Raw genomic sequence first — 227,174 nt, 5'->3', positions numbered from 1 at the left:
AGTAAGTTCTGTAGGGACAGGAATTTCCCAGAATTGTACAGGCATGGTTGAAGTTCCCATGCAGGTCCATGTTCATATGCAGGTCACAGACAATGAGACATAGGTCAGCTTAAACTTTGGATGGTTTTGTATGAAAGGAAAGAAATAGTTGGCCCATTTGATGGCGTGCTGAGTAATGAAGACCTCCTCAAAGGGGGGGGGGTACAATTTTGCGTGGTGTGGAAAAAGTGGAGTGTGAGACGTTCTTCTCCCTGTCTCAGTAACGAGAACCCGGCCCATTCCAATGAAGCCGGATGTTTCAAAATTTAGAGAAGACCCAAGGAAGGACACAGTTGTGTTCAGCTAGGGCTGGCCACCAACTTGCATGGCTTTAAAGGGAGATGAGGCAGCTACTTGCCATGATGGGAGGTACCTACCTCCACTGTTGGAGGCACTATCCCAGAAACCAGTAGTCAGAGGCAATCACAAGTGGGAAGAGCTCTGCTACACTTAACCTCATTGCAGGCTTCCCACAGGCATCTGAGAGAACTGACTGCTGGACTAGATGGCAAGGCTTTTCTTTCGTTCTCATGTGTTGAATATTTCTAGGCTCACTTTTGCGTGCTTCAGGGTAGCATTACATTCTGTCAAATGTTAGAATCAGGGGATGCAATTAAGACAATGTGCATTAACCTAACTGCCTTCTGTTTGGCAAGAGCCCATTGGATTTTCCAACCCAATTCTGTGGAATGCCTCTTTCTGGACCAGCTGTTGTCAGCAAACAAAACTAAAGGTTAAAAAGAAAGTTTCCACAAAATTATAGGGCTAGAAAGATTAGTGAAATCCCAATTTGGCGCTGTTGATCCTTTTGCACACATTTAACGATCAGGAATAGGGAGGGCAGTGAAGAGATGGAAAGGCAGCTGCTATAGCAGTTTCTACTCTCCTGGGTGCTTCCTCTTCGAGAGGTGTGAAATCAGTTTCAAATCCTGGACACTTCCCAGTAAGAAGTTCCCTTGCAGAAGCCTGATGGGAATGAATGGAAGCTGCTCTCCTGCAGAGCTTGTGGCCTCTGTCACCACCTTCTGGTTTGACATCTCCTGACCCCCATGAGCCAATTAGTCACCCTGTAGGCATTATTAGACCAGCAATACTTATTGTTGGTACTGTATTGAGAAATTACTGCAGGCTTTATTGCTTTAAAAAAAGAAGTTAACTTTCCATAGTTCACATATGAAGAATTGGTGCCAATCCCTTGAATTAGTCCATTTGTTCATTGCCCACTGCTTAAGATGTTCATAGATTCTCTCTCTACTTTGTATTTCTGTTTGTATCATCATATTTATTTGTAGTGAGCAAAAATGGGGGAGGGAACAGCAGACTTTCACATATCTTGTCTTGATTCCTTGAAATAGATGAGATGGAAATGAAGGAGTACCCAAATTGTGTTCAGGGTGTGAGGACCAGTTCTCATGGGAAGCCAGCTGCCAAATTTAAGCCCTTTCATATTCCACTGCATCATAGTTTAAGGCCCACTGATTATTTCAAATGGGGAGAGCCCAACATGAAACGATAGAATGGAAAGTGCCTAAACTGAGCAGGATCACAGATGGGTCCCTTTTTACCTTCTGAGGGGATTGTACCCCCCCCCCTTTTTTCCTTCCATCTGCTGAAAAGGTAACATGAGAACCAGGGCTAAGTGTTTCGTTCCCCTTGTCTTGAAACCTCTTCAGCTACTACTTATGAGTTCTGATATATATATGTATTGGTTTTAATCTTGAGGTTCTGTTTCATGTTTAGCTTAGCTGCGGTATGCGATTAAAGAAAAGGGCCTTTTAATTTGCTGAAGATATGGAAACCAGCTGTCAATATTTGTTCAGCTGTAAGTTACTTGTTGCTGCCTCTCTGTTTTTTTAATGGTCAATGTTCCTCCTTTCCATGAAAGGAAAACTTTTGTATTGGGGGGCGGGGGGACTTGCACACAGACGGATCCATCTAACTCCCACTCCTACATATACACACATGTAATAAAAGCTTGCTAGAAAGGCAGCCTTGAGCGTGTGCTACTTGAGTGTGGAAGAGAAATGTGAAAATGGTCACCTCAGAGAGATGAAGTTCAGAGAGAGGGAAATAAAGTATTTGCCAACTGTATTCTTCCTCATAGCTTTTATGTCACTACTCCTATTGCCAAGATAAGCCACTCTTGACAGGCCCAAAGGCACAGTGTGAATCCGTAAAACCAGTAAACAGCTTTGTAAGTTTTGGGCAGCAATGAGACTTTGCGTTTGAAGACTAAGTATTTCTGAGGTGTTTTGGAGACTGCAAATTATTCTAGTTAGGGAAATGCTTTTCAATAGCCAGTGAATGTGTGCTTGCTTCACCAGGGCTGGTGGCACATTGGATGTAGATTTGGGTAACGTGCCCTCTGATGCCACCTCATTCCTAATTGTTGAGGCCTTATTTCCTTAATATTCTTAGAGCACTTCCAAGTGGCCATAATTTGAAGGATCAGGTATAGTGTATGAAGTGCTTCCACTCTTAAAATCAAAACTAAGGAGTTTCTAACTCTGCCTATCAACAATCACCATCTCCTTTTCCAATATAACCCTTCCCCCAGAATGCTGTTGGCTCTCACATTAGTCCATTAACTGCTAACTGTATCTCCTCTTAAACAGAAAAGGCTTGTGTAGGGAGCAGCGGGTTGCACTTGTGAACTGGGATAGCATCATGGCAAAGAGACTTGAGTTATGAATCTGGAAGCCTCGAGTTCAAATGTTGACTCTGTCATGCACTCCCTAGGTGACCTTAAGCAAGTTATTATTTATCAGTCCCTGTGATAGGGAAGATTTTTATACTGCCTTCCCTTACCAGGTTGTTGTAAGAAGTACAACTAGAACATGCATGTGAAATGCTTTGAGCCCTTGGAAGCACTGTGCTGGGGTGGGGAACCTGTGGTCCTCCAGATATTGTTGGACTATGACTCCCATCATCCCTGAACATCTGGAGGGCCACAAGACCCCGGCCTCTATAAAAAAGATCAGTATTATTATTACATTGTCACGTGTGACTAATGCATGTGACAGCTAGGATTTCACTATAGTTTCCTGGAACATATGCAAGTTGCATAGTTAATTTATTCAGTGCATCATTTGTCTTCCAAAATATAATTTTCATAACAATTTTGTGGGTTTGGTGTCTGAGTGGCAGTTATTTGCCCAAGGCCGGCAGTGCACTGTAGGGGTTTGAACTGAACCTGCTTTCCATTTGCAAGTCCAATAAATTATTACAGTGGTCACCAGCCTTTTAAGGTCTAGGGGTACATTTGAAAAGCACTTTACCATCTTTGCTATTCTTTGGCACATCCATTTCCTGCTAGCCTTTGAGCACCTGAGAGGTTAATGAGCCGTTGCACAATTTATTGAAGTTTTTGGCTTCCAACTTTTAACTGGAGACGGTGGGGATTGAATCAGGGGACCTTCTACATGCAAGGCATGTGTTCAACCATCACCCAGAATCCATGAGCAATTTCAGAGCCATTATCACAACTTAAAACCAGTGAGCCACAGCAGCTGGACAGTGTTTGGCTGATCCCCCCCCCCCCCCGTCTTTAGACCTTTAATAGGATTAATAGCTGTAACATGGTTTCATTTATTTAATGTGTATTGAATGTACATGCTGTACATTTGAAGCATATGGCTTCCTCCAAAGAATGATGGGAGACGTAGTTTACCTCCCGCAGAACTACAATTCCCAGCATTATCTGCAGGAATTCCCACAATCCTGACAGTACACATGGGCACTGCCATGGCCACAGAAGGGACTTCAAGTTGTATCTGAGCGCAACACATTTATACATTAATAGGAATTGTTTCCAAAGCGAGTTGCATTGCCTGGTCTAAATTTGCCAATCAAAAACTTCACTCTTGTGGTTTACCCCCACAACAGCTACTCGCTGTGGGTTATAGTAAAGCAAACAGTTTAATTTGAGCGTCAGAACAACCTGGCCTCAATAAGGAAATTTTGCCCGTAGTATGACCATTTTCCAACTTCCCACTTTGATTCTCTGGCACCCTACCTGTACAACCTAGCAATTCCAAAATATAGACGTACTTTTACCCTCGCAAGGCTGAATGTATTGCCCTTGGCTGTACTTGAGGGATGATTCCAAAAGATTCCACACGAAAAACGCTTATGTCCCTGCGGAGATGGAAGCGACGGATCAGTGGCGCACACCCTTCTGGCGTGCACTCTTTATAAAGACCTGAGGAATGAGATTTTCGCTCCTCTTTTATTGTCCATTCCGGGTCACCCACTGCTACAGTGCCTTTTCTCCTGGCAGATCAAGAGGAGCAGATGACAGCAAAGGTTGCAAGGTTCTTAGATGGGGCAATCAGAATAAGGTTCACTATTTGACTGCTGATTCAGGACCCTAAACTGTGTTTTATATACTCAACTCTTTATTTGGTTCTCTGAGTCCAACACATTAATAGGAATTGTTTCCAAAGCGAGTTGCATTGCAAGGGGTGGTATGCATGGCCCTTTCTTGACAGTAGAGGGCACTGGAGGAGTTATGTAGCACATCCTGTCAGCCAAAAGAATGTGGGATCTGTTCATTAGTCAGTTCTGAGCATCAGCATGACAACAAGTTGTCCAATATTGTTTTTCCAAGGTTATTTGTTTGGGGGCTTATTCCTTTATTTCTTATTAGCCATTTCAGATAGACTAGCAGATGGAATTAAACTTTGGAATTGGGCATAGTTAGAATGTAAGCATGGAAAGTGGTGTAGAACTGTGCAGTTCTGTTCAAGAATCACACACAAAGAGTGATCTGCCATTATAATGTATCCTTCCTAACTGCCACAATGACCTTTTGGTTGCAGCATCAAGAATACAATCTCTTTTTCTGGCTGGGCTGCAGCTGCACAAGGCAACAAAACAGGAATTGTCTAGATTCCACTATGGGCCTCTCCTTGACCCAAAAATTCCTTGGGGCACAGCATACCCCTCAGCACACATGCACAGAAGTATTTCCCATTGTGCCACACCTGTGCTCCTTACCAATGTGGCATGATAGCACTGGTACAGGGATTCGCTGAACATACGTAGCAAAGTGAGAGGCAGGTGAGACACACCGGAGGGTGTTGAGGAGTCTCACCCTCATGCTTTGCATCTCAAATCGGGCTAGCACATGTTTTAGAGGTGTCTGCTAGAACAAATTAGATTTGTGAAAGACAAAAGGGAGCATTTCTTGACAACCAGGTATATTTGGTTTATGACACTTCCTGCCATAAGTTGCAGTGATTGTTTCTACAGCTCTGATGGTTTTTAAATGGGACAAGACAAATTCATGAAGCGTGAGGCTATCAACAGCTACTAGTTATGATGGCTTGCATACAGGGGTGCTAACCTGAATAAATTATTGGGGGCCCCAGATAAGCTCTGTCCTACATTATCAGTCGTATAATGCGGTGCAACGGCCTCGGTCCAGTATACCTGAAGGAGCGTCTCCACCTCCATCGTTCTGCCCGGACACTGAGGCCTTCTGGCGGTTCCCTCGCTGCGAGAAGCCAAGTTACAGGGAACCAGGCAGAGGGCCTTCTCAGTAGTGGCGCCCGCCCTGTGGAATGCCCTCCCACCAGATGTTAAAGAGAAAAACAACTACCAAACTTTTAGAAGACATCTAAAGGCAGCCCTGTTTAGGGAAGCTTTTAATGTTTAATAGGTTATTGTATTTTAGTGTTTTGTTGGAAGCTGCCCAGAGTGGCTGGGGGGACCCAGCCAGATGGGCGGGGTATAAATAATAATAATAATAATTTATTATTATTATTTGAATGGCAATGACCATCAACTTGGGGGGGTGGCCTCCTCAAATATATTATTGGGGGGCTGAAGCCACCTCAGCCCCTGGGAGTTGGCTCCTATGCTTGCATACCCTCCAACATTCCTGAGATGAAAGTTGAGTGGCGTGTCTCTTGGTGTCGTGCCGTGGCACGAGTCAGTTGGCCACCTCACTTGCCACAGCCCCTACCTGGCAGCTGCTTGCTCCCTTCCCTCCTTACTCACTTTTTCCTCTCATTCTGCACCTCAGGCCGCCATGACAGTGGTGGCAGCAGCAGAGAGGGGCCAGCAAGAGCGTCAGTTGCCTCTGCTCCAGCAGCAAACTGCCTCCCCCCCCCCAGGGTTCTGCTTCAAGTGGGGATGGGCCCAAGAAGGTGGTGAGAAGAGGCCCATGCTTGCCTTGCCACCACGACACACCTTGGCCTGCTTCCAATAGCAACAACAACTTATTATTTATACCCTGCCCATCTGTCTGGGTTTCCCCAGCCACTCTGGGTGGCTCCCAATAAGACATTAAAAACACAATAAAAGATCAAACATTAAAAACTTCCCTAAACAGGGCTGCCTTCAGCTGTCTTCTAAAAGTCCAATAGTTGTTTATTTCCTTGACATCTGATGGGAGGGCGTTCCACAGGGCGGGCGCCACCACCGAGAAGGCCCTCTGCCTGGTTCCCTGCAACCTCACCTCTCGCAGGGAGGGAACCACCAGAAGGCCCCCAGAGCCTACTATAACATACCCTTGGGGCAACCCTGCAAACACAAGTGTTGGCAAGAGCGCTGGCTCACCCTCCTCCCCAAGTTTGACAGTGATGGCTCTGGAGGGGAAAATGAGACATTCTGGGATCAAATCAGAAGCCGGGATGGCTTCTGTAATTCCAGTAATGTTCCAGGAAAATCAGGACATTTGAAGGGTCTGGGCTTGTACACAACCTCCAGCATCACTGGAGATTATCGCTGGAGATTCAAAACAGGAGACAGCTGCTGCCTTCAAGCCCTGCATGTGGCCTTCCCCACAGAGGCATTCGGTTGGCCAGTGTGGAAAACAGGATGCTGGATGAGATGGGCCTTTGGTCTGATCCAGCAGGGCCCTTCATAGGCTCTTATGAAGCTCTGTACCCTCAGCAGATGAATAGCAGCCGGAAATATAAACACAGATCCTTTCTCAATATGGAGAAGCAGTAACAGGGGCAGGGGAGTACATCATCAGCTGATTTTTGTCTGCTTTTTTTCCATAATAAAAAGGCACAGAAATTCTGTTCATTAAAAAAAAAAAAGCTGAAAACCTAGTCTGAAACATGGTACCATAAGCAGCTCATAGGGTCAAACCCTTACTCTTCCCTGTAACATTTCTCCCGAAAAATCAGACTGTGTTGCAGGTTTCAGCTAATTTACTTTAAATAAAGAAAGGTAACATGTCAGCTCTGTTAACACCTAAACCAACTTGAAGTGCATGATCTACCTTGAATCCTTCTCTCTCTCTCTCTCTCTCTCTCTCTCTCTCTCTCTCTCTCTCTCTCTCTCTTTCTCTTTCTCGCTCTTTTTTTGGGGAATCTATGTCAGTGCACAGTTACTCCTGTGAAAATTGCAGCAACATAACATCAGAATCATTCTGTTGCACCAGCCCCAAGCTCTATAACGCTGTTAAAACACACAGGAACACACGGAGTTAAAAAAATGTTTCCAGTAGGAGACTTCAGGAGGTTTCAAACTAAGTTCATCTGAAGACAGAAAATGCAAAGAACAAGCAGGAGGCAAGACAAATAATAATAATACTATATTTCTTATACCCTGCCCATCTGACTGGGGTGCCCTAGCCACTATGGGCAGCTTCCAACAATAGCAAAATAAATAAAAATAAAAATCAAACATTGAAAACCCACAGCTCTCCACTATGTGCAGCTCAGTTTACAGAATGACAATGCACAGCCTAAAAGGAGTCATTTAAAGATGCAGCTCCTCTCTTATTATGACAAAATTGCTACTGTTGACATCCCAACAGTTCAACAGTCCCGACTGAAGCAGTGAGGAGAACCAAATTCATGCAGCCCACACTGCACAACAGCCCACATCTCCACCTCCATCAGCCTTGTATGTTTGCACAGAAATGGGACATTGTTGCACATATAGTTCCACAAGCGTAGGAAGAAAAATATCATTACAATGAGGTAGTGCATCAAAGCCCACAATTTCCACCTTTGTGAGCTGAACTGTACACGTGTACATTTTGATGTTTTGTCCCATTTGGGGGATGGCAGAGGCTCATGCACCAGTCAGGCTGAGATAGGTTGTGCACGCTGACTCCCAAGAGGCATTAGGCCAGATCGAGAAAGACATCTCTGTTGATCCAGGGCTGTGGATTTCATGACCGAAATGAAATTTGAACCAGAGATTTTCTGGTTCGCAGATCAGTCTCTTGGGCACAAGCCTGTTGCAAGGATAAGAACTGCTGTTTACGAGCCACCCCATTTAGCTGGGCAAGTGGCACGCCAAGAACAGCAATGCATCCTGGGACATCCTCGTCATCTCCCCAGACAACAGGGATGAATTAGTGCCCGTTGCACAGAGACGCACGCACACACTCCAGCAAACCACAGTGCCTGGCAAGGCCCCCAAAGCCTAACTAAACAACCAAATAGCATTCTGGGCTGTAGTGAAAACTCTCGAGTGCTGTTTGGCAACTTACTTAGGACTCGTCTGCCTTGCTGCTCAAAACCTCACTAATGTTGGTATGGCATTCGGGTGCCTTTTGTTTCCCAACAGACACATTTTTGGGTGCTGCCAAATACAAAGCAAGCTCCATTTTCACGCAGCAGCAGTTCAACCCCTGCCCAAACACTTGCGCCCACAGTGATACATGGGATTTCATCCCACATCATTAATGTGGGTATTTGCTCATCCACTATTTCCCCTCTCCTTACATCAGGGGTCAGCAAACTTTTTCAGCAGGGGGCCGGTCCACTATCCCTCAGACCTTGTGGGGGGCTGGGCTATATTTTGAAAAGAAAGAAAAAAAGAACGAATTCCTATGCCCCACAAATAACCCAGAGATGCATTTTAAATAAAAGGAAACATTCTACTCATGTAAAAACACGCTGATTCCCAGACCATCTGCTGGCCGGATTTAGAAGGCGATTGGGCCTTAGTTTGCCTACTCATGCCTTACATTGCTCCATGCCATGGTAAATTGCACAGCTGTATAAAAGTAACAGGGACAATTCACTTGGGAGAGACACAAATTGTATTTGATAAGTGCTGAAAGATAATGAAGACCGCACCTGTCTGAAGTATATTGGGGAGGATTTCTAAAGGGTAGGTGCCATCACACGAAAAACCAGATTCTGACATCATAGGGAACAAATGTCCTGATGAGCTGGAATCTGCTGAGCTCACAGTGTAGCTATTGGGTATGTAAGTGATCGGCTAGAGATCTATAGTTGGTGTCCTGAACCCCTGGCTTACCTGGCAGCAAGTCAGTATGTCAAGCCCAAAGTTCAAAGTCTGAGGTCAGGAAACACAGTGCCGGGTCAATCCAAGTTGACCAAGTCTGAAGCGCGGCAGTCAGGATACAGTCCAAAGCACAGACCCATAGAGGTCCAGGAGCATCCAAGCCAAGGTCCACCAACATGGGGTGTTGAGCAGACCCAGCACCTCAGCTCTGCTTCCCTTTTGTATTTTGCATGCTGATTGCAACACCTGGGCTTGATTAGGCATGTGACCCTCACCTGGCCTGAGCCTACTCCAGCTGAGGAATCACAACTTCCTCCCACAGCCCTACCTGGCCAGCTAGGAGTCTGGGCTGTGTGCCCTTGCTTGCCTCAGCCTCCTGGAGCACCCTGCCTACTGCTTCCTATGCCTCAGAGCCTGCCGTGTTTGTGGAGACAGGGGCCCCTCTGACTCTGATTGTGGGTCCTGCTACTCTGGTTCCTGTGCCCTCCATCACCCTGTGAGTACTTCCTTTTCCTGCTTCTCCCCATGTGTCCCAGTCCCAGCTACACCCCTCAATGGAATTCTCCTCCTCCTCCCTGTCTTCCTGCTAGTTCATGACAGTGGGCCATCCCCTGCTCTCACGCCCCATTGAAGCTGCTTACCATTATGTTCTGTGTGGAACAAGATTACCAGAAGCTGTAGGAGGTGGGAAAAAAGCAGGGAGTGAGTGAAGCAGATGCTCGTTTCAACTCAGCTAACACACTTCAATAAGCCAAATACAGTGGTGCCTCGCAAGACGAAATTAATCCGTTCCGTGAGGCTCTTCGTATAGTGGTTTTTTCGTCTTGCAAAGCAAGCCCATTGACAGCTTAGTGGACTAGCGCTATTAGCGGTCTAGCGGCTTTTAGCGGATCAGCTGTTAAGCGGCTTATCAGCGGATCAGCTGATAAGCGGCTTAGCGGCTTAGGAAAAGGGGGGGAGGGGGAAAAACACGCAGGAACATTTCTTCTTGCGAAGCAAGCCCATAGGGAAATTCATTTTGCGAAGTGCCTCCAAAACGGAAAACCCTTTCGTCCAGCAGGTTTTCCGTCTTGCGAGGCGTTCGTCTTGCGGGGCACCACTGTATTCAGAATATTCAAATTCAGAATATCTGTCTCAACAGGCAGTTGCTTTCGCACTGCAAATTTCAACAGGGACTTAGACCTTTGCTTTTGCAGTCACCAGAATTTTAAATATACAGGAGCAGCAGATCATTTGTTGATGAACTGTGCAACCAGTCCTAAGCATGTTTATTCAGAAGTAAGCCCCATTTAGTACTACAAGGTTTGCTCCTAAGCTTGGAAGAAAACGGAATGGTTCCAAAGTGGGAGAAAACTAAAGTGGAATGGTTAGGCTAGACTGGTCCACCTGTAAAGAATTGGGATGGGATCCCACCCCATCCCTCTCTACTATCAGCACTGCTCCCTTGTAAGTATCAGCTACAACTCATCAGCGATCCCCCTCACAATTTGGGCAAAACTGCTGAGCTTCTGTAGCTCCTCTACTTATTAAGCTACATTCCCAGAATGTGTTTGGGTGTAATATTAAACTACAGTTTAGGGTTACCTGCACAAGGCTGCTCCTTCCCCCTGTCTTCATGTCTGGCATGGCTCTGAGGGGGTGACAGGAAACATCCTATTGTTTTTTTCAGCTAACCAAAGTTTGCCTTTCTGCCCAATCTCGGAAATGCCGATAGTTTCAACTTGGGTTTATCCAGTCAAATCAGCATAGGTTCAAAAATAACAGTCAGGACAAACAATATATAAAACAAACCACAATGTGTCCCTGCTTGGACAGAATAGCAAACCAAAGTCCATTGTAAACAGAAGCAATTGCTTCCAACCTCAAGGCTGCCCCAGAGGAGAAGAGAGGAAGGGAGAATGTGTAAGAGGCTTGCTCTTATAGCACTAAGATCAGGGTAGCAAAAGTGTTGCAACCCCCATCATCCTTGACCAGGCATCCCCAAACTTGGCCCTCCAGCTGTTTTGGGACTACAATTCCCATCATCTCTGACCACTGGTCCTGTTAGCTAGGGATGATGGGAGTTGTAGTCCCAAAACAGCTGGAGGGCCAAGTTTGGGGGTGCCTGTCCTTGACCATTGACCATGTTGGCAGGGGCTGGTGATGGAAGTTTTGGAGTCCAACAGCAACTCGGAGGCTTCACATTGGCTGCTCTTGCCTTAAATTTGGTGTTGCTTCGAAATGTAGCTTGACTCAACCTAATGGCCCTTCTGCCATCTTTGGGTGATGGTAGTTGGGCTCCATTCTTGTGATGTTGCTCATCATTCTTGTGGGGCAGGCTGCCATTTGGGTGAGACAAGGGAGCCTGCTATAGATTAGTTCATGGGTAGGCAAACTAAGGCCCGGGGGCTGGATCCGGCCCAATCACCTTCTAAATCCAGCCAGCAGACAGTCTGGGCGGGAATCAGCGTCTTTTTACACGAGTAGAATGTGTCCTTTTATTTAAAATGCTTCTCTGGGTTATTTGTGGGGCATAGGAATTTGTTCATTTTTTTCTTTCCAAAGCATAGTCTGCCCCCCCCCCCCACAAGGTCTGAGGGACAGTGGACCAGCCCCCTTCTGAAAAAGTTTGCTGATCCCTGGTTGCTTGCATTATGGTATTGTCTGTTTATCACTGAGCATAATCAGGCGTAGCTCTCGCTTGAAAGGGCAATTGCTTTTGCTTAGAACAGCTCCCAAAGTGTGTGCCTTTAATCTTTAAAATCCTCTTCAGCCTCTCTACAAACGCAACCTTGCCAGGAGCAGTAAGGTTCTCAGATGACATTAGGGGCGTTTGAGGAATTCAATCTGCGTGAATTCTGATACAAACAGATCCCGATGCACACTTCCCAAACTAATGTGCGGATTGGAAAATGATTTTCCTTAGGATATTTGCACTTCTCCTAATTCTGTGGTGCTACTCATGCCTCAAAAAATAAAAAATACATTTTAAAGGCATATTTTTAGAAAAAATACATCATTCAGCAAGGTGTATTGTTATAGAAAATATGCTCACTAATATCTATTTGAATAGCATTTAAATGTGGTTTTTCATGAGGATTTGTTGTTGTTTTAAATAGCAAATAATCCTAAAACGGACTTTTGAATGAGTGAAAGTGACATTTCATTTCTTTGAGATTCCTATATCCTGACCTTTCTCCAGTCTGAATAGCAGCTCAAAGATGAACATTCACACAGTTATACAAAATAACGCATGGACTGCAAATAGACTGATCTGTCTACCCGTAGCTGAAATATGCTAAGTTACATCCAAAGCTTTGTGTTACGCAATTAGGCTGTCTGAAAAGTAATCGAAGACAGCCTTACGAGAGAGAGAAAAGCATTGTTATAAAAACCATGTGCTGTACAGAATATTTGAATTACATAACAGCTGTCTAGACCATTCTCCCCATCTTATCTTAAATATATTCTCTACTAGCGATCCTGACGGCTAAGCTATAGTTTAATTAGCTTTCATCAAGGCCATTTAAAATCACCTTCATTCAAGTCAGTGACTGAAAACAGCATTCCAGTGTGTACCGTAGTTATTTTCTAAAGGAAGAGGCTCCCTATTTTTCTTGCTGAGCTCTTTGCAGCTCTGATTTTATCCTTGGCTTGTGGGCAGGGGCAGGGGCAGGGGCAATGAGGGCTGCATTGACAGCTGCCACTCTGAGGGCCACATGCTGGCAGTAGGCGTGGCCAATGTCCACCCACCACACATAAATTCAGGCAAGCAGCGGCTTCCCACTCCCCAAATTCAGATGCTGGTGGTTTTTGCACATCCTCACTCACACATACAAATATAAAGGAAGACTATGAAGGATAAGGCTTCCTCTGTGCATGCAGAACAGGAACAGAAGGGCTGACCATATCAGAAGTGCAACAACAAGGGCTGGCACAGCCATTAGACAAAGTGAAGCACCTACCTCTGGCAACCCCTGCAGTGAGGGGCATGGAGTGGCACTGAGTTGTTTGCCATTTAGTGTGTGCTTAGTAAAGGTAAATGGACCTCTGACCATTAGGTCCAGTCATGACCAACTCTGGGGTTGCGGTGCTCATCTCGCTTTATTGGCCGAGGGACCCAGCGTACAGCTTAGCATGACTAAGCCGCTTCTGGCTAACCAGAGCAGCACACGGAAACGCCATTTACCTTCCCGCCGGAGCAGTACCTATTTATATACTTGCACTTTGACATGCTTTCGAACTGCTAGGTTGGCAGGAGCAGGGACTGAGCAACAGGAGCTTACCCCATCGCGAGGATTTGAACCGCCAACCTTCTGATTGCCAAGTCCTAGGCTCTGTGGTTTAACCCACAGCGCCACCCGCGTCCCTAGTCTGTGCTTAGCCTAATAATAATAATATCCCATTTCTTAGATCACGTGGACTGTGGGCTAAATATGTCTCCATTTGGAGACTGTAAAGCCCTAAGACTATCATGACACTTTCGCGCCCAGCCACCTGTCCTTAGTTGTTCTCACCAGCAGAGCTGAGTAGGAATATGGTCCTTGTAGGCATTTAGTCTGTGCCAGTATCTGAGGTAGGCTAGATCAATTTTGGCTCTTATTGAGGGGAGACCCAATTCATCTCTGAGGTGGACTGCCGGTGTCCCCGGTGGAATATTTGCCAGTATTTGCCACATGAATTTGTTTCGTTGGACTTCTAGTTCAGATTTGATACCACTTCCCCAAATCTCAGCTCCGCAAAGCATTTGTGCAATGATCTTTTGACACATATATCTTGATGGCTGGATTGATTAACTTCAAATCGAAGAACCTGAATAGCTGTCCAGTAGAGCAGGCAGATAATAACTTGATTGCATCCAGGTGGGGTTTCCATGAAAGCTTTTCATCCGTAAGTAACCCTAGGTATTTAAATCTATGTACTTGTTTGAGGGTGTTGTAAATAAAAATATGCCCTTTTCCCTTATGGGGTATCCAAGAGCCCATATAGAGTCCTTACATAGGTTCCCTATTGGTAGGAGAAAATAACAGAGGCCAACCAGAGAATATTGAGAAGCAAAGCAGCTAGTAAGCTTGATCTTTATTGATCTGTTGCAACAGGGTACTCCCCTCACACGCAGGAGAGGAAGAGGACCCCCAAAATTGCTGTGCAAGGGCTTATAAAGACTTTTGAAATTCCCATCTTGTAGATCAAGACCACCCCCAGAAACATTATGCATACATCACAGAAGGGGTGTAACCTAAGACCACCCCTCAGATACATCCCACCTACATCACAGAAATTTAAATGTTGTTTTTCTCTTGTCCTTGTTTATCTCCTGTCTGGCAGGTTACTTGATTGGATTGCCTGGGGAGCCTGGCCATTCTTTTGTAGTGGTAAAATACTTATTTCCTGGGCCAGGTCACAGGCTCACACCTTTATTCAAACACAGATTAAGACAGGATTCGTGAAGGAAGAGACAATGGGGAGGCTTTTCCATTTTGACCATGCAGAGAAACATTTGCTCAGTTTAGGAATCAAAATGGTTCCAGGTTGGCTTTCCTGTGCTGATCTATGTACGTGTGGTTATGAACGTTGCCATATATCTAAGACCATAAAATTCCTATCACAAGGGTATGACCATCTAATGTCCACATGGAAACCCTCTTACCAAATACGGCAACCTTCGTTTTGGCATGCACCATTTTGTCCTTTGTCCCAGGCAGCTGGCTCTGGCAAAGGCAGATTTTGTATAGCCTATTCTGTGCCCAAGCTATTCGCCTGTGGTGGCAGCTGCATAGCTGCTAGTGCTGAAATAAGATTAAATTGCCAGTCTGGCTAGTTTCTGTACATGGAGGGGGGGGCAGCATTTCATCCTTCACTTTAGGCAGCAAAATATCTTTGAGCTGACCCTATTAATAACATTGTCTGACCTTTTTAAAGGAAAAGAGTTCACATTTTTTAAAAGCAAATAAATAATGGTAATTTTAGATGATTTAATATACTTTTTAAAGGCTATCCCTTTAAAAAAAAGTACCCTGTACCCTAGAAATATATTGTATTCCACATCAAAAGTTTCCCAGTGGAAAGACTGTTCTCTCCTTTCATCTCTGAGATGTTCTGGAAGGCAATGCCAGACTCCCGCGATCCTGACAGTTTCTCAGTTGTGATTTGGGCTGACTTCAGTATTTGTCCTCCCTTCACGCAGACAGACGGCTCTCTTTCTGGCATCCGTTATCAATCCTCATTAGAGAACACAGAGGCACAAGAATGCCTTTAAATTGTTTAATGCCGTCTGCTTCCTGTGCCAATAACTTTCTCTTGTAACTTCTTAGAGTCTAGCACCCCAGTGCTGACCTCTGAAAGTCCCTTAGAAAAATGGCGTCTTTTATTGGTAGCCGTGGTGATGTAACCCTTTCACTGCCGGCACTCGGGTGCAATTCAAATGATACGCCATTAGCTTCTATCTCATCATGGTAGGGAAGGCTGTCTTTCTTCATGAGCTTTCCTGGTTACACAAGCAGCACATGAACAGTCATAAAAGTTTAGAAAACATTCTGGGATTCAGAAAAGGCAGTACACATTTATTTATTTCTATTAAGCATTTTTAAGACTACCTTTGTGGACAAAGTCCTTTCAAGACATCACACAACAATATAACCTATAAAACAGAAATAGTGATAGACTTTGAGCTGGAAGCTTGGTAATAACAACATTGTTATGTGCCAAACAATGGTCTGATCAGCACAAGGCTAGTTATGACTAAAACCCACTGAAAAATCAATGGAAATTAATTGTGTTGTGGTGCAAGTATTCTTTTTTTAAAAAAAACTTTATTTACAGTTTGATCGATGCAATAAAAAACACAATATTCTTAATACAAAAGAAGAAGAAGAAGAAACAAATAAATAATAATAAAACTAAATGAAAAAGAGAAAATAGAAACAAAAAAAACTCACGAAAAACCTTGTACAGTACATATAACTATTTAAGGAATACAAACCATCATCGATAATATTATAAACACTTATTTCCAGTAAGAACTCACTTTGTCTTTTCCTTGTTTTTTTCTCTTTTCTCTCTCTTGCATTTCTCACTTTCTTCTCTGTACCTGATTTCTAGTTTGATACCCTGATTAATTTGATGACTTCTTTCTAACCCTATGCGGTTCCTAATCTCTATATCTTAATTTATCATTTTTAAATCTGTGGAGAACCATCCTATAATCTCTGTGGAATTACTCAGAAGTAAGTCTCACTAAGTTGAGTGGGATTCTCATCCAAGTCGGCCTCTGCACATGAACTCTGTATCTGTAGACAGGAGGCAGAGGTGCACCTGCAAGCCCCAGCTTTCCACAAGCTGCAGGTTTGTCTCTGTGTTCATTTGAACACATGCAGAGCCTCCTTATTAGCATCCCCAGTCACAAACAGAAGTCTATTCACTTCCAAGCAAATATGATCACACACCCCTCCCAGTTCAAACCTACCATGAGCACACAGTGAAGGTTGGGGACTGAACATGTGGGGCAATGCAGATGGGAGAGCTGGGAGATGGGGCTTGCATGTCAAACTCCTGCCTCCCATCCAGGGATACATCATTCACATATTCAGACGCATGCCTGAACATGCTTCCTCCTTCTCCCCAAACTGCAGTTTCTTCCATGGAAGTTAAGATACATCCCTATCTGCAGTAAGATCCTCTACCACAAATGTGGAAATTTGTTATTAAATTTGTTATTAAACTTTCTTATGTGGTGGCTTTGTTTCATTCTGACTGAGTGGCCAAAAAGGAGAGGCATGACTAGTTGTGTTGGCAGGCTGCAGAAACTTTCATCTTTACTTATGGTCATACTTACTTCTCTATTAGCTAAAATTTGTGACTAGCTATGACAATCAATTAATGGTCCTGCTGGGAGCAGGGTTTTTTGGCCAGTGTGGGTACCAAGCCCTATTTTCCAATCCTAGATAGTCAGGGAAATAAATTCATTCACTGGCATTCGAACATTAAAATTGCAATCCTAACCATACTTATAGGGATGCGGGTGGCGCTGTGGGTTAAACCACAGAGCCTAGGGCTTGTCGATCAGAAGGTTGGCGGTTCGAATCCCTGTGACGGGGTGAGCTCCCGTTGCTCGGTCCCAGCTCCTGCCAACCTAGCAGTTCAAAAGCACATCAAAGTGCAAGTAGATAAATAGGTACCGCTCCGGTGGGAAGGTAAACGGCGTTTCCGTGAGCTGCTCTGGTTTGCCAGAAGTGACTTAGTCATGCTGGCCACATGACCAGCTGTACGCCGGCTCCCTCAGCCAATAAAGCGAGATGAGTGCCGCAACCCCAGAGTTGGTTACGACTGGACCTAATGGTCAGGGGTCCCTTTACCTTTAACCATACTTATCTGAGAGTTAACCCCACTGAATTCAATAGGACTTATTTCTAAATAGACATGGCTAGTTAAGTTCATAGCTAGTAAGTTCATCAAGGCTATTTTTGTTTTCATTGGATATTGTGACTCCAGAAATACAGCTTATTTCATGCTAACTGCAATTTTTTTAATTGCCCCAATCTTGTGCCTTTAACAAAAGCTTGGGGGGAAAGCAGGCAATGCTTTTCCTAGCATCACTTGCAGCAGAGCCAGTAAGAAAAGGGGGAGTGACAACTCTATCCATTTCTGATGCCAGTCTTGCCTATATTTTGCTTGAATATATCCTTTGAGGGTTTGGGAATCACTTTCTGTTTATGTTGATGCTTCTCAATGCGCTTGGCTTTCGTTGAGGCAGCTTCGCTCTGTCCTCTGATTAACAGCAGAATGCACTGTGGCTTCAGCAGCTGGATCCAATCTTGCTTAAACATTTGCACTACAAATAATCCCCAGTACATAAAACAGCTCTTTCTAATTTACTTCAAAGCAACCCACTTCCACAGCTCAAGCTAAATTAGTGCTGAAAAATAAAGTATTGTTACTGGCCCATGAAGAGAGGGCTCTGCATTCATTAAGCACCAACCGGTCGGCTTCCTTGGTCTTGATCTTGACTGAACACCTAGAAGTGCTTATGCAATCCCCTCAACAAGGGTGGTCACAAGCCGGCTAGATAAGCTTCTGTTGGAAGGATCAGACGTGCAGCTTATGCTTCCAAAGACTCTAGCCCTCATGAAAGTAGAGAAAAGCTAAACGAAATGTTTATGGTTGATTTGAAAGGCTCGTATAAAATACACAAAAAGAATCCTCAATGTTTCAAAATCTAGAATTTGTAAATACATCAGTGGGATTTTATTCCAACACTTATTATGTTGATGGAAGACAAATGCAAGTTTAATATACTTCTCTTGAACACAAAGCACTTCTTAAAGCTAGATCACTCCAAAGTCCATTAGCAAAGTATTCTGTTTCTAGCTTTTCCTTTTATTATTTTAGAGAGTGGCAGAGAGCCCCTCTGCTACATACATTCACGTACATTAACCATCCCCCAAAGAGGACTTACTTTTCATGTAGGGTTTCCCCTCCCCCAGAGAATCTTCTCGAGGGCAACCGGCCTTCTGCTCAACATAATGCTTGGAGCGTTGTCAGACAATTGGATTGCAGGCAAAGATGAAAGCCACTAGAGCAGTTTGGTGCACATCCAAAGCAGATTGTGTAGACCAGCTTACTGCATCCAGAAGGGTCATAATGAAGGCCTGGGACATAATTAATATATAATGGTAGGGTGGACTGGAGGGCAACTGTCAACATCACAATTGCAAACACTTATACTCTGGGATCAGGCCACTGTGTTGCGTAGTGAAGAAATCCACCAGAAAGACCTATGATCGTTTAAAAAATATTCTCTGAAAAGGAAACTTCCTTTTAACTACTTGTTCCATTCCATCTTCAAAGCATCTGGCACAAGTTCCAATGTCTCAGGGCTTTTTCTTTTTCTTAGTGCTAGTAACTCTGAACAAAGAGTCAGAATGGGAGGATGGAAAGAGGAGCAACAGAAAACAGGCAAGAGGTGTAAAGCTCTTCAAATCATGAGCCGTTTAGCAGTAGCTGACAAGTAATAATAGGACAGTAAATTCAGAGCTGGGATATTGGAAGGAGATGCTGCCTGAAGGACAGAGGCAGTAAAATAGTGTACAAAACCTGCTACAGCTGCAGTAGTTTCCTGAACACCAAAACTTGTAAGGACCAAGAGACTATTTAATCCAAAAAGGCAACAGTAGGTTCCAAATAGACCCATGGAATCAGACCACTGCTCCATCAAACCTGATGCGATCTATTCTGAGTGACAGCAACTCTTCAAATTTTTGTTGTTGTACAGTGCTCTAGTGATACCTTGGTATGAATGAATGTAGGATTAGAACCCCCTTCCCGTAGAAGACAGATGGACAACACATGTGCACAGAGTTGATAGAAGCACATCCATGTGAATTAATGGTTTGGAGCAGCATCGACAAGCACCTTAAAACTCCAGCCCATTTCGGGTATTGATAAAACCTTTTTCCTTATCAGAATTCCAGGGTGCTATTGGATAAATAGTGAGCCATGGTACCCTTTCCACATATAGCATATGCCAGCATCATTTAGACTCAGACTACACTCCAACACAACCAGAAAATTCTGCCCTGACATTTTTCTTTGACTTTATGCATATGTCCAACATTCAGTCACATCTATGCTAGTTGAGTTCCACCTCATTTTGCTAAAGATTCAGCCATCCGTCCACACTGGGATCTTTTATGGACTTAAGACACTAGTGTAGGCGATTCTGCTCAAGTGTGTACCCCATTTTCAACAGGAGTCTGTGGAAAATAGGGAATCCTATATGTCTGCTTTGCTCCTGCCCAGTCAAAACTGGCCCGCTAGTTAAGTCATGATGTATTAATTGCATCTATAGTCCTCCTTTCCTCCAAGGAGCTCAAGGTGGCATATATAGTTATTGTCTTCCCTATTTTGTCCTCACACCAACCCTGTGAGGTAAATTCAACTGAAAGTGTCATCCTGTGAGCTTCACAGCTGAGTGGAGAGTTGGACACTGGCCTTTCAGGTCCTAGTCCAACACTCTGACCAGGACACCACACTGGCTCCAGAAATCGCTGGAGACATCCCATCACTTCTGGGTCCCCCATGCAACCTTGGCTCAGCAAGCCTAAAATACACTGATCTTTGTACGCTACAATTTAAGTAGAAACTGCCACTTGGTGAAATACTATGTTACTGCCCTTCTGTTTCTGGAGTTCTGCCTTCAGGTCAGTTTATAACCTACACATAAACACACTGCACAATCTATGCCCATGAAATTTATGTTCTATGTGTAATAGTAATAATAATAATAATAATAATAATTATTATTTATTATTTATACCCCACCCATCTGGCTGAGTTTCCCCAGCCACTCTGGGTGGCTCCCAATCGAGTGTTAAAAACAATAAGGCATTAAATATTAAAAACTTCCCTAAACAACTATAGTATGCAAATCTAAAACATCTGCATATTATGGGGTGCATAGTACTAACCATCAGAAGGCTGATCGCCAAAGAATTGATGCTTTTGAATTATGGTGCTGGAGGAGACTCTTGAGAGTCCCATGGACTGCAAGAAGATCAAACGTATCCATTCTTAAGGAAATCAGCCCTGAGTGCTCACTGGAAGGACAGATCCTGAAGCTGAGGCTCCAATACTTTGGCCAGCTCATGAGAAGAGAAGGCTCCCTGGAAAAGACCCTGATGTTGGGAAAGATGGAGGGCACAAGGAGAAGGGGACGACAGAGGACGAGATGGTTGGAGAGAGTTCTCGAAGCTACCAGCATAAGTCTGACCAAACTGTGGGAGGCAGTGGAAGACAGGAATGCCTGGCGTGCTCTGGTCCATGGGGTCACGAAGAGAAGGACACGACTAAATGACTAAACAACAAGTACCAACCAACCCTGGAGTCCTGTCACTTCTGACATTCCATCAGGCACTGCCTGCATCATTTCATTCAGAAGAGCTATTAATAGAGGCTCAAACTTCTCAAGATGCTACATTTCCCCCCAATATCACATTTTGGCCTTTTGCATTCCTTTGCAAATGGCTGAATCAGTGATGGGAAGAGGCAGAAATGGCAGCTTGCATTGTCGCTCTGAAGAAATCTTGCACACAGCAGAGTGCTAGCAGACGGTTGTAGCTATCCCAGTCCCATTGTAAGAAGAAGCAAGTGAAGCAGAACAGATGCTGGAGGTGATAATCTAGTGGAAGAAAGATTAAGCCTTTCATCCCAGGATAAAAATAGGTACACCATCAGCAGGGCTAAAGGAGGAGAGAAAAAACACTCACTCACGCCTAGCTGGGCCATTCACACCAAGACATCAAAGCCACACAAAGACTGCCTGAGACAGCCACGTGGTCTAGAGAGTTGTTGCATCTCTTGGAGCAACCACAAGCAAAGTGGGCATTTCAGCAGCCCAGAGTGTGAATGAGAGTTATAACGCTCCTGAGATTTAAGCAGGCAATGCCCATATTTTGAAACTTTTCTCTTGAAATATCTTACTGGCTAGAAATAGACTGAGGGGAGGAGGAATGCTTTCAACCCAGGGCATAACAAAGAAGTCAAATGGATAAATCCATTTATCACCATTAGACAAAATTAAAAACTCTTAAGTAGTGAAATGTGCTCGTTTGTGATCCAGAGAATCTGCCAAAATGTTGTCTATTCCTCTTCAGTGCTATGTATGCTACGTTCATTGGAATTATGGGGAAATGGCAAGCTTTGCACACTTTCTTGAGACTACAGGTATGCTTACATGTACACTTGTATTTGAGGTAAAGGCAAATGTAGGCAGCCATTCCTTACATTGCGGTGTACATTCATGTCACCACAATTCAAACTCTCCAAAAGGTCAGAGACCATACCACATACAGCTCCCTGCATAATGCAGCAGCTGGTACATGTTGAAGGGTGAAATTCCAATTGGAGCATGCTATAAAATTTCTGGGTAAATATTTATGCTCAAGAAGGTTAAGAGACTTGGAGTGCTATAAGCTCCAGCCTTCTGGGTCGGCAAACTGCAATTTAAGTCTCCTTGCAGCGACCTGCCAATGACCTCTATCCCAAGTCTGGAGGCAGTTGTGATCACTTGAGGCGTTTTTTAAATATTTTTTTAAAAGAATGAATCATGGGCCTCTATAGAGCATTAAAACAGAACATAAAACAAATGAGATGTTATTAAAGTCCCACCACATACCACCAAATCTCTTGATCTTTAAAGTTGCTTAGTACTGTTTCCCTGCCGTCATATTGTCCACATACCTTAAATCACCATGTGCAGAAAAGATGGCAGCAGAAAGTACATAGGCAGGGAGAGCTTATTGCCTGTTTCTGCCAATTCTCCCCTTGCCACAAATGCGCAACCCAACATACAGAAGGATTTGGTGGTTCCCTTGCTGAAAGTTGCTACAGAAATGTTAAAATGGTATTAGGTGATGTTCAAATGTTCTGCTTTGAGCACCGTGTGAACTGAATGGCAGATTTGGATCAAGGAGAATGAAATCACATATAGCTGTGAAACTTGCCTTAGGCCAATCCTCACCCTTCATCTAACCAACCTCATGGAGTTGTCATGACAATTCTGATTATGGAAAGATTAATTTCATACATTCTGGTTACTGATACAGTCTTTGGTTCATCGGCTGTCATGTCACCAAATGCAACCTGTGAATCGGATGGTCATATATGGCCAACATCATTTATTTTTGTCCATGTGACTCCATATGGAGAGAAATGGCATGTGATATGGACTAATCCAGGGGTAGGGAACCACATAACAGCGGTGGGAAGAGCCAGATGCAAAAGTGGACATAACAATGGATGTGACTCTTACCTTTGCACAGTAGGTTACATTACAGCTACACAAAAGCAGCCAGAGGTTTCCATGCAGACTCCCATCTATCTTACAGAAAAGCAAGAGTTCAAGGACATGTTACAGCCAGGCAAACACACACACACACACAAAAAAAAGGTGGTGTGGTTGTTATTGTTTTTGCTGACTACTATGTTATGTATTTTTGTGTTTTTATATTGTAAACTACCCTGTGATTCTTGGAAGAAGAGCACGATAGAAATTTAAGCAAGCAAACAAACAAAAAACATGACCTAGGAAACCTCCCAGAGGTTTGGAGGGGCCTGAGTGTCCTCATCCCTGGACTAGCCCCTTGTGGCAACTCAGAAACAATGTCCTTATTATCCAAGATGTCATAGTATCCTTAAATCAGATTAAGGAAATTAGACATGAGGAAATTACAGCCAATTTATTTTGTGACCAAAATATTTTAAAAAATCACTTGAGACCCTGATATGTTGTAAAGCTCTGAGCAGGAATATTCTCTCGTCTGAAGCTGAATTTCAATTAAGTGTTTTCTCCTTAATAAAAATATCCAAGCAAATGTTTACTCCCCTGTGCTCACTGCCAAGGGAAATTACACAACAGATTTCCTTACTTGCGTTGGCAGTGAGCAGTGAAGTAGCCAAGTTTGCTGATAATATCAAACTGTTTGGGGTGGTTAAAACAAAAAGAGATTGTGAGGAGCTCCAAAAGGATATCTCCAACCTGGGTGAATTGTAATTAGAATGGCAGGTGTGATTCAGCATAAGCAATTGTCAAGTCTTGTACACAGGGACAAAAAAATCCTAACTTCACATATATACATTTGGGGTCCAAACGGGAAGTGACTGACCAGGAAAGAGATCTGGGAGTTGTAGCAGCTAGCCTGATTAAATTCTTTATGGTAGATGCCACCCACTGTGTCTGGCATTCTCCTGTCGCTCTGCTTTGTTAGCTAGCAGCACTAAGTAACAGAGATTTCAGCCGTGGGGGGTTCTGCCCTTGTTTTGCTATTCCAAAATGATTTGCCTTGTAAAACATTCTCATCCCACTGCTCTCCCAAAAAAGGAATGATAGACATGCTCATCTACCCTTAGTGGTAGCTGTTTGTTAACTCATGCAATTATTCTTGGAACAAAGACACACTGCCAAGCAATTTTAGGGCTTGCCAATATGGAGTGCTTATTTTAACTGGCAGTTTTCAGCTTTATGACAACAAGATACATTTCAGTCTGAGGAACTCATTAATAATGCTTCAATCCACAGGAGTTGTGTTTCTTATTTGGACTTGCTCAGCGCTGGTTGGTTTCTTTTCTTTGCGTGCCCTCTCTGAACTTGCCGTGCGCGAGATCCAAACCCCAGGGTTTGCAGTGACTCTGTGATATACTTTTGGCTGGGGGAGACACACAGCACCACCAGCAACTTCGCATCGCCCCCTAAGAAGAACAAACAAGACATACATGTTCACAGATTCCCCCCCCCAATAAATTGCAAAATGCTAACCAGAGTGGATCTTGCCCATTTCACAAAGGCAAAGCATTTATTTAAGATAGGGTTAGAAGGGCTAAATAAACACTATTTTTAAGTAAGCTGCTGTGCAAGGCCATAATCTAACTCTGGCATGATTATCTATATGAATCCCAATGTAAGAAGTGCACCCACCCTTTTCTTTTTACATGGAGGCTCATTTGATAAAATTTGAAGGAGTGCAGGTTTCCCCAAAGACAGACAGCAGAGCCATGTTTCTAGCTGGAAGATGACTGAAATGGCTAGCAGACCAGCCACAATGGCATGCACAGAAAATGACTGCACTCGAGGAAGAAGATTTCAGGGGCAGAACAATATTGGCATATGTAGAAACAAACGCGGTTCTTTCATATTTATATGACTGTATTTGTAGGTGTCTGCATCTGCAGGGGAGTGTTGGCAGAAGAGATAGTAAGGTTTGTGAGAAAATTGTACACCTCCGAATCAGAGTGCAAAGATTAAATTACAGGGGCCTCGTAATGGAAGCCTAGTGGAAATTGCTGGGTTGTGTCTTTTAATAAGGCTGGTCTCACAAATGGTGTGGGGAGGAGAAATAGCAGCTTAAGTATAAAGTTAAATAAAAAACTTTGCTGGATTTAAGAAGCATGCCAAAGGCGACACTCTTTCAAAAGTTTGAGTGAACCCAGGTTTCTCGATAATCACATTTTAAATTTGAGAGGATGCTTTTCATTGTGTTCTCACCTCATGAAATTATAAATTTATTCATAATTTCACATTTTCCGGAAAACATGTATGCCTAATAATGAAAGGTGGTTACAAATGCACATCTCAGTTCACACAAGTACTGTTTTGGGCTTGTTTCAACCTGAGTATAGTTACTTCAGCCCTTTTCTCAGTTTATACTATATAGTTTAATGTTTCTGAATGCCAAAATCAAGTTCTTTGGCCTAATTAAGGGCTTGTGCACAAGATAAAGAAACAGCCAAATAGATAAAATATGCATATGCTAATTTTTGGCATTTATGGAAAGGCTTCCATGTCTTTAGTAGCTACCAAACAGGTAAACCTTCAACAGGGGCAGCTTTTCTCCTCATTGCAATGCAATGGTGGAGAAATCTTTGCCTGGTGAATGCATGCTTTCTGCATAGCTGCCAAAGTCTGAAAAGCCGTGTTTGAGCAGGGGGGGGGGGGAGCTCACCCCAAAGCCAGAAGACTTCTGACTCAGCATCCTGTTTTATCACCATCTGGGTTTCTTGAATTTAAGATCAAGGTGATAAATATCTCACACAGATGAATTTCAAACTGAATGGAAGAAAGGCTGAACGCAGGAGTTATTAAAGCCAGCTCTCCTCACCTATGGAATCCTGAAGTAAATGGGTAAGTTTGCTGTTTCGATATGGCACATGGGAGCGCTGTTCTGATATGGCTCCAAGCACATCGGCCAAAGCAGACAAGCTGCGGTTAATGAAGGATGTCTCTCTCAGGACTGACCCGGTCACACCAGACATGCCTAGTGCACAGGAAAAGAAAACAGAGCAGTGAGAACAAGCACAACTCCATGCTTCCAGACACCTGGATATACAGTACACTTCTCACACAGAGGTTCTCATTACTTTTTGAAGTGATTCTACCAGGTCAACTTCATTTTATTTTAATGCATTCACAAGGGGTGAAAGTTGGCACTGAGGATATGGGACAAACCCACTTAAAATAAAACAAAACCTGTTTCAGCTGAATTGACCTCTCCCTCCCATAACCTACAGGGATACCTGAGGACCATTTTTCCTGAGGGGAGGAATTACAGATATGGAAAGAAAAGACAGACAAGCTTAGAGAGCCACTCACCATCTAGCTCAGACTTCCTCAAACTTAGCCCTCCAGATGTTTTGAGACTACAATTCCCATCATCCCTGACCACTGGTCCTGCTAACTAGGGATCATGGGAATTGTGGGCCAAAAACATCTGGAGGGACGAGTTTGAGGAAGCCTGATTTAGCTTATAGTGTTTCTGCCGAGGTCTTTCCCTCCACCACTGAAGGAGGAGATCTAGCTTTCAAAAAATACACTACAAATTAATAAACTTTCCCTTTTTTTAAAAAAAAGCTTTTGTAGTCATTGCATTTTTTTTGCTGTTTTATTATGAAGTTTTAATTAATATTTTTAAACGCTTTTTTATAAGTCGCCTTGTGACGTTCACCTGAAAAGCATCATGTATACATCTTAAATAAATAATAAACCAATGTTGACTCTGATAAGACATATATACCAGTCTCACAAGTTGACGATGATGACGGGTTAACCTCCAAGTACTATAAGACTTTGAAAGACTATTTAATCCAACCACTAAAGGAGGTGTGCAACAAGATTATGGAGGGGAAGAAGGCACCGGAGTCGTGGAAAGAAGCTTTCATCACACTCATACCAAAATCCGAAGCTGAAAAGACACAACTTAAAAACTACCGTCCCATATCCCTGTTAAATGTGGATTACAAAATTTTTGCAGATATCTTAGCTAACAGACTGAAAAGAGTGTTAAATGAAGTAATACACAAAGATCAGGCAGGCTTTCTTCCAGGTAGACATTTGTCTGATAACACAAGGAACATTATTGATATATTGGAGTTATTGCAGACGAACACAAATACAAAAGCAGTGTTAATCTTTATTGATGCGGAGAAGGCCTTTGACAATATTTCTTGGAACTTTATGAAAAAAAATCTTAAGGGAATGGGTGTGGGACGAGGGTTTGAAAATGGTATAGAACAAAAAGCAAAATTGATAGTAAATAATGTGGTATCAGAAGAGATTAAAATTGAAAAAGGAACACGACAGGGATGCCCTATCTCTCCATTATTATTTATTTTGGTCCTGGAGGTGCTCTTGAATATGATTAGGAGGGATCAGTTGGTTAAAGGTGTACAGGTCGGAGCCAAACAATATAAACTTAAAGCCTTTGCAGATGACCTGGTTTTGACGCTGCAGGAGCCAGAATCTAGTACGAAAAGAGTTATAGAATTAATTCAGGAGTTTGGTCAGGTGGCAGGATTTAAATTAAATAAGCAGAAAACTAAAGTATTGGAGAAAAATATGACTGTAATGGAAATAGAAAAGCTTCAGAAAGAGACAGATTGAAATGTGGTGAAGAAAGTGAAATACCTAGGGATAAATATGACAGCTAAAAACCTGAATTTATTTAAAGATAATTATGAAAAATGTTGGTCAGAAGTAAAAAAAAGATCTAGAAATATGGTCAAATTTGAAGCTCTCCTTGTTGGGCCGAATTGCGGCTATAAAGATGAATGTATTGCCAAAAATGTTGTTTTTGTTTCAGACCTTGCAGATTGTGGACAGAGTGGATTGTTTCAAGAGGTAGCAGAGAGATATTTCTAAATTTGTCTGGCAGGGCAAAAAGCCCAGAATAAAATTTAAAATACTGACTGATGCTAAAGAAAGAGGGGGGTTTGCCCTGCTGGACATGAAGTTATATTATGAATCAACAGCTTTCTGCTGGATAAAGGACTGGCTACTTCTTGAGAACACTGACATTCTGGATTTGGAAGGGTTCAACAATGCGTTTGGGTGGTATGCATATTTATGGTATGACAAGGTTAGGGCTCATAAAGCATTTAAGAACCATATTGTCAGGAAAACAGTTTTTAATGTCTGGATAAGATATAAAGATTACGGCAGCAAGGATACTCATCGCTAAAAATTGGAAGACTCAAGAACTACCCACACTGGAAGAGTGGCAGATGCAACTGATGGACTATATGGAACTAGCCGAGATGACTGGCAGAATCCGAGACCTGGGAGAGGAGAGAGTCGAAGAAGACTGGAAGAAATTCAAGATTTACTTAAAAAAATACTGTAATTTGGTTGAATGCTAAGAAAGGATGCTAGATCATAAATAATTGTGCACCACTAAATTAGTGAGAATTAAGATGATAAGTAAATTTGAGGAAAAATTATAAACCTTTTGGAGAATTTATAGATTATATTTAAATGAATTTGACATAAGAGTGTAAACAAGATGATAAATTGCTGGCAAGAATTGGCAATGATGCAAATGGGAGCGGGAGGCGCGAGGAAGTCCAAAGATGTTATGAAAAGATGTTATGATATATGTTATACTGTTTTTTATTTTTGCATTTAAGTTTGAAAAATCCAAATAAAATATTAAAAAAAAAAAGATATAAAGATTTACTAGAAAACAAGACCACAAGGTGGTTGTCACCTATGGAAGCTAAGGCTTTGAAAAGACTTAATATGGAGGCCAAATGGCCTAAATATTGGGAGATATTAGAATATGATGGAGATACATGGAGATTGCAGAGTTTTGAGAAACTAAAAGATAAAGTGCGAGATTATCATCAAATTAGAGAGGTTTTTAATATGGACAAGAAAACAGGTTTCCAGGTGGAAAAATCGAAATTGGAAACGGAATTGTTAGAACCTAAGACTAAGGTACTGTCAAGAATGTATAACTTGCTGTTAAAATGGAATACTCAGGATGAAACGGTCAAATCAGCTATGATTAAGTGGGCACAAGATATTGGTTATAACATTATGTTTGCTGACTGGGAACGGTTATGGACCACTGGTATGAAATTTACGGCATGTAATGCCTTGAAAGAAAACATTATGAAAATGATTTACAGGTGGTACATGACCCCAGTCAAGCTTGCAAAGATATATCATCTGCCTGACAATAAGTGTTGGAAATGTAAGGAAACCGAGGGAACATTCTTTCACCTCTGGTGGACGTGCCCAAAGGTAAAGGCTTTCTGGGAAACGATATATAATGAACTGAAAAAGGTATTTAAGTATACCTTCCCTAAGAAACCAGAGGCCTTCCTCTTGGGCATTGTTGGCCAGAAGGTGTTAAAGAAGGATAGAACTTTTTTTATGTATGCAACAACAGCAGCAAGAATACTTATCGCAAAGTATTGGAAGACACAAGATTTACCCACCCTGGAAGAATGGCAGATGCAATTGATAGACTATATGGAATTGGCAGAGATGCCTGGCAGAATCCGAGACACGGGAGAAGAACAAACGGAAGAGGAGTGGAAGGAATTTAAAGTTTATCTGCAAAAACATTGTAAATTATTTGAATGTTAAAGTGATGCAGGATATTGAGACAATGTGGTATTAGTGACAAAGCTGAGAGGAATGTGTAAAGATGTTTTCATGTAACAAGTAAAGAAACAAAGTTAAATTAACCAAAGTGATGGGGGATCAGAAGATAAGTGGATAGCAGTGGGAGTGGTTAATTTAAAAGAATTAAAAAATGTTAAAATTAGTTAAAATACAAGAAGAATTTGCTGAAACTAAATTGGAAATTTGAATACAGAAAAGGGAGATGTGAGGAAGTCAGGAAAGTAAGTTATATGAAAGTAAGAGTTGAACATATATATTATTTTGTTTGGTTGTGTGTTTTTTATGGCTTATTGTTTTTTGTTATGCTGTTTTGTTTTGTTTGTTACTATAAATCTGTTGAAACTTTAATAAAAATCTATTAAAAAAAAATTAAATACAGCGGTACCTCGGGTTACAGACGCTTCAGGTTACAGACTCCACTAACCCTGAAATAGTACCTCGGGTTAAGAACTTTGCTTCAGGATGAGAACAGAAATCGTGCTCTGGCTGCGCGGGAGCAGCAGGAGGCCCCATTAGTTAAAGTGGTGCTTCAGGTTAAGAACAGTTTCAGGTTAAGAATGGACCTCCAGAGGTACTTAACCTGAGGTACCACTGTAGTCTAAATGGAAAAGCTGATGTGATTTTATCCAAGCAAAAAAATGTCTTCCAGAAATTGAGCAGAGTTTAGGCTACAATTCTAAACCCATTTATTTGGGACTGAGTCCCACTTAACACAGATGGATTTAATTTTGAATAAACATGCTTAGGATTGCGGTGTTAACCTATTTATTATGTAAAATATTAGCGGGGACAAATTGGCGATAATCACTGCAGTTCATTAATGATGCCGAGTGGTGCCACCTGGAGACCTGGTCTTTCAAAAGAACAGACCAGCAAATGGTTGCCCTCAAGAAGCAGTGGAAACATCACAGGATTGCTCAACTGTATATTGGCTAAAAGGGGGGGGGGAGAGCGAGAAGAAGAAAGCTTTAACACCCACAACAAATAATATGTGTATCTTTTAATAGTTTTTTTTTTAAAATGTGACCAGTGAAAAGAACTCTTGGCAGCAACGTAAAGACCTCTTTCATAACAGAGGTTCAGTTTTCAAAACATTATTTCTGGAATGTTGCATTTGACTGAGAGGCTTTTCTTGGTAAGGAAGCTTGTCCTTTAGGAAATAAATAATCAGGTTTCTGAAAGGACTGCGTTTGAAGAGGAAGAAAGCATGGGGGGAGGGAGGAGGGAGCCAAAGAAAACAGGAAATTGCTTACAGGATGCATCAACATCCCTCCTGGTATTGTTTTTCATAAGGAGGCTGAAGAAGCCACACTGAATTATGTTGATCTGGACAAATATTTGATGTATTTAAATCATTTGTGAGCTTTAAATTGCAGGCATTCCTAGGTGGTTTAGCACCAGAAAGGTAATACCTATTAAGCAGCAGCCTGAACAAACTTTGTGCTGAACTGTGACTGTGCATCAAGGTAGGAAAGGAACTGGGGAATTCAGGCCCCTCTTAACAGCTATGTCACCGAGTGCCCCCTTTGCTTATGCTCTAAGATCAGTGACTGTCAGGAGCTGGGCCTTAAATTTATGCAAAACAACAGTTCGATGCAATACTGTTCAAAAATTAAAATTAATGGCTACTCTTTTTTAAACAACAACAACTGCTAAGGCCTCTTGGCACTAGAAAGTTTTTGAAAGATGCCTGAAAGTCAAAAGTAAGGATGCCTGAATAATCTCTATTCAAAGAGTATATGGCATGCATTGCGAATGGACAAAGTAAATGCCACTTTGCTCCAAAACTACCTAAGAAAGCTCATTGTATTGCAGGGGTTGGGAACTGAATCTGACTGTGGGCCAGATACTTAGCTGCCCCGTGGATCAAATTTGACAGGTGTGTGGTTGCACCCATCACCTGATGCCATAATGATATCAGGTGACTAACACCTGTCAGTTGAACAATGCTAAGGGCAACTTCTCCTGAATATGTGATTTCACTGCCAATTAGCTTATTGGTGTTGGGGGCAAAGCTTCAAAGATGCCTTGAAGTCCATGGAGAGGGGAGAATCCATCTTAAAAATGGATTATTTCCTCCTCCATTGTTTGAATACAAAACACTTCCTCTAGAGACGGAAACTGCTACAAATTTTCATGCAACATGTCACTGGTATTTGGTAAATTACTAACTAAATACTCAATTTAGGAGGGGTGGGGAGCACTCGAGGAATATTTGGTACTGGGGCCTCTACCTAGACCAGCTTTTGAAGATCAGGAAAGAGGGCATCAGTGGATTCTAAGAAAAATGGAAGAGGGGGAGTTAAAAGGCAAATGGATGACTCTGGTGTGATATGGAATACATCAAAACACAACGGTAATTTAGCAAAAGATCAGAAAGATTGTAACTAAATAAAACCTTGAAGGTATGTTAATAAAGTTTAGGAGCCCCACTTGGGAACTCTGTAGCTGTTCTTTGCAGGCTAAGCACTTTATGGATCTCAAGTAACCAGTCCACACTCAACAGGCACACGGACCTGACAGTAACAGTTTAACCAGATCCATTTCAGATGTGGTCCTTGGAGCGGAATATGTTGTCCGCAGCTTCTACATGCACTAGCTAAATTTACTCAATGCAAACTGATCCCAAGGTAGGTTTCCACCTTCACAAGCATGAATATGTTTTGTCCCAAAGGTTACTTTACCAGCACATTCGCTGCCAGCCAAATCCACCAGCTGCAGTTTCGTTCTCATTCGCTTAAGTTTTTCTGTAGATTCATTGAAAAACAGCGTCGGAGAAGAAGCTCTAGAAGGCAAGGAGGGCTTGTCATCTTTCACTGAGCAAGGAGAAGTGAGGAAATGTTTTCTACCCATCTTTGGACTCGAACGGTCACCTGCCCAGGGAGTTGCTTGGTGAAGGAAAGAAAAATAATGAGAAAAGTTTATTTCTGACCCTGCAGAAGCAAAGTAAGACATGCAGGAGGGGTGGGTAACCTGTTTAGTTCAGTTTCTGGGTTAAGACTAAGGGTGGATCCAGTAATTTTCAAGTGGTTATTATACAGTTGCTGGGCTCTGATTATACACTGTTCTGCTAGCATTGAGATGTATCAAAGATGTGTAGGGAATTGCATCCACTACTCACAAAACCAGATGCAATTGCTCATTCTTATGACCTTCTCTAGATAATGGCAATCCCACAACATTGAAAGACTCATAACCAGCATCAGCAGTATTAGCCTTGCTTACAATTCACTTACTGTAGGATATAGCATAGATGGAGAAGAATGCATCAAAGCCTTCTCCATTGTGAACTACTGCAGGAGTCTCAGGTGAGCCCATCTTTACAGGTTATGAGAACTTAAAAAACTTTTTAGTCTTTATGTACTTTGTCTTAGTAACTTGGATAGTTTTGCCAGCTTTCGCTCAGTGTCAGGATCCGGAGTTAGGAGTAGGTCAGCAATAAAAAAACACCAGTGTCAGTGAAGTTAACTCTTTATTCAAAGAAACCAAAACTGTGAAGTCCTAGTGATCACAGCAACTTTTCCCAGCAGGTCTTGCCCCAATGAGACAGGTGCTAGGACTGGAGGTCTCCATCTTCCCACTGCTCCCCAAGACTCCTCCTTTCCTGGGTACTTCCCAAGCAATTTCAGGATCCTTTGTCTAGTCTCTTGTTGTTCATTCCTCTATATGTTCTGGGGGATCAGGGAGGAGAGGAACTAGTTGCAGCAGGAGGGGGAGATTCCTTGCCTTCAGCAGCCTGCCTCCTCTCTATTTTCTGTCCCCCTCTCCTTTTTCCTGCCTCTGATTCTGGACGGCTCTCTACCCCAGCCTCTTCCTGCTCACTAAACCCTGTTACCTCTTCAGCTTCCAACACCTTTTCCTCCCTGTCTTCCCCCTTGTCTCCCTCTGACTACTCATCATAATCACATCACCAATCCCCTGAATCTGAACTTTACCCCCCTGGGGGTTCCCCAGCTGATACCTCCCACCACTCTTCTGCCTCTAGCTAGTCCATGACACTCAGGTATTTGGGGGGGGGAGATCGCATTTTATTATAACAGTTTATAATATTATTTTATTATAGTTCCATTTTTGTGATGGAATTCTATAGAAATGAGCTGTCTAGACCTTTGACTAGAAGAGGAGGGGTATAAATTTAATAAACCTAGCTCAAAACTGGAAAAGCAGGAGTCAGGAGATGTACACTAGACCATGTAGTGTATAGCTAGGAAGGAGCACCCACATGTTAGTCCCAGAATTTCTCCTAGCCCGTGGCTCTCAGGTTTTTCTCCAGCTTGAATTTAAACAATAGGAAATGGTTGCAGTGAGTTTCAGCTTGGAATTCATTGTCAGCATTAAAGCAGACTAGCCAATTACATTTCTGATCTGGTTTAAAGGCTAGATATGAAGGAAAAGCAAAGCAAATACTTTGTATGGGTAGTGGCTACCATGACAATCCTAGAGGTATTCTAGAAACAGGCAACTTACCCAAGTTATCCTCTGAGTCAGCCTTTGTGGTTACTGTCAAGGTTATCACAAGATGAGAACGAGAGGAATGAGCGTGGACAAGTGTCGGGTGTTTGACTCTCAGTTGTAAGCCCTTATTAACTAGTTCCAAAAACTCCACAGCATCTTCAACAGGCCTTACAAAACAAAACATTTTTGCAGGATTTTTAAAAATGCTGCAATTTAAGCATGAGTACAGATCTGCTCACTTCCCCAGGGGTCTCATATTGTCCTAAATATTGTTTCCATTTCCCCACCACCACCGAAAGCATCTGTACTAAAACTGCATGTTTTATATGGTGCATTTGTAAAACAACTAAGTTATTAAGACACAAGGGGTCAATTTTATACCTTGATGCTTTGATTTAAATTGTAACAATCATGGTCAATGAAAAACAACATCTGGGTAACTATGAATAACATTTTGACAGTTTTAGGTGTCAATCTTGAATACTTTCATTGTCCATCAAGACACTATAGTTTTGTACAACTGTGATTTAGATTAATAACAGTGGAACCATCTTTTGCAACACAAATTCTGAGGACATTCCTGCAACAGTATTCATTTAATTTAACCAAGAACAGGATGAGGAAATCCAGATCTGAGAAGCTCAAAAGGAAGCACATGCCACACAAAAAAACCATTTCTGCATCTAAGATGAATGAATGTATGTATTCAAAAGAAATCTCAGGATTTTTGTTCGTCCTGGGAACCTGGCACAGAGAGAGATTAAAGGTGAAACAGACGTCGCTAAACATGCAAAAACAATTGCAGTGTGTGGTTCATGTTGTTTCCTCCCTGCTTTGAATTATGCACAGCACCTCCAACTGAAATGCAGGGTTTAACAGGAATCGTGAAACAACCTAATTATATGGAGACTGTCGGCTGTAAAAAAAAAAGATAATATTGTATGATGTGTTGCCAGCTACAAACTAGCATCTCAGTCTGGAGAGAGCATCACTCTTCTGTCATGGATGCCAACCCAAATAAAACTGGTCAGATTTTTCTCATCACTTTTTCTGACTTTGCCCTAGTTAGATTTGTTTTCTAAACTAATTTTTCCTAAGAACTAGTTACAGGTAGGTAGTCGTGTTGGTCTGCCATAGTCAAAACAAAATAAAAGAATTCCTTCTGGTAGCACCTTAGAGACCAACTAAGTTTGTTATTGGTATGAGCTTTCATGTGCATGGTATCTGAAGAAGTGTACATGCACATGAAAGCTTATACGAATAACAAACTTGGTTGGTCTCTAAGGTGCTACTGGAAGGAATTCTTTTATTTTTTTTCCCTCTATGTGGTGAGACTTAGCTATTCATATGTCCCAAATAACATCTGAATACCTAATAATACCCAAGAAGGAAGAAATGTCATTGAGAAACCGACAGCACACCAACATTTAGAAAGAGAAATTCTATGTTTTTAACAGAATTTCAATTTTTCTAAAGGGAAGGAAGATGGGAGGAAGACCCTCCCTCTGAGGAAGTCAGTGTCCTATTTTCATTTCTGGAGGAGGAGGTACCTCTCCCCTCAACTCTCAGACACTTCAGTTTAAGGGTGCTGTATACAGTTGCCTGCATGCAAAATCAGCAGCTTGAAGACAGCATGAAAAGCATCTGCCACATGGGGTGGGAGACGGCTGCAAGTTTAGTTTCTGAGGAGTTACATTCTGGCTTCACATGAGAGTCAAATGGGACTCAATACCCCTTGACCGGTATTACAGATTGCTCAATCTATAAAAGAAAGAACTGGCTCTTATTTCAAAGGCAGCTCCCTTTCACCATGGTGGCAAATGTTCACTCAGAGGGAACGTACTCAAAGGCTAAACGCAAAGAAAAGAACCCACCTGCTTTGCATAGCCAAAAAAACCAAAGAGCACCTTTGGTTCCCACTGGATATCAACATGCTATTTCTATAATCAGGTTAGGAGAATGTAACCAATACGGTAGCCTATGTGCCAGAAGGTTTCAAGAACAAACTCCCAGCGTGCAATGTCTCCAAAGGAAAAGAACAACCATTCTTCCTTGGCTATAGATGAAACACTACTCAAAACCCCCATAACTTACTTTCGACTCTTTAGAATAAGGGTGGCCAATCACCATGGTTCCCTTATTTTGTTTTGATTTGTCTTTCATTTTCTAGCTTTTTTGTATAAATACTTAATATTATGTGTTTATTAATGTTTTCCCTAAATGCATTGAATTTAAGACACATTTTTTATACATCTAGCAGGATGGTGTATATATATATAGAGTGTGTGTGTGTGTGTGTGTGTGTGTGTGTGTCTTAGACACATAAACGTTTCTATAAAAGGAGCTTTTTCTTCCCTGAAATTTCTAAAAACTGCATAATAAAAAAACTGCAATAAAAGCAAAGCCTCCCAAACAATGGAAAGAAAAAGGGGATCTTATGCTTGCCAGTTTTCTACCACATGACACATATTCCAGCTTGCAGCAGATTTCTCCCTCACTAAATCGCAGGACAAGGATGACTCAAGAGTGATACTACAGGCCTCAAGATTTCAAATACAAGGCATAAATTTATTGGACAGAAAGCACGGGCAATGAATTGCAGGAGGATCTCAGAAGTTGAATACTTTAGTTAATTGACCTATGGCTGTGTGGAACTGGGGTAGGTCAATTTGGTGAGAAAGATGATAAATAAGACTTTGGGAATCTATTACTTTGGTAAATTAGTTTTATCAAATGGCAACTGCCATCTTTCCTCATAATACACAAAATAAAGGCTACAGTCACTGTATAGATTCTTTTAGTGAATTCTGTAGTCAGTGCTTAGCCACTGACCATGTTTGGATGACCATATCTTAGCTTATTTAGCTGAGATATGCAAGAGGAGCTTTTGAACAATTCCCTTTGCCAGGAACCAGATTAGATCAGAAAGCCTCTAATTAACCAGTTTCTTGTTTTATCTTAATTAGGAAATGATGGTTCCCAGCTTCAGAACAAACTAAAATATTAAGCCACAGCTTGAAGTTGGTATAATAGCCTGCCTTTTTCCAAAGTAGGTAGCCATGCTTTGGTTGATTAGAGGGTTCTTGGTTTAAACATGGCTTGAGTGAAGGGGCTCCATGCATAACCAAAGGGTTGAGCAGATCTCAGTTTAATAAGCCAAAATATGATCATTCAAACCAAGTCAGACCCTTTCAGCCAATAAGAAATAAATGTAAGAGTTATCTCTTGGCCGAGCAAACCAAGAAGGAAAAATGTAACATGTGACCAGGCACTAGAAATTATGGTATTAGTTGATGACAACAGCTATGCTTTCTCAATATTGTGATAACTTGGTCTGCTCAGCTGTTACCTTGGGGTCCCTTCCAAATCTACAAAGTCTGATTTCCTCTTTCTCCTTCCAAATAAATCATGAATTTATTGTTTTAAAATTGGTTTTTATTACACTGAATCCTAAACTTTTTGTCCTTAGGTATAAACATTATGAAGAAAATCCACTGAACCAGAATATTAGACTTCAGAAACGTTCAGATCCCTGATTGCAGAAAGAGCCATTAAAAAAAATTCTCAGTGGTCCCCAATTTTCTGTGGGGTGATCAATTTATGCAGAATACAAAACCAAACGGAGGGAATTATGTCTGCTCAACCCTCCAGCACATTTGGTGTATTTTTAATCAAGGATTTTTGGCAATAATACAGAACCACATAAACAAAGCTTGAGTGGTTTGCTTATGTTAGTGAAACCCACAGACAAAAATACTGTCTTAAATTATCTCTTTTGTGGGTGTAGTATATTATAGTTTATGAAGGAAATAAAAGGTCTGTTGTGTCTGCCTTCTAGGCCTCCCCCCCCCAAAAAAAGCATAAGAAATGCTTATGTTGTGTATTGTGACTACAGGAGTTTAAGAAGAGAGGGGGGAAATCACATTTCCACTGGGAATAAAAACAGTTATGGTTTTCTGTGGAATTTTACCATCTGAAACTGTTTTCAAAGCAAAAAAACAAAGCAAAACCCTGAAAGGCTTTCCTGCTTTCAACTATAATGAATTTCCAAGTATAGGCAAAGTTACAATATGTCCCCCTCCCCTCCCCGCCTAGAGAGCAAATAAGATTGAGACACTCCAAATCCTGAAAAACATTAGCTGGCAAGAGATCCCCAGGTGGGGGAACATTCGGAAAATATGTCTCAACACACACACACACACACAAATAAAAAGGGGGTGGGCAGAAAAAGTCATATTGCAGTGATGCTAACGAGTAACAAATGAGTATGAAAAGCAAGTTGATCTTAACAATGTTATACAGATTAGCATTTTTTGTCACCGACACAGGCTGCATGACTTCTTGGTCACAGATGCACAAGAGTACTCACTCATGGGTAAGAAGTGGGATATCGCTTTTTCCTTCCTTATTTGTGATTATGTCCCTTTTGACACCACTCATTCTTCCATAGCTGTCTTTGGCCAGAAGATCAAAAACTTCATTATTATATACTTCCACGACAGAAACCTCAACCCAATGGCTTCCTAGTGGCTTTTCTGAAAGGAGTCTGAAAAAGGAGTGGGGAGAGCTTTAGCGACTGAAACAAAACCCTGAATAAACTAGGCTTGTGATCTAGGGGACTATTAAAAGCCTGACTTAAGCGCTTATCTAAATACCCCAAACTTCCTAACCATGAGCATGCATGAGAAACCCAGCCCATTATGCTGCGGCTGTGATATACTGGGACAACTCTGTTGACAATACGCTTCAGTTGCACAGGCTCCACAGTTGCAATATCTGTGCAAAAAGTACAGCTTGAAAAGGAAAAGAGATTTGTTGATGAAATTAGCAATGCCAACGACGACTGCAAGATCTTTAATGTTTACATTCCCAGCCAGCGGTGGAAGAAGTTGTTTGGGTGCCAGGGGCGGGGCAAGCTGCCCATAGGGCCTCCGGAGTCTGCCTGCCTCCTTCCACTCAGCCACCCTATAGCTGGGGGGGAGGCAGCGGGCAGACCGTTTGGGCAGCGCAGAGCCTGCGTGCACCCAAGCCACCACGTCTCTCTTAGAAGAGACGTGTAGCTCGGGCACACTGCAGGCCCCACGGTGAGTGCCAGCCGGCTTTCTGTCACCCCTCTCAGTGGTGACACCCAGGGCAGACCACACCCACCACACCCCTTTCCTCCGCCCCTGTTCTCAGCCATTTCCAAATGGCATTGGTGGGTCATCAGGCTACTGCAGGCAGTGAAGCAACAGATGACAAGCAAAGTTGCACTGTCCTGTGTATGAGAAATCCATCCTAGGTGCACATGGATGTAAAAGAGGCAGGCCTTACTGCACATGTGCAAGGGATTGAAAACATAGCATATTATGGGCTGTATTACATGTTAGTCATACTCAGAGTAGATCCACTTAATGGACATGGCTCACTTAGGTCCATTAATTTCAAAGAGTCTACTCCAGTTCGAACTTATTTGGATACAGCCCCGTGTCTCTAAACACCATTTAAAAATTCAAACAACCCCTAGATATGTAATGAAACCTTTCTGTGCCACAGACTTTACTTGTTTGCCCATACAACAGACTGCATGGTGGCTTAGAGTTCTTTCAATTCCTGCCCCCTCCCCATTTCACATATGGGACAACCAGAAGGGAATATTCATGATGAACTTATTACCAAGAATAAACCATTCTTAGGGACCCTCTGAGGATAAACGAGGTTATATTTACACTAACCAATTTTTTGCATGGTATTTTATAGTACCAATAGCCCATGTAATTTGCTGTAATCTGTCCAGTTAATCTGATTTTTGATACCAGTTACCTTCACTTTGATCAGAACATATTGGGTTAGATCCAAACATGCCCCTTTGTAAGTGAAATAGAAGAGGAGTTTGGATTTGATATCCCACTTTATCACTACCCAAAGGAGTCTCAAAGCGGCTAACATTCTCCTTTCCCTTCCTCCCCCACAACAAACACTCTGTGAGGTGAGTGAGACTGAGAGACTTCAAAGAAGTGTGACTGGCCCAAGGTCACCCAGCAGCTGCATGTGGAAGAGCGGGGAAGCGAACCCGGTTCCCCAGATTATGAGACTACCGCTCTTAACCACTACACCACACTGGCTCGAGCAGAAGGGGTTTTCTCAAGGTGTATACTAGTGTAAAGTTTTATACGGGGTCTGTTAGCAACCAGGTATTGTGCAATCTCTTGCACAAGAACTGAAGTTGTATGCTTGAGCTAAGTCTGTGTTGTGCAAAATCTTCTACTAGCTCTTGTGCAATAGTTTACAGCACAGCACAACTACCAAAATTTATTCTGTTGGTGGATCTCTGGATGCAACTCATTATCTTTTCAACATACATTTCAGCCTATTTATGCACAAATGCCGTGATTCACCAGGCCTCAGTGACATAAACCCATTTCCATTTTAACTGCCAGTAATCCTGCATGCTCCTGGCTATATCTGAAAGGGCACGCGGCTTCCTGTGTGCACATCTGGCTTTTTTATTTTTTAAATAAGCCTGCCCCCAAAATTCAAAGAACAGCCTCATAATTGTAAGAGAAGGAAGAACATATGTACAGTAAATGCACAAAGCCCTGACTGAGAACCACAAAGAACAATGAGGAAGGAGGGGAAATATCAGACATTGCAACAGAGATGGGCTTGTGCAGAAATACTCTGAAATAAGAATTGTAATTAATTTTGTATACTGAAAATAGAAAGAATTTGCCATCAACTGATTTATCTGTGCATATTGATGATTGGCTTAAATGTCTACTCTGGCATTTTCTAAATGGGCTTTCATAATTATTTAAAATTAAAAGCTACAGGAAATGAAGTCCCACCCTTTTTGTCTTTCCATTCCATGGATTACTCAGAGTACTGAGATCCACCAGTCATTGGGTTGGTGACACAGGAGAGCAGGAATCCTCCATAATGGTCCTGAAGTTGTGGAACACTCTGTGTGAGAGATGAACCTATTAAGACTGCATTTAGCTTTTTTCTGCTTCTCGTCTGCCCGGCTGCAACTGCTGTACTGCACATTGAGAAACTCTGAATTGAGAGGAAGATACTAAATGGACTAAACAGATGAAATAAATAAATATAACACTGTCATCTGCTGTCATCCATACCTGAATACTTCTTCACTAGCTCTAGGAATAATTCCTAAGTCTTGCTCGTCTTCCATGGAGAAAGTGAAATTACTCTCAGACTGTGGACCCAACATGGTGTGCGTTTTCCCGCTTCCAGTCTGTCCGTAAGCCATAATGCACACATTGTACCTGCAAAGAAGAAAAGCAAGATTGTCAAAGCCAACAGCTACTATTGATCGAAGCTGGAAACTGTTGAGAAGAAAATTCATTTTCCGGCTTTCTAATAACTTCACACAAAAGTTCACAGAACTTGCTAATTCCAAAACACTGCAATATACGCTCTCTCTCTCTCCCTCCACCCCTCCTGGAAATTCCACAGTGGGGAGAAGAAATCCACTTGGAATGGATGGGCAAGATCCATTTTTTCCTTCCCTTCTATGGAGAAAACAGGAAAATGGGAGCGGGGTGGGGGAAGCAAGGGAGGACAGAAGCGAGGACAGACAAATGCTCCAGAACAGGGCTGTTTCCTTTTGTAACAAGAGTCCTTGGTTTACTTTTGATGGAGGCAAGTTGTGGAATACAATTTAGCAGCCACAGAACTCTGCAGGATCATCTGGAAGGACGCTTTCAGCTCGTGATATAGGCCAGTTTAAGGTGATCAGTTTTGCTGGGAAGGGATACTTTTCAAGAGCTCTCTGCAATCTCAGGAGCATTCTCTGCTCTTTAAATGGAAGCCTAGTAGCAGTACATTTGAAGTTAGATATGCCTTGCAGCCAGGATTTTCACATAGCTAGAATGTGTGTGTGTGTGTGTGAGAGAGAGAGAGGGGGGGGGGAGAAGAGAGGGAGAGAGAGAGAGAGGCATAACATTACATTGCTCAATCCCTCATAAACTTTTGAAACCAGTTTTTTACCATTTCAAATGAAACGAGCAAAACATTTATGGCACAGCTAGAACTGTATTGTACAGCTCACAAGATTTAACAGGCCATCCCTGCCCCAATATAAGATTCCACCTTTTCCCATTGTTTTGACCCAGACTGCAAAACTCAGCTGAACATTTAATTTAGATAGTTTTGCCTTTTTACTATATCTCCTGGCGGTGTTCCAGATAGCCCCTTAAAATGAGAGATGAGGAGGATGCTTGTATATCGTACAGAGGAAAGAAAATGTGTGGATCTGGTCCTGGGAAAGGGATAAGAATCTACAAGGTATTGCAGATCCAGCATTGTGAACTCAGGAAGCAGAAACCACATATTCAAGCTCTTTTCTGAAAGTAAGGCTAGGCACTCCTTGAAGAAGAAAAATATAGTAAGCTCCTTTTATGTGCCGTTGTTTATTTGGACCAGTTTGTGAATCCTGACTGCCTATTGAGAGAGAGGGATCCAGAATTTAATCTAAGATGTCTACATCTTACACATTACTACATCTACATCCAATTCCACTATACTTCAAACAGGTTAGTTCCAGGTGACTGTCAAAATTTAAAACATCCAGCATCAACCACACAATTCCCCCCACCCCCGCTTACACCTTTAGTGCAGAAATGTTCACCAGCTTTCTCAAAAAGTGATGTTACAGATCACTCATGGCTCATACCACAAACGGTCAGAAGAGGCAGCAAGCTCAAAGTCAAAACACTGCGCCTGTTCCACATTTTACAGATGGGAGATTGATCAAAAACATGGCTGGTAGAGGGACCTCATCTTTTCCAGACAAACAATCTGCTTTTGTTTAAATGGTGTGTCCTGAAAAGGCATGAAGTACTTTTGTTTCCAATAACAGAACATTTCCTGAATGGCTGAGGGGGGGAGAAGCAAAGAAAAAAAGCCATGTTTCAGGGAACCTATTTTAAACAGAAACTGGCTTCGGGCGGAAGATGCTTCCCTAATCTGCATGCATAACTGAACTGGAGTTAGCAGAAAACTTGGTAGTAGGAATTTTGGAAAGAACATTTAACACCTCCTCCCCTCCCTTCTAGGACACGTGCTGTTGTTTTCTAAATGGATCCCTATAGCAAGACACCAGATTTGCTGTTTCTTCTGATGGTCTTAATTCATCATAGTTTTAATGTACCATATCAAAGTCTAGGAGAAAAGGACTCCCTACTTTTGTGGCAGGTGCATTAACTCCTTGGTAGGGTTTACGCCTTTGTGTTCTCTCTCTCTCTCTATAAGAAACAGACTATCTTTGAGACTGTTGCTACCCTGTTAGAAGCACTTCCCTTCCCTTTTCAACTCACCCATCCAACAGAGATGTTAACAAAGGGGCTACATCTGCAAACACCGTCACTTGAGAATCAGAATCACTGTAAACTCTGTAGATGTAAAATACAAATCAGTCATTGTGGCAAAATGGTCTGGGAATGTTTGCAGTGAAGAAAGAAGAACAAAGAACAGAGCAGCATTATTCACTGAAATCTCCAATATTGTGAAACAATTTCTTCAGAAGCACTAAGATCTATGGAAGGGAATTACTCACGCCTACTCTTAAGCTGGTTTAGACATCAGGAAATTAAACAGAGTTGAGCCACAATTCTATTCCAGTAGCCAGATGCAAGGAATCTAAAGTGTTCTGGACATTGCCAAGGAGGACCTTGTCCAATCCTAGCTATTTCTAGAGACACAGACTAGGCTGTGATATGTTTTCATTCAGTCCCCCGCCCCCATTGTTTTTATTTTAATGTCTGCACACAGAAGCATGTTACTTGGATTCTAGCTTCATTTTTAACATCTGTGCTGTGGTGGCTTTGCTGAGATTTTGGAAGGAATTCTGTGGCTGGGGGCGGGGAGGCCTACAGTTAGGTACCATAGTTATGACCAAGTTGGTACTTTTGCAAGAATCTAGATGATGTATATGGATCAGTCAGTATTCATCAACACCCGGCTTGCCTTCCATGGTAGGGAAATAAGCGGAATATCATAAGGCTGCTTCATATCATATGGCTGCCACACCACACTAGAAATAGACCGATGTGGATTCAGATTATGGGCCAACACAATGTCAGAGGCTTGCTGCAGAGCTCATGATGAGGTGGGACAAATAGGAATGGGGGAGAAATTTAATTCAGTTTCCATTTCAATGTGAACCTATTTAATGCCACAGTTTCCCAAACAATAAGCAAACCGAAACACAGCCAACTTTAGAAATTGGCACTCCTCTGAATTTTGCAATGGACTTTTGCTGCCAAGAAATGTGTACAAAGGGTAAAGTGTACATGGAATGCATTTACTAACGAAGCTAAAACCAAAAATGCATTTTATTAGGGAAAACTGCTTGGCAAAAATGCATATATCAGGGAAAAGTGCTTACAAAAATGTGCATATTAGGAGAAATGTGTACTAAAATGCTGATGAAAATTCATGAGGATTAAAAAAAACACAACCCTTACAAACAGATGTGGAGAACTGAACTTAATACTGCAAAAATGAGAAACTTGAGAGAAACCTAAACTGTCAGCCACCCATCCCTAAAGACAAAATGGTAATTTAACACCATGCCATTATTAAGTAGCAGCCCAAGGTAATAAGACAACATAGTCTTCAAGAGCTGATCTCTGCTAGGAATGCCATGGGTTCAAATGAGTGATTGCCACTTAAAACTGTCAGTAATAGGACACAGCAGCGGTATGTGTTTTAGGGCTGGTGCAATATTTAATGGGGGCAAGTTTTCCCACAAAACTATTGAGAGTAGTCACAGGATAAAACTTTACTTTCTTAAATACCAGTACATTTTCTAAGGGGTTATGCTTGCATGGTGATATGGAACTTGCTTCATTAAGGTTCTGTCTGATGGGTGTTTAAATGGGATGTAATTAGGCACACTAGCTTCATTTTGTGTCAATGAACAATTCAGATCTGCTTTCCTGCTCCAATTAATGAACGCAAAGCAATCTCAAGTGACTTGTTCGTGCAAAATGACATTGGTCTACCTTCCTCTTCCAGCCACATGCTCTTTAATGTTAATTTGATCCTGAACACTGAAAGCCGTTTTTAGTTTGTTTCATTATTGTTTTATTTACTATAAGCTAATAAAAGTATCTGGAAAAAAACATAAAATACTGAAAAGCTGTATCTTTTTTCCCTGCTGAAATAGAACCAAGCATTTCGACATTTATTAGTTCCACTAAAAAGCTGCTAAAAAAATAGACATTTGAAGTTCATAAGAACCATATGCTCTTCTGCTTGTAAGAATAAGCTGCATGGGGACACTGAAAAACACACTTTCAAGAGCTACATTCTTTGAAAGGATTTACTATTCTAACCTTCATCTTTTTTGGCGGGTGGTGGGGAAGGAACTAAACACACACTGCTGCACATATGGCATGTTCTGTAAAGGTAAAGGACTCCTGGATGGTTTAGTCCAGTCAAAGGCGACTATGGGGTTGCGGTGCTCATCTCACTTTCAGGCCGAGGGAGCCAGTGTTTGTCCACAGACAGCTTTCCAGGCCATGTGGCCAGCATGACTAAACCATTTCTGGAGCAATGAGACATGATGACGAGTGCCAGAGCACACAGAAACGTCAGTGGTACCTCGGGTTAAGTACTTAATTCATTCCAGAGGTCCGTTCTTAACCTGAAACTGTTCTTAACCTGAAGCACCACTTTAGCTAATGGGGCCTCCTGCTGCCGCCGCACCACCGGAGCCCAATTTCTGTTCTTATCCTGAAGCAAAGTTCTTAACCTGAAGCACTATTTCTGGGTTAGCGGAGTGTGTAACCCGAAGCGTATGTAACCCGAGGTACCACTGTATTTTGAACTGGTAACACAGCCTCCTGTATTAAAATATAAAGAACTGGGTCCTTCATCCATATGAACTGATTAGGGAGGCACTGCCCATGACAGGAATATAAGGCAGCTGGATCTTCGCATAGTAATATTTTTCAGTTATTATCAGAAAATGAGATACTTAGAATGTGTGAACTTAGAATTTATTTACTGGTAAAAAGCACTAAGAAAGCTGAATAGAAGGACAACTATTTCTAACCCATTAACTGCGGGCAGATAGCAAAATATGTGTGCCTTTGGTTGTTATCCCCATGCATCAATCTACAGTGGTACCTCAGGTTACATACGCTTCAGGTTACATACGCTTCAGTTTACAAACTCCACTAACCCAGAAATAGTACCTCAGGTTAAGAACTTTGCTTCAGGATGAGAACAGAAATTGTGCTCCGGCGGCACGGCGGCAGCAGGAGGCCCCATTAGCTAAAGTGGTGCTTCAGGTTAAGAACAGTTTCAGGTTAAGAACGGACCTCCGGAACGAATTAAGTACTTAACCCAAGGTACCACTGTATTGGTATTTTAAGCCACACTGTTCCCTAAATCCACTTAGATTATCACTGTCCCCTATGTGACTGCAATAGTAATAGCTCCATGGGGAAACATCATGGAGAAACAGCATGTATGTGAAGGGAAACTTCATCTGAGCACCAGATTAACCCTAGTGGCATCAATCTACTTTTCGAATATAGAAGAATAAAACATTTCTTCCTTCAGAGAGAATTCAGAATTTCATTTTGTTTCTTGGTTGTAAGTCTTGAAGATTCATGAGGAAGTAGCAAATGCAAGATGTCTTCAGAACAGTAAGAGTCCCATTATCAACTTGTATTAAAAATCATATATATTTTAGTCAAAGCCACAATGGTTCTCAAGACCACCCACCTTTCATACTGGAACGTCTTGTTTATCAAAGCATGACCGGGACGGTTGCATTTTACAAAGACGGTTTCCTAACAGAAAACAAGGGTGGTAACAATTAAAACATATACATCATACAAGTCTAAACGAAAAGAAAATGTATGCTTAAAGGTTCACCACAAAGTGGGATGTTTAGACCTTCCAAACTGCAAAAACCACATAGCCATATCCTGCCTTTAATATATGGTTCCTCAATGGCACAGTCTGGAGGGGTGGGAGTGCAGTGAACTGAGCACTTGGGTTGCCACACACACAGCTGTATGCAGTTGGTCCATCTAGCAGACATCTAGATAGCGACAAGAGAGATGAATAGATAGCCCAATATCTATACCCATATCCAAAGAATTTGACTCAGGAGGGGGAAGAGGAAGTAACACAAGGCCCTGTATTCTGCTCTTCTTAGTATGCTCTCTCAGCACTCAGAAAGGACAGGGGGTTTCATCCAAACTTTTGGATTTGTGTTGTGGAATCTATCAGTTTAATCCAAAATAATTTTTTTGAAAGCCAATTATAGAGGAAAGCCTGAAAATACATTTCTACTTGTTGTGGGGATGACGACAACAAGAAACAAGATACAGCAGTCCTTGTTTTAACAGAGATGTGACCAGTCCAACTACATTTTTGAATTGTGCAGTGTAAGTTTGACTCTAGATTATTATGCAATGGGTTAGCTGGCTGGCATGTTGAACAAGGTAATCACAGTTGAGTCATCCTGCTGCCACTTAGGCATCGTATTCTTAGAACTTCCATTGAGTCACATTCACACCATACCAGTTAAAGTGCTGAGTTATGTCTCAGTTATGTCTGAGTAAAGATGCATGAGATTGCACTGTAAATACCACATGAAAACACACACACGTTTCTGTGACCTCCAGTTTACTATCAGTATGAAACCAGCTCTTTTCCATCCTGATGCTCTCTCATATGGAATGGGCTGGATCAGTAGACTTCAATCTGCATGACCCACCTTTTACCCAAACAGTAAATCAGTAGTGGATCAGCAGTGTGTCCTGACCCACCAGTAGAAGACTCTTCATCTACACATCTCCCGACCTATTCTGCATATGCCGAGTCAACTTGGTAGACTGCCAACAGCCTCTTCCATCCCAAGCTTGATTGACACGATACATTTTGGTTACAGAAAATAATGAGTGCGGTCACACCATCTGCTTCAAGGCTCAGGTAGGTGGCAATATTAACTACATATGTTGGCTGTTACTAGCAAACCAAGAAGTAGAACTGCAAAGTAAATGTTATGAACTAGAAAAAGTGGAAAGGAAAGCCAAACATCTGCTCTTTTAAACTGATAAAACCAATTTCACATTTCAAACCAATTAGTAAAGCAAGCAGTTGCCATGACAATAACCACGCTCTCATACCTCCAATGCCAGTAGCCAAAATCATCCATATGAAAAAGATTCCAAGGCTTTATAAGGACGAAGGAACTCAAAACGGTGAAATGAAATACTGTGCTTTACTTGCAATAAAAACCTAAAACCTTTTTTAGGCCTTGGAACTGAAGTGTTAGTTGTCAAGCCAAGATTTACAAGACTCAAAGGGGGCGAAAAAAGAGATCCCTTGTCCCTCTAGCAAATTTCAAGGCAAGAATCTCTAAACAAACAGACTTTTTATTTACCACAGTCTTTCGACAGCTTTCAAGCCTCCCCAAATCTGAAGTAATTTTGGTCCAGTGCTGTTGTTTTCAAATTACATTCCATTTGAAATCATGCAGCAATTGCAGTTCTACAAATGCTTGACAAATCCCACTGGAATATACCCAGTCTGATTTCTGCAATAAATCAATTGCCATTACAATGGCAGTTCGCTAATGCCAGAAAGAGAGAAGATAGAACTGGAAACAAACTGGAAACAATGGGTTCATAATGCTTTTCTAGTAGCATGGAGAACACAGCAGCGAGCTTTGTTGGAGGGTCACATTAAGGGAGAGGAGTGGGTGGGCAAGCCAAGCCAAAGGGTCAGCTTGCCATGTCCCATTGCTATAGCTGCTATGCATCTGTCATCTGTTTATTACATTTATATCACACCTTCCCCCCACCCATGGAGCTCAGGATGGTGTATATAGTTTCTCCTCTATTTTATCTTCTCAACAATCTGGGAGGGAGGTTGGGCTGAAAGGGTGACTTGCCGAAAGTCACTCAATGAGTGTCATGGCTAAGTGAGGATGTGAACTTAGGTCCAAAATACTAACCACTACACCAAACCAGCCCTCATCTACATTCTACTGATTCAGACGCAAATGCCATTAGGAGTCCAAATGGTAAGTAACAAAGTGCTGGACGTGTCCCGGTGATGCTAGTTTCTGACTCTAACTGAAGACTCTCCTTCCTTAGTCAAGGATTTGCTAGGTATGTATTTGGTGGAAGCTATTAGGGCTGGGAGATGTATCAATACATCACCCAAAATCGGTCCACGTTGCGGTAACGGTTTCACAATACTTGACATGGTGGTATATCGCGAATCACAGTGTGTGTGTGTGCTACGTAAAAAAAAATGCAATACAGTGGTACCTCCGGTTATTAACTTAATTTGTTCCAGAGGTCCATTCTTAAGCTGTAACATGAGGCGCGTTTTCGCTAATGGCGCCTCCCGCTGCTGCCACATGCGACTTCTGCTCATATCACAGAGCAAAGTTCGCAAAAAGGAGCATCTACTTCCGGGTTAGCGGAGCTCGTAACCCACACCGTTCACAAGGAGGACGGTACGTAACACGAGGTTCTACTGTATGGGAAAACCGTGAAGCCCGTCATCGCTTCTCTCATGATTTTTGCCATCCCTGTTGCACTCTACTATAAAATAACAGTTGTAACAATATGTTAAAGGTAAGTAAAAATGTAGCTTTAGAACCTAAAGTAGTAGAAGTTGCCAGGACATTACCCTGCTCCCCTCTACATAGTTCCATCCATATTAAAGACATTGTGATATATCAGTATATTGTGATGTTTAGTTAGTGATATATCACCATGTTGAAAACCAGACATCGCTCAGCCCTAGAGGATATCATGTTTTATTTCAGCAGTTGGTCTAGAATCTAGACTCTAGATGAATTGAACTCTGTGAATCAAAACCCAGAACCTTCCGTTTGGTCAGTGTCAAAAGCACATATTCTAAAATGCAATCTTCAAAATCAAGCATTTGCACGGATGATTTCCATACGATAAATAGCAAATTCAGGTGATGATAACAGGGGTGGGTGGAGTCAAAATGAGAGACAAGCATGAAGTATCAACATGCTTTGGGAAAGCCTTAGGTCTGCAGAAGTATGCAAAGTATTATTATTTTTAAAAGAGTAGTATTATTGTTTTTACACCCTCCTCCAAAACAGCCCATTAAGCCTGTGTTTGAATGGATCTAAGTACATGCCTAGATTGTATAGGGGACAGAGTAAATCAAATGCATGGAAGCACCATAACTCAGTGGTGGATAAGGTGCTTTGCCTGCAGATGACCCCAAGATCAATCCCCAGCATCATCACTTACACAAAAGGAAAAATAAATGATGGGAAAGATTGCATTCTGAAATCCTGTAACAGATGTTGCCAAGCCAGGCAGACAGCACTGGGCTAGGTGGACAGAAGGCCTGAGCAAATATAACACAGCTACATATGTTCATGTGCTCTTTTGCTGCATTTTATATGCTACCATAAAAGGAAAATTGGCTGAATAGTCAAGAAAATTACCGCCAAACCTGAATTTAAAACTCCATCTTAGCTCCATGCCTTTCCAATGTTATTTCTTGGTAATGGGTTTAATTAATACTGGAATGCCATCTGGATTTGCAGCTCAGCTCTCAAGCCCCCCTGCTTTGGTGGATTTAAGCCAGGTCCCTTTAATGCACTTGAAAGCAAGGCTTGGTAGGCAGCAACACTTTAGACACTGTATTTCTAGCCTCTGGCAAGGCATCAGTGAAGCAACTACAAGTAGTTTAAGGCGGGAAATAACTTTTATTATTGGAGCTGAAGTGCCACTGACAGAACTCAGGCATGTGATCTGGTGGGCCAAGCGCTGGATTCGAATGCTGGGAATGCTCACATATTACTGTGTCATCACAAGTAACCCTCTCAGCCTTGCTCTAGCTGAAAAACTGGAATAAGAATACAGCCGTACCTTGGTTTTCGAACAGCTTAGTTCTCAAAGGTTTTGGCTCCCGAACGCCACAAACCCAGAAGTGACTGTTCCGGTTTGCAAACTATTTTTGGAAGCCAAATGTCTGACGGGGCTTCTGATTGGCTGCAGGAGCTTCCTGCAGCCAATCAGAAACCACACTTTGGTTTCTGAACGTTTTGGAAGTCGAACAGACTTCCAGAACAGATTCCCTTCGACTTCCAAGGTATGACTGTAACCCCTTACACATACACAGATGCACACGCAGAGTTACAGTGAGGGCAAACAAAGCCTTTTGCACATTGATATGCTAGAAGAAAATGATTAACAAGGGACAGCCAGAACTCACTTCACAATGCCAGAAATAACTTCCTAGCCACAGTCACTAAGGAGGCTGTACAGTGTGATGGAGAAATGGGGAGGGTAACATCAATAGTCCAAGCCTTCAGGATATCAGAGGGGGGTGGGGAGTCAGTCATAAAGCGAATGCTGCATGTGAGAATGCAAAGCTCTTGGAAAGTGAAGATATCACGGTCCACTCATTCTTATCCAACAAGGGATAAGCATTTTACAGCAATAAAAACAGAAAACACAAGCATTAAAAGCCATAGAAACTTAAATATACTCACATCATCAGCTTCACACACCACATTTTCTGGGATGTTTCTCTGCCTTTTTGACAACAAAATGTATTAACTTACAAAACATTCAAGAACACAAGCAGCAATTTGCATAAAATTTAACAAAACAGCCAATTGCACAAATGCCCAAGAAACCTAGGGGCCTAAGGCGCAATGATATGCCACAGGTTAATGGCAAAATGTGTGCCCCTTGCTTCTTCCTGTAGAACCTATGCTGGCCTTCTGGCTAGATGGGAAAGAGTTTTCTGATTATTCTCCTAGGCTCACATTGACTGCTACTCACCCTTGGAGTGAACCTGACAACCAGGAGGCAGAGACACAGTCAGGGCTAGAATAACCACAAAGATAAGCAAGCTGCAGGAATGGTCTTGAGCTCAGACTGTGACCCCAGGTGTGGAAATTGCCAAATAGTTGCGATACCATGTGCAAACACCACCTTTTCCCTTTCCTTACATAATAAAATTCCCTAGAGCTCTGAATACTGTGACTGCCTCGCCAGAACAGAGGAAAGCAGAGGCCATATTCCTGGTAATAAAATACGCAGATGGTATCCAAACAAGAACAGCCACCTTCATTCGCTGCTGCTTCCCCTAGAGACTATCAGGTTCAGCTGTCCTCTGAGGAGAAAGAGAGGACCATCTCCTCTGAGAATGGTGGCATCAGCTGGGCCAGTATGAGTCTCCCTGTCATGATGCGACTTACAAGAAGCAATTCCAGCTAGGCCAAGTGAAGACCCACCCTATAAGGTCAACAACTTCCAGCATTATAGTCACTTCCAGGAAGAGTATTTCTCAGGGCTCACCAAGGTCTGCTTTTGTACTGTAAGCAGTCTCTTCCCATCCAAGCTAGTCATTATAAGAACCTTGCAACATTAAGAATTTGGTTGTGGAGTATGCATGTTTTCCTCTTCCTTCCTTTTTAGACAGAGGGCAGGGCAGTGTTGTTTTTATTGATATGCAAGCCACCCTGAGAGCTTTTCAGGCTGAAGCGTGGGGTATAGATGCTTTTCTCCTGCCACCATCATGTGAAGAGAGATGTTACCCAACCCATTTGGGTCATCAGCAACCGTCTCAGAATTTGCTCACGAAACTCCTCTACTGTTGGGAGCAGTTACTGGAAAGAAACAAACAGCAAGTGGGGAGGATCTTTGTCAGGACCATGGTTTGTGGGTTAAAATGGCTTTAAAAACCTTCTATCCCCTCTATGATCTGAATTCTGATCAATGCCCACCCCCAGCTGCTATTTCCAAATGAAAAATAATAAACATGCAAGCTCAAACTATGGGCAGGAGTCAACTAATTGTTGCATATGGAAAACAAGGTCCGCTCTCCCCCATCCTTCCCCACTAAATCTGCTCCTGAAGATGTGAGGGAATGCCCAGGACAAGTTTAGGTGGCAGAGGGAGAAGAGAGGGGACAATCCTGTGGTGCCAAGGGACCTCGTTCCTCACATGCATACACCTTAGCGCTACACTGAATTCCACCCTCAGCTCATAACACAGTGTGAGCTCTAGCAACTTGGACAACATGAAGAACAGAGCACTACGTTAAAGGAAATGGAAGTGTGAGTTTGCAGCTGTAGCTGTGTGGACCTACCTGTGTAAGTGCTGGGAGAAAAGAAAGTTTTGCTGAGAAATGTATGGGGAGAGCGGAGAAACACAGGATGCTTAGACCTGTTCTGGAGCACTGACCACTCTGCTTTGTGCTGCAGTTTTGCAGATAAACGTACCACTATTTGGAGAGCCTCAGAAAAACAATCGTGTTCCTTGGAGCCATAAAAATCCTAGATTACACAGCTCTCCTCTTAGTTGTAATTGCTTTTCAAATCACAGCAGTATTTTATTCCTCCCCCCCCCCCTTCCCAAACCTTAGCAAACAGAAATAAATACAACCTTCTTAAACCCATATACAAGCAAACATAAAGAGACACTTCTTGTGGCTTTCTGGGATTGATTTCCCTACATCAGGGTTGATTACAAAGCAACAGATTATAAAGTGGCAGTATAGGCTTGCTACATCAGCCTATCCCTTCTGTTCTTTCAGCCTTCGAGAGGGATGTGACATGGGAAAACGGTGTCTGAGTTAATGGAACCTGAACAGCAAGACAGGTTGGTGAGCAACGTAAGAAAAACATAAACACTCAATATAGTCATTCTGGGTGCCTCCAGACTGTCAATGTTTTGCAGAAGGGATTCAAGTTTGCACAATTAAAGTATATTAAAGTGCTCTGTCACCCAAGAGATCCACTTTCGAAAAGAATGGGACTTCTTGCAGTTTGCAAAGTGACAAGGATGTGCATTAAAGTGTGTGAAAGGAAGACATGATTAATGGGAAGATGTATAAGCACCCTGTAAGGAAATCAGGATGAATGCGGGATGATTGATCACTGTCATCTAACCAGACGATAAACAAATCAGAACAAAAGACCAGTTATGATGTAGCTTTCATGAACATCAGGATACATGCTCAACAAGCAGGTCACCTGGAAGAGCCAATAAGGAAGGGGAATTGCTTACTTTCAATATCACTTTTGTGGCTCCATCTTTCATTGTCTGTATTGATAGTGTACTCACAGATTCATTGGGGAGAAAAGTCCCATTACTTTCTTTAAAGGAAAAAAGATAGCTAGCAGTCTGGAAAGGGCTTTGTTCAGCCCCCCAAATAGTTTCCTGGGGCCCCACCAAGCCTGGAGTACGGGGAGGATTATGCGAGGAAGCCAGGCAGAAAGCATCTCAGCTTTCTTTTCTGCCCTCACAGCATCTTCCATACTGAGTTATGCACAAGATCTGCCAAGCTCAGAGGATACAAAAGGATGTTTCAGAGGCGCTTCCACCTTCGTGAAAGCTAATTAGAAGATAAAGACAAAACGTTGAATCAATGAATGGAGACAGGGGCATGAAACAGGGTCCCCAGTCATGCAAGACATTCCAAGGAAAGGCAAATAAAAGCCCTCTTGCAGCTCTTCCTTGTTCAGCCTGAGGAAGGTTGGGGGTGGAGTGGGGAGGGCCACATGTATGGGGATGCTGGGGGCAGGGCTTGCGTGTCAGAGCCCAAACACGTTGTTACCTCCTGTAATCTGAACCCGACAATGGTGATGTCAGAATCCTTCAGATCTAAGAAGCTGGAAGGCTATAAAAGGAGACATGAGTAAAAATCACCCTAATTTCCTCTAACAGAGAATTCAGATGGTTGAGTGCCTACAGAATTGGAGAAGCAAGAGGGAACTATTAACATGCCTGGATGAGCCCATGAGCACAGAAAAATACAAAACATTTTTAAAAACCAAAAGGGACATGACAACCTCCCCCTCCACCCCCCCAAAAACCTCCTCAGCCAAAAGAGGGTTCATCGTGCTCAATGGCTTGCAAGAGCTAAAAAATGTTTAATGTTGGTTGAGGAAAAATGGACAACAGGGAGACAGAGGAGTAAACTGGCTTGCTTGATCCCACTACTGCCTTGGAGGAGAACACATCTGACTGGCTGGAATTCTTAACAGGAACATTCCTGTTAGGGTGTGAGGATAAAATGCAAGTTTGTTGCAGATTCTACTTGTAAAGTGGAAATGTCTTCCAAAGTATGTAAAAATGCAGAATCTAACCAACATTTTCAAATAGAAGAACAATTAGACTGTTTATGATTCAGATTTGTACCCAAGCTTTCAAACACATTATCTGCGTGGCTTACAATAAATATCTAACACCCATAAATTCAGCCAAAAACAGCAACTCTATAAAAGCAACACCCAAATAAAACAGACCAACAAAAGTTTAAAAGCCTAGGAAAATAAAAAGGTCTTTTCCTGGCGCCGGAAAGACATCCGAGTGTCAGTTAACATAACTATATTCATGAAATAAATTACCTGTCTTTTAAGTCTGACTCTCCAGGAGGTGTATCAAATGGTAACAGTGGGCGGATCCTGCAATGGACTCTGATATTTCCCCTTAGTTCCTGAGGATGCAACGCAGAAACATAGTCAGCAGTTTTAAAAACTCGTGAACGAAATGGTGTGACTCAGATGCGGTAAGAAAATACAGAAAGTTGTGGTGTTGCTATCCTGCCTCATGACTATTGAAGCTCTGCCTCATTAAATTACCACAGAGAGTGAAAAAGTGTCCAAGTTGGTTTTACCCCAGACCAGGATTTTGATGAAAGATGATGGTCTTAATCTCCTTAATCTGCCATTCTTTCCCCATTTTTTTTTAGCCACTGTAATCTGACTGATGCACTAAGGAAAGTAAATGTTCTTACACAGCACATAAAGTCAATAAATATTTTAAAAGGTTGCAATTCAGACAACCCAACCGTTTCCTTAAACAGCCCCACAGTTTGAAGAGGCAGCTGGCAATAAAGGGAAGGCAACAGGCCTTGGAAAGAGCAGGCAAGAGAAGCCATGAGCACAGCCTCCTATGCAGATACAGGAACTGATAAAAAGGAACTGGAAAGTCATCTCAAGTTGCACACTGGCAACTCTCATATTTATGCAGATCTTTTAAAAGACATTGCAGACTCAGTTACCAGGACACTTACAATTAAACTGTTATGAAGTACTTTTCTCCTTTGTTTTTCTTTCTGGTATCGCTCATTTACTTCATGCAAGGACTGCTCAAGTTCAAAGGCTCTGGTCTGAAAGGCTGAAAAGACATTTTCACAAATGTTCACAGAACTGTTAGGCTATTTCCCCCTCAGGCATGGGCCTGAGAGCATCCGAAGTACCTGGGCAATGCTTATATTAAAGGTAAGGCAGCTGTGGTCCTTCACATGTCGCTGGACTACAACTCCCATCATCCCAGACTTTTGACAATTCTGATTGGTGCAATTAGGAATTTGAGTCTAATGGAAGGCCATAAAAAGAGCCCTGCTCAGTCCGGCAAAAGGCCCATATAGCTAGCATTCTGTTCTCACAGCAGCTGACATGAATACAACAGTGCTCTCCTCACTTGTGACAACTTGTGCAACTGGTTTTCAGAGGCCTACTGCCTCTGACAGTGAAGGAAGACCATTGGCATTGTGGCTGGCAGCCATAGACAGCATTCTCCAGCATCATTTAAAAAAACACAGGATGCCCAGACCTGGCCCATTGTCCAGTTTCCATAGAAACATGCTCCACCTCATCACTACTTTCATTTTAAAAAATAAATTAATTTTTTAATTTATACTTTTCAAGTTTATACATTTCATTAATTTTACACATTTCACTAATTTTACAATCATTTTGGCATTTCAAAACCTGACTTCCTTCCCCCTTTCTGCGGTTCCTTAAATTTGTTTTTAATATCTTCTACATATCCAAATTAACTTACCGTATTTTTCGTCCCATAGGACGCTCCGTCCCATAGGACGCGCCTAGTTTTTTTGGGGGGAAATAAAGGAAAATAATTTTTCCTTTATTTCCCCCCCAAAAGCAGGTCGGGGAAACTGAACCAGGTCGAGGAATGATGCTGCGCCTCCCTGCTGTCCCCCAAGCTTGTGGGGCTGGCCGATGTCTGCCTCAGGCGGCAGGCTGCTATCCGCAGTGTGGGGAACCCTGCGGGGAACTCCTGCAGGGCTCCCCACGCTGCGGATGTCTGTCTGGCGCGCGGGGCGGCAGGCTGCTATCCGCAGCGTGGGGAGCCCTGCGGGGAACTCCTGCAGGGCTCCCCACGCTGCGGATGTCTGCCCGGCGCACGGGGCGCTCTGCTTCAGGGCGCCCCTCCCGCCCGCCGGGCGGCAGGCTGCTATCCGCAGTGTGGGGAACCCTGCGGGGAACTCCTGCAGGGCTCCCCACGCTGCGGATGTCTGTCTGGCGCGCGGGGCGGCAGGCTGCTATCCGCAGCATGGGGAGCCCTGCGGAGAACTCCCACAGGGCTGCCCAGGCTGCGGATGCGCTCCCTAAGCGCCGGGTGCTCTGCTTTCAGGGCGCCCGACGCTCCAGGGAAGCAGGCTGCTATCCGCAGCCTAGACAGCCCTGCCGGACCTCCTGCAAGGCCGCCCAGGCTGCGGATGTGCTCCCGAAGCGCCGGGCGCTCTGCTTTCAGGGCGCCCGACGCTCCGGGAAGCAGGCTGCTATCCGCAGCCTAGACAGCCCTGCCGGACCTCCTGCAGGGCTGCCCAGGCTGTGGATGTGCTCCCGAAGTGCCGGGCGCTCTGCTTTCAGGGCTGCCTAGGCTATGGATGTCTTCCTGATGCCTGGAGAGCGAGAGGGGTCGGTGCACACCGACCCCTCTCGCTCTCCAAGCTTCAGCGAAAGCCTGCATTCGCCCCATAGGACGCACCCAGATTTCCCCTTCATTTTTGGAGGGGAAAAAGTGCGTCCTATGGGGCGAAAAATACGGTAATTTGCTCATTTATTCATCTTCTTTAAATATATACTCTTATGAAACTGCAGGTTATTATAATAATCCTGCCTATGTTTTTATCTGTTTATAATTTATCTGTAAATATTCAACAAACCATTTCTTCCGCTGAGATTTGCCATTTCTGCATATTCCGTAAGTTTTTGTATCCATTCTTCCTTTGCTGGGACTTCTGCCTCTTTCCATTTTGGGGCAAGTAACATTCTTGCCGCTGTAGTAGCATACATTAATAAGTTTCTATATATTTTAGGAAGTTCTTTCCCTATAATTCCCAAAAGAAAAGTTTCTGGGTTTTTTACAAAGGTTATTTTAAACATCCTTTTCATTTCATTATATATCATTTTCCAGTAAGCTTTAACCTTATCACTACCTTCAGTTATGGCTAGGTGCTTTTGCCTGACCCCTGTAACTCTTATTCTAAGGGGACAGGAAGACAACCCATCCACTCTTGAGTGGACCAGAGATGCAGTATGCTCTTGGTGCAGTACACCTGCTTCGTGTAAAGTCCTGGCAGCGGTAAAAAGTTGCCCCTCAACCCAAAGCCAGAACCTTCACTGCAAATTCTGTGAGCTGATACCAACGGTGGCACTGCTCATATGGTTCAAGCGCCTTAGATGCCAGCCTGATAAGCTTTCACTGGTGCTCATCTCTTACTTTGCATAGCCTCATTATGCATCTGAAGCCTTTGGACAGCAGCCAAAATCTGACCAAGGTAGGTTTTGCCGTGATGCTGGACATCTCTGGAGAATGTGAGGGCAGACAAACGGAGATTCTTCACTTCTTGCTTTAGTTTCTATTTAAGAAACAGAAAGAACAATATTTAAGATAAAGGTAAGGTAAAGGATCCCTGGATGAAAACAAAATAAAAAAAATCCTTCCAGTAGCACCTTAAAGACCAACTGAGTTAGTTCTAGGTATGAGCTTTCGTGTGCATGCACACTTCTTCAGATACACGTGTATCTGAAGAAGTGTGCATGCACACGAAAGCTCATACCTAGAACTAACTCAGTTGGTCTTTAAGGTGCTACTGGAAGGATTTTTTTTATTTTGTTTTGACCATGGCAGACCAACACGGCTACCTATCTGTAACTGGATCCCTGGATGGTTAAGTCCAGTCAAAGGCGACTATGGAGTTGTGGTGCTCATCTCGCTTTCAGGCCGAGGGAGCTGGCATTTGTCCACAGATAGCTTTCCAGGTCTTGTGACCAGCATGACTAAACCGCTTCTGGCACAACGAAACACCATGATGGAAGCCAGAGCACACATAAACGCGGTTTACCTTCCCGTTGCTGTGGTACCTATTTATCTACTTGCACTGGTGTGCTTTCGAACTGCTAGGTTGGCAGGAGCTGGGACAGAGCAACAGGAGCTCACTCCATTGTGGGGATTCAAACCGCCAACTTTCTGATCAGCAAGCCCAAGAGGCTCAGTGGTTTAGACCACAGCACCATCAACCTCCCTATGAACACTCTTTAGGATATTGGGGGAGAAAAAGCAAAGGAGCAGCTTCATCTATCTATCTATCTATCTATCTATCTATCTATCTATCTATCTATCCCCTTATTGCAGGGATTGGGAACTGGATCTGGCCAGGAGGTTCAGACAGGAATGGGGTGGGAGAGCCCCCAGAACAGCACATGGAGAGGAGAGAGGAGATCATTCTGTCTGGCAAGCTGAAATTCCTGCACTGACAGAACACTTACCTTGGTGCAACTTTTAATTCCTCCCTATGGCTGCAGTTCTACACTAATTTAATTTCTACTAACTCAGACAGGATTTATACGACCTTTCACAAAATATCACTGCACTAGGATTCCCAGTGTGAGTATATATTGGAACTGCATGCCAACTATTCCCAAGGTAAGCTGTGGGGGCATGTATTATTTATTATAACTGTAACGCATCCTCCGTCCAGGTGTTTCACAAGCAATATGATTTCCCACTGGGGACTATTTATACTGGGCTTCTTTCAGCAGAATTATCTGGACCCATTTTAGTCAACGTTCAAATTAAATAATAATTTACTGATGTTTCATGTAAACTGCTTTGTGGTATGAAACTGTCTAATCAATCAATTAAATCACCTGCGCCCAAACCCAAGACCTTTAGAAAAGAAGAAAAACAACAAAATAATAAGAGGCTCCTAAAGGTCAAGTTACATTTTAAAAATTCTCTGCGTACAGTCTTTCAAATTCTGATGGTGGAGCATTTGTATGTGTACTCAGAAGGTAAGTTCTATTGAATTCCATGGGGCTTACTCCCAGGTGGAATAGAATTGTTGAGTTGGAAGAGACACTGGGGGTCATCTAGCTCAACCCCCTTGCAATGTAGGAACCTCAACTAAAGCATCCATGACAGATGGCCATCCAAATTCTGCTTAAAAACCTCCAAGGAAGGAGAGTCCATCACCTCCGGAGGAAGTCCATTCCACTGTTGAACAGTTCCTACTGCCAGAAAGTTCTTCCTGATGTTTAGTCAGAACCTCCTTTCTTGTAATTTGAATGCATTGGTTTGGGTCCTACCCTCTGGAGCAGCAGAAAACAAGCTTGCTTGTAAGTAGGGCTAGGGCTAGTGCTTTTACCTGTACGGCTTCATGCAGCTGGATTATAACGGATCTGACACTTCCATGACACTTCTGCTGCTTGTAATAAGCAAAGCTATTATTTGCTTCTTCACCTGAGATTTTCCCAATAATTCCTTGATTCTGTTTAAAAATAAAAATAAAAAACCCAGATAGTTCTAAAAGACAAATAGACTGGCAATTGGATATTTCTACAAAGCCCAACAACATAAAATGTAAACATTCAGAAAGTCAAGTGTTATAACCCACAAAAGCAAAGGCTGGATGTGAGGAATTGAAATTTTTCACATGAAACAATGGTTTTCTATCACCCCTAGTTTTTCTATTTTCCTTTATGCATGAAATGTTAGATCACCTTCAGCTTCTAACTAGGTTCTCACAAAAGGTTGTCTATTTGAATGAATGACAGTCTTCCACTTAAGTCAGCAGTGGGAGATTATAGCTGTAGACACAATGAATTGATTAACATTTGACTTATTATATTAAAAAGTTCTGAAATCCCATTTCTATTCATAAGAGAGGGGAAATGAAAATCAATTTTGAGAGCAGATGAGTTCATTTAACCCTAACATTCTTGCCACTTTCCAAGTGCCTGTTGTCATTTAATCTTTTACTCCACAATATCATGGACAATGAAGGTTGGTATATTTTCCAATATGTAGAAACTCTCATGCTCAATACATACATTATTTTTTTCTGGTAGATTTCCATCAAGACATATGCAGCTGTGCACAAAATTGTTTCTATTGCATAGCTCCCGTGCCAAGTGTGAGGTGCTTCTGTGTCAATCCCCTGACAATTTCTTTTTTAAGTTTCATGTAACAAATCTGATGAGATGCAGGCATTTATGGCAGCTGTAAGCCATAGTAAGCCTCTGCTACCCCCTGCATGCCCTACTGCTGAAAAGGCCAACGGATCTGATATTGTTCTTTTTCTGAAGTGGTCTGTGGATTACAGCTGAAGATCAAATAAAAGGTTCTGGTGTGTGGTTGTTTTTTCAGTAAGGTGACTGGCTATGATCAAAAGCAGAGTAAATGCTGTAGGCCAGTAGTTCACAATTAGCTAAGTATTGCGAACCTCCTGTTTTTAAAAAACTAAGCCCCCTACTTTTGAAAACTGATACCTCTATGGTAGTTTTTGCTTTGTGAATGGTGTCACAGACCCCCTGGGGTCTGTGGACCACCAGTTGGGAACCACTGATGTAGGCAATTGGGTGAAAATGATTGACAGCAGGTTCAAAAGGGACAGAAAGGAAGTATTATGTTACACAACATATGCATTAAAACAAGAGGTTGTAATGAGAGAAGGCAGCGGTGGAAAAATTATGGTTTAAATCACCCCCCCCCCCCCAATAAACTAGATCTATTGCCATTACAGCTAAATGCAACCTCTTAGTATCCAGATACAAGCACAAGTCATTTCTTCAGCTGCTCACCATCCCTTTCTGGCTAGGCCAGTCAGTGTCTTTTTGGTGTGCGCCAGAGCTGCTACCTGCCTTTGATGGTTGTTTCTTGCAAGCTAAGTGTCAAGATGCAAGCAGTCTATGTCACAAATGGTTTCATCTGAGATAAAATTGTAAGCTCCTGAATAGATCCATGTGAAGACTTTGAAGCACTGCAGTCATCATATTTCTCCAGCATGTTATTCTGGTAAGTACTCACAGGGAAGCTGAGCTCAAAAGGCAACATCTGGTTTTCAGTCAAGTTCTATTTTGTTTCAGTTGATCCCCGTTTTTATCCTTAAAGAGTTAACCAAGCCTCCACAAGGGCAAGAGACTTTCATGAGGTCACCCAGCAATTTACAGTCTCACATTAGATTAGAACCTCTTGGCTGACAGTTGCTATTACCACTAATCCCTGCAGTCTGCCCTAATGCGGGCCCAGCCTCCAACTGTTCCAAGTTTTCTATATCTCTAGCAGTGTTGCAGTACAAGATGCAAAATCCCTCAGCAAGGATAAGTGTCGACTATGCTCAACTATGGCTTGAAAATTAAATTAAGGCAGCTATAAAGAAGAAGCAACATATTGTCATCTTTTAAAGGTTTCTCAGACACTGGTGGTTTCCACTAGACCTGTTCTTCCTCTTCCACTTAACAATAACAAACATACTATGTTGAATGAGACAATTAAGATTACTACTTCAGATCAGTGGACCACTGCATAAGTTACCATTATAATAGTTAGGCAATCTGAATCTGGTAACCTAGGAAGCTGGTATTTATTACATCATGTGAACATAGAGAAACTTTACTGCAGGGACCCATGCTTAGCACCAGCATGCTACGATGTGTTTTCATAGCCGAATTGTTTTTCCATAGTGAAATAAACATGTATAATCTGCCTCATGTATTTTCCGGTAGAAGAGGGTACATAAATCTGTAACATGTGGCCCATCATTTATTCATTCTTGCAAGCAATCACTTGAAACACAGCTGCAAAGAGGCTACGCCACATGGCAAAATTTTTGCATTAATAGTGTCTCCCCATGTAGCTCCGCTGATTTTCATTTGCACCAGCATAGCAGAAAATGTTGCAATGTTGCACTTCCTAAAAACGACAGTATTAATTAAAGGGGAGGATCAAATATTAAATAATTTCCTGCAGCCTTGAATTCTCTCTAATAGAATGAAAGGTAAAATGTGTTCCACAGGTAAGAAAACATACAAATGAATTCAAGAGGATGCCAATATGGTTAATGAGAAGGCTCAAGGAAGCTAGCTATAAAAGGCAGGAGCACTTCCTGTAAAAAGTAGGTGTCTTACAATTATGAGGATAAAAAGGAGCATTATGTTAAAAATAAGGTGGTTGATTTGGATTAGATTGCCAAAACACTTAACAAGCATTTATTTAAATTACAACTCACAGAACTGGCAGTGGAAAAAAATGCCTATTCTACGCTGGAGATAATAAGGACTGAAAACGAAACAGCCAGTATTATAATGTTCGTAGATAAATCCAAAGACTTGTGAATTAGGCCCTTGTCTATTCTAGGTAGCAGCAACTGTTCAGGAAGAGCTGTGTCAGGTGATAATTACAGTAATTAATGTTTTAGTTGTGCCTGTAGGTTGACAGATGGCTTTTACTCTGCTTATACTGAAAGGTGTAGTAATACACACAAATATGCATAGCAACCCAGGGGAACGCTGCAAGATGGATAAGAAGATACATCTCCATCCAAGTTGTTTTATGCTGATCTACACCAGTCAGATCACCTGTTGTAGCATATTCAGTCCCCATCGGCTGGATACCTGATCTAATATCAGGAACCAGATGCAGGATACACATTTTTCAGAAACCTGGGAACATCAGAAGGTGCTTTATGCTGAATCAAACCACTCATTCATCTAGCCCAGGATTGTCTCCACTAACTGGCAGCAGCTTTCCACAATTTCAGACTGGGGTCTCTCCCAGCCCTACCTGGAGACATGGCCATTCCCCAGCAACCTGTCAGTAACTCTCTTTTGGCAAGCACATCTTCCTGGTCAATGGATATTAGATGGAAGTCATTTGTAAAGTGAACTCAGATTGTGGAACTATGCTTCCTGGATCAGTGTGTTTATTTACATAGGTTTGACCCATTAATAAGTTGAAATTGAAAGCTTGGGGGAGATGTGTATACTACAGTGGGATGGGGAAATGGAGCACATTATACTGTACTTACTTTTGCAAGCTTGAGATGCAGAAGGGCATTTTCTGTTTCTAGCACTATGATCCGTTCTTGCTTTGTCTGGGAAAACATGATAAGCCTGAACTTAAATGGATAAAGTAAGTTATACAAGAAGCCAATTTAATTTACAGCAAGCAACTCCTCCGATCCCAAACTGTATCTGTTTCTCACTCTAAGAGCCAAGCCACACATTACAATACACCAAACTCTCTGGTCATCCTTGCCTCAGGGACAATTTGTATGAGGAACCCTTTGGTAATCACTACAAATCAGCTATTTGATATATAGTTTAAAGCTTAGCTCTTATCACACAATTTGGGAAGGGAGTATTTGGGGGGGGGGTTAACTGACACCTGTAACATGGAAACAATTTAAGACAGGGGCCAAGTATTATTCTGCATTGATTTAAGTCACTACTTTCGCAGAACATTTTAATAAGAAAAATCACAACAGCTCTAAATCATTATTAAAAATCTTTCCCTATAAAAATGTGTGTGCCATCATTGCATCCACCTTTGTGCTTGCCCCCTTTTCAGTAATATTATTTCTGAACTGCCACTGGCAACTGTACAACATATTGGAGAAGGAAGTATGGAAAATAGCCTCAATGGGCCCCATTGCATTGCCCTTTAGGATTCTAGAATGGTAGCCCCAGAAAATATGAAGGGATTACAAAAGGGAATAGATTAGATTGCCAGCAGATTTGTTCAGTTCTACTCCAAAGAGGAAATATCCATTCATTTGTGTATTTAAAATGTAACAACTTCAAAAGCATACATGAATGGGGTAGGGAAAAGTGTGCTCATCCTCATTGTCTCTGTCCAAAAGATGTCAGAATCGCATTGAAATGTGCACGTCCTTGTTCCAAAAGTGTTTGGCATGATACTGGGGTCTTGTTGCGAAGACTTTCCACGAGTCCTTTCTGCACAGAAATACCACATCCCCTTAACATATGGAAGAGGAATGCACCTGCTGCCCAGCTTCCTGACCTGCAGATACTGAATATCTTCATCAAGCAGGGTGCAGATCACACAAGGAGAGTCTATGCACACAGCTTGTATGAACATAAACTTTGCGCAGATCAGTGTGAAGAGGGCACTACCAACAAGTGCAAACTCACTCTCCACTCAATATGTTATATGAAACAGTTGTGTGAGCAGCACACTAACTACAGCTAGAGGAACCGTGAATCCCTTCAAAGCGTTACCTCTTCCAATCATGAACAAAGCCACTGACTGGATAGCGTGGTGCTGTCAATGCTAAGGTTGCAAGTGTGATGAGCTGCATGTTTCTGCATTGCAGGGGGTTGGACTAGATGATCCTCAGGGTACCTCCCAACACTATGATTCTATGAGTCCGCCAGCAACAGTGTAGTCCAGAGAGGGTCATTTGAAAGCAAGAAGGAAGTATCAAAATGCCCAGGGGGGACCCAAAGAGACAGGTACAAAAAAATATTTTTTTGGGGGGGACCTTTAAGGAGGCACCCCACAGTATTAACCCAATAAGGACTGAGCCTGTTCAGTGGCCACAAAATGTGTCTGCGTTGGCAGACACTGAAGCTACTGAAGGTAACGGGGCCCTTTATATGTCCAGGTGTCCTTTGTCAACAACAAATTGTTGCTGTTTTTTGTGTTGAATAATATGCTATATGGTAATTTATGGACCTAATAGATATCTAAAGCCATTTGCATATAAAAAATATGTATTTCATCAAAGTAATTGTTGAACTGAAATACAATTAAGAAGAAGTATATTAATAGTGAAAGTATTATTAATCTTTAACTGAAAATGATTTTTTATTCATAACAAACTTAATAATGCAAACACATTGGCGTTTGGCAATAACAAAAGTTTGTTTTTATATTTTGGAAACGTACATGCAGTTGTTTTTCCCTTTAAATTTTTGGGGGGCCCCCAAGAGAGTGGGGCCCTAAACTATAGCTTGTTTAGCTTATAAGTAAATCCGGCATTATGCAGGCAGGAGTTCTTGCCCTCTCTCAACTCACTGCGATATTTATTATGTAAAAGAAGGGAGGGAGGGAAGGAAAGAAGAAAGGAAGGAAGGGATGATGGAGCTAAACCCAGGGTGTATTACCCACAAGGACAAGTTGGTCACCCCCCCCCCTCTAAGCCGGAGCAGTTTCGCCCTTGCCAAGCACCCCTTTCCCAGACACTCACGCGCAGCTTCTGCTCCAGCTGCCGGATCCGCTGCTGCGACGCAAAGCTCAGGCTTATCCCATCCCCGGGCCGCATCCTGCAAGTTTGCTGGTCCAGGAGGGGTGGGGTGGAAGCCTCTTCTCCCTGCCGCACTCTTTCTGGCAGGCCCGTTTGAATCGACCAATTGCAGCCAAGGACATAGCTTCGCCGCGGTTGCCACGGTTACTCGTCTCCGCTTCCGGGAAGGGAGTGCGTCGCGATTGGCCGGGCTTGGAAAGGGGAGGGACTCAGCCGAGTGGGGATTAAAGAAGCTGCTTGTGAGTTCTCTGCTGGTGATTCCAGCGGAGACCCTTTGCCTAGTAGGCAGAGAGAGGGGTATCGGCCGCGCCGGAGCAGTGTTTGCATTTCAAGGATATTGTCAATACTTGTGTTTAAAATATAATGAGGAGGGTGGTGCCTGCAAAGCGAGAGGAAGCAGCTGCCTCCTGCATTTTTCCTCTCTTTATTTCAACTAGGCAAAATAGGCTCGCAATCCTTTAACCCAGGCATAGGCAAACTCGGCCCGCCAGATGTTTTGGGACTACAACTCCCATCATCCCTAGCTAACAGGACCAGGGGTCAGGGATGATGGGAATTGTAGTCCCAAAACACCTGGAGGTGTTTGCCTGTGCCTGCTTCAACCCCTCCCCTTGAGCAATAGCTGGCAGTGGGCAGGTAGCAGGACAATGAGAAGAGGATTCTTCTCCGCGCTTGTTCAGTTCGGATTTCCCCTCGTTCTAGCAAAAGCTTAAGCCCAGCCAGGAAGTTGATAAAGGAATGAGTAGAATGTGAGGCAGAGGGGGCTAGTTTCACACCTCCCGTTCCTAAAGCCTAGATCAGGAACCTTGGGTAGGCATGAGAGTGTAGCACTGAGTTCTGCATAAAACAAGATCGTAATTAGGCAAGCACTAATCTGTATCACAGAACTAACTAGGAATGAAACAGCCTGTCAGAGATTACACATTTTAGATTGCCAGAGGCTTCTTTCTTATGCCTGCTGGGTTATTTAAATGTGCATAAAAATGACTTTAAGTTTATGTGGATCTTGGAGCTTGTTTCTACCTTAAGATCCTCCAGCACTTTGAGATCTCCCAGATTCTATCTTTTATTGAGACTAGATAACTACGAGTAGAAATTTCTTGGTAACTCCCAATGCTTGATAATAACTGCCCTGAAGCCCCTATAGCTTCTCCCATACTTTCTGTCCAAAGATGTGCACACACTTATTATCTGAAATGAAAATTTTCAGTGGTGGACTTAACTTGGACAGGTGGATGCGAACAAGTCACCTGTCAGTCACACGAGATGTGGGTTGCCCCGCTCACCTGCCGAAATCCCTCCTGCTTTCAAAGCCTGTCCCATGCCGATTCTTAGAACCTCCAGTTCAGAGCTATCTTTATCTACCGTATGTGTGGGTAGAGATTGCCTCAAACACTGTTAGCTTCAAGTCATTCCCCACTCTTCCATCTGAGCATGGACCTCCTTAAAACACTTCTTTGAACCAGGCATTGGATGGGGGGAAAGAAAGAGACTGAGGCATATTGTACTGGCTCCTTTAATATTCTCTCCACTTGCTTGTCCCTTGCTTGCTTGAAGGACAAAGTACCTCAGCTGATATCACCAGGAAAAATGGCCTTGAAGGCCAAATTTGGTCTGCGAGTAGGAGGCTCCCTAGTCTCCACCCCTGGTTTACAGCCAAACTGCAATTAAATATGCTGTATATAAGAATTTCCCACCTCTGAATTCAGAGGTGGGAAACCTTTAGCCCATGAGCCTTATTAGGTCCAGCAGAATTTGGTCTGTGAGGCCAGTTTCTTCAACTGTGGCCACCTACACAACACCTGATGTCATTATATGATGTCAGGTGATGGGACAGGTGGAGATGTGGCCGCCAATGCACATCAGAAGCCTTAAAGTGCCCTCTTCATTATGCATTGGCAAGCCTCCCTTGTCAATTAGCTGACTGGCACTGTGAGCCCGCTAGCTGAGATTGGCTGCACTATAGAGTTCACCATGAGAAACTCTGCAGTTGAGCTAATCCCAGTAGAAAGTAGAGCTTGAAGTCTGCACCTATCAGTGGTAACTTTAAGCCCACTTTGCTGGGCCTGGACTTTCTTTTGTGGTGCAGCTTGTCATGCTACAAATGGGGAAAAAATGACAGTGACACCAGGGGATTGACAGGTGGGCAGAACTCACTCATCCAATATAGCTCGCAGACAGTTAAGGAACCCAGGACCTGGCCACTTGCTTTACCCTGTTCCCCACCCCTGCTCTAATATGTAAACCAATAATTTGGTATTTTACAAGTTCTTAAGTGGAAAAAAGGGTGGTGCTGTGGGTTAAACCACAGAGCCTAGGATTTGCCGATCAGAAGGTCGGCGGTTTGAATCCCTGCGATAGGGTGAGCTCCCGTTGCTCGGTCCCTGCTCCTGCCAACCTAGCAGTTCGAAAGCACATCCAAGTGCAAGTAGATAAATAGGTACGGCTCCGGCGGGAAGGTAAATGGCGTTTCCGTGTGCTGCTCTGGTTCGCCAGAAGCGGCTTAGTCATGCTGGCCACGTGATCTGGAAACTGTACACTGGCTCCCTCGGCCAATAAAGCGAGATGAGCGCCGCAACCCCAGAGTCGGTCACGATGGACCTAATGGTCAGGGGTCCCTTCACCTTTACCTTTAAGTGGCAAAACCAGCTCACTTCCAATCTAGTTTACTGAACAGATATTCATCTATACTATGCTATAGATTCTATAGCATTATCTAAAGCTAAAATTCAATTACGCACTTTGTGTCTTTGATTATATTTTAGGTAAATGTGTAACAAAATAATTAGATATTGACATTTGTGGTTTGAACAAATACTCTTGATACAGACATTATGCAGTGCAAAGTTAAATACAATACAAAGTTTATTAAAAATAGGTTGCAAGTGAAATACAGTAGAAATGGGAAACTACAGCAGTTTTGATGTTTCTTTTTTTTCATAATAATGCACAGACAGTTATGAAAAGCACTTTTACTCATATTCACATGTGGCCTGAATGCCCAGTAGCAGTCAAATCCACTCCACGGTAAGTGATATTTCCTTGCTTAGGTTCTAGCAGCAACAGTATTCCAGCCACAGATTATCTAGTGTTCTCAAGATAAATTGGGGGAGGCTTGCTTTTCCTGATTAACAGATATAGCAAGCATGCAAATCCTTCATTAACACTTTCAACCAATTTCATCTCCTACTTCATATTTAACAGGTGAACGGTAAAAGCACACTTTCAAATAAGAAACCTGAAATATGTAAAAAAAAATATTTACACTCGAATTTTAATATCATTAACTTGCATTTATTTATCATACAACTCTTATTAAAAGTGATTTCTAAGGCAGTGAAAGTCTACCCTCTGCATTTGGAAGTGTGCATAATTCCCTAAATATATATTTATAAGATAACATATTATACAGAAAAATCATCTAAAACCCAATTAAGGGCTTTATCAAATAGAAAATTTGCTTAGAATCACAATATAATATATTGTTTTAAACATCACACAATGAGAAACAAACTCTAATGAGGTCCTTATTCTCAACATCAGCCATACAGGAACAGTGGGAGAAAAAAAGATTTCAACTGCTTAAAAATTAAATAATGCTGCAATAGTGTGAAAGATAGCTTGAACTGCCAATATTTTCTACAATATATAGAAAGAGGATGCTAGTAAACCAAAGGCTGCTTGACTAGCACTTCTCAACATGAAAGACCAAGTGATGTGCTGCCAGGCCACTGCAGTAAAACTATTTTTGGCAGACAATACTTTCATGTTTCTCATCACAGTAATAGTAACCATGTCCCTCTGCAAGTAGTACTTAATATGCTATCTATTAGTACTGGAAATCTTCTAGTCCTTTTAACATCTAACTTTGGTTTTGTCTCAGCTACAACGGGAGCTACCAGAAGAAACTTATTCCCTATTGCTTAAGTCTGGAATTTCTACATAGTTTTAAAACACTGTATTCTCAATCTACACGTACACACACACACACACACACACACACACACACACACACACCATTCCTATGCGTCCATCTATATTTTACCAATCTCTTCCTTCAGCTCTTACCAAGGATTTCACAACTCAAGTTTTAAAAGTGGTTTACAGCTCAAGTGTAGTGATGAAGGAAGAAGAGCTGGAAAATCCAGGGTGCAGGTTTTATCACATCACTGGACTGCCACCAATATAAATCAAGTCAAGTATTTCATGTCCCCGTAACTGTATGAATATAGAGATATCACTCTGTGTCTAATGATTAAATGTGCTAACACAGCCCTTTTAGTTTCAGAGTATTCAATTCTGTTTTTACTGCAAGAGAATATCCAAGGAAACCCAGACTCGAACCACAAGTTTTCAGTGATATGCTAGTAAACTGTTTACCACCTCATACTTTGAATCAAACAATCTAGAGTGCAAGAAGCCAGTGCAGAGTTTAGTTTAGGCAGTTCAAGCTATAGCCACTTTTTCTGTTTAGCAGCTAACAAAGTATTTTTTGTAAGACAAGGAAGCAACAATTCTTCAGTAAGTGTGACCCAGGACCTTTGCAGAAGTAGTTAAACCCTCAAAGAAAGGAAAGGGTGTGGAGAAAGGACATAATGACACTTGATTCATATAATTAAAATACATTTTACAGTGCTTTCATTGTATAAACACAAGCTCTTGGGGAAAAAATGTTTTTCTTGCTATTGCAACATATCTAAATCTCAACCATCCAGATGTTGAGATTCCATCTCAATTGTCAGAGGACACTTCTTCCTTCTTGAACAGCCCCTTCCCTAGTCCCACAGATATTCTTCGGATTATGTTTCATAAGGTGCCTTTAATCCTATTTTGTGTTTAATTCATTTTCCAATTCCATTAATTTCCTAGATGCCTTAACTTTGTTGGACACATCCTGACCCTGGGAAAAGAGTCTCTGACGTTCCCGAAAAGTCAAGTTTTCTGGTGCACCAGGTAAATCTGCATCTTGACTGCAAAGAAAAAAAATCTCAATGTTACAGAAGTATTACATTGCCAGAAATCTAGATGCTTTGCATATTTTTTAGCTGGGGTCTGCAATCACTTGCATATGTATTTGTAAATCCCATAGAAATAAAAGAAGCCTATTTCCAAGTAAACCAGATTAGGATTGGGTTGTTAGTCTTTACTTTTGCACGGACAATTTTGTCCACGTTGTATCAGATTATGTACAAATGTCAGTGCTGTTGTAAAGACTGCTACAATGTTTTATACAAAATTAGTTCATACTTTAGATTATTGTTATTATTGTTGTTGTTATTATTGTTATTAAAAATTCTATACTTCATCCAAAGATCACAGGGTGGCTTATAATATAAAAACACAATAATACATAGTATAGCGACAAAAACAAACAAACCAATGACCCTCTCCAGAGTTTAAAAGTCCATAGATATCCCTGTTCAGATAGGGACAGAGTTGGGCCACCAGCTGAAGCTGGTGAAAGGAACTCAGCACCACTGAGGCCACCGGAGCCTCAAGTGGAAGCAATGGAACAGGAGGAACTCCCAAGCTATGAAACTCGCTACTTCAAAGGGAGTATAACCCCTTTAAGAGCAGGCAATCTCCCATCCATCTGGCCAAGGAACAGTGCCTCAGTATTATGCGGACTGAGCTTCAGTTTGTTGGCTCTCATCCAGTCCATTACCAAGGCAAGACAACGGTCCAACACATCCACTGCCACATCTGCAGATGTAGTAAAGTAGGGCTGTGTTTCATCAGCATATTCCTGACAATGTACCGTACTCCAAAGCTCCAGATGTCCCCAGTCAGTTGCTTCATATAGATGTTAAACAGCATGAGGGTTAAAATGGAACCCTGAGAAACCCCCACATTGAAGGCTCCACAGGACTGAAGCACACTACGCAAGTATTGCTCTCTGGAAGAGACCATCTAAGTAGGACCAGAACCACAAAGCGGTGCCACCCACCCCTAACTGGGATAGCTGCTGCAGAAAGATAACATGATCAATGGTATCAAAAGCTGCTGAAAGGTCACTCTCCCAACCGATATCATCATACAGGGCAAAAAAACAGGGCCTAAAACCCAAATGAAATGGATCTAGAAAATAAGTTTCCTCCAAAAGTGCCTGGATCTGGTCTGTGACTATCCCACTCAAGAACCTTGGCCCAAGAAGGTGAGACTGGCCACTGGCTTGTAATTACTTAAGATTTTCTGAATTCAGGGAAGGTTTCTTGAGGAATGATTTTACCACGGTCTCCTTTTTCCTTTTGTAGTGAGGCTGTGGACACAGGCCGTCTTATCTTTTGACAAATGTATGGTTGTTTACACCTGCCTGTCTTGAGAGACAATGGAGTGCGCCCCTGGGGGTGAAGTCAAACCACTACATTAGCAGCACTCAAATTACCTCTTTGGGGGAGCAAACCTGGGCAGTGTGTGTGGAGTTCCTGGCCTGCCCAGATGACAAGAACCCCCCTTTCAGCCTCACTGATTTGGTCCAAAGGAAAGCAGAGCAATACCAGCTTAGCTGCAGGGGTTGCTATGTTTTATGGCAATGCAACTTTATATTTAGTTCTTACACATAAATGTATAGCATTTAGAAAATGTCAGGCATTCTCTAAGTTTCAAATAATAATTTCCTTTAACAGGAGGGACTACAAAGTTTATGTTCAAACGCTTTTGAGACTTCAACTATCTAATATTCAAACCAAGATTACATAAACTGCTTACATACATTCACCATTATTATTTAAGGCATTTTTCATTTCACCTTTTTGCTTTTTTCTCTCTCAGGTCCCGGAAGGGTTCATGTGGGCCTGCAATTGCTCCAGTAGATCCAGTGTAGTTTGAGCCTTATGCAAGAAAAAGTACAAGGCCAAATGAAATATCTGTTCAGTGCCACAAGGCAATATTACTCCCCACCACCACAAACACACACAAAGCTGCAGTGCTTTTTCGATAGAGTAAGATGGCTCAATCTGTGCTTTCTATCCTTTAAGATGATTCAAAGCATACACTTCTCTCTTGATTACTAAAATGAAAGACATATCCTACTAAAACAAATAATTGTCAAATGCTTTTGCCTTAAGACTTTACTTTTTAAATAAGATTGTGATAAAATCAAATCAAATGCACATTTGAATGATCATCACAAAGCAACAAAATCAACTAAGAATTCCAGATTGAAATGTGGAAATTCAGTATGCAGTTAGACTGCTTAAACCCCAATTAAGCTTACGAATTTAAGCATCCTGTGGTGCAAGATTATTATCTCTCCAGTTTCAAGGGAGGGCAAAGAACTAGAATTATTGCTTTTTTGTGCTTAAATATTACCCACTGACCAGCTTTATGACATATAAGAATATATTCTTTTCTGGTATTCTAAGGCTGCAAAATTATTTAGTAATTTTATAGAATATATTCAGAGATGGGGAATTTGTCCTATCTTTCTCTAAGTTTCTATATGTTTTACAGCACTGCACCTTTATATTTAGTTCTCACACATAAAATTCCCACAAAGTAGACTGATGTTCTCCAAAGGCCACAAGACAAAACACATAATTTATATGTGAAATATCAACACCATGCCCACATTTTAAGGTCTCCCTCACTTTTGCTTTTTGTTCTGTTAAGAAAAACACTAGAGTCGCCACAAATCCTTGTCCGTTTTCCACTGATATTTTTTTAAGTCTCTTGATAATCTGTGTTGTGTCTTGTGAGCCTTAATCTACACAAAAACAAATGCATGCTCCTTCCAATAGTATTTTTAATTCAACTCTATAGATTCTCCAATAAACTAAGAATGCAGTCTGAATAAAAATTCAGAGAATCCACCATGCATGTTAACTAAATATTTATAACAAACAATTATTCTGTCCTCTGCCAAATTTTAAAGCCAAAAAACTTTTTTTTTTCAATGTTGAAAGATCTGCACAGCAGAAAAATGCACCTAACCTACATTTGTATATTTAGTCAAGGCTGATCAAGCTTTATTCCCAAATTTGTGACCACCAATGTTTGAAGTGATTCCAAATGATCCAGTGGAAGGAGCTTAAGAACTGGAGTTTTGCAGAAGCACAATTTGCCATATGTTAGTAGTGTTCATTAAAGGACAGAAATGTGTTAGTGAGATGGTGAGATGACAAGCTGTATAGTGAATTCTTCATTTGTGCAAAGAGCTTTGTATTTTATGCAGGCAGTATTGACTAAACATTTAAGAGAAATGTGTGACCTGTTTTATAGGCTTTTAAAAATGTGCTGAAATGAAGGTGAAGAATATTACATAGCATTCCTCAGTATTACCAAAATGTACCCACATTTATTTGTATCTTAAAATGTGATGCTAGTAGTTTATTGGAAGATGTAGCTGCCTCTCACAAATATGAAAAGGGTTGGGTAAGGATTAAGATTAGCAGTATTTTTTGGAACAACTATGTTGTGCTACACTGACTCCCTGTCAACCATTAGAAAAAGATGGCCACCAACTGACCACTTTCAGGCTGAAATTAAGTATTTATATGTACACTATAATATTGAAACAAATTTTATTCTGGAACTTGGCAACTGATCATTTGCATGAATTAAATTACTCAAGCAGATGTGTTCAGTTTTTGTTAAATTAGTACCAGTAGAGGAAGTACAAAAAAGTACTTTAATAATTCATTTTTATTAAATGGCATCAGGGCTGGAATACTGTATCCCTCATTTTGGCAAATATTATATCTACCTATTTGTTAATTAAGTTTGCACTCAACTCTTACAGTGTATGTGGTAGGTGAGCGCTGTGTAACATAAATAGAGACAGGTGTGGTGGCTACATAGCAATATAGTAACCAGTTCACATAAATTGGAGGTTCAAAAATAGGTTTCCTATTGGTACTCAAAGAAGTACATAACATCAGTGAGTGTGTTTCTATTTTGGGTTACTGCTATTATAACATTAAAAGCAATTGAAGAAGCCTTGCTGGCCTCCTGCGTCTCACTACGCATGGTGGTTTAAAGGGCAAAACATTCAGAGAGCCCCGCTTACCAAAATTAAATTGGGAGAATACCTAGAAAAGTAAGAGTTTTAATAAATTGGTTTTCCTCTTCCTAATTATCAAAAGCTAAACCAACCACACCCTTCTGTCAGTGTGGCACCCCAATTCTTTTACACTAGAATTGTCGTGCTCTGCAGATAATGGAACTATTTTCTGCCAAGGTTATTAGGTTTATTCATTTATGCTAATGAGAATAAAGTCAGGAAAAGTAACTTATGGGAGAAAGTTAGGGAGGAAGCACTAGAAATGGAAAAATAGGCTTCTGCTTCAACTCTAGGCAACCAGTGCTAGAAGCATCAATATATGCTTATTGATATTGCTTGTAAGTTAATTTACCTCTCCCCCCCTGAATTTTCAAATATACACCTAACATTTCAAATACTGTTGTTGGGTAGTATACTCTTAAAGCCATTTGCACATGAGATACATGCCAAATAAGCAGAAGGAAAACATCTTCCCATTATTAACAAACCAGACACACATGTCCTATTATCATGAGAAACATGTGGCTCAGAAATGTGAAAGCACCATGGACCCAGTGAAAATCAGAAACAGTAGCTGAAAAGAGATACAGAACAAAAGCCAAAACCAACAGTACTTTTAGCTGGTTGGATAGGGATTTTTTTCAATAAAAAAAATCACTTTGCTTTCATTATATGAAAGTAGGAATTACAGAGAGTTTGGTAAGAAAACGGAAAGACCACACACATTTAAAAATAGGATTTACAGTAGCACATCAGCACTGAAGTCGGACCACCATGCTTAGGACAGTGATCAAGTGAGATATAATCATGAAGTGATTTTGTTCAGAACACCATAGCGGGAAATGTGGAGAGAGTTTCATACAGAAAAGATTCTTAATTAAAATTTTGCGTCTACCTTTTGAGCTGCTGGGATTGATGAAACTCGGTTTGTTTGGTAGGGGAGGGGGCTGGCTCGTTTTGAAAGCAGTACTGTTGGCATTGACTGAGGATGGCTGGAATGAGTTGGAAAGAAATATGCCATCTGAGGCTGGGCGTGGCTGGCGTGAGGGCTGCTTTGGCTTAAGGCTGGCAGGAGGAAGGTCACCATAAGACTTTCTTGTACTGGAGTACTTATCCTGACCTGCTGCTAGACAGGAGTCCTCCTCCTCCTCATCATTGTATGAAACAAACTTGGCAGTATAAAGCGTATCTGGGGAGAGGACCTGTGTTTTGAGGTAAGAGGTGTTTCGCTGAGGTGGGGGAGGAGGAGCATTAGATGAAGGGGGCAAGGGTGGGAATTCATATTCCCGTGGAAGCGGAGGTCTGTACAGACCAGGCTCATCGGGCTCCAGCAATCTCCGATCTGCCTCATCATGCTGACGGCGCCTTTCAGCTTCCAAGCGATTGTAATATTCTTCTTCTTGTCGCCTCTGTGGGCCCAAAGGAAACAAATGGTCAAACAAACGTTGGAGAAGGCCATTTTTATACCAACAAAATAAAACTCAGTTACAATTTCGTCTCTTATACCCAGTAAATTTGCAATGCTTACTATTATACATTATTTACAAGCTTCTTCAAATGTCGAGTAATCTTTGCACTTAAGACATGGTATATATTTTCACAGAGAAAATTAAACTTAAACATTACCAAACATTGCATAGAGTTTAAAGGAACGGTGCACACATAAGGCTAAATACAACTGATGTAGAATTCTACCTTGCTTTTAATGAGAAGAAAACCAATAGCTCACAAATGTTTACCCATCCTTTTCAAGTTAGCACTTTAAAATTGTATTGACACTCATTGTTTTGACAGTATACTGCTCTAGAAATTAGGTATTGCTCTACCCTGTCAATTCTATAGAGCTTCTTGCACTGTATTTTAAGGTGTGTGAAGCACTGTATATACAGTACAACTTCTTTGAATTTAAATGATTGAACAGATATTACTCTCTTATTCAAGCTGATACTGAAGGAAAGTAGTATTTCCTGTCTCTAATGACAAATAACAAACTGAACATATATTCAAGATAGAGTGAAAGTTAATGCCAAACTTTAACTTGCACATACGTACCAGACCAATGAAAACAAACATTATGATTCAGTTTACCATTCAACTGATAGTGAGAAGTTTTATACTTAATGAGCTTTGTTACCTGCATCCTCTTAAGAGACAATCCACACAATGGACTGAGGACCTGGCAAGAGCCCATACCCCTTTATTCCTTTCTAATTAAAAAATCCCCTATCTCCCTCAATTATTCTTTGGAACAGTAAAGGGAGCCATTGAAGAAGTGCTATTCAACCATGGTTCAATTTTACATCTGTCCATTGCTAACCATAGTTAACTACAAGGCCGGTTCAGTGAACGTTTTTTGAGATGGGAAAGAGTTGTTCATATAGAAGAAGAAGAAGAAGAAGAAGAAGAAGAAGAAGAAGAAGAAGAAGAGTAGTAGTTTGGATTTGATATCCCGCCTTTCACTCCCTTTAAGGAGTCTTAAAGCGGCTAACATTCTCCTTTCCCTTCCTCCCCCACAACAAACACTCTGTGAGGTGAGTGGGGCTGAGAGACTTCAGAGAAGTGTGACTGGCCCAAGGTCACCCAGCAGCTGCATGTGGAGGAGTGGAGACGCGAACCCGGTTCCCCAGATTACGAGACTACCGCTCTTAACCACTACACCACACTGGCTCTCATAAGTAGGGATTCAGCCTACTTCCTAAATCATGGTTGTTACATCTGCACTGCTCCTTATGAGATTGTTGCTAACAGCTCAAAATTTTTAATCAGTGAAACTACACGGTTAAGGATCCTGCGAGCTATGGTGAGAATGGCCCAACAAGATTCTGAATCATATTGGCAGTGGGTGGTTATGGAGAACTTGCACACAAGAGGGAGGTGAAAGGTGAAGAAAAGAGCACCTATGTGCCTTTCGCATGGAATTCTACAACTTCATACCTTGCCTGATGGCTCTTCCCTCCTTTGAAAAGCTTTAAAATATTTTTTATCTTAATTTTTAAATCATTTTAAACCTTTTTGCCACTTTCATTCTTTTGTCCTAACCACCTGGACTGAATTTCATCTTGAATCTCTCTCATTGTACTAAATATTCAACAACCTTGTACACTGGTACCTCTGGATGCGAACAGGATCCGTTCCAGAGCCCCGTTTGCATCCTGAGTAGAACGCAACCCGCGTCTGCTGCGATTCGCCGCTTCTGCGCATGACGTCATTTTCAGCATCTGCGCATGCGCAAGTGGCAAAACCCGGAAGTAACGCGTTCCGTTACTTCCAGGTTATGCTCCGCGGCGACCCAGAAGCAATGGAACGTGTCACTTCCAGGTCGCCGCGGAGTGTAACCTGAAAACGCTCAACCTGAAGCATATTTAACTTGAGATATGACTGTAATATATTTATTTCTGCACTTGTCCTATATATCTTGCCATTTATTAAGCCTGCCAATGGGGGTCTGCTTACTGGTTTTAGCTAGCATATAGCATCCAATACTTGTTAAGCACTATAAAAGTAGCAAGCAATGCAGTAACTCTCAAGGTTTATGCGCATAGAGCCAACCTGTTCTACAGTAGCATAAAATAGGGTGTCCATCCACCATTCACTAAAAATTGAATTCTTAGCAGTCAAGCATACAAAGATTTTTTGCTCCACTCAAGGGGGTCATAACCTTTTGTTCAGCCTCTCGCTTTGTCCGCTCCTCCTCTTGGCGCCGGCGCTCTTCTTCTTGCCTAGCCCTGTCTTCTGCTTCCCTTTTACGCATTTCTTCCAACTGCTGCTGCCGTCTACGCTCTTCATCCTGTAGCTAACAAAGATCTGTCTTCAATTTATTTTCCCAAATAAGGGCAAATGAATCCTCGGGACAGAAATTCTGACGAGAAAATCTTGGTTTGTTCATTTTTTAAAAACCCATAGTCCAACACAGGTGTTATTTTGTCACTGCTAAAGCAGAAAATTTTGGTCATGGGATGAGGATCAGTATTTCATCTTAAAACTCTGGAAAATTACTACTGTTTTTTACTGAGAGAAAAGAAATGTGCAGAGGAATTTCTTTTCTTCCCCCTGTCCCTAGAGAACATGCATGTTTCTTCTCCACAGTTTAACTTCAGTCATTTGTGAAGGTTGTTAATGTGATGCCCTTCAGGTGTCATTATACTACAACTGCCATCAACCCCAGGCAGCATGGCCACAATTAGGCATGATGGGAGTTGAAGTCCAACAGCATCTGGAGAGCAACACTTTGGCTACATCTGTGGGAAGGGAATGCAAGCAACTTACACCTATACCATTACATTGCTGTGATGGCTGGATGTTTGCAGCATCTCCCCACACAAACAAACATCTAATGTGGGGCAAGTTTCTGCTCCCCACTAAAGAAGATACCAAAGGTCCATGCTGGAGAGCACAATGATACAAACACAAGAAGAACCTGGCACTTGCTGGTTTTTACTCGTTTGCAATGGTGAAATTCTTAGAGCTAATCTCAGTTCGAAATCAACATCTCTTTATGAAATTGCTGGTCCACTTGAAAGCAGAACATAAGGACAGGGGAAAATTAGGACTTTTAAATCAATGTGAATTTGGAAGGTTCAAAAGGCACACAAATGCTGTAGTGATCATCATCGTAATGTCAATATCTATACCACCCTTCATCAAAAGATCTCAGGGCAGTGTACAGTATTAGAAACACATTACAAAACACCAATGGTTAAAACATAATAAAACATAGTAAAAAGCATACTGACAGGCACCTAATAGTAAAATAAACATAATACTAATAGTCCTCTCCCCCACACTTTTACAGGCCACAGATTATTTAATAGCCATAGGCCTGGGTAAAGAGGAATTTGCCTGGTGTCTAAAGACATGTAATGATGGCACTAGAAGAGCCTCTCTGGAGAGAGCATTCCACAACTGAGGAGCCACCACAGAAAAGGCCCATTCTCTCTATATATTTATTATATATAATAATTCAAAAAATTCCCTCTCAACTTTTTCATCCCCTAATTTCACCTCAATTTAAACCAGGGATTGCTACACTATGGTCTACCAGATGTTGCTGGATTACACCTCCATCAGCCTCGGCCAGTGTGGCTAATGGGTACAAGTGATGGGAGCTGCAATTCAACAACATCTGGAGCACAGAAGATTAGCAACCCCTTTCCTGAAGTGCTGATGAGCTAACTGAATGAGCAGTGAAATACATTTATAGTGTAAATGTAGATGTGTACAATATTTTGGTAAATCTATCTCTTTCCTCTCACTTGCCTGCCCCCTCTCCAACTGGTCTGTGGGTCAGCAGGCATAGAGTGTTGGAGGGAAGGTTTGCTTCTAGCTCTACTCAGCTTTTGAAAATGACACTAATCCTACTAAAAAACCCAGCTATGTACTTTACAGTGTAAATTAGGAAAAAAAACTTGTTAAAAAAACAAGAATTACATGTGTTTGTCCACCAGGTATGCAAGTCAAAAGGCAAAGATCCCTTTGCCCATTTAGTTTTTAAAAATGGCACTAGAATCGATCTGGCCTTGACAGCCTGCCCAAGTGAATAGCTATTTAGAGTAATATATTTGGTTCTTCTTGACATTGCATAAGGATTTCCATACTGAAGGAACCATTTGCAGTCATTTAACATGGAAAAAATCATGTGAATAAAGTGCATGGTAAGTGCAAAAGTATTCACTCATGTTCAAGGAGGGCCTATTTCTGTACAACAGATCATCTTACATTACTGGGAAGATTTTACAGAAGTAAAATGATTTCAGAAAGTGTCCTTGAAGAGATATGTGGATATTATCTAGTTAAGAACCTGTCAGAAAATTTCATGAAAGAATAAAGGAGAACTACTGGACTATGTCCCACACTGCTGAAGAGACTCAAATTGTGAATGTCAAAATGTCAAAGTGGTGTTACTCTAAAGAGAAGCTTCAAGAGAAATTAAATGGGATAGGGAGACAAAAGTTTTTAACTATAATTCTATTTTATATCCTTCATCTCTTCCCTTTAAATATGTGGAGTGACATAGGTTAGATTGTGTTCAAAAATCCAGAAACAGAAAATTTTCTATAGCTTGAGAGTTATTTTAACATCTATACACTGGTTTTGTTTGAGGAAAAATAAAAATAAAAAATGCAGGTGAAAGGAAACTACAATGTGCCAACCAGATCACAAGCTGTATCACAGGGCAAAGAGAAGTAAGAAATGATCAGGTGATCAGGGTACAGAGAACCTCATTTCTGCCTCATAAAACAGCTATATATCATGGGAAGCCTGCTGAGATGCATAGTTCTGTCTATATTATAATACTGTTAGCTTCTGACACAATATTGCTACTTACTAGCAGCATATCCCTTACTGATCAACTAAGGGGTTATTTTTATATAGATATTTAGAATAATTATAAATGAGTTCCAAACTTTTTACTTCAAGGTAGCATTCCAAAAAGCAAAGCGCTAAAGCAAATAGTTTCTAGGAAATTAATGTGAATGCCAAACTATCCATTATGGGAGTAAGAAACAATAAATGGTTTAGAAGTTGAATATTGAAATGGTTAGAATAAATTTAATTAAATCTATGGTTTGCGGGACATGGGAGTAACAACAATAAAAAAGAAGGGAGCCATTCAGTCCCAGCTACATATAATGTTTATCAAAGCTAAGGGTTATTTTTGGAAAATGTTAGATATATTATTCCTATAAATGGTCGGACACAGCTGCAAACAATTCAAAGATGCAAACAGAACACAACTTTTAAAGAATAAAGGCAGGAGTGGGGAAAAGCTAGGAACATACCTCAAGCAACGGCTGTGTGCTTGCTTAAAGCCCTTTAACACATTACACCCTGCCATAAAGCACTTAGAAAGCAATATCCAATGCATATTGGATCATTATTAATTAAAAAGAAGAAAAGGATAAAAAGCAGTAAGAAAAAGGCATTGAAGAGAAAGAAATAAGAACATACCAAATCTAGAACAGAGATTGCTGGCATAGCAGTCTGCTGCAGGTAGTAAGAGAAGGAAAAAGAAAGATGCTCAGTGAAAATAAGGATAAATTTAGATTTGCACTATGCCAAAAGCACTTTGATTTGTTACTACAGCTGTATAAAAGGAAAAATGAAAAGCACTGTTTGATAAGCTAATGTGGAAATGGTGAACATGTCTAAATAAATCAGTAAAAAATAGTTTTAAAAAGCAAGTTATTTCTGTAAACTGTGTCCTTTAAGATAGAACACACAGTCCATCTGTAAGTGGATAAAGAGCTATACAATTTTTATTGCAAAAACCACAGCCAATTAGTTACCTCATTTTAAAAATATTTGGTTATTAGAGATGGGGGATAATATTTCTAAAACGTACAAAATGTAAATTTATCAGTCCTAGTGGAAAGGAATGATTTAGATGTTATGCAACAGAGATGACCACCTAACAAAGAATTATAATGCAGGTTTTAAAAGAACAAGATTAATGTGTTAGATAACCCAAAATAAATAATTTTGTTTTTAAATGATATATTACTGTAGTTAATAAAGCTGTGTGACAAAACAAGAGGCAGCAACCACAAGATACCATATAATGAATCTGTTGCGGACACACTTAGCTTTAAGAAACTGATTTAAGTTGCAGTGAGCCACAACAGAAAAATAAAAATAAAGCAATGCTTTCATTGAGAAAATGCATAAAATGGTTGCCCTGGAAAGCAAATGCTTTTCACTGTGGCAAAAGTAGCATAAGTTATAGACCAATTATTTACAAATCTTTAAATAAAGAATTGCACCACTTTTAACTTTCATCACTGTCAAGTATACGATCATTGAGTTAGTTTATATGCTGCTGCATGAAAAAAGTTTCTGTACATTTTTAATCAGTTTCTGTAGTTTTGTGTTTTCACCAATAAAAGAACCACATCATCACTCTTGTGGAATTAAAAATCCAAATCATGCTATGCATTTTGACAGATGAAACATGAACATAAAATATGTTGTGGCATTGGCTTCATGAATGTATAAAAATCAAGCAGAATTAAAACTAGGCTTACTTAAAAAAAATACAGGTGACAGTCCTTCACTTTTTGCCCTTATGGACAACTATATATGTATGCAATCATATACTAGACTTAAACAAAGCAGGGATCAACATCTATTTATTAGAAAGGATGTCTAATTTTCCTGTCATTCCCTTGCTATTTGGGGGGCTGGGGGTAGGGAGGGAACTGGAAATAGAGCTATCTTCAGCTCAAGCTTTCCAGTTAGTAGCTTATAATACACCACTTACTTGGACAAAGTCAAAACAGATTAGACCAAACTTCATTATATACAATGAAAGACAGGGACAATAAGAGAGTCCAGTCCTCCTTTATCCTGTGGTGATATCTAAGGTGGGGTTTTTTTTTTAGGCTAACAGACATTTTAGAATACAAACAGCTTATTAAAAGGATTCTCTCATTTTACCCTTGCTCTTCTCTCAGCTTCCAGTCGCTGCATAATCAGCATAGTATCAATATCATCATCTTCTTCATCATCCTCATCATCATCTTTTTGCTTTGACTCTTGGAGTCGTTTCTGGAACTGCCACTCCAGCATGAGCTTGCGCAGGCGGTCATTCTCTTCAGCTGTTCTATCTGGCTTATTCTGAAGATCCTGAATCTCTTTGCTCAGCATGTCTGCAATGTGCATCTGCTGCTGCTTCTCCAGCTTCTCCTTCGCATCTCGTTTCCAAGGGTCAGGAGATAAACTATCAGTAGAGGACAACTCTTCTTTGCTGATGGTGATGTACTGCAGATCTCTTCGCTCAATGGTTCGGGGTTGCTGCTGGGGCTGTAATTCTCTAATGACGGTTTCCTGGGGTCTCTGCAATGTTGAAGGCTTTTCTGGTTTCACCTGCTGAACTGAAACTGGAGGAAGTAGGGACTGCGCAGGAATTAGTGGCTGAGAACGCATTTGCCCCAGTTTTCTTTCCTGCTCCCGACGCTTCCTGTCTCGCTCTTCCTCTAAACGGGCTTTCTCTTTTTCATACCACCTTTGATGTTCTTCTCTCTTTTTGCGTTCTGCAGCAGCAACCTGAGATGATGACTGTGGCCCCAACTGGCTTGGAGGTGGCGGCGGGGGCGGAAGAGGCAAATCCATTTGCAGCCCATCAAAGTCAGTTGCATAGTGCACTGGTGGAGGAGGGGGAGGGGGAGGGAGGTCTGTTCTGGTGGACTGGGAAGTCACTAGTGATACTGGTTGAGAAACAATAGGAGTTTTCCAGCGACCAGGTCCAGTTTTGGTTAAAGAAGAACCAGGGGGAATAGATTTAGAGGAATGGTTTAGATGCTCTTGGCTTGATGTGCTAGAATCCACAGAAGAATTCATCCATGGATCACTGTCTGATTTGCGATCAATATATTCCACATCTTTTCGTATGGCAACTTCTAGTCGACTCCTTTCTGGCTGATAAACTTTATCATCTCGTAGTTCCTCCTGAGAACGTGTTACACGCTTGAAGAAGGAAAAAAAGTTTTCACATGTTAGAATTCATATACAGAAAAAAAATTACTAAATGACAGTTTATAGCATTCTAGAGTGATGATGAAATGCTTACTCACTTTCCTGTAAAATCAACACTTTCATAAACAGCATGTTGCAACAGTTCCAAGTACTGCATACAGGCTTTCATTCCAAACAAGTTATGCAAGCTCTAGAGGTCTGTGAGCTTTGATACACGATTACGAAATTACTTTGGGAGGAGAAAGAACAGCAACCTCATTTAGGCTGTATACCCATTCTCACACAGAACTCACAACAATGCCAAACTGAAACTACTTCCAGCTCTGAAACGTATTCCCATAGAAGATGTCGGGCTAGCAGCTTACAAGAAGAACTGAAGCACAGTAACTTATCTAGTCCTGCCTCCAACTGCTGTGACAAGCTTTTATTATAATCACAATTAACCCTAAGAGCAGCACAGGAAGTGGAACCATCTGTTCACTTTACTGTATTTCCCCACTCCTTCTCATAGTTATATAGGGTAGGAAAACATCTGATCATTAAATTCCTGGTAAAATATTCCATCTTCACAGATATGCTGCATTTTGATTAGATCACTGTGAAGTTCTCCAGCATTAAGTGAAAAACACAACCATTGCACAGCATGTAATACCATTTGATAATAAGGCACCACATACCTTAGAAGCTCCAATGAAACCATCTATAAATTTTAATTTTAATTCAAAATTCCTTAAGTGTTCCTTCCAAGATTTATTTTAGGCACAAAGTTGACCAGATGCAAAAGAATCGTAGTTAGAAACTATGAACAAAGGCAACTTATTTGGTGCTTCTCTATCAATGACCTTAACCATGACCTAGAAAGAATGCATTGTTTGGAATGAAAGCATTTCTTATGCTCTATTAGTCCAGAAGCACTGAACACAAAGCAACTTGTGTAAGATGCACTGTGAAAACGCTACTAGCAGATTGCTAATGACTTGGGTATTTAAAAGCGAACACAACTTAAACAAGCATTTTATGGTTTGACAATAGTTAATGCAGTCTTTGAATACTAAACTGCATTTACAGTCACTCTTAAGACACAAACCTTTGGCAAAAGTAATGTTCCCAATATTATTTACTATTGCTATGTTTCAAACATCAGCTCTAAATATATATTGTCAAGTTTTCATACAAGATGCCAGTATGTATGGACCTTTTCTTAGAAATTTAGATATATTGCGAACCTTTAATTTCCAATTTTAAAGCTAACCAAATAACAAATAGCAGCTGTAACAAACCAGAGATATTTTTACAAGTACTAAATATTAGGGGACCAATAATCTTATTATTCTATACCACAACACCAAAACCATTCAGTTAACTTAGTTGATAAAAGCAAATTTCTAACCTGCATTGCCACACTGATATAATGATTACTTTCAGGTGGAATTTGGGGTTTCTCTTCATAACTCGACCACTGATTCTGAGCAGGACCCATTCGATCCTGGGATTTGGAGGCTGGGAATGTGAAATATTCTCTGGTGTAAGTTTGTGTTGGGATAGGATATGCTTCAGGTCTGGATGGTAGTATCTGTTCCTGTATAAATATAGAAAGATCATTTACACTTTTGTACCTATTAAAACACACTACACTGTTATATATGGTAAATGTTTTTTTGCTTGCTACTTCTAACCTCTGTGCAAAGATTTCCCGTAGACACTGATGTTATCTTGTTAGTGGTTCCAGCTGCATATGCATTCTTGGTCCCAGGACTTGGAGGCTGGTCTGTTGAGGGGGGAAAAAATTTAAACCATCTTTGTTAGCCTACACAAGAGAACTAATTCAAACTAAGAGAAATAACAAGGCTGATAAACTTGTTTGCTCCTCTTAAATAATGTAAGAAGAATAGTATACATAATTTGTTTCACAGCTAGCTATTCAGGGGTGGAATAACTAGCCTACTGTACATATTTATGACTACTGTATTTTTGTTATATTATGCATATTTCTTCATATTGTAAGCTGCCTTGAGCATAGTTTTAACTATGGAAAAGCAACATACAAATCAAATGATGTATGCATGTACTTAGGGGTCTCAGTACAGTGGTACCTCGGGTTAAGAACTTAATTCGTTCAGGAGGTCTGTTCTTAATCTGAAACTGTTCTTAACCTGAGGTACCACTTTAGCTAATGCAGCCTCCCGCTGCTGCCGTGCTGCTGCTGCCCGATTTCTGTTCTCATCCTGAAGTAAAGTTCTTAATCCGAGGTACTATTTCTGGGTTAGCGGAGTCTGTAACCTGAAGCATTTGTAACCCAAAGCGTTTGTAACCTGAGATACCACTGTACATAATTTTACATAAACATATACCCACTACAGCAGGTTCCTGAAAGCCTCTGATTTCTTCTTTGGCTCACCTCTTGTCCCAGGCACTTACAAGCTGAATGATGGCCTGTGAGGTCTCACAATCTGATGTAATGTGTTGGGTGTTTCATAACATCTGTGGAGGCCTACACAGGCCTATATTCTTTAGAATTTAGCCCCTGTAGCTAACTATCAAATTTTTATTCCATTCATTTTCAGAGCATTTCAGTCCTCTACAGAAACATGGTCCATATAAACATTTTTAAACCATTTCCTGCTTACTTGCTACATTGGGACTAGATCGGTGATCAGCTCGGTTTTTCATCAGTCTGTCATCCCCTGGCAATTTCTTTGGTTCATTATATTCTGTCCAAGGCAACTGGGGGCTCTCAGGGGATCCATTCTGAGCGGAGTTGTTATATAGCTCAAATCCTTCACTCTTTGGTCGGGGTTTACCTGAGCCACGGCGGTCTGAAACTCCAGAAAGAGAGAGAAGTTGTATGAGAACAATCAGTGCTTAACTTCTCATATGCTTACTGCATGGATTCAAAGCTGCCGGAATATGATCTCGAAGTCATGCCCCTAATCCCAGATGGATGAAATTGGGTGAAGGGAAGTGAATTGAGAATTTGGACTTAACTGTGAATTTGCCTGCTGTGTGCTGGTCAAATGGGGCTTTAGTCACTGGACACTCTCCTTTCTTATTTACTAGGAGGAAGGTTCTTTGAAGACAAGCTCAGACAGAGGCTAAACTATGAAGCACCTCCTGCTTCCTTCTTAAGGTGAATTAATACTGAGGTGGTAGTATCTCTGTGAAATGAAAGTGGCTTGCCCGGGGCCTCTGAATGAGAGATGAATTAGGAATCACTTGAATTACAGCTCCTTCCAAGCCAGTGAAATTAACAAATGAACAGAGTTGCCACACAATCTGTATTTACTGGGCCAAAAGAAATGAAATGCAGTATTCTCACTCCTATCCAGGTTGGGGAAGTACATAGTCATGGCAAAAGCACAGGTGTTGTATGCATTGTGTTCTATGTTCAACCCCAGCATCTCCAGCTAAAAGGATATTATGCAGCGGGTATCTGCAGAGCTGCTGCCAGTCAGAGCAGGCAGTACTAGGCCAGATGGATCAGAGGTCAGACTCAATATACGTTTGCCAAACAGTACCAACCCATAGAAAATGTTTTAATCTAATCTTCAAAACGCCTGACAATCTTGACTGTTTTGTCCTTTCAACAGGTTACTGTCATTCCTCAAATTTAACACAGAAGGAAACAGATTAAGAAATAGTCTGTGCTCTCATTACTTCTGGGGAACAACCTTCCACACACTTAACACTGCAGTCCAATGCAAATTTGTCCAACAGTAAGCCCCATTAGTGAGACTTTCTGAGTAGACATCCACAGGACTGCATTGTACTAGACTTTAAGGATTTTATAAGCCTCTCCTTCAGAGAAAGAATAATGAGTGAATTAGGCTGTACTATGTTTATTCCAACACAATTTCTAGAAAGCATGGAGATTTAAGATTGGTTTTCACCCAAAAATGTATGCGGACAAAAATATTTCAAGTTGTTTACCTCTTTGCATCATTGGAGACGGCTGGTTAAGCAAAGTTGCTAAACCATGATAAATTGCTCCTTGTTTTGCTACTTCTAGCGTCACTACTGATCCTGTTCTTGTCATCAGCTCTGCTGCCCTGAGGTGAGAGTTAAATAAAACTAATTTAAAAATACTATAATTGACAATAGCAAGATAGTACTAAAGATCAAAGAGAAAGTACACAGTTTTCCAGATAAAAGATAAAACTAATTTGTTTAAAATAGTAATATTTGGAAAAAGGGCCTCTTTATGAACCATGAGTAGAATTAAATTTCATTTAATGTCTTGCACGCTAAACAACTCATCCAAACTTTCTCTAAGTAAAAAAAAACCCCACACACCACACAAAAAATTGCCAGTTTATTTTCTAAAGTAGAAATGGCACAAATGACTGTCTTTAAAACTGCAAGGACTGCAAGCTTTAAATCGAATACAGGATTTAATCACAGACTTTGGGAATCAGAATTTTCTTTGATGAGGCACTCTGAGCTACTATCAGTGGTACTGCAGCAGAAAAGGGTACACCAGTGTTGTTGTTGTTTATACCCCACCATCTGGCTGGGTTGCCAATCTGTGCAATCCCACTTCTGCAACTGCGGCAAAAGGGCTCAATTTTTCCCATATGGCTCTAATAGAAGTGCTACAAGTCTGTGAAACAGTCTGGCAGACCAGATAGCATAAAGATGAAAAGCGCAGTCACTTTTCTCAGGAAACACCAAATGCCTCCAATTCAAAAGATCCAGAGCCATTGCAAGTCACAGCACTACACTACACAAGTTTGGGTGAGCAAATGTGTCTCAACATCTATGGCATGACCAGTGATTAAAGACAGAGGAGGTTGAGAATGGAATATATGTCAATCAAATCAAGGGGTGTAAAAGATGAGAGGAAAAGTCCTATGTGATTTATAACCACACCACTCTTCTACAAACACATAAAAGCATGACATACCTCTCTTGGGATAGTCCAACCAAACTGCGTCCATCCACACTAAGTAACTGATCCCCTGCAGCCAGTCGGCCATCCTGGTTAAATGTTTCATAAGACAAAGGTACATTAATACAGTAGGAGATTAGCCAAACTAAGCTATGTAGTTGATAACTATTCAAAATTAATCACTGAAATTTTAGTAATTTAATAATTAAAGGTACTACTAACCACATCTGCAGCACCACCTTTGACCACAGACTTGACATAGATTCCAAGTTTATCTTGACCAGCGCCCTAGAAAGAGATAAAACAATTCTTATTCCAAATGCACAATAAAGGTTGCTTTTTCTGACAAGTTGCAAATCCTGCAATTCTCCCCACATTAATCCCTTCCCACCCCATGCAACTACTAAGCTTGCTTTTCACCTTCCCAACCACACTTATGAAGCCACTCTCTTCTGTTCTGCAGTTCTGCTTTGCAACCATTTTCATCTTCACTCCCAGATCCATGCATCCTCCTCTTCCCCCTCCATTAGTGCAACATATCCTGCTAACCTGCATCTTCCTCTTCCCCCACATTGCAACTACTAAGCACCCTTTTCGCTTCCCACCCCATTATGAAGCCATCATCCCCTCCTATTCCACAGACCTTTCGTGCAAATGCTTTCACCTGCATTCCCACACCTCTTATTCCCCTTTTCGCAGCTCTCTGCATTCCCATTTTCACCTTCATCTTCTTTTTCCTATCTCCCTCTTCCTCCTTTTCTCAACTCTCCTTTGCACATAGATCACCCCATTTCCATGCATTCTCCTAGTTAACAGCCCCCTTTGCGTTTCCCCCTCCTCCATGATGATGTATGTTACTGTACCTTTAAGATGAACAGAATCTTAAGCCTGTCAGATGGAGAATGTTAAGTTCAGTTGATTGATATTGCACACATATGAGTGTTTGCTTGATTAAATACCCCATTTTCCTGTCATCTCCCTCCTACCTTGCTTTACTCAAACTTCTGTTGCTTTAAACCATCACTTCATATTTGCTCCCCTATCCCATCCCGAATTAATGCACATTCAGGATTGGGACGCAAAACTACAAATCCTCCAACAGGGGCTGTGTGATGTCATTCTTTACATTTTGTTTTATTATACAAATAGAAATATAGGAGTGTGATGATATTGCAGTTTCGCTTAACAATTTACCCACTGATAACTAAAATATAAAACTATTTGATATAAGCATCTCACTGACCTCTATGACCATCTCTGTAAGGGCAGCCAGTATCACAATACTTATATTACTGATTGGCTGGTGGGCAGAGGAACTGAGGGGAAGATATTAGGTGGTCCAGGGCAAGACAATGCAAGTTCATAGTTGAACTGTGAGGTGAACAAGGACTGACAACTCTTAATTCAGACTCTTCAACAGCTACATCACACTATATCCCTGGTTATTTTGTTAGCTTGCAATTTCTTAAACAGAAGCCCTGCTGAATTTATGTGCGTTGCATAGCATGTGTATTGTTCAATGGCTATTCTAAAGCTGAAATGCAAGAATATACTTCTGTGAATGGTATGTGCTAACATTTGCAACCAGTATTAATGCCAACTTTCCACAGCTTCTTCCTTTTGCTTCAAATTCCTTAAAAGAGCCTTTGATTTCGTAAACCGCAACAAGTGTGGCAGAAGCAAAGGCTTTGTTAAGAAACGTGAAGCAGAAGGAAGAAGTTGCGGAAGGTGAGGTAAAAAGTGCCTTGATTTGAACTAGTTGCATCTTGCATAGCATTCTTGGTGAAACCTAATTCTTTGAAGTTGTAAAATCATGACAGGACACCAATGCTGCCCTTCTTCCAGAAGACACAATGTGAGTTGATGATAGGGCAGCCAAGCTTTAGCCACATCAGGTGATTTGAATAAAATATATGTTATGAAGGTTACCTCACTGCGAAAAGTGAAGTTACAGGGAACCAGGCAGAGGGCCTTCTCAGTAGTGGCACCTACCCTGTGGTACGCCCTCCCATCAGATGTCAAGGAAATAAGCAACTATCTTACTTTTAAAAGACATCTGAAGGCAGCCCTGTTTAGGGAAGTTTTTAATGTTTAATGCTGTATTGTGTTTTTAACATTCGGTTGGGAGCCACCCAGAGTGGAAGGGTATAAATAATAAATTTATTATTATTATTATTAGTGCTAACCCTCAATATACCAATCTTATCTTTAATATCTATACAGCACTTAGAACACTTTTTACACTTTGTAAGTATTAAAATAGATTCTAAAGCAAGAGAACTCATCTGTAACAAATTTACTTCCATACATACATGTATACATGTGGTATAAGTATAGGCATACATATACATATAGTTCCATATGTACTATATGTATGTCAGACCACTGGTCTCTTTAGCCCAATGCTGTAGACACCCAACTGTCAGCGGAACTTCAGGCAGACTCCACCACAGCCCTACCTGGAAATGCTGGGGATTGAATGTGGGATTATTTGCATGCAAAGCATGTGCACAACCACTGGACTATTGACTTTCCCTAGCTAGGAACCTTCCCCTGCTATATATGCATGCTCACTTTGCTGCATAACTTTTGTCTACATAGAAGGTAGAAAGGGACTGTGCATCTAACTGTCAGAGGGGCACTTGTAAGTTTTGTCCATTTTTTAAATCTCCATGTGGAAAACAGAACTCTGAGTGATCTCTTAAGTGTCAGAGAAGAGTAGCCTGATGTCCTGTAAATGTTACAAATCCTTCCATTCATGAAAATGAGTTGCAATTCAGTGGAGGCTCCCACTCATGGAAGTGGTTTGTGATTTTTTGCAAATTCCCTGTCTCACTGTGATCCTCCAGAACAAATGTTCACAGTCCGTGAGGGAAAGGGCAACCGGGGAAAACCACTTCTCTTCTATACTCCTTATTCAAGTGGGAGTGTTCTGTGAGTGTAACGCTGCTCATAGATCTCTGGATCAAAGGCACTCAATTCACACTGTAATCAGGCCAATTACTTTCCCCATTTGGGCTATAGTGGCTCTCATAAAAGCTTGTTTCTGAGACATAGCAGAACAGAACGTGAGAATGATATAAAGCTTTTCCCATTCATTCTATACATTTTTCTTCAAGAAACTGCTAAACAGTATGATGCGACAATATCAGCCACTAATCTTATTTGAAAATTTGAATAGTGGAAGCTGAAGTTGGTGAGAGCATGGTGCTGATAACACCAAGGTTGCAGGTTCGATCCCCATATGGGACAGCTGCATATTCCTGCAGGGGGTTGGACTAAATGATCCTCAGGGTCCCTTCCAACTCAAGCTTCGTTCTTTTTTTATCCCATCTTAACATAAGCTTCGGAATCCAGAATAACGGTAGCTATATTAGTTACAATTCATAAAAGAATTAGGTGCTTGAGGCTGCAATCCAAAATGCAGCTATCATTACTTTACTTTACTATCATTACTTCAACATATTACTTTTAAGTAAACATACATAGGATTGCTTGTAAGTATGCAGAACTGTTGGACTGTGAACATCAACAATACATTAAAGGTTAGATGAAAACTGTTTGTTGAAAAATCCATTTTTACATAAATCAGTGGTTTAATACTGTATTGCACTTTCCTAGTGCAATGATTTTCTTTCTACTATTGTCATTGATAATAGATATTTTCTCCATCATTACTTGAAAGAGTTATTGAGTTTTCCTTTCCAATATCAAAGTACAGGCATAAAAACCAAACACTGCTTAATAGCAAATGTTTTGACTTTTCCTTGTGAAGAGTGGGGACTGGCACTGAGAGAAAAATGTCTGTTTCAACCATGATTGTGTTTAGGTCAATTATGCCATCAAGTAGTTCAATATCAATACTTAGAGCAATTGAAATGACATGTAAATTAGCTAAAGGAACCTCTACAGAAATATATTGAAGTCAGTTAATTTTATTCTTATTTAGTATTTAGAATGCCAATTTTAATATGTTTTAACATTCTTCACACAGAAAAATCACAAGATTTATAAAGATATTTCTGGATTATAGATAGAAGGAAAAGCGCACATCTTACATTATTCATAATCTTTCAATAGTAAATGAGGCAATTGTTCACTTGACAGACTACAGTAGATTAAAACCTCTCACTATGTTTGTCATTAAAAAGCACAGAAAAGGAACTGGCTTAAGGTAAAAAAAAAAATGTGCTAACTTTTAAAAAGAACATCACTTAGCTGCATGCAACAACAAGTAGTGCCAAATGAAGTAGTCACTGACAACTTTAAACGTTTATAGAAAAGCACTTTTTGAACAGACTTACCGAGGATTCTGTTCTTCCAACGACAGAAAACCACATTTTAACTCCAGAAATACAACTCTTCAATCCTTTCTCAGCCTTCTACTACAGCCCAAACATCAGTCTGCCAGATTTTCCAAAACACCCAGCAAGACAGCTCCGAACTGGACACTGATATAGCATAGCATTTATCAACACTAGTTACAACCAATACAATATTCCAACTCTTTGCACAATCAGTTATGCTACTCTGCCTTTAGTTTATCATTAAGAGCTTTATTAAACTATAGGCACTGCCTAGAAAAATCAAGGCGGCCTTTTCAGTAAGATACAGAAAATCCAAATTAAACAGGAAGTAAGTGCTGGCCCACAGATGGGAAGAAGTCGTATGCTAACCCCTCCCCTCACTCCCCATCCCACCCCGTGATATATTTTTAAAGTAAACTGCATGCACACACTGCTTCCAAATCATCTGGATTTCATGAAATGTAACCACAGTGTGGTTGGAAGTCAGGCAGCATTTAACATCGAAACATCTTTCAGGCTTAGAGCACTAAATTCTGCCCTTAGTCTCTTAGTATTACTGCCCCCCTGACCCCCTGAGCAATCCAGCCACTACCACCAAAAAAGTACTCCTGCTATAGAAAAGTCTTGCAACAGAAATGAAGCATCAGCAAGACCACTACTGGAAACCATTACATCAATGGTAGGTAATTTATTCTGTTCCTAATGCGGTACTGGAAACGTGGCTATTGCCTTTTCAAGCCAGTGTGGCTATGCTCACTACTACTATCACAGAGAACAGCTCATGTTCCTAACTACATGCTAACAGCTAGAAGGATTATTACTACATCTCCTGGAAAACACAGACAAGATTTGAACTGGAAGTCCCAATCTCTTGGCAATAGGTGAATGGTTTCTGTTTGCCCTCTGGAACCATGCCTATCAGATAATTTGAAGTTCCTAGGGAATCACTAAATTCCTCTAGAAACTAATTTATACTGATTTACCTCGGGCTGTTCCTAGAACTAATTCTGGGTCATGGCTCCAGGGATCTGTCAAGCCAGCACTCTAGTCAAGAGGCCAGACTACCACTGATAAGACAACTGGCTATTTCACAACACCATAAGATGTTAACAGCAACAATATAAGATTTTATCACCTCAAAAAAATGAAAATCAGTAATAATGTGAAGCTGAAACTCATACAAGTTTAAAAGTCTATATTTGGGGCTTTTGCTTTCTCCATTGCAGATGAGATGACCAGAACTTGCCTGGATCCAGAGAATGCAACCTTTATGTGGAAGCAGGCTTAAGAACGCATCCCTATTGCGGATAATTTGTGAATGTAATTTGGACATGCATAGGAATTCAGGACCATCCCTAGCAAATTGCTCTGGAACTCAATCCTTTGGGAGGCCACACACATGACCAACACAGTCCCTTTCCTGGACCACCTTACCCTGATTACTTAGCTTCTGAGAAAGCAACCCTTTCTTCAGATAAAGGGGAGGAAAGTGCACCAGCACTGATGCTGTGTTAAAATGGCAAAACAATTTGGGAGCTGAGGTGAGGAAGAGGCATGGGAGTGGCAGTGGTAGCAACCATGACCATCCAGAGGGAACGCTGGAGTGGAGGTTGCCAGAATTGTGACCATGGACACAGTGGTGCCCTTGAGGTCTTCCCCTAGGGCTCACCAAGCCTCTGAGGCCTTCCTCCCATTCAGCAACCCTTTCACCATGAGGTTGGTTTTCTTTTTCTCCCTTGAAAAGTATACAGAGCCAAAGGAGAAAGTTAGAAAAATGGTGTATTTTCTCACTTCCTCTTTCTGCTCTAAGTGTTTTTCTACTGAATATGACATTTACAGAGATTCATTGAAAAAGTGAAGTGTGTGCTTGTGCGCTCTCTCTCTCTCTCTCTCTCTCTCTCTCTCTCTCTCTGGATAGATTGTGTGATTTCCTGATTCAGGGAAGGTAGAAAAGAAGTGGCCAGAGGGTGTGATGTCCACAGCACTTGCTCAAAAATCTAAATCTGTCCAGAGGCCTTAAAAAGTTGAAAATCTCCCCTCTAGAGATTTCTAGTATGCAAACTTGCCCTGTGTCCTGCACTTGCCAGAAACAGCCCTGCCCACATTCATACTCTGGGGCAACTAACCATGTCCTAAGTAAAAATGAATCAATCAGCAAAAATATCACTAAAGGTGCATAAGAATAGTCTGAAGTAGTCACCAATTAAAAATTGCCAGATATTTGCACATCTTCTAAAATACGATTAATAATAAAGCTACGAAGATCACTCTCATTCTTTTACACTCGATACATATAAACCACTCAGAAGAGCCAGTTCCTTCTTCCCTTCTGCAACCAAGCAAAGATACAATACTTTGGAAACAAGAAGCACCATGTCCTTAATAGTAAAAAATGCTATACATTTAAAGAGACTTTAAAATACCACCACTGAGGTCGCAGATTAGTCCCATTAAAAATTGTCATTTCCCTCTTGCAACCACCTAGCTTGAATAGGTTTAATTCTTTTCAAGATGAATTATGACTGCAGAAGGGGGCAGGGAAGGCTGCTACACCTGTATTCCTGCCAGAGACTCTTTCAAACTAGGCAATGTCACTTATGACAGTGGTCAGTGCTGGCATAGCAAGCTGTTCATTTGTATCTTAATAGCAGAACACAAAAGTGAATGACTTGCTTCTGGCTTAAATGATGCAAGATCATTATTGAATTCAACAGTACAGATCTTAAAATTTCTTCCCTGAAATATAAATGCTGTTTTAGAACACTGCCACCTACCAACTAGCTCTTTACATTTGTTAAATATGTGGCAGCTTTACAATACTGGTACAGTGCACCATCTGGTGGTTGGAAACTGGTGGCACAATAATTCACATTAGAATGAAAAGTCGTCAGGGTGAGCCTCTCTGCTGCCTGTTCACTCCCCACACCTCAGTCAATAGGATGAGATGCAATTCAGTTACTCACTTTATGGCTATCATGGACAAAATCAAAACGAGAAGAGAGGGACACTGGGAGGGGGGAAAGGGATGGTTTAAGACAATGAGGGATATCTGAAGGGAGGAACACTGAGGAATGGGGAGAAAACAAGGAGAAATAATGGAAATGGGTACAACACAGAGGTCAACATGAAAAAACTAACACAACAAAGCCTTTCTCAACTCCCTTCTTACAGTACTCAAGGCTTGCTTTAAATCGCCACTTTCCCCCCTTACGTCTCTCCATTGTTGTCTCCCTCTTTCATTCCTCAGCTACCTCGTGAATGAGATAAAGGAGCCCTCAAATATTACTCACTCCTGGTACCATGTATGTACAGATTCAATGCAGTAATTTAGTACTGTACAAGTATTTTATTAACAAGCAAACACCATATATGTACAACATCCATCACTTAACCATCCCTAACTGAACCAGCTGGCAGTCTTCAAAATTCTACAGTAACATTTATCTGCAGAAGTGGGGGGGGGGGGGAGGCAAAAAGGAGCTGCAAAACAGGAGGAAATAGCGACTTCAAAATTGGGTGGAAGGTGAAAGGGGTGCTTAGTAGTTGCAACGTGTGAAGGAAGATGAGGGTAGTCTGTGAGCAAGAAGGGTTACAGAGAGAAGGCATGGGCATGGGGGTGAAGGTGAAAAATGGGCTACAAAACATATTGATAGGACAGACAATTCAGCAAGTAATGTGCCTTGCTTGGGGGGGGTGAATGGAGCAGGCAGGAGGACAGAGCTTTCTAGTATATTTATATATTCATACCTTAGCAGCCACAATGCTCAGACCCATCCCATTTTGTTTCTTTAGTGTCACAGTGATTATCTCAGGTTCCTTCCTTAACGGATGAGCCTACAGAAACAAAGCACAGATTAAACTCTGTATTCCATGACACTGAGCACAGCAGTAAGAATTCCTTCTAGGTACTTTAATACAGATACAGGTAATTCTACTCTCAACTTACTTCTGCGTTGCAAAATGAAACACTTTGAATAGCTTTAGTAAAGCACTAATATGCTATGCTGCAGGAAAAATATAGTAAATTCAATCATCTGCATTTTAACTCTCTAGTACCACCCTAAATAACAAATTGCATATGGTTAGACTACAGTTTATGTCCTCTACCATAATGTCCAGAAGACTAGTACTTGCCAGGTCAGCATTATCTTGCAATAGATGACTTTCATAATCTGCACCTTCAAAATATATTGTCCAAGTTCCTGGTGAACGTGGATGAGGTGTCAATCTGCAGAAACCTAGAAGGGGTAGGGTGGGGGAGACAATTTGAGAGGTAATTTGAGAGTCCACAAAAAAAGGTAATTTGAGAGTCCACAAAAAAACAACAACCATGCAAACAAATGGTTCATTACTAAAAACAGTGTTGATCATAAATGTGACAAGTGCTTTTAAAAGATGAAGGAGGCAACACAGAATGTGCATCACATGATAATACAAATCTGGAAAGAAGACACTCCTTTTCTTGATTTAAGGGATGCCCAAATAAAATCTCCATGGCAACAAAAGTTGCTGAAATCCTGCATAAAAAATAATGGCAAGAAGAGATTTCCAAACATCTAAAGACAAAATGAATTTTTCTTAGCTGAACTACAGCAGAGGAAGCATTTTTTGTCCCAGTACAAGACTAAAAAGACTAACCTCTTTGGCAAAGTGGATCTAAAAATTCTTGCAGCCCATTTGGGATGTTTCTGACAACATCACATGAGTAACCATCTTCTGGCAGAAGAAAGGGTAGCTGTAGATCAGGGTCCTCTTCTAACTGTACTTCTCTACCATCACTTCGAGCCAGCTCATCTGCGGTGTTTTCTGCCACTGCTACAACATTTTCTATTAACTCCTAGTTTAGCGGGGGGGGGGGAGGAGTAAATAATGCTGTACATGAGAATCCAATAATATAAAGTTTTAATTTTATACTTTAGCCACACCAAATTAGCAAATGCAAAAGATGTATGTGATATGTTTAGGTTGATGTTGTCTGAAGCAGATACAAGAGGCAAAAGCTTTCGTTCAACTGTAGCTGTGAACTTTAACTTTAGTTTCATCCCACCCCACCCGCAGGTGCCCTTTAAATGAAATTTTTCAAATTATTAGAAATATATTAAACATCAGTGATCAACGAGTAATACAAAGGGGATTATTATACTGATACCAAAACAAGAATTGCAGGCATTCATTTTTGCAATAGGAAGAAATTGATTTATACTGGATGTTACATATTTGATTAAATCTGTATTTTGAAAAGCAGGAAAAATAATGAAGGGAGACATTAGGTTTTTAACCTACAGTTTGACTATTTAGCACTAATAGTTCTTTTGCTCTCGCCACCCTCCCACCTACAATTCAAGAACTTCTAGCAAGCTACTCCACAGATGTATTCCTAATAAAAATAAGAAAGTTCCATAAATAGAATACTGCAATGTGTCCCAAAATTGGAAACACAAATAAGTCCAAGAGCACTGAAAATGCATCATTAAGCTATCTGTTGATACTCAAAACAATGAAGCAGATTTATGTGCATCCAATTGATATGTGATTGTGCATGGGAGCACTGCGGCAACCTGGAAATGGATGGAAAAGGGGGTGTCATGGGGCAGAGCAATGACCTGGAACACAACCCCCATGAAAAACGGGGGGTGCCTGTATTTTCTTCCTTTTCTATGTGAGACAGAATAGGCTACGCAAGCAAAGAATTACTATCACTATTTTTAAAATGGGGTTCCGATGTCTCAAACTTTTTATCATTTCATAGAGTTAGCATTATTTTTTTCATACGCTACCCCGTAACATTCACTATATAAAAATTTATAGGGAAATTATTTTATAAATAAATAAATGAATGAATGAATGTCAAGATTAACTCACTGTTGGAATAAATGGCTCATCTGGGGCACAATGATAATTTTGTAGCAAGGCATGCAGTTGTAGAGAATTGAGTTTAAAGCAGGTACTGTTGATATTTGGAATGTCTTCACGTGAATACTTATCCATAGTAAGTAAAGTAGTTGCCTGAAAAAGAAGCACAATCAGTAGAATCACCTTTATTTTATTAAGAAACATGACAGTGGACCCTACACACCAAATTGGGGAGTGGAACCCTGCTCTTGAATGAGTACACATTTTGTGTTTGAAACTCTTAGCACAGGTTTTAAAAAATAAGGCAGTTGGTACAAAACAGCTCTCCTCAGTATGGAAAGAAAACAGACCTCTCTGAGGAAAACCACATTGAAGCAATTAAGCAACTGTACACGCCAACCCTACTTTGCAGACACTGGTTTCATATGACTTCATACAGGTGGCTAAGTCTGAATTTCCATTGTTAAATTAGTAGAGGAAAATCTTCCAAGATCATGCAAGGTAAGCACTTATTTTTCCTATTACTACCAAATACCTACTTGTACTATCCTACTGAGATGACAATCAGCAGCCAGTTCCAAGCCCTGTTTTTCTGCCCAAGCTTCAATGTGCCCCAGCTGCTGCCGGATGATGGCTCCCCAGTAATGTGAACACAATCCTGAATCTGGATCAGTAACCAATCGGTTAAAAAGCCACATGTTGATAAAGTGGAACAGCTGGGAAAAGAGCTGTATGGTTAGTGCGGCGTTCACTCTACATCGCCGCAGAAGGGACATGGCTCCAGTCAGCGTATGCAAGACGTCATCTAAAAGAAAAAATACAATAGTTTACTCAGCTATGCATTCCAGGTTGAGGTACTCTGTTAAGTTAAAGGCAAAGGTACCCCTGCCCGTACAGGTCAGTCGTGTCCGACTCTAGGGTTGTGCGCCCATCTCACTTAAGAGGCCGGGGGCCAGCGCTGTCCGGAGACACTTCCGGGTCACGTGGCCAGCATGACAAAACTGCTCTGGCGAGCCAGCACCAGCGCAGCACACGGAAACGCCGTTTACCTTCCCGCTATAAAGCGGTACCTATTTATCTATTTGCACTTAGGGGTGCTTTCGAACTGCTAGGTGAGCAGGAGCTGGGACCAAAAGACGGGAGCTCACCCCGCCGCGGGGATTCGAACCGCCAACCATACGATCGGCAGGTCCTAGGCACTGAGGTTTTACCCACAGCGCCACCCGTGTCCCTTCTCTGTTAAGTTACTCAGTGTTAAATATTACATTATAACTGGAAGACATTAATAACAATGATGTATTTATCTGCATAATGAAGTAATACTTGTGCTCCATATTTTTTTTATTTTTTTATTTCCCAATGCATATAGTAAAAAGCAGCAACCGTCATAGGAAAACCACAGAAAAAGGAGAAACAAAGGTAATGTCAATCTTCATCAATAAATTAAGAGAATGTGAGGATGGACAAACTTGTTTTTAGGTTCAAGAAGGGGTATAATAATTTGTGCATTATATAATGTCAGCTATTTCACAGATTCCTTCCAGACAAGCCAGTCCTTAAGCATAGGAGGAGCAGAATTCTTCCTATTTGCAGCATGACTGCACATAGAAAATTTACAATAAATTCAAGGTTACTTGTCTGCACCTTACTTTTCTAGAATTTTTATACAGTGGTACCTTGGTTGTCAAACAGCTTGGGTACAGTGGTACCTTGGGTCCAAACAGCTCCCGAACGCCGCAAATCCGGAAGTGAGTGTTCCAGTTTGTGAACATTTTTCAGAAGCCGAACATCTGACACGGCTTCTGATTGAATGCTCCTGAAGCCAATCGGAAGCTGCGCCTTGGTTTTCGAACGAACTCCCGGAACGGATTAAGTTTGACAACCAAGGTTAATGGGTCCAATAGATATGCATAATTGGTAATGTCTTTAGAACAAATATTATATTTATATTGTTGGGCACTGCCACAGTACATGGCTTAAAGAAACTGCCTAGGGCAGTTACTGGAGTTATCCAAGTGGGAAGGGTCATGCATTATTACACACAAATACACGCACGGTTACATTCTAACATACAATATCGGGAAAGGTGGATTAGATGTCAATGGCTGCCATGCAGCTTGCTAATGAGGAACTCCTCACAAAGTACAATACGTCTTATTGTACGTGCAAAAAGACATTGCATTTCCCTGCAATATATAAGGTCTCCCACCATGTTCCTCTCATGACAGTTGACCTTATGCTCAGTACATTATATCATAAAGTGATCTAACCTATTTTAGGCCTTTGAGGATTATTTTCTTCTGGATCATCAAGAAATGCAGGCATGTAGTTGTTAAGCTCTGACTGAAGACAATGAACCAAATATCTGAAAAAAATAAAATTTTGTATAGATAGTAATATTAAGGCTTCCACCCATTTAAAGAATATTTAGATTCATGAACATAGAAATTAGGCTGATGAAAACCTGCAGCCATGGAAAAAATGAATTTACCTAAGTGTCAACAATTCAACTCTCAGGACAATCCTGCACATATCTCAGTGTCCCACTGAGTTTACCAGGCCTTACTCCTCAGTGTGCTTAGGACTGCATCCTCACTATCTATTATTCACCAAGTTTCCTGAGCAATTTTCCAAGAAACAGATGCATTAAGAAATATTGCTGCACTAATACTGAATTAAAAATACCAAACTGTGCCAAGTCAATTCCTGTTATATTTTGAAACGGACTATGATTTTTATGGGATTGTACCCAGGGGATGTTAGGAGAAGAACTGAGATAAACAACAATCTTATGGCACTTTATTGTTTTGTTGCAACTGACACTGGAAATAGTTACAATGAGACTTAAGCTAGTGATGACTAACTTGTCCCACAGATTTCAGTGGGACTACAACGTGACTTCCTCCGGATTCAACCCAAAACTGTTAAGGAAAAAGGCGGGGTATGTGTGTTTTGATGGGGGGTGTCACATCCCCCCCCCTTTCCAGTGGAATCCTAACATATAATCTACTAGCTCAATTACACAACGCAGATTGCTTGAATCTGGAAAAATAACAAAAGGAGTTTATTTTTTTACTTCTAATTACACAGGTCGCTTGTACATTTCACTCTTAATATAAATTAATTCTAATAAAGAATCTTCAGAATTTTTACTGTGCCCAAGTATAAGGATGAACTCCTCTTCACTTAGAGCATGATAAGATGCACAATGCACCAGTAGATAAAGCACCTAACAGATATAATAAACAAATGAATTAACCAACTTTCATTAAAATAAAATAAAAACACTGGTGATAGCCAATTAATTATACTCTGAGTAGACCCACTGAAATAAGTGCAATAAAGTTCATTGATTTCAATGAGCTTACTCTGGGTATGACTAATATTGGATAACACTCAATATCTGCTTTTAAAGGCATTTGGAAATAAGAATGTATAACTCTTCCTGAATAAGGAAAAACTTGATGAACGTACTATATACAGAAATCTGATTATCTTACTTGAATGCCATTTGAACTAGGTGTGCCAAAACATCTTGCGCATCTAAGGTGATTCGGCTAAGCTCTCGATCCTGCTTAATGAAGTTTAGCAGCTCAGATGCATTTGCCATCCAGAAAGCAAGTGACCCTGCAATATTCTTCTGTTTCTGAAAATATTTTTCGAAAAGTCGTGTAAACATCAAAAGGAAGCCTTCCTCTGGCAATTCAGCTTGCATTCATTATCAAAAGGCTCTGTTTAGATAGACCAGTACCCCCTCCATATTACCAAATATAACTCAGTTACCAGATATTTGCAAAGAATTTCTATGAAACTGTAAGTAATATATGCTGGACATCTTGCAATTGCTTCAAATTACAAGTGATATTTTAATGATAAATTATTAAATATTCCAAATGCCATTTGTGAAATGGAGTTAGCATGTTGTCATGAAATGCAGAAAGCTTAGATGTATGCATTATCTGGTAATCTGTATGTGCGCAAGCACATGTTGACTAATGCCCATTGTCACCCAGATACTGCTAGCCACTGGCTTTGACACCAAGCAACTCAGTATCGAGTACTGATCTATCTCACCATTTCCCGACCACAAATGCTAGGCCAGGCAACCTCAGATGAGATCCAAAGAACAGAACCACAGACAAAACAAAAAAAGGGAAGAAAAAGAACTTTTGTCATTATGTCTCCATACTGAAGTGCGTTAAGCAGAAATTATGGAATGCTGATAGGCTGCGCAGTCAAAAAAGGATTTTAGTACTGCATGTTCCAGCTGCTGAATGAGGGTTATGAACTGTTCAATCCAGCTGTAGAAATATTGTATTTTTACATGAAAGCAGCATGAGAAACTGAGCTAAGCCAACACAGCTAGGATCAGTTCCCAGCAATATATCCTACCTGATCAACCTGGTCTACCTCCTGGAGAAAAACGAAGGAAATCAAACAGAAGAAAGAAACTTGTGAACATTCATGGTAGTTTTCGAAATCAAACACTAAATATGAAGGCACAAGACTTATGCTCAGTCACATTAAAACATTTCACCACCAGATGTGATACAACTGAGAAAACTTTGTGCAATCCTGCAAAGAGTAACATGGAGATCTGCTCCACAGAAGACAACAGAGCCTTTCCTTTCCATGAGAAGGCAGCTTTACACCAGACTGCCAGACATTGTAGCAGTGTAGCCAGGTCAGTTCAGTTTTCATATATTAAACAGAACTAGTAGAAATGCCAGTTTAAGAGCACTCTTCTATGGTTGTGACTGTTTTATCTCAAGTAATTTCGCCACTAGAATTTGTGCAGTGACAATTAATCCATCTGATACCTACACTCTTCTTACAAAATTTGTTAAATAATCTTACAGTGCTTCTTAATGGACACTCAGTGTGTTGTATCATGAATTTCTTTTCTAAGTTTGGATATATGTACACCCTCAATATGTGTTTGATTACATCACCCACAAAAACCTGAATAATAATAATAATAATAATAATAATAATAATTTATTTATACCCCGCCCATCTGGCTGGGCCTCCCCAGCCACTCTGGGCGGCTTCCATAGAAACCAAAAATACAGTAAAATATCACACGTTAAAAACTTCCCTGAACAGGGCTGCCTTAAGATGTCTTCTGAATGTCAGGTAGTTGTTTATCGCTTTGACATCTGCTGGAAGGGCGTTCCACAGGGCAGGCGCCACTACCGAGAAGGCCCTCTGCCTGGTTCCCTGTAGCTTTGCTTCTCGCAATGAGGGAACCGCCAGAAGGCCCTCGGCGCTGGACCTCAGCGTCCGGGCAGAATGATGGGGGTGGAGACACTCCTTCAGGTATACTGGACCGAGGCCGTTTAGGGCTTTAAAGGTCAGCACCAACACTTTGAATTGTGCTCGGAAACGTACTGGGAGCCAATGTAGGTCCTTTAAGACCGGTGTTATATGGTCTCGGCGCCCGCCCCCAGTCACCAGTCTAGCTGCCGCATTCTGGATTAGTTGTAGTTTCCGAGTCACCTTCAAAGCTAGCCCCACGTAGAGTGCATTGCAGTAGTCCAAGCGGGAGATAACCAGAGCATGCACCACTCTGGCGAGACAGTCCGCAGGCAGATAGGGTCTCAGCCTACATACCAGATGGAGCTGGTAAACAGCTGCCCTGGACACAGATTTGACCTGTGCCTCCATGGACAGCTGTGAGTCCAAAATGACTCCCAGGCTGCGCACCTGGTCCTTCATTGGCTGTCTTTTCTGGATTTTCACTGAGATAGATACTGCTTGTAGAATAGCTTCTTTTTAAAATGCTTTGAATCTAATTACTTGAATTACTATCTAGGAAGGTCTATGCAAACAGAACTCCAGTGATTAATTGAAATTCCTAAGTTCTTCCTTCTATTTTACCATATGATTGAAGGGAAGCATAAACATAATTATAATAAAAGTTTGGCTCAAGCTCCATGGAAACTATAGAATTTGCATGCAAAGATCAGGTAGAAAACTATACAGTGCAACCTATGCATGTTTACTCACAAATAATTACTACTGTATTCATTGGAGCTTACTCCCATGTAGGAATATAGAATTACAGCCTAAATTTAACAGAGGCCAAAGGGAATATGATAGGTGTATATTTTTGTACTTAAAATAATTATGTTTTGTATTACATTTTTGTTCAATAAAGGGCTGATCAGATTTTTGCAATCAAAGCCAAACTGATAACATTCAATCTATCATAAACTATTCCACAATCTACTGTGAGATTTGCAGATATGCACTCAAAATTGCTAAATGCTGGTAGGGACCGCCATTCCAAGAAACCTAGATGCTACAGTCTTGTAAAGGAAGGTGTGGAATTGTCTGCCTCAAAATGCATGGTGTGGCACAATACACTTTCTGGAAGAGTTATAGCCTAGTGCCAGGAGGCAGCAGTAGCATGTTGCTTGGAAGAGGGAATCCTACCTCCCAGCAGCACTGCGCTCACAACAGGGATGGACTGAGGGCATTCCAGGTTGACATTAGTGTCTTGTAGGTACACGCACCTGTGAGATGCTGATGACACCAGCCCAGAACTCCCCTGACCTCACCACTGCCCTGCCGCATACCAGTGCACAAGACCACCACCACCAGGAAGGTGCTGCTACCGCCCCACACAACCCTCAATCGCTGCTGCTGCCAGGAAGGTTCTACTGGCTTCAATGGGATAGATCTCCATATTATTCAGAAAGTGTAGGACAGGCAGAACTGCGTGCCAAATCTATAGCACTACTAACATAACAGGGAGACAGGTGAAGACAGAAATAGGACCATTTAAAGGAAAATACAAGTGGAGCCATAATAAATGAATTGCTTTCACAGACAAGTATGTTTTAATTGAAAAAATAAATCTTGGGACACAAAAATCTAAAAAATAAAAACCCTGAGTGATGCTGCTGCTGCTGCTCACTTTGGCACCACGTGTACCAAAAATAAAAACTGAGTGACGAGCAAGCTTATTTGCAGTTGAACACCTGAATTTCTCTTAAATATAATTACTTACAATCATTCAAAAAACAATAACTGTTTTTAATATGAATGCATAAATGAGCATATATACGAGACAGTGGGTTGGATCCAGTTCCCCCTCCATGTTCCGAACTCTTTCTGTTCCTAAAAGTAATTGTGAACCAGAGGAACCTCCCCTGCAATCCACATGCCACTTCCCACACGGAGGTTTTCTTAACTATTCACAGTAGTTTACAAGGCATACACAAGGCTGCAAGGGGAAGGAGGATTCCATAAAAAGTGTCTTCCTCCAACAGAGCTCCACCCATGAGAATTCTGGATTCAATACATAAAAAAGAGGTGTAGCCAATGTGGGGCCTTCCAAATGTTGCTGGACTCCAACTCTAGCCTGTATGTATGGTGGTCAGGGATGACTGGAGTTGTAGTCCACCACTACCTGAAAGCATCATGTTGACTACCCCTCCTGTAGACAACAGCATGGAACCAAATTTTGAGCTCAAGACCCATGCTGGCAAAGAATGTTACCCAATCTGAGTCCTACTCAGATTAAACCTATTGAAATTAATGGACTCAGGCAACAAATGAAACCTAAAGGTTGGTGTATGACACCAGTCCTACTCAAGAGTAGACCAATGGAAGTTAATGGAAAAGACTAAGGTTTATTAATTTACTCTGAGTAGAACCTAGCTAAATGCCAATTAAAATGCTTAAATACAGGTGCTTTCTAGTTTTCTAAAACCATGATTATCTGAATCTCTTGTTCAATATCTGACAATGAGGTCTATATGCAAGTAAGAGAATCCTGTTACTGATCTTATTTTTGTTTTAGAGGACCTTGATTAGTTTTTTGTTTGTTTGTTTTACACTGCAATTGAAATCATTTTGTGTGATATTTATAAACTGCCCTGTGATATCCATTATCATACTGGCTATGTGATTGCAGCCACAGCCATCAAGTCAAACAATCCTGCTAAAAGTGAAGTATTTATTTTTGGAATAAAAAAAATTAAGCTATGAAAATGTATTCACAGAAATTCTCTTAAAACTGCAGCTCACCTGTATAACTCCTTCCATCATGCTCACCATCTTGTTGACTATTGCAATGACTTTGTGAGTACGTTCAGCAGGACTGATGTCAGGTCTGTACTGGCTTGACAATACATACCGACATGCCATATACAAAACATATGTAGGAGACAGCTTAAAATGAACTGTTGAGCTATTGGTGTAATTTATAATGGCAGACAAAAAGGAATCTTCAGCTGCAAAAACAAGATAAACCAAGATCAGATGAATTCGTAACTTGTTCTATTTATAAGCAAGGTTTATTCCGTGCCCTTCACCACCAAGTCCCAGGATGGATCACAGAATATACAATGATATAAACAGCTTAAATCATTTCAATTATAAAACACATAAAACTGTTCCAAGTGGAACAGAACAATATAGATTCAGCAAAAGAGGTTGGTCCCTCAGTACAAAATACCTTAACTGTCAAAGGCCAAGGTAAAGAGGTGCATCTTCAACATACAGCAAAAGGTGTACAAGGAAGATGCTGGACACATTTCTGTGGGGAGGAAGGTCCACAATTCAGGGGCCGCTACAGAGAAAGCACTCTCCTGGGACATCATACCCTCCATTTCTAAGGGTAGCAAGAAGTTCTGAGAGCTCTCTCTGCATATCCAAAGACCTCTAAAGATGGTTTTGCAGATACTTGGGGCCTAAGTTGTTTATTGCTTTAAACTGCAATGTGAACACCTTGAATTGGGTTTGGAAACAAAGTGGCAACTAGTGCAGCTATTTCAAAACAGGGGTTATATGAACCCCAACCAGTAATCTGGCTGCTATATTTTGGATCAGTTGATTATCTTAAATTGTCTTGCAGGGCAGTCCATATAGAACACACTGGCCTACTGCGAAGTGTAGAGTGGCCAGATGTTGCTGTAATTTGCAGAGCAGGCCACTGAAGAAAACGGACCACTACAGTATACTGATTTGCATGAGGCTAACTTTTTAATAGGTTGAGATCTTTATGCCAAAGAAAGTGTGACTTATCTGAACTAAGAAAAATACCTGGGAGTGATTCTTGTAACCTTTGGGGGAGGGTGTAGAAATATTTTGAAGGTACATAAAGGAACCTCTGCAAATGGCTCTGCAAATATGCAACTTCAGGATTTTTTTCTCTTAATTTTTTTAAATTATTATTTTCAACAAAATTTATATACCGGTTGATTTTAGTAAAACCTAAGTAGTTTACAAGTTTACTTAGTAATACCTAAGCAGTTAATCTTCCAAAGTAGTTTAAAATTCTTGATAAAACCAGTGCCTTTATTTAGCGCGAGAGCTGCTTCTATTTCTGACTTCATCTCTTACTTCTACTTTGTGGTCCCGTGCGAAAGGCATAGGATTGATAGCTATAACCTTTAACAACTATTACACTTTGTAGCATTTCACTGGCTTTTGTAAGGAGTATGACTGGGACTGAGGGGAAAATGTGACCACTGTAACTTTTTGAACTGCTTGCATATTTGAAGTTATCTATAAGAATGAAATAAAAATTGTTAATAAAAAAATGTCACACCTAACCAGATTTTGTTTGAAATGTTAATACTTACAGCTTTCCCTGAATTCAATGCTTGCAGGTAATATCAATTCAGGTCCATGTGCATCCTGAGGTCTACAGACAGAAAGCAGATCTTTAAAAGTCCAGTTTAAAGAGTGAAAATTAATTCCACTATCAAAAGATACAGACTTTTCCAAAGGCTTTGTTTCTGGGACTTTATTCACCATTTTTGTTCACATGAACTGAAAAATACAGTACTGGGGGCAAAAAATATTGATTCTCCCCTCTTCTTGTTAGATTCACTCTCAAGTTCTACTTGATCATTAACAAGATAGATCATGAACTGAAGGTCTGCATTATAGATGAATATGAAATTTTAATGAATTTGCAGTGCACAAGGCAGCCTGTCAGCTGCTGTAAACAGCTCATGTTACACACACAGGCCCCTGCATGAGGCCACATAAAAGAAGAATGAGAGGTTAGCTTACTAGCACCACACTAAATCCACAGGTGCTACTACAATGTAATAGATACAACCATTTCAAAAACTATGTTTTTATGAGACCTGGAAGGCTGGGTCATATGCAAGTAGGTCACTTAATGAATGACTAATAGCTTAATATGTGAACTAATGTGATATAAAGTGACAGGGAAAATTAACTGTGGTTTTATACTTTAAATAGCCCGTTATCACTTTCAAATGTGTAAACCAGAGAGTCTCTGGTTACAAGATGAAGTATGTGTCTGTAACGGAAGTGACATTTACTATTGCCTACTGACTGGAGGGCAAGCCATTTTTTCAAATCAATCGAACAGCTCCACACGAACAGAAGTTATTAATATTGCAGTTGTTGTATAAGGGATTATTATGATGACTGGAATGTAATGGAAATTAATAAGATTTTGGAACACAGAAATAAAGCAAATAATCAAGCCATCAACCCTAGCATGCGGGAGGCTACATTATCAAAATTATATAATTCAGTATTCAAATGATTGGTATTAATAATTGTATTATAAATTGGTATTGTTATAATGAGGCTATTATTGAATTGTAATTGAAAACTAATAAAAATTACTATTTTAAAAAAAATCAATCCAACAGTACTACCCTGCAACTTAAAACCTTATGTGGTCATACTTTTCAATTATCAGTAAAGGTTTCCCCATTTTCTTCAGTAACACAAGGCTATTGCCAGCCATTTCAAAATGTGTACTGAGTTTAAATCAGAAATAAGCATATATTTCTCTTGACATCGCATAAGAAACTGACAACCTGAAAATGCCCATTTGAAAATAGATGCAGCAAGTCGTTTATCATCATGGTCTCTGCTCACTAATCTCTTTCAACTCAGTTAAATTTGTACTTGGGACTTTAATTAGATCTGCCTTCATTCCCTCTTTTGACCATAATTTAATATGGCAATGGCTTCCCCAGCTATTCTGCTGCCAGTTACACTTAAATATATGTCTGAGTTGCACAACTCCCCCTCCCCCTTTTAAAGCAATATAATGACTGCCTTAGCTCAGACAGATTTCAGATTAAATTTGAACACAATCTGAATCATGACTATTGGCAGGACTATGAAATTGTGATTTGTGTTTTGCTATCTCTTTTACATGAGAAATTCCTGAAGTGGTTTGAAACCTAATACAGTACAGTATTCAAAACATGTAATCCTGTCTATGGCAAATGTAGTTCTGAAAGTGCAAAGGCTTTCCCCAATCCAAATAATGCAGAAGGCCCACTTGTTTCTGAAAAGTTGTATTATCCTATTACCACACCTGCGTCTAAAGATTTGCCAGACAGCCTGATATTTATACATATTTTAATGCTCTTTTGCTAAAAATGAAATGCACCATGTCTTGCTTTATTCAAAAAAACCAACCCCCATGGAATCCTTTGAAATCAAATATTTTGCCTTTAAAAAATATATTAAACAATTCTGCATTTTACATCTACATCCTACCATATTCTGTCCTGCTTTTGTAGTAAAATGAAGTTGATTATCAAAATATACAGTCTGCCCATATCAACATTAGAAATTGAAAAATGTTATTTGGTACCTGCCATCCTGCCTGTGGTAATCCTGCTGTTCTATTCTGATCATTGGCTTGACCATGCCTCGTTCAGCAGTGCTGGATGCCGACATTCTGTCACTATCCAATCTGTTGGTACTCTGTTCCACACAAGATTAGTAGCATTTATCACAAAACATATCAGAGATTTGCCTTGCCCACCCTTCCTCTGCAACTATAAGTTAATGTTGGACACATTTTAGGGTGTACTCTCTATTCATGTGAGAAGTGAGTTCCAACAGTGCACTCCAGGACAGTGATCCAATACTACTTTGAAAGGTACAGAAATTCAATAAGGAGGTTCCTTGATAAAACTATCTGAAAAGGTTGATTTTCAGTTTTAAAATCCTTTGTTTTACAAGACCTAAGCGAAGTTCATATAGAATGAGAAACCATACTTTAAATTAAGCAAAACTTTCTATGATGGCTAAACCTAGGGAAATGTGGTTTGGTAAGTTATGATTAATGAAGTTATGAAACCTTGTTCTGATCCTGCCTAGTTCTGACTAGCCATAGTTTAAACTGACCAAAGTTCCAAGTTTGGATGTCACAGGGAAGTGTCATAATATCCCATCAGAAGCTTTCAATCTCCTTCTCTTGTATATATACATCCGAAGAGGAAAGACAAAGGAGGAAATATGAATGGCTGAGGCTTGTGCATATAAAATAAAACTATGATAACACATGAAGCCCTAAATACGTTTTAGTAATATATACTAAAAATCTGGCCATGAAGTCAGTCAGTAAGCTTTCTTCCAAAGAGTAGAGGCTTACTACTCTCTAAAGAAAGCTTACTGACTGACTGACTGACTGACGGACTGACTTCACAGCCAGATTTTCAGTATATATTACTAAAACGTTTTTAAATTATCAGTTGTAAAATGACTTAGCACATTTCTAGGCCTGGTGACAATTTGTTACCTTGCTTGCAGCCAATCCTGTTCCACTATGGACATCTCCTTCCAAATCAAATGTAGTTTCCTGTACAGCTCTAAAAAGACAACGTACATTCAAGAACTAATTATTAGCAACATATAATATCCAGACACACAGCACAACAATGTTTCGACTAATCGCTTCTGGAATTTGTTAGTAGCTGCAAATATACATTATGTTTACACACAGAAAGATTTTATCTCATTTTCAAAGAATGACACTATAGGTAAAGGTAAAGGGACCCCTGACCATTAGGTCCAGACATGGCTGACTCTGGGGTTGCGGTGCTCATCTCGCTTTATTGGCCTAGGGAGCGGCGAACTGCTAGGTTGGCAGGAGACACTATAGAAATGACACTATAGAAAGGTCACTAAAAGAAATTTAGGAAGTTACTTCAAAACTTCCACATTTTAATCTATTCTGCTCATTGATATTCTTACCATTATTTTATTTGTTGTACTTATTGTTGGCTCTCATAGTCATTTTATGGAAAGGCAGTGCAGAAATGTTATAAACAAAACTCTCTCTCTCTCTCTCTCTTGCAAATACAAAGATAGTTCAACACTTGTGTCTTCATGCTACTACAGTTCAGGGACCACTGTGATTTCCATCATGCCTTACCTCATGACATATAAAGAATACATTTAAATGCATGTAATATGAAAGGTGTGCAGCATTTTCTTCCAAGTATCCTTGGTTTTATAAAATTATAACATTTATAAAATTATTATAGTATAGCATGGTGCCTTTAGCTATGTTGACTTTGCTCTTTTATTAATGGAACTCTACAACACAACATTAGTTATAAGTATGAATTAAGCAACTGGAAATTCCAAAAGATTTCACAAGATGGAGCAAGAGTATTAAACATTAGTAAGAAGATAATTGTATTATTCTTATCAGGGTTGCCACTTGAAAAATGAAACATTGCTATGCCATCACCATCTTAAATAATTTCCTGAGTTTGGGATTATTGCTTGAAAATGGTGATTTACCCAGCTTTGAGTCGTGAACTTTTCACCATGTGTCCTGCATCTAGACGTCCTTTAGGAATGTGATCTTGAATGGGATCCACAAATTTAAATACATGAGAGGTCCCAAACTGAACCTTCATACCACTTTGCAGCATAGTGGTCTCTGAGATCCGCTGACCTTCTACATAAGTCTCAGCATCAATGCTTCTTGGGGTAACTGTAACAACTCCATCCATATTAGTGAGGTCACAATGATGAGGCTGAATTCCTGGACCAAACAACTGAAAATAAATAACAAAAATTTAGAAGCAGCAAAACTGATACCAGGTTGTTGTTTTTTTAAAAAAAAATAAAACCTATGCTAATATGTACATATGTGTTTTGGTTTAAATAAGCAAAGTACTTTTTTTCAATATTAATTGCATTAGTTCAGCATCAGTTTCCTCAAAATGTACCATGAGTGATGGGATCAAGTATCTTTCAGAAACCACCAAAAGCTGCCATCTGTGAATGCATGTAAGGTGATGAGTATAATGATTGGGTAATAGCAACATTAACTGAAGAATAACTATGTTATCTTGTAGAAAAATACAATACCATCTAGCATCCGTGCTAGTCCACACACATACGTTTACAACTTTCAAAACTGAAGCCTTTTTTATTATATTTTTCCTGGTTCCCACTTCATTAATATTTTTCAGTACACAACTGAACATGAAGCTAAGTAGCTATGATAGAAAGGGTTGACCAGTAGCAACCCTTCCCCTCCGCAGGGAGGTGGGACCGATTCGGATGGTCCGCCCCTGCCACTTAATGGATCCAATTGGCTTCCAGAGAGTGGTAGGGGATGCTCTATCCCAAGTTGATGGCCTTTCAGCTGATTCCCTGGTGGCCCGCTGGAATGCGGAGTTAACCAGGGCTATTGACTGTCTGGCTCCGAAGCGCCCTCTCCGATTGCATGGAGCCCGGACAGCCCCGTGGTTTTCCCCGGAGCTGAGGGTGATGAAACAATCGTTGAGACGGCTAGAGCGCCGGTGGCGGAAAACTCATTCTGAATCAGACCGGACACGGGTTAGAGCTCAACGTCGAGCCTACCAAGTGGCAATGGCGACGGCGAAGAGGGCCTTCTTCACCGCCTCCATTGCATCTGCAGAAAACAGCAGCAGGAGACTTTTTCAGGTGGTTCGCAATCTATCAGAACCACCTGTACCAACGGGGCCTGGTAGGGACCCCAAGATCTCCTGCAATGCTTTTGCAAAGTTTTTTGCAGATAAAATCGCTCAGATTCAGAAGGAGGTAGACTCCACCGTGGGAGCAGGGCCAGGGCGGGAGAGTGCTAGAGTTCTGTCTGGTCCTGTTACATGGGATCAATTCCAATCTGTTACCTCCGAGGATGTGGACAGGCTGCTTGGACGAGTGAAACCGACCACCTGTCTCCTTGATCCTTGCCCATCCTGGCTGATAAAAGCGAGCCGGGAAGGGCTGGGCGATGGGCTTTGCGGGGTGGTGAACGCTTCCCTCCATGAGGGAGCCTTCCCAGACCCGCTGAAAGAGGCGGTCATTAAACCGCTTCTTAAAAAAACATCTTTAGACCCGGCCAATTTGGCCAACTATCGCCCAGTCTCAAATCTGCCATTCTTGGGCAAGGTGATTGAGCGGGTGGTTGCTGAACAACTCCAAGCACGCCTGGAGGAAACGGACCATTTGGATCCCTTCCAATCGGGATTCAGGCCTCACCATGGGACTGAAACTGCCTTGGTCGCGCTGGTTGATGATCTCCGGCGGGCTAGGGACAAAGGTGAGAGCTGTTTCCTAGTTCTGCTGGATCTCTCAGCGGCCTTTGACACCATCGACCATAACATCCTTCTGGACCGTCTAGAGGGGCTGGGAGCTGGGGGCACTGTTATACAGTGGTTCCGCTCCTTCCTCCTGGGCCGTGTCCAGAAGGTGGTGGTGGGGGATGAATGTTCAGACCCCTGGGCTCTCACTTGTGGGGTGCCTCAGGGTTCTGTCCTCTCCCCCATGCTTTTTAATATCTATATGAAGCCGCTGGGAGAGATCATCAGGGGGTTTGGACTGGGTGTTCATCAGTATGCAGATGACACCCAGCTCTACCTCTCCTTTAAATCAGAACCAGTGAAGGCGGTGAAGGTCCTGTGTGAGTGCCTGGAGGCGGTTGGAGGTTGGATGGCGGCTAACAGATTGAGGTTGAATCCTGACAAGACAGAAGTACTGTTTTTGGGGGACAGGAGGCGGGCAGGTGTGGAGGATTCCCTGGTCCTGTATGGGGTAACTGTGCCCCTGAAGGACCAGGTGCGCAGCCTGGGAGTCATTTTGGACTCACAGCTGTCCATGGAGGCGCAGATTAACTCTGTGTCCAGGGCAGCTGTCTACCAGCTCCACCTGGTACGCAGGCTAAGACCCTACCTCCCCGCGGACTGTCTCGCCAGAGTGGTGCATGCTCTAGTTATCTCACGCTTGGACTACTGCAATGCGCTCTACGTGGGGCTACCTTTGAAGGTGACCCGGAAACTGCAATTAATCCAGAATGCGGCAGCTAGACTGGTGACTGGGAGTGGCCGCCGGGACCACATAACACCGGTTCTGAGAGATCTGCATTGGCTCCCAGTACGTTTCCGAGCACAATTCAAAGTGTTGGTGCTGACCTTTAAAGCCCTAAACGGCCTCGGTCCTGTATACCTGAAGGAGCGTCTCCACCCCCATCGTTCAGCCCGGACACTGAGATCCAGCGCCGAGGGCCTTCTGGCGGTTCCCTCATTGCGAGAAGTGAGGTTACAGGGAACCAGACAGAGGGCCTTCTCGGTAGTGGCGCCCGCCCTGTGGAACGCCCTCCCATCAGATGTCAAAGAGATAAAGAATTACCTGACGTTCAGAAGACATCTTAAGGCAGCCCTGTTCAGGGATGTTTTTAATATGTAATGCTGTATTGTTTTTAATACTGATTGGGAGCCGCCCAGAGTGGCTGGGGAAACTCAGCCAGATGGGCGGGGTATAAATAATAAATTATTATTATTATTATTATTATTATATTTAAAAATATTGGGCTGTATCATGCTCAGAAAAGATCCCATTGAAATTAATTAATCTAAGGTAGTCATGTCGATTAATTTAAATGGGAGCACAGGCAACTACCAATTGTATGGCGGTTACGTTCCTGACACCCGCGCTTTGGAAGAATGAGCATAAGCCCTCTCCACCCAGTTCTGCCCCTGGCCCACCTCCTTTTCCAGCTACTTCCAGGTCGTCACACATAAATTGGTCATTGCCTGTATGTACTTTGAGTGGGACTAACAATGAATACAAGCAACTGGATACAGTCAACCACCCAGATCAACAAACTGTCTAGGTTCTGAAAGTCTGGAAAGTATATCATTCCTCTTCCCATGGTCACACAAAGGTTTCAGCACAATTCAATGTCAAAACAAATGATGGGTTGTTGCAATGATAACATGTTGCAAATTCATGGGGGTAACCAGGATTTTTATTAGGGGGTACAGACATTTTGTTTGGAGGGGGCCCCAGAACCTCAGTTTGCTATGTATTTTTATTGATGTTTATTGATGAGCAGCAGCTGCCCCTCCCTGCTCCCCTTGGCTATGATCATGGTTCCAATGGCTTTAGGATTGTGCACTCTCCTTCCCCCCTGGGGTGGGGGAGCCTAAAGTTGCTCTTAATAATAAACCATTTTTTTTGTCTGATCCAAATATGGGAGACTGCAGCTTGCATAAACCAAACTCTCTTTCTTGACTCAATAAACGTTTCCTACCTGTATGGAGTTGTCATCAAATTTTTCTGTACCAACTTCTGTCACACTTAACTGCAGACGATAGAGCTTTGGTTTATCTCTTGAGTCAGAGCCATCTGCAAGTAAGAACAAGTTATTTTGTTTGCAAAAGTAATTAAAGCATGTAATTTTTAAAAAAATGAATATACACAAGGACATTGCATAACAAAGTACCATTGCTGGAATTCCAAAGCATATTTCAATTAAGCTTTAAAAAATTATTTATTTCAGTAGTTATGTTTATGTTATTATACATAAATCCAGGAGATCTTCAAATAACTAATACTAAAAACATATAAAGACATACTAGCACTGGGAAATTTGAGATAATACAGGAAGAAACATTAAATATACTGGATGACATCCAACTAAGTCACACTTAAAGTAGATACAATGAAATTAATCAAGTTAACTTAAATCCCTTTATCTCAACTGGTCTACTCTGAACTAGATATCATTACCTGGTTGTATCAAATTAAGTGATGCTTGGAGTATACCATTTAAATCAATGGACTTGATTTCAACGTGTCTACCCTGAGTATAAGTTGGTATGATAGAATCCAATTGTTTTCCTTACCACAATTTCCAATTTGTACCGTATATTTCGCCCTATAGGGCGCACCGGCCCATAGGACACACCTCGTTTTTTGGGGGGGAAATGAATAAAAAAAAATTACCCCCCCCCCGCCGCGGGGCTGGGGCGCTGGAAGCCTGAGCTTCCCCCGACCCCAGCCCCCAGAACAGGCTGCTATCCGCAAGCCTTGTGAGCCCGGCGGCAACTCCCGCCGGGCTCGCAAGGCTTGCGGATAGCTTCCTGAAGCCTGGAGAGTGAGAGGGGTCGGTGCGCACTGACGCCTCTCGCTCTCCAGGCTTCAGCAAAAGCCTGCATTCGCCCCATAGGACGCACACACATTTCCCCTTCATTTTTGAAGGGGAAAAAGTGCGTCCTATAGGGCTAAAAATACGGTATATACAATATATTGTATATATTGTAAACCGCCCTGTGATTTTTGAATGAAGGGCAGTATAGAATGCACAAATGTACATACATACATACATACATACATAGAATTTAAAGAGTACAAACAAAATGTTTTAATAAGTGCTGCCTCCCACTGCCTCGAAAAAGAAACATTGGGTTTGTGCACTAAATTATCCCTGATTTTATCTTTCAGTAGCTGCTGATGTGCATATTTCCCTTCCTTAGGATCTATGGATAAAGGGCAAGTTAGAAATATCATAAATAAACAAATAAAATATTCCATTTAGTGGATTTTCTTTCTTTTTTAAAATGTTCTTCACATTTTAATATATTACTGTTCATGGTTTCTCAGTTCTCACACTAATTGTATATAAGTAGTGGTGATGTGCACCATACCTCCGAACTTGGCTGCTGGGGAGAATTGTACACATATCTAAAAGTGTAATTCATGGATCAATTATCCTGAGAGACTGTCAAAAGTATTTTGAGGCTACTGGTACAGGTGAAAAGAAATGTAGCAAAGGGGTGCTTCTAGCGACACAACAGGCCAGATCCTTATCTCCTTACCCCCCTGGCAGGCCAAATTTGACAGTTGGCTTTAAAATCAGGATTGTTGGGACTTCAAAGTTAGCGCAGCAAGATTTGAAAGCCCTGCTGCTGTTTGCAAGCAGCTTTCTAACAGCCCCTATGCTCCTGTTTGACAGAGCTCAAACATATCTCTCTCTCTCTCTCTCTCTCTCTCTGTGTGTGTGTGTGTGCGCGCGCGCTCATGAGAGAAAGAGAGAGCCCTTTGTGAAAGTTAGAAATCCCATGTACAGGCAATGATTTCAAAAGAAAGCTGTCTTTTGAAAGCATTGCCTGTGTGCAAGTAGCCATTGTTTGCAAAAGGCACTGCTTTTAACACCCTCTATGCCCATTTGAAGCTCAAACTGGTGGGGGGCAGTGTCTGAAAGCCCTTGAAAAAGGGATAAATATGCTGTGCAGAAATACTTTACTTCTCTCTATGCTGTGCAGCCAATACAAGATTAAATCCTGTCCTTCCACCCACTGCCTGACACCACCAGTGATCCCAGCCGATGGTTGGGTGAAAACAGCATGGCATTCCAAATGCTACTGTGGGCCAGAGGTTCCCCACCCCTGATGTAGCATTTTTCCATACATGTTAAATTCCTTTTTCCCAACTGAGCATTCAGTGGATTCCACTGAACATTCACACCAACCATATAGTTACATAGTAAAGCAGTATTCATTAAGAACAATCCTGATTAATTCCAGTTTAGGGAAGTAATATTAAGATGCTCTTATGTTGATCTATTCTTGCTGCAGCACTTACACAAGTAGCTGCCTCAACATGAGACTTTGTTTCAGTTATTAAGCAGAGTTCTCACTCTTGCTGCATTCAATACATAAGCAAAAGCAACAATATGTACTAATTAAGCAGTCACAGGAGGCAGTGGAGAGATCACAAAGATCTGCCCAGATAAAACCTACATTAAAAGCAGAACTTTTAATATAAAAAATGCTGAATTTCCCTTAAGAGAAACAAACATGTTTAACCTGATTATATAAAAGGTAGTTCAATATCATTTTATGTACACACTTTAGGTACTTGGAGGAAGGGCTGTGTGTGTGTGTGGGTGTGTAGGATTTCTACTTCTAAGAGCAAGACTAAGGAGCATTGTTCCTTCTAATGCTGAATTACTCAGTCCCAGTGCACCAACATCATTATAGCCAAAATAGGCTCACTGAGCAATAAGAGGGAAATAACAGCATGCTTGGATCAATCCCAAGGTATGCACTAGTACAAAAAAAATGAGGGGTGGGAACCAACAGAGACAATTCCGTTTTTTAAAAGGTTTCAAATATAACTGTGCTATCATGTAGCACATGCCAGACGTACCCTGCTCCCTTACTGTATAAGGGTGCTATTAAACTAAGTTTTACTCAGAATTGACCCACTGAAATCAATGTCCATGAGTTTGGTAATTTCAACAGGTCTACTCTGAGTAAAGATTAGCTGAATGCTACCTATAATGTTCAGACCAGGGGTCATGTGGCAGGCTTTCAAAAGCTATTGCACAAGCTCTTGGTGGTGAAGGGATGACAGAAACAGGAAGGAAAATGAGAGATGGAAAAATTTATTTTTAAATCATTTAGCTGGGCTATAATAAGCTTTTATCTGCTGTCAGCTTGTGGTGTGCTATGCAATTGTTTGAGGGAAGAGCAAACCAAAAGACAACAAACTGAGGAGCTGGAGGCAGGAGATTTTTTTAAAAGGAGAGAATGTAATAAGAAAATGTTGTTTAAAAACAGCAGTGAATGACAACCTGATCTGGTTGGAGACACAGGACAGGAAAAAAGGGAGGTTTATCTCTCCTTTCTCCATACTTTTCCTCACCCATGAAAGTCACCCCATAACTGCTATTTGTGCTCATGCTAACTTTCCTGGGGCAAATGAGGGGGGAGGACAATTTACACTGAAGAAACAGCCTAAGTGGGGAGAAAGGTTCGTTCATGCCATGGTCCTCATCATCCCTCAATAGGCAGTTCCTAGTTAGGTGACAGTCGGGTGTGTGAATCATTCTTCCAGCTGTGTATTTAATTATTACAGTGGAGAAAGGGAGGGTTGTTGTTGTTTTGCACATTTGTTGTTGTTTTGCACATTTTCACATTCCACCTTCCCACTGCAGCCCCAGCACCAAATGCCACAAGAGGGTTCCCAACACAACATCGAAGACGTCAGAAAAACAATAACCAAAAATACGAAATAAGTCATTCATCATAAAACACCCTTATAATACAGGAGATCAACCAGCAGTAGGTGACAATGAGCTGCATATTGCGTGGCTCATTACAGTTCTCACCCCTCAACAAAGGCCTGGGCACAGAGCTGTGTCTTCACCAAGCGACAAAAAGCAAGCAGTGCTGGTGCTGGACCTACCTCTAAGGGAAGGGCATTCCAGAGACAGGGTGCTGTTGCAGAGAGGGTCATTTCTTCTTATTACAGTGGTACCTTGGGTTCTCGAACTTAATCCGTTCTAGGAGTCTGTTCAACTCCCAAAACCGTTCGAAAACCAAGGTGCAGCTTCCGATTGGCTTCAGGAGCTTCCTGCACTCAATCAGAAGCTGCATCGGACATTCAGCTTCCAAAAAACGTTTGCAAACTGGAACACTTACTTCCGGGTTTGCAGCTTTCAGGAGCCGATTTGTTCGGGAGCTAAGCCGTTCAAGTACCAAGGTACCATTGTATACTGCATTGCAGGGTCTTACTAGGCTGACTGCTGCTTCAATGTGCTGGCTATTGTGATGTTATTTGTTGCTTTTAACTTAAATGTTTTAAATTATGTGCTTATATGTTGCAGTTGTATGTTGCTCAGTCTATATACACAAAAGGGGTAGCTTACAAAAGATTACAAAAGGGGTAGCTAACATTGTGTCCTCCACCTGACCACTGGTCATGCTGACTTGGGTTGATAAGAACTGTAGTCCAACAATATCTGGCGGGCACCATGTTGGTTACCCCAGATTATGCTGTAAAGAAAAACAAAGCCATTCCTATGATGTGTTGTTACACAACACTCTTTGGAAAAGAGCTTCTAAACAGCGAAGTGCTATATTTTGCCACAGTAATGCTCCAATTTTAGAAATGCACTGCTGCATAAAATTAATTAGAAGCATAATGAATGATTACAACATAAGTCAAATTGCCCAACTGGGATTGACACAGTGCTACTCAAATACAAAAAAGGTTGCAATTAACTTTTGTTTTTTAAAAAATGTCTTTTTATAAGAAGTACATATATTCGTGCACACAACTCTTCAGGTAGGATAAGATTAGTACATTAACAGCTTTCTGGACCTCAATTTTTCCCCCTTAAAAAGGTAAATAACATAAGAGAAGAGTATGCTAATGAACTGAGAGGCTTAAATTATTTACTTGTATTCAGGTACAAATAGCATTCAACTAAAGCTTTGCATTTGTTTAAACTTAACAGCTAAACTACTCTTAGCTATTGGGAAAACTCTTCAGATATGTAAGTGACACAAAATATTAACATGGCTTTTTAATTATTAACGTTGTTTGTACTAAATTAATCATGCTAAATTGGCTCTCCATCAATTTAAATCAGTGAAATTGTTTCAAGTGAAATTTCAGAGTGCTCTCCCCCCACCCCCCCGGCAAAACAACCACCACCTCATTTCACTGCAATATGCCGAACCTGGCTGCCAGCATAGAGAGAAAATATATGGAAGCATGGAATAGCAAGTCTGGAACGGAGGAAGTGGGGTAAAAGAATCACAGATGGGGGGAAAAAACAAAAAGAATGCATGGTGCTGAGAAAATGGATGGAGAAAAGTTTTTCTCCTCTCATAAAACTATAACTCATGGATAGCTCAGTTGGGTACAGCATAGTGCTGGTAATTCCAAGGTGGCAGGTTCGATCCCCGTATGGGACAGCTGCATGTTTCTGCATTGCAGGGAGTTGGACTAGATGATCCTCAGGGTCCCTTCCAACTTGACAATTCTATGATTCTAACATCCAAACAAGCTGAATGTTGGAAGACTTAGGACAGATTAAAAAGCATTTCTTCATGCAGCGCATAGCCAAACTACGATGCTTGTTCCTCGATCCAGGAGGTAGTGATGGTCACCAACATGGATGGCTTTAAAAGAGGAACAGTCAAATTCATGTAGCAGATCCACAGATGAATCTGCCACTCTAGCTAGTTTGTTGAGGCCCTTCCAAAGATCTGTGAACCCAGTAGAACCTCTGTAGACCATGAGGTTCTACAGCACCACTGTAGACCACAGAGAAAGGTAAAAGATAACAATAACTGTCTTAATGGAGAAGAACTCAGTCTGCACTGTGCAGAAAAGCAAGCAGCAGCTGAATAAGCAGGGTGCAGTGGTGAAGAGAAGGAGCAGGTCCAGGGGACTCTTGCCAGTGGGCTTTCTGCTGGGATGTGGACCTTAAGCAATGTCCAACCATGCAGATACCTGACACCAGCCCTAGAACTGATGGCAACACAGGCTGACCTGTTCACACAGCAGATGTACCTCTCCTCAGCAACCTGGACATACAAGCATACACCCCTTCCCCCAGCACAACCAGTAAAGTGGAAACTAGAGAGGGACATGGGAGAGGCATACCTCCCATACACTAGCACATCACCTCTGGCCATTCTACTTAAAAAAGAAGGCTAGATGATGGCATTAGAAGTAGAGAAAAGCTCCCTCTTCTGCAGGCCTTGCATTTTCAAGAAGCACTACAATCTATTTTATTAACCCAATGAAATTGAAGCAGAACATTTCCTTCACCATGACCATGTGTTTGTCTGCACCCAATTGTTATCTCCAGCAGTCCTGCAGGTCTGGCCGTGGGAAGCTCATCCCTATGCTCAACAAGATGAACGTCACAAGATCTAGAGTCACTTACCATAATGGTTCCCCTTTGTCTCTTTCACTCTCTATCCAACAGCCTTCCCAGGAACATCCAGTTGGTGCCATCCTTATGGTTTTTTGACACTAGGTGAAGACTGCTCTGTTCACCTAGGCCTTTATATACACTGGCCTTCTCAGTTTGTAAATCTGCGTTTCTAACTTTGGGGTTCTGACAAGTTTCTTTTTTCTTATATTCAAGTTCCTTTTATTTTTCATTTAATTTTTTATTACTTATTTATTGTAAGCCTCCCTGAGGGCTTTATATTATGGCTACAAATGTTGTTAATAAATAAAATTTGAAAAGTAGGCTGTGCTCCCAGACAGAGGCTAAGGAATAGCAGGTGCCCTGGACAAAAGCTGAGCCAGAAATGAGCCTTCTCTCCAGAAGTAACAACTGTTATAGCCCTGACAACTGACCTGAAGAGGAATTATCTACTGCAAGCTCTTTACTAGCTCAACAATAACTGAAAACTACAGTGGTACCTCAGGTTACATACACTTCAGGTTACATACGCTTCAGGTTACAGACTCCACTAACCCAGAAATATTACCTCAGGTTAAGAACTTTGCTTCAGGATTAAACAGAAATTGTGCTCCGACGGTGTGGCGGCAGCAGGAGGCCCCATTAGCTAAAGTGGCGCTTCAGGTTAAGAACAGTTTCAGGTTAAGAACAGACCTCCAAAACAAATTAAGTTTTTAACCCGAGGTATACCACTGTATCAGTAGCTTTGTTATTTTTACTTATGAACAGATGACCTAAATAAGGGCTGGGGAAATTTGTGACATGCTGGTTGGAGCCAATGTGAGCTGGGAGCCCAACGATATTGGGGGGGGTGTAAATTGCCCACTCATGAATTAAAGCTTAATAGAACTGCCAATGCAATGACATCTTGGAAACTACAGACAACTCTTGACAATTCCACATTATAAAGATGTATATAAAATTATGTGACCTACTTAAGAGAACTCAAGAGCTTTAGGGCTTTTCCTGTACCACCAAAAAGGATTCATGCATTATTTTAAAAGTGGTTTAAAAAAGCAAGAATTGACAGAACAGGCATTAAATATTCTTCATAATGGATTGAATACCTTAGTAGCAGCAAGAAAACAGTCTGCTGCTTTAACTGAGATTAAGCCTAAGAGTTTACATTTTCTGCTGGTACACAAATACATTCTCTCCCCGCCTGCCCCCCGCCCACAGAACAAGTTTATGAAAACACTGCAGCTGGCAGCCAACTTACAGAAATGGGTGATATTTCAGAGGAAGAAGCTACACTACTATATTTCAAACACCATGTTTAACTAAGTATATTACCACTGTTTCTCTTTTGTAAAAAACAAAAACAGATTAGCTACCAACATAACTGGGAAACAAAGGATTCATAAACATTTTTCATTAACAACTGTTACAAAAGAAATCGTGTTCATTCTCTATAGACACACATACACTGCCGCTTGTTCAAACTAAAACTCTAGGTAGTCAAAGAAAAACAATGTCATCTTCTGATTTGTGAAAGAGGTTTCTAATTGCAATTAGAAATGTAAAGCATATTGTTCAAGTTATTGGCCACAAGCCAACTGCATGAATATGCAGTAATGGGCTGCTACATGTGTATAACCTTGGTCAGAGGATTTTTAACAATGCTCATCCATCTATTTGGGAGAAGGCAGCTTCCTGGAAGCTGAATCCAGCCCACGCTATCCAGTCCCAGATTATAAACTGTCAGTTATCTCAGTGGATGGTACATGTGCATGTAGAAATTGAACTTAGATGTGTGATCCCAAACCCTCACCACAAGACCCTACTAGATACACGAGTACCCAAATTTTACAGAAGTACTAATATTGATATGTGTGGCCCCCAGATGATATTGTTTAGAGCATACTAGGGATTTGTAAAAAGTTTAACTTTGAATTATTCCTTTCCTCCACACCTGAAGATATAGACTAGAAATAGGGTTAGATCTGAGCTTCTGTTCATTAAGGAAGAAAAATGCAAGATCTGTTTTCAAAACTGACAAAAGCCTTTTTTGCTAGCACAGATTTTAGTGACTAGTGAGAAAGAACAGTATTAAATAACAGCATTACCTTCATAAGTGTGATAGTTGAAGTAGGCAAAGTGATTCCTTCTCCCTGGGATTAGAAAACACATGCACAGGACCCAGGTGAAGGCAGCATCAGCAGAACAGATACCATGCAGAACATGCGGAGGAGGGCAGAGAAAAGAAAAGATAGGAAAGAGTGAAACTGTAAGCCAACAACACTTACTCAATTTAAAAGGATGAAGTGCTTTTAACGCTTTCAACTTTAAATACTGCACAGAATATAGAGACATTGGTGTTGTGGATGGATTAATACGATTGTTAAGTAGTTGGCAGCAAGCTGCTAGAAGAAAGCACAGAAAAATCACCAAGCAAAGTGGAAAGGCCATCATTAGCTGTATACAAACTAAAACCTTAATTCATATAAGACTTCCATTTTAATTTAGAAAATATTGTGTCTTCCATTCATTCACTGTCTATGGGTGGATGTACTGGGGTACCATCATACCCATTACAAATGCACAGAATATGATGCCAAGGTACGTCCACTCACAACTCTGCTTTCAAATATTAAGTAAAGCTGGAATTAAATGGCAGAGTGGTAGTCTCCCAATATGCTGTTGTGTGAGATATTTTCCCTACATCCAGGCAATCTGTGTGCAAATACAATCATGTGCACTATCACATATGCTGGAGGTTAAGTTTTATTTTGTTGCCAGTATATGAACTGGGCACCCCACATGATAACTGGTTGCTGTACAAAACCTCCACACGTATTATCCCCATATGAAAGATAGTGCAAATGAAGCAGCAGCCCTCAGTATCTTGCACATTCAAAACTGCATATTCCTTCTGGTAAGAAGAGTTCTTGTTGGAAACACTGTGACTGCCTCAACCCTCCTCTCCCATACCTTAATTTCAGACAAATGAAAGTGAATAATAGTGAAAGAACCACAAGAAAAAAATATCCTCTTTTAGGAAGAAATCTATATTTACTGTCAGGAGGCTGGAGCAAAACTTGTTTTCAAAGGATAAAAAACTGCTCCCTATGGTTCCCAAGCAGAGGCAAACTATATGAAAATCAGAATACACTTGACACATACTCTTAAAGGATTAGAACAGTGGAACTACTTTTGTTGTATTTACCGTATTCTACTTGTGACACAAAAGCCACATAACAAATAACTCCAAGTATAAAGATCACATTTCATATTATCATAAAATTCAAGCTACAATCTAGAACTCCAAACCATATGTGTTTACAATGACAGAGGCTGGTTTCAATATTTCCTGATTACATCCTTCAGCATAACCTGAATCCAGTTCTACAACGGAACATTTGCATACATGGCTGATAGGTGGTGAGACTCCAAAAGTCTACTAGTCACAATTACTACACTGGAAAACCATTGACCCATCACTGCAGACATTTCTGTGTGCTTTGTTTTCCACACTGTAAACCCAGAATATATTTTCCACCTGCGGTTTATATATAGTGGCATGCTTATTTATATGCCACCCTTAATGATAATATTTTCAGGCTGGCTTACAAATAAATCACATGATAAAACAGCAAAAAGCAGCAAGTAAAAGCAGCACAAAACAGTACAGATAAGACTGAGAATTGAAAAGGAAATAAAAATTTCTTCCAGTGCTGAAAAATTATCAGCATAGGAACCAGGCAAGTCTCCCTAGGGAGAGCATTCCACATGCAGGGTGACACCAGTGAATAGCACTCACCCACCCACCCACCTCCCCTCCCCTCCCCTCCCCTTAAGAGGGGCATCAGAAGAGGATCTCAAGAGTAATCAAGGAAAGTTATTAGAATAAAGTCTTGATTTAGAAATATAATTTTAGTGAAATCTCAGTTAACAAGCTAGGGGCAGCATACATAGCACCATTTTAACTTAACATGCATCATGTGACATAGGGAATCGTAAGAATTAGTGACGGCCTAAGGTTTACGCAAGGGACGCGGGTGGCACTGTGGTCTAAACCACTGAGCCTAGGGCTTCCTGATCAGAAGGTCGGCGGTTCGAATCCCCGTGACAGGGTGAGCTCCCGTTGTTTGGTCCCAGCTCCTGCCAACCTAGCAGCTCAAAACACACAGGTCAAGCAGATAAATAGGTACCGCTCTGACAGGAAGGTAAACGGCGTATCTGTGCACTGCTCTGGTTCGCCAGAAGTGGCTTAGTCATGCTGGCCACATGACCCGGAAACTGTCTCCGGACAAACGCCAGCTCCCTTGGCCTGTAAAGCGAGATGAGCGCCGCAACCCCAGAGTTGTCCACGACTGGACTTAATGGTCAGGGGTCCCTTTACCTTTTTTAAGGTTTACCCAATGAGACTTATGCTTGAACAAGGATGTGAACCCAGGTCTAACAAGAACACTATTCATGATGCAACACTGGCTCTCAGGCAACAATAAGCCATAAGCTGTACACTAGTTCATCACAAGAGAACAACTACTGTGTTGTGTCACCAGGAATTAATTAAATTACAGGAATTAATTAAATTACATGAACCTAAACTACTCACCCACAGAAAAGTCTGTCAACACTATGCCTGCAGGATTCATTGTTTTGGCTTTACCTCCACCACAGCAAGTCATTCTGCCACATCTCTGCATTTGGTGCAACTGGATCAATCACTCCTGATGCACAGAACTATCTGCCTTTAAAAGTAGCTGCCCATTAACACTGTGAATGAATCACTGAATTCCCTCCTCCTTATAAGGCTTGTTCTAATCAGCAATTAGTACTATTACAATTATTACTAAAATAAGGGGTGAGCTCCTCTGAGGACAAATAGTTATCTTACACATTGCAAAAGTAAACGTTTGCAAATGTAAGACTGGATTTGTGTCCCCAATTTTAAATCTGAAAATCCTTAAATCAAATAGTATCAGCTTTGTAAGTCATATACTCTTCTGCGCTCTGCACTTATCTGTTGCCAAGTCTATATTAGCATGGTCATATAAGTTTATACCTTGATCATAAGGAACCCCATGCTTCTTGTGGCTTTTGGACTTGTGGGGGTGCAAAGGTGAGAATGAAAGGGTGGAGGAGCTGGCTCTGGCTGTTCATATTCCTAAAAAACCTGGGGGAAACTTGCAGCATTCCTTAATATGAAGCATTTGCCTATAAATGCTTTTAAAAGCTATTTTTTCCAAATACTGGTTAGAGAAGATTTGCTTTCACAGACTGATATTAGCGTCTGTGAGAACAGTGTGAGCAGCTGGTAGAAATAAGATAGAGAAATAAGGACAGTAGCTTATAGAAAGGGCTGTGATATATAAGAAGCACTGTAGCATCAGTGGTTGAGCACCTGCTTTGCATGCAGAGGTTCCCAGGTTCAATTCCTGGCATTTCCAGGTAGGACTGGGGGGAAATTCCTTATCCGAAACCTTGCAGAGCTGTTGCCAGTCAGTGGAGACATTTCTGAGCTATATTGACCATTGGACTGACTAAGTACAGTGGTACCTTGGTTTACAAACTTACGGTAATCCATTCCGGTAGTCCGTTCTTAAACTTAAACCGTTCTGAAACCGAGACGCGCTTTCCCTAACGAGGCCTCCCGCTGCCGGTGCCCTTCCACCGTTCGGATTCCATTCTTAGACCGAGGTAAAGTTCTCAAACTTTACACTACTTTCGGTTTTGCAGAGTTAGTAAACCGAATCGTTTGTAATCAAGACTGTTCTTAAACGGAGGTACCACTGTATAAGGCAGCTTCCTATGCTCTCATTACTAAAAACAACAGTTTAGATACAAATATGGCCAAATTTACGTAAAAGGTGCACTCCACTCTGGGAAGGACTATTCTGTTTAACTTATTCATCTTATTTGCGCCCTGCTGTTTCTCATCTGGTCTCAGGGCAAATACATCATAAAAACTCATAAAAACACAAATGCTCTATAATAAAATACCACATTAATAAAAGCACAGCATCAATAACATATTAAGCAGGCAATAAAAACATGAGAGTCAAAATCTCAACCCCTCCCAGAAATATTATACCTCACACTAAAGTGTTGTGTAAGAAATGTGAAACAAAAGCCAAAAGATGTTGTTACGGAAGCAGAAGCCTGAGATCCAACACAGAAGCTACTTATTACAGCACTCTGTGATTCCTTGTGCAAACTTTTTTCCGTGGTGCAAATCTATCTTCATACACATTTATCTTTAATGTGGTACCTATGTATACAATCTGAAACAAAACACTTCAAAAATGAAAATCTATGAAGTTTTATTCTAATGGAATATTGAAATATAAGTCTGTTATTTTCTTTACTGTTATGTGTTTTTTTTTTGTTACCTCAGTGATTTCATGGATGACTTTATCAAGCAAAGCCTCTTCTCGCTTCAAAAACTGATGAAGTTGCTTTATCCAACTTATCCAAAATTACCTTTGACTAAAGATCCAGAAATCTTAAAACTTTGTTGGAAACTGCAATCAAAATAACCCATCCCTACCAATTCTATTTTATAAAGCACAATAAATGGAGGATAGTGAACTCTAAAGTATTAGAGTCCATCAGGGTTGACCTGAAAGCAAGTGATTCAAAAAATGGATGAACATTATTGTAAAAGAAATTCTTACCGGGACTTAGTTCAACCAGATAAGGTAGCTTCTCTGGAGGAAGGGAAGAGCCATAACCAGACCCGTCAACTCTTTCCTTCCCCTTTAATGGCTTTCCATCAAATTGTTTCTTCAACTTCTTTGGAACATAATCAGGTGGTCGCCTTTTCAACTGAAAAACCAGTATCCCTAAACACAAAACCACAAACAAAACATCTGAGGTCTGTCCTGTCCTCAAGGTATAAATAAATTAAATTCATATTAAATTGTACATTATTAACTATACTGATTTGACTGTGCTCTCCTAAACAGTAATTATCGAATTGAAAATTAGGATTAAATACGAGGATTAAAGAACTATAATATTTTCTATCCAACATAATTTATTAATGTTCTCCAGAATCCAGTGCTCTAGAGTACATTAGATCATATTTTATATTCAAATGGATTTTTCATTCTAAACAAACCACAGTCAGTAAGCCAATAACAAGTCTTTGCAGCCCAGGGGCAGGAGAGAGGACCACAGAAAAAAAACCTGCTTTCCTTTGCATCCTGCTGACTGAAGCCTCACCATTCACTGAGCAACACTAGTGGATACAAAGCCTTGGGTACAAAGAATGGATTGTTGGAGCAAAACAAACCATGAACTCCTGGTTCAAATATAATGCTAAGCCAGAGATCATGGTTTGTTTCCTCCCAGGTGAGCAGAAAGGAGCAAAGTGGAAGCGATTAACTTCTGCAATGTATGACTTTCCATCAGCCATTGTTTGGTGCTTCATGAATATACCTGGAGGAGCCTTGGGCTCATGACTCCTTTCTCCCCTCATGCATGATGACTGCCTGTCAACAAACAATTGTTTCAAATCCTGATTAACAAGATCATACAAACAATAGCCTGATCATTCAAACACTGAGGCAAACCTCAGACAACAGGGACGCATCCATGTTCAAGGGGAGAAACAAAGTGCACAAGTTTTAGGTTTAAGGCTAATAACCCACTCCTCTTCCTGGCTTGCTCACAGTGCCTTGCCAGTATGTGACCATTGGGTTTTATTACATATTATGAACAACTAAAATTACCTTTGTCACTTGGCCATTCCCTGAATATCTGAAGTGGGCACTCATCATCATCAAGAATAGATTCTTTAGCACCTTTATCATCAGAATGTTGAGCACCAGGAGGAAGCATGACCTACAGAAAAGATAAACTATGAGTTTGAACAAAGCAGTTACCCAAGGATAGACACTCAAAGGCCAAACCACCCTCTCCTTTCCTTTCTCCAAACGTAAGCAGTACATAATTCTGTTGGTACAAAGTATACCATGCCATATTATTTGGGAAGGGGGAATACAAATAAAAAATTATTATTGTTGTTGTTGTTGTTGTTGTTGTTGTTGTTATTTTACCTATGCCCACTGCTCAACCAAAAGGTAGTAAGAATGCATGCTTTAAAGTTTTATGACTCTAATATTACAAAGTAGGTAGTGAAATTTTATGACTGCATCATGGCTGGTAGGATAGTATCACAGTGGCCCTGTTCAGCCATAATGAGAAATCATGGTTTTTCTGTTGTGGGAACAAGACTGCAGAAACCTTGGGCTCCCATGATCCTTTGTACAACAGAAGATTGAAAGTTTTCATTTTTTAACCAATCACCATTTCCCACTGCATCTTAATTTGATCAACTGCAATCTGTTATAAATGTGACTAGTTAACAAACCAGGATTATGAAATCATAATATGATGTTAACTAATCATAGTTTGCCAAATTCAGATGTAATGGGGAAGGGTCACTTATTCAAATGCAAAAGCTCTCAATGCCTTCCTCCCTATCACAAGAAAGAAGGACTGAATGCCCAGGCTTGCTGTGAGACATTCACAGAACAGAAAACCATGGTTTCATGTTTACATTTAAACAAGACTAAACTCTGAAATATCTGCCAAGTTGTGTATCATGATCAAGAAGGTGTGGGGGAGACCATGGCTGACAATTTAGGAATGACACAAATAACTTTATATTATGACTTCTGCTTCAATATGCCAGAAAAAGATGTACACAAATACAATAATATGCTTCCACAAATCTAAGATTTGGCTAGATATACGGTATATGAATTCTACTACCAAATGATAAATCAAACCATAAATAAAAAGATTTTACTAACTAGCACAGAAAGGAAATCAGCACCCAAGTCAGCACCCAAGTGACCACAATACAGAAGACCCTAACACCAGTCACCTCACTTCAGGTTACTCAGGGTTACAGTGAACTTAGTTTTTACCTGTGCATCTTCTTTCTGCTACACGATAGGCACCCTATTTTCCTTCCACCTTCACTTAGTAAAGGCAACAATTCAGAATGCTGCTAGACAGCAAACTTTCCTCTTTCCTGCCATAGTCAATATCGATATCAAGGAAAACCCTAGCTCCAGTGCCTACAGGCCTAAATTCAGGCTTCTTATAGGAATGAAACAGCCCTTGCAACTTTTAACAGAGAGAACTGTACTACTACAATTCAGGGTATCTACTAGATGGGAAAACCAGAAACTTTAGAGAAAATGGCACTGACAGTGAAAAATAATTGGCTACATACACAAACCTTTAAAGAGATATCTGCCAATGATGTGCTGAAAAAAGTCAATCCATACTCAGGAATTTTTGTACTATGTTTTCAGAAGTCTGATAAATTATGTTCATAGTATGTAAGGTACTTCAAGGATTCAATCTTAGAATTGTCTGAGATTGTAACAAGAGTTCCTCTTGACGACCCATTTTAGCTTTTGCCCATACTGCAATGAGTTAGGTAACAACAACTTTAATCAACCGTCAAAATGAAGCCCACAGGGATGTCTATCCATGCCAGTCAACAGGACTATACCACTTTTGCTCATGGTACTACAGCTGAATGTCAGCACGTGCTAACAATAACAGCTGTCTGAGGCTGTGGTGGCATCTGATTGGAACTTTAGGCCTTTTAGTCAAAACCTTAGTTTGCTTTAAAAACAGGATAATAAAATACAGACAATAAATTATAAATAAGCTGAGTGGGGAATCTCCCCACCAGAACATCATCATTTAAAAAACCCAAGCAGCAGGATTTTTTCAAGAACTATTTTCTTTAATCAATTTACTCACACGAGCAATACAGTAGTCCTTGGGGTTTTCCTTTTCGAGACCATACTTCTCCAGTGCTTCAATAACTGCAAAGTCTGCTGTATCTGTGGTAGATAGCAGGATTGTCTTGTATGGTATATTTGGTTTCAAACTGTCTGCATAAATCCTCAATGTACCACCTGGAAAATACATAATTTGTAACTTAAATTAAAAATATAATGAAATGTAAGTCACACAACCTAAGCACTTGAACTGATTTTCAGTATCCACTAAAACAGCAAAAAGAAGGAACTTAGGTATTTGCGTATTTATACTTCAAAAGCCCCTGCCCTGAAGTGTCCCCAGGAAGACTAATGGAAGCCAGCTCACATTCTGTAAGTTCCACCCATCCAATGAATATTATTGATTTACTCTAAATTACCACCTGAATCTGGTCTGCCATCAGAGCTCCGGAACTCTTGCATTCTCTTTTCTAGCTTTTGCTGTCTCCGTCGTTTCATTACCACCTCTGGATTAGATATTGTTCGTGTGAAACTGGTCTCAGGCATATCTTTGTAGACCTCTGCGGCAAGGCGAGAATTCTCACTGCCAAGAGTAATTTAAGGTAATAATGAAATAGCTTATTTATTTCAGCACTTTTTATACCGCCTAACACCATAGTCTAAGATAGGCTGTATCCTTATAACCTTACTGTACAATAAATATTATTCAGTTAAATCTGACATACTTAAAATGACTGCTGAAATAAAAAGGTCTTTACTAGGAGCTGCAAGTTCAACAAAAAGGGGAGGGTGGTTTCTCTAATCTCAGCTAGGAGGGAGTTCCACAGAGTTGGGCCCACAAGACTGAATGCACACTTCTTGTGGATACAAGCCATGGGGGACCACTAACAGTGACCCCCTTGAGACCTCAGTGACTGGTCAGGGATATAGGGAGTCAGGCACTCCTTAAGGTTTCCCAGATCCAATCTGTTAAAACATGTAAATTAAAACAAGAACCTTGAATTTGACCTAGCAGCATATGGTCAGTTTGAACCAAAAGTCTAGCTACAGTTTGTTTGCACAAGCTGGTGCTTCCAGAACAGGCTTGCAACTTGCTCTACAGCAGGCATAGGCAAACTCTGGCCCTCCAGATGTTTGGGACTACAATTCCCATCATCCCTGACCACTGGTCCCATTAGCTAGGGATGATGGGAATTGTAGTCCCAAACATCTGGAGGGCCGGAGTTTGTCATTCCTACTCTACAGAGTGGACTGCCATAATTGAGTCTTGAGGTGACCCATACATGAATCACTGTGGTCAGGCTTTTCCTGTCCCAAAACAGCTATAGTTGGTATACCAGCTGTAGCTGGTAAAAGGTACTCCTAGTTACTAAGGCTAACCAAGCCTCCAGTAACAAAGATGGATCCAGGGGCAACCCTAAACAATGAACCTGCTCTTGAAGCATACAAGTGCACATCACTTAAAAGGTACAAAACAAGAAACATAAAACATACATAAAACACAACCTCCAACAATTCTATACCCTGTAGTAAACATCTACATGTTGGGGTAGAGCCAAACTTAAGTCTTCCATGAACAAAAGGGCTATTTCTATCCAGCAGAGGATTGATGACATGCTTACAGTATTAGGCATCTGTCATCTGACAAACTGGAACGTGTCCAGAGGAGGGCAACCAAAATGGTCAAAGGCCTGGAAACGATGCCTTATGAAGAACGGCTAAGGGAGCTGGGCATGTTTAGCCTGGAGAAGAGGAGGTTAAGGGGTGATATGATACCCATGTTCAAATATATAAAAGGATGTCACATAGAGGAGGGAGAAAGGTTGTTTTCTGCTGCTCCAGAGAAGCGGACACGGAGCAATGGTTCCAAACTACAAGAAAGAAGATTCCACCTAAACATTAGGAAGAACTTCCTGACAGTAAGAGCTGTTCGACAGTGGAATTTGCTGCCAAGGAGTGTGGTGGAGTCTCCTTCTTTGGAGGTCTTTAAGCAGAGGCTTGACAACCATATGTCAGGAGTGCTCTGATGGTGTTTCCTGCTTGGCAGGGGGTTGGACTCGATGGCCCTTGTGGTCTCTTCCAACTCTATGATTCTATGATCTACAGAGGAAAAAAGTCTCTGCTGATTATAATCAAGGAGATTTAATATTCCCAACCTCCTTCAGAAAGCTTGAGATGGATTTCCCATAGTGTCCCAAATTCCACTTTTGCCTGTGCGCGTGCACACACACAAATATACATATACTACCTCGAAAAAAGAACCTACATAAAACCATCTTCTCTTTGTTGCTGTAACTATTGGCTTTAAACAGAAGAAAAGTAACACTAAACTGAATCTCCCCATTTGGGAGAAGTCATATTTGACCAGATGAAATGCATACATTCAATGGGCAATTTACAGAACCAGATAAAGGAATTTTGTCAAAATGAAAAGAGACATTCCTGAGAATCTGAAAACTGTGTTATTCAGGCCCATTCATATGTAGTGAAACAAGCATGCTTATCCTGGTGTGGTGGTCTGGTCTGGATTGGGAGTCCACACCAGTTTCTACTGAAAATCACTTTCTCTTGACTGCTTTTGCTTTTACTAGCGTCTACAGTGAAAAACACTGCCAGGATCAGGAACACATTCTGGATTGGGACCCTATGCCCGCATTCCCCAAAATAGAAGTGACCAGGTTAAGCCTGATTGTTTACCTGTGCGTGTCTAATACAATATGTAGTTTGGCCGCATTTTTTTAAAAAAGCATTAATGGTCACATTAGCCTGCCAATCTGCATTTCCCTCACACACTAGCTCTGGAAGAGAACAGTTAACTCATTCTCTCTGATTATGTAAACTACCTTTGGATGCAATTTATAACCCTTAAGTTATGTGACGGTATTCAATGAGAACTTGTATACACCAACCCTGAAGGAAGTACAAAAACTATTCATATATTTTAAGAGACTTGTCTCCCCAAGTTAAAGTATTCATCTATGTACAGATTAGACACTGTACTATTTGATGCACTGATACTCACATATCATCCCCATGAAACAGCCCATCACCATCTAAAGCTTGCCGTGATGCTTCTTTATCCCGCCTCTTTTTTTCCTTCTTTTCTTTTTTTGATAAAGTCCGTTTGAAGTTCTGAATCACTCCTTCTTTCTCTTGTTTTTCAGGGCCATTGCTTTGAGCCTTCTGAAACAAACAGTGTTTAGTATTATGATCTACTGCAACTCTGACCACATTAATTTCCAAATAAAAACTTATTTCATCTTATTTGAAACATGATGCAGAGTCAGGCGACGTATTAGGATAGTCTGTCCTTGGAGGCAATGGATCCAATTGGTCTCCTGGCAGCCTGGGTGATCTTCTGGCTGATATGACTGGTGTTCCCATTGAAGCCCCGACTGAAGTGTGGAATATGCAAATAGCTCAGGCTGTTGATGTGTGTCCCTGAGCACTCTATCTGCTTGATAGCACCAGTTTGGCTCCTTGGTGTACACCAGAACTTAATGCAATAAAACAAGCTTCAATGCAAGAGGAGGGAATGCTGAATGCTCAGTATCAAGCCTACTGAGTGGCAGTGAAAGCAGCAAAGAAGACATACTTAGCTGCCTCCATTGCAGCCTCAGTGTGCTGTCCAGCAGAGCTTTTCCACGTAGCATGGTTCTTTTACAGCTTGGCCCAAAGCAATACGCAGAACTGATGGTGGCTCACTGTAATTTCTTTGCACAGAATGTTAAGGGTAAAATCACTTGCATCAACCAGGACCTCTGGAGTAATCTGACCAACTAGCCACCTCAGCAAGTGTCAGTTGAAAATTCACTGACTGTGAGCAATACTATGATATTTTAAGTTACTTTGTTGACTATGGAAGATACCCGAGAAACATTTTGCAATCAACTGCCTAGCCTCATCAGTCAAGTCAGTAGCTAGCTTGTGATCCCTGCTGGCTGCCCAGCAGTGACAATAAATCAGAGCAGACTGTCTGATGACACACACTAATACGCTGTAGAATGTGAATATAATGAAGAAGGATTATCCAAAACTCTGTCATATGTACCCATAATACATTGCCAGATTTGTTGTTGCAAGCCCAAAAGCAATTTATGAAAACTCAAATGCATTTACAGTAGTGTCAAAAATATACAGTAATATTGCTTTCTTTTACCTTTGGAGGAAGTGCATCATTTTCATTCTTGAGTACAAATCTTCCTTCTCGATCATCTTTGTTCCAATTTAATTGTACAACTAAAGGTTTCTCGTCTATATCCAATCTTCTTTCTTCTTCAAAATATGAAATAAAGCATAACTAGTGGTTACTTACTATTTCAAGATCAACGATTCCAGTACATTGACTGTTAACTTATTAGCCAAACAACAATAATTAATTTATTGCACTTCTAAAGCAGACGACCATATCAGATCTTTCAAAGCAGTGGTAGCTGACATGGTACTCTCCAGATGTTGTATGTCAGCTCCCATCATTCCTACTTATTGGTCATGCTGGTTGGAGCTGATGGGAGCTGCAGTCCATAACATTTGGAGGATACCTGGTTAGCTGCCCTGTTTTAAAATCAGAGCAGAATATGAATCACTGGCAAACTGTGCCAACAGGCTACTCAGACGATACTAATATTTATTCATTTCAAAGTTCCTTCCATAAGTGAAAGGGGGAGGCTCCTCTACGGCTCCTATTTTTTATTTTTTTAAACAACAGTTATTAAAGCTATATCCTCACTACCATTTCAGATAAATATTGCTCACACAGCCAAAGCTAGAAACTGACAGGTTAGCAATTACTTCATTTTTAAAGTTATCCTTCTGCTAAGAAGTAGCCTCTCAAGATATAGTTACAAAAACATATTTAGGAAATATCCAATTTAAATTCAAGAACATGTAATATAACTTTTTAAATTCTGGATGTTCTGTTAGACACTTTTGAACATCTCTATAAGAAATGGGGAATGTGGATTAAAATTTTATGGTAAGAGATTAAAATAAATTTGTAAGCCTGAAACAGCTTTTAAAACCAATAAAACAAAACAGCACTTTCGCTAGATCATGCTGACTCTCAATTCAGCTTCAGTTTACCAAGACATATCCAATCCACTACCAAATCAAAACACAAACTAGTTCATAGTCAATATTCACATTCCTAAACCAGTCAAGAATGAAAGAAAATGGAGTGTCATAAACACAGTGATGATACCAAACTCCAGATATCCAGACATCAACATCTAACAGATTATTAAAAAAAAAATTAAAAACAGTACTAGCAAGACAGAAGCCCAAAGCATTTTATGTCAAAGTTACTTCTTAAAAGCTGAAACAGTAGACACTTAACAGTTCCAACCAGTCAAGAATAAGCAGAACCCACAGAAAAGCAGATATGCACACAAAAAACACTTATTACAAGCAGCCCTAGAAAACCTAATGAAGTTCCTAACTATCAGCTGGTATACAATGTTAGCATCAAATCCTGACATGAAGCCTGAAGAAAAACTTCAGTTTTTCTTTTCTAGAAAATTTGTATAATTTCCAAAAGAGAAATACACAAATGAGTAAAATACTTTAAAATAATTATGAAAGGCAATGTCTGTACACTATATGTACATGTACTGCTTGGTATATTACAGCCTGAAGAAAAAGATGTCAATGGAAGAGAGCATTAAGGAGTATTTCACAGTTTGGCTTAACAATCTTCTACGGTTATTTCTAAGACAATGAATGGTTATTCTGTTCAGATGTGCAATTCTGAGCTTTCTGTAGAAACCGTTTTCCTGCATGATTATATTAAGATTACACATTGTTTCTAGCAAGCAGGGTCCTATCCTAGAGAGAAATCAGTAGCGAGTACAAATTAAAGAAAGTAGTTGTATATATTGCTTAACACCAACTCTCTTTAAGAGGTGAGGTACCATATTCTGAGCCAGCTGAAATTTACAATCCATGTTCAAAAGCATTCTATTAATTAATCTGGAGAATGCAATAATTCATATTATCATTACTGTGTGGACTATTAGCTGGCATCAGTTAATGAAAAATCATTCTACACTACTGTAAACCCAGCATTGTGGACACGCTTCTTTAAAAAACAAATCTCAGAACAAGTCTCCAAGCCTTCAAAAACCAATGCAAGATCTTCCTCTTCATTAAGGCATTGGAAGACTTTTTTTTCTGAGGCCACATCTTGAGGTCTTACATTTTGAATCTGAATTTTCTCATATTGTAATTTGTGAGTGTGTGTCTTTGTTATGTTTTTATGTTGCAAGTTTTCAATATGTCATTTTAACTGACAATTTTGTTGTCTCTAATCAATGTAACTGCCAAGGGAAACTGCCAAGCAATGTAACTGCCAAGCAGTGATTGGAAATTACTTAATCTTCTAAGCCAAATTTTTCTCCCTCTCTCTCTGCAATTAATATAGATACAGTTTTAAGTTTTGAGTAGTCTCAAACTTAATACACTAACCTCCACTGACGTGCACTTCATAAAGTGAGTATTTAGGGGATGATAACATCCGCATATCCGGCCGAAATTTCTCCGCAAGTGTTTCTATCACATCCTGAGTTGTAGCAGTGCTAGACACACGGATACATTTTGTTGCAAAATTCCCAGCTGCTTTGTCTTGAAAATAAAATCTCATAACTCCATGGAATTCCAGATCCTGTAATGAAATAAAATAGAATCAATGACATTTTGTCAATTCACTTGCTTTTTTATGTAATAATTTATTTCTATACATTTATCAATGATTTTGCCTCTCCAATACACCAAGTTATTCTTACATATTCAACACACTCCAAGAAAAAAGTGTATGAGTGGAGAAAATAGTCTCTTATGTTTACTTTCCCTACAACTGGAAATAGCACATAACTGCCATAGCAAATAACTCTTCTTCATACCCATACCCTATATAAACTGGAGTGCTTTGATTTTAAATATGCTTAGTTCTGTATCAGAAACAGTTTAAACAAATAACTCCAAGTGAGCTGCATTTGAAACTTGACTACTGCAACGTTTTAAATTTTAGCACTTTTCATGAAGAACATGTTTACTGATCCTAAAACAACATTTATCATGGTGAATGCATCACATTAAGATTCCACAACTGAATGATCTGTATCATAATAGTTCCAAATTACATCTTCTGCCCTATATATCTGCCTTTACCTTGAGATTTTCATCAGAGGCTCTTTTTTCAAGTTTCCCCATGTGACATGAGGTGGTGTCAACCAGAGAAAGGGCCTTCTTGGTGATGATCCCCATGTATGGAATCCACCCCACCCCCACCCCCCAGGGAGACTCAACTGGAGTCCGTGCTATAAAATTTCACGAATGAAATCTGAGTTATTTGAAAACAATACACAAGGTATATATAGACTTTATAGACTGGTGTTTAAACACAGTGTATTAACTGCACCACTGCTTCAGGTTTTATTACAACTGGTTAATTGTATTATGATCACCCTAAGCTTCATAAACCATGAATAAGTACAGAAAGGAGAAAAAACTTCAGGCAAATGCAGCAGGGTTATTTTTATATTTTCAAAATTATGTATCCTAAAATATTTAGAATGTCCACCAAAAAAATTGCAATTATGAAAATAGATCCCTGCATTATTCCGCAATGCTAGAAACTTGTTACATGCTTTAGTACAATATCAGTCCATCTTAGTTCTCTCTCACACTCGGACTGCTACTGGCAACATCCCTTCACTTCTAGTATATTTCAAGTGGTTCTTTCTAGCTCATCTCTTAAAGGAGCATTACCCTCACAAAGCAGTCTATCTTCTTCAGACAGCCAAGGTACATGATCTGCAATAGCTGGATCCATACATTAATGCACTATGCATTTATCAACTTGGGCTGATGTAACAGCTGTGCCCCCTACATGGACAAATAAAAGCTAGTTGGAGTTCACCCAGTTCTTGTAACCTCTCAGTTCTATTACTATAATGTGTGGGTCTGCCTCTGAAAACAGTCCAGAATCTCTTCATTTGATCCAAACTAAGGTGGCCACATTATTTGAGCATGATCAATAAATACCATCCCTTTACACCAGTGCTTCATCATCTGCACTGGCTCCCAGTCCACTTCTGGGCTCAATTCAAAACTCCAGCTTTAACCTTTAGAGCCCTAAATTCAAGTTATCGAAGTAGTTGCCATGTGAAATTCTAGGGAATTATCTGGTAAAGGGAATGCGAGATAGTTCATATACATGCACAACATAGGACTTTCATTGTTTCACAGGAATGTTTATCGTAACTAGGATAATGATATCCTACTTAAACCCACAAGCATCTTGTGAACATCCAAATACTAAGCAGCAAGTAACGTACTAAAAGCCATGACACGAATCTCTAGGTCTTACTTGCTAGGGTACACTGGAAACCTCCACATTTTCTCCACAGTACAAAACTAATGTATAAGTGCTAACTCAGCAGCTCAGCAACAAGATATGCACTCACATATATGCCCCCTTCCACCGAGGAGTACTGCCCTAGCCAGGGGAAGGAGCGTAGAAGAAGGGAGGGGGCAGAAGTCCTCCTGAGACTTGTGAAACCTGGAGGGTCAAAGTGAGAACTAACTAACTAACTAAATAAATAAATAAATATGGGAGCCACTCATAAACTGTATGTAAAAACAGACTGGTTAGCCTTGCAAAAATAATAATCAAGAAATGATCCCCACCTTCCTATCTACTCAAGTGATTTGCTCACTCCATAACTTACTCCATTTGCTCACCACATACCCCACATACTTCCAGAAGGAAAAAGAGAAATCATCATTTACACCAGGGGTCAGCAACCTTTTTCAGCCGTGGACTGGTCCATCGTCCCTCAGACCTTTTTTTGGGGGGGGGAGGGGATACACGAATTCCTATGCTCCACAAATAACCCAGAGATGCATTTTAAATAAAAGCACACATTCTACTCATGTAAAAACATGCTGATTCCTGGACCATCCACGGGCCGGATTGAGAAGGCAACTGGGCCGCATCCGGCCCATGGGCCTTAGGTTGCCTATCCCTGATTTACACTGTGCTGTTTTACAGTGCAGTACTAACAGCAGTCCCTGCCACTAGTCCTCACCACCCCATCCAAGTTATGAATGCCAACATTTTTTCATGGGTCAGAGAGAAACAGTTGTGGCATGTGAGCAGCTCTTCAGAAACTAAGCACATACTTTCTCTTGATCTCTCTCCCTGCAATTCACCAAACCAAATTCAGATACGCTAATGCAGGAAGACTCATTGGCTCTCTGCCCTAGTCTTCATCTACTTTCTAAAAGGCAAGAATAGATCTAGGCACATATGACTCTCAGGGGAGAGCATTCCACAACAGATAAGGTGTGGCAAAAGCTGAACATTTATAATTTATAACTCACATTTCCTCTCTGAATAGAGATGCCCAAAACAGCTAAAGCAATACACCAACAACATAGCAATGATATTTCATTTTAAAAAATCTCCACCACAACAAAACATCCAAGAACTGAACACAAGAGAGCCAGACTATAAAACCCCCAAAAACCACAAAAATCAAAAGCTTTTTATAAAAGAACTTTCTAATTGAATGAACACCAGCAAAGGAGGAGATAACCTAACCTCCTGTGGCAGGGAGTTCCATATAAATTATGGCTCTATTTACTCCATTGGCATTAGGAATTGTCTGAAGCACTGTTATAAAGTTTTATGTTTATATATACAATGCAGAGTTAGGAGCAAAGGTTCCAATTTGAATGTCTTAAGAACTACCCAAAATGCCTGTTGTTTCAATAGCTAAGTTGCATGCACAGACAAAGAACTTCTGCATATTGTAAAGGCCACTCGGGCCCTCTGCAGAAAGATGCCCCTGTGGAATCTCTGTCAATGAAGGCTGAATACCCAGTGTTAGGAAGAAGGGGCTCTCGTCACAAATTTTTCCAAATACAAATTTGTCCTAAATACAATGCTTTATCATAAAATTGTATGACGACCATTAATTGACATATAAGGGAAAGGGTACATTAGGCTAAACCTGAAGTGGTCACCAAGGACAGCAATTTAAAAAAAAAAGATGCCTGTTTCTATTTAGACAGCAATATTCTGAATTCTATTTTTTGGTAGAGTGCAATGAAATGTTGGGAACTGGCTTTTCAGATTGGGTAGATAGACATAAAGAAGAGCCATGGTAGATCATAAAAAATACTCTCTTCTCTTACACCCTTTTGCTCTCTGCTCTCGGCGATCAACCAAATGCACATGGGAAGCTCAAAAGCAGAACATGAAGGCAACATTCCTCTCCCACTTGTTCCTAGTAGTCACTGAAAGCTTTATCTTCAATAAAGTTGTCTAATCTCCCATTAAACACAGACAAGCAAAACGACTTAACACTGTGATAGCTGGGCTGTACAAGGACCCCTAAAATGCAAAGAATGCATCTCAGGTAGACTGAGAGTTAATCACAACACATTCATCTGCATTACAGTGTCACACATTTAAAACTTCATGAGTCTGTTACCTCCCATTTCCAATCCCATTATCTGGGATAAGGATTGTTTTTTTGCACCTTCTCAACTGTGTTCCAGACAATTTACTCACCACTACCACAATTACTACCAGTCACCACCACCAAGCAGAGTTAAACAGGACACAAACAGAACTGAGCCAAGCCCTAACTTCACAGGTCCCATTTAGAGTTCAGAGTCCTTCTCCACCTTCTCCAGATTTGTATCTCCCATATAACATTAGACTCTGTTCAACACAAATTTCAAGATGAGTGCTCACAATATTGTTGGCAATTCAGCTACAATGTAAGTGGTACAATTATTACCAATGCCTACAAAAGTGTATTAATACATTAAAAAGTAGTCTGATATAGACTTAAGACAAGAATGAGTTGTCAGAGTCAGCAGGTCTACCTTTTCCTTATGAAAGGATAACTAGCCCTCACATTCAGCCTTATATAAAAACTATCTTTTAACTAGAGAAATAGCCTACAGTTTTCCTGGGCTACTTATCTTCTTGTTGCCTAACCCTTCTTCAGAACTTGGGTTAACTATATCCCATTTTATTACTGGACCAGCTTTTCCCCCTACTAAATGCTAGCATCTAGAAGGTCATGTTTCTGTTTTCTTGCTATCAAACAATAGCATATATTAATATTATGCCCAACAGAACACAAGAGTAACAATGACAAAAAAATATGCTACTGAATATATAACAAAAACAGGCAAAGGGGGAAAGCAAAGAATTGTGGGTATCTCCCACAAAAGCATTTCTTATCATTACAGGACACAACATGGGAAACTCCATGAAAATGTCCCAGAATCACAGAATCATGTGTGAGAACATGCATTTTTTCCCATTAATCAAGGTGAAAGCAAAGACATGTTCAGCTACATTACTTTATAACATTACGTTTTTAAATTGGACAGACATAAAATTCATATTAAATGCCGAAAGTCTACTGTATGTACAGATTTAGTTACAGAAGGGCTAACAGCAGTGAGAGAAATGATAAAATATTTGAAAATGAATTTCAAGTGAAAGCAATAATAGTCTGAAGAGAGACAAAAAAAAAAACAGTACAGTCATACCTCAGGTTACAGACACTTCAGGTTGTGTTTTTTCGGGTTACGGACCCCTGAAACCTGGAAGTACCAGAACAGGTTACTTCCAGGTTTCGGTGGTTGCGCAAAGTGCTGAATCGCAACCCGCGCATGCGCAGACGTGCCGCTGTGGGTTGCGAACGTGCATCTGGAAAGGATTACGTTCGCAACCCGAGCACCCACTGTATTGTTGAGAAACAGTGCCAATGAAATATTCCATAAACCAATAATATATTCAGTGCTTTGGTTGTTATGAAAACCCTACAAATGTGTTAAGGATCATAAGAATCTAAGCTTATCCATGTTTGCTTTGAACACACATTCCTGCCATCTGATTACAAAAAAGAGCAAGAAAGAAACAGCTTGATATGACAGTAAGGGATCCCAGAGAGGAGACTGCAGCATTCCTGGCCCAGACCTCCTCCTGCACTGCTGCAAGCTAAGCCATGGTTTGGCCAAGCATGTTATCCAAACCCAGGTTTTTGCTTTGTCTTCTCCAAACAAACCATGAGCTGCAAACCACAAAACAAATATTGGTTACAGTTTGTGGTTTTTCTAGAGCAGGGTTTCCGAAACTTGAGTGTCCAGCTGTTTTTGAATTACAATTACAATAATCCCTGACCACTGGTCACGCTAGCTAGGGATGATACGAGTTTTAGTCCAAAAACAGCTGGAGACCAAAGTTGGGGAAACTCTGGTCAAGAGGAAGAGAAACAAGAGTCCACCGTGCCCAACTGTCTTTTGATCCACCTTTCTTTATGTCAAGTTGGTTACACAAGACACTGCGATCACAACCTGAACATTGATCCCAGAGGGAATGACAACAGGATTGTGCTTGTAAAGCCCATGAATTCAAAGTCAACTTCTTATGCACGCTGATTATTTGACAGAGCTTGAACAAATCAACACACCTTTGTATATTTATATTAATGCTTACTATACTGCTTTGTTTGCTTATTATTTGCAGGCTACAACATGTTCCATTTGTATTGCGGCTTGCAAAAAACAAGCAAACCACCACAATACAACTTTAAAAAATCACTGCTGTAATGGTATTTTGAGAGTTCGTAGTTCGCTATTTAATCTTGTTATATTTGTTTAATTTCTATTTTATAAATTAGCCCGAAAAATATTTAAACTGAAAGGCAGAAAGTTTTAAATAAATAAAACTAAAAAGAAAAGCAATCAAGTATATTACTGTACAAAGAGAATTACATACATAAACCACTCTGAGTGCTTTATTGCTTAGACAGTAATTCAATTGTACAAGCTAACAAACTTGTCACATTTTGCATGGATGTGATTTTTAATGTTCTAATGAACCAAAATCAGATTTTCTCAAGGAAATACTTCTTCATGACTATGGCTAGCATGTTGGGATTCACCTAATTACATCACATATAATTAATACCATCATGGCATGTTCAATGGAAGGTGTTTCTGCCCAAATTTTGACCATCTCCCCCTTTCTCCTGTTGTGATATAGCCCATCCTATTTTAGGGGTTCAGGAAGGGATAAGGGGGTGAAAAAGCCACTTTCTCTCAACACCCTTTCACCAACACTTCTCTGAATAAATATATATGCATATCCTGTGTATGACAAGAAAACTTGTGTGGCAACTCTGGTCAACTCCGGTACATACTCAGAAGGAAATGCTGTCACTTGCCTCAGATGAATCAGAACGTTGCCTTAAATAAAATTTGAATGAACAGCATTCTACCATACCACATTCCACAGGCAGAAATACCATGACATATCAGTTATAATGCAGGTCATCTTAAATATGTTTCATCCATTCTAATAATATGCAGTGCAAGAATTTCAATCTCATTTTCAGATCACTAGGTCAGGGTATTCTGACTGAATGCAAAAGGCCAAATCTGCCCATAATTGCTACAGCGGGGAGAGCCTCCCTTCCTTTCCCTTTACCTGCCACTTCTTGATGGCCAATCACACAAACCTCTCTTATACCTGTTTCCACTCCAGACCAGAAGGCCAGAAGCAGCACAAATAGCATTGTTTTGAAGCTTGCAAGATTTATTTCTACAGCCTTGAACTGAAGTCTATTGTTATATAACATGTCTGCAATTCCATGGAGTAGCAATACAACTATCTGCTGAATGTAACAGGTTATTCAGCCATTAATTCAAGTGCAGTGGTATACAAAGGCAGGACACAAAACCATAGAATGCTCATAAGGATTATGAAAGTTTATTTACTATTGGACACACACAAGATTAAATTCTGGCTGAGAGTGATTCTTTCTAACCTACTGAAGCCCAGGAATTTTTTTTTTAAAAAAAAATTTAACTACTGCACATTTAAAGTTGCATCCTCTTCATATGATGTCCCATAGGAGCACATGTGTTGTCCCAGAGTTTGATTTTTGTCTCCCATACTTTTTAACACCTATATGAAGCCACCAGGAGAGGTTATCAGAGAACGTGGGGTGATGTGTTGTCAGTACAATGGTGACACTCAACTCTTTCTCTAGGGTTTGAAGGAACAGCCTGATCTAGATAATGTTGCACTCCCCTAAATAAGCAGGTGTGTAGCTTGTGGGTACTGCATGAGCCATATCTGTCACTTAAAGTCACCATGGCTTCAGTGGCAAATAAGCAATAAGCACTCTCCCAATGCTACTCTCTAGGCTTGCCCCTACAGAGAGGATCACAACCACTACAGTTCAGTGTCTCCAATAGCAATCTCAGAGTGGGTCCGGGAGGATGCAATGGTAAATAGTATCAAAAGCCACAGAAAAATCAAGAACAGTAACATTCCCCATGTCCCACCCTCAATCAAGAAATTAGGGCAACAAAGGCTGATTCAGTCCTATATCCAGGCCTGAACCAAGAACAGGAAGGATAATCTAGACTACAGTAATATATTCTATGAGGGGCTGCCCTTGAAAATGGTACAGAGGTTTCAAAAGAGAAAACCTTCCTCCACACCTCTGCAATGGCCTCCTCTGCAGATTTTAACAGGCAGGCAAGGGAAGCAAGCACAGGGGAAGAAGGTGTTTTTTTCAGGTATTGGTGACTTAAATCATGTAGGGTTTTATACGTCATCATGAGCACCTTAAGCCAGGTCAAAAATACCAATGGCAACAATGCAATACTGTCTCCTAACACTGATTCAGCACCTGCACTGCCTCTCCTTATTCAGATGGAATGGATATCCTCAGCATGCCATTGATAACACTTCAATTAATTTTGGAAGAGGAGGTACCAATGAATCAAAAACTTTCAGTCTCAAGAATCAGGGAGAGAGTTTATTTGAGCATTACTCATAAAATGTTTTACTGATAAGAAATCTTAAAGAAAACCAGTTAACACCATCTCCATACATCAGTCTCTCAATTCTCTAGATCTCTACAGCATCAGAGCATACCAGTCTCAAAGTTATTACTTCATTACACAGCTTCCTACCCCACCTTCAGTTACACAGGCCAAACCAGAAACTATTTTTTATAACACCTCTCTGGGTTGTATGAGTCATCATCTTACTTCCTTTTATAATACAATCAAAACAGCTGCGCAGATTAAAAACAGATAACACTCAATGAACCTATGTTTTCCTTCAGATCAGAGAGCACAGTAGCCACCTTTTATAGGGAATTTGCTAAGCCAGTTTATTGTGGCAACACAGAATGCAAACTTTGAAATTATCAACCCAAATGAGAAGCTAACTATTAAGTTATTAGGACAAAACTGCCTATGAAAGAAGTTTTTCTTCTTTCATAAACATTCAACAAAAATATTAAGGTAACAGCTATGATGCATTTTGCCACAAGAAAATATTAATGCATAAGAACAGGGGGTGGGATACCATTTTGAGTCTAAGGGCTAGATCCAGAACTGTCCAACCCTTCCTGTCCCAGCAGCACTCTTGTTGAAGACCACTCCCCCATCCTGCAAAAGACAAAAAAGGATTGAAAAAGCTAAAACACATTTTTAGTCTAATTGCTGGGAAAGCAGTTTCCATTCAAAGTACCGGTAAACTGTTTCTCCCAGTACTGTTCTTTGAAGCTGGCCCACATTTATCCTTTCGACCTCTAATAGAGACGGAGAGAAACTAGCCTACTGCACAAAGATTTAAAAAACTGTTATTTGTTGCTTCACCCATTTTTGCTTTGGGCAAAACCAGCACCTCTGGCAGGTGGCCCCAAGAAGTTTGCCCCTGAGCTGGAACAAGTTCCCTACCCCTGCAGTAAGATCATTTACTAACTGAAAATGTCAATAAGACTATACTGTGACTAACCCGTATTTATTTATAATTTGAGAAATCAACATACTACAGAACTCAGGTACTGTGGTACCTTGTGTTAAGAACTTAATTCGTTCTGGAGGTCTGTTCTTAACCTGAAATGGTTCTTAACCTGAAGACCAATTTAGCTAATGGGGCCTCCTGCTGCCGCTGCACGATTTCTGTTCGCATCCTGAAGCAAAGTTCTTAACCCGAGGTAATATTTCTGGGTTAGCAGAGTCTGTAACCTGAAGCGTATGTAACCTGAAGCGTATGTAACCCGAGGTACCATTGTAGTTGGATGCCATAAAATAGGAATAAAAGATTACCGGGGGCAGGATGTCAGCAGATGACCCTAATGAGACCCAAAATGACATCTTGGATCTTATTTAATACCTTTGATGATGTGCAGCCCCTGGTTCCACTAGAAAGTTCACAACAGATCCTTGAACTAATAAATCACCTTTGTTTGATCCTGAAGTCCGATATTTCCCCCATTGTTTATTCTTTTACATAGAAAGCTGTCTTACTCCTGTTTAACAGGAGGACAATGGATTTTAGTTAATAAATTTGAAATTTAACATGTTTATATTAGACTGAATTGTGAAAGTTTTTTCTAACTGACATAATAAACTAATACAAAAACCCAATGTATATTTTTCAAGATGATTCTTATGCATCTTAGCAGCAGCAAGAGAAAAAAACAAAGTGGGAGGAAGCTCAGGTAGGTGGAGCAGGATATAGGTTACTACCTGCTGAAGAATTTTCACAATGCTGAAGTATGAGGGATCCTTTTGTCTTGGTCACATTGCTGTTACAGTACTTGTCTTCTAAGATCTAGTGTCAGGACAGGCTATGATATAAATACAATATACAGCCAAGATTTCAATCACAATCCGAGACGGCTCTGGTTGTCCTAACAGATGATCTCCGTAGACAACTGGATTGAGGCAGGTCGGGACTGCTGATTCTTTTAGATTTGTCAGCAGCCTTTGACATGGTCGATCATGATCTTCTGGACCACAGCCTCGCCAACAATGGGGATATAGGGCATAGCCCATAAATGGCTGTGCTCTTTTATCTCTGGTCAGGAACAGAGGGTGATGCTAAGGAAGGAGATATCGTTGCGCCACTCCTTAGTGTGTGGAGTGCCGCAGGGTGCAATCCTCTCCCCGATTCTTTTTAACATCTAGAGGTCCCGGGCCCTAAGGAAATTAGATTAGCCTCAACCAGAGCCAGGGCTTTTTCAACACTGGCTCCAGCCTGGTGGAACACTCTCTCTCATGAGACCAGGGCCCTGCAGGATCTGATTTCTTTCCGCAGGGCCTGTAAGAGTTGTTCCGCCTGGCCTTTGGCTTAGAGTCAATTTTATTCCCTCCCTACTGATTCCCTACTGTTATTCTGATAGATAAACTACAGCAAAGCACATACAACATTTCAGATACACTGGCATCTTACAATCTCTTAAGGTTTCCCATCTTATAAACAAAGATACACAATAGTTCCTTTATTTCTAAGCCCAAAACTTTTACTATTCTAACCACGAGCTCTAGCCTTATAGGTTCAGAAAACTTGAAACATACATTAGTTTTCATAGATTACCAATTTACTTAAAAAGAAGCATCAGTTAGCATCACTCCATAAACATTTTCAAAGTGTGATCCTTTCAATGAATAATTACTAAAAATCAGTCAGGACACAATCCTATGACCCTTTGCAGCTGCCATAGGATATTACAAATCTACCTGTCCACAGGGAGAGAGGGAGGTCCACCTCCAGAGGCCTCCTCAAGATTAAAAGGGTACGCCAAGAGTAGATCTAGGAAGGCTTTGGACCTGAGGGCTCCTATTCACTTGACACAGGAGGGAAAATATGCCAGCCCTGGAGATGGTGCCCTCATTTTCTCTTCATCCACTCTCCCTCACCATCCACCCAGTAATTACAAGTCAGATTTGGCAGTTGCTTTGGCCACAGGTTTTCCCTCCCCCACTCCATTAGGATTGTTCTGCCCAATAATTTCAGGAGTGTCAGGCAATTGTAGAAGTTTCTGCTTGCCAGTAACAATAGGTATCTGAATCTCTGAATCACACATTATCCCTGTGTTTAATCAGTTAGATTAGCCTAGTTTTAAAAAAACAGCAACATCTGATTGATATGCAGGGGAGTCCCAATGTATAAACATCTGCTGCCTATTTTAAAAAGCTGTTATTAGACTTACATATAAACACTATGAATGACAAGCATCATCTTAAAAGACGCATTCACCCCTATGGCGGCTGCTACAACATGCATGCACAATCTGAAAATATAACAAATGTCCTTTTTTACTTCAGAGGAGCTACAATTTCTTTCATATTCACATTTAAAATGATTACTTGATTAACGCTGCAATCTTGCACAGATGTATCCTACACAGACATTTCAGAGAATAAATCCCGCCAAACTCAGTAGAACTTACTTATTTATTTTAATTCATACGAAGATCACAGGGCAGTTCACAAAATAAAAAAACAAAATGAGAGCACAATATACATAACACAAAAAACCCAATATTCACCCCCCAATCATGTTTAAAAGGCCAAAGTACCATCCCCTATAATAGAAATAACTGAGTGATATAAGCAATACAGATCACCAAGGCATCAGCCAAACTCTTACTTCTTAGTTACTAATAATATTTGCATTGAAATGTTATCTTGGGCATAATGTGTAGCAGCACAATTATGAGCTTGTGCTACTGCAGGTAAACAGCAAATCAATGTCTGTGAACCAGGTCAGAGGGGTGCAGGAATCAACCTATTTCTCCAAAAACTTCTTATTAATTTTAGTGAGAAAAGCCTTGTGCCCATCTCTTGGAGCACAGAGCCTATATAATGACACAATAAAGGTAAAGGTACCCCTGCCCGTACGGGCCAGTCGTGTCCGACTCTAGGGTTGTGTGTCTCACTTAAGAGGCCGGGGGCCAGCGCTGTCCGGAGACACTTCCGGGTCACATGGCCAGTGTGACGAAGCTGCTCTGACGAGCCAGCACCAGCGCAGCACACGGAAACACCGTTTACCTTCCCGCTATAAAGCGGTACCTATTTATCTACTTGCACTTAGGGGTGCTTTCGAACTGCTAGGTGGGCAGGAGCTGGGACCGAAAGACGGGAGCTCACCCCGCCGCAGGGATTCGAACCGCCGACCATGCGATCGGCAAGTCCTAGGCATTGAGGTTTTACCCACAGCGCCACCCACGTCCCTAATGACACAATAGAAAGAGGCAAAAGCAGAAAATGGGACTGTTGTGTCACAGTCACACTTTTAGATCTAGAACAAGGGATACAAGACATCCTCTTATTTCATATGCAATATTCAAAAGCGGTGATAGATTCATATAATCAGACTGTTAAATGATAGGCTCTTTGTATCATGTACTGCTTATTGTATGGAATACAATAAAAGCATTCCTCTTTCAATCTTTGATATAGCACTTACATGATGCAAATGTCATGGGCAATCTCAAGTATTTACTTTTAGAGATGATTTTATTATCATTTATGGAATGTATACCCCATTCTTTCAGTTTATTTCTATGTATTTGAATTGCTCAGACTACCTTACAATATTTTTTAGAAGAACATTAAATAGCAAAACATAAAAGAATTCAGGTGCAACAGATAAAAATATATTTAAAATTAGTGCTAATCATATAAAGATCATCAACCCAAACCCTGTGATCATCATGATGCCCCACAAGAGGTCCAAAGGGTGGCAACACAAGAATAAACATCCCCCCCCCTTTTTAGAAAGATACTGGTGAGTGTCCTGCCTACTCCTGATGCAAAACAAGGTACAGTGGTACCTCGGGTTACATACGCTTCAGGTTACATACGCTTCAGGTTACAGACTCCGCTAACCCAGAAATAGTACCTCGGGTTAAGAACTTTGCTTCAGGAAGAGAACAGAAATTGTGCGGCGGCGGCAGGAGGCCCCATGAGCTAAAGTGGTCTTCAAGTTAAGAACCATTTCAGGTTAAGAACAGACCTCCAGAACGAATTAAGTTCTTAACCCGAGGTACCACTGTACATGTTTCAGAAACAAAGAATGTGGGTAGGGGATGTGGAGGCAAGGAAAGGGTCTAAAGAAGATGAGGGAGAAAAGCCAACTCCTGCAGTGTAGACTGTTTGAAAGAATGGCACAAAGAAGACTTCAGGGATGGTTCCAAAAAGCTAAAGAAATGAGGATGTGGTGCACCCTCAGTTATAGGAAAAACCTATCATATTACCTCACTCTCAAAAAGGCCTTTTCACAGAAATCCAGCATAAAAAGCAGTCACCTTATAAAAAATCACTGTTGGTACATATAGCTCAGTACTGCCTACACTGACTGGCAGCAGGTCTCCAGGGTTTCCTGAAGAAGTCTCTCATACCTGTACCTGGAGATGCCAGGGACTGGAACGGTGGCCTTCTGCATAAAAAGCAGATGTTCTACCATGGAACTACAGCCTTTCCTCTGGTTTGGACCAGAATATCATTACCTATGTAGTAGTGTTTCTGAGACAATCCCAAGTGACATCAATTACATGCTATGCCACACAGCAAAAGCCAAGTCATAGGAGCATTTCCACTCCTCAAACCTTATTCTAATAAGGAGGTCTTGCTCTTGATAAAAGAGTGGCAAGCTTGGACTTTTCAAGATGTGCAAAAAGAGTAATGAGTTCAATTATGGTGGAGTATGCTTACCAGCTGACACCATTCCTTCACAAGGGGTGATTTAATTAATGGCTAACTTATAAATGTAACTTGCATTAGATAAGACTTGGGGTTCTGCAACTAATTAGGGCAATTGTAACCTCCTTATTATGGCTGTTACAGGCTTAAATCAGCCCTGGCTTGAACCATAGGGGCTTTCCTCAATGGCTTCACTGCTCAGAGCAAAGTGAAATCACACACATAGCTCTGGGAATGTGAAAAAGTTTCCAGTAAACAAAGGTCCCCAACAACTCCTGAAAATACTTACTGCTATTAATCTTTATGTGAATACATTGCATGGTCCACATGACCAAACATGTGGTCATGTGGGTGTGATTTAGTTTGTTGCAAGTTTTATTTTTTTGAAGGATTCAAGCAGTTGTTTTAACAGCTTTTATCAATAATTTTATTGTTTTGTTCTTTTTGTGAACCACCTTGTGAATTTTTTACAATCAAGTGGTACATAAATGTTGTCAAATGAATGAATAGCATTTATGAAATAAAGTTGTTTCTCCTTAGGCGACCATATACTTGTGATTTCCCCTCTCCCAAAAAACTTTCAATTTATATGCTTGAACATCAAAAATGTAATGTAACACAATGGTGAAAATTCTATAGACCCCATTCTCACAATCAGATAGCACTACCAGCATTCTCTTCTTGACTGGCCATGCACATTTTTCCAGAAGAATAAATGAGAGTAAGGGAAAGGCAGGCTATTACGATAGGCTATGGCATATAAAAGAAGTATTCATATCATAAGAACACAAGAGTCTTGCTGGATCAGACCAAAGGCCCATATTGTCTAGTATCCTGTTCTCATAGTGGCCAACAACATGCCCACACAAGCAAGACCTGAGCACAACAGCATTCTCCCAGAAGACATCTTTATTCAATTATATACTATTTGCTTATATCAGGCTCCACAACCGTTCTGGGTCTGGAAGCACATCACTACATGTCCAGATCTGATTCATGTTATGACATTATCACACTCCCAAACTATTCCTGATTGGCTGGGATCACTCAGGGGTAGAAAAGACTGGCCAAAGAAAAAAGGTACAGTGGTACCTTGGGTTAAGTACTTAATTCGTTCCGGAGGTCTGTTCTTAACCTGAAACTGTTCTTAACCTGAAGCACCTCTTTAGCTAATGGGGCCTCCTGCTGCTGCTGCGCTGCCAGAGCACGATTTCTGTTCTCATCCTGAAGCAAAGTTCTTAACCTGAGGTACTATTTCTGGGTTAGCGGAGTCTGTAACCTGAAGCATCTGTAACCCTAAAGTAGAAGCAGGGCAGGGCAGGTTGCAAACTGTAGCAACATATGACACTCATTGGGGTTCATGGAATTCTACTTATTTTGCCTCTCATGTTTTCTGAGGGCAAGACCCCTGCTTATTCTGAATTTGAATTGTCATTTTTCTGCTCCTGACTTACACAGATCAACACACTTCATTTTCCAGTCAAGGAATAACTCTTACAAGAAAGTCCATGAAAAGATGGAATAAAAAGCAATGCAAAATTTGGGCCCTTATGAACTATATATTACAGAAGTGATTCCCATAAAAGGAATCTGGCTACATTATCTAGTCATTATTGTGAGTCAAATGTACTTCCTAGTAGCATCAAACCATACATCAGCTGTGAACTTACTAAGAGGCATTAGGGAAACCACTTTCAGTCTCAGCCCATCTGCAATATACAGATAATTATGCTTTTCAGACTGTTGTAAGAATTACTGAGGTAATATTTGTAAAACACTTTGAAAACTTGAAGAGCACTGCTCCGGATTGCACATCACACAATTAATAATTTAGTGATGACATCTAAGAATATTCTTTCACTCCTTCTTACTAGTATACAGAGAAAACAGGGCATGATTCCCTGGCTTCATGCCATGTCTATACCTGGGATCATGATTTATTTCATGCCAACAAACTGCAAAGAGTACGCCAATAACAAACCTTGGCTACGTATCATTGTTTCTTGTGAGTGAATTCCTGTTTCGGACATAACACAAATCCAGGGATTATGGTTTGCTTCCTCCAGCACTTGGGGGGGTAGGGGGAGAGGGAAGAATTTAAATTGACCTCTTAGTTGAAATCAAAGTAAATAATTCACCATTCACCTTAGTGTGGCATGCACTATGAATCACTAAATTGTTACTACTTCAGTTTATAACTTAGTTGTTTCTGTAAAATAATTCAGCACTGAACATAATTGTGGAGTCTTCTCTTAAACACCTTTCCGACACCTATCTGGGATATTTCAGCTAAACTATGCTTTCACAACATGCCCATTTTCACAACTTATGCCCAATTAACTGGATACATGATGTTTGCCCGTAGCAGACCAGCAATTATACCACCCATGACATATAAAAGTGTAGTAGAGCATAAATAAAATAGAGCTGTGGGGAAGGAGGTAGCCCCTCTACACAATGAGCAGTCCAGTTGCCACAGTGGTGGAGACACTCCTGCACCACAGTCAGACAGGAGGAGATGGTGGAACCACTGTGAAGGAAGTGCAAGGCTTGTGTGTTAATGACAGTTTGGAGGAAATGAGAAGAAAGTCACAACATGGCTCAGGTGGAAGCCTTACTGGACACACTCATCCAAGAAACATTTCTGTATTGCCAAACCAAAGCTTTTTTAAAATAGTTCAAACATGCACAAAGGCAGTCAGGTTCACCAGAAGTCATCTCATGGCACACCCAACAACCACAACAAAGTTCTGCCTGAACCTGGAATTGTGTGTGTGTGTGTGTTCATTCAAACATGGAAGGTTGATAAAAAAAGCATTATATTGCATTAAAGATGAAGCTTAAAACAAGCTCCATAATAATAAATAATGAAATTAGACTAAGAAGCCATCAGAGGAACATGTAGGTCTCAATGCTCCAGTCAGAAGCATAGATATTTTAGCATTATGTATAGTAAGATAAGAATCAAAATAAGTCTACAAATGACTGAGCCCTGGCCCATTTGACAGGTCATTTTTCTAGTTCTACCAGTCCTATTATCTAAAACAGATTTGAACAGGAATATCACAATAGATTTGAATAGCTAATCTAAGACAACTGGATCTTCAAGCTCCTATGTTGGCAGCTATCAACAACGTGACTGCACAACTCTAACCTGTCATAAAATGAGGAGAGCCAAATGATCAGACATAAAAAGAACTCTAATAACAAGCCACATCCAACTATATTAGTGCTAACACTTTTTGAAATGGAGATAGATCACATACATTTTTGTTTCAGCAGAAGACCATGGAAGGCTTATTATTACATAAAATGTAAATTTAAACACTGCACAAATGTGTAAGGGAACATAAGGGTATTTCCTTTAAAGCTAAAATGAGTTCAGGATCTTTGAAAATAAATCTGAAATAATTCTCTCTAGATGTTAACTATTTAACACTAAAGAAAATAAATCAATTATTCATCACTGGGCTTTTGTTAACAACTAAAGACTAACCGGAGCCAAAATCAAGTGTAAATTTCCTTCTTTTCCTTGGGAACAGGCACATGATCAGCCTCCACCCAATAAGCAGAGAGCACAGTCTTGTTTTGCCAGCAGAGAACAATCTACCTATCAAAACTTCCCCCACACCACCTTTCATACTTAACTCAAGCATACAGACTGACCAGCCAAAAAGAATGTTGACAACAACCTGATGGGGTGTGGCTTTAACTTTTTAAATTTTAAAAAAGTATCCAATCTTTTTCATTAAAAAAAAGTTTTAGTAGGAAATCTAAGTTTTTCCTGTAGAACTTGTTCCCATAATTGTGAAACTTGCTCATAATACTAGTTTTATGAGCATTTTCAAAACCATTCTGCTAATATCATAGGAAAGGAAAGCTCCCCTCCCCTTTTAAAGCTCAGCAGCTCATTTTAAGAAAATTATTTGTGGACAGATGCAACACTTTTTTACAGGTTAGTTTCCAAAATGCGTTCGGATAAAGTAGACGATTTTTGCACTCCTTTATTTCGGTTAGATAATAATTACATCTCTTTTCCAGGTCTTGATCTCTACACCACACCATCCCTTTAAATTAAGAGTAATTCCCTGATAACCCTCCCTCCCCTTTTACCCCGGATTCCTACATAACAAGCCTATTCTTATTCGATACACGCCAATGTTTTCCCCGCCAAACACACACAGAGAAACAAACAAACAAACAAACAAACAAACGCTCCCCTGCGACATTTCCTCCTAAGCCACGATGTTTCAGGGCACGGCAAAAGGAGCAGCCTGTTTCCATAAATGCCACTAGTCCGCGAGACCACTTCGAATCAAAGCAGTACTTTAGTTTGGGGGGGGGGGGGAATCGACGACCAGCGGTGATAGTGAGGATGACCGGGAGGGTTCAGCAAACACTAGCAATCGCTAGAAAAAAAGGCTGAGCCAAGCCCTGGAGGGGGCGGGGTGGGCGAGCCCCGTACCTTGCCGGGCTGGGGGCGCGATCGTAGGAGCTGCAAGGCATGGGGGGGGGGGGAGCTCATATCAAAGAGAAACACGAGAGCAGCGCCTCTTCCTCGCAGGGTGTAAATAGTCAGATTGGGGCGGGGGGAGGGATACTGTCTTTACAAAAGAAGGGAGACACGGCGGGTGCAGGTACTGGAGCCTTATCTCGTCGCCCAGAGCAAATGAGGGCCCGTGCAGGTCGGCCTGCCTGCCTGCTCCGCATCCAAAGGGGATTTTAGGGGGCGCTGGACATAATCTCCCTCCATGTGATCGTGCCAGTGAAGTGGGCACGAGGAAGGTCGGAAGGCAATACTGTAATGAAGGATCTCTTTCCCCGGAGGGGGGGGGCGAGCGGGGGGCTGCCGGGTCCCTCACCTCGGGAAGGGGCGGAGCCTCCCCTCCGCGAGGATGGAGGCGTCTGTAGGAAGCGCCGCCACCGCCGGCCTCACCTCCGTAAGGAAAGGAAGGGAAGGGGGGGCAGTAGCTGGCCGGGAGATATGTCCGTGTGGGGCTGCGTGTGCAGACGTTGATCCCCTCCCCCTCCGCCCGCTTTCGGCTCCGAGGAGGGAGAAAGGGGAGAAAGCCGGGCGGGCGGGCGCTCACCTCGGTGGGGGGGCTGATCTCGAACAGGTCCAGCCGGTTCGCGTTCCAGTGGTTGATGATGTCGGCCAGCTTGCGCCGCTCCTCTTCCCGGCTGCCGCCGCCGCCGCCGCCCGACATCCTCCTCAGCAGCCCTCCGGGGCTCCCGGAGCCAGGAGCTACACGGCGGGAGGGCCGCGCGGAGTTCCCGGCGGATTTGTAAGGGGGCGGAGGGGTCCGAAGGAGGGAGGAATCCGGTGGCTGGTGCCGCCCCTCCTCGCTCTCACCAGCCCAGACTTTGCCCTCTTCTCGCTTGCTGAGGGAAGCGCGGAGCGGCTCCTGGCTCGGTGGCAGCGCTTCCTGTTCGGTAGCGTCTCTCAGTCCTCCACCTCGCGGAAAGCCGTCGCCGCCGCCGCCGCCGCCTCCTCCTTCCCCGCCCCGGTTGTCTCCTTTCCTCCCTCCCCGCCTTTTCTCTCTCTCTCTCTCTCACACACACACACAGAGAGAGGGAGGGAGGGAGAGACACCGTTCCGTGCGCGCGGCCGCTCAGCCGTTCTTTCGCGAGCGCGTCACAAACGCCGCTCTCCTCCTCCTCCCCCCACCCATCCTTCCTTGCGCGCGTGCGCGTGCGTGCCTCCTCTGTGCTTCTAATGCTCGGGTGTCAGGTCAACAGCCCGGCGAGCGCGCGCACGGTGCTCGCGCCTCCTCCTCCTCCTCCTCCCGTTTCTCTCTCCCCCCATGTGTGAGGGGGAAATTAGCAGTTGAGGGCGTTTTGGTTTGAACTAAGCGAGGACGGGTAGAGAGCCGCGCGGTAGCCTGCCGTGGCGGCAAGAACAATGAAGGGTGGCGGCTGAAGGGGGCTGGGTTTGTGCGTGGCGGCGGCGGGCTGCGGAGGCAGGCGCTGGGGAGGATGGCAATCGCGTGAAGGGATTAATTGTTGTTTAGCCATGGTGCTCTCTGGGGACTCAGAAGGGAGGATTGCAGCCTTCCTAAGCGTGTGCGTGTATATAATTATATCCCCCCCCCCAAAAAAAAATGTAAATAAAAGCAGGGTGGAACTTGCTGAAATAAACCCTCTTCTTCTCTGCCTGCGAGATTTTTGGCAAGTCCCGGTCACCCACCTGCAATGCTTCATGTTTAAAATGGGAATAATAGGGAAATCTATACACAGCGAATTGCTATGCAAGTTTTTGCTGGGAAGTAAGCCCCACTATAATAGGCACGGGAGGTTTCTCCTCAGAAATTATGTTTAGGACAGCAGTTTGAAAGTAGGGTTACCCACAATATCTAACTAGATAAGGTTTGAGAAGGTAGTGTTGAAATAGGTCATCTTTGCAGTAATCCTATGCATGCTTATCTGGGAGTTGGTCCCATGGAAATCAGTGTGGCTGCTTTCTCTTAATTCTCTGGGCATAGTACTGCCTTGTTCAAGATCACTTATTAGGAGTAAGGCCCATTGATCGCAGATGGATTGTGCTCCAGCAGCTCTTGTACTAGGACTGGAAGTGTCATAGGGAAATACTTCCCGAGGAATGATAGTACTTCTAAGCACAGGGACCTGGCACAGCCCGGGCAAAGTAGGCCCTGCCAAAGTTGTTGCTTCCTTGCAGAATCCACCAACAGCACTTAGGATGAAAAACTGCACAGTAAGATTCTCTGTTGAGTGACACAAGCGGGAGGGTTGGCATCAGGATATTGTAAAATGCAGTTCCCTGTTCACATTATGTGCTTGTGAGAATGAATAAGCCTGGCTTCTGTCTAAAATTGAAGATTTTGCCATTTCCCCAGAGGACAGCTAAAAAATGTATTAAGCTGATTGAAATAGTTTATCCAGATGCATGGACTACTATTAGGCTTACACTAGTCTGGTGGTGAGAGGCTAGGAGAGATAGCAGGTGTCTTGGAGCAGGGACTGAGTGGAGGTGTACATGGGCACATGCATGCAAACAAGATAAGCATGTAGAGACTTTACAGAGCAGCTGAGAGACTGATTGGTATGGAGAAAAAGCAAGAGAGGCCATGCCCATCAGACCAGTTTGGGGAATGAGTCATCTCTTTGGAGCAAGGGAAATAGATAAAAGTAGGGGGGGAATAGATCTCTGCTCATTGTACAATATTCATCTGTCCTTAGGCAATGTTTTCATACACATTCTCTCCATTCTCATTTGTTTCATAATAAAGCTCTCCAGTTTTGGAACTTGCTTTCCCAGATACCAGAAAAATGCTAAGCTTGCCAATTTTCTGGGAGTACCATAAGCCTTCAGTGTTCAGGGCAAGCATTTTGTGGCTGGGTATTAGAGGATTTTTTGAGGATAACTTTTAGTCTACGTATATTTAAGTGTTTGGATAACATGTTTCTAAGTGTTGAGCTGTGCTGAGCCCTAGGAAATACAGTAAAGCATAATAAAAGTGGTGGGAGGGAATTAGTAAATTAAATAAATTGATTGTCAACTCAGATAAGAGGTATGCCTCAGTTTGTTAATGGTGGGTCTTTCCCTAGGAGCATTCTCACGGGATTGTAGTTCTAGTCACTTAGGTTCCTCCATTAATCAAGGACTCCATAATAGAGCATGTGCATAACCTCTTGGGTTCAATCCATACTATCTCCCATTTATGTCTCAAATACATTGGCATTTTTAAAGCTATTGCTTTATTTGACCCCGGTGTCAAGATTAGCAAAGAACTGCTGTGGGTATAGGAGGGTTTTCTATCCCTAAAAAAACCCTGGTCAGGATCTAGTGAGCTCTGTGTGTTCCCCAACGTTGTCTTCCATGCAGCCAGGCTTACCCAATTTCCTCTAGTGACTGGTGCTCCTCTTAATGCAGGGGTCAGGGCATAGGAGTATATATGGTTTTTTATGCCACTTGGTTTTTCTTTGTTCATCTTTCTTGCAGTGCCAACCCTTTTAGTTGCACACTCTTTGCAGGTATATGAAGTAGTTATTCCAGGAAACTCTTTGAAAAGCCTTGTTTTTAAAAATGGGGAAAATAATACTGACTCTTCAGGAACACTATTTTTAGTAGCTTTATTATACAATCACTGAACTGTAAAAATACATAAATTTTACTTCCTTTTCTTGGTCATTATCCTCTTGTATTCTTTTAAATCTGTGTTTCTGTTACAGGGATATCTTTGCACAAAGAAAATTCAGGCCTTTCCCCCAGATAACCCATTCATTATTTTGGGGGGGTAGGAAAATCCAAAAGTTAATAATTCAGTACATGTTTTGATTGGATTTCTGTTTTTTTACTTGAGTGCTTTAGTTGTATTTAAATATGGGTTTCAAAAATGTGTATCATCAGCCAATGTAAAAGGCGTAATAGAATTATTTTAATAAACTTTATAATTCAGTTGTTGGGGGCCTCCCGTTCCATGAGAGTTTTGCACAAAAGCTTTGGATATGTTCATGTGCCTCTGAAGAGGCCACAAGACGGTATTTAGCTAGCATTCTCATATGCATGTCAAGAATCAGAAACCACAAATGTATCAAGCTCATGTAATACCTTTGGGAAATTGCTGTCAAGCATAACCATGCATGAGTGCTAGTTAGTGCAAGAAGGGGTTAAGATAATAGAGCTGGATTTCTAGACTTGGCCCCCTTCTCTGATGAGGGAGGAAGTGAAGTATTCTCTTCCTGTTCCATCTCTCCCCATGCCATGTAACTGACTAAGGAAGACGTGTCTAAGCAAACAACAACTTTAGAGCATATGTTTGAAGCTAACTTTCTGTATTTTCTAGCCAAGGGTATTTTGCCTGTGTTCTCCTTGCTGCTGCTTGGATAAATGCATGAATCTGACCTTTTGAACATTTTGTAAGTAAAGCATTTTAAATTTACTTAAAAGTGTATGGTCTGTTCATTGCAAGGGATAGAAAGAGGGGAATACTTTGCAATCAAACTAAACAGGATAAAAAGATTTAACAGTCTGCATTTCCATACTACACTGCTGCTTGACTTACCATATGTGAATTTAAACTCTGTTACCAAGGGTTCTCTCCTCCTGGAGAGTCTGTTTAGCCCCATGTTTTGAATCCAGGTGCCCAGCAGATTCTTTTGTTATTTACCCCATACACATGGGCCACGGGGCTTTATATTTTCCTCCTACAATACCTACCCTGTCATTGGTACAAGTTACCGGTACTTGTTCCAACTGTGAGTTATCTGAACAGTTGGGTGGACCTTATCTTTGTACTTTTTTGGTTACATTTTTTTCTCATTTACTTTTGTAAAATAAGGTGGGGAAAGGGTACTCAGATCGCAGCTTTGCAAATGTGGTAACAGCAAAAAAGAAACAAAGCCCTTAGCATTCTTAAAGTTGTGCACAAAAGCTTATTATAGTCACTGTTCCATGTGCATTCATCTGTGGTTAGAAAGTCCAGAGCTTACACTTACTTGCTTACGTCCTATAATAGATAACTGTAATCTGATCCAAAGCTTCTCCTGAACTTTTATGCAAGAAAGTTGCATGTTTGTAGGATACTTCTAACCCAAGGGTAGGAAAATCTGTGACCCTGCAGATGTTGCTGAACTTCATCCCCAGCCACTGGCCAGGGATAACAAGAGTTGTTGTCCAGCAACATCTGAAGAGCCACAGATTCCCACCACTACTCTAAGGCTTATGTAAATTTTATTGCACTATTATAATCTGTAAAATTATACCTTGTTTTATTTTTGAGGAATTTCATTTCTAAAAGATGCAGAAATTACCATAAAATCCATAACGGCTGGAAGGGATAGTTCAAATAATCAGAAGTATCTGAAAGCCAATATCAAGGAAAGGATGAGTTGAGGGTCTGTCCTTTTAGTTATTTGCTATTTATATATGTATTTAGCCAACTGCCACAGTGCTCTAAAATGATCCACTTAAGCTTAGCTGAGGTAGGCTCATATCTAAAATTTATTGAATTCCTTTGCCAACACTCTACAGTACTGGAACTTATTTTCTAGTACATGATGTGGTGACAGAATATCTTGTGCCAAATATAAAGGTCAGACCCTAGTCCTCATTGTTGTAGAGATAAACTTGAAAAAATTATCGTCTACTTATCCAGAAACTTAACAGCTTCAGTAGACACGTGACTGGGTTTTATGGGGTCTGCAGCATTGTCAGTAATTTTGCTCCTCAACTATTTTTTCATACCCTACTCTCACCTGAAGGATGTGTCAGCTACTTCCAATCATTTCCATAATTCTGTAATATAGCTTCATCTTACCACTGGCTCTCATTGGTTGTCACAACTAATTTCCCTCTGCTATTCAGTGCCTGCATAATTTCTCAGTAATCTTACAACCAGAATAAATGTTGCACATTTGTAATGTTAACATGTACAATGAAATGACTTCAGAACTCGGATCAGGATCAGATTTCTGGGTCACTGAATTTAAAGGCCAGAATGTACCTTTCAAAGATAGATACTCACTCAACAGGTTTTCTGGAATTAGATTCAGCAGTACACCTGAAATAACTTACAAACTTTCTGACTGTTTTGCTTTGTGCCAATGTCCTGTGATTTCCCTTGCAGTTGGGCACGGTACCTGGGTAAGATGGAGGGGGGCTTTGTTTATAGTCCTCATTGCACCTAAAAAGCAAATTTTGCCATGTTGGTTCATGAAAAGAATAAAACTCCAAAATCCACATAATCTTTATTAGAACCAACCAAAATTGTCACTAAAGTGTGACAAGCTTTTGAGTACTCCATAACTTGTCAGACTAAATTTTACATTAAACAGTATTACATAAATATAGTATTGATGAGGTCAACTTGTAGACACAGTTCCAAGAATGAGATTGCAGGCTGAGTAAATCCCTCCCAGGTTACACACTATGATTCTGGGATGAAGAAGCAACAACTTCCCTGTTTTTCCCATAGCATTTGTATCTAGAGATAACATTTCTCTCAATTATACCAGTTTTCTGTTGTACCCACTATATACTTTTTTAAAAGAACAGTTGTCTTATCTTGCTTCAGATGTTGCCATACTAGCATATATACATCTATGCACAGTATTTCCCTCCATATGTCTCTTTCACTTTTTACCCTCGGGGCTCAGTCCACTTTGAATTGTTATGGTGTGCTCCTGTACTTTTGGTGCCAATGTCTTTCCCTTTCTCATTTGGTCAATCATAAAAAAAAAATCCTCATACCTGGGGGATAGTTTGTTCCCAACCAGATACTTCTCAGCTTCTGTCAACTTTCCCCATTCCATACTCTCAATCAGTTTAAAAGAGAAGTTAGATCTTTCAGGAAAAAGAGAAAAATACATTTAATTCTGCTATTGCTCTTTGTACTGTGGTGAAACACCTGTTGAAGTAAAAGACTTTTCCTGAATAAGAATGACATGTTTGGACAGTGTAAACACAAACTAGGAAATAAAAACTTGCCCTTGCAAAATTAACCCATCCTCATTTGTTGTGTAGATTACATGCATCAAAGTATTGTTTAAGGCAGCTAATTAGATTTAACATGTGGTTTTCCAATATTGGGGGGGGTGAACTTTATTACACCAATGAGAATTATATGACTAATATATTTAATGGCCTTCAGCTTCCTAACTCTACACGTGTAGAGACCCTATTGCATTGAGACCCTATATATGTGTTCAAAGCCATATAAATCCTATGCAAGGTTAGATGCCTAAAGTGCAGTCACTAACATGAGTAATAAGAAGGGCCATTGAGTTCAGTAGAGCATCCTCCACTTAAAATTGAGTATTGGATTGCAGCCTAAGCCTGTTGAAATTAATGGGCCAGCTATCAAAAAGCCCTGGGGTTTTAAATTTAGTTATTTCTCATTTCATGCCCATTCCCATGAGTTGCAAACAATTATATAATAGTATGCCAAAAGAATCACAACTTACAGGACAATCCTAACCATGTATGCTCAGAATTAAGTCCTTTTGAATTCAGTGGAGTTTACTCTCAGTTAAGTGGAGTTAGGATTCCAGCCTAATTCAAGTAGACTTATTTACCAACTGCAAAAAAAAGCTAAATTATAAAATAGCAATTGAAGATGGCAGACCAATAGTCTGACTCAGTATAGGTCAGTTTTCAGAGCCCTCCCCCCCCCAACAAAAGTGAACTGGGATTCAAAATACATACTACTTTGCCTCCAGTGTACTTCCATGACTTGTTTGGGAAATGGTGAACCCATGACGTTAGCCGCAATTCATATGTACCCCGTATCCTGTTCTTTCTAATTAAATACTGTGTTTTGAGAAAAACGGAACAACTTCGCTGCATTTTAAGACAGTACTGTACAGTAATATGTACACAGCCATAGATGCTGTTTTTATGGTTTCAAAATGTTCCCGACAAGCCTTGGCCTCAGTTCATCAAGCTACTTGTGCATATCCCATGGGAGGAACTCTGCATAATGTTCAATGGAGTGTACAGGAGCAAAAAGTTCTGCTCATGCAGTGGGACTCCACACCCCCCATCCTGCCTGTTCTGGGTTTTCCCTCAACCCACCAGAGCAGATTTAGGGGGCATGGAGGAAGGACAGGACAAAAAGGCCAGTTGTGTGAGCGGACCTTGTTCTGCTCATGCAACAATTTAGTTGAACCAACCCCAGATGTATGTGAACAGCTCATTTCACTTCACTCAAAAGTATATTAACTGCTCAAAAATAAAGCAGCCTGCAACAGAGAAGCAGATATATACCATTTGGGATTTCTATGATACTGATGACACCGGGAAAGTAAATACTCTACCCAAAGTAATTTTATTTCACCAAATGTAGGATGATTTCTAAATTGATTCAAGCTAAACATTTAGTTTAATGACAGTAATGTATGATCAAAAATTGATATTTAGAACCAGTAGCATAGTATGTGTCCCACTGTTCTAATTAGCTGATATGAAAATCTTCAAAATATGCAGGCATATGTAAGGCACCTGGTTTTTGAAGAAGGAAAAGTCCCCACCAAGAATTAATTAATTACGGCTCAGCAGCCCTCTGAGACAAATAAATGTAAATGTTGCTTCTTTCTGCACCCCCCTTTATAAAGCAACTGAGGCATAGCAAGGTCTATTTCTGGTAACAAGGCATGAGAGGGTGTGGATGCCTTACTAGGCAATTAGTACAAATAGCCAGAAAGTATTTTGTTGCTAGTGCATGCTTCCAAGTTTTATTGATTTTTGCTGTTTAAAATATCAGTTTTGGAGTAGTTCATGAAATATGTGTTTGTGCAGTTAAAAGCAATTCCTTTTAAAATAAAAGTTAAATTGTTAGCTAGATGAAGAAGTTAAATTGTTAGCTAGATGAAGAATTGACATAACTAAAGAGCTATATGTTTTCTGTTTGATTTTTCCCATTTAAAAACATCTGGTAGCCATGTTCATTAAAGGCCATTAAAGGTCTTGGTATGATGTACATTTTTGGATGATCCTGACCTGCCAGTTCAAACCTTTGACCAGAAGTGAAACTTCTTTAGCACATTATGCTTCAAAGTTGCCAGTATCCTCTGCTGGCAGCATGACACATTCAGCTGATGAGTAGGCTTTCACGGGCACTATTAATTTGCAGTCCACCATTTAATCTGGGAATCACAGTACCACTTAAAATCAGTGTACTTAACTCTTGCACCTCCATTCTAATGCCAGCTGAGATTGCTCATCACTGGAACAAAGATATAGAACAGAATTTCTGACACTGGAGCTTCCAAACATTGCTACTAGGGCAGCAGTAGCTAGTAGTGTCTAAAACAGAAAATACTGAACAAATCCCTGTTGTAAGGATTTGGGGCTACCATTTCTGTTTAGATGCAGTAGCTCTCCTAATTTCCTCTGCCCGATGTTACCCTGTTAGTAGTCCACATTGAAACAGATCAACCCCATCTCTCCCCTTGAATTATTGGTTTGCTGGTGTTCACTAGTCTGAATCAGTTTGCGAGATGCTCACCTACCATAGTGCATACAACACCTGGGAAAGCTGATGTCAGGATTAATCCGTGGCATCTCAGTTCCCGACTTTTGCCTCAGCATATCCTGTTGTGATTCTTTTATGATGTCCCTGCCATGTCAGCATAAAATAAAATCATGCTTCACCACATTGTGCAGCCTGACCTGTAAGTACACCTTCTGTTTCTATGTGCTTGAAATCTAGAAATTTGGAACCAGGCTGTTTGTCTCAAGCACATATGATATAAAAGGTTTGGTTATTTTTTAATGTACTTATTTGTAAAGTTTTGAAGGGGGGAGGGGAATGTGTGTACATTCAGTTTAAATGTTGGCCTTTTTAGTTGGATTGAGATTGAATCCTGACAAGACAGAAGTACTGTTTTGGGGGGGCACGGGGCGGGCTGGTGTGGAGGACTCCCTGGTCCTGAATAGGGTAACTGTGCCCCTGAAGGACCAGGTGTGCAGCCTGGGAGTCATTTTGGACTCACAGCTGTCCATGGAGGCGCAGGTCAATTCTGTATCCAGGGCAGCTGTCTACCAACTCCACCTGGTACGCAGGCTGAGACCCTACCTGCCCGCGGACTGTCTCACCAGAGTGGTGCATGCTCTAGTTATCTCCCGCTTGGACTACTGCAATGCGCTCTACGTGGGGCTACCTTTGAAGGTGACTCGGAAACTACAACTAATCCAGAATGCGGCAGCTAGACTGGTGACTTGGGGCGGCCGCCGAGACCACATAACACCGGTCTTGAAAGACCTACATTGGCTCCTAGTACGTTTCCGAGCACAATTCAAAGTGCTGGTGTTGACCTTTAAAGCCCTAAACGGCCTCGGCCCAGTATACCTGAAGGAGCGTCTCCCCCCCATCGTTCTGCCCGGACGCTGAGGTCCAGCGCCGAGGGCCTTCTTGCGGTTCCCTCATTACGAGAAGCAAAGCTACAGGGAACCAGGCAGAGGGCCTTCTCGGTAGTGGCACCCGCCCTGTGGAACGCCCTCCCATCAGATGTCAAAGCGATAAATAACTACCTGACATTCAGAAGACATCTTAAGGCAGCCCTGTTCAGGGACGTTTTTAATCTGTGATATTTTAGTGTATTTCTGGTTTTTATGGAAGCCGCCCAGAGTGGCTGGGGAAACCCAGCCAGATGGGCGGGGTACAAATAATAAATTATTATTATTATTATAACTCTTGTTTATTTACTAATACAATAAAGAGCTTAATGGAACCTTTAAAACAAATACATTTCTATCATCAGCTTTCGTGCCTGTTGTCAATTGGCAAATTTTACGCATACATGTCTAGACAGAAGACTGGGCAGAGGAGGACTGCCAAGAGGCAAAAGATCCAATCAGAGCCAGTGATGGAGGAAGGAAGATGCGGTGGGGGCGGTCCGCACCAGGTGTCATCCCTGGGGGGGTGACATTCGGCGCACCACCCGCCTGCGACTCCCAAGCCTATCCCGAGCTGTCAGGGGAAGGGGGGAGCTGCACCACTTTGCTGACAGCACTCCCCCCTTCCCCCTTCATTTTGACAGCTGGGGGAGGCTTGGGAGTCACAGGCGGGCGGCGTGGTGAATGTCTGCCATCGGCAGCTGGCTCTGCACCTGAGCGGCTATCCCGCGCCTCGGAGGGCACTCTCAGTGCCCCCCCCCTCAGAAGTGCGCCCACCCTGGGCAGCGAGGGCATATGCTTCGCCGCTGATCAGAGCATGTGCAGAGTTGATCACTCAGTACTGGTATTGAACTGGTAGCCCAGATTAACATATAAACATTAACAAGGGACAGTTACTTTCCATATTGAGCTTGCTCCTCCCAGTCTCTGCTGATCCTAAATCTGATAGTTTCAAGTGGGCATATACAGGGCTGACCCAGGATGTTTTTGGAACTTGAGGCAGAACAGAAAATGGTCCATCCCCATTCCTTACCCCTGCTGCCGCCACCTCCTTATTACAGGAGCAATTGCTGGGCCTAGATATGTATCCCTTTTGAGTGGGCCATTGTTGCTGGTACATAGTTTCTTCAGTTTGGGCAATTGTCTTTAAGTAAGGATATTCAAGTCATGCAAGGAGGATAGATTGTCTTTCAGAATAGATTGCAGTTCTTGGATTATGCGCTAATAAAACTACTATCCATATATTCCCAATTTTCCTAGCATCTAATGGACTTCCTTTTGAAAGGCTTGCTTCACAGTATCTATAGCAGCAGCCTGATAAGGACATCCTAGATGTGGTCCTCTTTCTTCCCACTGTCTTCTAAATCTGGAATATCTAAAACCAATAGTTCACAACGTGTTGAAATCTGCCAGGAACCATTGAGGAGGCAGAATTTAGCCATCTGGATTAACGTGACAGATTATAAAGCTGGCATGAGATACAAATTTATGTGGCATCTCTTGTATAGTCAGTTCCTTTAGTATTAAAATAGTAGATTATTGGTAATCTTAAGAAATGTGCTCTAAGATTTTAAATCAACTTTCTAATTTTAATGTAAAATTCTTTAATACAGTGGACACTTGGATTGTGAACGTGATCCATGTGGGATGCACGTTCGCAACCCACGTCTGTTCACGCGCGGGTTGCAATTTGGTGCTTCTGCGCATGCATGACCACCGAAACCCAGAAGTAACCCGTTCCAGTACCTCCGGGTTTCGGCAGTCCACAACCCGAAAAAACGCAACGTGAAGCAGCTATAACCCAAGGTATGACTGTAATCAAATTCTAAATGAACATGATTAATGAATTGTGCATTTTGAGAGCTTCTCCAAATCTTCACGTTCTGTTTTGTGTATTCCAATGTAAAAACGGGCATTTAACCCATAAAAAACTAAGCAAAACTAAGTGTTCCCTATAAAGTAACATGCAAATTCCTTTTCTTTCAGGACTCTCCATGCTACCTCTCTTCACTTCAGCTGTAGGACCAGGCTGTCCATTGGATACATGGGACAAAATTACACAGATGTAGAAAAATCTCTGAACCGTCAGCACCCAGGCACTTCTGCCATAAAGATGCCATGTATTCAATGTAAGCACAATCACATACAGTTCATACCTCATGTTACGGACGCTTCAGGTTACGTGTTTTTGGGTTACGGACCGTGGGAAACCCGGAAGTACCAGAACGGGTTCCTTCCAGGTTTCGCCACATGCACAGAAGCGCCAAATCGCGCTGGTGCCTGCGCAGACGTGGCGCTTCAGGATGCGAACGCTGCAGGTTGTGGACGTGCCTCTGTCACAGATTACATCTGCAACCCAAGATTCCACTGTAATTTGGGTCCAGGCACAGGACTGAACATCCAAAAAGATCCACTTTCATTTTATAAAGATCTGTTTCAAGCCCATAGGGTTGGAGGGAGAGTGTATGGGCAATGGAATCTCAGAACCTTGCATGGGAAGTTGAACAGTGTTCTGAGGTGCAGTGTTCAGAAGTGGGGCTTCAGTAACCTGCATAACTCAGTGTTCCTTCTTATAAGCAGAGAATAAATTATGCAAAATACATGCAGATTTGCAATTTATATAGGAGTCAGAATACAGATTAAGTGGACTTAGAAATTTATTTTCCTAGTGCAGAATAATATCGCTTTCCCCACCACTGTCTTCAGCAATTCTGCCAGTAAGGAATGCAAGGTTACCCAATCATGCCATTAGAATAAGTTGATGGATCATAATATGTGCACATGTGTATAAGGAATAACTAAATGAGAATGGCCATCTTCTCTGTTTCCATTTGCCTTTAAAACCATTTAGTTCATGGCGCTTTTGAATAATCTGAAAAGAAGAGGTAAATGATAACGTCAAGTAAGCAATCCAGATTGCCTTCGAAATTTTCAGACAAGAATAAATCAATGCACAAGTGAAAGCCACAGCAGGAAACCATAATAACCAACTGAAGTTTCATTTTCCTGTCTACTGCAGTGGGTTAATATTGCAGTGCAGAGCTTTTTGCCCCATTACTCATTTGTGAGAAAGCAAGAGGTTTTAGACAAAAACTTCCTGTGGATTATTACTTATGAGTCCCCCCAACTTTTTATTGAATTTTTGTTGCATGCAAAACCTCTTTAACTATCATATTTACTTTTTTATGTTCTTAATTTTTAATGTTCTTAACTCAATAGCATGCATCAAGTTATTGGTTTGCTTTTGTTTTATTATGTATTTTGTGTTCTCGTTTTATATTTTTATGTTGTGAACCACCCTGTGATCTTCAGATAACCAATTAAAACTCAGGTATACAAATTTAAACAAACAAATAAATAAATTCTTGCAGTTTGTTAATGAAGAAATTAGCAACAGGAGCAGGTGGGAAATAGGCTTGGAGGCTGTTCACCTATACACTGACTTAAAGGCTTTCAGTCATGATATAAACTAATTAAGTGAGCACAGAATTGCTGGTGAACCCCACAAAATTGCAAGTCACTCTGTGTGTAACATAGACAGCTACAGAACTGGGGAACCAAAAGCCTATCTTTCTGACAGGCAATTTGCTAAACAAGCTTCAGTTTAGATAAGAGATGGGATATATGAAACTCCCTGCAGAACACTCTGCTTAATGTAACCGAAATGCCATAATTTTTGGTCACACTCAATCTAACCTTGTTCTTAGAACACTCTTGCACCGTATTAATCCAGATTTACAGACCAATCGCAAACATAGTTACATGGAAATACATTTCACTGCATTCAATAGGATTTACTTTTCTGGTAAATGTGCTTATAGGATTGTAACCTAAATCATTCAGGATTTGCCTGGATATTTTGTACTTTAAATGTAATGTAGCCATCACAAAACCTATTTACAATATCCCCCTTCCAGTTCACCTGGAGCACTTTATGGCCAGAATTAACTCCTAACAACAGAGTGTGTTTAATCTACTATTTATGTAACTCACAGATGTCTGTCATGGGGGCTGGACAACTTACACTTTTTAAAAGATGTTTGTGGACGGAAGGGAGGATTTATCCAATAACAATGGGGTATGATGTTTCATGTGACTCTAGGCCCATGTCTTACATACAGTCAACAAAACTTTGTCCAAACTAGGATTACATTGCTCCAGCTTTCAAAAACCAGTTTCCCAAAGTGTAAATGCTATGGTTTGTTTTTGATTCCCTACCCATTTCAGTCTGCAGTCCTTTACACCAGTAGTAGCTAGCCCATATCTTTCTCACTAGCGAGAGAATTCGATAAATATGGCACCACCACCCAATGGGTCCCTGCTGCTTACAATTAATCCCTCCGTGTCTCTTAGGTTTTTATAATGTACTGGGTTTTTCGGCATCAGTTCCTGCAGTCCCCATAATCTCAGAGACATTTCTGTTCACACAACATTGCTGCAGGTGCACTTTCATGTTGGATGCATTTTGACACCTGACCCCAATCTCAGTACTTTTCCGAAGCATGGTGGCCTTTTGCATCATATCTACAAGTGCTTTAAAGCATCATGTTATGGCTCAGTTGTTGTTTAGCTCTTAAACAACAGGTGAAAGATTAAGGATCAAGCAGCATGTGGCCACAGTGTGTGCAAAATAGTGTTCCTGCCCAAAAAAATAGACTCCTTTGGAGTATTACGTCTTAACCATTTAAAATTATGTGGCTTCATGCCTTATGGATAAATTATATGGGATAGAGACATTATATTCAGAAGAATGTTCCCTCAAATCTTCCTTCCAGTTCCTCTCTGTGGGTTGCATCCAATGCTGTGTAAGCAGAGTTCCCTTCGCACTATAGGGAGTTCCCCTTCCTCTCCTCTTTCTTCGGACCCCCAATATCTGATGCAGAGGGTTCCCCAACCTTCTGGAGCAGATTTTGAAGATGCAAGGGGGGAATGCAGGGGAGATGAGGGGCCAGTTCCCTTGTGTAAACTGGAATTTTCTGCACAAGTGGAAGAGCAGTGTTGGAGACAGTCCTTTGGCCCAGCCCCTTAGACAGGTGGTACTGCAGGGGTACTTGGTGCCCTACAGATGTTGTTCAACTATAACTCCCATCAGCCTCAGTCAGCATGATCATTGTCTAGGGATGGCAAAAAGATTAGATCAGCAACATCTGTAGGACACCACATTGGCTACCCTGTGCCTGCTGTAAATAAGGCTAAGCATATGGATGCATGAAATAAACACACGTCCTTCTCCTGTGACTCCATCTCTCTTATTTTTCTCTGGTCTCCACTGTGTTGAATTGTAGATAGCAAGCTTCTCGGGACAGGGGCCTGTATTTTCCCAAATGTTATAAAATAAGACTTACGTAGGTAACATGCTTATGATGCAATCTAATACATGTTTACTCAGTAGTAAATCCTGTTGAGTTTAGTGGGATTTATTGCAAAGTATGTGTGTACAGTATAGGATTTCATTCTGAATGTTCAAAGTACTATAATCCTCCTGATTGGCTTTATAATGGCAGTAAAGGAAAACAATTCACTTCAACACTTGTTCTTCCAAGGTTTTTCTTTAAACATTTCGCTCTTTTTTCAAACACATTTATCTTCTTGCCCTTGCATCATCCAAATACACATTGTTAAATGATTAGGTAAAGGTAAAGGTACCCCTGCCCGTACGGGCCCGTCGTGTCCGACTCTAGGGTTGTGCGCCCATCTCACTTAAGAGGCCGGGGGCCAGCGCTGTCCGGAGACACTTTCGGGTCACGTGGCCAGCGTGACGAAGCTGCTCTGGCGAGCCAGCACCAGCGCAGCACACAGAAACGCCGTTTCCATGTTTGGATGTGTATCATCCAAATACACATTGTTAAATGATTAAAGATTGTCAAATCCCAGTAGATGATGTTAGGTTATAGCCTGTAGTATTGCAGCCCATTTTCATGCAGGGTTTTCACCATTAACAACAGACTTAACAAGCCAAAACTAAACATTCCCAATGTTAGAGAAAACTGCACCTGGAATCATAGAAATGTTTCTGCCCTCCCCCCCCCCCAGACACAAAATGGTAACTTTAACAGCATGTGATTGCAATATCCTTCCTCTTGCTATATAGCTACTTGAGCACCCAATGGAGGGCCATTTCACACAAAATATGTTCTTCAATTTGACTATGAAGGAATTTTATGAAACAGCCATATGTTCCTGGAAGACTGCTAATCATGGATCTGCAGTTGCAAATGATTTTTTATGGACAGTACCGCAGATGATGGCACCCTCTGGAAAACAAGGGCAGTGATTATGTTATACAAATTGCTACAATAGAGGACTAGTGTGAAACCACACGTGTGAACTAGATTTCAAAAAGGAGTGAAACATAGGGGTATTTTCATGCTCCTAAATACGGGAAGCAGTCCTAGAGGCTGCAATGAGCAAAAATGGAAGGGGCAGATGCTGTTAGAGATAGGCAAACTTTTTCTCTTTTCCTGCTGCTGAATATAAAAAAGAGATACACTGTAGATAAATGACAATTAATGGCAATGTAGAAAAGGCAATTAATTACAGTCAGCAAATGGCACAAGACAACAGGTAAATGGTGATGGATTAACAATCAATTAAAGGCAGAGAGGAGACCATCTGTTAAAATGGTAAGAGTGAATGTTCAGTTGATCGATACCAATGAAGAGCTAGGTATAAGAAAGTGAACAGTATTAACAGTGGGCAGGTACTCTGCACCTGATCTTAGCAGTCTCTCAGAAGAAGGAGAGTGAAGAATTGCATGCAAAAGGAGTATGAGGCAAATAGTTAAACTATTCCAGGAAGAGGGAGACTTGAAGGTCATCTCATTAGCTCTAACGGGCCAACACACTAAAATGTCTTATGATTTGTGATTATTATTTTTTTAAAGTTGTGACAGCAGTGAAGACAGTTCTTATGAACATATTTTAAAGGTGAAAAATATGCATGGTATTTAAAGGATCTCTGCCCTTATGGATGCTCTATAATCATGAAAGGCAGGATTTGAAAACTATTTAGTTGGTAAAGAGGAATCTAAACATGCGATTGAAATGTGGAGATCGGAATGCTACACTGAAGGCACAAATATGTTCAGCTCTCATAATCTCATTGGAGATTCATCATCCATACATCGTTGCTCTTGCTTATTTGACAAAATAGGATAAGCAATGAGAAAGATGGCATACGGTTGGCAAGCATACACGAAAGAAACATACATGATTTCAGATGTGTGAGCAAAGAAGCCTGAAAGATTACATAAGTTGGACATCTATGGTTACAATCCACAAATTCAACAGAATGTGTAACCCACTATGTTCAGATAGTGCCACTTCACATAGAACAGTCACCAAGCAACCCAAACTTGTCATTTTTTGCTGCACCTATATTTGCTTCATTGGTTTATATTTGTAAGCCTCTTTGAGCCCAGTGCTATAGGGTGACCTAGAAATATTGTTTAATATTATATGTTCCATACTGTTGTTTTTATTTTATTTTTATTTTATTTTATTTAATGTAAGCTGTTCTGGGCAACTGGAAGGGTGGGATACAAATCCTCTTAATAAACAAAATCTATTGACGTTGCTGACATCTTTCTGTCTGTTTCTCTCTTTTTCCATCTGCTTAATTTCTGCACCTGCCACTCATTATCCAGTTTGCCTTAACCACACTTAAGTTGCAGTTATGGCACTTTAAAAAAAAAAAAAGATTACATTTGAGCCCTGCCTATAGTAAGAGACCAGACTGGAACTCTTAAGATTTCTGTAGACCAAAGCAACTTAAGGACAACCAGACATTTGCCTTTTATTTGAAACACCCAGGAATTATGGCCTGTAATTCAGTGGCAGAGTACACGCCTTGCATTCAAAAGGTTGCCATATGAGCAGATTTAGGTCAAAATTAAACACTTTTGAAACTCCATGCTTATACCTCTTTGGTTAAAGTTTATGAGTGGCTTGTTGGTGTCATAGATCGTCTTTGTGACTATCAGGACCTAGGGCTTATTTTAAGCCATAGCTCCCCAGGATTCATGTCCTATTTTCATCTCGGGGCTCAGACATGAAAAATGATATAATAAGAAAGGAATGCCTTTCCCTTGCTACTGTGTAATCATGCCCAGACGATCCCCATGGGTCTGGGATTAGGGGTGCAGGTTTACAGATAATTGGTCAGGACTTAAAACCACACATCCCATGTGAGAACCCAGCAGCCCCTCTCTGTTTAAGAAATGTATATAATATTTCCAGAGTAGATCTTCATACCAACTGGGTGGCAAATTTGTGTGGGGAGATGCACTTATCAGAGGTTAAGCTCCCCCAAACTGCTACAGTAGTTACTTTTGAGAAAGAAACCAAATCACCCTTTTACATGGCAAAATTTCAGCTATCATCTGCTTTTAGCCCCCAAGAAAAGAGAAGCAGAATTCATTCAATTTATAAGAAGCTTATGATGTCAGTTGTGAAATGTCAACAGATAGCAACTTAGTCTAATCCCCAAAAGATGACCTACTTGAAGATGTTTGACAGCCTATGCAATCTCTTTGTGCAGAGTCAATGAATGTCACTTAAAGGAGCTGAATTTCAAATGTATCAGATTTTGTACCAGCCACTATATTACTATTGAATCCAATTTTGACTTCACTGTCTGACATTTTAGGGCAGAAAGAGTGCTAAAGAGGACATTATGTTCAGCCACTGCAAACTCTGCAGGATTCCACCTCAAATCTCTCATGTTCCTTTAATTAAATGCATCTCTAGCATGTTCACATCTATTACCAAAGACTTGAAATATGAACTTCATTATTACATTTATTTTAGAATGAGCCTGTTGCCTGGCTGTGAATGGTCCTGAATGTCACAGATTGAAATCTGGGTGTCAGCAAGCGACTTATCAGGAAGGTAACCAAACTGGGAGGGCTATCATGCCCTCAAGCTGGCAAGCAATGATGGACAGCTTGAACACAGTTGATACTGAATAATCATGCCACAGCTAGAATTTATAAGGAAATGTAGGCTCCCTAGCTGGAATGACATCCTCTGGTCATCTGAAGCGCAGAGGAAAAGCAGGCTAGCAGCAACCTACTTTGGCAATGCAGCAAGGAAGGCAGCTGAGTCCTTCCTTACCATTAGCACCAAACTGAGCCCTCTGGTGCCTTGCATTATATTAGGGTTGACAGCTTTATTCCTGGTTGCTTTGTTACGATTGGCTACTGCATTTGTCCATATCCTGTCCTCCAATGACGATTAAGAGCACTGGGAATTGTAGCTCTGAGAGGTAAACCATAGAACCCAGGATTTGGGGGAAGGGAGATATGCATTAAGTGTATGTTATACGGTGGTACCTCGGGTTAAGAACTTAATTCGTTCCTGAGGTCCATTCTTAACCTGAAACTATTCTTAACCTGAGGTATACTTTAGCTAATGGGGCCTCCCGCTGCCGCCGCACAATTTCTGTTCTCATCCTGAAGCAAAGTTCTTAAGCAGAGGTACTATTTCTAGGTTAGCAGAGTCTGTAACCTGAAGTGTCTGTAACCTGAAGCGTCTGTAACCCACTGTATAACCAACATAAGTTGCTGCCTGTTGACATTTCACAACTAGTTAGGGGCAGCTTGTTTTCAAGCAACGTGCATTTGATAGAGTGCAGTGGTTTTCATGCATATTTTTCTCCCTCATTTTAAACAGGATTCCAAATATTCTACACTGTGGATGTTCCTGTCAAAAATACCGTAGTGCTTTCAGGGCAGCTGAAATTTTTCATGACTGACTAGTTAATTATTATTATTTTTAAAACCAGTCCTTTTCTCTGTCCTTATTTTCCTACTCTGCTGCTGATTTGGTGCCATTTTCCCTTGTGATTATGTACTGTCTTCTTCCTTGATTAATTGAGCTCCCTGGAAATCACATAGTGATGCAACATAGCCAGATTTGGCTAGGTACAGCTACAGGCATCACTGAGGACAAATGAAGCCAATTCAGGCTGCCTGCCCTCACTCGGAATATGCAGGCATTTTCACCTCCTTCTGACAGCAAGCAGGAAGGAAGGGCAGACAGGACTAGACTGGACAATGAAACGGGGGGGGGGGGGGATGTTCAAGAAAAGCACCTTCAGCTTTGAGGAGGTCTAATCCTGGATACTAAATGACCTGATTGTTCCACCATTGCTTCACATCTCCTGTTCCACCCACACCTGGCCATTTGCAAGCAGCCTTGGGCTGCTCCAGCCGTGAGGTGTAATTTTGCTGCACGGCACAACCTCCAGTTAGCTGTGCTTAGAACATTCTGGTGACAAGCTCTATTCTTTCCACATGGAAGGAGCAAGTGTGATCCTTCCCTGCCAAGCTATTTTGTAAACATACATGTACTGCAAATCTGTTTCACTCAAACAAATATTTCCAGAATATGCTTAGTTAAGAAGCATATTAAGAAGCAAATAAGCGATTGGGCCTGAGATGATTACATAAAAAACACTGGAAAGCGGCTTTTTTTTAAAGGCAATCAGTTGAATAAGGACAGTCAGAAAACACCCAGAAGGATTACTGTTCTTGATAAATATTACAATAACTGTTGGAATAAGCCATTGCATTGAGGAGGGTTATTAAAGTTACTTGGATTTTTTTACATCTGGAGAAAGATGTTGTTTAGTCGTTTAGTCGTGTCCTACTCTTCGTGACCCCATGGACCAGAGCACGCCTGGCACTCCTGTCTTCCACTGCCTCCCGCAGTTTGGTCAGACTCATGTTTGTAGCTTTGAGAACAAAAGAAAGGTGCTGGTATTTATATTGGTGTTAGTGCATCAGATAGAAAGGCTGTAACATATTTTGATATATTCAAAACCTAGGGGATGTGGGTGGCACTGTGGGTTAAACCACAGAGCCTAGGGCTTGCCGATCAGAAGGTCGGCGATTCAAATCCCTACAACGGGGTGAGCTCCCGTTGCTCGGTCCCTGCTCCTGCCAACCTAGCAGTTTGAAAGCACGTCAAAGTGCAAGCAGATAAATAGGTACCGCTCCAGCAGGAAGGTAAATGGCGGTTCTGTGCGCTGCTCTGGTTCGCCAGAAGCGGCTTAGTCATGCTGGCCACATGACCCGGAAGCTGTACGCCAGCTCCCTTGGCCAGTAAAGCGAGATGAGCGCCACAACCCCCGAGTCGTCCGCGACTGGACCTAACAGTCAGGGGTCCCTTTACCTTTAGGTGATATACATAATCTATCACGTGTCTGCACAACTTGTGACCCGCCAAGCTGAAACGGCCGCTGGGAATGCCATGAGCCTCTGGAGCTTTTTACTTCTTTGATCTATAGTTTTACTTCCTGTGGTGCACCCTCCACCCAAATTCTTCCCAACACTACACCCTTCCACTCTTTGTGAAGTGTCCCCTACCTGCCATGTAATTACCTCCAATAGATTTTGTAGAAATGTTTCCATATCCAGATAAGACTGGCATCTTGGCTGTGTACACCCCATACACTGGTACCTTGGTTCTCAAACTTAATCCGTTCCGGAAGTCCATTATAAAACCAAAGCATTCCAAAACCAAGGCGCGCTTTTCCATAGAAAGTAATGCAAAATGGATTTATCCATTCCAGACTTTTAAAAACAACCCCTAAAACAGGAATTTTACATGAATTTTACTATCTCACGAGACCATTGATCCATGAAATGAAAGCAATAAACAATGTACTGCAGTCACACAACCAACCAATCAGTAGCTGAACTGGGTTCCACACAGTCACAAAAACAAAACAAAAAAGCCACAAAAACGCAAGATAAATAGCAAAAGCAGACAGACCTCAGCGTAACACTCAAAATGGAAGTGTGACACTCAGATTGGATCTCGTTCGGCTTCCAAAAAAAGTTCACAACTGGAACACTTCCAGGTTGGCCGGGTTTGGGTTCCAGGTTGTTTGAGTACCAAAACGTTTGAGAACCAAGGTACCACTATACATTTAAAGCACATCTCCCCACCACCAAAGTATCTGGGAACTGTAGTTTGTTAATGGTGCTGGGAATTTTACCTCTGTGTGCATAAAACTACAGTTTCTAACATTCTGAGGTGGGATGTGCTTTCACATACATGAGTGAAACAAAACCTGAGATCTCGGCTATAAAATAACGCGCCTAGGTAAATGGGTGGGTGGGGGATCATAGTCTTATTTCCTAAATAGATTTACCTTCTACCTTGTTGCCAGCTGCTTCATTTCCATGGTCTAGCTGAGATCAAAGAACCCGTTATTATCCTCCAGCCTTTGTGTAACCTTCAGGTTTGGCTTTCTGTTACTGTTTACTTAAACCAGCGAAAACCTGCTTATTGTTTGTGATTATCTGCGCGCTCTGAAAAGGCACCAAACGTAAAACTCTGTTATTATTGTAGACACAAGACAGAAGGGGGGGGGAGGGCTTAAGCTTTTCATTCTTAAAACTGTAGTGTAATTTGTGGCAAGAGATTATTATGACCCTATGCGAATCAGAACATCACTGACGCCTCACTTTCAGGGAAGATATATAGGAGAGGCCTTCACTCGTGATCATTTTTATTTTTATTATTTTTACTCCTGCAGCTTCTTAGTAGGATTCCCTGCCCAGTCCTGCAGGTTTGGATCCTCTTGGTACAATTTTATTTTCTGTCTAGCAGTGTGGCCTATATAAAGCAGCAGATGAGGGCAAAGAATAATGACTTTACCTGCTGACCCATTACAATGTATATAGAATCCATGTTTATTTGAGCTTTGCATGGGGAGTGCAAACTGGACCTCTTAGGCTTAGAATGAATCTTCAGTTTTATGGATTCACTGAAAACCTTTAAAAGGTCGGGCTTTATATTTCCTCACATGTAATATATTCCTTTCACATGCTCATAAAGAAATCCCCTTCTTTCACCAATGTATGCAATAAACTAGGGTTGATAAGTCAGAAATCAAGGAGATCATAGATATAAAGCCTCTTAATAAACTTTCCAGAAACTAGAGTCAAGGATGCATTTCTCAAATGGGAATGTGTCTTTTCCCAAGAAAATTGCCAGAATGCTTTCTTTCCATTAGGAATATGCAGTGATTTAATAAGCACTTGAATGGATTGGGGGAATATAAGATTAGAACAAGAAACAGTTTCGACTCAGAAACAGTTGTGACTCAGAAAAAAAATCCAAATTTTTAATAACAAAAACCAAAACTGGTACAAGACAAATCTTGAGGTTCAGGCACATCCTAATCAACATTTATCAGTAGCCTCATCAATATTATTAAATGGGAAGGAAGAGGGGGTGATTCATTTAAGAAAATGAATGGGAACAGATCGATGAGCAACCACATTGCCTGAAAGAATAGAGTCAGACTTTTCATTAATTAAAAACATTTGCCATTCCTACTTTTTTATTAATTAAAGAACTGCTAGATTACTGTACTGTAGTCTGCAGGATGATTTTAGCATTGTTCAGTGCTCATCACCACATTCCTTATTACTGCTTGTGATTATGCAAATGTTTCATTCTTCTGAGTTAACTCTGAGTTAATCATACAATCGTTCAAGGGGTTTCCAATCTGTGTCAGAGAGGCTTAATTTGGACCATTAAGTGACCCTTAAATCAACTTTCTTTGCGTTTTCTGCTTCTGCAATTTGAGTGCAAAAGCTCTTCTTTCAGTATAAAATTAGCTCTATTCTGCACATTAACAGCATTTACATAGTACAAGAGAGGCTAGATGGTGAAATGTGAAGATGCCCACTGATTTCTTTTGATAGAAATTGAGAGTCACTGGTATTTGCTTTTATCTTTACATTTTTTTTCTCCTCCTCAGACACAGTTACATGCTGGAAAGGTTCTACAAGTTAGCAGTGTTCATAAAGTGGTTGGAACATCTTTCTGTCCTGGCATTAGACACTGGGTCTTGTTCATTGGCTTCCTATAATTAACCAAAGAGCATACTTACCTTGGAACAGCTTCGGGTGTAACTTGCAAATCATGCAGTCATATCAACGTTTCCATTTTCTTCACTGTCATAATGTGGGAGGAATGGTATGAAACCTTTCACCAATATGTTGATGGATGATGTGATGAGTTATTTTTGAAACACACCCCAACTCGGAGAAGGAGAACAGGTTGTTATTCCTGCCTATTAATGAATTGCAGTCATTTTCTCATCTGCACTTATTCCCTCCCAGTACAAGCACCTGTTTCTAAAGTCCACTTTCTTGATCACTCTCTGGGTTTAATTTACAGTGTGATCCTATGCATGTGTACTCAGAAGAAAGTCTGTCTCTGTTAATTGGGGCTTACTTTCCGGAAAGTTCATAGCATTGCAGCATTAGTGCCACAAATGGAAGCTTTGCTTTGTTACTTTATAAGTTATTGGTCACCTGTGGTGTACAATGTGAGCATAGTCATGACTGATTAGTATCCTAGATGAGATATTCTGGAACTACGGTGTTATTCTGTGGAGAGCTATGGAGTTTGAGAAAATATTTCACATCAATTATTTTGGGGTGTTTACGCACTGAGATAGAATTTATCACCTGCTTGAGTGTATGCCACTTGGCTAGAGATGAGAAGTCCTACAACTTATTGGAAATATTGATCAGAGCTAACAAAAATCTGACTGACTTGCATTTTCATTAAACCAGACCTCCATCTGCCCTTTCAAGATGGAGACAGACAGTGCTTTTGGGCACATGTCTGACAGCAACTCCAATAAACACTTTACAATCATGTTTGCTGCAGGTATACCAGCATTACTGCAGGAAAAGCCCGGGCACTATTCCAATCAGACAACTTTTTCTCAAAAGAGATGCATTTATTCTGCATTTTCATGCATTCATATCTTTTAAAGAGCAAAATGCAAATAGCCCTTCTTCATTGTCTCACTGAATTAACCAATGCTAACATTTCGATTTAAAGCCTGCTTAATAGGCCATAACTTGAAGGGAAATGTCTGGGATACTGGCTTGGGTGGGGAAGTAGCAGCAAATTATTCTCTTATCTAACCTATGCATCAACATCATAATCTAGGCGTAATTAGCTAGCATCTCACACCAAGCAGTAAAAGCAGAGAAGCTGGCTAAGCATGTCTTCCAAACTTTGGAATGATTTGTAATGTATTCAAGAGTGCAAGGTGTGCCACAGGCTGAATGCCTCACTTTTATTTATGCAGAGCTCTCATGAACATTTTTGTAGTGATGTCAGCTGCAGCACAGAACTGCCCTACTGCTCAGAAACTCGTGGCCAGCTAAAAGAGTCATTTTCCTCAAAGAGCAGGACTTCAATCAAACTGTGAACATGGTTTAAGTCATAACATTGTGCCAGCCCTGGATAGTCCATATCAAAGACTGTAGTGGCTACAGTCTGGGGAGAAAGCATGACCAACCAACCAAGATATACATGTTAATTACCAGTTGCTGGAAACAATCAAATGAAACTTAAAAAAATAATAATCCTGAAAGGATAATGTCAAGGTAGTAACACTATACATAAGCTTCTATGGTTTGTCATTACAGGAATTAATTTAAGCGAGCCTGGCGTAGCCATGTGGAAGAGATCAGAAACTACTTCTACTGTCTTTGACTGACTGCAGCTTGTCATTATGTCAGAACACCATGGACAGACTGTGGTTAATCTTAACTATCAGCTCCGGCCAGAGTAGCCAGTGATCAAGGGTGATGGGAGTTGGGAGTCGAAAGTTTAGCCAGGCCTGTCTTAATGTGACAGATGCCTTAGTCTTTTAGAAATATAACCACCCAGTATTAGCCTCTAAGAGTTCATACTCTAAAACCTTATTTATGTACACAGCGTAAACATATTAGAAAACAGCAGTCTCTTGTGGCTTGAAATGAAGACATGGAGAAGCCGGCCCTTACATTGCACTGTATGTGTAAACCGGCCTTCTCCGGCCGTTTTCATTGTCCCTTTTAAACCTCAAAAGATGAGGGAAACAAGCCTGGGAGTAAAAGTTTTTGGAGTGCAACTCTGTTTGTACATGAGAGAACCCCCTCAGGAGAGAGACCTTAAAAAGGGTTGTACATGTTCCACAGACAACCGCAACAGAGAATTCAAATTAGAGACGTGGCAAATGGAGAGCGGAACGTAATCATCCAAGGGTCAGAGCCAGAGGTGGTTTTAGGGTAGCACCGGATGCCATGCTGCAGGGGCCGCCACAACAAAGAACGAGCACGAGAGGTGGAGTGGTGCCGAATTTTAGCATCATGCAGGGCGCCCCTGAAATTTGAGAGCCCAAATTCTGCCACACTGCCAGAGCTCAGGGGCACCACATGCATGTTCACCACATACAGAAGGTCCCAGGTTCCATCTGCAGCATCTCCACATAGGCTGAGAGAGACTCCAGCATGAAACCTGGGTGAGCCACTGTTGTCAGTGCAACCAATACTCAGCTGGATGGAGCAATAGTCTGACTCAGTACCAGGCAGTTTCATATGACACCCAAGTTCGTGCAAGGAATGACTCACACCAGAGAGAGTATGAGAGTATTCTCCGTCCCTGAAAGATATTTGTATCATATTTACTGGAGCTATTTTTAATGTGTTTTACCTTTTAAAAACTACCTTTTTAAAAATAAGAGTGTTTCCAAGGAGCTATATTACAGAACATTGCTCTGTTAGTGGTTAAGTCTTTTATTATTTGTTTGAACAGATCTATGTTTTTAGACAGCTGTCAATATTGCTGCCTTTGTCACTTTAGGATTGTTTTCATTTCTTGTTTTGTTTTTTTATGAGCCCAACTTGAGCGGCCTATAAACAATTTCATAAATGAATAAATAGTGTTGTGAGTTTGGGGAGGCAGGTTAGGATGTATGATGCCTGAGCCCCTTCTAATTCCTGGATCTAGCAAGGACTAAAACCTAATGGAAGATACCATTGTTGAATTAGCCAGGCAGGGGCCATAATCGCCCCTAAGCACAGGTTGTTAGTATAAGAAAGAAAGCTGCTCTGTACCAGAGGGCAAATGGATGGGGCCCCTCCATCTGGCTGGTAGTGAGGACAATAGCCGTAGAGTTGTGTTTGTGAACTGGGCTGCAAGCAGGTAGAGGCCAGGGAGTGAGAGTCATGCTTGATTTCTGCTTGAATCCAAGGCTGTGACTAAGGGAGAAGCACGATCTTGGGGGAGGCCCTCCATTGGAGGCTCAGGTTGTATGTATGTGCAAATAAGCCATGTATCTTAAAAACTCCAGTCTCTACTGACCCTCATTCCAAGGAAACCACCCATGGTAAGCACCTAGAACCCCGGGAATACAACACCACTCAGAGTTTGGGGTAGCATGCAACAATACAAATATGCAGCAAGACGGAGGTGACGTGTGATGAGCTAGTTCATAAGAACCACTTGCTGCATGAAACAGTCTTATAAGATAAGGATTCTGTTCCTAACACCGTGCTGCTTCCTGGTAGCAGTGAAAACAGCCTAACCTCCATGACAAAGTGCCACCACCGCAGAATAGTGATGAGCTATTCTATAGAGTATAGAGAATACTCTTCTGAATTAGACAGCCAGTGTGGCACAGGTTTAAAACTGTGCTGCCAAGAGAGACAAGAAGACACACCTAAGAAAACTTTGCAAGCAGTACTAACAAAGAACTCTTGTGATTTCCTGCACAAAACACAAAGGAAGCTTTCAAAGAGGAAAAGCAGCGTTCCATAGAGTCAGGCTTGTTTTATGGACTTGCCATGCCTCATTCATGAGAAAAAGTTTTGCTGCTTCATATATCACACAGGACCCCCCCCCCACACACACACACTGTGTCAACATTTTCTTGTAGTATTCCTTCTTACAACAATCATTTGAAGCAAGTCACTAATAATCTCACTCTTCAGGTGGGAATGGAACCTGAGAGAGGAATAGCCAGAAAGCCATCAATGGTCCACAAACAATCTGGTTTAAAATGCCGCATTGAAGATTTCCTGGAGCAGAGGTGGGGAACCTGTCTCTCTCCAATCGTCATTGGACTCCATCATCACTGACTAGTGGCCGTGGGTGGTGCTGCGGTCTAAACCACTGAGCCTCTTGGGCTTGCCAATCAGAAGGTTGGCGGTTCAAACTCCCGCGATGGGGTGAGCTCCCGTTGCTCTGCCCACCTCCTGCCAACTTAGCAGTTCGAAAGCACGCCAGTGCAAGTAAATAAATAGGCACTGCTGCAGCGGGAAGGTAAACAGTGTTTTCGTGCACTCTGGTTCCTGTCACAGTGTTCAGGTGTGCCAGAAGCGGTTTAGTCCTGCTGGCCACTTGACCTGGAAAGCTGTCTGTGGACAAATGCCAGCTCCCAAGGCCTGAAAGCGAGATGAGTGCTGCAACCCCATAGTCACCTTTGACTGGACTTAACTCTCCGGGGGTCCTTTACCTTTTTTACCAGCTAGGGTTGATGGGAGTTGGAGTCCAACAACATCTGAAAGGCAACCAGTTCCCCACCCCTGATCTAGAGCAGCATCAGACACCTCAGGTTTCGACCTAGTCACTTTGGTAAATCAGCCACATGGATCAGCCACTGATTTCTCCAGGGGGTTGGACTAGATGATACTATGATTTCTTATTTCTTATCATGAGGGCTGTTTGGGAGATAGCATAACAGCCCAGAATCCCCCTGGTCTCGTGAATTAGGCGATTCCAGTTGCATTGTCTTCCATTAAGCTCCCAGAGCCACTGTAGTCCCTCTCTCAGTCTGAGCAACTTGTTGCTGACCCGGCTATTCCTCTAGGCCGCTTGCCTGAGAGCCAGCCAGTCTGCAGGCCTGAGCACCTGACAGCAACAGCACTGATTCACAAAGCACTGAGTCAGGACCCACTGGTCTCTTCAGCAGTATGTATTTTTAACCTTCTACGAACTGTACCGAGATTGGTGCTGAAATTCAGTGACTCACATTCATGCAATAGTTTGTTTCTATTATAAATCTCAGAAGCAATAACGCAGCTGTCAGCACACCAACACTTCCATTGCAAGTTGCAAGGTGCATTTCATCATAAACATTTGTTGTCACTTGCTCATGCCTTTTTGAAGAAGAAAAAGTAGGAGGAGTCTCCTTTGAAGCAGATCCAAGTAGGAGAAACCACAGGCAACATGTTACGGGAAATTTGGCCTCGAGGATTGTTGTGATGCTTATCCCAGAAAGAGGGAGAGATGAAATGGAGCTAAGATTTACTCTCTCCTATAATCACTGGTGATTGTGTCCTATTTTGAACCACTGCCAAGCTCTTCTTTTCAAACCTGAAACTGAAAACTGGCATCCTTCACAAATCATAAACTTACAAGAATTGGAATATGAAGGAAAACTGTGTTTTTCTAAACGTGGCTGAGTTGGCAACTCAGCAAAACAACCACATTGCATCCATTAATATGTGAAAGAAAATACAGTGATTTAGAGTATAGGAGACTCTCATTGAAAGCTATTTTGAGGGTGAGGTTGTATGATAAGATTTCCCATAAAAGGGCACCTCTGATCTTAGTTTTTTTAGGCTTTTTGCAATCATCCCAGAAGGCTCCTCTGTGCTACTTTTTCAGGTAGCCTACCCCTATAGATGGCAGGAGCTGGCCTTTCCCCCTAATCTTAGCTATCCTAGACCACTTCCTTTCCTCTATCTCCCATTCATTCACCCAGTGTATGTTTCTTGCTTCTGAAACATTCATTGAGATAACAGTAGTAGTAGTAATATCTCTTAGACTAACATTCTAACCTATCTCATAGGGTAGCATTTTAAGGTGGGTGATCCAACAGTGAAAAATAAGATAAATAATACAAAGCAAGCCCATTGGATGTCAATGTGAAACTGCAAATGCCTAAGTATAAGAAGCCTGATCTGTCTGAAGCCAATAAAAAAGGAACCTTGTAAATGAGTTGGAGATTATACACATGCCAAATAAATAAATACATAATGTTAATACATGCAAGTCCAGTTTAAACGCTTTTTAAAGAAAGTGCTTGCTCATCATCTTGGAATAGGAGAACAGGTTAATGATTATTGAGTAATAGGAGTCGAATACTGCTTGCATGTTTTCCATTGTTTCTCTGTAGGTCAGGAGAGGGGAACCTGCCGCCCTCCAGCACCCATCAGTCCCAGTCAACATGGCCAATGGTCAGGGATGGTTCGAGTTGTAGTCCTGGAACAGCTGGAAAAGCCACAGGTTTCCCAACCCTGGTGTAGGCAAAGTGATGGAGAACTTGCACTTTTTGAAATGAAAGCTAAAGGTTCTAGGAAGGAGAAGGCTAGATCATCTCTGGAGGGGGCTAGAGTTCTGTAGGACATGCACACACCCGAGCTGCAGTACTGCTTACAGAGCTATGGAGAGATGAAGAGTATATGCTGCAACCTGATCCTATTTGTTTAGGACAGAGTGGGTAACATATGTTTGGGATGCTCCTGCATCCTTAAATTTGATTTCTGACTTCATTTCTCTTCAGACCAGGCATGAAGGCTTGGGTCTTCATAAAACATTAAGGCTTGAGGCACACAATCATTTATTAAAGTGAGGCTCTTAAGTTTATAATGAAAAGCCTGTGGGCCACCTAAAAGGGTTGGAAGGTTGACGTTCAATGGGAAATTAGGGCTCTGATCTTATTTGCATCCATTACTTAGTCACTTTGCCATAACTTGCAAATGCATTAGTAGCCTAAAGGTTGTGGGCTAATTTTCACATTCATATGCATCAGTTCATAAGGGAATATTACTTGGCAATATGGTGTCCCACAAGGCATCACATGCAGCATATCATTCTGAACAGTATCAGGCAGAAGCCCGAGGAAAGAAAATCTGCTCCTGACAGGATAGATCAGCCGATAAAATCAATCATGTTCATCCTTGGGGGATGCGATTTCAATAGAAAAGAAACCATGGTACCTGCTCAAGGAAGCCTGCCCTTTTTCGATGTGCATTGCAAATGCTAGTTGCTAAGTTTAATTGCAATTTCTGTGTATGTCATCTGCACAACCACCAGCTGTATAAGTGGGACCAACAACAAAATGTTGCTGTGTGAAATGCTCCCTGTTTGGGATTCCAGCCTCTCCACTCCATTGCCCTGGTGACAGCTTTCCATCCCACTCCCAACAGGCAAGGTTGCTGAACAAACAGCCCTCATTGGTCTGTTTATTTGCAGGGAGGGAGGTTCTGAAGATGCTTTGGTACTTCTGCAAATCTCCAGGTCCCCCAAAGCCTGCTGATATCTCCCTCTTGCAGGGGGGGGGGTACTACTTCATATATGTGTGCCTCTTCATTCTATAGGATAGCCAATTAGCTTATCTTAATTGCATTTCTTAATTCAGTTTTTCTAATAGAAATGTGGCATCACCTTCAAAAGAAGAGTGATAAGAACTGGAAAGGAGAACCATTTTGATAAATGAAATAGAATTTCCTAGACAGCTTTCTGTGGAGAAACGTTCTCTGCTGTATTTTGGCAATGTCAGTCAAAGTCACACATTTGGGTTGAGAATTGTGAAAGATGTTTGCAGTACAGTACATGTAAAACTGGATAAAAATAACAAGTTGTTGCCATGAAGGAATTAAAATAGTAACTTACATTTGATCATCATTCTGAAGATAATTATTAGGCATTGACTGAAAAAAAAACCAGAATGAAACTGAGCACGAAAAAGCAAGAGCCAACAGCTCTGTAGGACAGCCATTTATTTACCACAAGTCTTCTAAAGATTTGTCATAACCTCTTATAAACATACCGTAGTTCTTAGTGGTTTCATCAAACACAGATGCCATGTTTTCTTTGCCCTCTTGATTATGAATGAGACTTAATGAAAGTGGGTTCAGGATTGATTGATGAATCTAGGTATGTGATTTTTCTCCAACGCTGAGGTCCATTTGCATGGATCTTTGTGCTAGGGCTGCATAGGCACAGTCCAAGACATTTCGCTGCCTGAGGTGGAGGAGAAATGCCCAACCCCCAATGTCAAAGCATATGGGTTAGCCAAGTCATTCTGGCTCGAGTCAGAAATTCCCACAATCATCTCTCCTTGGCAAAAAAAAATATACAATAATAAATTAAATAACTAACAATTGGCTGATAGCTGTAAGCAGCTACCAGATAAGGTGATTTACCTGAGAAAAAGAATGTTTATGCTCATGCAGAAGAATTGCCAGGCCTAGACTATAGTGGACATTGCATTTCAAACAGTACTGTATCGTGATTTGGGCCCAGAAGGTAACTGGTTGGTCAATGCAACTTGCAAAGAATAGGCTGGCTATGCTTTAACTGAGACTTTCTGGGAAGTGCCAGGCTATGTGGCTTATTTGAACAGAAGATGAGAGCTGAGAAAAAGGAAATGTTCCTGTGCAAAGCTAATGTTGATGTGACCGTCATACCATGTGTTCAGTTATCACACAGGTTGTTATGAATCAGACCCCATGTGTAATATGAATCACCTCTGATACGGGGGTGGGGGGATGTTATTCTAAAGCAGCAATGCTGCAGCAAGCAAAGGCTCTAACAGCTCAGACAGCTGCTAGTGGCTGTAAAGCCAGACAGGATGTGTGTGACTGCTGCCATGGTAACAAAGGGGCAGTCCATCCTTATTGAGCACAGGATATGAGCTCAGTGTGTGTCATATGACCTGTACAGGATGTACATGGGTGGAGTTTGGAGTTTCTCTCTGTTTGTTGAAGAGAGCAGACATCTTTGACTGTATGACTGCTATAGACAGGAATAAAAGCATGTAGTTACATTTCTGTCTGTGTCTGATTTCCCCCCCCCCCCCCGGGGATATGCAGGGAGGAGGAGAAGGAGGAGAAGCAGTTGGTGTGTTTTTCTCACAGCCTGAGGAAAATCGCCGGAACGGACCTCGTGTGTGCATTCCTGCCGGGAGTCGCCGGAGGGAGGTCAAAGGAATTCAGCCGGTGCCTGCAGATAGGCACATACCTCTGACCGAGCCTGAATTCTAACAGTGGTAGCAGAGGATGGTTTCTTCGATCCATGGGAGTCTGCATCAAGGAGTGGCAGAGCTGCTGTTTTCATCCCTCTCCATCGAAGCCTGAAATGGGGCTGATTCTCTGCAGCCAGGAGCTGACCAGAAGAAGCTGAAAGCCAAGCTACGGAGCCCAGGTATGAGATTTTCGGGCTTAGAAGTGTGAATGCAGATTGATTCATTCTCTGCTTCGAGGGAGCAAGGTTTGGGAAAAACAGCTCCGAGAGAGGAGGGCTCTGCATTCCAAACATTCCTGTGGTTAATCCTGTCCAAGGAAAAGAATGCAGTTGCTTAGCAACACAGGCCAGTTTCAAGATAAGGGCTGGAAGTCAGGCAAAAACAGCTGGTGTTTAGACTAGGCCCTTAGAAAGGAACTCTTGAAAGGGACTTTGCAAGCAGCAAGTGTTATAGCTGCCAGGTGCACAGAGTGTAAACAAGCCAACTATTGGATTTTAGAGGCTTGTGTTTGAGAGTCAGTGCAAGGACTCAAAATGGATGCTAAGAAGGGGGGAGCCCTGCCTTCTCCGCCCCTCCTGACCAGTGACAATTATGCATCTTGGTCTATTAAGATGAAGGCCCTGCTGCAGAATCAGAGACTGTTTGGGGTGATTGAGAACCCCATCCCTCCAGCACCAACGCGTGCTTGGGAGTCACAGGATGTGAAGGCCAGAACTGCTATAATTCTGTGCGTGTCAGACTCTGAGCTTATTCATATACAAGATTTACAGCACGCGAGATATGTTTGGGACACGCTGAGAAGGACACATCAGAGAGATGCAGGTTCTTCAGCGTTGCTGTATTTTGAGAAGCTGACCAACCTGAGGCTTGCGCCTGATGGAGATGCTCAAGCGCACCTGACGGAAATGAAATTTCTGCGTCAACAGATGGTGGAACGTAATTTCCGTCTGCAGGAGGAAGTGTTTTGCTTCATGGTCATCAACAGTCTGAATCGGACTTACAAAACGGTTGCCAGTCAGCTGGGGTCCCTCCCAGCGCAAGATCTAACGTCGGACAGGGTCTTTGCCGTGGTTCTTTGTGAACATGACAGACTTGCCGCCCTGGAAGTCAAGGACAGGGGGAGACAAGAACGGAGTTCTGACACCCCCACTGCTACAGCTACTGGAGAAAATGCCGTAGCTTTGAACGTTGTCCGATGCTACAATTGTGGACAGACTGGGCATCTTCAGCGGTACTGCAAGAAGCCACGTCAGAACAAGGGAGCCAAGGGAAGCTCCACGAAGTCTGAGGCATCAGGCAGAGGTCATGCCAAGTCACAGACGAAGCCTGCAAAGGCTTTGATGTCGAAAGGAACCAAGCCAGAAGTGGAGAACGTTTTTATCATAGGCACTGGGTGTACATTTCACATGACCCATCGAAGGGATTTGTTTTCGTCGTTTAAGAAGCAAAGCTTCGTTGTACAACAAGCCAACGGTCAAGAGCTGGAAGCCACCGGAATTGGGACTGTGTATCTTAAAAGTCAGAACTTGACTATAGACAATGTTTATTTGGTTCCAGAGTTGAAGTACAATCTGCTCAGCGTATCGCAGATTGCCAAGAAGGGACTAAAACTGTCCTATGATGATCAACACTGCGAGATCTACAAAGATGGAGAGTTGTATCTTTCTGCCGAAGAGAAAGATGGACTATATTTGTTGACTTTTGATCAAAGTGATTACATGGAATGAAATTCTTGTGATTCTAACATGATTTCTTTTGCAGGTGTAGCTAAGAAGAACGCCAAGCAGGTCACCTCGAGGGACGACAAGGCATTTCAGCGGGTGTTTGCTGATGTGATTGGTCCTTTAGCACCATCTAGAGGCAATGCAAAGTATTACCTAATATGTGTTGATTCTTTCACAGGTTTTGTCTGGATTTATCTTTTGGAGAGACCAAAAGAAGCCTTAGAAAGGTTTAAAGAGTTTTGTGACAAGGTTAAAAATATGCATGATGCTGACATAAATTGTCTTTGCACAGATGAGAAGCCAATTTTTCTTTTACAGGATTTCCAGAGGTTCCTGAAGAAGAAAGGGATAAGACACAAAATTGCAGCTTCAGAAGAAGCTTGGAACAGATGTGTCTGTGTTAGGGTGAACAAAGAATTGCAAAAGGGAATGGAAGCGCAATTGCTTGGTTCACATCTGCCACATGAGTACTGGGCTGAATCGCTAATGTCATATTGTTATACGTGGTTGAGAAAGTTTTCAAAAGAGTTGGGAAGTTCTCCTTTTGAGAAACTGTTCCACAGAAAACCTTCTGTTGCCCATTTCAAGGTTTTTGGGTCTCATGTGAGGACAGAAGCTCCGGGTGGAGTAAAGAATGCCAGAGGCATTTTTGTGGGTTATGAGAAGGGTCTCTACAGAGTAATTTTGTCTGAATCTGGTCAGGTGATTCTCACAAAATTTCTAGAGAGTGCTCCTGAACAGGAGAGAGTGGTTGTTCACACATTTCCCACAGGTGATGATGATGATGATGATGATGATGTTGATTTTGTTGAGTTCAGTAGTACTGATGACAGCGATAGCTCAGACAGCTCAGTTGTCACAGTCATTGAGAGGAAATCTCACGTAATGACTAGACCCTCAGAAGAGGAGGAAGATGAACCACTGTTTACAATTGGTACTGGTTCTCCAAAGAGTCCAAAGGCTGAACCAGAAAGCAAAGAAGAGCAGCACTTCTTACGTAGGTCTGAGAGAGCAACGAAGGGTGTACCACCCAAGAGGTATTCAAAGGAGTTTGCTAACCTAGCTGTTGCTATTGTAAACGACCAAGGTCAGATTGAAGCTGTGTCTGAGTCAGAGACAAAGGCACAACAGGGAGTTGTTAACCAAGGTAATGCAGATGCACTCATTCCTTGGAAGACACACAACCAGAGAGGTACATTGGTAAAACCAATGGCGGGTAGTTCCAAGGGTGGAACTGAAACAACAGGGGAGTGTTATAAGTATAACAACTGTTTGTTTTCTTCTCTGGATGACGCTTTGCTCGCAGCATGCATTGATACTTTAGGGGGAGTATGTTATTCTAAAGCAGCAATGCTGCAGCAAGCAAAGGCTCTAGCAGCTCAGTCAGCTGCTTGTGGCTGCAAAGCCAAACTGGATGTGTGTGACTGCTGCCATGGTAACAAAGGGGCAGTCCATCCTTATTGAGCACAGGATATGAGCTCAGTGTGTGTCATATGACCTGTACAGGATGTACATGGGTGGAGTTTGGAGTTTCTCTCTGTTTGTTGAAGAGAGCAGACATCTTTGACTGTATGACTGCTATAGACAGGAATAAAAGCATGTAGTTACATTTCTGTCTGTGTCTGATTCCCCCCCCCCCCCCGGGGATATGCAGGGAGGAGGAGGAGGAGGAGAAGCAGTTGGTGTGTTTTTCTCACAGCCTGAGGAAAATCGCCGGAACGGACCTCGTGTGTGCATTCCTGCCGGGAGTCGCCAGAGGGAGGTCAAAGGAATTCAGCCGGTGCCTGCAGATAGGCACATACCTCTGACCGAGCCTGAATTCTAACAGGGGAGTCAGCAGATGTAATGCAATGCCCCTCTCTTGAATGAATGAATGAATGAATGAATTAGCTCATTCACCTTGTACGGTAGAAGTTTGCATTCTGAGAATGTTCAGGGATGAGTCAGATGACTAAGTTGGAATCCAGAGTTTTGTTTTCTCTTATGCCTTCTAACTGAGAAACATGTTCACTCAAGAGTGCAAGACCCAAATTAATTCACTGGCTGCCATTTTGAGCTGAACCTATCTGAACCACCAATAGTCAGCCCAACTGGTGATGGTTCTGGGAATCAGGAAAATCACTTAGAGCACATCCACACCATACATTCAAAGCACTCTTACTCCACTTTAGCAGTCACATCTTCCCCACAACGAATCCTGGGACCTATAGTTTGTTAAGGGTGCTGGGAATTGTAGCTCAGCACCCTTAATAAGCTACAGTTCCCAGGATTCTTATGGGGGTAGGAAGACATGATCATTAAAGTGATAAGAGTGCTTTAAATATATGACATGGCTGTGACCCCGAATGACACATGTCACCACATGGAATAACAGACTCTGATTAAAACTATACCAAGGAGTCAAGCTACATAAAATCCATTCTCTGAGCAGGCAGGAAAGAGATGGGGGGGGGCGAGGGATAACTGCAACCCAGTAATTTTATTCACGTTTTTGTTCTGCTGGTAGACTCCCAGGGGGAAGATAGCAGTGTTATGTTTTGGAGTAAGTGTGTCCCAGAAATCAAGTCTGACCTGTTCTCATTCTGTATGTATGAAAGGCAGAGTCGAACAGAGGAGCTGACTGCCAAATCTGAAAAGTTTCCTGACACAGAGGTTATGAGTGAAGGCAGTAAGCTAAAATCCTCGTGATGTACAGGCACATCACTTTCTGGCATCAATAGGAGAGCTGTCAAGAGACTCCTATGACAGTAAATACAGTCATTGTTAATGGTCGATGAACTGAAGCAGAGTTATACTTTAGTGCTCCAAAATGCAGAAAAATAAACATCAAACAAACCGTACTCATCCGTGAACCCAAATTCTTTTTGAATCCAGCTTTTTAACTATTCTTATGTGTGCCCCCCCTTCCTATGTATTAAATCATTCTGCTTACCTGCAGCTGGCACTCGGTTTTAGTGTTTTCTTTTTCATGTTGCTTCGTAGCACAGAACTCAGTGTAGTTTCTTTGGCGTTTTCAATCCTGTTTTATATCTAATGTTTGCATGCCACCTTTAGAGTTTATGTCATGAGGCAACCAATAAAAGTAAACCAATAAAATAAATAATAAACAAGTTCAATATGGCCAAGAGCATGGGTAGGCAAACTAAGGCCCGGGGGCCGGATCTGGCCCAATCACCTTCTAAATCTGACCCACAGATGGTCAGGGAATCAGTGTGTTTTTACATGAGTAGAATGTGTACGGACGTGGGTGGCGCTGTGGCTTGTGGCTTAAACCACTGTGCCACTTGGACTTGCCGATCAGAAGATTGGTGGTTCAAGGCCCCACAACTGTGTGAGCTCCCATTGTTTGGTCCCAGCTCCTGCCAACCTAGCAGTTTGAAAGCACACAGTGCAAATAGATAAATAGGTACCGCTCTGGCGAGAAGGTAAACAGCGTTTCCGTATGCTGCTCTGCCCGAAGCGGCTTAGTCATGCTAGCCACATGACCTGGAAAAACTGTCTGCAGAAGCGGACAAACGCCAGCTCACTCGGCCTGTAAAGCGAGATGAGTGCCGCAACCCCAGAGTCGTTCGCAACTGGACTTAATTGTCAGTGCTCCAGTTGGAGAACAGCCTTTACCAAAGGTGTCATGGGCTTTGAAGACACTCGGACTCAGGACGCAAGGAAGAAATGTGCTAAGAGGAAGGCACAGTTGGCAAATCCACACCATGATCAACTCCCACCCGGGAACCTATGTCCCCACTGTGGAAGGACGTGTGAGTCCAGAATTGGCCTCCACAGTCACTTACGGACTTACTGTTAAAACTGTGTTTATGGAAGACAATCTTACTAGGCAACAAGTGATCGCCGAAGAAGAAAATTCTGACTAAAAACTACCTCTAGACTATGCCTCAGGGGTTAGTTGCTGCCAGAGGTTTTCTGTTGACTGATTCTGTGCCTCAAGGCCCCGGAATGGGATGGGTTTTGATATGGATACTTCATTTTTACATTTTGACTGGAATCTGTGTAATTTGTGTGGATTTCAGCTCTGTGTGTGTGCTTGTGCGCACACACACAAACTTTGGCAGTAATGTCTAGAATGAATTTAAAAATAGCTTTGGGAAATATTCCCATGAAATATTTTCCAGGATGATGGTGTTGATTTCTAGTTATTGCTCACTATTGTAAGCGGAATTGAAGTAAAACTCGGGGTAGCACATGCCATTTGAATTCACATGATTTGCCAAATTTTAAATACATGCAAAATACATGCAAAATATTAATTCACTTCTACCGAAATCACCAGTATGTTGAATACATAATTCTCTTCTGTCCTATTGGCTGGTTTATGTCGAAGGGTTTAAAGCAGGCCCACCCCACCCCATTACTGGGAAGTGTAATGTGAAGGGTGACCCTTCACCCTTTGTGAAGGGTGCCTGGAATGGAATAGAAGCTCTCTGAGGTGTAAACTACAGTTCCCAGAATACTTTTTTGGAGGAAAGCCATGGTTTATGCAGAGTAAGTGAATGCAGGTAAAGTTGTTTTTGTATCCTATTACAGTGGGGAGTGTTGGTGGGTGTTCCTTCCTTAAACCAAAGACTGGCTCATCTTGCCACTCTGGGTGTGCCTGAAAGAAGTCAGAGAAATTGGGTGCGATGAAAGTGCCCTTTGTGTCATACGGATTGCACTGAATTCCCCACAAACCCATCATGCCCAAGCCTTCTTGTTATGCTATTCTGTGAACCGTGAATCATCGTACTTTAGTGTTCCTACCTGCTCCTTTTACTGAACATCACATTATACTAGTGCAATAAATTAATGCACTCCCATGTTTGTAATTTTGTTAACCTAGGTATGTGGAGGGGAAGCAGTACTTCTGCCCTTAGTCCAAAAACATTTGGAGGGCCACAGACTTCCCCATCCCTAGGTTAAAAAAATTACAAACATCACAGTGCATTAATTTATTGTAGCAGAATAATGTGGTGTTCAGTAAAAAAAAAAAAAAAGTAGGTAGGAACACTGAATACAGCCTTGGCCTATGTTTAAATTAGTGTTTCATGAAAGCTGATAGGTTGCCACAAGTCTCTCTGAACCTTTTTCAGTGGAAAATATTGCATACAATATTAGCAAACTCAGAAAGCCCCAAAAGAAGCAATACATGTGCTACTACTGCACATTAGGAAAGTATTCATCTTTCAACTGTCAGAGTAAAAGGATAAAAAATGCGACTCACTGGAACCCAAGACTAGATTCTAGTATTCTAGACACATTTTATTTGGGTGGAACTCCGCAGCTAAAAATTTTGAAATTTGGTTTCAAGTTCTGAAACCCATATTTCCCTAGAAAATACAGTTGCCCAGGCAGTACTGGGTGGAATTCAAATCTGCAGCCCATATATCCAAGGCCAATATTTGAACCATCTGTGTTATTCAAATGCATCCTGTTTAGGTCCAGTAATCCTTTCTCAAACTCTGAATGGAAGCATATATCTGAACTGAATTCAAGCTGTGCTGTAAATGTTTCCCCAAGTTTTCTAATATCCAATACATTATCTGCCCAAAAACGTACTCTCTGCAGCAGTGTCCATTTTGGCCACCATGCCAAAGGATGTTAGCAAAGAGTCAACAAATGAATTTGATTTGGAGTCTCATGCTGATAGAAAAAACATTCCTATACTTTGATGCCATTTTTTAATGCACCATTTCATTCTGTTTCCCCGCATATCAGAACATTCTGAGGGTGTTATTCAGATAGCTAATTTATTTTCCTGTTAAGTCTATTCAGTCCAATCTTCCTAGAAATAGTGATCTCATTCCCATCTGTTGATATCTGCAGGTCTTGACTTCCTTCTCAGCTTCCTGCTCTTTTGAGCCAAGCCTTTGTATTCTCATCTGTAAATATCAGGGCAGTCTGGACAATATTTGGCATGCAGAAAATACCTGTTTTTCTTTTTCATGTTGGTTAGGTGGTTCTTGTCAAGCAGGATCTATAAACTAGGTGCCAAAGAAGCTAATGGCAACCTAGGCTCTTAGTCATTTGCAACATAAATAGCCTTTGTCATTCCATGCTGTATTTTTACTGGGAGCATTGAAATGAACATGATTCAAAGAAACATTTGGGATTATCAACAAAAGCCAAGCCTTAAATTCCACACACACACCAACCAAATCCCAAATTCTAAGACTGAAACTTGAGAACCAATTTTCAGGTACAAGAATGATGGGATATAGATTTCATTGGAAGTAAACAGGGTTTTACCTTCCGATTTTGAGTTAAGAACTTAAGAACACAGCATAAAAAGTAAAAAGATTCATAATTGTAGAGTTGGAAGGGCCCCCGAGAGTCACAAAGTCCAACACTGTGGTTGTCTCATTGCTGAGCAGCAATGTGCAGAGCTCAGTGGAGTGAGAGACCAGCCAGCCGACCAGAAGAGTCTCTGAGTTGTACTTGCCTGGAGACAGGCTCAGTGTCCAAAGTCAGGTCCAGTCCTAAGGGTGGGCAAACAGCAATCCACATGGCCAGACAGTCCAGGGGTCAGGGAATCCAATGGTCAAGTGTCAAGATGAGCAGGCAGCAGCAAGGCAGGGCCATAACTACAAGCATTGTTTCAAAGCATTTAACTCTTGCTGGAAGCTCTGCTTAAGAAGGCTGAAGCCAGCTGGTTCTCATCAGCACCTTCTCCTCTGTGTCCTTGAAGGCTGATCAGCTGCAGGTGGAGTCACTCCCCCTTTCCCCCTTCAGGCTGCTGTTCAGCAGGTGAAGCTGGCTCCTGGCCCATGACAAACACCCTGCACTGCTGGATCTGACCTGTTTAATCCAGCATCCTGTTTTCCGCAGTGCTGAACCAAGTTATTGGAAGCTTACAAGCAGGACATTAGGGCAATTGTTGTTCCCCATAACTGCTGTTTCTCCACTGAGGCATGCTGCCTCTGATTCAGGAGATAACCCATAGCCATCATAAACCAGTAGGCATTGACAGCATTACCCTCCATGGACCTGTCTAAGTTGTAGCCATCACCACAGTCAAGTGTAACATCTCTGCAATTTTCTTGGGACACTTGCCAAGACCCAAGAAGGGAAATCTACATGTATACCTGGTGCAGATGTTCGTTTGCCTTGTGATACCCATTCTGAGCTCTGCTGAACTTGATGGCCGTTATCTACTGGTGTGAATGGGGATATGCACCTGCATTTGGAGCTGATAATTTCATGCAAGATGCGCGAATAAAGCTGCAGCTGCCTTTATGTCTCTCATTAGGGAAAAGAACTATGGTGCTTTACCTATTTCATTTTCTTTAACTTTTATTTTCTCTTCAAATACATTTGGCCCTAGCTGTTACAATAAGAGGGAAGTGAATGCCAAGGTACACATGCAGGAGGGGGATTTCAGCACAATGGGAAATAATATATCTATACAGTTGTCATATTCTTTAGCCAAATGCAAGCTGAGTCTCTTTATTCAAAAGAACTGGCAGAAAGAGCACAAACTGTTGGTTTGCCAGATATTTTAATGGAGAAGAGGAAGAGGTTAAAAAGGGGGGAGGGGAGGAGAAGCCAAACAGCCCATCAAATCCTGCCTACTGGACATGAAAGGTTTAGGCTTTTCTTTTATCCATGATGCTTATTTGAAGATGGTTTCCTCCTTATCTAAGGAGGGAGACATCTGGCTCACCTGAGAACCTAAGGAACACACTTCTCACCTAAAGCAGCTTTGCAGGGCCAGCCCTACCATTAGGTCAAATGAGGCAATTGCCTTAAGTGGCATATGCTGTTGCCAGAATTGAAGTAAGATTCAGCTACCAGTCCAGTTGCTTTCTGTATGTGGAATGGGTGCTGGTAGTATGCCATCTTGTTCTTTGTCTCAGGCGGCAAAATGTTGTGAGCCGGCCCTCTGGCTTATGACAGTATTCTATATCTCAAAATGAGGTTCAACAGAGGACTTCAATGCTTATCCCTGAAATTCAGAAGACTTCTGGGAACTGCTAATGCCAGGTGTGGTGATGCTCACCAACCTGGACAGCTTTAGAAGGGGAGTAGACAAATTCGCAGAAGATACAGTTGTCAATGGCTGCTAGCCACGATGGGTATGTACTACCTTCAGTGCTGGAGGCAATATATATCTGAATACCAGGTTATGGGACTCATGAGCAAAGAATACTATTGTGCTCATGTCCTGTTTGTAAGCTTCCCATAGGCCTGATCTAGTGGGCACTTCTTCTGTTCTTATACTGTACTATATATCATTACACATATTTTCACTTAATCAGGTGGTGCTTGTACAGATAACATACCACTGCATGTTTGTGGTGTCATGTTACCTGTGCTCAGTATGACATATGGAGGTGTTCATGAGAATATATGGTACTGAATAATTTATACTTGGGGAATCAGCAAATCTCCACTTTCAGGCCAACCAGTGGGGCAGAGATGGACCAGATAAGGTTTCTTAGCGCCTTACTTTAATGCACCATTTGGAAATTTCTGAGAGGGACCTGAAGACTGTACCCATGAGTGCTGAACATCACCTTATAGAAAGGGGAATGACACAGTAGGGCAAGCAAAGACACAGCCTGTTTTATCAGTGGTGGAGAGATTAGGTTGTGTCTGTCTGACAGTTGAAAGAATGCTCACACCCATGTGTTGACAAGGTGGTTAAGGAAGAAGAAGAAGCAACCCCCAAGAAATAGCAGAACTCGTATTTGCCACTCTAGAGCTTGACAAGTAATTTGTAGATTTTAGATTGCAAAATTCACATCTGCCAAATAAGCCTGTATTTACAGGAAATTTCATTATTCTCATGTTGTGTCTCTGAAATCCATCAGCTGGGCAGGTAGCTGCAGTCAACAAGGTGTGGTCTTGGGGCACATAAGGTCATGTGGTGCTAAAGCCACCTGGGAACCACATGTAGGCTACCTTTAGTTCCATGATGGGGAAAAAGATGGGATATAAACGTAAGAACACAAATAAATGAAATGGGGGTGAGTGACACACCACATTAAATAAGATATGTAATTGTGAACTTCCCATAGGCATCTGTTTGGGCAACAGGATGTTGGCCAGGGTTGTTCTTATATTAAGCCAAGACAAAGTCTCACAAGTCTTAGGATTCCATCAAGAATGCCTCAAATCCGTAAGGTTTGCTATGAAGCTATAACACTGCTCTGAGCTCTTTGGAAGAAGGCCGGATTGCAGATGGAGCAGATAAATAAGTTGCTAAACTCATAATAGATAGGCTGCTCCTGGGCAGGTACCACCCCAAGGTTGCCAGATGTCTCCAGAGATGAGACGTCCCAGCTTTTCTTCCCAGCCCTCTTGTTGTTGTCTGCCTTAAAACCTTTTTCTACTTGTACAGGAACAGGCTGGGTGGGAAGGGTCTGTTGGTCAGGGCATAAACACTTGCTCATCACAAAGACCATCTGGAAAAGAGATCTTGCAACCCTAGAAGAGAGGACTAAGGCAGATGCTTCCCCCTGGCCTGTCAGTTTTTGCTTCAGGAGCCTGCTGTTTGGCTTCTCAGTAGATATTCTGAATAAGTTCACTGAAGCATGAGTGCTTTGCTTAGCCAAGCTTACTACTGTGACTTAATGTGGGTGCCAGTCACTGCACAGGTTGGCAGTGAACCAAAACCACCAACCCCCTTCCACTAAAGAAGGCACCGTGTTGCTTTAGACACTGATATTGACTTGCACCGGTGACTAACGGCATGTTCACATTTTCACTTTAGAACGCACTGAGGTCTGTTTTTCATATTGTGCTTTGAAACATCACCTTGCACCCCCCCCCCAGTTGCTGATTAGTCTCTGATTCGTTTCAGTATTTCACACCCGGAGGCGCTTATGGGATGGTATTGTTTCTACCCCATCCATAGCTAACATGTTTGGTTCTGTTCACTGTCGTGATGACATCATCACTAGAGGACCAGTCACGGCAGAAGAGGTGGCTTTGATAAAGGCGTTCACATCTTAGCTAAAGACAAATATGTACTGTATCAGCTTGTGAATTCCAATCGCTGTGAAGCCAGTTTGGGGGGAAATGCTTCAATTGCTATCTTCAAAAAGAAACAGAATGTACAGGCATTTCCTAAGAGCATCACGTGAACAGGACTGGAAATGTGGTGAATGCACATTAAACAGTAGTGTGAACAGAGCCTAATGAAAAGCACTTACTACTAGCCATAATCCTGACACTCCCATCATGAAGTTTTCAGGCATAGATTTCATTTTATGTTCAGCACCCCTTCTCCATGGCTATGTTTCAGTTCTCAGGAGATAGAATGGGAGGAGATTACCAGATTGTAACATGTAATTTATGTACTCCTATTTGCATCTGAAATATGAAATGTGTTGAAAGCATAATATTTTAAAGGGATAAACTAGTGTTGATGCAACCATGAAACATTTCCTCTCTCCATGGGCGAATAATCAACTTCATCTTCAGACAAGCAAGAATGTAACACTTGCATTTCCATCATAAACATGTTTACTTACAGGTCAGTCCCACTGAGTTGAATAGGAATAACTCACTGGCATATCTATTTAGGATTCAGCCTGATGCTTACTTCAGAGTAAGTCCCATTGAACTAAGTGGGGCTAACTTCTGAGTAGGCATACACAGGGATTGCAATGTTAATCACTATCCACTCATTAGTAAGGCAAATGATGTGTTGCATCCTCAGACTTTGGGAGCTGTTATTAAAATTCTTGACCCTGAAATTAGCAGGGTAAAACATCACTCAATGTTGGCTATATTAAGCAATCCAAATTAATTGCTGATGGTGAGATGAATATTTTAGGCATAATACTAGTTAATCCCACAAAATTAGGGCTGGTTTGGCCATATTAAAATCAGCAGTGTTCTAGCTTAAAGAGAAGCTGACAGTCAGTTGTGTTAACTGACTTGTGTGGACACAGGGGAGAGGCCATGTCCCTGTTACATAAGCTGGCTGGTTGACCTGAACAGAAATCAGAAGTGATGTGTGCAGTCTCATCAAATGCACATTGCAAAATGGGGCCAGCAACTTCCTCACACCTCTTTTTAAGGGACAGGTCTCCTTGTTTCTGCTGCATGAAAAATGATTGTGATGCAGTTGGTGCAACCCACCACAGGCAAGCTCACAACGCTGCTTTGCAGTTCCATAGAAGCAGTGCTTTTTTGTGGGGGTACGCATACCCTTCAACATTTTGTGAATCTTGAATGTTAGAAAGTTGTTGGACAGAAATTAAGTGGTTACCAGCTGTAATGTAAAAATGGAGTAATAAGTTAAAATAAGTTATAATAAGTTACAATAAGGATTTGCTGAATTAAGATTTGAACTGGAATACAAAAGGGGGAGGTGAGAGGAGGTCCGAGAAATAAGGTAATAGAAATAAGTATTGGAAATTATATTTGTTTTGTTTTTCTTTTTTTAATTGTGTATTTTTGTATTTTTGTTTTTTGTATTAAATTGGAAATTCTAATAAACATTTATTTAAAAAAAATAAACATTTTGTGAATCTAAGTTTAGTCTCACTGAGGGGCAATGTTTCAATATGAGTAGGAAAATGAGAGTACCCCTAAACATTTTCTTTTTAAAGAAAAAAAGCACTGCATAGAAGTGCTCTAGTCTGAGCCAATTTCCATTTAAGTACCAAGGTGATCATAGTGAATTGCTGTACTGAGAAGATGAAAATGACCTCAGTGACTTCAGTGGGTTGAAAATCAATCAGGGATGGATCTACACACAGGGGGGAAATGCTATAAATTAGCCATAAATTAAATCATTATTTTTAAAAAAGAAGAAAAAAACGTTACGTAAAAAGCACATAGAATTTTTTTTGCTCTCCGGTGCCATCTGGTGTTACATGTTTATAACACATTCAAATGTTGTTTTTTTTACTAATGTAGCTGAGTCCCAGGCATGAGGCATATACATAAAGCTCCACAGAGCCATCAACCTTTGTTATTATCTCTGTTGCCCTTGAAAGAAAGCATCTGTGGTGGTTCACCTCAGACAGAGCTGTACCACCATTTCCATTTGTGCAATGGAACTTCTTCTCCCTCTCCTTACCCCACATCTCCCAGCACCATCCCCAGATCTTCTCTGGAGGTGTGGGGGGTGGGGCGGGGACCCATAAGAGATTTAAGAGGCACATGGGGAGAGTAGAGGGAAGTGAAGTCCCCTTGAACAGTCAGAAATCCTCGTCCAAATGGAACTACTTTGTTGGATACCAGCCTGAGCATTTATGCCACACTGTTCAGAGCACTTCACGTACTTTATCTTCTAACCTTAAAGTCCTATAAGATATGTTAGTTTCCAACAGCAACTTTTGAGTTGGTGAAGGACTGTGGTTGAGACCAGTGGCTTGACTAAGGCCACATGTATGAGGTCACAGTCCCACCTCCCAACTTACACTCACTTTAGCACACTACTTAATGAGATAGATGCTCACTGTATATGAGGAATATACTCTCAGCCTTAAATTGTGAGAGAATAATTGATAATATGTAATCCCAAAATGATAATTCAGGGCTGAAAGGTCTGCAGAATGATTTTGCCAAGATCCCTTAGTTCTGTCTTATTCAGCTGTCAGTCTTCAGGGAAACAGAAAGGCAGCTAACGACCTTTTGGAATAGCCATTATCTATTAGTGATCCTCTGGAGCATGGGTAGGTTAACTAAGGCCCGGGGGCCAGATCCAACCCAATCACCTTCTAAATCTGGCCTGTGGAAGGTCCGGGAATCAGCGTGTTTTTACATGAGTATAATGTGTCCATTTATTTAAAATGCACATCTGGGTTATTTGTGGGGCCTGCCTGGTGTTTTTACATGAGTAGAATGTGTGTGTTTGTTTAAAATGCATCTCTGGGTTATTTGTGGGGCATAGGAATTCGTTCTTTTTTTTTTCCTTTCAAAATATAGTTCAGCCCACCACATGGTCTGAAGGACGGTGGACCTGCCCATGGCTGAAAAGGTTGCTGACCCCTGTTAAATCTAAAGGAACAATGTTTCTAAACAGTGGCACCAAAAGGGCTAAGAAATGGAAGGAATAGCAGTTCTGCCCACTTTATAGATTGCTGACCCCTGCTCTGAAAGGAAGAGGCTGCATTTGCTCTAACCTTCCCTTTTTGAAAATGTTCCAGAGCCCCCTATATAGAACGCATAATTGGAACATCCCAAGCAGACCTACTTCCATTAGGAAATGATATCACAACATGATCTGATTCACTGCCATTCATCCAACAATGCCACCGACTTAACTAAGCATGTTAGCGGCTGCAATGATGCTTCTGCTACGGTGGGTTTCAGATTTCCATCTCTCAAATATTGTGAATAGAACATGATATAGCACTGTTGTCAAAACAACCTCCTCTTCTTATTTCCATTTAGAAAAAGGTACACTAGTTGTTGTTTTTTAAAAAACAGTATTAATGGACAGGTTTAGTAAGAGCTGTGCAACAGTGGAACGGATTCCCTTGGGAGGTTATGAGCTCTCACCCACTGGAAGTTTTTAAGCAGATGTTGAATGGCCACCTGTCATGGATGCTTTAGTTGAGATTTTTGCATTGCAGGGGGCATTCCAACTCTATGATTCTATTACAGTCATACCTCTTGTTACGTCCGCTTCAGGTTGCGCGTTTTCAGGTTGCAGCGACTTGGAAGTACCAGAAAGGGTTATTTCTGGGTTTCGCCACTTGCACATGTGCAGGCGCACAAAATGACGTCACGCGCATGCGCAGAAGCGTCAAATCGTGACCCGTGCGTGCGCAGATGCACAGACGCGAGTTGTGTTCCATTCAGGTTGCGAACAGGGCTCCGGAACGGATCCTGTTCGCAACCTGAGGTACCACTGTACTATAGATTACCTAAAAAGAATGTAGGGAGGAGAGATGTGCCACTAGAAGCCATTCAACCTTTTGGCCTGGTTCACAGATCATTTAAAATTATAGTTTAAAAGGGGGATGGGGAACTTGTGCCCCCCCACGATGTTGTTGGACTGCCTTCCTCATAACTTCTGATCATTGGACATGCTGACTGGGGAGGATGGAAGTTGGAATCTGGAGAGCTCAGGTTCACCACCCTTGATTTAAAATAAACTATGGTTTAAGGGGAATGCGCACATCAGTCCTTACCCACTTCTTCCTTCAGTGTTCAGTAGGGAACAAATCAGAGGTTGTGGTTGCATTCTATGAAAGGCAGCTTTTATAGTTCGCTTTCCCCAAACGTGTGCAGTAAGCCAAGGTTTAAACTTTGAAGCAACAGTTTTAAACTTTGAAGCAACACTTTGAAGCCAGTGTGTTAAGGAAGCCTGGATATTCCATTGGTTGTACGCTCAACAACAAAATGGTGTCAGTCCTGACTATCTGATGAATATCGAGGATTTCTGTGTAATAGATGTGTTTACAAGACATGTGTTTGTCTCATTCATGTGCAGCAGAATCCTATGCATGTTTATTGGGAAATTAAATCTGAATGCCTTCAACAGGGTTCACTCCCTAGGAAATATATTTTGGATTGCAGCCAGAGCATCTGTTTAGGTGTGTACACTTTAAAATCTCAGGTGTACATCTAGAAAACGTAGGCTTCATTCCAGAGATGTTCTGCTTACAGAAAGTACATCTACCCAAGGTTTTTGCATCCTTTCCTCCCCAGGCTACAGGTCACCCCAATGAGTGGGGAGGAGTTTCTCCACCCTCTGGAGAAGCTTTTCAGGGGGCTGATGGGGGGGGGAGGTGCAAGAAAGTCAGTGCTCCACCAGCCCTCTTCCACTGGCATTTCTCTGAATCTAAACCATTGCAAGTGACTTGCCCCCTAATGAATGGTGGCCAAACTATGGAAGAAAACAGGTGAATAAATTATGAACATATGGTACAGAGATTTGGAAGCACTGTGTTTTTCTGATGCCCCCTTCTTATTTCCCCTCCCTTGCAATTTTAAAATGGATTGCTGTCAGTGAAGCATACAATATGCTCACCAGTGTTTATGGACATTGATTTGACATGGGCTGTTCTTTATTTCTGTCATCATAAATTTTTTTGTTATAGGGATCGACCCAATTGACACAAATTAGGAAGGAAGAGAATCAATGAGTGTCAAATGTAAGCTATTCTGTAAAGAAAGAAAAAAATATTTCACTTAATTCACAATTACCATTCATCAGATTATATCACTCATCAGGCTTGATCGAAGCCTATGTGAAAACACAATTTCAGGACAAAACACCTTGTTCTTTTTCTTAAAGGCATGAACAGAGGGATATTTATTTTCAGATGAACAGACCAAGAAACGGAATGGCTTTTAAGTATACATTAACAAATGCGTGGCATAGCAAACATCTGACTATTGGAGTGGATTTGATAAGGCTTATCAGGTCTCAAGTGCAATTTTCTTTTGAGGGACCTGCTTCTACAGCAAATAGACTAGGTATTCATTATCAAGGCTTTCACAAGGAAATGTAGATCTCCATTTAGCTAATGACTATTTCAGGCAGTTTGCCTCGGGCTACCATGCTGCTGGTCAAAAGTATTCTATCTAAATATAAAAACCAAAAGCGTCTGAATTTGATTTGTTGATGATATGCTTAAATTATCAGAGAAAATGAAAGTAGTAAGATAAAAGATTTTTTAAAAATTATAATCATCATCATCATATATTTCTTCCTGAAGGGGCAAGTACATTTATACGGTATGCCTTCTGCTATTTTAGTTTTATCAAAATTCAGATGTGCCTGATTTATTATAATGCTTCTTAAAACCCATGGAAGATTAAAGAGACAGCCCTCTCTCTAAGGTTTCAGTGCACTGGGTTTTGTTAGGGCATTGGTTGCATACCTGAAGATTAAATCCCAGTTTAGGGACTTACAGACAGAGGTCACCAACTTGCCTGGGGCCAGGGTTCTTTTCTGTATTCTGCAGGCATATGGCAAGAAGGGTGGCGGGACTCAGTTTATCTCCTCACCCCCACCTTCGAAAGGATTTGTGTGCACTGAGTTGGGTGAGCTAGCAAACTTAAAACCTCAGATGAATGAATATTGCTATGCTGTGAGGATGCTTAGCAATAACCTGGAGGAAGGCTGCTGCTCTATTGGACGATTTTCCTCTGTTGAGGGCTGGGTTGCATTTCTGTTGCTTTTAATTCTGGTTAGGTTTTTAAAAATACTGTTTTGTTATTTTTATTATGCTTTATATTTCATTTCTGTATATCACTTGGGGATTCTCTGAATGCAAAGCAGGTTATAAATTGTGAAATTAAAGTCAAATACCCTTTGGGCAGGGTGAGGGGACACCATGCTGGTAATAGGTGGAGCCAGAGCCACTTTCTGTCCCTGACTTTTTTCTCCCTTTACCTGAACCCATCTCTCTCTCCCCCTCAGCCTATAGGGCAGCCACTCCCTATTTTCCAGGGACAGTCCTGGATTTACATAAGCTGACTCAGTTTCTGATTTGACCCTAGAATGTCCCACTTTTCCTTAGGGTGTCCCTATTTTAATCGGAGAAATATTGGAGGGTATGGAGTTATGCGACCCTTGAGCCAAGGAAATATGTAACTATACAACCTTTGGAAGACATCTGGGCAACCCCTATAGGGAAGTTTTTTTAAAAATGTTTAATGTTTTACTATGCTTTTATATATTTAGGAAGGCGCCCAGAGTGGCTGGGGCAACCCAGTCAGATGGGTGGAATATAAATAATAAAATGATGATGCTGGAATAGGAAATCCCTATTTTCATTGGAAAATGGAGGGTATGAAAGGGTGCTACTGCTTTAATGTCTTGCAATGTCTTTCAGGGACATAACACACATGTACACACGAATGAGGTTATAGTGGCATCTGGAAAACAGGGAAGGGGAGCCTCTGGTCCTTCAGATATTAGGAACAAATTAGACCAGGAATTCATATAGCTCAGTATTGTCTACACTGACTGGCAGCAGCTCTCCAGGGTATCAGATGGGGAGTTTTTCCAAGCCCTGCCCTGGAGATGCCAGAGATTGAACCAGGTACAGTGAACTTAATTCACTGTAACTCTGGTTATGAACTTAATTCGTTCCGGAGGTCCGTTCTTAACCTGAAACTGTTCTTAGCCTGAGGTACCACTTTAGCTAATGGGGCCTCCCACTGCCGCCGTGCCACCATCGTGCGATTTCTGTTCTCATCCTGAGGTAAAGTTCTTAACCTGAGGTACTACTTCCGGATTAGCGGAGTCTGTAACCTGAAGCGTTTGTAACCCGAGGTACCACTGTACATTTTCCATGTGAAGCAGATTCAGTACCGCTGAGCTGCTCTCCGAGGAAGGAAGTTGTTGGCTCTCAACTCCCTTCATCCCTGATTATTGACCATGCTAGTTGTGGGAATCGGGTTCCAACAACATCTGGAGGGTTACAGTACCACTTGCCTAGAAAGGATCAAGGCTCGCAACTGCCAGCAAAGCGAATCCTGATCCAGTCAAGCCCTTTCCCCCAATCCACATTGCTTAAAGGTTGGTGTGGGCTGCTTGAAAGTGTGGAATTAAAAACAAAACAGGAGGTTTCTAAAAAAAAGTCACTTGGGGCCTAATTGAGTGGTGCAGAACGAACTAATGCAATTAGAGAGATGGTGCGAGGCAGCACTGCATCAAGCCATGCCCGTGTCATGTTCTGAAAGGAAATGACTAAAACCAAAAAGACAATAGCTCAGTGACCTCATATCCCAGGCTGTGTGACTTGCCTTGTCACTAAGTCCTTTTTACTTGCCAGATTTTGAATCCTTTGTTGAGTTGAATGAAATAGGGATCCCAAGGATGTCATGCAAGTGGCTAAGACTTGTGGACAAGCAGTTATCATGCCAGGGCAATTTCCACGGCTCTTTCAAACTACAGGTCATCTGCAGTTCAGCAATTCTGCCACCAGCGTTATAGCTGGAATCGTGCTTGTCATGCGATGAACCCACCATCGTACAAAAAGAAGAAAGCAGAGTTCATTTCAAGTCTCAGCTTCCAGATATTCATGAAATTAACCTTCGGGAGAATCCTGCGAAATTGCATTCTGAGGTGAAAAGCAGGAGAACAAGATCCTAATTCTAAGCATGTTTTACTCAGATTGATTTTACTTATTTTATTTAAATGATTTATATACTCCACCTTCAGTGGCAAGGTTCCCAGGGCTGTTTATAAACACTGGAGAAGGAATCTCTGTCCAACTGGCAAATGCTGCTGTATAAATTAAGCCAAGTCTATTTAGTCCTCCGAGAGAACTGCTCCGAGCTCCAGCAGGAATGGCCCTGAGGATGTGCTGAGATAATGGTATCTGTGGTCCAGTTGTTGCCCACCTAGCAGCTGCATGTCTACATGATGCTGAAGGAGCAGCCCCAACAGCTCTCCTTTCCACACCAGTAGGCAGATTTAGTCAGAACGGTTTGTAAATTGGCCCCAAGACACAGGATAATACAGGTGCAGGCAGCAAGGGTGGCTCTGGCAGCCACGTTAACTGGGGCATTTCGGGTGGGCTGGGCTAGCAGCGTAGGCAGTTACCAGCAATGGAAGGAAAGCTCCCACAGGATGAGATGATCACAGCTAAATGGGTGGCTATCAGGGCATCTGAAGCCATTATTGGTGAGACATAGGAGTGTCTCCACTAATGGAGGTGGGGTTCTGTACTTATGTAAAATTAGCTTGCCAAACCAGAACTAAGCCCAAGTCAAACTGGGCACATTCTTGTGACAAATTAGTTTGGCATCTACAGTCATTTCTTGTGCTGTTTGCTGAGCAAATGTAAATAATATCACTTCATGCCCTATTCAAGTTATGATTTCCCCATGCAGAGATATAAACATTTTTCAGAGAAGCTGCCGAAATTTTGCAAGGGGTTTCTGTTTCCCAAAGATCCTTTGAAATGGATGCACCCAAAGGAATGTTTTCATTTTTCTTCCTGGATGCCTTTGGCTTGCCCAACTAGAGAGGTGTGGGTGAGAAAGGCCTGTGATCAAATCTCACTCAGCTAGGAAGCTCCCTGTGTAACCTTGGGTGAGCCAGTATCTCAGCCTAATCAACCTGACAGAGCTTTTGTGAGGATAAACTAGCATAAATCCCTGCATACCTCCCTGACTTTGTTGGAGGAAGGGTGAGACAAAAATGTAATAAATCAGTGCAATGGACTGCTTTGATCCTTGAGCATATGTAGAGTTGCCTGAAGCTTGGAGGGAATTGCTCTTAAGTATGGTCTGACATCACTACCGTTTGCAGTCAGCATTGTATTCTGGTTGTAGAGCAAGATGGGCAATAAACCTGCACACCTACTCTTTAATTTTGCTCGTATAGTGTGTTCCTAATGAAAAGCCTCTGTGCCGGTTTTGAAGACAGCTCTCCCTCGTCCCTTTCTGAATGGCTGTAGCATGACCCCAAACCAGACATAACTTGGCTATTCTGTGACAAAGTCCTAGAGATTCTACTGTATGCTAAGTGGGGTGGGGAAGATCTAAAATTCAAATTCGCACACCGACTCCAAAACAAACATTTGTCTTGGACATTTCATTCAAGCAGCAGAGAAACACTCTATAATCTTGAAGAGGAGAAGCTGGTTTTTCTGGTTCAGTACCTGTGTAGACTTAACTCTGCAGAATTTGCTGACCCAGCGGTTTGTGCCATCTAAACACGACAAGCAGAGATTGTTTTGCTGTTTCATCACCAGCTAACAGCATCAGCCTGTCACTGCAGTTTCTGAAGCAGATGCTAACGGATGAATCACACATCTCAAAGAATCAGAGCTCTCTTTGATGAAGGGAGAAGCAGGGAGCAAAAGGGGCCCCTGTCTTTGCAGCCCAGGAAAACTATGGCTATAAAGAGTGAAGGAATATAGTGTTTTTATGGGCAGTTGGGGTTACTGTCTGCTTCACCTCTCCCTGCATTGTGCTACCTTGTTATCTGAGAGCTGTGTCACATGCAACAGTGTGGTTCAGATTATACATACAGTACTGCAATACTGTGGCTGCCAAAATTGCTCCATATCCTGTGGGGTTTCTATGATGGCATTGGTAAATGTGAACTTGAAGTGCTGACCATACCCAGTGCTTTTTTCTGGGGGTACACGTACCCCTAAACATTTTGTGAATCTAACAGGAGAAGAAACTAAAAAAAATTAATTTCTTCTCTAGCACGGTGAATCGTCAGTTCCGCTGCTACCCCCAATGGTGGCCGCATTTCCTGTCACAGTGTTTCCTGAGTCTCAGGGGGAAGCGAGAGTTTAATGTGTGAAGCAGTGTGGAATGTGGATGTGTGATAATATGAGGTAATGCATATTCTTTTTACTTTTGTCATTTACTGTATTTATTTTCCTTGGTTTGAACTAAAAATTGGTGATTTTCTTGAGTCAAAATGAGAGAACCCTGAAACATTTTTTAAGAAAAAAAGCACTGACCATACCAGTCGGCCCCAAAACTATTCCAGCTAGGGATATTCCATGTGGTAGCAGCAGTGCAGCTCAGTTAATAGTGTATAATCTCCTGACAACATTGTGAAGCTCTCTGCCCTGCTCAAGGCAAAGCTGATTTCATTATTGACTCTGTATTTGAACTGAAGTGTGACCCAGATATGTATACCATTGACAAATGGGACTTGAATCTTTGCACTGAGTTTTATGGCACATTTTGTATTGTGCTTCACTTTGTTATTTTCCGTGGGGAAGCTGTATATACAATTGCACTATAAGCAAACATCTCATTTTATACCATAACTGAAGCAGACAATGGGGTTCAGCAAAGATGTGTGGTGCAGTGGGCGGAGTTTTGGTACTGGAAAAACCCAGGTTCAAATCCCTGCTCAGTCATGAAACTCACTAGATTGCCTCTGGCAAATTTCTCTCTCTCTCTCTCTCTCTCTCTCCCCCCCTCTCTCTCTCTCTGTCTCTTAGACCAACCTGCCTCCTGGGGTTCTTTGAAGGCTATACCATTATCTGATAGGGGATTATGACACTGCATGTGCAGAAGTGGCGATCGCCATTCGCACATGCACAGAAGCGGGCAATCGCTGCCCCTGCCTGCACATAACAGCGCCTCTCCCAGCAACCCGTTCCGACCTCCGGACAGACCTCTGGAACTGATTGTGGTCACAAATAGAGGTTGCACTGTAAATGCTGCCCTGATCTCCTTGGAGAAAGTGTGGGGATGCAAGTGTGACAGAGAGGTGGGAGAAGTCAGCCCTAGATTTAAATATAGACTTCCAGCTTTGACTGCAGAATGGAAGTGAGGAATCTCACAGCAGGGATGGGAATCTGTAGCCCTCTGCCTCCAGTTCCCATCAGCACCTGCCAACATTGCTAATGGTGATGGGAGTTCCCTATCCTTGATTTACAGAGTATTGTAAAAAGGACTGCCAATTCCTCTATCCGAACTGCAAAGTGTTTTCTCTCAGATGCACAGGTGTCCTTGTCCCCAACTGCCCTTTATCTGACAGCCTCAGTCCCCAGGAAAGTAGACGCACTGTCTTGACATTCCCCACCTTCACAAAACCAGCTGATCAGATCTGACAGTTTCTTCACATTTCAAGAAGCTCCCCTGGGACTTGAAACATTGAGCCTCAGTGGCACCCCCAGGCCTCTTCCACCTGCTTCACTGTGCCACCTTAAGGCTGCAATTCCACGTACACTTCCCTGGGAGCAAGTCTCACTGAATTCAATGGGGCTTACGTCTGAGTTGACATCCATAGTAATGTATGTGCTGCAAACTATTTCGATAAAGCGAAGAAAGAAATGTCCCATTCTTAGCCTGTGTCCCTAAGCTGTTTCTCCACCTGTGCGGCATTGGGGAGAATGTGATATCTGCTTTCTATTTTTATCAGTTGTCAAAGGAGTGAGTAGGTATGGATTACCCTGAAGGGGAGGAATAAATTCTTGCACTTCAGCAGAACGGAATGTGGATATCACCTGGGGGCACAATGCCTGCAACTGTAGACAAGAACACATTTTCTTTGGAAAGGTGAAAGCCGTTTTAAATAACCTCAAGGCTGAAAGGCCCTGCTTGGTTTGACTGAATCTTGCTTAGGGAGCCTTTTCTCTGAAGCAGAGTCCGCTACAGATGAATAGATAAAAATCAGAAAAATGAGCATGAGAAAGTGTCTTCAGATTAATAAGGTGTCCGTTCTACATTTGAGCTGCCAGAACTGACATAATGGCAGATAGTTGGCTGGTGTCACAACCAGCAACTCAGCATCGCCTCCTCTTTGTCCTGGAAACAGCTAGAATTAGAAAACACACTATGAGCTCAAGATGGCGTATGCAGTTCTTGCCCTCCGCTACTCCATTTACTCCTCACAGTAATCCTGTGAGGTCTATTGGACTGAAAGACAGTGACTGAGCCAATATCACTCAGTGATCTTTATGGATGAGTGGGCATTTGAACCCAGGTCTCCAAAGTCCTAGCATCATAATACACTACAGGGCACCATGGGTGGTATTCAATGCTAGTCCTACTGAGAATGAACCCACTGAAGTTAGTGGATATACCTAACTTAGGTTTGTTGATTTCATTGGGTCTATTCTAAGTAGAACTAGCATTGAATGCAACCATGTGTCATTATCTGACACTACAGGACTGCTAGTATCCTTTCCCCTACTCTTTTCAGTGGCAGTCCTATCACTCTTGTCACATCCCAAAGTGGACAGAGTGCTGTTGTGCTTGGGTCCTGCGTTGGGCTTCCCATAGGCATCTGGTTGGTCACTGTGAAAGCAAGATACTGCACTAGATGGGCCATTGGTTTGGCCCAGCAGGCTCATCTTATGTTCTTATGTTCTTAAACAATAAGCAGAAAAATAAGGAAAGACAAGGTGATAATGAAGTAGCCCCACAGTATTTCTTTTTACTATGAATAATTGTTTGTTTGTTTATTATTAGTCACATTTAAATCCCACCCTTCTCCAGACAAATTTGAGGCAGCAGAAATGGTCGCATCCCACCCCTCATTTCATCCTCAGAGCAACCCTGTGAGGCAGGTTAGACTGCGCGAGTGTGGCTGAGCCAAAATGCGCTTCAGTGCCTATTGGGATACGAACCTGGGTCCTCCTCAGTCATGGTCAGACACTCTAACCACTGCACTAAACTATTATCTTTATTTAAACAATGGTAGTGATAGGAGATTTCCTAAATCACACCCTATGGTCACAACATATATGTGATATTCAGTGATAGCTCAGAGTAGACCTATGGACGTTAATATAGGTGACTAATTCAGGTGAAGTAATTTCAGTAGTTTTTCTCTGGGCTTCATTGACAACAGCCCTTAGATTGGGCTGAAGCAACAAACAGAATGGAGACAATAACACATGAGAATGAGTTCCCCCTTTATCCATGTGACAAGTGTTAAAAGTATGGCGCACCCCCCTGCTTTTTATGTGAATGGTGCACATGCAGTGCCAGCCCTAAATTAGGGAGAGTGAGGCAGTTGCCTTGGGCAGCTGATTTTGAGTGTTATGAAAGGCAGTGAATAGTTACTAGGAGGAGGAATTTCCCTCCTCAAGTACTAAATGAACATGGCTGTTCATTGTAGCCTCTTGACCATACTAACTGTTGGAACACTCTCCCTTTTTCTGATTGATCCCAGAAAATTCATTAGGCAGATGCTTGTAGGTATGACATTCTCAGCCTTTCAAAATGTTCCTTGCAACAGGCTCCTGGAGCTTATCAGCAGACTGTTCAGTATTCTTGAAATCTAGCGAAAATGTATCAGATGCAAGTGGTACACCTTCAAGCAGTTTACTGCTCTTTTTAATAGCTGGATTCCATTAGAAGTGCATTAGCAAAAATTAAAACCCACGAAGTAGTCCAAGCTACACTCAGTTTTGATGAAAATCTTAGAGCCAGAGAGTGAAAAATACATTTACTTTAATTAGGTTTGGACTGATCCCTTTACCTATTACATAGATGTCAATGTCACAAAATTAGATCAAGGAATTTGAAACCACTTCCTGAACACAGTGTTGTGTGATGTAGAATCATAGAATGAGTTGGAAGGGAACCCAAGGGTCATCTATTCCAACCCCCTGGAACACAGGAATCCCAACTAAAATATGACAGATGGACATCCATTTATTGTTCCTCGTTTGGATGGTGAAAAACTCGCTTCTAATCTAGTTTTTGGTTGGCACCCATCTGTCTCGGGAGACAATGGAAGAGTGTGCCTTTGGGGGTGAAGTCAAATTGTTGGAAGGTTACAGCACCTGCTGTGGGTGTAGAGACTGAAATGGGAGAGACATGTTTTGTTGCAGCTGGGGCAGCTGAAGGTGTTCACTTGTGCTGTTGCAGATGCAGCACAACGCTTCTTCTCTCTGCACTCCTCCCAGTGATCATTCCTCCTCTGGTCACTGCTATGGATACATAACCTGACTGTCTGTCTCCAAGCACTGTGGTCATCTGCAAGGGATTCCCACATGGTGGGGTTAATGTTCCCAGCCCTCTTGTCATGTAATGCAGAATTGGTTTGCCCATGGGCCGGGTGCCTGAAGCCAGCTCCCCATACAGCACATCCTTGGGGATCCTGCCATCTTCCATTTTGTGGACATGGCCAAGCCAGACCAATCTAGTCTTTAGTTTTGTGTGAAACCCACTTACTCAGAACTTCAGTGAAATACTTTCAGTTAATAATAATAATAATAATAATAATAATAATAATAATAATAATAATATTTATATCCCACCCTCCCCAGCCAAAGCCAGGCTCAGGGCGGCTAACAACAATAAAACAGTACAACAGTACAACACAACACTCTAAAATCATTCATTATAAAATTAATTCAAAACAAACCACTGGCAACCATTGGGCCAGAGCTCCGTGAAGATTGCTGAAGGAGGGAGTCAGGCTGTGCCCTGGCCAAAGGCCTGGTGGAACAGCTCTGTCTTGCAGGCCCTGCGGAAAGATGTCAAGTCCCACAGGGCCCTAGTCTCTTGTGACAGAGTGTTCCACCAGATCGGAGCCACAGCCGAAAAAGCCCTGGCTCTAGTTGAGGCCAGCCTAACCTCTCTGTGGCCTGGGACCTTCAAGATGTTTTTATTTGAAGACCGTAAGTTTCTCTGTGGGACATACCAGGAGAGGCGGTCCCGTAGGTACGAGGGTCCTAGGCCGTATAGGGCTTTAAAGGTTAAAACCTGATCCTGTACTCCACCGGGAGCCAGTGCAGCTGATATAGCACCGGGTGAATGTGATCTCGCAGCGAGGACCCTGTAAGGAGTCTCGCTGCAGCATTCTGCACCCACTGGAGTTTCTGGGTCAGTCTCAAGGGCAGCCCCACGTAGAGCGAGTTACAATAATCCAGTCTGGAGGTGACCGTCGCGTGGGTCACAGTGGCTAGGTCAGGGCGAGAGAGGTAAGGAGCCAACTGCTTAGCTTGGCGGAGATGGAAAAATGCCGCCTTTGCTATAGCTGCAATCTGCGCCTCCATGGAAAGGGAGGTGTCAAAGATTACACCCAAACTCTTAACGGACTGTGCTGGCACTAATTGCAACCCCGCAAGAGATGGGAGTTGCCCCCCAATCCCATATTGTCCCGTCCCAGCCATAGGACCTCTGTCTTCAAAGGATTTAGCTTCAACCGGCTCCCACGTAACCATCCAGCCACAGCTTCCAAACATCTGGTCAGTGTGTCTGGGGCCGAGTCAGGATGGCCATCCATCAACAGATAGAGTTGGGTGTCATCGGCATACTGATGGCAACCCAGCCCAAAACTCCGGACAAGCTGGGCAAGGGGGCGCATAAAGATGTCGAAAAGCATCGGGGAGAGTATCGCACCCTGAGGTACTCCACACACCAAGGAGTGGCGCGATGACAATTCCCCCCCAAGCGCCACCCTCTGTCCCCGACCAGAGAGAAACGAGCGCAGCCATTGAAGGACTGTGCCCTGGATCCCCACGTCGGCAAGGCGGTGGTCCAGGAGTTCGTGATCGACCATGTTGAAAGCTGCTGACAGATCTAGAAGAATTAGCAGCCCCGACCCGCCTCGATCCAGCTGTCTACGAAGATCATCTGTTAGGGCAACCAGAGCCGTCTCGGTCCCATGACCAGCGCGGAAGCCGGACTGGAATGGATCCAGAGCCGATGTTTCATCCAGAAACCCACCAAAGCATGCTTAGGGCTACAGTATTCAGTTCTATTGAATTCAACTGGAATGACTTGAAAACAAATGTGACACATGGCACAATATCATGGCACTAGTCATTATGGGAGGTGGGGGCAGGCAGAACTAGACACAGAGCTGCCATTTTGTATGGCAGCTATGTACCCATTTACCATAATGTGTACTTTGGCATTAAGACAAGAAGTCAATGTCATACCATCCAACTTTTTCAAGCCCCAAACCGGGACGTGAGTCTTCCAGGATGCACTCCCAAGTGAGTCATGCCTCTTTCTCACCCCTCAAAGTGTTTTTTTGGGGTGAAAATGCAGTGTGAGGGTTCAAGAGATTGTGGCACCAAAAATGGCTGCCAAGACCTTGCATGAAAAAATGGGATGTCCCTTTTTTCCACGGCACTAGGGAGATATGCAATGTGCTTCGCCACTGGTTTGTATAATGACATTCTGACATTTTCTGGCTTGGAGCAGACTTTCTAACTACTAAACAACAACACCCCATTTGTAGAACACTCTCCCCAATGAGGCATGACTGGCACCTTTTTGTTGCCGGGTAAAAACTCACCTTTACCTCAGGCTTTTGATGTACCTCCATGATGTTGCTTACTGTTAGTCATGTTGCCAAAGCTTTCTGCTACTGTTATTAGGAGTTGCTTCATGTGTGTTTTATGAATGGCATTTGTTTTGTGTAAATGTGCTTTTACGATAATGCATTCTAATGTTCTTAAATGTGTTGCAAGTTGTTTGGAAACCTATTTGTGTAATGAGTACTGTAACTCGCAAGCTCTAATGAGGACGGTAATAATTAACAGCATGCCTCTGACCTGAATGCGTGTTTCATGAAAACTTCTGGCTGGATTCAAATATCACACAAATTCTAGCTGATTAAAAACTCTTGACAAAAGTCTCTTGGCTTTCTGCCCTCTTGGTCCTTCCCAATGTCTGTTGCAGATATATTGAGCAATGGAAGGGGCAGTAACTGTCTCTGCTGCTGGAATGCCTTAGGAGATCCATTTTTAGGCCAATGAGAGATGAAATCACCTCAGAGGCACCTGCTGTGAGGTTTTCCTTTACAGGCAGTGTCCCGCTATGACTGTTTGAAGAGTTAATCTGAAAGTCATCTGATACTATTGAGTTAAGGTTGAGTAAAATTTAATTAAACTGTGGTGCAGCTTTGTGGAAGGGTGTGCCTTGGTTTCAGTCAGGGATGGAACGTTATTAAATACCATGTAGCTCAAGGGAAACACCCACTTTTGAAATCACTGATACCAGTGACATATGCTTTATATGGGAGGCTGGCTTGTAGGAGAGAGAGAGAGAAAGAGAGATTCTAACTTGCTTTCTGCCAACATGATGATTAATGCAGTTTCCAAACATCCCATCAACCAATTATGATGGATAGCAAGCTCAGTAATAGGAATGTGTGGCTGCATCGTTGTGACTTGGGTTTAGTGATCAGACCAGTTAGGCCATAAATTACTTTTGCCCTGGGAAAGAAAGAATGAACTACTCAGGATAATAGTAAGCGACTCGGCATTTTTGGGGTTTTGTTTCATATATCCCAACTCCATTGCCATGCAACTCTTCTTAACCTTGCACTTTGTCTCGATCATTTGTCCAATTAAAAAACACAGCTTTGATCTCTGGCAAAATGCTCGTTCAGAAAACTCCCTGCGGTTTGGGAAATAATAATAATAATAATAATAATAATTTATTATTTATACCCCGCCCATCTGGCTGGGCCTCCCCAGCCACTCTGGGCGGCTTCCAAAAGAATATTAAAATACTATGATACATCAAACATTAAAAGCATCCCTAAACAGGGCTGCCTTCAGATGTCTTCTAAAAGTCTGGTAGTTGTTGTTCTCTTTGACATCTGGTGGGAGGGCATTCCACAGGGAGGGCGCCACTACCGAGAAGGCCCTCTGCCTGGTTCCCTGTAACTTGACTTCTCGCAGTGAGGGAACCGCCAGAAGGCCCTCGGTGCTGGACCTCAGTGTCCGGGTAGAATGATGGGGGTGGAGACGCTCCTTCAGGTATACTGGACCGAGGCCGTTTAGGGCTTTAAAGGTCAGCACCAACACTTTGAATTGTGCTCGGAAACGTACTGGGAGCCAATGTAGGTCTTTCAAGACCGGTGTTATATGGTCTCGGCGGCCGCTCCCTGTCACCAGTCTGGCTGCTGCGTTCTGGATTAGTTGTAGTTTCCGGGTCACCTTCAAAGGTAGCCCCACGTAGAGTGCATTGCAGTAGTCCAAGCGGGAGATAACCAGAGCATGCACCACTCTGGCGAGGCAGTCCACAGGCAGATAGGGTCTCAGCCTGCGTACCAGATGGAGCTGGTACACAGCTGCCCTGGACACGGATTTAACTTGTGCCTCCATGGACAGCTGTGAGTCCAAAATGACTCCCAGGCTGCACACCTGGTCCTTCAGGGGCACAGGTACCCCATTCAGGACCAGGGAGTCCTCCACACCTGCCCGCCTCCTGTCCCCCAGAAACAGTACTTCTGTCTTGTCAGGATTCAATCTCAATCTGTTAGCCGCCATCCATCCTCCAACCGCCTCCAGACACTCACACAGGACTGTCACCGCCTTCACTGGTTCTGATTTGAAAGAGAGGTAGAGCTGGGTATCATCCGCATACTGATGAACACCCAGCCCAAACCCCCTGATGATCTCTCCCAGCGGCTGCATGTAGATGTTGAAAAGCATGGGGGAGAGGACAGAACCCTGAGGCACCCCACAAGTGAGAGCCCAGGGGTCTGAACACTCATCCCCCACCACCACTTTCTGAACACGGCCCAGGAGGAAGGAGCGGAACCACTGTATGACAGTGCCCCCAGCTCCCAGCCCCTCAAGACGGTCCAGGAGGATGTTATGGTCGATGGTATCAAACGCCGCTGAGAGATCCAGCAGAACCAGGAAACAGCTCTCACCTTTGTCCCTGGCCCGCCGGAGATCATCAACCAGTGCGACCAAGGCAGTTTCAGTCCCATGATGAGGCCTGAATCCCGACTGGAAGGGATCCAAATGGTCCGCTTCTTCCAGGCGTGCCTGGAGTTGTTCAGCAACCACTCGCTCAATCTTAAACTGTACAGTCAACATTGGAAGTGGAATCAGCCTTGGTATTTCTAACTATTTGTTTTTCCAGGAGGCGGGAGGACATGAGATTATCTACATTCATATTTCCAAGCCCTTTCAGTGATCTTGGATAACGACCCATGCTTGCATATGCTGCTTGATTACTTGGTGCTTGATGCCGCACAGTCAAATGTGTGAACTGACTGAATTGAAAAGCATTGTGTTGGAGGGGATGTGGAAGGTTTGTCTGTTGTGTCTGAGCTCATTAATATATGCACAGAGGCAGAGCTAGCTGCTCTGGCACCCGGAGCGGCGCACACATGGTGTGCCCCCGGGGCGGGGCTAGCCACTTGCAGGGGTGGGGCTAGCCGCCCACAGGGGCAGGGCTAGCTGCTTGCAGTGAGCAGCGAGCATCCTGGGGGATGCTGCACCCACCGCCCCCCCTTTCCTCCACGAGTGCATATGCAGTTCCCCATTTGATGATGGAGTGATGGAGTGATGACCATGCATATGTGAACATCCCTTGTTTCTCGTATTCAAGTGTATCATGCCCAGGTCCAACCACTTCTTAATAATAAAAGGCACCTGTGCTATGGTATCCTCTCATATTTCCTAACTCCAGAAGCAGAACTATAACTGGATAGGCTAAGGCATAAATCATTATTACTACATATTGGCACAATACATCTGTCTAGGCTCTCATGACTTGGCACATATCTGCTTAGTAATGCCTGCTCTGGGAATTGTTAAGCCATGGGATCACTGACAGTGTATCTCTGCTGCAATGTGAAGTATCACTGCAGCTCTTAATACAAAGATCCATTAATCTGCTGCTCTGGGTGGTGATGCATTGCAGTGGCTGCTGACTATTGCAATGCATCACGTCAAGGCATTATGCTGGACTGTTATGACAGTCCTAAATCCATATGCGGGAGCTGTCTGGCTCAAGAGAATGGAAATATAATAGGAAACCTTTTCATCTCCATGTCTATCAGTTAAAGACCAATGGCCCAAGGTACTGATGGATGTCTGGTGGCTCATATAAAGCAAATTGTGTTTGAAGTGCAATCCCAAGGGTGCACATGTTGCTAAGAAGCTGGCTACTTACTAGACTTCATGGGTGAGGAGAAAGACAGAGAGCTGCTCTGAGTTTTGTGGTATTAAAAAGTTTCTATGGAATTTAGCAGCAAGTGCAGCACCAGGGACACGCTGCATTGAAGGAGTTACTTCCTTATGTCAATACACATTTTTCATTCTCCGGCAGCAAAAGCTAACAAAAAATGCAACTTGTGAATAACTAATCATTGTGGGGTTGGAGATAAGATACCATTTGTGGGTTAGGTGTATTTTATAGTTTAGTATTTTATAGTCAGGTGCAGTTGGTTATTACTGGAGGTTATAAGATGCTTTGTGAAAGAAGGTTCTCAAAAAGCAGGTGGTTTTTTTAATTAAACAATATTTATTTATCATTCTAGAATGTCTAATTTTTATGAACATATCTCCCTATTCCTTGTTATCATCTTCTTCTTACCTTGCCTACCCACCCTAATCCATAAGTAGCACTCCTCCAGAAGTATTGTTATAGCCCCCAAGCTAGTTTGTGAATCATTTCTGTACTAAGCAGAGGAGGACAATCACATCATTGCTAATAGCTTGTGAGATGTTCCCATCCCTCCAATAGCCACTTCTTGTACACCCTCCCAACTAAATAACTACAGAGAGAAATGAAATGAGTTATTCATATACATTCAATGTCCCTGATTCAGCAGCAATCATGGGGGTAGGCAAATAACAGGATAAGGACCACAGCATGTAAGGGAGTGCTGTTTCCTAATGAAAATGCCTCTGGAAGTTGCGATTCATGTCAGAATAGAAGCTTCCATTAGCACCACTTAAAGGTTTCCTGTTGAGATAAATAGCAAGGTGACAAATTTTCACCAGGACAGCAATGTAGAAGGAGAGAACTAAACTCTCTTCTTTGTGGTGCTGTTCCAGCCCCAATTACTCATTCCAGCAGTTGCCGTACATTTCATGTACTGTCAGATTTGACCCTAGAGGTTTCTGCTGTTCATGACTGAAAGGCAGACACATGGGGATATAATGTAGTTTTGAAAGGCAGCAGGGATGTGCATGATGTTCCCTCTGCTGAAAAACACAAGTTGCTATTTTCAAATTATTTCAAAGTCTGATCAGATATTTCGAACCCTGTTGCAGTTCAATCGCTCAGCGAACTGATTGAATAAAGGATTCAAATATTTTCTTACAGCAAAGAATTGCATACAGACTCTGGATCGATAACTTCTGACTCAATTAAACAAGGTAAAGGGTAACAAACAGTAACCCAAAATCATTACAATTACTTCCAACTCAAACACTTGCTAATTCCCTGAGCTAACAGCGCTTTTCATCCTTCAGTGAACATTCCACTGGTTGAGGGATATTTACATAAAGTGGGTCAAAGTCATTTCTCATCTCACCCATAAGGAACAATCAATGTTTTCCTTCTCCTCAAACTCTTGAGAAGCTTTTGAGACACATGTATTTTTGTGCTTAGTATATGAAACTTTTAATCTGTAAGAGGCAAGATATGGAATAGAACAAGGAATTTAACCTATTTCTTCTCATAGCATCTTCTTCTTTGAGTCCTTATTAGGACCCAAATAGTTATCATGGCAGCAATGCAATGATCAGTAGACACCACTGAGATTTTGTCAAAAATAAATCCTGCCAGCTACTTGAAAAACAGTACTCAAAGAGTGCTGGTCATAACACTAGAGAGACATTTCAAGTGGGATACTACAGGGGTTCATCTAAAGCCTGGGATGGGGAAACTCTTTTGGACCAAGGGCCTACCAGCCTTCTGATGGCCACATTCTCATGGTGGGTGGGGACAATCACCAGGTACCATATGATGGCTGGTATAAAAACATGTAATGCCACAGCTGTAATGGAACAATTGTGGCCTAGAGTGCACTCCCCATTCTTCCTTTGCAGCCACAGCTTGAATTTGATGCTGTGTGAATTTGGTGCCATTTTCTGTCATGCTGCAGGGATCAGATTCACTCACTGCCAGAAGCAGTGCAACAGAAAAGCCCCTCAATTCAAACTGCAGAAAAGTCAAGCTATATCAGCAAATAAACAAATGGGAGAATACTTTCAAGCATTAGAGCGCACTCCTGGTTATTCCTTTGCAGTAGGGCTCCATACTGGATTGGCCACGACCCAAATCCTGAGCCAAACTGGGCCTATGTGGAAGAATCTGGGCCTCATTTGAGTTGAGATAGCTTCAGATCTCAACCCAGGGTGAGTTGAGGTCAGGCTGAGGTTCCCAGAGCCTTCTGGGGTTTCAGCGGGTGGTACATGAGGCAGGAGAAAGAAGCTGGCATAAGAAAAAGGAGAAATGACACAAAAAGGAGGGACCTAGTAGGCAGCTGCATCTTCATAGGTCTTGGAATTGCAGTTGGTGACAAACTGAGAGTGAGTCAGTGGTGCAATGGGGCTACCCCCCCCCCAAAAAAAGAAAAAGACTAATGCAACATTAGGCTACATTAATAGAGCCACGGTTGGTTCCCAAGTCATGAGAAGTAGTCATTCCGTTTCACATTTTGTGCACACCTCACCTGGCATATGAAGACTGTAGATGAGGTGTGACAGAATTCTAGTCGCATCTTGTCTGCAGGGAGAAGAATATAGACAAATTGGAACAGATTCAGAGGAGGGCAGTGAAAATCGTCAGGGGTATGGCAAACAAGAGCTGTGAAGAAAAGGTAGAAGGAACTGGGTATGTTTATTCTGGAGAAAGGGAGGCTGAGTGGGAACATGATCACTCTGTTCAAATACCCAAAGGGCTTTCTCATAGAACGTAAGAAGCATCCTACAGGAACAGACCACAGATCCGTCTAGAGACTCTAGAACAGGAGTCAGCAAACTTTTTCAGCAGGGGGCCGGTCCACTGTCCCTCAGACCTTGTGGGGGGCCAGACTATTTTTTTGGGGGGGGGGAATGAACAAATTCCTATGCCCCACAAATAACCCAGAGAAGCATTTTAAATAAAAGGACACATTCTACTCATGTAAAAACACGCTGATTCCCGGACTGTCCTTGGGCCAGATATAGAAGGCAATTGAGCCGGATCTGGCCCCCGGACCTTAGTTTGCCTACCCATGCTCTAGAACAACATCATCTTCCCACAAATTGCTTGTGGAACCTGAGTGCAGTAGTAGCCTTCTCTTGCTGTTGTTCCCCAGAAACTGGTATATGAGCTGTCTCTGATTCTGGAGGTAGCATTCAACAGGCACAGTTGTAATAGCCTTAAGGTACAGTAGGGATGATTTTGGTTGGACTTCAGGAGAAACATCTTAATGGCAAGATGGAACCAACTGCAAGAGGTGGGTGGGCTCTCCCTTTGAAGGTCTTCAGGCAGAGACTCCCTCTGTTGGTGATTTACTGCACTGAGGGGGAAGTTGGACAGAACGGCTCCGGTTGCACAATTCTAGAAATGCCAAATACACCCCCCATTTGCGTAAAAAATGTGCATGTGGTTGCCATTGTAATGTGCAGTTGATTTTGC

General features: G+C 41.7%; 2 protein-coding genes and 1 long non-coding RNA gene across 19 annotated transcripts; 1 reads left to right on the top strand and 2 right to left on the bottom strand.

Annotated features, from left to right (window-relative positions):
* Nucleotides 1-24,206: 24,206 nt before the first annotated feature.
* Nucleotides 24,207-66,609, bottom strand: KIF25 (kinesin family member 25). Its single transcript, XM_081855853.1, has 15 exons — nucleotides 66,446-66,609; nucleotides 64,262-64,327; nucleotides 60,602-60,724; nucleotides 58,675-58,813; nucleotides 56,216-56,319; nucleotides 55,548-55,636; nucleotides 51,678-51,720; nucleotides 46,892-46,959; nucleotides 43,471-43,545; nucleotides 41,269-41,418; nucleotides 38,523-38,699; nucleotides 34,166-34,320; nucleotides 32,383-32,586; nucleotides 25,893-26,048; nucleotides 24,207-24,486 (listed from the first exon to the last, which is right to left on the bottom strand). Exons 1-15 carry the CDS (start codon nucleotides 66,518-66,520, stop codon nucleotides 24,329-24,331), a joined length of 1,782 nt encoding a protein of 593 aa, XP_081711979.1. The 5' UTR covers nucleotides 66,521-66,609; the 3' UTR covers nucleotides 24,207-24,328.
* A 2,725-nt stretch (nucleotides 66,610-69,334) lies between these two features.
* On the bottom strand, nucleotides 69,335-159,719 carry AFDN (afadin, adherens junction formation factor). 17 transcript variants are annotated; one of them, XM_081855784.1, is made up of 35 exons: nucleotides 159,155-159,719; nucleotides 139,983-140,178; nucleotides 137,680-137,795; nucleotides 136,543-136,703; nucleotides 133,943-134,103; nucleotides 133,540-133,697; nucleotides 131,484-131,595; nucleotides 130,425-130,592; nucleotides 125,871-125,915; nucleotides 117,340-117,434; nucleotides 113,574-113,833; nucleotides 112,564-112,633; nucleotides 111,631-111,743; nucleotides 109,616-109,677; nucleotides 108,057-108,262; nucleotides 104,412-104,432; nucleotides 103,520-103,665; nucleotides 102,290-102,384; nucleotides 100,559-100,824; nucleotides 100,029-100,172; nucleotides 98,805-99,003; nucleotides 98,301-98,404; nucleotides 97,914-98,000; nucleotides 90,082-90,147; nucleotides 89,875-89,948; nucleotides 88,902-89,020; nucleotides 87,602-87,796; nucleotides 86,651-86,742; nucleotides 86,365-86,553; nucleotides 83,937-84,965; nucleotides 82,452-82,487; nucleotides 79,162-79,296; nucleotides 76,624-76,912; nucleotides 73,251-73,332; nucleotides 69,335-71,472 (listed from the first exon to the last, which is right to left on the bottom strand). In XM_081855784.1, the coding sequence occupies exons 1-35, from the start codon at nucleotides 159,269-159,271 to the stop codon at nucleotides 71,328-71,330; spliced, it is 5,553 nt and encodes a 1,850-aa protein (XP_081711910.1). In that variant the 5' UTR covers nucleotides 159,272-159,719; the 3' UTR covers nucleotides 69,335-71,327. The 17 variants fall into 17 exon arrangements, with proteins under 17 accessions (XP_081711910.1, XP_081711914.1, XP_081711913.1 ...); XM_081855788.1 differs by having other exon boundaries at nucleotides 76,399-76,912; nucleotides 136,543-136,700; XM_081855787.1 differs by having other exon boundaries at nucleotides 76,399-76,912; nucleotides 137,680-137,792.
* Nucleotides 159,720-170,638: 10,919 nt separating this feature from the next.
* On the top strand, nucleotides 170,639-183,739 carry LOC309338584. The gene is made up of 2 exons (XR_014154979.1): nucleotides 170,639-171,047; nucleotides 182,698-183,739. It is a non-coding gene; the product is annotated as an uncharacterized lncRNA (long non-coding RNA).
* Nucleotides 183,740-227,174: the final 43,435 nt, after the last annotated feature.

Source organism: Podarcis erhardii, assembly GCF_964252035.2.
Source record: "Podarcis erhardii genome assembly, chromosome: 3".
Lineage (NCBI taxonomy): Eukaryota > Metazoa > Chordata > Lepidosauria > Squamata > Lacertidae > Podarcis > Podarcis erhardii.
This window is presented reverse-complemented; position numbering and strand designations above follow the sequence as displayed.

Bases quoted from the DNA above. Each gene is read 5' to 3' on its own strand.
- KIF25 (XM_081855853.1), bottom strand. From the start codon at position 66,520: ATGCGGCCCGGGGATGGGATAAGCCTGAGCTTTGCGTCGCAGCAGCGG. The intron at 38,700-41,268 runs GTATGGATGACA...CTCCTTTTTCAG, and splicing joins GCTAGTGAAGAAGTATTCAG to ACTCCTTTCAGAAAAGCCAC. The intron at 34,321-38,522 runs GTGAGTACTCTT...TTGTTTTGTAAG, and splicing joins ATCCCACTTCTTACCCATGA to GCCTGTTGAAGATGCTGTGG.
- AFDN (XM_081855778.1), bottom strand. From the start codon at position 159,271: ATGTCGGGCGGCGGCGGCGGCGGCAGCCGGGAAGAGGAGCGGCGCAAG. The intron at 87,797-88,901 runs GTAAACAACTTG...CTCTTTCTGGAG, and splicing joins GTCTCCAATGATGCAAAGAG to TTTCAGACCGCCGTGGCTCA. The intron at 82,488-83,936 runs GTAAAATGAGAG...TACTACCTGCAG, and splicing joins AAGCTGAGAGAAGAGCAAGG to CAGACTGCTATGCCAGCAAT.